General features: G+C 41.5%; 4 protein-coding genes, 1 long non-coding RNA gene and 2 pseudogenes across 5 annotated transcripts; 2 read left to right on the top strand and 5 right to left on the bottom strand.

The window, feature by feature from the left end:
* Positions 1 to 43,404: 43,404 nt before the first annotated feature.
* LOC142108364 (uncharacterized) lies at positions 43,405 to 202,930 on the top strand (annotated as a pseudogene).
* On the bottom strand, positions 54,936 to 56,214 carry LOC142108688 (uncharacterized). Its single transcript, XM_075192531.1, has one exon. It carries the CDS (start codon positions 56,200 to 56,202, stop codon positions 55,003 to 55,005), a length of 1,200 nt encoding a protein of 399 aa, XP_075048632.1. The 5' UTR covers positions 56,203 to 56,214; the 3' UTR covers positions 54,936 to 55,002.
* Positions 106,292 to 107,570, bottom strand: LOC142108689 (uncharacterized). The gene has a single exon (XM_075192532.1). It carries the CDS (start codon positions 107,556 to 107,558, stop codon positions 106,359 to 106,361), a length of 1,200 nt encoding a protein of 399 aa, XP_075048633.1. The 5' UTR covers positions 107,559 to 107,570; the 3' UTR covers positions 106,292 to 106,358.
* Positions 153,597 to 158,466, bottom strand: LOC142108940 (uncharacterized). The gene is made up of 4 exons (XM_075192914.1): positions 158,288 to 158,466; positions 158,138 to 158,202; positions 155,112 to 155,223; positions 153,597 to 154,871 (listed from the first exon to the last, which is right to left on the bottom strand). The coding sequence occupies exons 1-4, from the start codon at positions 158,376 to 158,378 to the stop codon at positions 154,000 to 154,002; spliced, it is 1,140 nt and encodes a 379-aa protein (XP_075049015.1). The 5' UTR covers positions 158,379 to 158,466; the 3' UTR covers positions 153,597 to 153,999.
* Positions 202,931 to 208,835: 5,905 nt separating the features above from the next.
* Positions 208,836 to 211,855, bottom strand: LOC142108690 (uncharacterized; annotated as a pseudogene).
* Positions 211,856 to 213,344: 1,489 nt separating this feature from the next.
* Positions 213,345 to 216,375, bottom strand: LOC142108363 (uncharacterized). Its single transcript, XM_075191990.1, has 7 exons — positions 216,352 to 216,375; positions 214,573 to 214,749; positions 214,370 to 214,448; positions 214,164 to 214,252; positions 213,893 to 213,992; positions 213,726 to 213,807; positions 213,345 to 213,474 (listed from the first exon to the last, which is right to left on the bottom strand). The coding sequence occupies exons 1-7, from the start codon at positions 216,373 to 216,375 to the stop codon at positions 213,345 to 213,347; spliced, it is 681 nt and encodes a 226-aa protein (XP_075048091.1).
* Positions 216,376 to 217,854: 1,479 nt separating this feature from the next.
* Positions 217,855 to 221,169, top strand: LOC142109160 (uncharacterized). Its single transcript, XR_012680298.1, has 2 exons — positions 217,855 to 217,954; positions 220,041 to 221,169. It is a non-coding gene; the product is annotated as an uncharacterized LOC142109160 (long non-coding RNA).
* Positions 221,170 to 238,455: the final 17,286 nt, after the last annotated feature.

Here is a 238,455-nt window from a genome sequence, read left to right as displayed (position 1 = left end):
GCGCACAACTGTGTCTAGTTTTGCACTGTTATTTTAATGAGCTAGTTTGGGAGGAGAAGCTGCTTTTAGGGAAGCAACTGAATGTTTTGATGTTTGTATATGAGCCTTAGAGCTTCTGTAGTTCATCACATGACTTTATTAGAACACATAATGGTGAAGGAAGCTGGTAAAATTCATTATGTCCGCACAATTTGTGCTCTTTAATTAAATTACATTCAGAGGAGGGAATTCAATTGACAGCATTACTCGTGAGAATAACGCGTTCCTTGCACTATTAATGTTACTACGGTAATAGTGCACATTATTACCGTTAGTACGGTAATCTCAACATTGATTTTTGCTTGCAGCTCTAAAAGCCTTGAGTAGAGAGCCGCGTTAAAATTATCGTACTAACGATAATAGGGCGTGGGCTGCGTTATTCTCACGAGTAACGCTGCCAATTAAATTCCCCCATAGAACATCCAGGCCTGCGATAATAACTAATCCTTGTTACATTTACTAAGATCAGTATCAGTTTTCTTAGCAGGCTTGGACTCAAACTTTTTCCCCCTACAGAATACACATGAGAAACAGACAGCAACAGAACGTCTTCATGCTCTATGCAGCTTGGTCTCAGACTGTACACCATCCCCACCAGAAAGACCACATGCCTCAATTGACAACATCCCTTCTTCCGTTCCCGTGGTCATCACTACATCACCGCAGGTGGACACAAGAGAGATCACCATCGAGAATGATGCACAAGCAGATTTTTCATTCTTCTGTTTGTGCTCATGGTGCTGCCTTCCAGCAGACCAGCAGCAGCGGAGGCAACAGCAAACATCTGGCCCCCGGAGATCTCGTCTTCAGTCCCTGTGGAGGTGGATTCGTAAAAGATGTGGAAGGGTGGTTTCTGCGAGCAACATCAGTGGAAACCAAGACAATGGCAGCGCTGGGAACTGAGACATACCATCATGCGGCATACAGGGTGAGCTCATGTCTTGCACTGAAGGGTTAAGTTGTCTGATTCTACACATACTAACCTAGGAAACACCTATATTGTACTGATGCACTATCCACAATGTTCTACACATATATACACCAAGAAAATAATAATCAGATTCTGTTGGCTGAATCTCAAGGATTCAACTGAACACAAATCTTCCTAAACCTGCTAGGAATTATCCACATTTTAATCCAAATTCAGGATTCTGTACATCAATATATTTTACATATAATACATTTTCCACATTTAGAAATATAGCTGTAACATAAGTCTTCTAGTTTTACTCTTTCCTTCACCATCAGCCATCTAAAGATACAATATATTTACATAAATTAGTGGTCTTAAGTATGGATTTAACCAAATCTACCAGAGATCTTTAATTCTTCATATAAAACCTGCACATACTACAAATGTATTAGAAACATGAAATTATCTGATAGAAGAGGACTGGTGACTGTATCCGTCAGTGCAAGACATTTCCCCTGTTCATGAGCACGGAAAGATGGACACTGTTGCTGATTTAACACCAGATGTTTCATATAGATATATAGATATATAAATATATAGATCTATTTGTTTCATTTAGATATACAGATATAGATGTTTATGTATTATGCTTAAAATATTGGTAGTTACAAAAAAACAAAAAAAACAAAAAAATTATTATAAGAGTAAGAGAGGGCTGGGATTAGAAGTGATATAAACACTGAGGGTGCATGTAGATGAAAAGGTTAAGGTGACTGGCGGGTCAGGTTCAGGGCAGGATCATGCGTCCTCCCTGGCAGGTCATCGAGTGTCCCCTGCATGATTGCCTCAAATTTAGTTGACCCAGGTCAGCGAGCAGGTCCAGTCGCGGTCGGCTGACCGTAGTTTGTTTACTTTAGCACTGTTGGTGGATGCGGGGACTGCGGCTCCTGGGTCGGGGAGCTCTCTTTCTGTTTCTCCCTCTGCAGGTTCGGCTGGTTGTGTGACATCAGGTCAGAGGTCTGGGCGTGCTTCTTATGCGGAAGCCGCATCTACGGCCCTGGTGGGCCCGTCATCACGTGTGGAAGGTGGTAGTCGTGGATCAGTTGGTGAGCATGCCAGTAGGGTGTCTGGTTCTAGCTCTGATTCCAGCTCTTCTACCTCTGGGAGTGAGGTTCCGGACAGGTCTGGGAGGGCAGACACAAGATTTATGAAGCTCCTTGAGAGGAAGTTGTGTAGTACCTGCCATAGGGCGGGGTTGGAAGGTGTTGGTTCCAATGAAGGAAGCAGGATATTGAGGGACGATGTGGTGCGCTGTTCCAATACAGCCGTCAGGGGGATATTAGGTGCCGGGTGTGTGGTAAGATAGGCACAGGTTGTTTTGTGGATATGTTTGCCATCACTAATAAGGCTACAGATGATTTGGCAGCATTAAGGTCACGCTCTGGCGTGTTGACGAGGCATATCGAGAAATTGTCATACCTGGTTATTGAAATTGACACTGTTGCAGGGTGTTGTAAGCTTCCAATGGAGGAAGTAGCTAAGTTGAGGGGTGTGATTGATTCGTTTCAGGGTGAGTGTAAGGTGCAGTAAAAACAGGTACAGTCACTGCTTGGCCTGCTTAATTTTGCTTGTAGAGTGATACCCATGGGTAGGGTTTTTTGCCAGAAGTTAGAGAGGGCTACGGTTGGGATTACAAAAGCAAGGCATTTTGTGAGGATATCCAAGGAAATTAGAGATTATATGGCTATGTGGTGCATGTTCTTGGAAAATTTTAAATGAGTTTGAAGCTGCTTTGTTTCGGCTTGAGTGTGTAAAGGCTTTTTTCATGGCTTACAGAAATACAACAGAGGGATTGAATGAGACCGAGGTGATATAAACACTGAGGGGGCAGGCAGAGGAAAAAGTACAGGCATACCAGGAGTTAACTTATCTGGGTTGTGGTAGAAATCTGAGTTATCCAATCAGTGGAGCCGGAAGGGGAGGGGTTTGCTTTCCTGAGGAGGCTTATAACTTATAGGAAAAGGATGTGACTTCCTCTTGCCGGATAGATTTGTTAAGTGAGTATGGGCTCTCTGCTGTCCTGGTAAGTATTGCTACATAAACTGTTTTTTCACTGTGTTTTTTAACTGTGTTATACTGTTTTTGGTATTGCATTTATTGCTGTGATCGTGTTTATTTAAGTTGTATTTTCAGTGTTCTTTTCTTTTCACATTTGTTCCCAATCCATTCTCCTCCTTGTTTTCTCCACCTTATCTTTTTCCCCTAGTTCTTGTCCCTGCCCCCCCCCCTTTCCCCTCTCTCTTTTTCTTGTTTGTTTTTTGTTACCTTTTCCTTCCCCCATTATGCTCCGGGCCAAGAGAGTTAGGGTTCCTCCCCACCGCCTCCCTGAGGCTTGTTCCCCCCCCCTCGGCCCTTAGTAAGCGGCGAGCCCAGATCCGGGCCTCGCCGACGGGTGTTTCCTCTTCCCCCCTCTCGGGTAGTGGGGTGGGTGTCCCCGGTGGTTCCGCTGCGGCCGCGGCGGCTAGAAAAGTTTATGCGCATGCGCGACGACGCGCACGCACGCAGACGCGCGCGCATGCGCGTCAGTCCATCCCGATTCCGGCGGCCATGTTAGATGCGGGCGCTCCAGGAGCGCCCGTGGATGCCCCTGCAGCCCAGTAGAATTGACAAGGTTGTATAGGGATATGTCTCCTGCTCCCGGTGGTTATTGGCTTAGACATAGTAATGGTTTTCCCCTTACAAAGTTTCAATTTTCAACGGTATTCAAAATATGCGTGGTTAAGCTTGGTTTGAGTGCAGCGGACTATGGGACGCATTCCTTTAGGATAGGGGCAGCTACGGTAGCGGCAGAAGAAGGTGTGTCTGAGCAGAGCATTATGGCTTTGGGTAGATGGAAGTCTAAGTGTTTTAAGCGGTATGTCAGGCCAGCTGTGGCGCTCTAGCCTTAGACAGGGCGATGTAATAAGGCTGACCTATGACGTTGCGTTGCTTACCTTGTTGAAAGGGAGCGCGGAGGGTTTTGCCATTTCTTTTCTCCGGGGGCCTGATTGGCGGTGGCACCCCGGGGTTTCCGGTTTTACCTCCGCATGGGTCACCCTGCGTTATGCGCGAATGTGGCATTTTTTTGTTTTCAGTATTAATTATGTTTTACGTTTTGCCATTTAATTTACTACTAATAAATTACTCCATGTTGCAGGTGTACGTCAGGATGGGAGGAGTATTTGACTGGTAGGCCATTCATTTGTTTTTTGGGCCGGTAAGAGCGGCCCTACTCATGATGTGAGCAAATTTTCCAGGGCGGAGTCAATAAGATGGATAGGTGTTAGGGGTATGCGTTGGGAATCTCTGTTGAAGATACTAAAAGACACAGAGAGTAGGTTTGGGCGCCCTTTAGAACTTGTAATTCACCTTGGGGGGAATGACCTGGGTAAGTGGTCCAGTTTAGAGCTCATTGAACATATAAGATCTGATGTCGGGGCCATTAAGTTACATTGGCCAACAGTTCACCTTACATGGTCCGATATTATCCCTAGGCGCAATTGGAGAGGGGCGGATAAACCAGCACGGATTGAGAAAGCTTGTGGGAAGGTAAATAGGGCGGTTCGGAAGACCTTTCAGGAAGTAGGTGGTGGCTGCATTAGTTATCCGTCCATAAGGGCTGTGTTGACGCAGTACTATAGGCCCGGTGGTGTACATTTGTCTGATTTGGGTATGGCATACTTTATAGAGCAGATATTTGGTTTTCTTGTTTGGCTATGAGAGGTCGGTTGGTGGCGGGCTGCGGTTCCTGGTGGGAAACCTTAGCTGTGGCAGTAAGCAGCCCAATCAGCGGCCATTTTGTTACATTGAAGGCGTAGTAGGCACTCTCCTCTTAAAGGGATTGGGCAATTAGCAGAATAGCACTTCGGGTTTAAGGGGCTCCGCTTAGGCGGGCGGGCCTCAGCTAATATGCCAAATGGGGGAGTTTGGCATTTTACGCCTAGTCGAGTCCAAATTAGTTTGGACGGAATTTACAACTAGTAGGTGTGGCCTGGATGCTGATTGGTCTGTTTATGTTGGCCACCAATTTTTCCCCAGCAGGTTTCGCCTATAATAAATTCCTGACCTTTCAAACGCCAATTCAAGTCTCTGTGTCGTTATTTTAGTTGTTAAGTTAACTCTGGTAAAGGTTAAAGATGGTATAGAAGGTTGTCCACCATAAGCGGTTTACAGGTGAGTTGTTAGCTTCATCTAGATCGGCAATCGGTTCAGGGTTACTTCACAGAAATGTTGTGGTTAAGAATGATAACATAGCTTGTAAAATCCATAGATTGAAGACTGATCCTTTGGGTAGGGGGCGGTGGATTACCTAGCATCGTAATCAGGATATTGCAGTTTGCCCGCTTGAGTTTACAAGATTGTATAGAGATATGTCCCCTGCTCCTGGTGGTAATTGGCTTAGGCACCATGATAGGTACCCCCTTACGAAGGTCCAGTTTTCCGCGGTCTTTAAGAATTGTATTGCTAAACTTGGATTGGATACAGCAGACTATGGGACTCATTCTTTTAGAATAGGAGCGGCTACAGTAGCGGCGGAGGAGGGTGTGTCGGAACAGAGTATCGTGGCTTCGGGTAGGTGAAGGTCTAAGTGTTTCAAACAGTATGTTAGGCCAGCTGTTGCGCTTTAGGCTTAATAATGCAATGTGGTAAGGCTGACCCATGACATGCGTTGCTTGTCTTGTTAAAAGGAGGCGTGGAGGGATTTGCCATTTCTTTTCCCCGGGGGCCTGATTGGCTTGTGGCACCCCGGGGTTTCCGGTTTTAGCTCCGCATGCGTCACCCTGCGTTGCGCGCAAATATATAGTAGTTTCTTTCTCTAATACCATGTATTATGTCTTGAAATTTGTTTTATGTGCATTTTACTCCATGTTGCAGGTTTACGGCAGGATGGGAAGCATTTTTGGCTGGTCAGCCATTCATTTGTTTTTTGGGCCGGTAAGAGTGGTCCTGCTCATGATTTCAGCAAATTTCCCCGGGCAGATTCAGTTAGATGGTTAGGTTTTAGGGGTTTACGTTGGGCGACGCTATTAAAGATTCTAAGGGATAGCGAGATAAAGTTTGGGTGCCCTTCAGTGCTTATAATCAACACTCTAGGCACCCAACCACCATGGCATTACTAGTGTTCTGTATTTAATAAATAGGCCTTCTTACCCCAACCAGAACTAAAATTAAATTAATAGCATTCTCAGCATTAACAGTTAAACAAACCCAACCCCCCCCCCCCCCCCCACCCAACCAGTCCAAAACAATAAATTAGTACACATTTAATAATTAGGATATTTTACCCCAACCAGCCCGGCATTAAATTAATATACTTAAATACTTAAATAAATACTTAAATTTAATAAATAAGCCTCCTACCCCCCAAACAGCCCCAACCTTAAATTAATAGCTCCCATGTTTAATAATTAGGCCTCCTCCCCCCTAAAAACCCCAACAGTATATTCTTAGTGTTTATGTTTAATAAATAAACTTCCTTCCTCCCAACCTTCCCCAACATTAGATTAATAACATTCCGATTTGATTTTTAAATCAATTTCACCCCCACCAGCCCAAAAATTAAATTAATAGCATTTCCATTTAATAAAAGGTCTATTTCACCCAACCAGCCTCAATATCAAGTTCATAACGTAATATTTTCCACCATATTTAATTGCAGATGTGCTGGAAACAACATACTTTGCATTGCTGGGGAATGGGGTATTTTCTGTGGTAAAGAGCTGGCTAAGTCCTGATGATCTAGCAGCTTCAACCTTTTCTTTTGGGCTGGAAAATGTTGTTGCAGCTCTTGTTGTCTAGTAGCTTGGGTCTTTTCCTCTAGACTGCCACTCCTGTAGCATGTAGTCTGACAGCTTGACTCTGGGTAATGGGGATGACAAAAACCTGTCCACATCCCATGACCAAGATCGTTTCCCAGGAGCACATCTCACATTTATTTGCCAGCTCCCGAATCGAGACGTACCCTCACCGTGGGCACTTCGAGTCCATCTGGAACTGTGACTTTGGCAGTCTAGCCTGGCAATGCTGCAGCAGGTTCAGCAAGGATGGAGGGCTCACCACAGTGATTGAGGTCCCTGAGACTCTCAGGCCTTCTCCCTGCAATGGTCCAACTTGGGTGCTTCCACCTCTTTTTGGGTGTCTTTATGTCCTCTTCACTGAGTCACTTTTCTCTGTGACATACGCCACTGGACTTTCTGGGGCAAGAACAATCTTTTTAGGCCCACCTTCCTTAGTCGGGTATGCAAGTCAGCCTGTGGGACAGTCTGGCCTTAGGTGACCGGTTTTCCCACAGCCATAACACTTCCTATCCAGTCTAGTCTGATGACTTCCAGGAACAGGGTGGAATTGCAGCTAGCTACAAGCACCTGGGTTAGTGGCTACAGTTAGGATCTGCCTCATGATGCTGCTTTAGCTCCTGCCTCTGGGACTATATTTATTATTATATTGACCCTGCAGTACCTGTGAACCACCAGAGGTGCTGTTATTCTGCCTTCTCTTCTCACTATCAGGGACTACTAGCTGCACTATGTTAATCATTCGCACCTGATTGTCTCCTATATATGCCTGCCTCTCCCAGTTTCCTTTGATGGTCATTAATGTTTCTGTGCCTGTAATGTTTATTTACCCTTGGACTAACTGCCTTGCTTTTTCTCTTTTCCTGTGGAAATCCTTGCTTAGCCAGTTTCTGCTTTACTGTAAGCATTTAGCATTCATCTCTATCTTGTCACTTGGAGGTAAACCTGATATTTGCCTTATACCTGGAAGTCTGTTTATTCACTGATCTGGCCTGTGTTTAACTTGCATCACATGGACTGTGTTTTTTACTACATTAAACAGTTTAATACTTTCAATATATTTCTGGCTCCGTGGCTTTAATTACAAGGACCTAGTTTGTGGAACAGGATTGTAACTACTTGCTTGGCGGAGTGATCAACAGCAGAGGGATGTTCTTCAATTCATAAAATTCTTTGGTGTTGGCTGCTAGACTGGCGCTTCTGCCAGGGTGGCCAAACCACTACATTTTGATTTGCCAACTGGTCCGCTACTTCAAATATTATTGTGTTGTGGTCCAGTACCAATTTTTTCACCCTCTGTGTGCACCGGCGAGACAACTGCTCCCTGCAAATTAAACCATTTAAATCCACCCAGGTCTTGACACCAGATCCATTCACACATCTCATCACAAACTGCCACAGCTGGTTAGCAAATTCCTCATGGTTGATGAGAAGGCTTCTGCCAGATCCTCACATTTCTGCCAGTAGGTTCCTGGGGTAATAATGTAGCACTTAAAGAGAACTTTCTTTACCACTTCAGAGTCTGCACAGTCATCTGGGGTCAATACACAATAGGCCTCTAATGCACGCCCTTGCATTGTAAGGACCAAATAATTGACCCACTCCTTTTTGGACAAAGCATGGAGTTTAGAAATCATTCCAAACACCTGCAAGTGTAGATCACTGTCTCCAACACCGTCCTCAAATTCGGTAAAGTGACAGGACCCAAATCATGGTGCAGCAGATAATGACTTTTTACTGTACAATTTTTCTTGCTTTGCACAGGATTTCGAGATCTACCTTGGACATTGCGGTGTAGTTAACCATCTTTTGCATTCCCTTGTGTGGAAGGAGCTCTTCACTTGAGTAACTCGGCTCTCCAAAAAAAACACCCTAGCATTATCAAATTGCTTGCCACCAGTTATAAACTGTGACTGGATGGGCTTACTCTGCTACCCAGTGTTTGGAGAGGGAGATCTTAAACAGTTTAGTTGGGTTTCCTTCTTACTGTCTGTATCTGGCTGTTACTGACCACTTCTACTGGTGTCACCTGTCAGCAGATATTCACCGACTGTGAATGCCAACTGCACATGAGTTGTAGGAGAATAGTGTTGCCACCAGCTGTCCCCAGGCTCTTTGAGCTCCAGTATGGTGCCCTGCAGACTGGGACTCCTGGATTCATGTGTGAATCTAGGAGGCGCTTCTGCAAGTCTCTTCCAGAAGCCACTGAACTACAGCTGCCAGCGGAGTTTACACACAGAGAGCTCCAGGCTCCTACTTTATCCAGGGGCTGCTCCTGCAGCCCCCACTGTACCATCAGGGATTGGAGACCCCTCCGACACTCCAGTCATCCTGTACTTACAAATGGGAACCGGAGTGGAGGAATTAAAGCTCTGGCTGAGCTCCGATCCTCACTGGACCAGCAGTGGGGTGAGAAGCAATTTCTTTTGTTTTATACACATTTGAAATAACATTTTATAAACACACATATCACTTTATACATTTCTACTCCTGGGCTAACCCTTTCATCGCAAATATCTACATTTATATATTTATTAAAATACACTTTAAAATACATTGCACCTCCAGCACATAGCACTGGGGGGTTAACCCAATTGGCACCGCAGCATTGGAAGGGTTAATCTTTACACGGATGGGAAACCAGCCACAGGGTATGGTAAAATCTACTAACTACATCTTATTAAGATCAGAATTATGCAATCACTCTGCCAGTGTGTTAAAATTTAATATAATCCTACTTTGTTGTACAGTATCTGACAGTTCGCATTTTCCCAAGAGTCATATATATAAAACTTCCAAGTTCAAATATAATATATATTTTCTATACTTTCCGATGCCTTGTTTTTTATATGATATTATACTTTCTTCACATTCCTTACATTGTACTACCACATAATTAATTATACTTTTATTAAAATAACCAATTGTTTAGTAATTCCCATGATGTTCATTATTCATTTTGTACCTCAGAGACAACAAAATTTAATCTGTAGGAATGAAACATGTTAAATGTTATCTAGATGTAAAATAAATTCCCTGATTAAGTAGATACAGTGTTTCTAGAGTCTTATTCTTTGTCTTAAACTGATTTGGATATTCCAGTCCTCATGTTCTCTCCAATCTATTAACTGCTACAGCTGCTGTACACGTGTATGCTGGTGCCCTATCGTGTATATATATTCTTTAAAAGTCCCTTTCTGTTGAATATTGTGATGACAAGACAATACACTGTCATGATAGTGATATGCTGCAGCAGAGGAGCACCTAAATCTGCATTACCACCTAATTGTTGCATGTTATCATGTTACTCACCTGCTCCTCCTCTCTCTGGAGCCCCGGGGCCTGCTCCATGCACAAGTGTTTCCCGTGGTTCCGTGGTTCCTCTCACAATTCTGACTAAATTGACATTTTGGCGCAGGGCCAAATTAAGCGATCGACTCACCCCGCCCCCTTTTGATCTCCCCGAGGTAGAAGTATGAGTAAGCAGGATGATCAATCAGGAGTTGCAGTCATGGAGATTGTGGCTTCTGATTGGACCTCCTGCTCACAAGCCACTGCCACAGCCATATGTACACGGAGGAGCCAGAAACAAAGGTGTCCCGGGAAAAGCGGCTGCATAGAGCAGACCCTGGAGCTGGAAAGGGGCAAATAAGTAACATGTAACAATTATTTGATAATGCAACTTTAATCTCAATTATGTCAAGGCTTTTTAGGTGGTTTCACTATACCCAATGTATTGTTTTTAGTGACAAAGCCCTGTATAAAATAAAATCCTTTCAGAAGCATAATTAAAGGGGTTTCCAACCATCACATGTATTTAATGGCTTGTATAGGCTTTACTCCAAGTTTTAGTAAATACACAATTTTTACGTCCTGGTTTCCCTCTGTACGTTTAACCCGTGTGGTGATACCACGGGGCAGAGCTGTGTGTTTGTGTTGCTCTGCTCTGCTTTCTGTATAATTGTATCCAGTGAGCAGCTTTATGTTGTATCCTGGGGTAAGAAAATAATCCACTCTCCCTGATGTTATAAATACATGGCTAAAATCACGGAAGGAGGCTACTAAGAAAATAAATGCTTGTAGTAACATTTTCAGGATGGTGTGTACAAGATAAAATAAAGCAATCTGAAGGTGGAACAAACAAGCAAAACATCGCACAGCTGGTATTTCAGTACATAGACATCAAACTAGGTGGAGCTTGATCTGCTCTAGTGGGGAATGCAAAATATCTTTACCATCGTTGTATAAAGGAAATGTATATATTGGGGCTCATTTAGAGTTAGACGTACGTCATTGTTTGCATAAGATGTGTATTTTCATACTGCAACGATTCCAAAATCCAATAAGTATATGTCCATATATAGAGTTATTTATATCGCTGACATCCGTCCGCCTTTGTCTGGAAAAGCAGAATAAGGATGTGCAGGGACTAGCATGCATGGGCTGAGCACAGTATGGGTGGGTTCATGTAATTGTAACATAACATCTGCAAATACGCCTTTTAGGGCTCGATCCTCATGCAGGTATTAGATTTTTGGTGCAGTTATATGATGATGACTATCAGCCCTATTTAGCTGTTTCTAATTTGCTGATTGAGTATTGCGTAATTGACATTTCCATTTTTAATTACATTTTATATCTGCACCCCACTGTATCGGGGGGGGGGGGGCAGACCTACACTGGTCACAAAGAAACTGTTTTTGAGCTGCAGGCGCCTTGAGACTCAACATCAATGAGTAAATCCACTTTTTTGTGTACATTATTTCCAACGTACGTTTGGTGCGCAAATGCGTCCAACTCTGAATAAGCCCCATTATGTCTTTACTGTACTAGTTATGATTTTGTTGTATATGTTGTTATGTGTACACTGTGCATGTGGTTATTTTACCATTTCCATGCAATACATTTTCTAATGAAAGAATTGTGTCTGTGTTTTTCTTCTTACTGTAGCAATAACTAGATATTTATGTGGATAAGAAATTCCCTTGCTATGGGCATATTTCAAAAGAGCTTTATTCACTACACAGAGAGAGAGGGATGCAACACTTTTTATTGTAGCTATTTGTTTGACTGTACAAGTCAGCTTCCCTTAGGCAAAATAGATGTACACTGGGACCAGTACCTGTGCAATACCTGTCATCAATACCAATTGGTCCTGCTCAGAATGTGGGAAATGTTTTTCTAAAATATTACTTCTTAAGTATCAGAGAAGCCATACCGTAAAGAAACCATATTACAGAATGTTGGCAATATTTAGCACATAATTCACTTCTTGTTGCGCACCATACAGGAGAAAGACCATGTCATACAGGAGAGATATTCTTGCTCTGAATGTGGTAAATGTTTTACACATATTCCAAATTGTTAAATATCAGATAAATCACTTAGGGAACAGCCAAATTCATGTGCTGATGTGGGAAAGGGTTTCAAAGTAATTCAGAAAGGTAATGTATGTCAGAGAAGTAATGAAGGGGAGAAACGTTATTTTATGCCCTGAATATGGGCATGTTTTACAAGTTCTTGCTGTCTGGATGTCCCATGTGGCTATAAATGAGGTTGGGATTTCCTGCAATGGGTTGGCAGTGGTCTTCTCCTGGGCCTGCTGTGGTGTTGGTAGGAGCAAGAAAGGGAACATGCTGGCAGTTTATTGATGGCCAATGTATGTGGCCCCATGCATACTCAGACATGAATGTTCAGCTGTGGTGGAGGGCAGCCGCTTGCTAAGTGTTTTTAAGATCGGAAGACAGTTCAGGCATGGGAAACCTGCTTGAAAAAGACATAAATTAAATATAGATACAAAGCATCCCTGACTTAGGAGACATCCAGACAGGGAGGCAGCATTATTATTGGAGAATGGGTTTAAGAATGTTTTTAGAGTTCCTTATAGGGAGTCCAAAGAGTTGAAACTGTACGGATATTTGATGTCAGCCATGCATTATGCACTGTAAATGGTCCCTAAAACAAAGCCCAGAATATTCAGCCTGATTCATCATTTGTCAATTCCAAAGAAAGATTCGGTGACTAATGGGATCAGTAAGGAGACATGTTCTGCATCATACACCTCACTTGATGCGGCCATTCTGTAAGAGGCATCTTCCTGAAGCTTTCACCTCCTTAAAAGAGTGGGTGCTAAGGGCGGAAATGGGAATCAAGTCAGTTATCCACTATCTGGACATTTTTCTTTTCATGTGACGAGACCAGCGTCTTATGAAAACCTATAATGAATGGGGATAGTATTGGGACAGTCATGCTCCTCAGATTTTGATGATCAGTGTCAGGACACCAGGGCATTAGAGTCAAGGCCCACAGAGTAGCCCTTGTACCTTGGTGTTCTTTGGTAGCTATAATAGTACCTTTATTACAGAAGGTGCAAACACAACTGTAACACAATAACTATATTAAATCGCCAACATCTAAAAACCTCCCCAACACATCCCCAGATAAAGATATGAGGAACCGTTACATATGTTTAAACAGTATTTCTTTGGCCGTGCTAAGTTGTAAAAAAGTCTCTGGTCCTGATGCTTTTGTCACAATAGCTCAGTACTCAGGTCTTCCAGATTCCTCCGATTTCTACACTTCTAGGCTTGCTGGTCCTGGCCTCTCGGCCTTATGCTCACTACCGAGATGTTAGCAGCCTGGACCCCTGTCACCCTACTCCTGTAGGCACACCAGGGGGTAAATGTATCAAGCTGAGAGTTTTCCGGCGGGTTTGAAAAACCAATCAGATTCTAGCTATCATTTATTTAGTGCATTTTACAAAATGAAAGCTAGAATCTGATTGGTTGCAATAGGCAACATCTCCACTTTTCAAACCCGCCGGAAAACTCTCAGCTTGATACATTTACCCCCAGATGTGCAGACTCACAAGTAGCTCCCATTGGGGCAGAGTTATACTGTTGCACGATGTTCAGCCAGAGATGTGCCTAGATGTAAAATTGTAATCAGGACACACGTTGGAGCTGGTAGGAGACAGATCTTCAATACCAAGCTCAGGATATCCAATAAACAACCCTTGGTCTCCTTGCAGGCTCTTTTTAAACAGTTCAGAATTCCCACTGGTCAAATCCCGTCCTGTAAGGTTATCCCAAGTCCGTACAGAATGCCATTGGCTCCCAAATCAGGGGTTGGATATGGGAGTGGAGAGAAGTCATCCCCACATGGGTTTCCCCCCAGCTGGTCTAGTGCATAGTAGTCTGACACAGTCCTAGAGAGAACAATAGAGTAGCAAACTGGTTACTGCAGGGCTTAATCCCAGATGATGAATAGCAACTTCCTGTTTCAATCCCTTCTATACATTCATATGAATTGTTAACGAGTAACTACAAGAGAAATTAGCTCTTAAAAGTTTGTCCTCGTATGTACATTTTCTCAAAAGAAAAAATAAATGGCTAAACTAATGTTATTATTTTGTTAGGGTGACTTGGAACCAAATTCAAGACACGCTGCCCACATTATACTATCATGTTACTTTGTACTGATACTACCTCAGTGATATAAGAAAGTAGTAGTAGACTTACAAGATTTCAATCTTGAATCAATATAAGCCAATATGTATACATGGATATCCTCCTGGAATCTTGTCCTCTTACTGGATCTCCTTATGATAGGTGCTCAAAAGACAAGTGAGAACTGATAGTGCATTATCTCACGTAGCCAAAGTTTTATTGCACCAAAGAAGCATAAAAGCAATGTAAAATACAAATATTGGCTTATATTGATTCAAGATTGAAATCTTGTAAGTGTATATCCGATAGGGGATTGAGAACACCAATCATGTGGTGTTTTTGTCGTAATTATCAACCCCCACTGGATCCTTGGGATATTTAGTGGTTTTCGGTGTAACCACATATTATATGTTACGCTATGATATGATTTTTTCTTTTCACTTTTTTTATGTGACCACAATCGTGGTGAATGCCAGAAATCTGAAAGTTACTTTGATCACTGCAAATTTCTGGAATTTGTGGAAGACATACATCAAGATGGAAAGAATATATATATATATATATATATATTATTTCACAGTTGACTCTTTAAAACTGTTAGCGCCAGCTCTGTCACCATTGGTTATTTCTACAGTTTTTTATTTTTGCACATTGTATGTGGATTGTGTGTGTGTGTGTGTGTGTGTGTGTGTGTGTGTGTGTGTGTGTGTGTGTGTGTGTGAACAGAGGCTGCTTTCAGTTGGCCTGCGCAGATATACCAATCTTTTTATTGTATTATAATCAACAATTGTCTGAGACGCAAAAGAGGAACCAAGTATGACAGCCAGCATCCTGCTGCACAGCGGATCACTAAAGCCATGACAGCTATGTTATCACTGGATGTGAGTCCAATTTCCCCATCAATGCATCAGGTTATAACCGATTAGTTGAGATCATGTGTCCACGTTACCAAATTCCATCACAATCTTATTTCTTCTTAACAGCAATTGCTGTACTGTGAGGTTAAACAAAAAGTCCTTCAGTCCCTAGAAAATGTCATTGTACCGACTGTCCACTTAGCTACAGATATGTGACAAGCGGTACTGGTCAAACAAAAGACTATATAACTGTGACAGCCCACTGGGTTGTGTATAACAGTGTCAGGTCATTCACCGCACCCTGCCATATAGCCGCTCAGTAGGACAGATGTGATGCTGCCCCTCACACACAATTACCTTCACAGACAAACATTTAGATTGTAAAAGCAACATATATAAATATATATATATAATATATATATATATACAGTATATGCATTTTGTTTGTGGGGGGAGGGGGGGGTGCTGCTCACAATTAAACAGTTCCCTATTTTTCCCCACTAAATATTTCAGATGTCGCTGATACTGCCCCTGGCACTACTGTCATCAGATTTAAACATCTTTGATTTTAAAATTAAGAAAGAATAGTTTTTGTTAACTCTTAAATAGTTTAATAATATACCCATCTGCTTCCACTTCTAAATGGCAGCTGAGAACAGGAAGGACGGCTATACATTGAAGATATCGATCCAATACTCACGAGATCTGACATTTTACATGAAATGACATTTTGCCTCATTTTCAGATCGGAATTTGGAGCAAGACACTGAGTCATGTCTCAATTCGACTCTGTACCCTAAAATTCCTGTCTATCTAATTCTATCTCCTTACCGCTTATCTCTAGTGAAACATAAAAAAACAAAATGTGGGGGAAAAGTAAAAATTCTTCTTGTTTCACACACAACAATGAGAAATACCCCACTAAGTAGTCTTATGCCAATATATAGATAGTTTTTTTTATAACATAACCATTCAGGTCATGGCTTCACTTCCCTATAATTCACACAGTTCATCCATGTTACACATATGTACATAACTAAGACATAGGGCTGTCATACATATGGCCATTTACAGTTACACGGCTCTCAACCAATGGCTGATCAGGGATTACTGGGCACTGAGCTACCTGGGTTGGTGATGTCACAGAATTCTCTTCAATCTGATTGGTTGGAAACAGCTGTTTACACTTGAATTTCAAACAGAGCGTCAGTCATCTCCACAGGTAATGTAACAAGACTGGGATGGGGATTATATTATAAATGGGATATATTCAGGGGGTGAGAATAATTTACAGTCTGTGTATTCCTGGTTTACCCATCTCTAAGCCCTGTGTTAATGGCTTTAACCTGGTAACAATATTTACAGTACAGTATAAGTATGAAAAGAATGTGGACCTGATTTTAAACCCAAATACATGTAAAAATCCAATTAAAAAGTAATGTGGAAAATAGATATTTGAGTAATGTCAAATACTTTACATGAAGCATATCTTCATGTAGCTACTTCTGCCATTGATTTAATTTCCTATGACAGTAATTAACAAGCTTAGTGGGAAACAGTCACTATAATATTTTTACAAGAACTAAATTTAATGCTGCAGTTTACATTAGAACGTTACACATGAGAATGTTTGATTTTGGCACACTGGGTAAGCACTTGCCAAGGTGATTATTGTAGTCTGGTGTAAGGTCCTAATGCAGGTTACCCATAGACTGGTCATTAGGATACCTCCTACCTGCCATCAGAATCGTTAAGAGGTACAGAATTCAAGATAACTGGGGGAGATTACTTTGTGGTTTGCCTATGAATAGTGACTAACGAGATTGTGTCTGACCTAACAGATTGGCAGATTCACAAGTAATTCCCCATGATTCACACAGTTCATCCATGTTACACATATGTACATAACTAAGACATAGGGCTGTCATACATATGGCCATTTACAGTTACACAGCTCTCAACCAATGGCTGATCAGGGATTACTGGGCACTGAGCTACCTGGGTTGGTGATGTCACAGAATTCTCTTCAATCTGATTGGTTGGAAACAGCTGTTTACACTTGAATCTCAAACAAAGCGTCAGTCATCTCCACAGGTAATGTAACAAGACTGGGACGGGGATTATATTATAAATGGGATATATTCAGGGGGTGAGAATAATTTACAGTCTGTGTATTCCTGGTTTACCCATCTCTAAGCCCTGTGTTAATGGCTTTAGCCTGGTAACAATATTTACAGTACAGTATAAGTATGAAAACTTGGACCTGATTTTAAACCCAAATATCTCTAAGAATTTGAAGGTGAACACAAAGGGAACATTTTCTAAAATGGTTTTACAGAAAATGTGTATTATTATTATTATTATTATTATTATTATTATAATTATTATTATTATTATTATTATTATTATTATTATTATTATTATTATTATTATAATTATTATGATTATTATTATTTATTATTATTATTATTATTATTATTATTATTAGAATTATTATTATTATTATTATTATTTATTTTTAAGGCCAAATGTGCTTTACAGATTAGTGAGGAAAACATGTCATACATAAAACAGCTACATACAATATAGATAAAATAAATGCTAATATAAAAACCAAGGGTAGGGAGAACCCTTCTCCTGAGAGAGCTACAATCTAATTATAGCAATAAAAGTGCAGCAAATAATGTATAAGCCAAAAATGCCCCATAGCTAATAAAAAATGCCCCAGTTAGTGCCTTGTGCTTATTCTACACCAGGTCTGACGTTCTATGGGCCCTAGTGATAGTCTCCAGCCCTTTATTCAGGTAAGCCCACTTGTGGGGTCACAGGGGGAACAGCAGAGTAACCTGTATATAATAAAAGAGTGAATCTACAGGACTGTAATGGTGCCCATGTGCATTAGCCCCAATGTGAACTAAACTAATCCAGAACTAACAAAATGATTTTAGTCCATCTTGAGCCCCCCGTGATAGAGAACCAAAGATGGATGGAGAGAAAGGGGGTGAGTGGAAAGTAACAAAGATTAGAAAGGATGAGGAAGTAATGGGGTGAGGGGAGAAGGATGATCAATGGGAGACAAGACAAGGTTGGGGGTAAAGTGTAGAATACATTTAAACACAGTGGGCCTGATTCATTAAGGAGAACAAAGCAATAAAGGACTATATTTGATCCTAGACAAAACCAGGTTAAAATGCAAGGGGTGCAAATGAGTTTATTATTTTGCATATAAGTTAAATACTGGCTGTTTTTTCATGTAGCAAACAAATACTTGATAGCTTTATTTTTACACCGAATTTTAAAGCTAAACTAGGACATGCCCTACCCCTAAATTTACCTCACTCTCCAATGCAACATGGTTTTGCCAAGGTGCAAAGTTACTCGTTTATTTTGCTTTTCTTTCCTTAATGAATTAGACCCAGTACCTTTGGGACACATTTTTTGAGACCTGCTTTTAGTAACTTTTTTTATTAAATAATGAAGAGCTCTGAAAGTAACCATGTTTTGAATAATTTTCCTAACAACAGATTGATCGCTAAGTCTGACAAGAGACAGAAAAATGAGTGAAGACAAGCCTGTCATCCACAGTTCTTCCAGATGTAAGAAAATATAAATGTGTTCGTTAGGGCGGGGAACCCAGTGGTAATATCAAACAAAAATTTAATACGGACATTTAGGGCACCCAGTGGTATACCCAGCACCCCCCATCCCCCATCTTTCATGTAAGTCCGATGTAACTTGTTGAGTCCTGAAGCCGCTGTCAGCATGTTCTGTTACAGACAGATAGCACTTACCTTCCGGTCCTGCCCTGGTCTCTGGCTGTAGGAGAGCAAACTGCCAGTTAGGGGTAAGAGAAGAACTGCTCCGGGCCCTGACAGGAGAGTTTGCAGGGTAGTTTGTTTTCTATGATTGTCATCAAATTATGGCTCCATTTGTGTGTTTATTAACAGATTATGGCCCCGTTTTCTATGACTGATGCTATAATCCGGTGACAATTTTTAAGGTTATCACTAAATATTATATGGGAGCTGCTTTACATATATAAAATAGCAGATTTCCTCCAACTGGATATGGGCTTTTTCTGGTAAGATATATTTTGGTTCCTCCCTATATCATGTTTGCGCCAATGCCTCTCAGTATGTGTTTTTTCCTTGTTTATGGTATAGTTTCACCACAATTGATAAGCAGTATGGTAGTTACCTCCCAAATGTCCCAATTTCAGCAGAAGAGTCCCGAATTTAGGGCTCTGTCCACTATCCTGCCCTGGGACATATTTGTCCAGCTTGTGGGAATGTTGGGATAAGGGCGATAGCTAATGACCACGCCCTCACCGTGCCTTGACCACGCCCCATCAAGATGTGGTCATGTTTGTCTACTTTGTATGTCCCTGTATTTTGTATACTCTGTTTTTCCCAATACCTGTTCTGCCGATCACTGTGTCATATTACATATCAACTACGATAGTAATAATAATTAATGGGACTCATGTACTAGCCAAGGTCCACGGTTATGCCGCGGTAGCTCGCTTTTCCATGTAGATCAGTTATGGACTCTCTATCGGCATAGGCCACATTCTAATCGGAAAATTTCACAGAAGCGATGTTCAAATTGAAAGTCCCTTATCCCTCCTGAGTGTCAGACAGTGCAGACTGGATCTACACACAAGAGGGAGCTATTGCACACAAAGGAACGCACATAAGAGACAACTGGGGAGGAACTAAGGGTGAAAGGCACAAAACAGGGATAATGAACAAACACATGGATGAAGATCAGACACATAAGGAACATGTTTAACAGATTTTATATTGCTAATACCATGGGGTAAATTAATGATAATTTATAGTAAAACAAAGTCACCCATCATTGAGAATATATTAGCTGATAATGAATATTCTTGTCTTCCCAGTGCCAGAAGCTGTAATGGAGACCCTCGTTGGAGATCCCAATGACACCTCCCCGAGGAATAAGGAAAACATCGCTGGACATTCCATCGTTGAGGTTAAATGTCTTGTCTACTATATTATATATGGAAGATCGTTGTTCAATTCTAAATTGAGGCACAGGTTAAGCTTCAACACATGTGACAATGCGTTTATGTTGTAATATTGTTACATTTTAGTTATATTATAAGTAATATTCAGTCTTTATTCCATGCCTCCCAACTTTTGCAATCCCCAAATCAAAACAAAACACAGTTTGCAGCGGTGCGTCCATAAATGGAGGTGTGGTCACATCACAATGGGTGCGTGGCCACACCCTCATGGGCACCCTTTACCCTCCTCCCCTAACAACGCCAAAGATTTTAGTCTCTTCTATGTATAAAGATGTACATGTAATATTATGGGCCAGATTCATGTTCAGACTTATCTTGCGTGAAATAGACCTGCGCTTGCTCCAAAACGGACTTTACTCCAATTAACGCAATTGCATGTAATTCATGTCCAAAGCAAATGACACTTACGACTGCCTACAACACATAAGGGAACAATGGTGGCAAGGTTTTTCTCCTGGACAAAACCATGTTACAATGCAAGGGGTGAAAATAGGGTTATTTTTTAGCACATAAGATAAATACTGGCTGTTTTTCATGTAACACACAAATACTTGATAGCTTTAATTTAACACTGAAATTTAAAGTTGATCTAGGACATGCCCAACCCCAACTATAAATCTACCATGACATTTTAAATTTGCCTCCCACTCCAAGGCAACATGGTTTTGCCAAGATGCAAAGTTACTCCTTTTTTTACTCATTTTCTTTTCCTTAACGAATCAGGCCCTTTATATGTACAATATGCATTAAGGAGATCTTGATTTATGTATTTAATGTAAAAAAAATATAAATATGATTATACTGTTTAGAGTTGTTCATCATTTTTTTTCTAGGCTTTATTTAAATACCTTATATTGCACATACGCTTGTGTGTATACTGCGCTGTGCTCTGTTAATGTACAACATGTAACGTTTAGGCAGATTGCACTTACACCCAGATTCAAACTGAAACACATCTTGATGTCCGCTTGGATTTGAATATGGGTTCCGTGATCTTTTCTTAAGAGCAAGTTAGGTGCAAGTTGCGTTCGGACTTGAATCAGGCCCTATATGAGCCTCCTCTTCAAGGTTCTCATGTTTCCCTAACATGATTCTCACCAGGTAGTGGTCCAGGTACCAGTTATTCCCACCAATGGTTCTTTAACATCCATCTTGCAAAGAGCCTGTGGTATGAATCAGCAGTCATTTTTATACCACTATCATGTAAATTTCATCACTTAAATTCAAAGTTGAAATGTATTAATAGTCTCTAGTAACCTATGTCCTTGTTATTCCAATTCACTGGCTTTCCTTTGTATTGAGAGTCATTCATTTGTTTCCCTCCTACAGTATGTTTGTAATGACATTTACTTTTTATTTTCCCGGTTGTCTTAGGAGAGTGTATCAAGACCGCAGTCACCACCACAGGGATTTTATGTGGGCTCCAGCTCGGAGGTATTTTCTACATATATAACTTTCTAAAAATATAAGTCTTCCCATCAGTGGACTCTTCATTTTATATTTACTTATTTTACACCAATGGTATATGGTTGAGGTTGAAGCCATAGGTCCTGGTGGTGATGTGATGGTGGGTCGTCTACAGCAACATCAAACTGTGTGGTGTGGTAAGACAAAAAATGAAATCCAGTCCCCTGGATGAGTGTAATTAAAATTATTGCCCCCTTGTTGTTCATAATTAATCCCTAAATGATTTTAATTAATATTAGTGCCCCCTTGATGATTATAATTTATAATAGTGCCCCCTTAATGATATAATTATTTTAGGGTTTCTCTCTTTTTTCGTCTCTCTTGTGTCCAGCACCTGTTCACGCAGTGTGTGCAGGGAGGCTCCTGACGTGACGTAATAACGTTGTCATACTTAGGGGAGCCGGGGGCCCCTGCATACAGTCACATCTGGGACTAGGTGCTGCTGGCAATTAAGATGGCAATTTTTAAAGGAGAACCCCGGCGTTATCTGTGTATCTGCTAAAATGTAACATTCTCAACTTGTATACGTTAATGGTAGATGCAACTCATTTAGGAAATAGGACAGACTGTATAGGCGAGCATCACATATCTGGGGTTAACCATATTTACTTTTTATGTTCCCGGTTGTCTTAGGAGAGTGTATCAAGACCGCAGTCACCACCGCGGGTATTTTATATGGGCTCCAGCTCGGAGGTATTTTCTACATATATAATTTTCTAAAGATATAAGTCTTCCCATCAGCGGACTCTTCATTTTATATTTATTTATTTTACACCAATGGTATATGTTTGAGGTTGAAGCCATGTGTTGAGAGACTTTCATTTTTAAAACCCATATACTTCCTCCTACAATATGTTTGTAATGACAATTACTTTTACTGCCCCCGGTTGTCTTAGGAAGATGTATCAAGCGCCGGATCAGCACCTCCAGGAGTACATTTGGATTCCAGCTTGCGAGTAAGTATTGTCTAGGTATACAGCTTTCTAAACATATAAATCTTCCCATCAGCGGACTCTTCACAGATTGAATATGGTTGAGGTTGATGGGGCATGTTAGCGGTGGGTGGTCTACACCAACAGCGAGCTGGGTGGAGGGCTGGAGCAAAGATGAAATCCAGTACTTCTAAGGTACCAGATGCAAACATCCGATCTCTATTATCTGTCTGCTAATATGGGTTATTTCTATATCTGACCTTGAGAAAACTATCCTGTTCAGTCGTCACAATGACCGAAATATACTGTCTCCCGTTTTCTTTCTTGTCCTGGATTCATAGAACTCCCTTCCACTTACTTGTATAAGTATGAATGGAAGAGGTGTAACATAATCTACAAGAGTAGATCAGTTAGATATGAATATTCCCAACGGTCTGTGAGGTCATTTTGGTGAATGATGTTTGAGAACAGAGATGTCTCATGTTTATAATGACATTTACTTTTTCTGCATCCTGTTTTCTTAGTGTCGTGCACCAACACCGGATACAGCTTTAGAAAAATATCTTCTGAATTACACCTTTAAGGTATGTTCTAGATATACAACTTTTTAAAATATAAGTCTTCCCATCAGTAGACTCTCCATATTATATTTATTTGACACAGATGGAATATGGTTGAGGTCATGGGCCTTGCTGGTTGGTGATGGTTTGGTGGTGGGTGGTCTACAGCAATGTGTACATATCAGATATCTATTATGCTCCTGTTAATATGAATAATTTCTATATCTGCACCTGATAAAACTATGCTGCCCAGTCATCACAATGTATAAAATATTCTGTCTTCTTCTTACTCACCCACTTGTATGAGTATGAGTGGATGAGGTGTAAAGTAATCTCCTTCAGTAGATCATTTCGACCTGAATAGATCTGACAGTTCATAAGGCCACTATGGGGAAAGATGTTTGAGAACAGAGATCTCACATCTATAATAGAGTTCTCTGGAATCAAATTGAATAAGAAAAGGTTCCGTACAGAGAGTGCTTGTTATGTGGCCATGGTGCACTGCTGGATGACTGACAGTGATGCCTCAATCCCTGACCATGGTGATAGTATGGTGATGGTGATAGTATGATGTTTAAGGGCAAGTTACTCCACCCAGTGCAGAAACACAGGGCCAGGCCAGTGCCTCCTATAGAGAAGCACATGGCAGCAATCTGCACCCAGGAACTTCTAAGATAAGAGAATTATACAGGTCACTCTTTCTTGCTTTAAAGACATAAGAAGTTGGGCAGTCAGGTGACATTTTTCGGACTTTGAGGTCATTACTCATAAGATCTGGTTGACCTGCTGTCATCATATTGTGAATGTAGCAAAGGAGGCAGAGTTAGATTAAGGATTTGGGGGGCCCAGGGTACTTAAGAGAGGGGGGCCCTATGGTCTAACGTTAACAGCACAGTGCCATCATTCAGGGAGAGAGTTACTAAGTCACATAGTTCTAAACCTACTACAATAATACACTATTAAATGTCATGTGTGTATGTATATATATATATATATATATATATATATATATATAAAATCATATATATATATATATATATATATATATATATAATAATAATGTAGTAATGTAGTAATCTATGTATGAAATGTAAAATTTACATAAATTCAAATTTGCAATATCATCCTAGACCCTAGTAACTCCTACTCTTGTTATAACAATTCACTGGATTTTCTCTGTATTCATTTTAAAAACCCATATTCTCTCTCTGTAATAACATTTACTTTTTCTGCTCCTTGTTGTCCTATTAGTGCGCACCAAGACTGGAGTCACCGCCCCCAGGATTTTATCTGGATAACAGCTCGGAGGTATTTACTAAGATACAACTTTCTAAAAATATAAGTCTTCCCATCAGTGACCACTTCACATTATATTAATTTTACACAGATGGAACATAATTGAAGTTGAGGCCATTGGGCCTTGGTGGTGGTGGCGGTGGGAGGTCTAAAGCAACAGCAAGCTGGGTGGAGGGGTGGAGGGGTGGGGCAGAAAAATGGAATCCAGATCAGATACCAGGTACAGCAGAGGATATGTGGAAAAATCAGATTTCTATTATGCTTCTGCTTATATTAGTAATTTTTATATCTGGGCTTGCAAAACATTTAGATTTCTGTTGAGAACATGACAAAATATCCTACCCCACACTTGCTGCCTAGGTGTGATCTTTGGCTCAAAACTATCCTTTATTCCCCACATCCCATCTCTATCTCTCTGACCCCCTGACCAACATTGCTGTGTGACTGGATCATATAGCCCACTGAGCACTTTTTACAGTTGCAATCTGACCAATATACAATATATAGCACTTAACCTCATGTATCAAACTTACATTGTCCCATAGGTTGTAAGCTTGTGAGCAGGGTCCTCTTACTTCTCTGTCTGTCTGTATTACCCAGTACTGTTTTATTACTGTGTTTGTATCCATTTGTAAAGCACTATGGAATATGCTGGCGCTATATAAATAAATGATGATGATGATAGTACCAGAGGTAGCAAAAGTCAACACAAAGCCCAGGAGTAGAGCTGGACATCGGGAAATCTTCTACCTCCTGATAAAATTGATCTCTTTAGGATCGAGTGTTTGATTCCTGAGGGTTTCCCATTTCATGCAATGTTTGTAAATATCTGCTAAATTACACTATCAGCTACTATGATATCCTACTATTAGTCTGGGGATGGTCTTCTCATTTGTTTGGTTCACGTGAAGTGCTATCCTGTTTTACGAGTACTAGGAATGTATCTTTGGCTGTAGCTCCTAAAATTTCAGTCCATTATTGGTATTTGGCATCCGCATGTAGATTAATATAACAGACGCAACACAAATATAATCTGCCTTGTTTGTTAAACCATGCGCATGTCCTTTTGGCTTTGTCTACCTGTTTCTTTTATTAAGCTGACATTCTGCTATCTATATGTCCTCTTTTTAATTTCTGTCCAATGCCGTCTACTTCTACTACTGGGAATGTCTTGTTATGATTGGTTACTGCAAGTTACAGATCATCTGTGATATCTCCATCAGCTTAAAAAAACAAAACAACTTAATGCACATGCAGCCCCAGGAGTGAATTGCGTAAAACTAATGGTTGCTTCATGGTTAGGATATTGTACCTGTGTACATGGTTTACCCCATTGTGTAGTCATTCTTTTCATATGCATACATTTTATCAACAGTCAGAATTCTCAGCATCTGATGAAGTGAAGACAACTGAAGATGCTGGATGTGAAGTTCCCATCAATGAGGTATGGTGGCTTTTTGACTTCATATTTAGATGGATTCTATTATCCTCTGCAAAAGGTCTGATTGGCGGAAACAGATAGATCAGGGGGCGGCTTTGCTAAGTGCAGATAAGGCGCACAACTGTGTCTAGTTTTGCACTGTTATTTTAATGAGCTAGTTTGGGAGGAGAAGCTGCTTTTAGGGAAGCAACTGAATGTTTTGATGTTTGTATATGAGCCTTAGAGCTTCTGTAGTTCATCAGATGACTTTATTAGAACACATAATGGTGAAGGAAGCTGGTAAAATTCATTATGTCCGCACAATTTGTGCTCTTTAATTAAGTTACATTCAGAGGAGGGAATTCAATTGACAGCATTACTCGTGAGAATAACGCGTTCCTTGCACTATTAATGTTACTACGGTAATAGTGCACATTATTACCGTTAGTACGGTAATCTCAACATTGATTTTTGCTTGCAGCTCTCAAAGCCTTGAGTAGAGAGCCGCGTTAAAATTATCGTACTAACGATAATAGGGCGTGGGCTGCGTTATTCTCACGAGTAACGCTGCCAATTAAATTCCCCCATAGAACATCCAGGCCTGCGATAATAACTAATCCTTGTTACATTTACTAAGATCAGTATCAGTTTTCTTAGCAGGCTTGGACTCAAACTTTTTCCCCCTACAGAATACACATGAGAAACAGACAGCAACAGAACGTCTTCATGCTGTATGCAGCTTGGTCTCAGACTGTACACCATCCCCACCAGAAAGACTGCATGCCTCAATTGACAACATCCCTTCTTCCGTTCCCGTGGTCATCACTACATCACCGCAGGTGGACACAAGAGAGATCACCATCGAGAATGATGCACAAGCAGATTATTCATTCTTCTGTTTGTGCTCATGGTGCTGCCTTCCAGCAGACCAGCAGCAGCGGAGGCAACAGCAAACATCTGGCCCCCGGAGATCTCGTCTTCAGTCCCTGTGGAGGTGGATTCGTAAAAGATGTGGAAGGGTGGTTTCTGCGAGCAACATCAGTGGAAACCAAGACAATGGCAGCGCTGGGAACTGAGACATACCATCATGCGGCATACAGGGTGAGCTCATGTCTTGCACTGAAGGGTTAAGTTGTCTGATTCTACACATACTAACCTAGGAAACACCTATATTGTACTGATGCACTATCCACAATGTTCTACACATATATACACCAAGAAAATAATAATCAGATTCTGTTGGCTGAATCCCAAGGATTCAACTGAACACAAATCGTCCTAAACCTGCTAGGAATTATCCACATTTTAATCCAAATTCAGGATTCTGTACATCAATATATTTTACATATAATACATTTTCCACATTTAGAAATATAGCTGTAACATAAGTCTTCTAGTTTTACTCTTTCCTTCACCATCAGCCATCTAAAGATACAATATATTTACATAAATTAGTGGTCTTAAGTATGGATTTAACCAAATCTACCAGAGATCTTTAATTCTTCATATAAAACCTGCACATACTACAAATGTATTAGAAACATGAAATTATCTGATAGAAGAGGACTGGTGACTGTATCCGTCAGTGCAAGACATTTCCCCTGTTCATGAGCACGGAAAGATGGACACTGTTGCTGATTTAACACCAGATGTTTCATATAGATATATAGATATATAAATACATAGATCTATTTGTTTCATTTAGATATACAGATATAGATGTTTATGTATTATGCTTAAAATATTGGTAGTTACAAAAAACAAAAAAAACAAAAAAATTATTATAAGAGTAAGAGAGGGCTGGGATTAGAAGTGATATAAACACTGAGGGTGCATGTAGATGAAAAGGTTAAGGTGACTGGCGGGTCAGGTTCAGGGCAGGATCATGCGTCCTCCCTGGCAGGTCATCGAGTGTCCCCTGCATGATTGCCTCAAATTTAGTTGACCCAGGTCAGCGAGCAGGTCCAGTCGCGGTCGGCTGACCGTAGTTTGTTTACTTTAGCACTGTTGGTGGATGTGGGGACTGCGGCTCCTGGGTCGGGGAGCTCTCTTTCTGTTTCTCCCTCTGCAGGTTCGGCTGGTTGTGTGACATCAGGTCAGAAGTCTGGGCGTGCTTCTTATGCGGAAGCCGCATCTACGGCCCTGGTGGGCCCGTCATCACGTGTGGAAGGTGGTAGTCGTGGATCAGTTGGTGAGCATGCCAGTAGGGTGTCTGGTTCTAGCTCTGATTCCAGCTCTTCTATCTCTGGGAGTGAGGTTCCGGACAGGTCTGGGAGGGCAGACACAAGATTGATGAAGCTCCTGGAGAGGAAGTTGTGTAGTACCTGCCATAGGGCGGGGTTGGAAGGTGTTGGTTCCAATGAAGGAAGCAGGATATTGAGGGACGATGTGGTGCGCTGTTCCAATACAGCCGTCAGGGGGATATTAGGTGCCGGGTGTGTGGTAAGATAGGCACAGGTTGTTTTGTGGATATGTTTGCCATCACTAATAAGGCTACAGATGATTTGGCAGCATCAAGGTCACGCTCTGGCGTGTTGACGAGGCATATCGAGAAATTGTCATACCTGGTTATTGAAATTGACACTGTTGCAGGGTGTTGTAAGCTTCCAATGGAGGAAGTAGCTAAGTTGAGGGGTGTGATTGATTCGTTTCAGGGTGAGTGTAAGGTGCAGTAAAAACAGGTGCAGTCACTGCTTGGCCTGCTTAATTTTGCTTGTAGAGTGATACCCATGGGTAGGGTTTTTTGCCAGAAGTTAGAGAGGGCTACGGTTGGGATTACAAAAGCAAGGCATTTTGTGAGGATATCCAAGGAAATTAGAGATTATATGGCTATGTGGTGCATGTTCTTGGAAAATTTTAAATGAGTTTGAAGCTGCTTTGTTTCGGCTTGAGTGTGTAAAGGCTTTTTTCATGGCTTACAGAAATACAACAGAGGGATTGAATGAGACCGAGGTGATATAAACACTGAGGGGGCAGGCAGAGGAAAAAGTACAGGCATACCAGGAGTTAACTTATCTGGGTTGTGGTAGAAATCTGAGTTATCCAATCAGTGGAGCCGGAAGGGGAGGGGTTTGCTTTCCTGAGGAGGCTTATAACATATAGGAAAAGGATGTGACTTCCTCTTGCCGGATAGATTTGTTAAGTGAGTATGGGCTCTCTGTTGTCCTGGTAAGTATTGCTACATAAACTGTTTTTTCACTGTGTTTTTTAACTGTGTTATACTGTTTTTGGTATTGCATTTATTGCTGTGATCGTGTTTATTTAAGTTGTATTTTCAGTGTTCTTTTCTTTTCACATTTCTTCCCAATCCATTCTCCTCCTTGTTTTCTCCACCTTATCTTTTTCCCCTAGTTCTTGTCCCTGCCCCCCCCACTTTCCCCTCTCTCTTTTTCTTGTTTGTTTTTTGTTACCTTTTCCTTCCCCCATTATGCTCCGGGCCAAGAGAGTTAGGGTTCCACCCCACCGCCTCCCTGAGGCTTGTTCCCCCCCCCTCGGCCCTTAGTAAGCGGCGAGCCCAGATCCGGGCCTCGCCGACGGGTGTTTCCTCTTCCCCCCTCTCGGGTAGTGGGGTGGGTGTCCCCGGCGGTTCCGCTGCGGCCGCGGCGGCTAGAAATGTTTATGCGCATGCGCGACGACGCGCACGCAGACGCGCGCGCATGCGCGTCAGTCCATCCCGATTCCGGCGGCCATGTTAGATGCGGGCGCTCCAGGAGCGCCCGTGGATGCCCCTGCAGCCCAGTAGAATTGACAAGGTTGTATAGGGATATGTCTCCTGCTCCCGGTGGTTATTGGCTTAGACATAGTAATGGTTTTCCCCTTACAAAGTTTCAATTTTCAACGGTATTCAAAATATGCGTGGTTAAGCTTGGTTTGAGTGCAGCGGACTATGGGACGCATTCCTTTAGGATAGGGGCAGCTACGGTAGCGGCAGAAGAAGGTGTGTCTGAGCAGAGCATTATGGCTTTGGGTAGATGGAAGTCTAAGTGTTTTAAGCGGTATGTCAGGCCAGCTGTGGCGCTCTAGCCTTAGACAGGGCGATGTAATAAGGCTGACCTATGACGTTGCGTTGCTTACCTTGTTGAAAGGGAGCGCGGAGGGTTTTGCCATTTCTTTTCTCCGGGGGCCTGATTGGCGGTGGCACCCCGGGGTTTCCGGTTTTACCTCCGCATGGGTCACCCTGCGTTATGCGCGAATGTGGCATTTTTTTGTTTTCAGTATTAATTATGTTTTACGTTTTGCCATTTAATTTACTACTAATAAATTACTCCATGTTGCAGGTGTACGTCAGGATGGGAGGAGTATTTGACTGGTAGGCCATTCATTTGTTTTTTGGGCCGGTAAGAGTGGCCCTGCTCATGATGTGAGCAAATTTTCCAGGGCGGAGTCAATAAGATGGATAGGTGTTAGGGGTATGCGTTGGGAATCTCTGTTGAAGATATTAAAAGACACAGAGAGTAGGTTTGGGCGCCCTTTAGAACTTGTAATTCACCTTGGGGGGAATGACCTGGGTAAGTGGTCCAGTTTAGAGCTCATTGAACATATAAGATCTGATGTCGGGGCCATTAAGTTACATTGGCCAACAGTTCACCTTACATGGTCCGATATTATCCCTAGGCACAATTGGAGAGGGGCGGATAAACCAGCACGGATTGAGAAAGCTTGTGGGAAGGTAAATAGGGCGGTTCGGAAGACCTTTCAGGAAGTAGGTGGTGGCTGCATTAGTTATCCGTCCATAAGGGCTGTGTTGACGCAGTACTATAGGCCCGATGGTGTACATTTGTCTGATTTGGGTATGGCATACTTTATAGAGCAGATATTTGGTTTTCTTGTTTGGCTATGAGAGGTCGGTTGGTGGCGGGCTGCGGTTCCTGGTGGGAAACCTTAGCTGTGGCAGTAAGCAGCCCAATCAGCGGCCATTTTGTTACATTGAAGGCGTAGTAGGCACTCTCCTCTTAAAGGGATTGGGCAATTAGCAGAATAGCCCTTCGGGGTTAAGGGGCTCCGCTTAGGTGGGCGGGCCTCAGCTAATATGCCAAATGGGGGAGTTTGGCATTTTACGCCTAGTCGAGTCCAAATTAGTTTGGACGGAATTTACAACTAGTAGGTGTGGCCTGGATGCTGATTGGTCTGTTTATGTTGGCCACCAATTTTTCCCCAGCAGGTTTCGCCTATAATAAATTCCTGACCTTTCAAACGCCAATTCAAGTCTCTGTGTCGTTATTTTAGTTGTTAAGTTAACTCTGGTAAAGGTTAAAGATGGTATAGAAGGTTGTCCACCATAAGCGGTTTACAGGTGAGTTGTTAGCTTCATCTAGATCGGCAATCGGTTCAGGGTTACTTCACAGAAATGTTGTGGTTAAGAATGATAACATAGCTTGTAAGATCCATAGATTGAAGACTGATCCTTTGGGTAGGGGGCGGTGGATTACCTAGCATCGTAATCAGGATATTGCAGTTTGCCCGCTTGAGTTTACAAGATTGTATAGAGATATGTCCCCTGCTCCTGGTGGTAATTGGCTTAGGCACCATGATAGGTACCCCCTTACGAAGGTCCAGTTTTCCGCGGTCTTTAAGAATTGTATTGCTAAACATGGATTGGATACAGCAGACTATGGGACTCATTCTTTTAGAATAGGAGCGGCTACAGTAGCGGCGGAGGAGGGTGTGTCGGAACAGAGTATCGTGGCTTCGGGTAGGTGAAGGTCTAAGTGTTTCAAACAGTATGTTAGGCCAGCTGTTGCGCTTTAGGCTTAATAATGCAATGTGGTAAGGCTGACCCATGACATGCGTTGCTTGTCTTGTTAAAAGGAGGCGTGGAGGGATTTGCCATTTCTTTTCCCCGGGGGCCTGATTGGCTTGTGGCACCCCGGGGTTTCCGGTTTTAGCTCCGCATGCGTCACCCTGCGTTGCGCGCAAATATATAGTAGTTTCTTTCTCTAATACCATGTATTATGTCTTGAAATTTGTTTTATGTGCATTTTACTCCATGTTGCAGGTTTACGGCAGGATGGGAAGCATTTTTGGCTGGTCGGCCATTCATTTGTTTTTTGGGCCGGTAAGAGTGGTCCTGCTCATGATTTGAGCAAATTTCCCCTGGCAGATTCAGTTAGATGGTTAGGTTTTAGGGGTTTACGTTGGGCGACGCTATTAAAGATTCTAAGGGATAGCGAGATAAAGTTTGGGTGCCCTTCAGTGCTTATAATCAACACTCTAGGCACCCAACCACCATGGCATTACTAGTGTTCTGTATTTAATAAATAGGCCTTCTTACCCCAACCAGAACTAAAATTAAATTAATAGCATTCTCAGCATTAGCAGTTAAACAAACCCAACCCCCCCCCCCCACCCAACCAGTCCAAAACAATAAATTAGTAGACATTTAATAATTAGGATATTTTACCCCAACCAGCCCGGCATTAAATTAATATACTTAAATACTTAAATAAATACTTAAATTTAATAAATAAGCCTCCTACCCCCCAAACAGCCCCAACCTTAAATTAATAGCTCCCATGTTTAATAATTAGGCCTCCTCCCCCCTAAAAACCCCAACAGTATATTCTTAGTGTTTATGTTTAATAAATAAACTTCCTTCCTCCCAACCTTCCCCAACATTAGATTAATAACAATCCGATTTGATTTTTAAATCAATTTCACCCCCACCAGCCCAAAAATTAAATTAATAGCATTTCCATTTATTAAAAGGTCTATTTCACCCAACCAGCCTCAATATCAAGTTCATAACGTAATATTTTCCACCATATTTAATTGCAGATGTGCTGTAAACAACATACTTTGCATTGCTGGGGAATGGGGTATTTTCTGTGGTAAAGAGCTGGCTAAGTCCTGATGATCTAGCAGCTTCAACCTTTTCTTTTGGGCTGGAAAATGTTGTTGCAGCTCTTGTTGTCTAGCAGCTTGGGTCTTTTCCTCTAGACTGCCACTCCTGTAGCATGTAGTCTGACAGCTTGACTCTGGGTAATGGGGATGACAAAAACCTGTCCACATCCCATGACCAAGATCGTTTCCCAGGAGCACATCTCACATTTATTTGCCAGCTCCCGAATCGAGACGTACCCTCACCGTGGGCACTTCGAGTCCATCTGGAACTGTGACTTTGGCAGTCTAGCCTGGCAATGCTGCAGCAGGTTCAGCAAGAATGGGGGGGCTCACCACAGTGATTGAGGTCCCTGAGACTCTCAGGCCTTCTCCCTGCAATGGTCCAACTTGGGTGCTTCCACCTCTTTTTGGGTGTCTTTTTGGCCTCTTCACTGAGTCACTTTTCTCTGTGACATACGCCACTGGACTTTCTGGGGCAAGAACAATCTTTTTAGGCCCACCTCCCTTAGTCGGGTATGCAAGTCAGCCTGTGGGACAGTCTGGCCTTAGGTGACCGGTTTTCCCACAGCCATAACACTTCCTATCCAGTCTAGTCTGATGACTTCCAGGAACAGGGTGGAATTGCAGCTAGCTACAAGCACCTGGGTTAGTGGCTACAGTTAGGATCTGCCTCATGATGCTGCTTTAGCTCCTGCCTCTGGGACTATATTTATTATTATATTGACCCTGCAGTACCTGTGAACCACCAGAGGTGCTGTTATTCTGCCTTCTCTTCTCACTATAAGGGACTACTAGCTGCACTATGTTAATCATTCGCACCTGATTGTCTCCTATATATGCCTGCCTCTCCCAGTTTCCTTTGATGGTCATTAATGTTTCTGTGCCTGTAATGTTTATTTACCCTTGGACTAACTGCCTTGCTTTTTCTCTTTTCCTGTGGAAATCCTTGCTTAGCCAGTTTCTGCTTTTCTGTAAGCATTTAGCATTCATCTCTATCTTGTCACTTGGAGGTAAACCTGATATTTGCCTTATACCTGGAAGTCTGTTTATTCACTGATCTGGCCTGTGTTTAACTTGCATCACATGGACTGTGTTTTTCACTACATTAAACAGTTTAATACTTTCAATATATTTCTGGCTCTGTGGCTTTAATTACAAGGACCTAGTTTGTGCAACAGGATTGTAACTACTTGCTTGGCGGAGTGATCAACAGCAGAGGGATGTTCTTCAATTCATAAAATTCTTTGGTGTTGGCTGCTAGACTGGCGCTTCTGCCAGGGTGGCCAAACCACTACATTTTGATTTGCCAACTGGTCCGCTACTTCAAATATTATTGTGTTGTGGTCCAGTACCAATTTTTTCACCCTCTGTGTGCACCGGCGAGACAACTGCTCCCTGCAAATTAAACCATTTAAATCCACCCAGGTCTTGACACCAGATCCATTCATACATCTCATCACGAACTGCCACAGCTGGTTAGCAAATTCCTCATGGTTGATGAGAAGGCTTCTGCCAGATCCTCACATTTCTGCCAGTAGGTTCCTGGGGTAATAATGTAGCACTTAAAGAGAACTTTCTTTACCACTTCAGAGTCTGCACAGTCATCTGGGGTCAATACACAATAGGCCTCTAATGCACGCCCTTGCATTGTAAGGACCAAATAATTGACCCACTCCTTTTTGGACAAAGCATGGAGTTTAGAAATCATTCCAAACACCTGCAAGTGTAGATCACTGTCTCCAACACCGTCCTCAAATTCGGTAAAGTGACAGGACCCAAATCATGGTGCAGCAGATAATGACTTTTTACTGTACAATTTTTCTTGCTTTGCACAGGATTTCAAGATCTACCTTGGACATTGCGGTGTAGTTAACCATCTTTTGCATTCCCTTGTGTGGAAGGAGCTCTTCACTTGAGTAACTCGGCTCTCCAAAAAAACACCCTAGCATTATCAAATTGCTTGCCACCAGTTATAAACTGTGACTGGATGGGCTTACTCTGCTACCCAGTGTTTGGAGAGGGAGATCTTAAACAGTTTAGTTGGGTTTCCTTCTTACTGTCTGTATCTGGCTGTTACTGACCACTTCTACTGGTGTCACCTGTCAGCAGATATTCACCGACTGTGAATGCCAACTGCACATGAGTTGTAGGAGAATAGTGTTGCCACCAGCTGTCCCCAGGCTCTTTGAGCTCCAGTATGGTGCCCTGCAGACTGGGACTCCTGGATTCATGTGTGAATCTAGGAGGCGCCTCTGCAAGTCTCTTCCAGAAGCCACTGAACTACAGCTGCCAGCGGAGTTTACACACAGAGAGCTCCAGGCTCCTACTTTATTTAGGGGCTGCTCCTGCAGCCCCCACTGTACCATCAGGGATTGAAGACCCCTCCGACACTCCAGTCATCCTGTACTTACAAATGGGAACCGGAGTGGAGGAATTAAAGCTCTGGCTGAGCTCCGATCCTCACTGGACCAGCAGTGGGTCGAGAAGCAATTTCTTTTGTTTTATACACATTTGAAATAACATTTTATAAACACACATATCACTTTATACATTTCTACTCCTGGGCTAACCCTTTCATCGCAAATATCTACATTTATATATTTATTAAAATACACTTTAAAATACATTGCACCTCCAGCACATAGCACTGGGGGGCTAACCCAATTGGCACCGCAGCATTGGAAGGGTTAATCTTTACACGGATGGGAAACCAGCCACAGGGTATGGTAAAATCTACTAACTACATCTTATTAAGATCAGAATTATGCAATCACTCTGCCAGTGTGTTAAAATTTAATATAATCCTACTTTGTTGTACAGTATCTGACAGTTCGCATTTTCCCAAGAGTCATATATATAAAACTTCCAAGTTCAAATATAATATATATTTTCTATACTTTCCGATGCCTTGTTTTTTATATGATATTATACTTTCTTCACATTCCTTACATTGTACTACCACATAATTAATTATACTTTTATTAAAATAACCAATTGTTTAGTAATTCCCATGATGTTCATTATTCATTTTGTACCTCAGAGACAACAAAATTTAATCTGTAGGAATGAAACATGTTAAATGTTATCTAGATGTAAAATAAATTCCCTGATTAAGTAGATACAGTGTTTCTAGAGTCTTATTCTTTGTCTTAAACTGATTTGGATATTCCAGTCCTCATGTTCTCTCCAATCTATTAACTGCTACAGCTGCTGTACACGTGTATGCTGGTGCCCTATCGTGTATATATATTCTTTAAAAGTCCCTTTCTGTTGAATATTGTGATGACAAGACAATACACTGTCATGATAGTGATATGCTGCAGCAGAGGAGCACCTAAATCTGCATTACCACCTAATTGTTGCATGTTATCATGTTACTCACCTGCTCCTCCTCTCTCTGGAGCCCCGGGGCCTGCTCCATGCACAAGTGTTTCCCGTGGTTCCGTGGTTCCTCTCACAATTCTGACTAAATTGACATTTTGGCGCAGGGCCAAATTAAGCGATCGACTCACCCCGCCCCCTTTTGATCTCCCCGAGGTAGAAGTATGAGTAAGCAGGATGATCAATCAGGAGTTGCAGTCATGGAGATTGTGGCTTCTGATTGGACCTCCTGCTCACAAGCCACTGCCACAGCCATATGTACATGGAGGAGACAGAAACGAAGGTGTCCCGGGAAAAGCGGCTGCATAGAGCAGACCCTGGAGCTGGAAAGGGGCAAATAAGTAACATGTAACAATTATTTGATAATGCAACTTTAATCTCAATTATGTCAAGGCTTTTTAGGTGGTTTCACTATACCCAATGTATTGTTTTTAGTGACAAAGCCCTGTATAAAATAAAATCCTTTCAGAAGCATAATTAAAGGGGTTTCCAACCATCACATGTATTTAATGGCTTGTATAGGCTTTACTCCAAGTTTTAGTAAATACACAATTTTTACGTCCTGGTTTCCCTCTGTACGTTTAACCCGTGTGGTGATACCACGGGGCAGAGCTGTGTGTTTGTGTTGCTCTGCTCTGCTTTCTGTATAATTGTATCCAGTGAGCAGCTTTATGTTGTATTCTGGGGTAAGAAAATAATCCACTCTCCCTGATGTTATAAATACATGGCTAAAATCACGGAAGGAGGCTACTAAGAAAATAAATGCTTGTAGTAACATTTTCAGGATGGTGTGTACAAGATAAAATAAAGCAATCTGAAGGTGGAACAAACAAGCAAAACATCGCACAGCTGGTATTTCAGTACATAGACATCAAACTAGGTGGAGCTTGATCTGCTCTAGTGGGGAATGCAAAATATCTTTACCATCGTTGTATAAAGGAAATGTATATATTGGGGCTCATTTAGAGTTAGACGTACGTCATTGTTTGCATAAGATGTGTATTTTCATACTGCAACGATTCCAAAATCCAGAAAGTATATGTCCATATATAGAGTTATTTATATCGCTGACATCCGTCCGCCTTTGTCTGGAAAAGCAGAATAAGGATGTGCAGGGACTAGCATGCATGGGCTGAGCACAGTATGGGTGGGTTCATGTAATTGTAACATAACATCTGCAAATACGCCTTTTAGGGCTCGATCCTCATGCAGGTATTAGATTTTTGGTGCAGGTATATGATGATGACTATCAGCCCTATTTAGCTGTTTCTAATTTGCTGATTGAGTATTGCGTAATTGACATTTCCATTTTTAATTACATTTTATATCTGCACCCCACTGTATCGGGGGGGGGGGGGGTAGGGGCAGACCTACACTGGTCACAAAGAAACTGTTTTTGAGCTGCAGGCGCCTTGAGACTCAACATCAATGAGTAAATCCACTTTTTTGTGTACATTATTTCCAACGTACGTTTGGTGCGCAAATGCGTCCAACTCTGAATAAGCCCCATTATGTCTTTACTGTACTAGTTATGATTTTGTTGTATATGTTGTTATGTGTACACTGTGCATGTGGTTATTTTACCATTTCCATGCAATACATTTTCTAATGAAAGAATTGTGTCTGTGTTTTTCTTCTTACTGTAGCAATAACTAGATATTTATGTGGATAAGAAATTCCCTTGCTATGGGCATATTTCAAAAGAGCTTTATTCACTACACAGAGAGAGAGGGATGCAACACTTTTTATTGTAGCTATTTGTTTGACTGTACAAGTCAGCTTCCCTTAGGCAAAATAGATGTACACTGGGACCAGTACCTGTGCAATACCTGTCATCAATACCAATTGCAAAATCAGGACAATTTAAGCCAATTGCCAATCCACTCAAACCATGCACAGTTTGCCAGGAGTTCCCCCCGATCAGCCCAAACACCTTTCCTAGTAGGTTCAGCCTATTTGACCAACACAAATTGTGACTGTTCAAGGAAAGGTAGGTGAGGTCTAAGGTTAAGGCAGCTCAGGGGTTATGGCTGCCCTATCACCTCCTCCAGGTAAATCTTGGTCCTGCTCAGAATGTGGGAAATGTTTTTCTAAAATATTACTTCTTAAGTATCAGAGAAGCCATACCGTAAAGAAACCATATTACAGAATGTTGGCAATATTTAGCACATAATTCACTTCTTGTTGCGCACCATACAGGAGAAAGACCATGTCATACAGGAGAGATATTCTTGCTCTGAATGTGGTAAATGTTTTACACATATTCCAAATTGTTAAATATCAGAGAAATCACTTAGGGAACAGCCAAATTCATGTGCTGATGTGGGAAAGGGTTTCAAAGTAATTCAGAAAGGTATTGTATGTCAGAGAAGTAATGAAGGGGAGAAACGTTATTTTATGCCCTGAATATGGGCATGTTTTACAAGTTCTTGCTGTCTGGATGTCCCATGTGGCTATAAATGAGGTTGGGATTTCCTGCAATGGGTTGGCAGTGGTCTTCTCCTGGGCCTGCTGTGGTGTTGGTAGGAGCAAGAAAGGGAACATGCTGGCAGTTTATTGATGGCCAATGTATGTGGCCCCATGCAGACTCAGACATGAATATTCAGCTGTGGTGGAGGGCAGCCGCTTGCTAAGTGTTTTTAAGATCGGAAGACAGTTCAGGCATGGGAAACCTGCTTGAAAAAGACATAAATTAAATATAGATACAAAGCATCCCTGACTTAGGAGACATCCAGACAGGGAGGCAGCATTATTATTGGAGAATGGGTTTAAGAATGTTTTTAGAGTTCCTTATAGGGAGTCCAAAGAGTTGAAACTGTACGGATATTTGATGTCAGCCATGCATTATGCACTGTAAATGGTCCCTAAAACAAAGCCCAGAATATTCAGCCTGATTCATCATTTGTCAATTCCAAAGAAAGATTCGGTGACTAATGGGATCAGTAAGGAGACATGTTCTGCATCATACACCTCACTTGATGCGGCCATTCTGTAAGAGGTATCTTCCTGAAGCTTTCACCTCCTTAAAAGAGTGGGTGCTAAGGGGGGAAATGGGAATCAAGTCAGTTATCCACTATCTGGACATTTTTCTTTTCATGTGACGAGACCAGCGTCTTATGAAAACCTATAATGAATGGGGATAGTATTGGGACAGTCATGCTCCTCAGATTTTGATGATCAGTGTCAGGACACCAGGGCATTAGAGTCAAGGCCCACAGAGTAGCCCTGGTACCTTGGTGTTCTTTGGATCACGCAGACAAAGAGGAGTGGTAGCTATAATAGTACCTTTATTACAGAAGGTGCAAACACAACTGTAACACAATAACTATATTAAATCGCCAACATCTAAAAACCTCCCCAACACATCCCCAGATAAAGATATGAGGAACCGTTACATATGTTTAAACAGTATTTCTTTGGCCGGGCTAAGTTGTAAAAAAGTCTCTGGTCCTGATGCTTTTGTCACAATAGCTCAGTACTCAGGTCTTTCAGATTCCTCCGATTTCTACACTTCTAAGCTTGCTGGTCCTGGCCTTCCGGCCTTATGCTCACTACCGAGATGTTAGCAGCCTGGACCCCTGTCACCCTACTCCTGTAGGCACACCAGGGGGTAAATGTATCAAGCTGAAAGTTTTCCGGCGGGTTTGAAAAACCAATCAGATTCTAGCTATCATTTATTTAGTGCATTCTACAAAATGAAAGCTAGAATCTGATTGGTTGCAATAGGCAACATCTCCACTTTTCAAACCCGCCGGAAAACTCTCAGCTTGATACATTTACCCCCAGATGTGCAGACTCACAAGCAGCTCCCATTGGGGCAGAGTTATACTGTTGCACGATGTTCAGCCAAAGATGTGCCTAGATGTAAAATTGTAATCAGGACACACGTTGGAGCTGGTAGGAGACAGATCTTCAATACCAAGCTCAGGATATCCAATAAACAACCCTTGGTCTCCTTGCAGGCTCTTTTTAAACAGTTCAGAATACCCACAGGTGAAATCCCGTCCTGTAAGGTTATCCCAAGTCCATACAGAATGCCATTGGCTCCCAAATCAGGGGTTGGATATGCGAGTGGAGAGAAGTCATCCCCACATGGGTTTCCCCCCAGCTGGTCTAGTGCATAGTAGTCTGACACAGTCCTAGAGAGAACAATAGAGTAGCAAACTGGTTACTGCAGGGCTTAATCCCAGATGATGAATAGCAACTTCCTGTTTCAATCCCTTCTATACATTTATGTTGTGAAAGGGGCTCCAGCTTCTCCAGACTTCCTGTCCTCACTAAGGGAGGGGGTAACTGGCCAGGATATAGTCCAGCAGACAATTTGTAGTCCAAAAGAGGCACATGGAGCCCACCTGGATATATATTTATGAACCTGTAGTTTTAGTCCATTGACTCTTCATTCAGAACCATATTATGAAATCCATATACTTCAACCAAATGAATCCACAGAGTCTTTATTATTATTATTTTTATTATTATTATTATCATTTATTTGTAAGGCGCCACATGGTTTCCACAGCGCCGTACACAGTACAAACAGTAGACCATACAGGGCAAAACAGTACAGAACATTAAACATAAAATACCAATACTTCGTAAACTCCGGGCAGGCAAATACAGTAGAGACGGAGTGGAAGAACAGGTATGGAGACAGGAGGGAAGAGGGCCCTGCTCATACGAGCTTACATCCTAAGGGAGGGTGGACAGAATCAGGCACAGAAGGGAGCCAGTGAGGCAAAGGGGAGAACCGAAGAGATGAGAGGTTAAGTGGATGGTTGGTAGGCCTTAAGAAACAGGTGAGTTTTAAGTGCCCGTTTGAAGGAGCACAGGTTGGGTGAGAGACGGATGGAGCGAGGGAGGTCGTTCCAGTGAAGGGGGGCAGCGCAGGAGAAGTCTTGGATTCTAGAGTGGGAATTATATGTGCCAAATGGGGATAACAATATATCCAAATACTAGTGACCAGATACATACCTTTGTATGGGGGGATTGTAACTGTAATCCTATCTCGGCACAATCAGCTTTTCTGTATCACTTTCAGTTTATATCTATTGTCAGACAGTGCATGGGGAAGCTGGGGGGGTCAGTGGCAGAATATGGGTTACACTCCTTCCTGATTGGGACAGTAATGGAGGCTGTCAGCTGGGGCTGAAGTGACAAGATGATTATGTATATAGGGAAATGGGAATCAAGTGGTTTCAGATCTTATGTAAAGCTCCAGTTTCTACTATAAAGATTTAAGAAAAGGAGGTAGGAGATGTATTTCCAATTTGGAAAATCCCTCCACCTCTACCCCAGTCCCTCTCCCTTCTCCCCCTCATCATAAAAAATTAAAAAATAAAACAGCAGTTTTATTTCTATTTGTTATATATATCCAACCTTACATGGTCTATCTTTGGTACGGGAAAAGTCCTCACTTGTACACTCACCACGTAGGCCGTTAATTCCCAACTACCAATTGGAATGTGACATAGAATATAATCTATATTTCTATAGTCATTTGTATTTTTGCTTTGTTTTGTTTTATTTTATTTTTTGTTTCCTCTCCGATTTTTAGATTGTGTAACCTTGGTTCTTATTTAATGTCAACAACATGTACGGTTGTGCTGTATATTGATATCTATCTGCTGTTACAAATAAAAAGTTAAAAGAAAAGGAGGTAGAAGGGGGATGAGATGTTGGGGTAGAAGGTGTGAGAGACAGAAAACACTAAGATAATGTGGTGAAGGTACGAGGACATGGTGGAGTATACAGAGAGTACCCCAGGAAGAAGAGGAGAGTGGACAAGGGAATAGTCAAGGAAAATAAGATGGTAAAGTGGTGGATACCTAGTAGTATAGCTCGGAGTATGGTAGGCTCAACTAAAGGAATGTGTAATTTAATCAATTAAGAAAGATCTAACTAAGTATTCATAATGCACAAGACGAAAGCCAGAAAAAGAGTTAAAATATTATATGTATGTAAATTAAATGATCCTTTAATAAGAATTAATGACACAGTGCAGCAGGTGGGAAATAATATCACACAAAGAGAGTTATAGAGGCCGGATACCCTGTACCTGTTCTACTAACAACTACCACAACTACCACTGGTAGTTCTCCTGAACATGATCAATAAATAAATGATGATGATGATCCAGCTGGAAGCAGGAAGACACAGAAGAGAAATGAAAGGCCAGGCAATGCCTTAATTTATGGTGAGTCATAATTATAGGTTACACTGATAATATTTCTCTAAATGATTAATTAGAGAATCCAATACACAATACATAATGTGATAAAAAGTAGCACTTAACTTAATACATTAATAACAGCAACTCTGCAGACATGTTGCCCTGTTGGAATCGCTCATACAGAGCAGACTGGCGCAATATTCACGCATGTGGGAATCAAGGAAGGAAAAATGACTGGTTTTATATATATATATATACATAAATATACATAAATATTTAGATAGATAAATGTGTGTGTGTGTATATATATATATATATATATATATATATATACAAGTTAACCCGTGCATGATACTCATGCATTCTAGTCAAATCAAGCTACTTAAGGTCTTAAAAAGGTTCTTGTCATGCATTTGGACCTAGCCCAGGCCTCCTCAGGGGAAGAGCGTTAGTTCCCGACGCAAGCGGCCTTTTTAATGTGTGTTCATGAGGTAAAATTACCTCACGAAAATAAGTTTGAGCCCTACCAAATTTCAGCCCTTTTTGAATTTTTTTTCCCACACACACTAAGAATTTAGTAGGTCAGTGTATAACTCTGCCCAGAAGGTGGCGCTGCAACTTGTTTTTTTTTTCCACACACAGACACCACTAAGCATTTATATATTATATATATATATAAATATATATATATATATATATGTAACTACATGATGATATTCACATTTCAATATCGATCAATCCAATCTGTAGGGAACATTTACTTCCATTTATTGTATGATTCTCACTAACACCAGAGGAATAATATATTGCAATAAATTGGAGATATGAGAGAAGAGACAGAGATTGTCCTGTCTATATTTTTCCCATTAACATTGTTCCATTCTCAAATAGCTCTGAAGCAATAACTAGGAGTTAATTGCTGGATGTCACCTCTCTCCTGATGATAGTTTTCAGTTTTCCGGTCATTGAAAGAGCAGCGCTTATAAGTCTGCCATAAGAAGATATCCCAACAGCGGCCACAGTGTTTGTGTGTACAACCAACAACTCTATAACGTGACGCGTTTCTCCGCCTCCAAGTGAAATATTTTCAGAAGGATGGAGCCAAAATTCTGCTTGGAAATCTAAAAGTATATTGGCCAATCAGTAAGGGCCATCAATGAATCCAATTAGAACTCAGATCTTACATACATTTATGTATATGTCGTATGTAAGATCTCAGTTTTCTATGTTTATCTAAAGAGACTGCAGCAGCTTTACATACACAAGGATTTATATTTATTATATCTTGTGCACATGTATCCTCTATTTATCTATTTTGGGAAAAAGGCTCTTCTGGGAAACTCTATTTTTATGTCTTGCTATTCAGAATCATCACATGCAAAAATGTATATTTTGGGTATTTTTGCCCTGTGATTTCAGAAGCACACTCCAATGCATGCAATGTGTGCCTTGGCCATGCCCATTACTGGTGCTGAACAGAACCAGTTGCAAACAAAATTGCAATCTGGCAAATCATTTCTCAAGCCCAGTAACAACATGACTGTGGGCTGTCATTTGTGCCAAAACACCTTTAAGGTCATCATACAAAATGGCCTCTCTGAAATGTTACACCGCTCTCTAACACGCCTTGGTGAACTATGAATTACTCGGTGTACTCTCTCTTTTCCTGCTGCTTCTCATCCTGCTCCAAAAATCATCCTTCTTCTCCTTCTACAGGACAAATCCACTGACCACTAGCATAAGGTCAACTAGCTCTCTTATCATTTCCTATCATGTCCATCTTGTACACCTACAACAAACTTGACTTAAACACAGATCTAATATTTAATATCTATTTTTAATATTTTATTAATATTTATTTTATTTAATATTTTTAATATTTTAATATTTATTTTTAAGACATCAGACAACTCACACAGGTGATAAATCATTTACATGTTCTGAGTGTGGGAAATGTTTTGCAGAGAAATCAAATCTTGTTTTACATCAGAGAACTCACACAGGTGAGAAACCGTTTACATGTTCTGAGTGTGGGAAATGTTTTACACAGAAATCAAATCTTGTTAAACATCAGAGAAGTCACACAGGTGAGAAACCGTATACATGTTCTGAGTGTGGGAAATGTTTTGCAGAGAAATCAAATCTTGTTAAACATCAGAGAAGTCACACAGGTGAGAAACCGTATACATGTTCTGAGTGTGGGAAATGTTTTGCAGAGAAATCAAATCTTGTTAAACATCAGAGAAGTCACACAGGTGAGAAAATGTTGGAAATGTTTTACACAGAAATTTAAACTTGAACATCAAAAATTTCACACAAGATAAAAGCAATTGGAAATGAAACAAGTTTTCCGCAATTCTCCAAATATTGTGAAATCAGTTAACTGTTAATGTAAATTAAACAATTGATCCATGTGTGTGTGTATATATAATACATATATATAGTTCAGTCGTCCACAATATTAATATCGCTGACAAGTGAAGTGAATAACAGTTATTATCTCGTTATAATGGCACCTGTTAAGTGGTGGGATATATTAGACAGCAAGTCAACACTTAGTTTTTGAAGTTGATGTGTTGGAAGCAGGAAGAATGGGTATGCGTAAGGATCTGAGCGACTTTGACAAGAGTCAAATTGTGATGGCTAGATGACTGGGTCAGAGCATCTCCAAAACGACAGATCTTGTGGGGTGTTTGCGGTATGCACTGGTTAGTACCTACCAAAAGTAGTCCAAGAAAGGACAACCGGTGAACCAACGACAGGGTCATGGGCACCCAAGCGCATGGGGAGCATAGGCTAGCCTGGCTGGTCCGATCCCATAGAAGAGCTACTATAGCACAAATTTCTGAAAAAGGTAATGCTGGCTATGATAGCAAGGTGTCAGAACACACAGTGGATCGAAGGTTGCTGCCTATGGGGCTGTGCAGCCACAGAACGGTTAGAGAGCTCATGCTGATCCACCACCAAAATGCCTACAATGGGCAAGTGAGTGCCAGAACTGGACCATGGAGCAATAGAAGACGGTGGCCTTGTCTGATGAATCGCATTTTCTTTTACATCATGGATGGCCAGGTGCGTGTGCATCGTTTAATATGGGGAAGAGAAGTCACCAGGATGTACAATGGGAAGAAGGCAAGCCGGTGGAGGCATTGTGATACTCTAGATTATAATCTACTGGGAAACATTGGGTCCTGGCATTCATGTGGGTGTTACTTTGACACATACCACCTACCTAAGCTTTGTTGCAGACCAAGTACACCCCTCCATGGCAGCGGTATTCCCTGAATGTAGTAGCCTGTTTCAACAGGATAATGCACCCTGCCACATTGCAAAAAGTGTTCAGGAATGGGTTGAGGGACATGACAAAGAGTTCAAGGTGTTGACTTGGCCTCCAAATTCCCTAGATCTCAGTCCATTCGAGCATCTGTGGAATATGCTGTAAGAATAAGTCCAAGCCTTGGAAGCCCCACCTTACAACTTACAGTACTTAAAGGATCTGCTAACGTCTTGGTGCCACATCCCACAGGACACCTTCACAGGTCTTGTGGAGTCCATGCCTCACATGGTCAAAACAGTTTTGTTGGCACAAGGGGAGGGGGACCTACATAATATTAGGCAGGTGGTTTTAATGTTGTGGCTGTGTATATGGGTTATGTTGCCCTTATCTAATTTGCGAACGAGACAGGTGTGCACCACAATAAGCTAACTGGTGCCGTGCACGGAATTGTTATGGCTGCCACTTGTAAGAAATTGTTAAGCCACATATATGAGGTCTCTTAGATCCTCTGCCTCTGTTTCTGATATATTTTACAGGTAATGTGAGGCATTCCTAGATGTTTACTTGGTGCAATCACGAACGATCTGCACTTAATTCTCAAGCCGCGCATGCGCACTGATGAATATGAACTGTGCATGTGCAAAATGGCCACCAGCTATAGTATAAGTAATAAATGCACATATAGGTGAATTTGTTCTCCTGATAAAGTCTCTAGTAGACGAAACGTGTTGAGGTCATTACATGTGATATATTTCTCAAACTTTCTCTGTATCCAATATTGGAATTGAACCACCAGTAATTCAATCTTTTGTTTTCTGACTCCACTGAGTGGTGATCAGGGGACGGGTGGCAAATTTTAGCCCTGGGGGGAAACCTCGATTCAACAGCCTATTAGGACCATTTTAAAGGGAAAAAAAGGCTAGTGGCTAAGTGATCCAGCCCAAGGTAGCCCATTATGTGACCGGCCCGGTGGGCAGGTGCCCCCCAACCTAGCCTGCCCCTGGTGGTGATTAATGACAGTGAGTACTGGTATAATTACACCTTGATTACAGATAAGACTTTGATTCTTTTATTTTTTGTGAATGTGCAATTTTTATATTATTCAATAAATTTGTTTTTATGAAAAGATACTATATGGGATTTCTCATTCTTTATATCTATGTATGGTGTGAACTAGACAAGCAATATTGAGCCAACAGGAACCTGTACAGATAAGCAAAATAATTTATATTTATCTGGTACACATAGTATATGTGGTTTGGTGTGAAATAATATAAATAATTATATATATATATATATATATATATATATATATATAATTATTATATATTATATATGTGCTTGGGCGCTCACAAGTATATGTAGGTTAAGAGACCAGTGGAAGTCTTCAAAAAGCAACACTTCCCAGCTGGATAATATATAACACATAGTGTAGTATGTTCACACTTAAATATCCTCCACCCAGAAGAGCATTAAAGTCCAAAGACTAACGATTTTTCTTGTACAATAACTGGTGTTCAGTTCCTAGTGGTGCAGTTGTCTCTGGAAACCAGTGAACCACGTGTAGGTGAATGGGGTAACCCCCTTATATAATGTGCTTCCTTAAAAGCTTCTTGTTTAATTGCGTTGTATTCTCTACATTGATCTTCATAGAGTCTTCTTTCAGTATATAGCTCCCAATATGGAAATGTGAAAAAAGACCTAAAAATATCTACTGCATTATTCTTTATTACACCGATACCAAATATTTAAAAATACACTCACGTTCCATATAGATAAAAACTGGTGCACAAATAGGTACCATCTACATAAATATAGGGTGGATGACCCTACCACAAAGCTCACACGAAGACTCGGGAGGAAGGTAAAGCTGAAATTAGTCCCGGAATTCTCCTTCCAATCACCAACCAAGTGAACGTCCTGGTCAGCGAGGAATCACCACAGTGACCAACGCGTTTTGAATTTGAGTCTTTCTCAATGTTACTAATTGTCTGACTTTTTAAAGTGTATAGCAGCCAATAAAGTGCCGCCGTGGAGACAAAGATCCTGTACGGAAGTCGTCGCTTAACTCGCAATGAGGCTTGTAGGAAATTCAAAGTGAGGCTGCATTCTTTTAGATGGAGTCAAAAATGAGGTTTGGATTTAGAACCAGATTTAATGCATATAAATACCAAAACGAGGCTTGGACTTAAATAAAAGAAAACTAATACACGCAAACACATTCAGCTCCAAACCGAGGCTTGGACTTAGATGGAAACAGGGCTAAAACATAAAGACCTCAAGCACTAAAACGAGACGTGGGCTGGAATATGGCAGAGCTAATACTTACAGCTATGTTGAGCTCCAAAACGAGGCTTTAACTCAATATTAAACGGATTTGTTTATGATACTATAAAAACTAAAATAAGGCATACATCTAAATAAAACTTTTCTATAATAAATTAACTTCTGAAATGAAGTTTTGGCTTGAATTTAAACAGAACTATACATGATATGAATTTTGAGAGTTTTGATCCAAATATAAACATAGCTCTCTAAACATTCTTATTTATCCCAAAAACAAGACTTGAGAAGCTAATACAAAAATGATGTATCGGACATGTACAGGAATAAAACATACATTCATCAACACTATTTCCAGCGATACAATAGAGTCACAATATAAATATTTTTACTTTGTCACAAGTCACCCTACCAGTTACCAGAACCTGTCGTTGATGAGAGCTTCATCTTTAGCAACCTCCTTTCCTATAGAACCAGATGTGTTTGCCGGTGCTCGGTTGTCCCCAGGGCTTAATCTCGAGTAGTGGTAACTTAATTTAGGTAAGTGGGCACCACAGAGGACTACGCAATGAGATGTTGAGCTGAGATCTCTATGGCAACTGGGATGCAGGATGCACCAGGACCAAATTTAGCAGGTATATGGAGTTTGCAACAGGATGCAGTACCAACCTTCACCAGTATAACAGATTGGCAGTGCAGAGTAGAGGATGGTATAATATCAGATGTGGACTGTGTAGAGTTGGAGCTAGAGAGCAACACAGTACAAGGGAAGGTGCTGGAGCAAGATCGAGCTGTAAATCAGGACTGTGAAACACTGCTGACACAGATGAGTTCAATGGAGTGGAGAGCAAAAATAAAATGTCATAAAACCCCAAAAATGAAAGTGCATAAGTTGTGTAAAAAATGAGAACACAATGATATGTGGAGTTTATAATTACCTATATGTAATGCCAAATGATGCCATTAGTAAATATCTATTATACATTCTAATCTATTAGTTTGCAAGTAATTACCTTTCTGTATAACAATTGCTTTCCATATCTAGCGATCACCTTTGCTAAATGAAACACAGTTTTTATTACAGTGTATTCATATGAATTATAAGAATGTCAAATGTTTATCGTGATTATATCATAACTGAGTTGCCCTGTATCAGATAAGAGCTAAACAATCCATAAGGAGAATTCTCTTTGATTCCCTCTTGAGCTCCCGATGGAGATCTCCTCCTCTCAAACCCATCTTGATCTGTTCCATGACAAAGGCCTGTAGTGATCTTGGATCACAGTCATGGCACTTCATAAAGTGCCTTTCAACATATGTTACTTGTTTTAAATTATCTCTGTCTCTCTTGACTCTCTTTATGTTGATTACATGCTCCAAGATTCTATTTTTGAGTGACCTGCCTATCATGCCACCATAGTTTAAGTTACAGGGGCAAGTTAAGCAGTAAATAACATTCGGAGGGTTATAATTTATGAATCCTTTGATTTAACTCTCGAGAACCGATCTTTATACTCCTTTGTTTGTATCATAAATTGACATGCCCGGCATACGCCATATTTGAAAAAACCCATTGGTTTATTAGAAATTCTCTTTTCAAATGGTGAGAAACTGTGGACTAAATGAAACCCCAAATTCTTAGATCTACACCATGTCATAGAGATCCTATCCTCTAACACTTCTTTCAGGTCATAATCAGACTTTAGGATATTCCAATGTTTCTGGAAGATATTGGCTATTTGCTATGGCCAACAAAAACACTGTCTTCCACATAAGATACCGTAAGTCAACAGACTGTAAAGGCTCAAACGGATGTTTAGAAAGAGCCCGAAGAACCACATTGAGGTTCCAGGGCTCAACAGGATGACAAAAAGGAGGTTGTATACGCAACACACCCTGCAAGAAAGTCCTGATATCTCCATATTCAGCAATCTTTTTCTGAAAATAGACAGAGAGGGCGGATATCTGCCCCTTGAGGGAACTAAGCCGCAAACCCTTCTGAACCCCGTCCTGAAGAAAATCCAGGACAAGGGGAATCTTAAATCTTGAGGAATGAAAACCCCTAGACTCACAGCACACAATATACGTCTTCCACACTCTATAATAAATGGAAGACGACGCAGGCTTCCTGGCCTTAATCATGGTGTTTGTTACCTCTTGAGAGAAACCTTTAGCCTTAAGTATTAGGGTTTCAATAGCCAGGCCGTCAAAGCCAGCTGATTCAAACCTTGGTAAAGGAATGGACCTTGAACCAGAAGATCTGCCTGCATGGGAAGCCAAAATGGAGGACCTCCTGCTAACAACAGCAGATCTGAGAACCACGCTCTGCGTGGCCAGAATGGAGCTATGAAAATTGCGGGAACTTTCTCCCTCTTCACCTTCTTTAGCACCCGCGCAATCATTGGGATGGGCGGGAAAATGTACACCATCCGGTACTGCCAAGGAGCTGACATGGCATCTACTATTTCTACCGCTGGGTCTCGTGCTCTTGCACCGTAGCGCGGCACCTGATGGTTCAGACTGGACGCCATCAGGTCTATCTCCGGACAGCCCCAACGCTCCACCAGTAGGGAGAATACCTGACTGTTTAGAGCCCATTCCCCGGGATGAAGGGTGTGTCTGCTGAGGAAGTCTGCTTCCCAATTCTTCACCCCCGGAATGTGAATGGCTGAAATCCTGGGGACCTGATGTTCTGCCCACGCTAGTATGCGTTTGGCCTCTCGCATAGCAGCCACGCTGCGAGTGCCCCCCTGATGATTTATGTACGCTACCGTGGTGGCGTTGTCGGACTGAATCTGAAGAGGTTTTCCTCTTAGAAATTCCTGTGCACCTATCAGAGTATTGTACACTGCTCTGAGCTCCAGAATGTTTATTGGAAGACGTGATTCCTGAGGGGACCAGAGACCCTGAAGCCTCAGGGTTCCTGTTACTCCCCCCCATCCCAACAGACTGGCGTCTGTTGTGACTAGAGTCCAAGACCATACCTGTAAGGATTGGCCTCTCTCCAAGTTGGATCGGGACGTCCACCAGACCAGAGATAGCCTTGTGGCTGTGGACAGACAAACCATCTGTTTGTCCAAATTCATCTGCGACCCTGACCACTTCCGCAGGATCTCCCCCTGAAGTGGACTTGAGTGAAATTGAGCAAACGGAACTGTCTCGAATACAGAGACCATCGTCCCCAGGAGCTTCATGCAACTGAGAACAGAGACACTCCTCTTCCTCAGCAAGGCTCTGGTCTTTGACTGCAAAGCTAAGACTTTTTCTGCTGGGAGATAAACTCTCAGAGACTGAGTATCGAAAAGCAGACCCAAGAATCGCATCTGCTGAGTTGGCACCAGCGATGAGTTGGGTAAATTCAACACCCAACCGTGACTCTGAAGAAACTGCATAACAGTCTGAATCTGTTGGGATAAAAGGACCGCAGACGGTGCCTTCAACAGAAGGTCGTCTAGGTAAGGGACAATTGTTATGCCCTTCTGGCGCAATAGACTGGCCATGACTGCCATGATCTTGGTAAAGACTCTGGGAGCGGTAGCCAGGCCGAAGGGGAGTGCCCTGAACTGAAAGTGCGCCTTTCCTACTGCGAACCGAGGGAGACTCTGGTGTCCTTCCCAGATCGGTAAATGTAGGTAAGCAACCTTGATGTCTAATGATGCCAAAAACTCCCCTTTTTCTATCCCTGCTATCACAGAGCGAAGGGATTCCAAGCGAAATCTTTGAATCTTCAGCTGCTTGTTCAGAGACCGAAGATTCAGGATGGGCCGGAAGGATGCGTCTGGTTTTGGCACCAGGAAGAGGTTTGAGTAAAAACCTCGCCCCCGTTCTAGAGGAGGGACCTGAACTATTACTTGAGCAGAAAGGAGCTTTTGTATGGCTTCCTAAAGTGCTACACGTCTGCGGGGGCAAGAGGGGAGAGGAGTGGGCTAGATCTATGACGTAGCCCCGGGACACAACTCCTTGAACCCAGAGATCCGTCGTGGATTTCCACCACCGATCCCTGAATTGAAGAAGACGTGCCCCCACCTGATGCTTCCCCTGAAGAACTATGTCACGCGGAGGGCTTGTCTGCTGGACAAGCAGAACCTCTCCTTGCTGTACCTCTAGCTCCTCTGCCTCTAATGGCCAATGATCTAGACGCTGAGGAATACCCTCTATTAAAGGCACCCCCTCGGGAAAAGCTCCGAAAGGAACGAAATCACTCTGACGGGGCCTGTTTGAAACCGTGGGTAGAGCAGTACTCTTACCTCCTGTGGTCTCCTGAATAACCCTTTCGAGCTCTGCCCGGAATAGAGTTCGTCCATCAAAGGGTAAATTCTCTAAAGCTTTCTTAGAGTCTGCGTCCACCGACCACGTCCCTAACCATAGACGACGAGCTGCTACAGTAAGAGCCGAGCCCTTGGCATTTACCGAAACTGCATCCATGGCAGCGTTCCCTACGTACTCCGAAGTTTCTAGTACATGTTGTGCTAGATCTACTAGCTCTGTACGCTGAGTGTTATCTCTAAGGCCCTTAATCAAAGCCTCCATCCATAACTGTACAGCCTTGTTGGCCCATGCTATAGCCATATTAGGCCTAAACAAACTTCCCACAGCGGTATAAGCTGAGCGAAGAGCCAGATCACACTTCTTATCAGTGTAATCCTTAAGGGTTATCCGCTCTTGGACCAGAATAGCTGAAGATGAAGCTAACCGGGCTACCGGTGTGTCCACCCTAGGCAAAGTCTCCTATTTTACTGTGTCCTCAGGAGGCAGAGGATAAAGAGACTTACTTTCCCGGCATCATAAACTGCTTATTTGGCTTGTGCCAAGCTTCAGAAATAATCTCCAACATTTCTGGAGAATGCAGGAAAATTGCTAACTGTGCCTTAGGTCTTTTAAATAAGGATATACCCTTAGGCGCTACGGGCTCCGGATCAGCGAACCCTAAGGCATGTCTGATTCCCCAAGTAAGACTGTCCACACTCGTGGAGCCAGAATCATAGATAGCCTCCCCTTCTGGGTCGATATCTACCTCACCTTCTTCGGCTGAGGAGCGATCAGAAAGCTGATCTATTTCCAGATCTGCATCAGTAATGGCTCTCTTACCCCTCTGGGAAATAGATACTAGCCTATCTTCCCCGTGAGTAGACCCTGCCTGTGATGTGGCATTGTCGTCAGACTGGCTGCCTGCAAGTGTAAGTGGGGTAGTGTTGTCACGTACCTCTATTGCCCGCAGCATCACAGCCGTCATTTTCTCCATAGCCGAAGAAAAAGACCTCATCCAGGGCGGTTCCACCATTGCAGAGGATCCCTCCTGGGCTGGGTTGTTTCGCCTCTGAGCGTCCGCAGTACAAGCTGCGCAAAGGGCGTTTCGCTCTGTGTGGCCAACAGAAAGTTTTGTGTTACATTTTGAACAGGCATAATATACTGCAGCAGGCACAGAAGTACCCTTGCCTTTAGCTGTCCCCTTCTCCGCCATTGTTCTGCTTCTTAAAATAATTATTAAAAGAAATACAGACAATTTAAGACGACAAAATAGGAGAGTCCTGTGCTAGGAAGTCTCTGAAAGAGCACCACTCCAAATAATACAAAAGACCGTTATAGTACTGTCTGTGAAAATTCCTTTTACATGAAATAACTCACAAGACCATATAACCACATATATACACTCCCCAAATGCTCCTCTAATCATACAAGCCTGTAGCGATTAGGGCATATAAGGATATCACCGGAGGAGAGGCAGAGCAGAGGAATCTAGACAGAGCTGCATGCTTTCAGCAGTGACCTTCTCTTCACCCCCGCCGTTCACCGTGCGGTAAGACCAGATCCAGGAAGCTGCGATAACACTCCTCCCCTTCCTGGCTCTGCCCGCTCTGCCTCTGTAAAACAAAACTCGCTGGCCCCATCCTCCAATGGCCGCCTAGGAGAGTCTAATGGCGCGCTATTCAGATTTTATGCCCAGCTCAGCGCGCTCCTTACTGCAGCCGACTCACCTCTCCCGAGTGTGAGCGCTGATTTTGTCCCCAAATATGCTCGTTTGTCTAGGGAGAGCGGGGACCTGCCGGCAAGAGGATCGCGGCGGGGGGGGGGGGGGGAGGCTGATACAGCTTCACTCCCCTGCCGCTGCTAGACACATAAAAGTTGCACTAAAACACCGTTCTGTGTCCCTTCTGAATATTTTCACCTTCCACTTAGACCAATAAACCTAACTAATGGCGCCTTAGAATAAATGCCGGCAGAGGTGCTGGTAGAAATGAGCGCTAGGCTTCATTTACCTGTGCTGGGATCCAGAGTGAGCAGAGCTGAGTCCTATTCACTCTGCTGGGTCTTGCCTGGGATCCCGCGCTGCACCTGAATAGAATAAAAAATAAAAACATGTAATCCTACTGCTAGACAAAGTATAGGCAGGAGCCTATACTCGTGACCGAACTCTAAGTCACTTAAAAAAACTAAGGATCTCTCTGGAGAGGAGGGGCATAGCAGGGGAGGAGTCCAAAGATTTAACAGTTAAAGTGACAAGAACTCCTGAGCCCACTACTATACCCAATGTCTTGCAGTGTCCCCCAATGGCAGGGAAGAGAAATTAGAATTTATAAAATGTAAGAAGCTGTCTCTGGTATGTGTACTGTCAGTGGCTTCACTAGGCAGGCACAAGATGGCTGATTATCTTCTTAGATATTTTCTGTATAGAGGAAGTGAATCTGCATGATACAGGGGGTTGGGTAGTGTTATGTGGCTGCGGGGGCTCACTGTACCATTATTAACCCTGGCACATCACTCATTTAAAATTTTCACTTATGCAGTGCCAGAGGCTGGGAGACACTGTGACAAATGGAGCCCATCACTGACCAGGCTTGTAGAACAATCCCTGCACTAGTCTGACTTACTATAACCGGATCACTCTGAACAAGTCTTATTGCAAAGGTGAAATGAAAAGAGTCAATACTACTGAACTTTTATATTTCAGATCCCCATAAGATGGAGCAAAGTTTTGCACCCCTGTAGACACATCTTGACCCACTTAGCCATGGGCATACCATATAAATGAGAGCTTTTGTACAAAAATGACATCACAATATTGCATTTAGGTCGTGGGACACATTTTTCAAGCTTCATAATCAATCCCCAATGGCAATGTATTACAAGAATCAACTGTTTTTACAATATTAAGAGTACTGCAGCTCCTTGTTTCATGTCCAATTGCTTTTGTCCTATGTGATATCCAAGACCTGATTTGTTTGTTAACCATTTTCATTACTCAGAACATGGGAATGTTTTCTCACCTGCATGGGTTCTCTGATGTTTGATAAGTTTTGAGTTCCATGGAAAACATTTTCCACACTCAGAACATGGAAATGGTTTCTCACCTGTGTGAGTTCTGTGATGTTTGACAAGGTTTGACTTTTGTGCAAAACCCTTCCCACACTCAGAACACGGAAACGGTTTTTCCCCTGTGTGAATTCTCTGATGTTCAATGTGTTTTGATTTCTGTGCAAAACATTTCCCACATTCAGAACATGGAAATGGTCTCTCACCTGTGTGAATTCTCTGATGTTTGACAAGTTTTGATTTCTGTGAAAAACATTTCCCACACTCAGAACATGGAAATGGCTTCTCACCTGTGTGAGTTCTCTGATGTCTAATAAGTTTTGATTTTACGGCAAAACATTTCTCACACTCAGAACATGGAAATGGTTTCTCATCTGTGTGAGTTTTCTGATGTTCAACATGATTTGATTTGTATACAAAACATTTCCCACACTCAGAACATGGAAATGGTTTCTCGCCTGTGTGAGTTCTCTGATGTTCAACAAGTTTTGATTTATGTGCAAAACATTTCCCACACTCAGAACACGGAAATGGTTTCTCACCTGTGTGAGTTCTCTGATGTTCAACAAGTTTTGATTTCTGTGTAAAACATTTCCCACATTCAGAACATGGAAACGGTTTCTCACCTGTGTGAGTTCTCTGATGTCTAATAAGTTTTGATTTCTGTACAAAACATTTCTCACACTCAGAACATGGAAATTGTGTCTCATCTGTGTGAGATCTCCGATGTTCAACAAGATTTGATTTATATACAAAACATTTCCCACACTCAGAACATTGGAATGGTTTCTCACCTGTGTGAGTTCTCTGATGTTCGACAAGCTTTGATTTATATGCAAAACATTTCCCACACTCAGAACATGTAAAAGGGTTCTCAGCTATGTGACTTTTCTGATGTTTATGAAGAGATAATTTAACTGTACAGCTTTTCCCACCCTCAGAACATGGAAATAATGTATCATCTGTATGAGCTGTACGATGTGTAACAATATCTATGTTATCAGAATTACATTCCTTATGATTAGAGAGTTCAGATGATTTATCTGCACTGTAAAGTATTGGATGTATATTTAGGGTAATTGGGTTTTCTCCTGTAGAATCTTGAGTGATGTTGTTATCTTCCATTTCAAAATCTGTAGATAAAATCAGTTGCTCCCCCAAGATATTCTTGCGTTTACATCCATCTGCTGAAAGTAAAATAAATGTAAGGAAGGACATTGAGCTGCAGATTACAATACCCAAAATTTTCAAACTATGAGCAGGTTGTTCAGTTGTTTAATTTCAATTTGCAATTGACGAACACTTCATTACAATTATAAAAGCGCATTATCAAGCACATTGTATAGATGCAGTCATAATTGGAATTCCTGTAATGACTCAATAAACAAAATATATGACTGTTTACTGTAATACATTTTATTACTCACCGGTATCGATACCTGTAGGGATTTCCTCCTCCTTACACTGCTGATCACCCCTCACATACGTCTCTTCCTCTTCCTCTCCCTCTATAATTTTTATTTTAATATCAGTCAGGATGTCATCCTAAATAGCCCACAAAAGAATGATAATTTTTAGTCAAGTTTTTTTATTGGTATTTCAAAACAGAACATAAAGAAAATAATTATTTCTGAATAAACGTGATAGATATAAACCACCGGGTGTGACACATTACATCAAAGATTAGTAAATTTCCAATACTTATGCAGGTATACAAAAACATACAGAATAATATCAAGACTGACAATAATACAGTATATATCAGATGGCATGGGTCCCCATGGACTCATGGGCACCCCTGATCATCATCATCATCTATTTCTTTATATAACGCCACTAATTCCATAGCGCTGCACAGAGAACTCACTCACATCAGTCCCTGCCCCATTGGAGCTTACAATCTAAAATTCCCTAACATACACACACAGACCAAGAGAGACTAAGGGCAATTTAATAGCAGCCAATTAACCTACCAGTATGTTTATGGAGTGTGGGAGGAAACCAGAGCACCCGGCGAAACCCACGCAAACATGGGGAGAACATACAAACTCCACACAGATAAGGTCATGGTTAGGAATCAAACTCATGACCCCAGTGCTGTGAGGCAGAAGTGCTAACTGTTAGGAACCCCTCCAGCCAGTACAGCAAAACCCGGAGTCTGCTCCGAAAGTCCGGTGTTCACTGTTGGGACAGACTTGGCTGCAGACAGAGGGTTGTGAGATGTCCACTGGCTGGGGAGAACCCAGGAATAGAGTTACAGAGGGCGTAGAGTAGGAAGTGCAGGAGCGAGTCCAGTGAGACACCGAGTGGATGGTGTCAAGACTGATATATCACTCATTGCCACTGGAATAAATAAGGAACAGTTGATAGAGAAGTCCCCTGATCCACAATGGTTTCTGTACCGGTACTTGTCCGGAAAGGAACGGAACTTACAGTGATAGGTAAAGATGATGAAACTGAACGTAGGCAGTAGCCAAGGGTAACTACAACCCACAGTACCGGTGAGAGTCTAGAGATTTTAGGGAAATAGTTCTTAGGCGATTGCCAGGGGTAACTACAACCCTCAGTACCGGTGAGAGTACGGAGATTTAGGGGTACAGTTCTTAGGCAGTTGCCAAAGGCAAGAGGGGGCTGGACTGTTTCTGCATTATCCACAAATAACTCTTCCCACAAGGCAACCAGATCAGGTCCCTTGCCCATTAAAGGTAACTAAAAGGGTTCAGGTTCCAGAAAGATTGACCCCCTGGTAATGGCAAAGTCTACAGACAATATAAGAGGGGAATGGTCGCAGAGTTGTATCAGTCTTTCTAATGTAAGATTTTGCCTATGAAGGCACAGGGAGGTGCCCCGGGTGGAGCTGCCTAAGAAGGGATGCGATGAGCTTGCTCCACTGCGAACTGAGCCGTAAAGGAATCCTTCCCAAAAGCTTGAATTAACCATTTCTCCAAGAAACATTCAGTACCAGGCCCCTCCACTTATTCAGGTAACCCCACAAAACGAGTATTATTGCATCAGAGACTCCCCTCACTATAAGAAAGCTTCTGCTTACATGCCAACATCTGAGCTTCCAAATTATCAATTTGACCCTTCATAGGTGCTGTAGCATCTTCTAGAGTCTCCGCTTCAGCCACTCACTATTGGATTTGTTGCATATCATGTCTGAAAAGGGAAAGGTCGGCCAGCTGTAGAAGCTGCTGCAATGTGACCTCAGGGTAAGTAGGTGAGGTTGGTGCATTAGAAACAGTGGTAGTTTGGGAGGGCACACATAATGGAGTTTCTCCAGAACTGTCAGTGGGTGTAGAGGAATAGGCAAACCGGTCAAGCCATCCGGTCAGAGCAGCATGATCATATAACGAGGAAAATACATCCCAATATAGAGGAATGGGTATAATAATAGTGTTGTATTTCATGGATAAACACTTGTATGAAAGTCTTACCATGAAAGTACCCAAGGCAGGATCATAGAACAGAGTCAAGATAGTATAGACACCACTTCTAAAAGGCAAACTGGATAATCCAGATATGGGAATAAGGTTCAATAAATAAGCTAATGACTGTCCCACAGGAGTAATATATATTAGATGTCAAGTGCCAGGATGTTATCACAGCACAAACAGGCAAGATAGCATAAGTCAAATTACAGCCACTGTGTGAGGTACCTGCATGCACTCAGAGCCTGAGGCCCAGCTGTTGGGGATCCAATCTGTATCTCAGGATGGAAGGCTGACTTGGAGCAACAGAACTGTGCAGCATGAGGACAAATCGCCGCTCTCTATGGTGGAAAATAGGGCACCACCAAGACGTCAGCCCAGATTACAGGACAGGAACAGAAAATGTCCATCCCCAGCTCCCAGGGCAGAGGGGTATAGTCTACAGCATTGTCATGTACTCGAGTCGCACACAGTAAAGGGAAGAGCCTGAGCAAGTGTCGGCACCCGACGACCTGACAGTGATGGGTAAGTATGGTGATCTGTCTCATCACAGCAGGGGTCCCTGGGGTGTCCGCACCAACAGTCAGCGCCGGCAGCACGGAGAGGCAGAAGCGCTGTCCACCAAGGAGTCAGGCTGCAGGGGGACCGCTCAGATAGCAGCCTCCGCACACCAGGCTGGGGTCTCGAAGAGCAGCGCGGCAGCCGCGGATCAGGAGAAGTACCCCAGAGGATGCCAAGAGGGGTAAGTAAGCTCCAGGACTAGACAGAGTCCAAATAAACCAGCAAACTCAAAATGGAGGATAAATGCAGGAATTTTAGGATGGAGAACGTAGCAAGCATACTTGTACTCCATGTATGTCCAGGACACGACCCCTTTAAGAATATTATATTAAATAATATCTGATTTAATAATGTGAGATGAAACAGAAGAATATGAGAGTATAAGATCCACGCTGTTTTTTTACAGATAATATAATAAAATCACTTTGGCATTTAGGTATTTGGCAAGACCCTAAAATGTCATCTACCTGAAACTCCTGTGAATAAAGAGTACGGAGATATCTCTCTGGGGTATTTCTGTTACTGGATCCATCTGTAGGAAACACACAGTGACTGATTACATTGTTTATACAAGGAGAATATGTGACTCTTGTCTGTAATAAGTGTTTATTACTCACCTATGCTGATTTCCTCCTCCTTACACTGCTGATCACCCCTCACATACGTCTCTTTCCTTCCCTCTATAAATTCTAATTTAATACCAGTCATGACGTCATCCTAAACAGCCCACAAAACAATACAAATATATTTAATAATAACTGATTTAATAATTTATGATGAGACAGAGGAATGTCAGTGTATATGATCCACACAAGTATTTTTTTTACAGATCATATATTGGGAAATTCACTTTGGTATTTGGCGAGACCCTAAAATGTCACCTACCTGTGGAATACTGTGATTTTCCTCTGTACAATCCTGTGAATAAAGAGGACACGGACATCTCTCTGTGGTATTTGTGTTACTGGATCCATCTGTAGGAAACATACACTGAGTGAATACATTGTTTATATGTGATTCTCAGATGATGTGTATCTAGGTGGCCTTCAAAACTGTTCTCTCCCCTACAATAAATGAAAATCTCCTCTTACCCAGTGATTTGAGAATCCAGTGATTCTCCATCATTACGTCTTTGAAAAGACTCTTCTGCAATCTTAAATACGTCCACTCCTGCATGGATAAATAGACAGTGACATCCCAACACTTTATAGGAAGCTAATACACCCAATGATACAGTCATCACGCAGACACATCCCCTGGTGTTACTGTATTATGTCACATTCCCAGCAGTCACCTCTCCAGTCACCAGCGGAATGATCTTGTTGATCAGTTCCAGGATCTTCTAGTCATTGTTTCCCTCATATATCAGTGAGTGAGGTGGAGGAACCGTGATGGGACTCTGGGTCCTGCTCAATACTCCTGACACACTTGAGGGTGGCCCACCAAATCTCTTTATTACTACGGTGTAATCCTGTGAAATGAATTGGATAAAAAGATAAATGAAGCTCCATGTATTTGGAATTTTTAGGAGTTAACTACAATACAATAATAGTATATTTTACAAATACAACCAATATCCTATATGTAACTGTTTCATATATACATGAGTGTATATAGCATTTACATCTACTGCAGCTCAGTGGGCTCACCTATCACCCAAACCTTCAGTGGGTTCACCTTTAAAGACAAGTTTAAAGTGGGTTCTTGTAGTAGACAGAGGACTCAGAATGGCCAACCTACGGAAGATAATAGGAGAAGTAAGTGCTAGATACATTCTACTAGACAGTCCATATAGGAAACACTTACATGTAGGACAGGGGTTGGATTTGTAAAACTAGCCCTTCTTGTCCATTTTGCACATTTAAAAAGTCCAGGAAAGTGGAAACATTCTATAATCGTAAAACTTACAACTAAAAATATAGCAAAATCTGTAACTCATTTTAATCAGAGTTGGTATTTCAGCAGTTTGAACAGTGTAGTAAATCGTACAACTCCAGTGAGTAAAACATAACCTAGCACAGACCCGTTGGGGTTGCACTAATTTAAAAATCAAAATCCATTCCTAATTTTAATAAAGCATTCACTACGCTAATATTGAAACTGAGGAAAAGACGCACAATCCATGGCCTCCTATGGCCCTATCACACTACTTAATTTGGATATTAAGCTGCTGGCTAAAATCATGGCCACTCGTTTACAGTCCATTTTCCCATCACTCGGTGATTGAAATATGTATAAGCCATCGCGGCGGTGGCCTCCTCGTCCTTACAATATCCTTCCAAGAATATACAACTTAGCCTGGACGCCAATAAGGCGTTTGATGCAGTATCCTGGCCCTATATGTATGAGGTACACAAACGTGGGGCATTCAGAGAGGATTTCACTACTCTGATAGGGCCTGAGTCATTAAGGAACGTATCTCTGTTATTTGTGTGTATCATACGCATTTCCCTTCTGCGCATGCCCAGAACGAGGACACTCGGCCGTCAACGAAAGCAAGTCCGCTGCGTATGCCAACGCAAATGACAGTTACGACGGTCTACGGTTCTTTTGAGATTTCATATTCCACATATATATTGTACGCATCCTGCAGTGTCTGGTCTAGTACAGCAGAGTGACCCTACGCCCATAGTCATCACCACACGTATCCTGAGATCCGCTCCTTGCCGACTCCAGGAGTACGCAGAGATGATTTATGTAACGTTGAGAACAACTGCACGATGCGCTCTGTATGCTGCCTTAATGACTCAGGGCCATAAGCTTTTTCTATTCTTGCCCAACCACCTCTCTACTAATCAATGGCCTGATTGGAGAGGCGGCACCCATGACGAGGGGTACACGTTAGGGCTGCCCCATGTCACCCTTACTCTTCAACCTAGTACTTGATCCTATGCTTGAGACCTACATACTGTATTTCGGGGCGTCCGTGTTGTATTTATCAAGCTGTCCGTTTGATAAATCCCTGGCATTATACCTGATCCTTGCTTTACCTGACGCTACTTGGCTAGAAACATAGCAATTAAATTGGCGTAAAGCACTATCCCATATCTAGGTATAGAACTTTCTAAGAACCTTGGTCTCTTCTATCAACATCATATCTCGAAAGTTGTTGGGAACCTAGTAACAAGGTTGAGGGCTGGGGTCATCTTTGTCTTTACTTAATGGGTAGAGCAAATTTACTTAAGATGAAATCCTCCCCTAGACTTGTAGAGTATTTCAAAACTTCATTTGGGGGGAAAAAAATCAAGAATTGGGCTATTGAAACTTTAACAACCCAGGACTAATGCTGGATTTCATTTGGCCAATATAGAACTCTATAATCAGGCTGCTCAACTTCAGTACCGGAGGGATTTGATACAAGGGTCTGACACCTATGCGGATACCTCACCAGAACAAAATTTCCTCCCTGGCCTAAAATTGACTGCTTTCTTACATCTACATGACCACAAGGTATCAGCGACAGTTCTTGACAACCACCATTTTATGTCCACTAGAAAATTGTGGCACATCATACATACATTGAAACTAAAACCTTACTTATCTATCCATCTTCCTCTATTTGGGAACCCTAGTTTTTAGAATGGAGAGGCTGCCTAGCTATTCACTATCTAGAATGACGCGGGGGTTAGAACGGTGGGGCAGTTCCTTACTCAATCTAAGAAACCCTTGACTTTCCAACAAACAGGGAACCTGCACGACGTGATTAGACCGTGCAACCTAGACTTTTACAGACTCACATTATGCAAGTGTAGTGACCAGACCATTTTCTCAACAGGATTGGGACCCACCCGCTCTACTATGATACATTGAAAACGGGATTGGATGGGACGCTTTGTACCTACTAATTTTTTACTTCTTTACAGCTCACAGTGTGTGTGATGGGACCTGTTTTATTCCTTGTTATATATCACTATATAGATTATTATCCTTTCTATAATATTCATCCATTATAAACAGTGCATGTGCTGGGAACTGTCTTATTACTCTTTATATATCACTATATAGATTATTATCCTTTATATAATAATAATAATAATAATAATAATAATAATAATAATCACCCATTATAAACAGTGTGTGTGCTGGGAGCTGTCACATCCCTCTGCATATATAGTAATTACAACATCCCTCTCCTCTATATAATAATAATCTCCCATTATAAACAGCATTTTATATGAGCTGTAATGTCTCCCTATACAGACTCCTCTGTATAATAATCCTTCATATCTCTGCTCTCAGCATAATAATAATATATTGTTAGAAGATATTACCTCAGCCTTGTACAGGTCCTGGATGTTGTTGATATATATGAATGAGTTAAAGCTGCTCTCCAGGTTGTAAAATGGCTCCTGCAAGAGTATGTGACCACGCCCCCTCTGGAACGTCACTGGTACATAACTGTATCAGCTGTATTGTGTCTGGGAGACTAAGGGAAAATGGCCGCCGCTGTTCTACATTAAGGACAATGCAGTAATACAGTATTTTACTCTAGTGATAACATTGCTGCTAGTCAGCTATATGCTACGTTCATTACTAGCTGTTAGAAGCTAAATCCCTTTCAGATAATTCTGTGACATCACGAGGTCATGTGACTGCTGTAGTCACATGGTACACAGTGCAGGAGCTGCTGCTGGATAACTTCCTGTTCCTGTGTAGTGGAGGAAAGGTAAGAAGTAGTGATGTGATGGGGAGGGGACATGTGTGACTAAAGGTGCTGGGCAGAGAGGGGACATGTGTGACTAAAGGTGCTGGGCAGAGAGGGGACATGTGTGACTAAAGGTGCTGGGCAGAGAGGGGACATGTGTGACTAAAGGTGCTGGGCAGAGAGGGGACATGTGTGACTAAAGGTGCTGGGCAGAGGGGGGACATGTGTGACTAAAGGTGCTGGGCAGAGAGGGGACATGTGTGACTAAAGGTGCTGGGCAGAGAGGGGACATGTGTGACTAAAGGTGCTGGGCAGAGAGGGGACATGTGTGACTAAAGGTGCTGGGCAGAGGGGGGACATGTGTGACTAAAGGTGCTGGGCAGAGAGGGGACATGTGTGACTAAAGGTGCTGGGCAGAGAGGGGACATGTGTGACTAAAGGTGCTGGGCAGAGAGGGGACATGTGTGACTAAAGGTGCTGGGCAGAGAGGGGACATGTGTGACTAAAGGTGCTGGGCAGAGAGGGGACATGTGTGACTAAAGGTGCTGGGCAGAGAGGAGACATGTGTGACTAAAGGTGCTGGGCAGAGAGGGGACATGTGTGACTAAAGGTGCTGGGCAGAGAGGGGGCATGTGTGACTAAAGGTGCTGGGCAGAGAGGGGGCATGTGTGACTAAAGGTGCTGGGCAGAGAGGGGACATGTGTGACTAAAGGTGCTGGGCAGAGAGGGGACATGTGTGACTAAAGCATGAGGCATGTGAAGGAGAAGTCTCTTCCCCACACGGCCCCTCCTCAAACAACAATAACCTGACAACACTTACTAACTTTTCTCAGATATTCCCCATGACACGTATTACATGATCTTTTCCCTGACAGGCCTCCTGCCCACAATCGTGTCTCGCTGCTGCCCACCAGCTTTTACCTCACAGGCCCCGCTGCCTCAATCCTGACACCTCTCTTACTTCAAAATGAAAGAGGCGCGTTTTATTTGAAAGAGGAGTAGATCCTTAGCAGTGAATGAGATAATAATACAGAGATCATTGTTGCCATAGATGTTGGGGTTTTCTTTTTTTAACTGTATCTAGTCAGAGTTTAGTTAGATGATATTATCATTACAGGCCATTAATATAATTGCTTTTGTCACAAACTGTACATAAGACACCTCAATTATCTCACAAAAATAACAATACATCCAGATTTCAATGCACTGTTTTTATGTGGCATACTTCAGCCTTCTCACTTATCCATAACTTTAAGTTTTGGTATACTTCAGGCATTAATTGGGGATACCAGGAACCACTGTAGTATATTGTAGGGAACAGGCGAAAGGGCCATTTAAGACATCCTAGAAGTTCACCGACACTCCTCCTGCTCTATACTCTTCTCTCCTGTTAGGCCTTCAGTTTAGATTAAGTGCCCCCCCCCCCCTTCACAATGCTGGGTAACTCTGCGGGACCTAGGTATAGACGCTACAGATGTTCCCAGGTAGTGATTGCAGGAATGGCCGTCACTGCTTCACAGTGCTCTGTAGTGCACAGTGCTGGAAGATAGGTTTAGCAAGTTGGAATGGCTACTTGTTAGTGTTGGGGCAGCTTCATGTTTCCTTAAGGGGCCTGGGTCAGGTGGGGGTTACTGGGTATATATAAGCCCCCACTGGGCACTGGATGTGTGGACGGTGAGTCCTTTTGTACAGCTACAAATGCATTTTTTCTTGTACTACAAAGCAATTTTTGTTACATACCATCCAGACTGCTGCAACCTCCAACTTGCTGTAATGATATCTTGGTACCCTACAGTCCATTCAAATAGTCGCTGCAGGAATAACCTCCCTACTCTCCATCATTAATTACTGTTCTGCTACTGAAATCATCTTGTTTTCCATTTTAATTATCTTTTCATTGCAAAAGTATTTAGAGCTGGCCAATCCATTTCCACCTGTTATATCTATTATCACAATCTGTACGTACCCACCATCTGCTCACGTTGACGCTTTATTTTTCCTAGGGTACCTCCGCTCTCAGGACTGCGACCCTTCTTGAATGCTGCCCCTGGAAATCTTCACAGAATGTCTGTCTGTCATGTATGGTCTCTAACTGCAGGACCCTGCTGAAAGCTCATCTGTTTACCGGACAGTTCACATAGTGCTTGTGACTTACTTCTCCCAGAGCTGCGCTCCAGAGGGTAAAAGGACACGTTCTGGTGCGGACTGTTATGTGTTTTCTTCTTTAAAGTATCCGTTCATCAAGCGATATTAACGAAGGAGTACACAAGAAACATAATAAAAACAGTTTAATTATTTTATTTCTACTCCTGAACTTCATGTTATTATCCCACCTGATGAATTTAACGCAAAGAGTGATAGTTGTGTTGTCACTTGTTATGATGAGGACCAGCAAGTGGAATATATAACCTGATATTGTAAATGGACGTTATCAGACATTTGTGTGCGCTGTTACATACTACAGACAGCTGAGCTTTGTAATATATATTTGAATATTTTGTAACCAATACATAATGTGATGTAAACAACATACTGAAAGCAGATTTTTTTTTTTGTATATTTGAGAGTGAAGGGTTGTTATAAAGAAGTTATTTCTTTCACCATTAATATTACAGCATCTTTATTATTTTGCCTGCTATACTTTCTCCAACACATCTCAATCTTTAGTATATCAAGTCTGTATTTTACCTGTAATTTCTATGCCAGCCAAGGTTCTCCCCCAGCAGTGGAGGACCCAGGAGGGGGTGAGTGATCCAGGGGCTGGCGGGACCACCACACTCATTGGGGTATATTTACTAAACTGTGGGTTAGAAAAGGTGGAGATGTTTGAAAGTAACACGGCCTGTGCACTATTACTGTTACTACGGTAATACTGCACATTATTACCGCTAGTGCGGTAAGTTTTAACGCTGTTTGTTTTGCTCAGGGAGCAGCGAGCAGACGTCCGGGTTCAAATTACTGTTATCAACGGTGATAGTGCAGAAGCCGATTGAATTCCCCCCTAGGATGATCTTGTTGTTAGATGTGTACACATTCATATGAATTGTTAACGAGTAACCACAAGAGAAATTAGCTCTTAAAAGTTTGTCCTCGTATGTACATTTTATCAAAATAAAAAATAAATGGCTAAACTAATGTTATTATTTTGTTAGGGTGACTTGGAACCAAATTCAAGACACGCTGCCCACATTATACTATCATGTTACTTTGTACTGATACTACCTCAGTGATATAAGACAGTAGTAGACTTACAAGATTTCAATCTTGAATCAATATAAGCCAATATGTATACATGGATATCCTCCTGGAATCTTGTCCTCTTACTGGATCTCCTTTATGATAGGTGCTCAAAAGACAAGTGACAACTGACCTGACAAGGCACCAAAGAAGCATAAAAGCAATGTATAATACAAATATTGGCTTATATTGATTCAAGGTTGAAATCTTGTAAGTGTATATCCAATAGGGGATTGAGAACACCCATCACGTGGTGTTTTTGTCGTAATTATCAACCCCCACTGGATCCTTGGGATATTTAGTGGTTTTCGGTGTAACCACATATTATATGTTACGCTATGATATGATTTTATCTTTTCACTTTTTTTTATGTGACCATAATCGTGGTGAATGCCAGAAATCTGAAAGTTACTTTGATCACTGCAAACTTCTGGAATTTGTGGAAGACATACATCAAGATGGAAAGAATATATATATATTATTTCACAGTTGACTCTTTAAAACTGTTATTTTAGCACATTGTATGTGGATTGTGTGTGTGTGTGTGAGAACAGAGGCTGCTTTCAGTTGGCCTGCGCAAATATACCAATCTTTTTATTGTATTATAATCAACAATTGTCTGAGACGCAAGAGGAACCAAGTATGACAGCCAGCATCCTGCTGCACAGCGGATTACTAAAGCCATGACAGCTATGTTATCACTGGATGTGAGTCCAATTTCCCCATCAATGCATCAGGTTATAACCGATTAGTTGAGATCATGTGTCCACGTTACCAAATTCCATCACAATCTTATTTCTTCTTAACAGCAATTGCTGTACTGTGAGGTTAAACAAAAAGTCCTTCAGTCCCTAGAAAATGTCATTGTACCGACTGTCCACTTAGCTACAGATATGTGACAAGCGGTACTGGTCAAACAAAAGACTATATAACTGTGACAGCCCACTGGGTTGTGTATAATACACAGTGTCAGGTCATTCACCGCACCCTGCCATATAGCCGCTCACTAGGACAGATGTGATGCTGCCCCTCACACACAATTACCTTCACAGACAAACATTTAGATTGTAAAAGCAACATATATAAATATATATAATATATATATATACAGTATATGCATTTTGTTTGTGGGGGGAGGGGGGGTGCTGCTCACAATCAAACAGTTCCCTATTTTTCCCCACTAAATATTTCAGATGTCGCTGATACTGCCCCTGGCACTACTGTCATCAGATTTAAACATCTTTGATTTTAAAATTAAGAAAGAATAGTTTTTGTTAACTCTTAAATAGTTTAATAATATACCCATCTGCTATCACTTCTAAATGGCAGCTGAGAACAGGAAGGACGGCTATACATTGAAGATATCGATCCAATACTCACGAGATCTGACATTTTACATGAAATGACATTTTGCCTCATTTTCAGATCGGAATTTGGAGCAAGACACTGAGTCATGTCTCAATTCGACTCTGTACCCTAAAATTCCTGTCTATCTAATTCTATCTCCGTACCGCTCATCTCTAGTGAAACATAAAAAAACAAAATGTGGGGGAAAAGTAAAAATTCTTCTTGTTTCACACACAACAATGAGAAATACCCCACTAAGTAGTCTTATGCCAATATATAGATAGTTTTTTTTATAACATAACCATTCAGGTCATGGCTTCACTTCCCTATAATTCACACAGTTCATCCATGTTACACATATGTACATAACTAAGACATAGGGCTGTCATACATATGGCCATTTACAGTTACACAGCTCTCAACCAATGGCTGATCAGGGATTACTGGGCACTGAGCTACCTGGGTTGGTGATGTCACAGAATTCTCTTCAATCTGATTGGTTGGAAACAGCTGTTTACACTTGAATTTCAAACAGAGCATCAGTCATCTCCACAGGTAATGTAACAAGACTGGGACGGGGATTATATTATAAATGGGATATATTCAGGGGGTGAGAATAATTTACAGTCTGTGTATTCCTGGTTTACCCATCTCTAAGCCCTGTGTTAATGGCTTTAGCCTGGTAACAATATTTACAGTACAGTATAAGTATGAAAACTTGGACCTGATTTTAAACCCAAATATCTCTAAGAATTGAAAGGTGAACACAAAGGGGAACATTTTCTAAAATGGTTTTACAGAAAATGTGTATTATTATTATTATTATTATTATTATTATTATTATACATTTTTAAGGCCAACTGTGCTTTACAGATTAGTGAGTAAAACATGTCATACATGAAACAGGTACATACAATATAGATAAAATAAAAGCCAATATAAAAACCAAGGGTAGGGAGAGAGCTTACAATCTAATGAGAACAATCAAAGTGCAGCAAATAATGTATAAGCCAAAAATGCCCCATAGCTAATAAAAAATGCCCCAGTTAGTGCCTTGTGCATTTCCTACACCAGGTCTGACGTTCTATGGGCCCTAGTGATAGAGAACCAAAGATGGATGGAGAGAAAGGGGGTGAGTGGAAAGTAACAGAGATTTGAAAGGATGAGGAAGTAATGGGGTGAGGGGAGAAGGATGAGCGAGGGGAGACAAGACAAGGTTGGGGGTAAAGTGTAGAATACATTTAAACACAGTGGGCCTGATTCATTACGGAGAACAAAGCAATAAAGGACTATATTTGATCCTAGACAAAACCAGGTTAAAATGCAAGGGGTGCAAATGAGTTTATTATTTTGCATATAAGTTAAATACTGGCTGTTTTTTCATGTAGCAAACAAATACTTGATAGCTTTATTTTTACACCGAATTTTAAAGCTGAACTAGGACATGCCCTACCCCTAAATTTACCTCACTCTCCAATGCAACATGGTTTTGCCAAGGTGCAAAGTTACTCATTTATTTTGCTTTTCTTTCCTTAATGAATTAGACCCAGTACCTTTGGGACACATTTTTTGAGACCTGCTTTTAGTAACTTTTTTTATTAAATAATGAAGAGCTCTGAAAGTAACCATGTTTTGAATAATTTTCCTAACAACAGATTGATCGCTAAGTCTGACAAGAGACAGAAAAATGAGTGAAGACAAGCCTGTCATCCACAGTTCTTCCAGATGTAAGAAAAATATAAATGTGTTCATTAGGGCGGGGAACCCAGTGGTAATATCAAACAAGAATTTAATACGGACATTTAGGGCACCCAGTGGTACACCCAGCACCCCCCATCCCCCATCTTTCATGTAAGTCCGATGTAACTTGTTGAGTCCTGAAGCCGCTGTCAGCATGTTCTGTTACAGACAGATAGCGCTCACCTTCCGGTCCTGCCCTGGTCTCTGGCTGTAGGAGAGCAAACTGCCAGTTAGGGGTAAGAGAAGAACTGCTCCGGGCCCTGACAGGAGAGTTTGCAGGGTAGTTTGTTTTCTATGATTGTCATCAAATTATGGCTCCATTTGTGTGTTTATTAACAGATTATGGCCCCGTTTTCTATGACTGATGCTATAATCCGGTGACAATTTTTTAACGTTATCACAAAATATTATATGGGAGCTGCTTTACATATATAAAATAGCAGATTTCCTCCAACTGGATATGGGCTTTTTCTGGTAAGATATATTTTGGTTCCTCCCTATATCATGTTTGCGCCAATGCCTCTCAGTATGTGTTTTTTCCTTGTTTATGGTATAGTTTCACCACAATTGATAAGCAGTATGGTAGTTACCTCCCAAATGTCCCAATTTCAGCAGAAGAGTCCACTATCCTGCCCGGGGACATATTTGTCCAGCTTGTGGGAATGTTGGGATAAGGGCGATAGCTAATGACCACGCCCTCACCGTGCCTTGACCACGCCCCATCAAGATGTGGTCATGTTTGTCTACTTTGTATGTCCCTGTATTTTGTATACTCTGTTTTTCCCAATACCTGTTCTGCCGATCACTGTGTCATATTACATATCAACTACGATAGTAATAATAATTAATGGGATTCATGTACTAGCCAAGGTCCACAGTTATGCCGCGGTAGCTAGCTTTTCCATGTAGATCAGTTATGGACTCTCTATCGGCATAGGCCACATTCTAATCGGAAAATTTCACAGAAGCGATGTTCAAATTGAAAGTCCCTTATCCCTCCTGAGTGTCAGACGGTGCAGACTGGATCTACACACAAGAGGGAGCTATTGCACACAAAGGAACGCACATAAGAGACAACTGGGGAGGAACTAAGGGTGGAAGGCACAAAACAAGAATAATGAACAAACACATGGATGAAGATCAGACACAAAAGGATCATGTTTAACAGATTTTATATTGCTAATACCATGGGGTAAATTAATGATAATTTATAGTAAAACAAAGTCACCCATCATTGAGAATATATTAGCTGATAATGAATATTCTTGTCTCCCTAGTGCCAGAAGCTGTAATGGAGACCCTCGTTGGAGATCCCAATGACACCTCCCCGAGGAATAAGGAACACATCTCTGGACATTCCATCGCTGAGGTTAAATGTCTTGTCTACTATATTATATATGGAAGATCGTTGTTCAATTCTAAATTGAGGCACAGGTTAAGCTTCAACACATGTGACAATGCGCTTATGTTGTAATATTGTTACATTTTAGTTATATTATAAGTAATATTCAGTCTTTATTCCATGCCTCCCAACTTTTGCAATCCCCGAATCAAAACAAAACACAGTTTGCAGCAGTGCGTCCATAAATGGAGGTGTGGTCACATCACAATGGGTGCGTGGCCACACCCTCATGGGCACCCTTTACCATCCTCCCCTAACAACGCCAAAGATTTTAGTCTCTTCTATGTATAAAGATGTACATGTAATATTATGGGCCAGATTCATGTTCAGACTTATCTTGCGTGAAATAGACCTGCGCTTGCTCCAAAACAGACTTTACTCCAATTAACGCAATTGCATGTAATTCATGTCCAAAGCAAATGACACTTACGACTGCCTACAACACATAAGGGAACAATGGTGGCAAGGTTTTTCTCCTGGACAAAACCATGTTACAATGCAAGGGGTGAAAATATGGTTATTATTTAGCACATAAGATAAATACTGGCTGTTTTTCATGTAACATACAAATACTTGATAGCTTTAATTTTACACTGAAATTTAAAGTTGATCTAGGACATGCCCAACCCCAACTATAAATCTACCATGACATTTTAAATTTGCCTCCCACTCCAACGCAACATGGTTTTGCCAAGATGCAAAGTTACTCCTTTTTTTACTTATTTTCTTTTCCTTAACGAATCAGGCGTATTGTATGTACAATATGCATTAAGGAGATCTTGATTTATGTATTTAATGTAAAAAAATATATAAATATGATTATACTGTTTAGAGTTGTTTATAAAAGATTTTCTAGGCTTTATTTAAATACCTTATATTGCACATACGCTTGTGTGTATACTGCGCTGTGCTCTGTTAATGTACAACATGTAACGTTTAGGCAGATTGCACTTACACCCAGATTCAAACTGAAACACATCTTGATGTCCGCTTGGATTTGAATATGGGTTCCGTGATCTTTTCTTAAGAGCAAGTTAGGTGCAAGTTGCTTTCGGGCTTGAATCAGGCCCTATATGAGCCTCCTTTTCAAGGTTCTCATGTTTCCTTAACATGATCCTCACCAGGTAGTGGTCCAGGTACCAGTTATTCCCACCAATGGTTCTTTAACATCCATCTTGCAAAGAGCCTGTGGTATGAATCAGCAGTCATTTTTATACCAGTATCATGTAAATTTCATCACTTAAATTCAAAGTTGAAATGTATTAATAGTCTCTAGTAACCTCTGTCCTTGTTATTCCAATTCACTGGCTTTCCTTTGTATTGAGAGTCATTCATTTGTTTCCCTCCTACAGTATGTTTGTAATGACATTTACTTTTTATTTTCCCGGTTGTCTTAGGAGAGTGTATCAAGCCCGAAGTCACCACCACAGGGATTTTATGTGGGCTCCAGCTCGGAGGTATTTTATACATATATAACTTTCTAAAGATATAAGTCTTTCCATCAGTGGACTCTTCATTTTATATTTACTTATTTTACACCAATGGTATATGGTTGAGGTTGAAGCCATAGGTCCTGGTGGTGATGTGATGGTGGGTGGTCTACAGCAACATCAAACTGTGTGGTGTGGTAAGACAAAAAATGAAATCCAGTCCCCTGGATAAGTGTAATTAAAATGATTGCCCCCTTGTTGTTCATAATTAATCCCTAAATGATATTAATTATTATTAGTGCCCCCTTGATGATTATAAATTATAATAGTGCCCCCTTAATGATATAATTATTTTAGGGTTTCTCTCTTTTTTCGTCTCTCTTGTGTCCAGCACCTGTTCACGCAGTGTGTGCAGGGAGGCCCCTGGACGTGACGTAATAACGCTGTCATACTTAGGGGAGCCGGGGGCCCCTGCATACAGTCACATCTGGGACTAGGTGCTGCTGGCAATTAAGATGGCAATTTTTAAAGGAGAACCCCGGCGTGATCTGTGTATCTGCTAAAATGTAACATTCTCAACTTGTATAAGTTAATGGTAGATGCAACTTATTTAGGAAATAGGACAGACTGTATAGGCGAGCATCACATATCTGGGGTTAACCATATTTACTTTTTATGTTCCCGGTTGTCTTAGGAGACTGTATCAAGACCGCAGTCACCACCGCGGGTATTTTATATGGGCTCCAGCTCGGAGGTATTTTCTACATATATAACTTTCTAAAGATATAAGTCTTCCCATCAGCGGACTCTTCATTTTATATTTATTTATTTTACACCAATGGTATATGTTTGAGGTTGAAGCCATGTGTTGAGAGACTTTCATTTCTAAAACCCATATACTTCCTCCTACAATATGTTTGTAATGACAATTACTTTTACTGCCCCCGATTGTCTTAGGAAGATGTACCAAGCGCCGGATCAGCACCTCCAGGAGTACATTTGGATTCCAGCTTGGCGGTAAGTATTGTCTAGGTATACAGCTTTCTAAACATATAAATCTTCCCATCAGCGGACTCTTCACAGATTGAATATGGTTGAGGTTGATGGGGCTTGTTAGCGGTGGGTGGTCTACACCAACAGCGAGCTGGGTGGAGGGAGGGCTGGAGCAAAGATGAAATCCAGTACTTCTCAGGTACCAGATGCAAACATCCGATCTCTATTATCTGTCTGCTAATATGGGTCATTTCTATATCTGACCTTGAGAAAACTATCCTGTTCATTCGTCACAATGACCGAAATATACTGTCTCCCGTTTTCTTTCTTTTCCTGGATTCATAGAACTCCCTTCCACTTACTTGTATACGTATGAATGGAAGAGGTGTAACATAATCTACAAGAGTAGATCAGTTAGATATGAATATTCCCAACGGTCTGTGAGGTCATTTTGGTGAATGATGTTTGAGAACAGAGATGTCTCATGTTTATAATGACATTTACTTTTTCTGCATCCTGTTTTCTTAGTGTTGTGCACCAACACCGGATACAGCTTTAGAAAAATATCTTCTGAATTACACCTTTAAGGTATGTTCTAGATATACAACTTTTTAAAATATAAGTCTTCCCATCAGTAGACTCTCCATATTATATTTATTTAACACAGATGGAATATGGTTGAGGTCATGGGCCTTGCTGGTTGGTGATGGTTTGGTGGTGGGTGGTCTACAGCAATGTGTACATATCAGATATCTATTATGCTCCTGTTAATATGAATAATTTCTATATCTGCACCTGATAAAACTATGCTGCCCAGTCATCACAATGTATAAAATATTCTGTCTTCTTCTTACTCACCCACTTGTATGAGTATGAGTGGATGAGGTGTAAAGTAATCTCCTTCAGTAGATCATTTCGACCTGAATAGATCTGACAGTTCATAAGGCCACTATGGGGAAAGATGTTTGAGAACAGAGATCTCACATCTATAATAGAGTTCTCTGGAATCAAATTGAATAAGAAAAGGTTCCGTACAGAGAGTGCTTGTTATGTGGCCATGGTGCACTGCTGGATGACTGACAGTGATGCCTCAATCCCTGACCATGGTGATAGTATGGTGATGGTGATAGTATGATGTTTAAGGGCAAGTTACTCCGCCCAGTGCAGAAACACAGGGCCAGGCCAGTGCCTCCTATAGAGAAGCACATGGCAGCAATCTGCACCCAGGAACTTCTAAGATAAGAGAATTATACAGGTCACTCTTTCTTGCTTTAAAGACATAAGAAGTTGGGCAGTCAGGTGACATTTTTCGGACTTTGAGGTCATTACTCATAAGATCTGGTTGACCTGCTGTCATCATATTGTGAATGTAGCAAAGGAGGCAGAGTTAGATTAAGGATTTGGGGGGCCCAGGGTACTTAAGAGAGGGGGGCCCTATGGTCTAACGTTAACAGCACAGTGCCATCATTCAGGGAGAGAGTTACTAAGTCACATAGTTCTAAACCTACTACAATAATACACTATTAAATGTCATGTGTGTATGTATATATATATATATATATATATATATATATATATAAAATCATATATATATATATATATATATATATATATATATATATATATATATATATAATAATGTAGTAATGTAGTAATCTATGTATGAAATGTAAAATTTACATAAATTCAAATTTGCAATATCATCCTAGACCCTAGTAACTCCTACTCTTGTTATAACAATTCACTGGATTTTCTCTGTATTCATTTTAAAAACCCATATTCTCTCTCTGTAATAACATTTACTTTTTCTGCTCCTTGTTGTCCTATTAGTGCGCACCAAGACTGGAGTCACCGCCCCCAGGATTTTATCTGGATAACAGCTCGGAGGTATTTACTAAGATACAACTTTCTAAAAATATAAGTCTTCCCATCAGTGACCACTTCACATTATATTAATTTTACACAGATGGAACATAATTGAAGTTGAGGCCATTGGGCCTTGGTGGTGGTGGCGGTGGGAGGTCTAAAGCAACAGCAAGTTGGGTGGAGGGGTGGAGGGGTGGGGCAGAAAAATGGAATCCAGATCAGATACCAGGTACAGCAGAGGATATGTGGAAAAATCAGATTTCTATTATGCTTCTGCTTATATTAGTAATTTTTATATCTGGGCTTGCAAAACATTTAGATTTCTGTTGAGAACATGACAAAATATCCTACCCCACACTTGCTGCCTAGGTGTGATCTTTGGCTCAAAACTATCCTTTATTCCCCACATCCCATCTCTATCTCTCTGACCCCCTGACCAACATTGCTGTGTGACTGGATCATATAGCCCACTGAGCACTTTTTACAGTTGCAATCTGACCAATATACAATATATAGCACTTAACCTCATGTATCAAACTTACATTGTCCCATAGGTTGTAAGCTTGTGAGCAGGGTCCTCTTACTTCTCTGTCTGTCTGTATTACCCAGTACTGTTTTATTACTGTGTTTGTATCCATTTGTAAAGCACTATGGAATATGCTGGCGCTATATAAATAAATGATGATGATGATAGTACCAGAGGTAGCAAAAGTCAACACAAAGCCCAGGAGTAGAGCTGGACATCGGGAAATCTTCTACCTCCTGATAAAATTGATCTCTTTAGGATCGAGTGTTTGATTCCTGAGGGTTTCCCATTTCATGCAACGTTTGTAAATATCTGCTAAATTACACTATCAGCTACTATGATATCCTACTATTAGTCTGGGGATGGTCTTCTCATTTGTTTGGTTCACGTGAAGTGCTATCCTGTTTTACGAGTACTAGGAATGTATCTTTGGCTGTAGCTCCTAAAATTTCAGTCCATTATTGGTATTTGGCTTCCGCATGTAGATTAATATAACAGACGCAACACAAATATAATCTGCCTTGTTTGTTAAACCATGCGCATGTCCTTTTGGCTTTGTCTACCTGTTTCTTTTATTAAGCTGACATTCTGCTATCTATATGTCCTCTTTTTAATTTCTGTCCAATGCCGTCTACTTCTACTACTGGGAATGTCTTGTTATGATTGGTTACTGCAAGTTACAGCTCATCTGTGATATCTCCATCAGCTTAAAAAAACAAAACAACTTAATGCACATGCAGCCCCAGGAGTGAATTGCGTAAAACTAATGGTTGCTTCATGGTTAGGATATTGTACCTGTGTACATGGTTTACCCCATTGTGTAGTCATTCTTTTCATATGCATACATTTTATCAACAGTCAGAATTCTCAGCATCTGATGAAGTGAAGACAACTGAAGATGCTGGATGTGAAGTTCCCATCAATGAGGTATGGTGGCTTTTTGACTTCATATTTAGATGGATTCTATTATCCTCTGCAAAAGGTCTGATTGGCGGAAACAGATAGATCAGGGGGCGGCTTTGCTAAGTGCAGATAAGGCGCACAACTGTGTCTAGTTTTGCACTGTTATTTTAATGAGCTAGTTTGGGAGGAGAAGCTGCTTTTAGGGAAGCAACTGAATGTTTTGATGTTTGTATATGAGCCTTAGAGCTTCTGTAGTTCATCACATGACTTTATTAGAACACATAATGGTGAAGGAAGCTGGTAAAATTCATTATGTCCGCACAATTTGTGCTCTTTAATTAAATTACATTCAGAGGAGGGAATTCAATTGACAGCATTACTCGTGAGAATAACGCGTTCCTTGCACTATTAATGTTACTACGGTAATAGTGCACATTATTACCGTTAGTACGGTAATCTCAACATTGATTTTTGCTTGCAGCTCTAAAAGCCTTGAGTAGAGAGCCGCGTTAAAATTATCGTACTAACGATAATAGGGCGTGGGCTGCGTTATTCTCACGAGTAACGCTGCCAATTAAATTCCCCCATAGAACATCCAGGCCTGCGATAATAACTAATCCTTGTTACATTTACTAAGATCAGTATCAGTTTTCTTAGCAGGCTTGGACTCAAACTTTTTCCCCCTACAGAATACACATGAGAAACAGACAGCAACAGAACGTCTTCATGCTCTATGCAGCTTGGTCTCAGACTGTACACCATCCCCACCAGAAAGACCGCATGCCTCAATTGACAACATCCCTTCTTCCGTTCCCGTGGTCATCACTACATCACCGCAGGTGGACACAAGAGAGATCACCATCGAGAATGATGCACAAGCAGATTTTTCATTCTTCTGTTTGTGCTCATGGTGCTGCCTTCCAGCAGACCAGCAGCAGCGGAGGCAACAGCAAACATCTGGCCCCCGGAGATCTCGTCTTCAGTCCCTGTGGAGGTGGATTCGTAAAAGATGTGGAAGGGTGGTTTCTGCGAGCAACATCAGTGGAAACCAAGACAATGGCAGCGCTGGGAACTGAGACATACCATCATGCGGCATACAGGGTGAGCTCATGTCTTGCACTGAAGGGTTAAGTTGTCTGATTCTACACATACTAACCTAGGAAACACCTATATTGTACTGATGCACTATCCACAATGTTCTACACATATATACACCAAGAAAATAATAATCAGATTCTGTTGGCTGAATCCCAAGGATTCAACTGAACACAAATCTTCCTAAACCTGCTAGGAATTATCCACATTTTAATCCAAATTCAGGATTCTGTACATCAATATATTTTACATATAATACATTTTCCACATTTAGAAATATAGCTGTAACATAAGTCTTCTAGTTTTACTCTTTCCTTCACCATCAGCCATCTAAAGATACAATATATTTACATAAATTAGTGGTCTTAAGTATGGATTTAACCAAATCTACCAGAGATCTTTAATTCTTCATATAAAACCTGCACATACTACAAATGTATTAGAAACATGAAATTATCTGATAGAAGAGGACTGGTGACTGTATCCGTCAGTGCAAGACATTTCCCCTGTTCATGAGCACGGAAAGATGGACACTGTTGCTGATTTAACACCAGATGTTTCATATAGATATATAGATATATAAATATATAGATCTATTTGTTTCATTTAGATATACAGATATAGATGTTTATGTATTATGCTTAAAATATTGGTAGTTACAAAAAAACAAAAAAAACAAAAAAATTATTATAAGAGTAAGAGAGGGCTGGGATTAGAAGTGATATAAACACTGAGGGTGCATGTAGATGAAAAGGTTAAGGTGACTGGCGGGTCAGGTTCAGGGCAGGATCATGCGTCCTCCCTGGCAGGTCATCGAGTGTCCCCTGCATGATTGCCTCAAATTTAGTTGACCCAGGTCAGCGAGCAGGTCCAGTCGCGGTCGGCTGACCGTAGTTTGTTTACTTTAGCACTGTTGGTGGATGCGGGGACTGCGGCTCCTGGGTCGGGGAGCTCTCTTTCTGTTTCTCCCTCTGCAGGTTCGGCTGGTTGTGTGACATCAGGTCAGAGGTCTGGGCGTGCTTCTTATGCGGAAGCCGCATCTACGGCCCTGGTGGGCCCGTCATCACGTGTGGAAGGTGGTAGTCGTGGATCAGTTGGTGAGCATGCCAGTAGGGTGTCTGGTTCTAGCTCTGATTCCAGCTCTTCTACCTCTGGGAGTGAGGTTCCGGACAGGTCTGGGAGGGCAGACACAAGATTGATGAAGCTCCTGGAGAGGAAGTTGTGTAGTACCTGCCATAGGGCGGGGTTGGAAGGTGTTGGTTCCAATGAAGGAAGCAGGATATTGAGGGACGATGTGGTGCGCTGTTCCAATACAGCCGTCAGGGGGATATTAGGTGCCGGGTGTGTGGTAAGATAGGCACAGGTTGTTTTGTGGATATGTTTGCCATCACTAATAAGGCTACAGATGATTTGGCAGCATCAAGGTCACGCTCTGGCGTGTTGACGAGGCATATCGAGAAATTGTCATACCTGGTTATTGAAATTGACACTGTTGCAGGGTGTTGTAAGCTTCCAATGGAGGAAGTAGCTAAGTTGAGGGGTGTGATTGATTCGTTTCAGGGTGAGTGTAAGGTGCAGTAAAAACAGGTACAGTCACTGCTTGGCCTGCTTAATTTTGCTTGTAGAGTGATACCCATGGGTAGGGTTTTTTGCCAGAAGTTAGAGAGGGCTACGGTTGGGATTACAAAAGCAAGGCATTTTGTGAGGATATCCAAGGAAATTAGAGATTATATGGCTATGTGGTGCATGTTCTTGGAAAATTTTAAATGAGTTTGAAGCTGCTTTGTTTCGGCTTGAGTGTGTAAAGGCTTTTTTCATGGCTTACAGAAATACAACAGAGGGATTGAATGAGACCGAGGTGATATAAACACTGAGGGGGCAGGCAGAGGAAAAAGTACAGGCATACCAGGAGTTAACTTATCTGGGTTGTGGTAGAAATCTGAGTTATCCAATCAGTGGAGCCGGAAGGGGAGGGGTTTGCTTTCCTGAGGAGGCTTATAACTTATAGGAAAAGGATGTGACTTCCTCTTGCCGGATAGATTTGTTAAGTGAGTATGGGCTCTCTGCTGTCCTGGTAAGTATTGCTACATAAACTGTTTTTTCACTGTGTTTTTTAACTGTGTTATACTGTTTTTGGTATTGCATTTATTGCTGTGATCGTGTTTATTTAAGTTGTATTTTCAGTGTTCTTTTCTTTTCACATTTCTTCCCAATCCATTCTCCTCCTTGTTTTCTCCACCTTATCTTTTTCCCCTAGTTCTTGTCCCTGCCCCCCCCACTTTCCCCTCTCTCTTTTTCTTGTTTGTTTTTTGTTACCTTTTCCTTCCCCCATTATGCTCCGGGCCAAGAGAGTTAGGGTTCCACCCCACCGCCTCCCTGAGGCTTGTTCCCCCCCCCCTCGGCCCTTAGTAAGCGGCGAGCCCAGATCCGGGCCTCGCCGACGGGTGTTTCCTCTTCCCCCCTCTCGGGTAGTGGGGTGGGTGTCCCCGGTGGTTCCGCTGCGGCCGCGGCGGCTAGAAAAGTTTATGCGCATGCGCGACGACACGCACGCACGCAGACGCGCGCGCATGCGCGTCAGTCCATCCCGATTCCGGCGGCCATGTTAGATGCGGGCGCTCCAGGAGCGCCCGTGGATGCCCCTGCAGCCCAGTAGAATTGACAAGGTTGTATAGGGATATGTCTCCTGCTCCCGGTGGTTATTGGCTTAGACATAGTAATGGTTTTCCCCTTACAAAGTTTCAATTTTCAGCGGTATTCAAAATATGCGTGGTTAAGCTTGGTTTGAGTGCAGTGGACTATGGGACGCATTCCTTTAGGATAGGGGCAGCTACGGTAGCGGCAGAAGAAGGTGTGTCTGAGCAGAGCATTATGGCTTTGGGTAGATGGAAGTCTAAGTGTTTTAAGCGGTATGTCAGGCCAGCTGTGGCGCTCTAGCCTTAGACAGGGCGATGTAATAAGGCTGACCTATGACGTTGCGTTGCTTACCTTGTTGAAAGGGAGCGCGGAGGGTTTTGCCATTTCTTTTCTCCGGGGGCCTGATTGGCGGTGGCACCCCGGGGTTTCCGGTTTTACCTCCGCATGGGTCACCCTGCGTTATGCGCGAATGTGGCATTTTTTTGTTTTCAGTATTAATTATGTTTTACGTTTTGCCATTTAATTTACTACTAATAAATTACTCCATGTTGCAGGTGTACGTCAGGATGGGAGGAGTATTTGACTGGTAGGCCATTCATTTGTTTTTTGGGCCGGTAAGAGCGGCCCTGCTCATGATGTGAGCAAATTTTCCAGGGCGGAGTCAATAAGATGGATAGGTGTTAGGGGTATGCGTTGGGAATCTCTGTTGAAGATACTAAAAGACACAGAGAGTAGGTTTGGGCGCCCTTTAGAACTTGTAATTCACCTTGGGGGGAATGACCTGGGTAAGTGGTCCAGTTTAGAGCTCATTGAACATATAAGATCTGATGTCGGGGCCATTAAGTTACATTGGCCAACAGTTCACCTTACATGGTCTGATATTATCCCTAGGCGCAATTGGAGAGGGGCGGATAAACCAGCACGGATCGAGAAAGCTTGTGGGAAGGTAAATAGGGCGGTTCGGAAGACCTTTCAGGAAGTAGGTGGTGGCTGCATTAGTTATCCGTCCATAAGGGCTGTGTTGACGCAGTACTATAGGCCCGATGGTGTACATTTGTCTGATTTGGGTATGGCATACTTTATAGAGCAGATATTTGGTTTTCTTGTTTGGCTATGAGAGGTCGGTTGGTGGCGGGCTGCGGTTCCTGGTGGGAAACCTTAGCTGTGGCAGTAAGCAGCCCAATCAGCGGCCATTTTGTTACATTGAAGGCGTAGTAGGCACTCTCCTCTTAAAGGGATTGGGCAATTAGCAGAATAGCACTTCGGGTTTAAGGGGCTCCGCTTAGGCGGGCGGGCCTCAGCTAATATGCCAAATGGGGGAGTTTGGCATTTTACGCCTAGTCGAGTCCAAATTAGTTTGGACGGAATTTACAACTAGTAGGTGTGGCCTGGATGCTGATTGGTCTGTTTATGTTGGCCACCAATTTTTCCCCAGCAGGTTTCGCCTATAATAAATTCCTGACCTTTCAAACGCCAATTCAAGTCTCTGTGTCGTTATTTTAGTTGTTAAGTTAACTCTGGTAAAGGTTAAAGATGGTATAGAAGGTTGTCCACCATAAGCGGTTTACAGGTGAGTTGTTAGCTTCATCTAGATCGGCAATCGGTTCAGGGTTACTTCACAGAAATGTTGTGGTTAAGAATGATAACATAGCTTGTAAGATCCATAGATTGAAGACTGATCCTTTGGGTAGGGGGCGGTGGATTACCTAGCATCGTAATCAGGATATTGCAGTTTGCCCGCTTGAGTTTACAAGATTGTATAGAGATATGTCCCCTGCTCCTGGTGGTAATTGGCTTAGGCACCATGATAGGTACCCCCTTACGAAGGTCCAGTTTTCCGCGGTCTTTAAGAATTGTATTGCTAAACATGGATTGGATACAGCAGACTATGGGACTCATTCTTTTAGAATAGGAGCGGCTACAGTAGCGGCGGAGGAGGGTGTGTCGGAACAGAGTATCGTGGCTTCGGGTAGGTGAAGGTCTAAGTGTTTCAAACAGTATGTTAGGCCAGCTGTTGCGCTTTAGGCTTAATAATGCAATGTGGTAAGGCTGACCCATGACATGCGTTGCTTGTCTTGTTAAAAGGAGGCGTGGAGGGATTTGCCATTTCTTTTCCCCGGGGGCCTGATTGGCTTGTGGCACCCCGGGGTTTCCGGTTTTAGCTCCGCATGCGTCACCCTGCGTTGCGCGCAAATATATAGTAGTTTCTTTCTCTAATACCATGTATTATGTCTTGAAATTTGTTTTATGTGCATTTTACTCCATGTTGCAGGTTTACGGCAGGATGGGAAGCATTTTTGGCTGGTCGGCCATTCATTTGTTTTTTGGGCCGGTAAGAGTGGTCCTGCTCATGATTTGAGCAAATTTCCCCTGGCAGATTCAGTTAGATGGTTAGGTTTTAGGGGTTTACGTTGGGCGACGCTATTAAAGATTCTAAGGGATAGCGAGATAAAGTTTGGGTGCCCTTCAGTGCTTATAATCAACACTCTAGGCACCCAACCACCATGGCATTACTAGTGTTCTGTATTTAATAAATAGGCCTTCTTACCCCAACCAGAACTAAAATTAAATTAATAGCATTCTCAGCATTAGCAGTTAAACAAACCCAACCCCCCCCCCCCCCACCCAACCAGTCCAAAACAATAAATTAGTAGACATTTAATAATTAGGATATTTTACCCCAACCAGCCCGGCATTAAATTAATATACTTAAATACTTAAATAAATACTTAAATTTAATAAATAAGCCTCCTACCCCCCAAACAGCCCCAACCTTAAATTAATAGCTCCCATGTTTAATAATTAGGCCTCCTCCCCCCTAAAAACCCCAACAGTATATTCTTAGTGTTTATGTTTAATAAATAAACTTCCTTCCTCCCAACCTTCCCCAACATTAGATTAATAACAATCCGATTTGATTTTTAAATCAATTTCACCCCCACCAGCCCAAAAATTAAATTAATAGCATTTCCATTTATTAAAAGGTCTATTTCACCCAACCAGCCTCAATATCAAGTTCATAACGTAATATTTTCCACCATATTTAATTGCAGATGTGCTGTAAACAACATACTTTGCATTGCTGGGGAATGGGGTATTTTCTGTGGTAAAGAGCTGGCTAAGTCCTGATGATCTAGCAGCTTCAACCTTTTCTTTTGGGCTGGAAAATGTTGTTGCAGCTCTTGTTGTCTAGCAGCTTGGGTCTTTTCCTCTAGACTGCCACTCCTGTAGCATGTAGTCTGACAGCTTGACTCTGGGTAATGGGGATGACAAAAACCTGTCCACATCCCATGACCAAGATCGTTTCCCAGGAGCACATCTCACATTTATTTGCCAGCTCCCGAATCGAGACGTACCCTCACCGTGGGCACTTCGAGTCCATCTGGAACTGTGACTTTGGCAGTCTAGCCTGGCAATGCTGCAGCAGGTTCAGCAAGAATGGGGGGGCTCACCACAGTGATTGAGGTCCCTGAGACTCTCAGGCCTTCTCCCTGCAATGGTCCAACTTGGGTGCTTCCACCTCTTTTTGGGTGTCTTTTTGGCCTCTTCACTGAGTCACTTTTCTCTGTGACATACGCCACTGGACTTTCTGGGGCAAGAACAATCTTTTTAGGCCCACCTCCCTTAGTCGGGTATGCAAGTCAGCCTGTGGGACAGTCTGGCCTTAGGTGACCGGTTTTCCCACAGCCATAACACTTCCTATCCAGTCTAGTCTGATGACTTCCAGGAACAGGGTGGAATTGCAGCTAGCTACAAGCACCTGGGTTAGTGGCTACAGTTAGGATCTGCCTCATGATGCTGCTTTAGCTCCTGCCTCTGGGACTATATTTATTATTATATTGACCCTGCAGTACCTGTGAACCACCAGAGGTGCTGTTATTCTGCCTTCTCTTCTCACTATAAGGGACTACTAGCTGCACTATGTTAATCATTCGCACCTGATTGTCTCCTATATATGCCTGCCTCTCCCAGTTTCCTTTGATGGTCATTAATGTTTCTGTGCCTGTAATGTTTATTTACCCTTGGACTAACTGCCTTGCTTTTTCTCTTTTCCTGTGGAAATCCTTGCTTAGCCAGTTTCTGCTTTTCTGTAAGCATTTAGCATTCATCTCTATCTTGTCACTTGGAGGTAAACCTGATATTTGCCTTATACCTGGAAGTCTGTTTATTCACTGATCTGGCCTGTGTTTAACTTGCATCACATGGACTGTGTTTTTCACTACATTAAACAGTTTAATACTTTCAATATATTTCTGGCTCTGTGGCTTTAATTACAAGGACCTAGTTTGTGCAACAGGATTGTAACTACTTGCTTGGCGGAGTGATCAACAGCAGAGGGATGTTCTTCAATTCATAAAATTCTTTGGTGTTGGCTGCTAGACTGGCGCTTCTGCCAGGGTGGCCAAACCACTACATTTTGATTTGCCAACTGGTCCGCTACTTCAAATATTATTGTGTTGTGGTCCAGTACCAATTTTTTCACCCTCTGTGTGCACCGGCGAGACAACTGCTCCCTGCAAATTAAACCATTTAAATCCACCCAGGTCTTGACACCAGATCCATTCATACATCTCATCACGAACTGCCACAGCTGGTTAGCAAATTCCTCATGGTTGATGAGAAGGCTTCTGCCAGATCCTCACATTTCTGCCAGTAGGTTCCTGGGGTAATAATGTAGCACTTAAAGAGAACTTTCTTTACCACTTCAGAGTCTGCACAGTCATCTGGGGTCAATACACAATAGGCCTCTAATGCACGCCCTTGCATTGTAAGGACCAAATAATTGACCCACTCCTTTTTGGACAAAGCATGGAGTTTAGAAATCATTCCAAACACCTGCAAGTGTAGATCACTGTCTCCAACACCGTCCTCAAATTCGGTAAAGTGACAGGACCCAAATCATGGTGCAGCAGATAATGACTTTTTACTGTACAATTTTTCTTGCTTTGCACAGGATTTCAAGATCTACCTTGGACATTGCGGTGTAGTTAACCATCTTTTGCATTCCCTTGTGTGGAAGGAGCTCTTCACTTGAGTAACTCGGCTCTCCAAAAAAACACCCTAGCATTATCAAATTGCTTGCCACCAGTTATAAACTGTGACTGGATGGGCTTACTCTGCTACCCAGTGTTTGGAGAGGGAGATCTTAAACAGTTTAGTTGGGTTTCCTTCTTACTGTCTGTATCTGGCTGTTACTGACCACTTCTACTGGTGTCACCTGTCAGCAGATATTCACCGACTGTGAATGCCAACTGCACATGAGTTGTAGGAGAATAGTGTTGCCACCAGCTGTCCCCAGGCTCTTTGAGCTCCAGTATGGTGCCCTGCAGACTGGGACTCCTGGATTCATGTGTGAATCTAGGAGGCGCCTCTGCAAGTCTCTTCCAGAAGCCACTGAACTACAGCTGCCAGCGGAGTTTACACACAGAGAGCTCCAGGCTCCTACTTTATTTAGGGGCTGCTCCTGCAGCCCCCACTGTACCATCAGGGATTGAAGACCCCTCCGACACTCCAGTCATCCTGTACTTACAAATGGGAACCGGAGTGGAGGAATTAAAGCTCTGGCTGAGCTCCGATCCTCACTGGACCAGCAGTGGGTCGAGAAGCAATTTCTTTTGTTTTATACACATTTGAAATAACATTTTATAAACACACATATCACTTTATACATTTCTACTCCTGGGCTAACCCTTTCATCGCAAATATCTACATTTATATATTTATTAAAATACACTTTAAAATACATTGCACCTCCAGCACATAGCACTGGGGGGCTAACCCAATTGGCACCGCAGCATTGGAAGGGTTAATCTTTACACGGATGGGAAACCAGCCACAGGGTATGGTAAAATCTACTAACTACATCTTATTAAGATCAGAATTATGCAATCACTCTGCCAGTGTGTTAAAATTTAATATAATCCTACTTTGTTGTACAGTATCTGACAGTTCGCATTTTCCCAAGAGTCATATATATAAAACTTCCAAGTTCAAATATAATATATATTTTCTATACTTTCCGATGCCTTGTTTTTTATATGATATTATACTTTCTTCACATTCCTTACATTGTACTACCACATAATTAATTATACTTTTATTAAAATAACCAATTGTTTAGTAATTCCCATGATGTTCATTATTCATTTTGTACCTCAGAGACAACAAAATTTAATCTGTAGGAATGAAACATGTTAAATGTTATCTAGATGTAAAATAAATTCCCTGATTAAGTAGATACAGTGTTTCTAGAGTCTTATTCTTTGTCTTAAACTGATTTGGATATTCCAGTCCTCATGTTCTCTCCAATCTATTAACTGCTACAGCTGCTGTACACGTGTATGCTGGTGCCCTATCGTGTATATATATTCTTTAAAAGTCCCTTTCTGTTGAATATTGTGATGACAAGACAATACACTGTCATGATAGTGATATGCTGCAGCAGAGGAGCACCTAAATCTGCATTACCACCTAATTGTTGCATGTTATCATGTTACTCACCTGCTCCTCCTCTCTCTGGAGCCCCGGGGCCTGCTCCATGCACAAGTGTTTCCCGTGGTTCCGTGGTTCCTCTCACAATTCTGACTAAATTGACATTTTGGCGCAGGGCCAAATTAAGCGATCGACTCACCCCGCCCCCTTTTGATCTCCCCGAGGTAGAAGTATGAGTAAGCAGGATGATCAATCAGGAGTTGCAGTCATGGAGATTGTGGCTTCTGATTGGACCTCCTGCTCACAAGCCACTGCCACAGCCATATGTACATGGAGGAGACAGAAACGAAGGTGTCCCGGGAAAAGCGGCTGCATAGAGCAGACCCTGGAGCTGGAAAGGGGCAAATAAGTAACATGTAACAATTATTTGATAATGCAACTTTAATCTCAATTATGTCAAGGCTTTTTAGGTGGTTTCACTATACCCAATGTATTGTTTTTAGTGACAAAGCCCTGTATAAAATAAAATCCTTTCAGAAGCATAATTAAAGGGGTTTCCAACCATCACATGTATTTAATGGCTTGTATAGGCTTTACTCCAAGTTTTAGTAAATACACAATTTTTACGTCCTGGTTTCCCTCTGTACGTTTAACCCGTGTGGTGATACCACGGGGCAGAGCTGTGTGTTTGTGTTGCTCTGCTCTGCTTTCTGTATAATTGTATCCAGTGAGCAGCTTTATGTTGTATCCTGGGGTAAGAAAATAATCCACTCTCCCTGATGTTATAAATACATGGCTAAAATCACGGAAGGAGGCTACTAAGAAAATAAATGCTTGTAGTAACATTTTCAGGATGGTGTGTACAAGATAAAATAAAGCAATCTGAAGGTGGAACAAACAAGCAAAACATCGCACAGCTGGTATTTCAGTACATAGACATCAAACTAGGTGGAGCTTGATCTGCTCTAGTGGGGAATGCAAAATATCTTTACCATCGTTGTATAAAGGAAATGTATATATTGGGGCTCATTTAGAGTTAGACGTACGTCATTGTTTGCATAAGATGTGTATTTTCATACTGCAACGATTCCAAAATCCAGAAAGTATATGTCCATATATAGAGTTATTTATATCGCTGACATCCGTCCGCCTTTGTCTGGAAAAGCAGAATAAGGATGTGCAGGGACTAGCATGCATGGGCTGAGCACAGTATGGGTGGGTTCATGTAATTGTAACATAACATCTGCAAATACGCCTTTTAGGGCTCGATCCTCATGCAGGTATTAGATTTTTGGTGCAGGTATATGATGATGACTATCAGCCCTATTTAGCTGTTTCTAATTTGCTGATTGAGTATTGCGTAATTGACATTTCCATTTTTAATTACATTTTATATCTGCACCCCACTGTATCGGGGGGGGGGGGGGGGGTAGGGGCAGACCTACACTGGTCACAAAGAAACTGTTTTTGAGCTGCAGGCGCCTTGAGACTCAACATCAATGAGTAAATCCACTTTTTTGTGTACATTATTTCCAACGTACGTTTGGTGCGCAAATGCGTCCAACTCTGAATAAGCCCCATTATGTCTTTACTGTACTAGTTATGATTTTGTTGTATATGTTGTTATGTGTACACTGTGCATGTGGTTATTTTACCATTTCCATGCAATACATTTTCTAATGAAAGAATTGTGTCTGTGTTTTTCTTCTTACTGTAGCAATAACTAGATATTTATGTGGATAAGAAATTCCCTTGCTATGGGCATATTTCAAAAGAGCTTTATTCACTACACAGAGAGAGAGGGATGCAACACTTTTTATTGTAGCTATTTGTTTGACTGTACAAGTCAGCTTCCCTTAGGCAAAATAGATGTACACTGGGACCAGTACCTGTGCAATACCTGTCATCAATACCAATTGCAAAATCAGGACAATTTAAGCCAATTGCCAATCCACTCAAACCATGCACAGTTTGCCAGGAGTTCCCCCCGATCAGCCCAAACACCTTTCCTAGTAGGTTCAGCCTATTTGACCAACACAAATTGTGACTGTTCAAGGAAAGGTAGGTGAGGTCTAAGGTTAAGGCAGCTCAGGGGTTATGGCTGCCCTATCACCTCCTCCAGGTAAATCTTGGTCCTGCTCAGAATGTGGGAAATGTTTTTCTAAAATATTACTTCTTAAGTATCAGAGAAGCCATACCGTAAAGAAACCATATTACAGAATGTTGGCAATATTTAGCACATAATTCACTTCTTGTTGCGCACCATACAGGAGAAAGACCATGTCATACAGGAGAGATATTCTTGCTCTGAATGTGGTAAATGTTTTACACATATTCCAAATTGTTAAATATCAGAGAAATCACTTAGGGAACAGCCAAATTCATGTGCTGATGTGGGAAAGGGTTTCAAAGTAATTCAGAAAGGTATTGTATGTCAGAGAAGTAATGAAGGGGAGAAACGTTATTTTATGCCCTGAATATGGGCATGTTTTACAAGTTCTTGCTGTCTGGATGTCCCATGTGGCTATAAATGAGGTTGGGATTTCCTGCAATGGGTTGGCAGTGGTCTTCTCCTGGGCCTGCTGTGGTGTTGGTAGGAGCAAGAAAGGGAACATGCTGGCAGTTTATTGATGGCCAATGTATGTGGCCCCATGCAGACTCAGACATGAATATTCAGCTGTGGTGGAGGGCAGCCGCTTGCTAAGTGTTTTTAAGATCGGAAGACAGTTCAGGCATGGGAAACCTGCTTGAAAAAGACATAAATTAAATATAGATACAAAGCATCCCTGACTTAGGAGACATCCAGACAGGGAGGCAGCATTATTATTGGAGAATGGGTTTAAGAATGTTTTTAGAGTTCCTTATAGGGAGTCCAAAGAGTTGAAACTGTACGGATATTTGATGTCAGCCATGCATTATGCACTGTAAATGGTCCCTAAAACAAAGCCCAGAATATTCAGCCTGATTCATCATTTGTCAATTCCAAAGAAAGATTCGGTGACTAATGGGATCAGTAAGGAGACATGTTCTGCATCATACACCTCACTTGATGCGGCCATTCTGTAAGAGGTATCTTCCTGAAGCTTTCACCTCCTTAAAAGAGTGGGTGCTAAGGGGGGAAATGGGAATCAAGTCAGTTATCCACTATCTGGACATTTTTCTTTTCATGTGACGAGACCAGCGTCTTATGAAAACCTATAATGAATGGGGATAGTATTGGGACAGTCATGCTCCTCAGATTTTGATGATCAGTGTCAGGACACCAGGGCATTAGAGTCAAGGCCCACAGAGTAGCCCTGGTACCTTGGTGTTCTTTGGATCACGCAGACAAAGAGGAGTGGTAGCTATAATAGTACCTTTATTACAGAAGGTGCAAACACAACTGTAACACAATAACTATATTAAATCGCCAACATCTAAAAACCTCCCCAACACATCCCCAGATAAAGATATGAGGAACCGTTACATATGTTTAAACAGTATTTCTTTGGCCGGGCTAAGTTGTAAAAAAGTCTCTGGTCCTGATGCTTTTGTCACAATAGCTCAGTACTCAGGTCTTTCAGATTCCTCCGATTTCTACACTTCTAAGCTTGCTGGTCCTGGCCTCCCGGCCTTATGCTCACTACCGAGATGTTAGCAGCCTGGACCCCTGTCACCCTACTCCTGTAGGCACACCAGGGGGTAAATGTATCAAGCTGAAAGTTTTCCGGCGGGTTTGAAAAACCAATCAGATTCTAGCTATCATTTATTTAGTGCATTCTACAAAATGAAAGCTAGAATCTGATTGGTTGCAATAGGCAACATCTCCACTTTTCAAACCCGCCGGAAAACTCTCAGCTTGATACATTTACCCCCAGATGTGCAGACTCACAAGCAGCTCCCATTGGGGCAGAGTTATACTGTTGCACGATGTTCAGCCAAAGATGTGCCTAGATGTAAAATTGTAATCAGGACACACGTTGGAGCTGGTAGGAGACAGATCTTCAATACCAAGCTCAGGATATCCAATAAACAACCCTTGGTCTCCTTGCAGGCTCTTTTTAAACAGTTCAGAATACCCACAGGTGAAATCCCGTCCTGTAAGGTTATCCCAAGTCCATACAGAATGCCATTGGCTCCCAAATCAGGGGTTGGATATGCGAGTGGAGAGAAGTCATCCCCACATGGGTTTCCCCCCAGCTGGTCTAGTGCATAGTAGTCTGACACAGTCCTAGAGAGAACAATAGAGTAGCAAACTGGTTACTGCAGGGCTTAATCCCAGATGATGAATAGCAACTTCCTGTTTCAATCCCTTCTATACATTTATGTTGTGAAAGGGGCTCCAGCTTCTCCAGACTTCCTGTCCTCACTAAGGGAGGGGGTAACTGGCCAGGATATAGTCCAGCAGACAATTTGTAGTCCAAAAGAGGCACATGGAGCCCACCTGGATATATATTTATGAACCTGTAGTTTTAGTCCATTGACTCTTCATTCAGAACCATATTATGAAATCCATATACTTCAACCAAATGAATCCACAGAGTCTTTATTATTATTATTTTTATTATTATTATTATCATTTATTTGTAAGGCGCCACATGGTTTCCACAGCGCCGTACACAGTACAAACAGTAGACCATACAGGGCAAAACAGTACAGAACATTAAACATAAAATACCAATACTTCGTAAACTCCGGGCAGGCAAATACAGTAGAGACGGAGTGGAAGAACAGGTATGGAGACAGGAGGAAAGAGGGCCCTGCTCATACGAGCTTACATCCTAAGGGAGGGTGGACAGAATCAGGCACAGAAGGGAGCCAGTGAGGCAAAGGGGAGAACCGAAGAGATGAGAGGTTAAGTGGATGGTTGGTAGGCCTTAAGAAACAGGTGAGTTTTAAGTGCCCGTTTGAAGGAGCACAGGTTGGGTGAGAGACGGATGGAGCGAGGGAGGTCGTTCCAGTGAAGGGGGGCAGCGCAGGAGAAGTCTTGGATTCTAGAGTGGGAATTATATGTGCCAAATGGGGATAACAATATATCCAAATACTAGTGACCAGATACATACCTTTGTATGGGGGGATTGTAACTGTAATCCTATCTCGGCACAATCAGCTTTTCTGTATCACTTTCAGTTTATATCTATTGTCAGACAGTGCATGGGGAAGCTGGGGGGGTCAGTGGCAGAATATGGGTTACACTCCTTCCTGATTGGGACAGTAATGGAGGCTGTCAGCTGGGGCTGAAGTGACAAGATGATTATGTATATAGGGAAATGGGAATCAAGTGGTTTCAGATCTTATGTAAAGCTCCAGTTTCTACTATAAAGATTTAAGAAAAGGAGGTAGGAGATGTATTTCCAATTTGGAAAATCCCTCCACCTCTACCCCAGTCCCTCTCCCTTCTCCCCCTCATCATAAAAAATTAAAAAATAAAACAGCAGTTTTATTTCTATTTGTTATATATATCCAACCTTACATGGTCTATCTTTGGTACGGGAAAAGTCCTCACTTGTACACTCACCACGTAGGCCGTTAATTCCCAACTACCAATTGGAATGTGACATAGAATATAATCTATATTTCTATAGTCATTTGTATTTTTGCTTTGTTTTGTTTTATTTTATTTTTTGTTTCCTCTCCGATTTTTAGATTGTGTAACCTTGGTTCTTATTTAATGTCAACAACATGTACGGTTGTGCTGTATATTGATATCTATCTGCTGTTACAAATAAAAAGTTAAAAGAAAAGGAGGTAGAAGGGGGATGAGATGTTGGGGTAGAAGGTGTGAGAGACAGAAAACACTAAGATAATGTGGTGAAGGTACGAGGACATGGTGGAGTATACAGAGAGTACCCCAGGAAGAAGAGGAGAGTGGACAAGGGAATAGTCAAGGAAAATAAGATGGTAAAGTGGTGGATACCTAGTAGTATAGCTCGGAGTATGGTAGGCTCAACTAAAGGAATGTGTAATTTAATCAATTAAGAAAGATCTAACTAAGTATTCATAATGCACAAGACGAAAGCCAGAAAAAGAGTTAAAATATTATATGTATGTAAATTAAATGATCCTTTAATGAGAATTAATGACACAGTGCAGCAGGTGGGAAATAATATCACACAAAGAGAGTTATAGAGGCCGATACCCTGTACCTGTTCTACTAACAACTACCACAACTACCACTGGTAGTTCTCCTGAACATGATCAATAAATAAATGATGATGATGATCCAGCTGGAAGCAGGAAGACACAGAAGAGAAATGAAAGGCCAGGCAATGCCTTAATTTATGGTGAGTCATAATTATAGGTTACACTGATAATACTTCTCTAAATGATTAATTAGAGAATCCAATACACAATACATAATGTGATAAAAAGTAGCACTTAACTTAATACATTAATAACAGCAACTCTGCAGACATGTTGCCCTGTTGGAATCGCTCATACAGAGCAGACTGGCGCAATATTCACGCATGTGGGAATCAAGGAAGGAAAAATGACTGGTTTTATATATATATATATACATAAATATACATAAATATTTAGATAGATAAATGTGTGTGTGTGTATATATATATATATATATATATATATATATACAAGTTAACCCGTGCATGATACTCATGCATTCTAGTCAAATCAAGCTACTTAAGGTCTTAAAAAGGTTCTTGTCATGCATTTGGACCTAGCCCAGGCCTCCTCAGGGGAAGAGCGTTAGTTCCCGACGCAAGCGGCCTTTTTAATGTGTGTTCATGAGGTAAAATTACCTCACGAAAATAAGTTTGAGCCCTACCAAATTTCAGCCCTTTTTGAATTTTTTTTCCCACACACACTAAGAATTTAGTAGGTCAGTGTATAACTCTGCCCAGAAGGTGGCGCTGCAACTTGTTTTTTTTTTCCACACACAGACGCCACTAAGCATTTATATATTATATATATATATAAATATATATATATATATATATGTAACTACATGATGATATTCACATTTCAATATCGATCAATCCAATCTGTAGGGAACATTTACTTCCATTTATTGTATGATTCTCACTAACACCAGAGGAATAATATATTGCAATAAATTGGAGATATGAGAGAAGAGACAGAGATTGTCCTGTCTATATTTTTCCCATTAACATTGTTCCATTCTCAAATAGCTCTGAAGCAATAACTAGGAGTTAATTGCTGGATGTCACCTCTCTCCTGATGATAGTTTTCAGTTTTCCGGTCATTGAAAGAGCAGCGCTTATAAGTCTGCCATAAGAAGATATCCCAACAGCGGCCACAGTGTTTGTGTGTACAACCAACAACTCTATAACGTGACGCGTTTCTCCGCCTCCAAGTGAAATATTTTCAGAAGGATGGAGCCAAAATTCTGCTTGGAAATCTAAAAGTATATTGGCCAATCAGTAAGGGCCATCAATGAATCCAATTAGAACTCAGATCTTACATACATTTATGTATATGTCGTATGTAAGATCTCAGTTTTCTATGTTTATCTAAAGAGACTGCAGCAGCTTTACATACACAAGGATTTATATTTATTATATCTTGTGCACATGTATCCTCTATTTATCTATTTTGGGAAAAAGGCTCTTCTGGGAAACTCTATTTTTATGTCTTGCTATTCAGAATCATCACATGCAAAAATGTATATTTTGGGTATTTTTGCCCTGTGATTTCAGAAGCACACTCCAATGCATGCAATGTGTGCCTTGGCCATGCCCATTACTGGTGCTGAACAGAACCAGTTGCAAACAAAATTGCAATCTGGCAAATCATTTCTCAAGCCCAGTAACAACATGACTGTGGGCTGTCATTTGTGCCAAAACACCTTTAAGGTCATCATACAAAATGGCCTCTCTGAAATGTTACACCGCTCTCTAACACGCCTTGGTGAACTATGAATTACTCGGTGTACTCTCTCTTTTCCTGCTGCTTCTCATCCTGCTCCAAAAATCATCCTTCTTCTCCTTCTACAGGACAAATCCACTGACCACTAGCATAAGGTCAACTAGCTCTCTTATCATTTCCTATCATGTCCATCTTGTACACCTACAACAAACTTGACTTAAACACAGATCTAATATTTAATATCTATTTTTAATATTTTATTAATATTTATTTTATTTAATATTTTTAATATTTTAATATTTATTTTTAAGACATCAGACAACTCACACAGGTGATAAATCATTTACATGTTCTGAGTGTGGGAAATGTTTTGCAGAGAAATCAAATCTTGTTTTACATCAGAGAACTCACACAGGTGAGAAACCGTTTACATGTTCTGAGTGTGGGAAATGTTTTACACAGAAATCAAATCTTGTTAAACATCAGAGAAGTCACACAGGTGAGAAACCGTATACATGTTCTGAGTGTGGGAAATGTTTTGCAGAGAAATCAAATCTTGTTAAACATCAGAGAAGTCACACAGGTGAGAAACCGTATACATGTTCTGAGTGTGGGAAATGTTTTGCAGAGAAATCAAATCTTGTTAAACATCAGAGAAGTCACACAGGTGAGAAAATGTTGGAAATGTTTTACACAGAAATTTAAACTTGAACATCAAAAATTTCACACAAGATAAAAGCAATTGGAAATGAAACAAGTTTTCCGCAATTCTCCAAATATTGTGAAATCAGTTAACTGTTAATGTAAATTAAACAATTGATCCATGTGTGTGTGTATATATAATACATATATATAGTTCAGTCGTCCACAATATTAATATCGCTGACAAGTGAAGTGAATAACAGTTATTATCTCGTTATAATGGCACCTGTTAAGTGGTGGGATATATTAGACAGCAAGTCAACACTTAGTTTTTGAAGTTGATGTGTTGGAAGCAGGAAGAATGGGTATGCGTAAGGATCTGAGCGACTTTGACAAGAGTCAAATTGTGATGGCTAGATGACTGGGTCAGAGCATCTCCAAAACGACAGATCTTGTGGGGTGTTTGCGGTATGCACTGGTTAGTACCTACCAAAAGTAGTCCAAGAAAGGACAACCGGTGAACCAACGACAGGGTCATGGGCACCCAAGCGCATGGGGAGCATAGGCTAGCCTGGCTGGTCCGATCCCATAGAAGAGCTACTATAGCACAAATTTCTGAAAAAGGTAATGCTGGCTATGATAGCAAGGTGTCAGAACACACAGTGGATCGAAGGTTGCTGCCTATGGGGCTGTGCAGCCACAGAACGGTTAGAGAGCTCATGCTGATCCACCACCAAAATGCCTACAATGGGCAAGTGAGTGCCAGAACTGGACCATGGAGCAATAGAAGACGGTGGCCTTGTCTGATGAATCGCATTTTCTTTTACATCATGGATGGCCAGGTGCGTGTGCATCGTTTAATATGGGGAAGAGAAGTCACCAGGATGTACAATGGGAAGAAGGCAAGCCGGTGGAGGCATTGTGATACTCTAGATTATAATCTACTGGGAAACATTGGGTCCTGGCATTCATGTGGGTGTTACTTTGACACATACCACCTACCTAAGCTTTGTTGCAGACCAAGTACACCCCTCCATGGCAGCGGTATTCCCTGAATGTAGTAGCCTGTTTCAACAGGATAATGCACCCTGCCACATTGCAAAAAGTGTTCAGGAATGGGTTGAGGGACATGACAAAGAGTTCAAGGTGTTGACTTGGCCTCCAAATTCCCTAGATCTCAGTCCATTCGAGCATCTGTGGAATATGCTGTAAGAATAAGTCCAAGCCTTGGAAGCCCCACCTTACAACTTACAGTACTTAAAGGATCTGCTAACGTCTTGGTGCCACATCCCACAGGACACCTTCACAGGTCTTGTGGAGTCCATGCCTCACATGGTCAAAACAGTTTTGTTGGCACAAGGGGAGGGGGACCTACATAATATTAGGCAGGTGGTTTTAATGTTGTGGCTGTGTATATGGGTTATGTTGCCCTTATCTAATTTGCGAACGAGACAGGTGTGCACCACAATAAGCTAACTGGTGCCGTGCACGGAATTGTTATGGCTGCCACTTGTAAGAAATTGTTAAGCCACATATATGAGGTCTCTTAGATCCTCTGCCTCTGTTTCTGATATATTTTACAGGTAATGTGAGGCATTCCTAGATGTTTACTTGGTGCAATCACGAACGATCTGCACTTAATTCTCAAGCCGCGCATGCGCACTGATGAATATGAACTGTGCATGTGCAAAATGGCCACCAGCTATAGTATAAGTAATAAATGCACATATAGGTGAATTTGTTCTCCTGATAAAGTCTCTAGTAGACGAAACGTGTTGAGGTCATTACATGTGATATATTTCTCAAACTTTCTCTGTATCCAATATTGGAATTGAACCACCAGTAATTCAATCTTTTGTTTTCTGACTCCACTGAGTGGTGATCAGGGGACGGGTGGCAAATTTTAGCCCTGGGGGGAAACCTCGATTCAACAGCCTATTAGGACCATTTTAAAGGGAAAAAAAGGCTAGTGGCTAAGTGATCCAGCCCAAGGTAGCCCATTATGTGACCGGCCCGGTGGGCAGGTGCCCCCCAACCTAGCCTGCCCCTGGTGGTGATTAATGACAGTGAGTACTGGTATAATTACACCTTGATTACAGATAAGACTTTGATTCTTTTATTTTTTGTGAATGTGCAATTTTTATATTATTCAATAAATTTGTTTTTATGAAAAGATACTATATGGGATTTCTCATTCTTTATATCTATGTATGGTGTGAACTAGACAAGCAATATTGAGCCAACAGGAACCTGTACAGATAAGCAAAATAATTTATATTTATCTGGTACACATAGTATATGTGGTTTGGTGTGAAATAATATAAATAATTATATATATATATATATATATATATATATATATATATATAATTATTATATATTATATATGTGCTTGGGCGCTCACAAGTATATGTAGGTTAAGAGACCAGTGGAAGTCTTCAAAAAGCAACACTTCCCAGCTGGATAATATATAACACATAGTGTAGTATGTTCACACTTAAATATCCTCCACCCAGAAGAGCATTAAAGTCCAAAGACTAACGATTTTTCTTGTACAATAACTGGTGTTCAGTTCCTAGTGGTGCAGTTGTCTCTGGAAACCAGTGAACCACGTGTAGGTGAATGGGGTAACCCCCTTATATAATGTGCTTCCTTAAAAGCTTCTTGTTTAATTGCGTTGTATTCTCTACATTGATCTTCATAGAGTCTTCTTTCAGTATATAGCTCCCAATATGGAAATGTGAAAAAAGACCTAAAAATATCTACTGCATTATTCTTTATTACACCGATACCAAATATTTAAAAATACACTCACGTTCCATATAGATAAAAACTGGTGCACAAATAGGTACCATCTACATAAATATAGGGTGGATGACCCTACCACAAAGCTCACACGAAGACTCGGGAGGAAGGTAAAGCTGAAATTAGTCCCGGAATTCTCCTTCCAATCACCAACCAAGTGAACGTCCTGGTCAGCGAGGAATCACCACAGTGACCAACGCGTTTTGAATTTGAGTCTTTCTCAATGTTACTAATTGTCTGACTTTTTAAAGTGTATAGCAGCCAATAAAGTGCCGCCGTGGAGACAAAGATCCTGTACGGAAGTCGTCGCTTAACTCGCAATGAGGCTTGTAGGAAATTCAAAGTGAGGCTGCATTCTTTTAGATGGAGTCAAAAATGAGGTTTGGATTTAGAACCAGATTTAATGCATATAAATACCAAAACGAGGCTTGGACTTAAATAAAAGAAAACTAATACACGCAAACACATTCAGCTCCAAACCGAGGCTTGGACTTAGATGGAAACAGGGCTAAAACATAAAGACCTCAAGCACTAAAACGAGACGTGGGCTGGAATATGGCAGAGCTAATACTTACAGCTATGTTGAGCTCCAAAACGAGGCTTTAACTCAATATTAAACGGATTTGTTTATGATACTATAAAAACTAAAATAAGGCATACATCTAAATAAAACTTTTCTATAATAAATTAACTTCTGAAATGAAGTTTTGGCTTGAATTTAAACAGAACTATACATGATATGAATTTTGAGAGTTTTGATCCAAATATAAACATAGCTCTCTAAACATTCTTATTTATCCCAAAAACAAGACTTGAGAAGCTAATACAAAAATGATGTATCGGACATGTACAGGAATAAAACATACATTCATCAACACTATTTCCAGCGATACAATAGAGTCACAATATAAATATTTTTACTTTGTCACAAGTCACCCTACCAGTTACCAGAACCTGTCGTTGATGAGAGCTTCATCTTTAGCAACCTCCTTTCCTATAGAACCAGATGTGTTTGCCGGTGCTCGGTTGTCCCCAGGGCTTAATCTCGAGTAGTGGTAACTTAATTTAGGTAAGTGGGCACCACAGAGGACTACGCAATGAGATGTTGAGCTGAGATCTCTATGGCAACTGGGATGCAGGATGCACCAGGACCAAATTTAGCAGGTATATGGAGTTTGCAACAGGATGCAGTACCAACCTTCACCAGTATAACAGATTGGCAGTGCAGAGTAGAGGATGGTATAATATCAGATGTGGACTGTGTAGAGTTGGAGCTAGAGAGCAACACAGTACAAGGGAAGGTGCTGGAGCAAGATCGAGCTGTAAATCAGGACTGTGAAACACTGCTGACACAGATGAGTTCAATGGAGTGGAGAGCAAAAATAAAATGTCATAAAACCCCAAAAATGAAAGTGCATAAGTTGTGTAAAAAATGAGAACACAATGATATGTGGAGTTTATAATTACCTATATGTAATGCCAAATGATGCCATTAGTAAATATCTATTATACATTCTAATCTATTAGTTTGCAAGTAATTACCTTTCTGTATAACAATTGCTTTCCATATCTAGCGATCACCTTTGCTAAATGAAACACAGTTTTTATTACAGTGTATTCATATGAATTATAAGAATGTCAAATGTTTATCGTGATTATATCATAACTGAGTTGCCCTGTATCAGATAAGAGCTAAACAATCCATAAGGAGAATTCTCTTTGATTCCCTCTTGAGCTCCCGATGGAGATCTCCTCCTCTCAAACCCATCTTGATCTGTTCCATGACAAAGGCCTGTAGTGATCTTGGATCACAGTCATGGCACTTCATAAAGTGCCTTTCAACATATGTTACTTGTTTTAAATTATCTCTGTCTCTCTTGACTCTCTTTATGTTGATTACATGCTCCAAGATTCTATTTTTGAGTGACCTGCCTATCATGCCACCATAGTTTAAGTTACAGGGGCAAGTTAAGCAGTAAATAACATTCGGAGGGTTATAATTTATGAATCCTTTGATTTAACTCTCGAGAACCGATCTTTATACTCCTTTGTTTGTATCATAAATTGACATGCCCGGCATACGCCATATTTGAAAAAACCCATTGGTTTATTAGAAATTCTCTTTTCAAATGGTGAGAAACTGTGGACTAAATGAAACCCCAAATTCTTAGATCTACACCATGTCATAGAGATCCTATCCTCTAACACTTCTTTCAGGTCATAATCAGACTTTAGGATATTCCAATGTTTCTGGAAGATATTGGCTATTTGCTATGGCCAACAAAAACACTGTCTTCCACATAAGATACCGTAAGTCAACAGACTGTAAAGGCTCAAACGGATGTTTAGAAAGAGCCCGAAGAACCACATTGAGGTTCCAGGGCTCAACAGGATGACAAAAAGGAGGTTGTATACGCAACACACCCTGCAAGAAAGTCCTGATATCTCCATATTCAGCAATCTTTTTCTGAAAATAGACAGAGAGGGCGGATATCTGCCCCTTGAGGGAACTAAGCCGCAAACCCTTCTGAACCCCGTCCTGAAGAAAATCCAGGACAAGGGGAATCTTAAATCTTGAGGAATGAAAACCCCTAGACTCACAGCACACAATATACGTCTTCCACACTCTATAATAAATGGAAGACGACGCAGGCTTCCTGGCCTTAATCATGGTGTTTGTTACCTCTTGAGAGAAACCTTTAGCCTTAAGTATTAGGGTTTCAATAGCCAGGCCGTCAAAGCCAGCTGATTCAAACCTTGGTAAAGGAATGGACCTTGAACCAGAAGATCTGCCTGCATGGGAAGCCAAAATGGAGGACCTCCTGCTAACAACAGCAGATCTGAGAACCACGCTCTGCGTGGCCAGAATGGAGCTATGAAAATTGCGGGAACTTTCTCCCTCTTCACCTTCTTTAGCACCCGCGCAATCATTGGGATGGGCGGGAAAATGTACACCATCCGGTACTGCCAAGGAGCTGACATGGCATCTACTATTTCTACCGCTGGGTCTCGTGCTCTTGCACCGTAGCGCGGCACCTGATGGTTCAGACTGGACGCCATCAGGTCTATCTCCGGACAGCCCCAACGCTCCACCAGTAGGGAGAATACCTGACTGTTTAGAGCCCATTCCCCGGGATGAAGGGTGTGTCTGCTGAGGAAGTCTGCTTCCCAATTCTTCACCCCCGGAATGTGAATGGCTGAAATCCTGGGGACCTGATGTTCTGCCCACGCTAGTATGCGTTTGGCCTCTCGCATAGCAGCCACGCTGCGAGTGCCCCCCTGATGATTTATGTACGCTACCGTGGTGGCGTTGTCGGACTGAATCTGAAGAGGTTTTCCTCTTAGAAATTCCTGTGCACCTATCAGAGTATTGTACACTGCTCTGAGCTCCAGAATGTTTATTGGAAGACGTGATTCCTGAGGGGACCAGAGACCCTGAAGCCTCAGGGTTCCTGTTACTCCCCCCCATCCCAACAGACTGGCGTCTGTTGTGACTAGAGTCCAAGACCATACCTGTAAGGATTGGCCTCTCTCCAAGTTGGATCGGGACGTCCACCAGACCAGAGATAGCCTTGTGGCTGTGGACAGACAAACCATCTGTTTGTCCAAATTCATCTGCGACCCTGACCACTTCCGCAGGATCTCCCCCTGAAGTGGACTTGAGTGAAATTGAGCAAACGGAACTGTCTCGAATACAGAGACCATCGTCCCCAGGAGCTTCATGCAACTGAGAACAGAGACACTCCTCTTCCTCAGCAAGGCTCTGGTCTTTGACTGCAAAGCTAAGACTTTTTCTGCTGGGAGATAAACTCTCAGAGACTGAGTATCGAAAAGCAGACCCAAGAATCGCATCTGCTGAGTTGGCACCAGCGATGAGTTGGGTAAATTCAACACCCAACCGTGACTCTGAAGAAACTGCATAACAGTCTGAATCTGTTGGGATAAAAGGACCGCAGACGGTGCCTTCAACAGAAGGTCGTCTAGGTAAGGGACAATTGTTATGCCCTTCTGGCGCAATAGACTGGCCATGACTGCCATGATCTTGGTAAAGACTCTGGGAGCGGTAGCCAGGCCGAAGGGGAGTGCCCTGAACTGAAAGTGCGCCTTTCCTACTGCGAACCGAGGGAGACTCTGGTGTCCTTCCCAGATCGGTAAATGTAGGTAAGCAACCTTGATGTCTAATGATGCCAAAAACTCCCCTTTTTCTATCCCTGCTATCACAGAGCGAAGGGATTCCAAGCGAAATCTTTGAATCTTCAGCTGCTTGTTCAGAGACCGAAGATTCAGGATGGGCCGGAAGGATGCGTCTGGTTTTGGCACCAGGAAGAGGTTTGAGTAAAAACCTCGCCCCCGTTCTAGAGGAGGGACCTGAACTATTACTTGAGCAGAAAGGAGCTTTTGTATGGCTTCCTAAAGTGCTACACGTCTGCGGGGGCAAGAGGGGAGAGGAGTGGGCTAGATCTATGACGTAGCCCCGGGACACAACTCCTTGAACCCAGAGATCCGTCGTGGATTTCCACCACCGATCCCTGAATTGAAGAAGACGTGCCCCCACCTGATGCTTCCCCTGAAGAACTATGTCACGCGGAGGGCTTGTCTGCTGGACAAGCAGAACCTCTCCTTGCTGTACCTCTAGCTCCTCTGCCTCTAATGGCCGATGATCTAGACGCTGAGGAATACCCTCTATTAAAGGCACCCCCTCGGGAAAAGCTCCGAAAGGAACGAAATCACTCTGACGGGGCCTGTTTGAAACCGTGGGTAGAGCAGTACTCTTACCTCCTGTGGTCTCCTGAATAACCCTTTCGAGCTCTGCCCGGAATAGAGTTCGTCCATCAAAGGGTAAATTCTCTAAAGCTTTCTTAGAGTCTGCGTCCACCGACCACGTCCCTAACCATAGACGACGAGCTGCTACAGTAAGAGCCGAGCCCTTGGCATTTACCGAAACTGCATCCATGGCAGCGTTCCCTACGTACTCCGAAGTTTCTAGTACATGTTGTGCTAGATCTACTAGCTCTGTACGCTGAGTGTTATCTCTAAGGCCCTTAATCAAAGCCTCCATCCATAACTGTACAGCCTTGTTGGCCCATGCTATAGCCATATTAGGCCTAAACAAACTTCCCACAGCGGTATAAGCTGAGCGAAGAGCCAGATCACACTTCTTATCAGTGTAATCCTTAAGGGTTATCCGCTCTTGGACCAGAATAGCTGAAGATGAAGCTAACCGGGCTACCGGTGTGTCCACCCTAGGCAAAGTCTCCTATTTTACTGTGTCCTCAGGAGGCAGAGGATAAAGAGACTTACTTTCCCGGCATCATAAACTGCTTATTTGGCTTGTGCCAAGCTTCAGAAATAATCTCCAACATTTCTGGAGAATGCAGGAAAATTGCTAACTGTGCCTTAGGTCTTTTAAATAAGGATATACCCTTAGGCGCTACGGGCTCCGGATCAGCGAACCCTAAGGCATGTCTGATTCCCCAAGTAAGACTGTCCACACTCGTGGAGCCAGAATCATAGATAGCCTCCCCTTCTGGGTCGATATCTACCTCACCTTCTTCGGCTGAGGAGCGATCAGAAAGCTGATCTATTTCCAGATCTGCATCAGTAATGGCTCTCTTACCCCTCTGGGAAATAGATACTAGCCTATCTTCCCCGTGAGTAGACCCTGCCTGTGATGTGGCATTGTCGTCAGACTGGCTGCCTGCAAGTGTAAGTGGGGTAGTGTTGTCACGTACCTCTATTGCCCGCAGCATCACAGCCGTCATTTTCTCCATAGCCGAAGAAAAAGACCTCATCCAGGGCGGTTCCACCATTGCAGAGGATCCCTCCTGGGCTGGGTTGTTTCGCCTCTGAGCGTCCGCAGTACAAGCTGCGCAAAGGGCGTTTCGCTCTGTGTGGCCAACAGAAAGTTTTGTGTTACATTTTGAACAGGCATAATATACTGCAGCAGGCACAGAAGTACCCTTGCCTTTAGCTGTCCCCTTCTCCGCCATTGTTCTGCTTCTTAAAATAATTATTAAAAGAAATACAGACAATTTAAGACGACAAAATAGGAGAGTCCTGTGCTAGGAAGTCTCTGAAAGAGCACCACTCCAAATAATACAAAAGACCGTTATAGTACTGTCTGTGAAAATTCCTTTTACATGAAATAACTCACAAGACCATATAACCACATATATACACTCCCCAAATGCTCCTCTAATCATACAAGCCTGTAGCGATTAGGGCATATAAGGATATCACCGGAGGAGAGGCAGAGCAGAGGAATCTAGACAGAGCTGCATGCTTTCAGCAGTGACCTTCTCTTCACCCCCGCCGTTCACCGTGCGGTAAGACCAGATCCAGGAAGCTGCGATAACACTCCTCCCCTTCCTGGCTCTGCCCGCTCTGCCTCTGTAAAACAAAACTCGCTGGCCCCATCCTCCAATGGCCGCCTAGGAGAGTCTAATGGCGCGCTATTCAGATTTTATGCCCAGCTCAGCGCGCTCCTTACTGCAGCCGACTCACCTCTCCCGAGTGTGAGCGCTGATTTTGTCCCCAAATATGCTCGTTTGTCTAGGGAGAGCGGGGACCTGCCGGCAAGAGGATCGCGGCGGGGGGGGGGGGGGGAGGCTGATACAGCTTCACTCCCCTGCCGCTGCTAGACACATAAAAGTTGCACTAAAACACCGTTCTGTGTCCCTTCTGAATATTTTCACCTTCCACTTAGACCAATAAACCTAACTAATGGCGCCTTAGAATAAATGCCGGCAGAGGTGCTGGTAGAAATGAGCGCTAGGCTTCATTTACCTGTGCTGGGATCCAGAGTGAGCAGAGCTGAGTCCTATTCACTCTGCTGGGTCTTGCCTGGGATCCCGCGCTGCACCTGAATAGAATAAAAAATAAAAACATGTAATCCTACTGCTAGACAAAGTATAGGCAGGAGCCTATACTCGTGACCGAACTCTAAGTCACTTAAAAAAACTAAGGATCTCTCTGGAGAGGAGGGGCATAGCAGGGGAGGAGTCCAAAGATTTAACAGTTAAAGTGACAAGAACTCCTGAGCCCACTACTATACCCAATGTCTTGCAGTGTCCCCCAATGGCAGGGAAGAGAAATTAGAATTTATAAAATGTAAGAAGCTGTCTCTGGTATGTGTACTGTCAGTGGCTTCACTAGGCAGGCACAAGATGGCTGATTATCTTCTTAGATATTTTCTGTATAGAGGAAGTGAATCTGCATGATACAGGGGGTTGGGTAGTGTTATGTGGCTGCGGGGGCTCACTGTACCATTATTAACCCTGGCACATCACTCATTTAAAATTTTCACTTATGCAGTGCCAGAGGCTGGGAGACACTGTGACAAATGGAGCCCATCACTGACCAGGCTTGTAGAACAATCCCTGCACTAGTCTGACTTACTATAACCGGATCACTCTGAACAAGTCTTATTGCAAAGGTGAAATGAAAAGAGTCAATACTACTGAACTTTTATATTTCAGATCCCCATAAGATGGAGCAAAGTTTTGCACCCCTGTAGACACATCTTGACCCACTTAGCCATGGGCATACCATATAAATGAGAGCTTTTGTACAAAAATGACATCACAATATTGCATTTAGGTCGTGGGACACATTTTTCAAGCTTCATAATCAATCCCCAATGGCAATGTATTACAAGAATCAACTGTTTTTACAATATTAAGAGTACTGCAGCTCCTTGTTTCATGTCCAATTGCTTTTGTCCTATGTGATATCCAAGACCTGATTTGTTTGTTAACCATTTTCATTACTCAGAACATGGGAATGTTTTCTCACCTGCATGGGTTCTCTGATGTTTGATAAGTTTTGAGTTCCATGGAAAACATTTTCCACACTCAGAACATGGAAATGGTTTCTCACCTGTGTGAGTTCTGTGATGTTTGACAAGGTTTGACTTTTGTGCAAAACCCTTCCCACACTCAGAACACGGAAACGGTTTTTCCCCTGTGTGAATTCTCTGATGTTCAATGTGTTTTGATTTCTGTGCAAAACATTTCCCACATTCAGAACATGGAAATGGTCTCTCACCTGTGTGAATTCTCTGATGTTTGACAAGTTTTGATTTCTGTGAAAAACATTTCCCACACTCAGAACATGGAAATGGCTTCTCACCTGTGTGAGTTCTCTGATGTCTAATAAGTTTTGATTTTACGGCAAAACATTTCTCACACTCAGAACATGGAAATGGTTTCTCATCTGTGTGAGTTTTCTGATGTTCAACATGATTTGATTTGTATACAAAACATTTCCCACACTCAGAACATGGAAATGGTTTCTCGCCTGTGTGAGTTCTCTGATGTTCAACAAGTTTTGATTTATGTGCAAAACATTTCCCACACTCAGAACACGGAAATGGTTTCTCACCTGTGTGAGTTCTCTGATGTTCAACAAGTTTTGATTTCTGTGTAAAACATTTCCCACATTCAGAACATGGAAACGGTTTCTCACCTGTGTGAGTTCTCTGATGTCTAATAAGTTTTGATTTCTGTACAAAACATTTCTCACACTCAGAACATGGAAATTGTGTCTCATCTGTGTGAGATCTCCGATGTTCAACAAGATTTGATTTATATACAAAACATTTCCCACACTCAGAACATTGGAATGGTTTCTCACCTGTGTGAGTTCTCTGATGTTCGACAAGCTTTGATTTATATGCAAAACATTTCCCACACTCAGAACATGTAAAAGGGTTCTCAGCTATGTGACTTTTCTGATGTTTATGAAGAGATAATTTAACTGTACAGCTTTTCCCACCCTCAGAACATGGAAATAATGTATCATCTGTATGAGCTGTACGATGTGTAACAATATCTATGTTATCAGAATTACATTCCTTATGATTAGAGAGTTCAGATGATTTATCTGCACTGTAAAGTATTGGATGTATATTTAGGGTAATTGGGTTTTCTCCTGTAGAATCTTGAGTGATGTTGTTATCTTCCATTTCAAAATCTGTAGATAAAATCAGTTGCTCCCCCAAGATATTCTTGCGTTTACATCCATCTGCTGAAAGTAAAATAAATGTAAGGAAGGACATTGAGCTGCAGATTACAATACCCAAAATTTTCAAACTATGAGCAGGTTGTTCAGTTGTTTAATTTCAATTTGCAATTGACGAACACTTCATTACAATTATAAAAGCGCATTATCAAGCACATTGTATAGATGCAGTCATAATTGGAATTCCTGTAATGACTCAATAAACAAAATATATGACTGTTTACTGTAATACATTTTATTACTCACCGGTATCGATACCTGTAGGGATTTCCTCCTCCTTACACTGCTGATCACCCCTCACATACGTCTCTTCCTCTTCCTCTCCCTCTATAATTTTTATTTTAATATCAGTCAGGATGTCATCCTAAATAGCCCACAAAAGAATGATAATTTTTAGTCAAGTTTTTTTATTGGTATTTCAAAACAGAACATAAAGAAAATAATTATTTCTGAATAAACGTGATAGATATAAACCACCGGGTGTGACACATTACATCAAAGATTAGTAAATTTCCAATACTTATGCAGGTATACAAAAACATACAGAATAATATCAAGACTGACAATAATACAGTATATATCAGATGGCATGGGTCCCCATGGACTCATGGGCACCCCTGATCATCATCATCATCTATTTCTTTATATAACGCCACTAATTCCATAGCGCTGCACAGAGAACTCACTCACATCAGTCCCTGCCCCATTGGAGCTTACAATCTAAAATTCCCTAACATACACACACAGACCAAGAGAGACTAAGGGCAATTTAATAGCAGCCAATTAACCTACCAGTATGTTTATGGAGTGTGGGAGGAAACCAGAGCACCCGGCGAAACCCACGCAAACATGGGGAGAACATACAAACTCCACACAGATAAGGTCATGGTTAGGAATCAAACTCATGACCCCAGTGCTGTGAGGCAGAAGTGCTAACTGTTAGGAACCCCTCCAGCCAGTACAGCAAAACCCGGAGTCTGCTCCGAAAGTCCGGTGTTCACTGTTGGGACAGACTTGGCTGCAGACAGAGGGTTGTGAGATGTCCACTGGCTGGGGAGAACCCAGGAATAGAGTTACAGAGGGCGTAGAGTAGGAAGTGCAGGAGCGAGTCCAGTGAGACACCGAGTGGATGGTGTCAAGACTGATATATCACTCATTGCCACTGGAATAAATAAGGAACAGTTGATAGAGAAGTCCCCTGATCCACAATGGTTTCTGTACCGGTACTTGTCCGGAAAGGAACGGAACTTACAGTGATAGGTAAAGATGATGAAACTGAACGTAGGCAGTAGCCAAGGGTAACTACAACCCACAGTACCGGTGAGAGTCTAGAGATTTTAGGGAAATAGTTCTTAGGCGATTGCCAGGGGTAACTACAACCCTCAGTACCGGTGAGAGTACGGAGATTTAGGGGTACAGTTCTTAGGCAGTTGCCAAAGGCAAGAGGGGGCTGGACTGTTTCTGCATTATCCACAAAGAACTCTTCCCACAAGGCAACCAGATCAGGTCCCTTGCCCATTAAAGGTAACTAAAAGAGTTCAGGTTCCAGAAAGATTGACCCCCTGGTAATGGCAAAGTCTACAGACAATATAAGAGGGGAATGGTCGCAGAGTTGTATCAGTCTTTCTAATGTAAGATTTTGGCTATGAAGGCACAGGGAGGTGCCCCGGGTGGAGCTGCCTAAGAAGGGATGCGATGAGCTTGCTCCACTGCGAACTGAGCCGTAAAGGAATCCTTCCCAAAAGCTTGAATTAACCATTTCTCCAAGAAACATTCAGTACCAGGCCCCTCCACTTATTCAGGTAACCCCACAAAACGAGTATTATTGCATCAGAGACTCCCCTCACTATAAGAAAGCTTCTGCTTACATGCCAACATCTGAGCTTCCAAATTATCAATTTGACCCTTCATAGGTGCTGTAGCATCTTCTAGAGTCTCCGCTTCAGCCACTCACTATTGGATTTGTTGCATATCATGTCTGAAAAGGGAAAGGTCGGCCAGCTGTAGAAGCTGCTGCAATGTGACCTCAGGGTAAGTAGGTGAGGTTGGTGCATTAGAAACAGTGGTAGTTTGGGAGGGCACACATAATGGAGTTTCTCCAGAACTGTCAGTGGGTGTAGAGGAATAGGCAAACCGGTCAAGCCATCCGGCCAGAGCAGCATGATCACATAACGAGGAAAATACATCCCAATATAGAGGAATGGGTATAATAATAGTGTTGTATTTCATGGATAAACACTTGTATGAAAGTCTTACCATGAAAGTACCCAAGGCAGGATCATAGAACAGAGTCAAGATAGTATAGACACCACTTCTAAAAGGCAAACTGGATAATCCAGATATGGGAATAAGGTTCAATAAATAAGCTAATGACTGTCCCACAGGAGTAATATATATTAGATGTCAAGTGCCAGGATGTTATCACAGCACAAACAGGCAAGATAGCATAAGTCAAATTACAGCCACTGTGTGAGGTACCTGCATGCACTCAGAGCCTGAGGCCCAGCTGTTGGGGATCCAATCTGTATCTCAGGATGGAAGGCTGACTTGGAGCAACAGAACTGTGCAGCATGAGGACAAATCGCCGCTCTCTATGGTGGAAAATAGGGCACCACCAAGACGTCAGCCCAGATTACAGGACAGGAACAGAAAATGTCCATCCCCAGCTCCCAGGGCAGAGGGGTATAGTCTACAGCATTGTCATGTACTCGAGTCGCACACAGTAAAGGGAAGAGCCTGAGCAAGTGTCGGCACCCGACGACCTGACAGTGATGGGTAAGTATGGTGATCTGTCTCATCACAGCAGGGGTCCCTGGGGTGTCCGCACCAACAGTCAGCGCCGGCAGCACGGAGAGGCAGAAGCGCTGTCCACCAAGGAGTCAGGCTGCAGGGGGACCGCTCAGATAGCAGCCTCCGCACACCAGGCTGGGGTCTCGAAGAGCAGCGCCGCAGCCGCGGATCAGGAGAAGTACCCCAGAGGATGCCAAGAGGGGTAAGTAAGCTCCAGGACTAGACAGAGTCCAAATAAACCAGCAAACTCAAAATGGAGGATAAATGCAGGAATTTTAGGATGGAGAACGTAGCAAGCATACTTGTACTCCATGTATGTCCAGGACACGACCCCTTTAAGAATATTATATTAAATAATATCTGATTTAATAATGTGAGATGAAACAGAAGAATATGAGAGTATAAGATCCACGCTGTTTTTTTACAGATAATATAATAAAATCACTTTGGCATTTAGGTATTTGGCAAGACCCTAAAATGTCATCTACCTGAAACTCCTGTGAATAAAGAGTACGGAGATATCTCTCTGGGGTATTTCTGTTACTGGATCCATCTGTAGGAAACACACAGTGACTGATTACATTGTTTATACAAGGAGAATATGTGACTCTTGTCTGTAATAAGTGTTTATTACTCACCTATGCTGATTTCCTCCTCCTTACACTGCTGATCACCCCTCACATACGTCTCTTTCCTTCCCTCTATAAATTCTAATTTAATACCAGTCATGACGTCATCCTAAACAGCCCACAAAACAATACAAATATATTTAATAATAACTGATTTAATAATTTATGATGAGACAGAGGAATGTCAGTGTATATGATCCACACAAGTATTTTTTTTACAGATCATATATTGGGAAATTCACTTTGGTATTTGGCGAGACCCTAAAATGTCACCTACCTGTGGAATACTGTGATTTTCCTCTGTACAATCCTGTGAATAAAGAGGACACGGACATCTCTCTGTGGTATTTGTGTTACTGGATCCATCTGTAGGAAACATACACTGAGTGAATACATTGTTTATATGTGATTCTCAGATGATGTGTATCTAGGTGGCCTTCAAAACTGTTCTCTCCCCTACAATAAATGAAAATCTCCTCTTACCCAGTGATTTGAGAATCCAGTGATTCTCCATCATTACGTCTTTTAAAAGACTCTTCTGCAATCTTAAATACGTCCACTCCTGCATGGATAAATAGACAGTGACATCCCAACACTTTATAGGAAGCTAATACACCCAATGATACAGTCATCACGCAGACACATCCCCTGGTGTTACTGTATTATGTCACATTCCCAGCAGTCACCTCTCCAGTCACCAGCGGAATGATCTTGTTGATCAGTTCCAGGATCTTCTAGTCATTGTTTCCCTCATATATCAGTGAGTGAGGTGGAGGAACCGTGATGGGACTCTGGGTCCTGCTCAATACTCCTGACACACTTGAGGGTGGCCCACCAAATCTCTTTATTACTACGGTGTAATCCTGTGAAATGAATTGGATAAAAAGATAAATGAAGCTCCATGTATTTGGAATTTTTAGGAGTTAACTACAATACAATAATAGTATATTTTACAAATACAACCAATATCCTATATGTAACTGTTTCATATATACATGAGTGTATATAGCATTTACATCTACTGCAGCTCAGTGGGCTCACCTATCACCCAAACCTTCAGTGGGTTCACCTTTAAAGACAAGTTTAAAGTGGGTTCTTGTAGTAGACAGAGGACTCAGAATGGCCAACCTACGGAAGATAATAGGAGAAGTAAGTGCTAGATACATTCTACTAGACAGTCCATATAGGAAACACTTACATGTAGGACAGGGGTTGGATTTGTAAAACTAGCCCTTCTTGTCCATTTTGCACATTTAAAAAGTCCAGGAAAGTGGAAACATTCTATAATCGTAAAACTTACAACTAAAAATATAGCAAAATCTGTAACTCATTTTAATCAGAGTTGGTATTTCAGCAGTTTGAACAGTGTAGTAAATCGTACAACTCCAGTGAGTAAAACATAACCTAGCACAGACCCGTTGGGGTTGCACTAATTTAAAAATCAAAATCCATTCCTAATTTTAATAAAGCATTCACTACGCTAATATTGAAACTGAGGAAAAGACGCACAATCCATGGCCTCCTATGGCCCTATCACACTACTTAATTTGGATATTAAGCTGCTGGCTAAAATCATGGCCACTCGTTTACAGTCCATTTTCCCATCACTCGGTGATTGAAATATGTATAAGCCATCGCGGCGGTGGCCTCCTCGTCCTTACAATATCCTTCCAAGAATATACAACTTAGCCTGGACGCCAATAAGGCGTTTGATGCAGTATCCTGGCCCTATATGTATGAGGTACACAAACGTGGGGCATTCAGAGAGGATTTCACTACTCTGATAGGGCCTGAGTCATTAAGGAACGTATCTCTGTTATTTGTGTGTATCATACGCATTTCCCTTCTGCGCATGCCCAGAACGAGGACACTCGGCCGTCAACGAAAGCAAGTCCGCTGCGTATGCCAACGCAAATGACAGTTACGACGGTCTACGGTTCTTTTGAGATTTCATATTCCACATATATATTGTACGCATCCTGCAGTGTCTGGTCTAGTACAGCAGAGTGACCCTACGCCCATAGTCATCACCACACGTATCCTGAGATCCGCTCCTTGCCGACTCCAGGAGTACGCAGAGATGATTTATGTAACGTTGAGAACAACTGCACGATGCGCTCTGTATGCTGCCTTAATGACTCAGGGCCATAAGCTTTTTCTATTCTTGCCCAACCACCTCTCTACTAATCAATGGCCTGATTGGAGAGGCGGCACCCATGACGAGGGGTACACGTTAGGGCTGCCCCATGTCACCCTTACTCTTCAACCTAGTACTTGATCCTATGCTTGAGACCTACATACTGTATTTCGGGGCGTCCGTGTTGTATTTATCAAGCTGTCCGTTTGATAAATCCCTGGCATTATACCTGATCCTTGCTTTACCTGACGCTACTTGGCTAGAAACATAGCAATTAAATTGGCGTAAAGCACTATCCCATATCTAGGTATAGAACTTTCTAAGAACCTTGGTCTCTTCTATCAACATCATATCTCGAAAGTTGTTGGGAACCTAGTAACAAGGTTGAGGGCTGGGGTCATCTTTGTCTTTACTTAATGGGTAGAGCAAATTTACTTAAGATGAAATCCTCCCCTAGACTTGTAGAGTATTTCAAAACTTCATTTGGGGGGAAAAAAATCAAGAATTGGGCTATTGAAACTTTAACAACCCAGGACTAATGCTGGATTTCATTTGGCCAATATAGAACTCTATAATCAGGCTGCTCAACTTCAGTACCGGAGGGATTTGATACAAGGGTCTGACACCTATGCGGATACCTCACCAGAACAAAATTTCCTCCCTGGCCTAAAATTGACTGCTTTCCTACATCTACATGACCACAAGGTATCAGCGACAGTTCTTGACAACCACCATTTTATGTCCACTAGAAAATTGTGGCACATCATACATACATTGAAACTAAAACCTTACTTATCTATCCATCTTCCTCTATTTGGGAACCCTAGTTTTTAGAATGGAGAGGCTGCCTAGCTATTCACTATCTAGAATGACGCGGGGGTTAGAACGGTGGGGCAGTTCCTTACTCAATCTAAGAAACCCTTGACTTTCCAACAAACAGGGAACCTGCACGACGTGATTAGACCGTGCAACCTAGACTTTTACAGACTCACATTATGCAAGTGTAGTGACCAGACCATTTTCTCAACAGGATTGGGACCCACCCGCTCTACTATGATACATTGAAAACGGGATTGGATGGGACGCTTTGTACCTACTAATTTTTTACTTCTTTACAGCTCACAGTGTGTGTGATGGGACCTGTTTTATTCCTTGTTATATATCACTATATAGATTATTATCCTTTCTATAATATTCATCCATTATAAACAGTGCATGTGCTGGGAACTGTCTTATTACTCTTTATATATCACTATATAGATTATTATCCTTTATATAATAATAATAATAATAATAATAATAATAATAATAATAATCACCCATTATAAACAGTGTGTGTGCTGGGAGCTGTCACATCCCTCTGCATATATAGTAATTACAACATCCCTCTCCTCTATATAATAATAATCTCCCATTATAAACAGCATTTTATATGAGCTGTAATGTCTCCCTATACAGACTCCTCTGTATAATAATCCTTCATATCTCTGCTCTCAGCATAATAATAATATATTGTTAGAAGATATTACCTCAGCCTTGTACAGGTCCTGGATGTTGTTGATATATATGAATGAGTTAAAGCTGCTCTCCAGGTTGTAAAATGGCTCCTGCAAGAGTATGTGACCACGCCCCCTCTGGAACGTCACTGGTACATAACTGTATCAGCTGTATTGTGTCTGGGAGACTAAGGGAAAATGGCCGCCGCTGTTCTACATTAAGGACAATGCAGTAATACAGTATTTTACTCTAGTGATAACATTGCTGCTAGTCAGCTATATGCTACGTTCATTACTAGCTGTTAGAAGCTAAATCCCTTTCAGATAATTCTGTGACATCACGAGGTCATGTGACTGCTGTAGTCACATGGTACACAGTGCAGGAGCTGCTGCTGGATAACTTCCTGTTCCTGTGTAGTGGAGGAAAGGTAAGAAGGAGAAGTAGTGATGTGATGGGGAGGGGACATGTGTGACTAAAGGTGCTGGGCAGAGAGGGGACATGTGTGACTAAAGGTGCTGGGCAGAGAGGGGACATGTGTGACTAAAGGTGCTGGGCAGAGAGGGGACATGTGTGACTAAAGGTGCTGGGCAGAGAGGGGACATGTGTGACTAAAGGTGCTGGGCAGAGAGGGGACATGTGTGACTAAAGGTGCTGGGCAGAGGGGGGACATGTGTGACTAAAGGTGCTGGGCAGAGAGGGGACATGTGTGACTAAAGGTGCTGGGCAGAGAGGGGACATGTGTGACTAAAGGTGCTGGGCAGAGAGGGGACATGTGTGACTAAAGGTGCTGGGCAGAGAGGGGACATGTGTGACTAAAGGTGCTGGGCAGAGAGGGGACATGTGTGACTAAAGGTGCTGGGCAGAGAGGGGACATGTGTGACTAAAGGTGCTGGGCAGAGAGGGGACATGTGTGACTAAAGGTGCTGGGCAGAGAGGGGACATGTGTGACTAAAGGTGCTGGGCAGAGAGGGGACATGTGTGACTAAAGGTGCTGGGCAGAGAGGGGACATGTGTGACTAAAGGTGCTGGGCAGAGAGGAGACATGTGTGACTAAAGGTGCTGGGCAGAGAGGGGACATGTGTGACTAAAGGTGCTGGGCAGAGAGGGGACATGTGTGACTAAAGGTGCTGGGCAGAGAGGGGGCATGTGTGACTAAAGGTGCTGGGCAGAGAGGGGACATGTGTGACTAAAGGTGCTGGGCAGAGAGGGGACATGTGTGACTAAAGCATGAGGCATGTGAAGGAGAAGTCTCTTCCCCACACGGCCCCTCCTCAAACAACAATAACCTGACAACACTTACTAACTTTTCTCAGATATTCCCCATGACACGTATTACATGATCTTTTCCCTGACAGGCCTCCTGCCCACAATCGTGTCTCGCTGCTGCCCACCAGCTTTTACCTCACAGGCCCCGCTGCCTCAATCCTGACACCTCTCTTACTTCAAAATGAAAGAGGCGCGTTTTATTTGAAAGAGGAGTAGATCCTTAGCAGTGAATGAGATAATAATACAGAGATCATTGTTGCCATAGATGTTGGGGTTTTCTTTTTTTAACTGTATCTAGTCAGAGTTTAGTTAGATGATATTATCATTACAGGCCATTAATATAATTGCTTTTGTCACAAACTGTACATAAGACACCTCAATTATCTCACAAAAATAACAATACATCCAGATTTCAATGCACTGTTTTTATGTGGCATACTTCAGCCTTCTCACTTATCCATAACTTTAAGTTTTGGTATACTTCAGGCATTAATTGGGGATACCAGGAACCACTGTAGTATATTGTAGGGAACAGGCGAAAGGGCCATTTAAGACATCCTAGAAGTTCACCGACACTCCTCCTGCTCTATACTCTTCTCTCCTGTTAGGCCTTCAGTTTAGATTAAGTGCCCCCCCCCCCCCTTCACAATGCTGGGTAACTCTGCGGGACCTAGGTATAGACGCTACAGATGTTCCCAGGTAGTGATTGCAGGAATGGCCGTCACTGCTTCACAGTGCTCTGTAGTGCACAGTGCTGGAAGATAGGTTTAGCAAGTTGGAATGGCTACTTGTTAGTGTTGGGGCAGCTTCATGTTTCCTTAAGGGGCCTGGGTCAGGTGGGGGTTACTGGGTATATATAAGCCCCCACTGGGCACTGGATGTGTGGACGGTGAGTCCTTTTGTACAGCTACAAATGCATTTTTTCTTGTACTACAAAGCAATTTTTGTTACATACCATCCAGACTGCTGCAACCTCCATCTTGCTGTAATGATATCTTGGTACCCTACAGTCCATTCAAATAGTCGCTGCAGGAATAACCTCCCTACTCTCCATCATTAATTACTGTTCTGCTACTGAAATCATCTTGTTTTCCATTTTAATTATCTTTTCATTGCAAAAGTATTTAGAGCTGGCCAATCCATTTCCACCTGTTATATCTATTATCACAATCTGTACGTACCCACCATCTGCTCACGTTGACGCTTTATTTTTCCTAGGGTACCTCCGCTCTCAGGACTGCGACCCTTCTTGAATGCTGCCCCTGGAAATCTTCACAGAATGTCTGTCTGTCATGTATGGTCTCTAACTGCAGGACCCTGCTGAAAGCTCATCTGTTTACCGGACAGTTCACATAGTGCTTGTGACTTACTTCTCCCAGAGCTGCGCTCCAGAGGGTAAAAGGACACGTTCTGGTGCGGACTGTTATGTGTTTTCTTCTTTAAAGTATCCGTTCATCAAGCGATATTAACGAAGGAGTACACAAGAAACATAATAAAAACAGTTTAATTATTTTATTTCTACTCCTGAACTTCATGTTATTATCCCACCTGATGAATTTAACGCAAAGAGTGATAGTTGTGTTGTCACTTGTTATGATGAGGACCAGCAAGTGGAATATATAACCTGATATTGTAAATGGACGTTATCAGACATTTGTGTGCGCTGTTACATACTACAGACAGCTGAGCTTTGTAATATATATTTGAATATTTTGTAACCAATACATAATGTGATGTAAACAACATACTGAAAGCAGATTTTTTTTTTTGTATATTTGAGAGTGAAGGGTTGTTATAAAGAAGTTATTTCTTTCACCATTAATATTACAGCATCTTTATTATTTTGCCTGCTATACTTTCTCCAACACATCTCAATCTTTAGTATATCAAGTCTGTATTTTACCTGTAATTTCTATGCCAGCCAAGGTTCTCCCCCGGCAGTGGAGGACCCAGGAGGGGGTGAGTGATCCAGGGGCTGGCGGGACCACCACACTCATTGGGGTATATTTACTAAACTGTGGGTTAGAAAAGGTGGAGATGTTTGAAAGTAACACGGCCTGTGCACTATTACTGTTACTACGGTAATACTGCACATTATTACCGCTAGTGCGGTAAGTTTTAACGCTGTTTGTTTTGCTCAGGGAGCAGCGAGCAGACGTCCGGGTTCAAATTACTGTTATCAACGGTGATAGTGCAGAAGCCGATTGAATTCCCCCCTAGGATGATCTTGTTGTTAGATGTGTACACATTCATATGAATTGTTAACGAGTAACCACAAGAGAAATTAGCTCTTAAAAGTTTGTCCTCGTATGTTCATTTTATCAAAATAAAAAATAAATGGCTAAACTAATGTTATTATTTTGTTAGGGTGACTTGGAACCAAATTCAAGACACGCTGCCCACATTATACTATCATGTTACTTTGTACTGATACTACCTCAGTGATATAAGACAGTAGTAGACTTACAAGATTTCAATCTTGAATCAATATAAGCCAATATGTATACATGGATATCCTCCTGGAATCTGGTCCTCTTACTGGATCTCCTTTATGATAGGTGCTCAAAAGACAAGTGACAACTGACCTGACAAGGCACCAAAGAAGCATAAAAGCAATGTATAATACAAATATTGGCTTATATTGATTCAAGGTTGAACTCTTGTAAGTGTATATCCGATAGGGGATTGAGAACACCCATCACGTGGTGTTTTTGTCGTAATTATCAACCCCCACTGGATCCTTGGGATATTTAGTGGTTTTCGGTGTAACCACATATTATATGTTACGCTATGATACGATTTTTTCTTTTCACTTTTTTTATGTGACCATAATCGTGGTGAATGCCAGAAATCTGAAAGTTACTTTGATCACTGCAAATTTCTGGAATTTGTGGAAGACATACATCAAGATGGAAAGAATATATATATATTATTTCACAGTTGACTCTTTAAAACTGTTATTTTAGCACATTGTATGTGGATTGTGTGTGTGTGAGAACAGAGGCTGCTTTCAGTTGGCCTGCGCAAATATACCAATCTTTTTATTGTATTATAATCAACAATTGTCTGAGACGCAAGAGGAACCAAGTATGACAGCCAGCATCCTGCTGCACAGCGGATCACTAAAGCCATGACAGCTATGTTATCACTGGATGTGAGTCCAATTTCCCCATCAATGCATCAGGTTATAACCGATTAGTTGAGATCATGTGTCCACGTTACCAAATTCCATCACAATCTTATTTCTTCTTAACAGCAATTGCTGTACTGTGAGGTTAAACAAAAAGTCCTTCAGTCCCTAGAAAATGTCATTGTACCGACTGTCCACTTAGCTACAGATATGTGACAAGCGGTACTGGTCAAACAAAAGACTATATAACTGTGACAGCCCACTGGGTTGTGTATAATACACAGTGTCAGGTCATTCACCGCACCCTGCCATATAGCCGCTCACTAGGACAGATGTGATGCTGCCCCTCACACACAATTACCTTCACAGACAAACATTTAGATTGTAAAAGCAACATATATAAATATATATATATAATATATATATATACAGTATATGCATTTTGTTTGTGGGGGGAGGGGGGTGCTGCTCACAATCAAACAGTTCCCTATTTTTCCCCACTAAATATTTCAGATGTCGCTGATACTGCCCCTGGCACTACTGTCATCAGATTTAAACATCTTTGATTTTAAAATTAAGAAAGAATAGTTTTTGTTAACTCTTAAATAGTTAAATAATATACCCATCTGCTATCACTTCTAAATGGCAGCTGAGAACAGGAAGGACGGCTATACATTGAAGATATCGATCCAATACTCACGAGATCTGACATTTTACATGAAATGACATTTTGCCTCATTTTCAGATCGGAATTTGGAGCAAGACACTGAGTCATGTCTCAATTCGACTCTGTACCCTAAAATTCCTGTCTATCTAATTCTATCTCCGTACCGCTCATCTCTAGTGAAACATAAAAAAACAAAATGTGGGGGAAAAGTAAAAATTCTTCTTGTTTCACACACAACAATGAGAAATACCCCACTAAGTAGTCTTATGCCAATATATAGATAGTTTTTTTATAACATAACCATTCAGGTCATGGCTTCACTTCCCTATAATTCACACAGTTCATCCATGTTACACATATGTACATAACTAAGACATAGGGCTGTCATACATATGGTCATTTACAGATACACAGCTCTCAACCAATGGCTGATCAGGGATTACTGGGCACTGAGCTACCTGGGTTGGTGATGTCACAGAATTCTCTTCAATCTGATTGGTTGGAAACAGCTGTTTACACTTGAATTTCAAACAGAGCGTCAGTCATCTCCACAGGTAATGTAACAAGACTGGGACGGGGATTATATTATAAATGGGATATATTCAGGGGGTGAGAATAATTTACAGTCTGTGTATTCCTGGTTTACCCATCTCTAAGCCCTGTGTTAATGGCTTTAGCCTGGTAACAATATTTACAGTACAGTATAAGTATGAAAACTTGGACCTGATTTTAAACCCAAATATCTCTAAGAATTGAAAGGTGAACACAAAGGGGAACATTTTCTAAAATGGTTTTACAGAAAATGTGTATTATTATTATTATTATTATTATTATTATTATACATTTTTAAGGCCAACTGTGCTTTACAGATTAGTGAGTAAAACATGTCATACATGAAACAGGTACATACAATATAGATAAAATAAAAGCCAATATAAAAACCAAGGGTAGGGAGAGAGCTTACAATCTAATGAGAACAATCAAAGTGCAGCAAATAATGTATAAGCCAAAAATGCCCCATAGCTAATAAAAAATGCCCCAGTTAGTGCCTTGTGCATTTCCTACACCAGGTCTGACGTTCTATGGGCCCTAGTGATAGTCTCCAGCCCTTTATTCAGGTAAGCCCACTTGTGGGGTCACAGGGGGAACAGCAGAGTAACCTGTATATAATAAAAGAGTGAATCTACAGGACTGTAATGGTGCCCATGTGCATTAGCCCCAATGTGAACTAAACTAATCCAGAACTAACAAAATGATTTTAGTCCATCTTGAGCCCCCCGTGATAGAGAACCAAAGATGGATGGAGAGAAAGGGGGTGAGTGGAAAGTAACAGAGATTTGAAAGGATGAGGAAGTAATGGGGTGAGGGGAGAAGGATGAGCGAGGGGAGACAAGACAAGGTTGGGGGTAAAGTGTAGAATACATTTAAACACAGTGGGCCTGATTCATTAAGTAGAACAAAGCAATAAAGGACTATATTTGATCCTAGACAAAACCAGGTTAAAATGCAAGGGGTGCAAATGAGTTTATTATTTTGCATATAAGTTAAATACTGGCTGTTTTTTCATGTAGCAAACAAATACTTGATAGCTTTATTTTTACACCGAATTTTAAAGCTGAACTAGGACATGCCCTACCCCTAAATTTACCTCACTCTCCAATGCAACATGGTTTTGCCAAGGTGCAAAGTTACTCATTTATTTTGCTTTTCTTTCCTTAATGAATTAGACCCAGTACCTTTGGGACACATTTTTTGAGACCTGCTTTTAGTAACTTTTTTTTATTAAATAATGAAGAGCTCTGAAAGTAACCATGTTTTTAATAATTTTCCTAACAACAGATTGATCGCTAAGTCTGACAAGAGACAGAAAAATGAGTGAAGACAAGCCTGTCATCCACAGTTCTTCCAGATGTAAGAAAAATATAAATGTGTTCATTAGGGCGGGGAACCCAGTGGTAATATCAAACAAGAATTTAATACGGACATTTAGGGCACCCAGTGGTACACCCAGCACCCCCCATCCCCCATCTTTCATGTAAGTCCGATGTAACTTGTTGAGTCCTGAAGCCGCTGTCAGCATGTTCTGTTACAGACAGATAGCGCTCACCTTCCGGTCCTGCCCTGGTCTCTGGCTGTAGGAGAGCAAACTGCCAGTTAGGGGTAAGAGAAGAACTGCTCCGGGCCCTGACAGGAGAGTTTGCAGGGTAGTTTGTTTTCTATGATTGTCATCAAATTATGGCTCAATTTGTGTGTTTATTAACAGATTATGGCCCCGTTTTCTATGACTGATGCTATAATCCGGTGACAATTTTTTAACGTTATCACTAAATATTATATGGGAGCTGCTTTACATATATAAAATAGCAGATTTCCTCCAACTGGATATGGGCTTTTTCTGGTAAGATATATTTTGGTTCCTCCCTATATCATGTTTGCGCCAATGCCTCTCAGTATGTGTTTTTTCCTTGTTTATGGTATAGTTTCACCACAATTGATAAGCAGTATGGTAGTTACCTCCCAAATGTCCCAATTTCAGCAGAAGAGTCCACTATCCTGCCCGGGGACATATTTGTCCAGCTTGTGGGAATGTTGGGATAAGGGCGATAGCTAATGACCACGCCCTCACCGTGCCTTGACCACGCCCCATCAAGATGTGGTCATGTTTGTCTACTTTGTATGTCCCTGTATTTTGTATACTCTGTTTTTCCCAATACCTGTTCTGCCGATCACTGTGTCATATTACATATCAACTACGATAGTAATAATAATTAATGGGATTCATGTACTAGCCAAGGTCCACGGTTATGCCGCGGTAGCTAGCTTTTCCATGTAGATCAGTTATGGACTCTCTATCGGCATAGGCCACATTCTAATCGGAAAATTTCACAGAAGCGATGTTCAAATTGAAAGTCCCTTATCCCTCCTGAGTGTCAGACGGTGCAGACTGGATCTACACACAAGAGGGAGCTATTGCACACAAAGGAACGCACATAAGAGACAACTGGGGAGGAACTAAGGGTGGAAGGCACAAAACAAGAATAATGAACAAACACATGGATGAAGATCAGACACAAAAGGATCATGTTTAACAGATTTTATATTGCTAATACCATGGGGTAAATTAATGATAATTTATAGTAAAACAAAGTCACCCATCATTGAGAATATATTAGCTGATAATGAATATTCTTGTCTCCCTAGTGCCAGAAGCTGTAATGGAGACCCTCGTTGGAGATCCCAATGACACCTCCCCGAGGAATAAGGAACACATCTCTGGACATTCCATTGCTGAGGTTAAATGTCTTGTCTACTATATTATATATGGAAGATCGTTGTTCAATTCTAAATTGAGGCACAGGTTAAGCTTCAACACATGTGACAATGCGCTTATGTTGTAATATTGTTACATTTTAGTTATATTATAAGTAATATTCAGTCTTTATTCCATGCCTCCCAACTTTTGCAATCCCCGAATCAAAACAAAACACAGTTTGCAGCAGTGCGTCCATAAATGGAGGTGTGGTCACATCACAATGGGTGCGTGGCCACACCCTCATGGGCACCCTTTACCATCCTCCCCTAACAACGCCAAAGATTTTAGTCTCTTCTATGTATAAAGATGTACATGTAATATTATGGGCCAGATTCATGTTCAGACTTATCTTGCGTGAAATAGACCGGCGCTTGCTCCAAAACGGACTTTACTCCAATTAACGCAATTGCATGTAATTCATGTCCAAAGCAAATGACACTTACGACTGCCTACAACACATAAGGGAACAATGGTGGCAAGGTTTTTCTCCTGGACAAAACCATGTTACAATGCAAGGGGTGAAAATATGGTTATTATTTAGCACATAAGATAAATACTGGCTGTTTTTCATGTAACATACAAATACTTGATAGCTTTAATTTTACACTGAAATTTAAAGTTGATCTAGGACATGCCCAACCCCAACTATAAATCTACCATGACATTTTAAATTTGCCTCCCACTCCAACGCAACATGGTTTTGCCAAGATGCAAAGTTGCTCCTTTTTTTACTTATCTTCTTTTCCTTAACGAATCAGGCGTATTGTATGTACAATATGCATTAAGGAGATCTTGATTTATGTATTTAATGTAAAAAAATATATAAATATGATTATACTGTTTAGAGTTGTTTATAAAAGATTTTCTAGGCTTTATTTAAATACCTTATATTGCACATACGCTTGTGTGTATACTGCGCTGTGCTCTGTTAATGTACAACATGTAACGTTTAGGCAGATTGCACTTACACCCAGATTCAAACTGAAACACATCTTGATGTCCGCTTGGATTTGAATATGGGTTTCGTGATCTTTTCTTAAGAGCAAGTTAGGTGCAAGTTGCTTTCGGGCTTGAATCAGGCCCTATATGAGCCTCCTCTTCAAGGTTCTCATGTTTCCCTAACATGATCCTCACCAGGTAGTGGTCCAGGTACCAGTTATTCCCACCAATGGTTCTTTAACATCCATCTTGCAAAGAGCCTGTGGTATGAATCAGCAGTCATTTTTATACCAGTATCATGTAAATTTCATCACTTAAATTCAAAGTTGAAATGTATTAATAGTCTCTAGTAACCTCTGTCCTTGTTATTCCAATTCACTGGCTTTCCTTTGTATTGAGAGTCATTCATTTGTTTCCCTCCTACAGTATGTTTGTAATGACATTTACTTTTTATTTTCCCGGTTGTCTTAGGAGAGTGTATCAAGCCCGAAGTCACCACCACAGGGATTTTATGTGGGCTCCAGCTCGGAGGTATTTTCTATATATATAACTTTCTAAAGATATAAGTCTTTCCATCAGTGGACTCTTCATTTTATATTTACTTATTTTACACCAATGGTATATGGTTGAGGTTGAAGCCATAGGTCCTGGTGGTGATGTGATGGTGGGTGGTCTACAGCAACATCAAACTGTGTGGAGGGGTAAGACAAAAAATGAAATCCAGTCCCCTGGATGAGTGTAATTAAAATTATTGCCCCCTTGTTGTTCATAATTAATCCCTAAATGATATTAATTAATATTAGTGCCCCCTTGATGATTATAAATTATAATAGTGCCCCCTTAATGATATAATTATTTTAGGGTTTCTCTCTTTTTTCGTCTCTCTTCTGTCCAGCACCTGTTCACGCAGTGTGTGCAGGGAGGCCCCTGGACGTGACTTAATAACGCTGTCATACTTAGGGGAGCCGGGGGCCCCTGCATACAGTCACATCTGGGACTAGGTGCTGCTGGCAATTAAGATGGCAATTTTTAAAGGAGAACCCCGGCGTGATCTGTGGATCTGCTAAAATGTAACATTCTCAACTTGTATAAGTTAATGGTAGATGCAACTTATTTAGGAAATAGGACAGACTCTATAGGCGAGCATCACATATCTGGGGTTAACCATATTTACTTTTTATGTTCCCGGTTGTCTTAGGAGAGTGTATCAAGACCGCAGTCACCACCGCGGGTATTTTATATGGGCTCCAGCTCGGAGGTATTTTCTACATATATAACTTTCTAAAGATATAAGTCTTCCCATCAGCGGACTCTTCATTTTATATTTATTTATTTTACACCAATGGTATATGTTTGAGGTTGAAGCCATGTGTTGAGAGACTTTCATTTTTAAAACCCATATACTTCCTCCTACAATATGTTTGTAATGACAATTACTTTTACTGCCCCCGATTGTCTTAGGAAGATGTACCAAGCGCCGGATCAGCACCTCCAGGAGTACATTTGGATTCCAGCTTGGCGGTAAGTTATGTCTAGGTATACAGCTTTCTAAACATATAAATCTTCCCATCAGCGGACTCTTCACAGATTGAATATGGTTGAGGTTGATGGGGCATGTTAGCGGTGGGTGGTCTACACCAACAGCGAGCTGGGTGGAGGGCTGGAGCAAAGATGAAATCCAGTACTTCTCAGGTACCAGATGCAAACATCCAATCTCTATTATCTGTCTGCTAATATGGGTCATTTCTATATCTGACCTTGAGAAAACTATCCTGTTCAGTCGTCACAATGACCGAAATATACTGTCTCCCGTTTTCTTTCTTGTCCTGGATTCATAGAACTCCCTTCCACTTACTTGTATAAGTATGAATGGAAGAGGTGTAACATAATCTACAAGAGTAGATCAGTTAGATATGAATATTCCCAACGGTCTGTGAGGTCATTTTGGTGAATGATGTTTGAGAACAGAGATGTCTCATGTTTATAATGACATTTACTTTTTCTGCATCCTGTTTTCTTAGTGTTGTGCACCAACACCGGATACAGCTTTAGAAAAATATCTTCTGAATTACACCTTTAAGGTATGTTCTAGATATACAACTTTTTAAAATATAAGTCTTCCCATCAGTAGACTCTCCATATTATATTTATTTAACACAGATGGAATATGGTTGAGGTCATGGGCCTTGCTGGTTGGTGATGGTTTGGTGGTGGGTGGTCTACAGCAATGTGTACATATCAGATATCTATTATGCTCCTGTTAATATGAATAATTTCTATATCTGCACCTGATAAAACTATGCTGCCCAGTCATCACAATGTATAAAATATTCTGTCTTCTTCTTACTCACCCACTTGTATGAGTATGAGTGGATGAGGTGTAAAGTAATCTCCTTCAGTAGATCATTTCGACCTGAATAGATCTGACAGTTCATAAGGCCACTATGGGGAAAGATGTTTGAGAACAGAGATCTCACATCTATAATAGAGTTCTCTGGAATCAAATTGAATAAGAAAAGGTTCCGTACAGAGAGTGCTTGTTATGTGGCCATGGTGCACTGCTGGATGACTGACAGTGATGCCTCAATCCCTGACCGTGGTGATAGTATGGTGATGGTGATAGTATGATGTTTAAGGGCAAGTTACTCCACCCAGTGCAGAAACACAGGGCCAGGCCAGTGCCTCCTATAGAGAAGCACATGGCAGCAATCTGCACCCAGGAACTTCTAAGATAACAGAATTACACTCTTTCTTGCTTTAAAGACATAAAAAGTTGGGCAGTCAGGTGACATTTTTCGGACTTTGAGGTCATTACTCATAAGATCTGATTGACCTGCTGTCATCATATTGTGAATGTAGCAAAGGAGGCAGAGCTAGATTAAGGATTTGGGGGGCCCAGGGTACTTAATAGAGGGGGGCCCTATGGTCTAACGTTAACAGCACAGTGCCATCATTCAGAGAGAGAGTTACTAAGTCACATAGTTCTAAACCTACTACAATAATACACTATTAAATGTCATGTATGTATATGTGTATATATATATATATATATATATATATATATATATATATATATAAAATCATATATATATATATATATATATATATATAAAATGTAGTAATGTAGTAATCTATGTATGAAATGTAAAATTTACATAAATTCAAATTTGCAATATCATCCTAGACCCTAGTAACTCCTACTCTTACAAAAGTGGAAGCTGCTCAAATCAATTTATAGGCCATAACAGGTGCTGAAAGGGTGGGGTTATCCTGCAAGGAACATACACACAACATTTTTCCCCCCAGCACACTGCTATAGCCAGCAACAGATCTGCCATTTCTACTGTAGATAAAAATGCAAAAGTCTTTGTTGCACACATTTGCAAATGTATGTTTAAGCCATCCGCCACGCCAAGGCGCTTTTGCTAATAGGATAGTCCTACTCTAAACAATGAGAGTCCCTATATTTGGGCCATACATATGTGTTTTTAAATTGAGAGCTAACTTACCAAAGAGGTACCCCAGAAGCCTCCAAATAGCAATCCAATGTCAGCACTCCCCCTCAGCTACTGACACCAACATGCCTCTCAGACAAATACAAAAGTGGAAGCTGCTGAAATCAATTTATAGGCCATAACAGGTGCTGAAAGGGTGGGGTTATCCTGCAAGGAACATACACACAACATTTTTTCCCCAGCACACTGCTATAGCAAGCAACAGATCTGCCATTTCTACTGTAGATAAAAATGCAAAAGTCTTTGTTGCACACATTTGCAAATGTATGTTTAAGCCATCCGCCACGCCAAGGCGCTTTTGCTAATAGGATGGTCCTACTCTAAACAATGAGAGTCCCTATATTTGGGCCATACATATGTGTTTTTAAATTGAGAGCTAACTTAACAAAGAGGTACCCCAGAAGCCTCCAAATAGCAATCCAATGTCAGCACTCCCCCTCAGCTACTGACACCAACATGCCTCTCAGACAAATACAAAAGTGGAAGCTGCTCAAATCAATTTATAGGCCATAACAGGTGCTGAAAGGGTGGGGTTATCCTGCAAGGAACATACACCCAACATTTTTTCCCCCAGCACACTGCTATAGCCAGCAACAGATCTGCCATTTCTACTGTAGATAAAAATGCAAAAGTCTTTGTTGCACACATTTGCAAATGTATGTTTAAGCCATCCGCCACGCCAAGGCGCTTTTGCTAATAGGATGGTCCTACTCTAAACAATGAGAGTCCCTATATTTGGGCCATACATATGTGTTTTTAACTACTCTTGTTATAACAATTCACTGGATTTTCTCTGTATTCATTTTTAAAACCCATATTCTCTCTCTGTAATAACATTTACTTTTTCTGCTCCTTGTTGTCCTATTAGTGCGCACCAAGACTTGAGTCACCGCCCCCAGGATTTTATCTGGATAACAGCTCGGAGGTATTTACTAAGATACAACTTTCTAAAAATATAAGTCTTCCCATCAGTGACCACTTCACATTATATTAATTTTACACAGATGGAACATAACTGAAGTTGAGGCCATTGGGCCTTGGTGGTGGTGGCGGTGGGAGGTCTAAAGCAACAGCAAGCTGGGTGGAGGGGTGGGGCAGAAAAATGGAATCCAGATCAGATACCAGGTACAGCAGAGGATATGTGGAAAAATCAGATTTCTATTATGCTTCTGCTTATATGAGTAATTTTTATATCTGGGCTTGCAAAACATTTAGATTTCTGTTGAGAACATGACAAAATATCCTACCCCACACTTGCTGCCTAGGTGTGATCTTTGGCTCAAAACTATCCTTTATTCCCCACATCCCATCTCTATCTCTCTGACCCCCTGACCAACATTGCTGTGTGACTGGATCATATAGCCCACTGAGCACTTTTTACAGTTGCAATCTGACCAATATACAATATATAGCACTTAACCTCATGTATCAAACTTACATTGTCTAATAGGTTGTAAGCTTGTGAGCAGGGTTCTCTTACTTCTCTGTCTGTCTGTATTACCCAGTACTGTTTTATTACTGTGTTTGTATCCATTTGTAAAGCACTATGGAATATGCTGGCGCTATATAAATAAATGATGATGATGATAGTACCAGAGGTAGCAAAAGTCAACACAAAGCCCAGGAGTAGAGCTGGACATCGGGAAATCTTCTATCTCCTGATAAAATTGATCTCTTTAGGATCGAGTGTTTGATTCCTGAGGGTTTCCCATTTCATGCAATGTTTGTAAATATCTGCTAAATTACACTATCAGCTACTATGATATCCTACTATTAGTCTGGGGATAGTCTTCTCATTTGTTTGGTTCACGTGAAGTGCTATCCTGTTTTACGAGTACTAGGAATGTATCTTTGGCTGTAGCTCCTAAAATTTCAGTCCATTATTGGTATTTGGCTTCCGCATGTAGATTAATGTAACAGACGCAACACAAATATAATCTGCCTTGTTTGTTAAACCATGCGCATGTCCTTTTGGCTTTGTCTACCTGTTTCTTTTATTAAGCTGACATTCTGCTATCTATATGTCCTCTTTTTCATTTCTGTCCAATGCCGTCTACTTCTACTACTAGGAATGTCTTGTTATGATTGGTTACTGCAAGTTACAGCTCATCTGTGATATCTCCATCAGCTTAAAAAAACAAAACAACTTAATGCACATGCAGCCCCAGGAGTGAATTGCGTAAAACTAATGGTTGCTTCATGGTTAGGATATTGTACCTGTGTACATGGTTTACCCCATTGTGTAGTCATTCTTTTCATATGCATACATTTTATCAACAGTCAGAATTCTCAGCATCTGATGAAGTGAAGACAACTGAAGATGCTGGATGTGAAGTTCCCATCAATGAGGTATGGTGGCTTTTTGACTTCATATTTAGATGGATTCTATTATCCTCTGCAAAAGGTCTGATTGGAGGAAACAGATAGATCAGGGGGCGGCTTTGCTAAGTGCAGATAAGGCGCACAACTGTGTCTAGTTTTGCACTGTTATTTTAATGAGCTAGTTTGGGAGGAGAAGCTGCTTTTAGGGAAGTAACTGAATGTTTTCATGTTTGTATATGAGCCTTAGAGCTTCTGTAGTTCATCACATGAATTTATTAGAACACATAATGGTGAAGGAAGCTGGTAAAATTCATTATGTCTGCACAATTTGTGCTCTTTAATTAAGTTACATTCAGAGGAGGGAATTCAATTGACAGCATTACTCGTGAGAATAACGCGTTCCTTGCACTATTAATGTTACTACGGTAATAGTGCACATTATTACCGTTAGTACGGTAATCTCAACATTGATTTTCGCCTGCAGCTCTGAAAGCCTTGAGTAGAGAGCCGCGTTAAAATTATCGTACTAACGATAATAGGGCGTGGGCTGCGTTATTCTCACGAGTAACGCTGCCAATTGAATTCCCCCATAGAACATCCAGGCCTGCGATAATAACTAATCCTTGTTACATTTACTAAGATCAGTATCAGTTTTCTTAGCAGGCTTGGACTCAAACTTTTTTCCCCTACAGAATACACATGAGAAACAGACAGCAACAGAACGTCTTCATGCTCTATGCAGCTTGGTCTCAGACTGTACACCATCCCCACCAGAAAGACCGCATGCCTCAATTGACAACATCCCTTCTTCCGTTCCCGTGGTCATCACTACATCACCGCAGGTGGATACAAGAGAGATCACCATCGAGAATGATGCACAAGCAGATTTTTCATTCTTCTGTTTGTGCTCATGGTGCTGCCTTCCAGCAGACCAGCAGCAGCGGAGGCAACAGCAAACATCTGGCCCCCGGAGATCTCGTCTTCAGTCCCTGTGGAGGTGGATTCGTAAAAGATGTGGAAGGGTGGTTTCTGCGAGCAACATCAGTGGAAACCAAGACAATGGCAGCGCTGGGAACTGAGACATACCATCATGCGGCATACAGGGTGAGCTCATGTCTTGCACTGAAGGGTTAAGTTGTTACATAGTCTGATTCTACACATACTAACCTAGGAAACACCTATATTGTACTGATGCACTATCCACAATGTTCTACACATATATACACCAAGAAAATAATAATCAGATTCTGTTGGCTGAATCCCAAGGATTCAGCTGAACACAAATCTTCCTAAACCTGCTAGGAATTATCCACATTTTAATCCAAATTCAGGATTCTGTACATCAATATATTTTACATATAATACATTTTCCACATTTATAAATATAGCTGTAACATAAGTCTTCTAGTTTTACTCTTTCCTTCACCATCAGCCATCTAAAGATACAATATATTTACATAAATTAGTGGTCTTAAGTATGGATTTAACCAAATCTACCAGAGATCTTTAATTCTTCATATAAAACCTGCACATACTACAAATGTATTAGAAACATGAAATTATCTGATAGAAGAGGACTGGTGACTGTATCCGTCAGTGCAAGACATTTCCCCTGTTCATGAGCACGGAAAGATGGACACTGTTGCTGATTTAACACCAGATGTTTCATATAGATATATAGATATATAAATATATAGATCTATTTGTTTCATTTAGATATACAGATATAGATGTTTATGTATTATGCTTAAAATATTGGTAGTTACAAAAAAACAAAAAAAACAAAAAAATTATTATAAGAGTAAGAGAGGGCTGGGATTAGAAGTGATATAAACACTGAGGGTGCATGTAGATGAAAAGGTTAAGGTGACTGGCGGGTCAGGTTCAGGGCAGGATCATGCGTCCTCCCTGGCAGGTCATCGAGTGTCCCCTGCATGATTGCCTCAAATTTAGTTGACCCAGGTCAGCGAGCAGGTCCAGTCGCGGTCGGCTGACCGTAGTTTGTTTACTTTAGCACTGTTGGTGGATGCGGGGACTGCGGCTCCTGGGTCGGGGAGCTCTCTTTCTGTTTCTCCCTCTGCAGGTTCGGCTGGTTGTGTGACATCAGGTCAGAGGTCTGGGCGTGCTTCTTATGCGGAAGCCGCATCTACGGCCCTGGTGGGCCCGTCATCACGTGTGGAAGGTGGTAGTCGTGGATCAGTTGGTGAGCATGCCAGTAGGGTGTCTGGTTCTAGCTCTGATTCCAGCTCTTCTATCTCTGGGAGTGAGGTTCCGGACAGGTCTGGGAGGGCAGACACAAGATTGATGAAGCTCCTGGAGAGGAAGTTGTGTAGTACCTGCCATAGGGCGGGGTTGGAAGGTGTTGGTTCCAATGAAGGAAGCAGGATATTGAGGGACGATGTGGTGCGCTGTTCCAATACAGCCGTCAGGGGGATATTAGGTGCCGGGTGTGTGGTAAGATAGGCACAGGTTGTTTTGTGGATATGTTTGCCATCACTAATAAGGCTACAGATGATTTGGCAGCATCAAGGTCACGCTCTGGCGTGTTGACGAGGCATATCGAGAAATTGTCATACCTGGTTATTGAAATTGACACTGTTGCAGGGTGTTGTAAGCTTCCAATGGAGGAAGTAGCTAAGTTGAGGGGTGTGATTGATTCGTTTCAGGGTGAGTGTAAGGTGCAGTAAAAACAGGTGCAGTCACTGCTTGGCCTGCTTAATTTTGCTTGTAGAGTGATACCCATGGGTAGGGTTTTTTGCCAGAAGTTAGAGAGGGCTACGGTTGGGATTACAAAAGCAAGGCATTTTGTGAGGATATCCAAGGAAATTAGAGATTATATGGCTATGTGGTGCATGTTCTTGGAAAATTTTAAATGAGTTTGAAGCTGCTTTGTTTCGGCTTGAGTGTGTAAAGGCTTTTTTCATGGCTTACAGAAATACAACAGAGGGATTGAATGAGACCGAGGTGATATAAACACTGAGGGGGCAGGCAGAGGAAAAAGTACAGGCATACCAGGAGTTAACTTATCTGGGTTGTGGTAGAAATCTGAGTTATCCAATCAGTGGAGCCGGAAGGGGAGGGGTTTGCTTTCCTGAGGAGGCTTATAACATATAGGAAAAGGATGTGACTTCCTCTTGCCGGATAGATTTGTTAAGTGAGTATGGGCTCTCTGTTGTCCTGGTAAGTATTGCTACATAAACTGTTTTTTCACTGTGTTTTTTAACTGTGTTATACTGTTTTTGGTATTGCATTTATTGCTGTGATCGTGTTTATTTAAGTTGTATTTTCAGTGTTCTTTTCTTTTCACATTTCTTCCCAATCCATTCTCCTCCTTGTTTTCTCCACCTTATCTTTTTCCCCTAGTTCTTGTCCCTGCCCCCCCCACTTTCCCCTCTCTCTTTTTCTTGTTTGTTTTTTGTTACCTTTTCCTTCCCCCATTATGCTCCGGGCCAAGAGAGTTAGGGTTCCACCCCACCGCCTCCCTGAGGCTTGTTCCCCCCCCCTCGGCCCTTATTAAGCGGCGAGCCCAGATCCGGGCCTCGCCGACGGGTGTTTCCTCTTCCCCCCTCTCGGGTAGTGGGGTGGGTGTCCCCGGCGGTTCCGCTGCGGCCGCGGCGGCTAGAAAAGTTTATGCGCATGCGCGACGACGCGCACGCAGACGCGCGCGCATGCGCGTCAGTCCATCCCGATTCCGGCGGCCATGTTAGATGCGGGCGCTCCAGGAGCGCCCGTGGATGCCCCTGCAGCCCAGTAGAATTGACAAGGTTGTATAGGGATATGTCTCCTGCTCCCGGTGGTTATTGGCTTAGACATAGTAATGGTTTTCCCCTTACAAAGTTTCAATTTTCAGCGGTATTCAAAATATGCGTGGTTAAGCTTGGTTTGAGTGCAGCGGTCTATGGGACGCATTCCTTTAGGATAGGGGCAGCTACGGTAGCGGCAGAAGAAGGTGTGTCTAAGCAGAGCATTATGGCTTTGGGTAGATGGAAGTCTAAGTGTTTTAAGCGGTATGTCAGGCCAGCTGTGGCGCTCTAGCCTTAGACAGGGCGATGTAATAAGGCTGACCTATGACGTTGCGTTGCTTACCTTGTTGAAAGGGAGCGTGGAGGGTTTTGCCATTTCTTTTCTCTGGGGGCCTGATTGGCGGTGGCACCCCGGGGTTTCCGGTTTTACCTCCGCATGGGTCACCCTGCGTTATGCGCGAATGTGGCATTTTTTTGTTTTCAGTATTAATTATGTTTTACGTTTTGCCATTTAATTTACTACTAATAAATTACGCCATGTTGCAGGTGTACGTCAGGATGGGAGGAGTATTTGACTGGTAGGCCATTCATTTGTTTTTTGGGCCGGTAAGAGCGGCCCTGCTCATGATGTGAGCAAATTTTCCAGGGCGGAGTCAATAAGATGGATAGGTGTTAGGGCTATGCGTTGGGAATCTCTGTTGAAGATACTAAAAGACACCGAGAGTAGGTTTGGGCGCCCTTTAGAACTTGTAATTCACCTTGGGGGGAATGACCTGGGTAAGTGGTCCAGTTTAGAGCTCATTGAACATATAAGATCTGATGTCGCGGCCATTAAGTTACATTGGCCAACAGTTCACCTTACATGGTCCGATATTATCCCTAGGCGCAATTGGAGAGGGGCGGATAAACCAGCACGGATTGAGAAAGCTTGTGGGAAGGTAAATAGGGCGGTTCGGAAGACCTTTCAGGAAGTAGGTGGTGGCTGCATTAGTTATCCGTCCATAAGGGCTGTGTTGACGCAGTACTATAGGCCCGATGGTGTACATTTGTCTGATTTGGGTATGGCATACTTTATAGAGCAGATACTTGTTTTTTTTGTTTGGCTATGAGAGGTCGGTTGGTGGCGGGCTGCGGTTCCTGGTGGGAAACCTTAGCTGTGGCAGTAAGCAGCCCAATCAGCGGCCATTTTGTTACATTGAAGGTGTAGTAGGCACTCTCCTCTTAAAGGGATTGGGCAATTAGCAGAATAGCACTTCGGGTTTAAGGGGCTCCGCTTAGGCGGGCGGGCCTCAGCTAATATGCCAAATGGGGGAGTTTGGCATTTTACGCCTAGTCGAGTCCAAATTAGTTTGGACGGAATTTACAACTAGTAGGTGTGGCCTGGATGCTGATTGGTCTGTTTATGTTGGCCACCAATTTTTCCCCAGCAGGTTTCGCCTATAATAAATTCCTGACCTTTCAAACGCCAATTCAAGTCTCTGTGTCGTTATTTTAGTTGTTAAGTTAACTCTGGTAAAGGTTAAAGATGGTATAGAAGGTTGTCCACCATAAGCGGTTTACAGGTGAGTTGTTAGCTTCATCTAGATCGGCAATCGGTTCAGGGTTACTTCACAGAAATGTTGTGGTTAAGAATGATAACATAGCTTGTAAGATCCATAGATCGAAGACTGATCCTTTGGGTAGGGGGCGGTGGATTACCTAGCATCGTAATCAGGATATTGCAGTTTGCCCGCTTGAGTTTACAAGTTTGTATAGAGATATGTCCCCTGCTCCTGGTGGTAATTGGCTTAGGCACCATGATAGGTACCCCCTTACGAAGGTCCAGTTTTCCGCGGTCTTTAAGAATTGTATTGCTAAACTTGGATTGGATACAGCAGACTATGGGACTCATTCTTTTAGAATAGGAGCGGCTACAGTAGTGGCGGAGGAGGGTGTGTCGGAACAGAGTATCGTGGCTTCGGGTAGGTGAAGGTCTAAGTGTTTCAAACAGTATGTTAGGCCAGATGTTGCGCTCTAGGCTTAATAATGCAATGTGGTAAGGCTGACCCATGACATGCGTTGCTTGTCTTGTTAAAAGGAGGCGTGGAGGGATTTGCCATTTCTTTTCCCCGGGGGCCTGATTGGCTTGTGGCACCTTGGGGTTTCCGGTTGTAGCTCCGCATGCGTCACCCTGCGTTGCACGCAAATATATAGTAGTGTCTTTCTCTAATACCATGTATTATGTCTTGAAATTTGTTTTATGTGCATTTTACTCCATGTTGCAGGTTCACGGCAGGATGGGAAGCATTTTTGGCTGGTCGGCCATTCATTTGTTTTTTGGGCCGGTAAGAGTGGTCCTGCTCATGATTTGAGCAAATTTTCCCGGGCAGATTCAGTTAGATGGTTAGGTTTTAGGGGTTTACGTTGGGCGACGCTATTAAAGATTCTAAGGGATAGCGAGATAAAGTACACATTTAATAATTAGGATATTTTACCCCAACCAGCCCGGCATTAAATTAATATACTTAAATACTTAAATAAATACTTAAATTTAATAAATAAGCCTCCTACCCCCCAAACAGCCCCAACCTTAAATTAATAGCTCCCATGTTTAATAATTAGGCCTCCTCCCCCCTAAAAACCCCAACAGTATATTCTTAGTGTTTATGTTTAATAAATAAACTTCCTTCCTCCCAACCTTCCCCAACATTAGATTAATAACATTCCGATTTGATTTTTAAATTAATTTCACCCCCACCAGCCCAAAAATTAAATTAATAGCATTTCCATTTAATAAAAGGTCTATTTCACCCAACCAGCCTTAATATCAAGTTCATAACGTAATATTTTCCACCATATTTAATTGCAGATGTGCTGGAAACAACATACTTTGCATTGCTGGGGAATGGGGTATTTTCTGTGGTAAAGAGCTGGCTAAGTCCTGATGATCTAGCAGCTTCAACCTTTTCTTTTGGGCTGGAAAATGTTGTTGCAGCTCTTGTTGTCTAGTAGCTTGGGTCTTTTCCTCTAGACTGCCACTCCTGTAGCATGTAGTCTGACAGCTTGACTCTGGGTAATGGGGATGACAAAAACCTGTCCACATCCCATGACCAAGATCGTTTCCCAGGAGCACATCTCACATTTATTTGCCAGCTACCGAATCGAGACGCACCCTCACCGTGGGTACTTCGAGTCCATCTGGAACTGTGACTTTGGCAGTCTAGCCTTGCAATGCTGCAGCAGGTTCAGCAAGGATGGGGGGCTCACCACAGTGATTGAGGTCCCTGAGACTCTCAGGCCTTCTCCCTGCAATGGTCCAACTTGGGTGCTTCCACCTCTTTTTGGGTGTCTTTTTGGCCTCTTCACTGAGTCACTTTTCTCTGTGAGATACGCCACTGGACTTTCTGGGGCAAGAACAATCTTTTTAGGCCCACCTCCCTTAGTCGGGTATGCAAGTCAGCCTGTGGGACAGTCTGGCCTTAGGTGACCGGTTTTCCCACAGCCATAACACTTCCTATCCAGTCTAGTCTGATGACTTCCAGGAACAGGGTGGAATTGCAGCTAGCTACAAGCACCTGGGTTAGTGGCTACTGTTAGGATCTGCCTCATGATGCTGCTTTAGCTCCTGCCTCTGGGACTATATTTATTATTATATTGACCCTGCAGTACCTGTGAACCACCAGAGGTGCTGTTATTCTGCCTTCTCTTCTCACTATCAGGGACTACTAGCTGCACTATGTTAATCATTCGCACCTGATTGTCTCCTATATATGCCTGCCTCTCCCAGTTTCCTTTGATGGTCATTAATGTTTCTGTGCCTGTAATGTTTATTTACCCTTGGACTAACTGCCTTGCTTTTTCTCTTTTCCTGTGGAAATCCTTGCTTAGCCAGTTTCTGCTTTTCTGTAAGCATTTAGCATTCATCTCTATCTTGTCACTTGGAGGTAAACCTGATATTTGCCTTATACCTGGAAGTCTGTTTATTCACTGATCTGGCCTGTGTTTAACTTGCATCACATGGACTGTGTTTTTCACTACATTAAACAGTTTAATACTTTCAATATATTTCTGGCTCCGTGGCTTTAATTACAAGGACCTAGTTTGTAGAACAGGATTGTAACTACTTGCTTGGCGGAGTGATCAACAGCAGAGGGATGTTCTTCAATTCATAAAATTCTTTGGTGTTGGCTGCTAGACTGGCGCTTCTGCCAGGGTGGCCAAACCACTACATTTTGATTTGCCAACTGGGCCGCTACTTCAAATATTATTGTGTTGTGGTCCAGTACCAATTTTTTTACCCTCTGTGTGCAACGGCGAGATAACTGCTCCCTGCAAATTAAACCATTTAAATCCACCCAGGTCTTGACACCAGATCCATTCACACATCTCATCACGAACTGCCACAGCTGGTTAGCAAATTCCTCATGGTTGATGAGAAGGCTTCTGCCAGATCCTCACATTTCTGCCAGTAGGTTCCTGGGGTAATAATGTAGCACTTAAAGAGAACTTTCTTTACCACTTCAGAGTCTGCACAGTCATCTGGGGTCAATACACAATAGGCCTCTAATGCACGCCCTTGCATTGTAAGGACCAAATAATTGACCCACTCCTTTTTGGACAAAGCATGGGGTTTAGAAATCATTCCAAACACCTGCAAGTGTAAATCACTGTCTCCAACACCGTCCTGAAATTCGGTAAAGTGACAGGACCCAAATCATGGTGCAGCAGATGATGACTTTTTACTGTACAATTTTTCTTGCTTTGCACAGGATTTCGAGATCTACCTTGGACATTGCGGTGTAGTTAACCATCTTTTGCATTCCCTTGTGTGGAAGGAGCTCTTCACTTGAGTAACTCGGCTCTCCAAAAAAAAAACCCTAGCATTATCAAATTGCTTGCCACCAGTTATAAACTGTGACTGGATGGTCTTACTCTGCTACCCAGTGTTTGGAGAGGGAGATCTTAAACAGTTTAGTTGGGTTTCCTTCTTACTGTCTGTATCTGGCTGTTACTGACCACTTCTACTGGTGTCACCTGTCAGCAGATATTCACCGACTGTGAATGCCAACTGCACATGAGTTGTAGGAGAATAGTGTTGCCACCAGCTGTCCCCAGGCTCTTTGAGCTCCAGTATGGTGCTCTGCAGACTGGGACTCCTGGATTCATGTGTGAATCTAGGAGGCGCCGCTGCAAGTCTCCTCCAGAAGCCACTGAACTACAGCTGCCAGCGGAGTTTACACACAGAGAGCTCCTGGTTCCTACTTTATCCAGGGGCTGCTCCTGCAGCCCCCACTGTACCATCAGGGATTGGAGACCCCTCCGACACTCCAGTCATCCTGTACTTACAAATGGGAACCGGAGTGGAGGAATTAAAGCTCTGGCTGAGCTCCGATCCTCACTGGACCAGCAGTGGGGTGAGAAGCAATTTCTTTTGTTTTATACACATTTGAAATAACATTTTATAAACACACATATCACTTTATACATTTCTACTCCTGGGCTAACCCTTTCAGCGCCAATATCTACATTTATATATTTATTAAAATACACTTTAAAATACATTGCACCTCCAGCACATAGCACTGGGGGGTTAACCCAATTGGCACCGCAGCATTGGAAGGGTTAATCTTTACACGGATGGGAAACCAGCCACAGGGTATGGTAAAATCTACTAACTACATCTTATTAAGATCAGAATTATGCAATCACTCTGCCAGTGTGTTAAAATTTAATATAATCCTACTCTGTTGTACAGTATCTGACAGTTCGCATTTTCCCAAGAGTTATATATATATATATATATATATATATATATATAAAACTTCCAAGTTCAAATATAATATATATTTTCTATACTTTCCGATGCCTTGTGTTTTATATGATATTATTCTTTCTTCACATTCCTTACATTGTACTACCACATAATTAATTATACTTTTATTAAAATAACCAATTGTTTAGTAATTCCCATGATGTTCATTATTCATTTTGTACCTCAGAGACAACAAAATTTAATCTGTAGGAATGAAACATGTTAAATGTTATCTAGATGTAAAATAAATTCCCTGATTAAGTAGATACAGTGTTTCTAGAGTCTTATTCTTTGTCTTAAACTGATTTGGATATTCCAGTCCTCATGTTCTCTCCAATCTATTAACTGCTACAGCTGTTGTACACGTGTATGCTGGTGCCCTATCATGTATATATATTCTTTAAAAGTCCCTTTCTGTTGAATATTGTGATGCCAAGACAATACACTGTCATGATAGTGATATGCTGCAGCAGAGGAGCACCTAAATCTGCATTACCACCTAATTGTTGCATGTTATCATGTTACTCACCTGCTCCTCCTCTCTCTGGAGCCCCGGGGCCTGCTCCATGCACAAGTGTTTCCCGTGGTTCATCTCACAGCTCTGACTAAATTGACATTTTGGCGCAGGGCCAAATTATGCAATCGACTCACCCCGCCCCCTTTTGATCTCCCCGAAGTAGAAGTATGAGTAAGCAGGATGATCAATCAGGAGTTGAGTCATGGAGATTGTGGCTTCTAATTGGACCTCCTGCTCACAAGCCACTGCCACAGCCATATGTACACGGAGGAGCCAGAAACGAAGGTGTCCCGGGAAAAGCGGCTGCATAGAGCAGACCCTGGAGCTGGAAAGGGGCAAAAAGGTAATATGTAACAATTATTTGATAATGCAACTTTAATCTCAATTATGTCAAGGCTTTTTAGGTGGTTTCACTATACCCAATGTATTGTTTTTAGTGACAAAGCCCTGTATAAAATAAAATCCTTTCAGAAGCATAATTAAAGGGGTTTCCAACCATCACATGTATTTAATGGCTTGTATAGGCTTTACTCCAAGTTTTAGTAAATACACAACTTTTACGTCCTGGTTTCCCTCTGTACGTTTAACGCGTGTGGTGATACCACGGGGCAGAGCTGTGTGTTTGTGTTGCTCTGCTCTGCTTTCTGTATAATTGTACCCAGTGAGCAGCTTTATGTTGTATCCTGGGGCAAGAAAACAATCCACTCTCCCTGATGTTATAAATACATGGCTAAAATCACGGAAGGAGGCTACTAAGAAAATAAATGCTTGTAGTATCATTTTCAGGATGGTGTGTACAAGATAAAATAAAGCAATCTGAAGGTGGAACAAACAAGCAAAACATCGCACAGCTGGTATTTCAGTACATAGACATCAAACTAGGTGGAGCTTGATCTGCTCTAGTGGGGAATGCAAAATATCTTTACCATCGCTGTATAAAGGAAATGTATATATTGGGGGTCATTTAGAGTTAGACGTACGTCATTGTTTTCATAAGATGTGTATTTTCATACTGCAATGATTCCAAAATCCAGAAAGTATATGTCCATATATAGAGTTATTTATATCGCTGACATCCGTCCGCCTTTGTCTGGAAAAGCAGAATAAGGATGTGCAGGGACTAGCATGCATGGGCTGAGCACAGTATGGGTGAGTTCATGTAATTGTAACATAACATCTGCAAATACGCCTTTTAGGGCTCGATCCTCATGCAGGTATTAGATTTTTGGTGCAGGTATATGATGATGACTATCAGCCCTATTTAGCTGTTTCTAATTTGCTGATTGAGTATTGCGTAATTGACATTTCCATTTTTAATTACATTTTATATCTGCACCCCACTGTATCGGGGGGGGGGGGGGCAGACCTACATTGGTCACAAAGAAACTGTTTTTGAGCTGCAGGCGTCTTGAGACTCAACATCAATGAGTAATTCCACTTTTTTGTGTACATTATTTCCAACGTACGTTTGGTGCGCAAATGCGTCCAACTCTGAATAAGCCCCATTATGTCTTTATTGTACTAGTTATGATTTTGTTGTATATGTTGTTATGTGTACACTGTGCATTTGGTTATTTTACCATTTCCATGCAATACATTTTCTAATGAAAGAATTGTGTCTGTGTTTTTCTTCTTACTGTAGCAATAACTAGATATTTATGTGGATAAGAAATTCCCTTGCTATGGGCATATTTCAAAAGAGCTTTATTCACTACACAGAGAGAGAGGGATGCAACACTTTTTATTGTAGCTATTTGTTTGACTGTACAAGTCAGCTTCTCTTAGGCAAAATAGATGTACACTGGGACCAGTACCTGTGCAATACCTGTCATTAATACCAATTGCAAAATCAGGACAATTTAATCCAATTGCCAATCCACTCAAACCATGCACAGTTTGCCAAGAGTTCCCCCCGATCAGCCCAAACACCTTTCTTAGTAGGTTCAGCCTATTTGACCAACACAAATTGTGACTGTTCAAGGAAAGGTAGGTGAGGTCTAAGGTTAAGGCAGCTCAGGGGTTATGGCTGCCCTCCCACCTCCTCCAGGTAAATCTTGGTCCTGCTCAGAATGTGGGAAATGTTTTCCTAAAATATTACTTCTTAAGTATCAGAGAAGTCATACCGTGAAGAAACCATATTACAGAATGTTGGAAATATTTAGCACATAATTCACTTCTTGTTGCGCACCATACAGGAGAAAGACCATGTCATACAGGAGAGATATTCTTGCTCTGAATGTGGTAAATGTTTTACACATATTCCAAATTGTTAAATATCAGAGAAATCACTTAGGGAACAGCCAAATTCATGTGCTGATGTGGGAAAGGGTTTCAAAGTAATTCAGAAAGGTATTGTATGTCAGAGAAGTAATGAAGGGGAGAAACGTTATTTTATGCCCTGAATATGGGCATGCTGTCTGGATGTCCCATGTGGCTATAAATGAGGTTGGGATTTCCTGCAATGGGTTGGCAGTGGTCTTCTCCTGGGCCTGCTGTGGTGTTGGTAGGAGCAAGAAAGGGAACATGCTGGCAGTTTATTGATGGCCAATGTATGTGGCCCCATGCAGACTCAGACATGAATGTTCAGCTGTGGTGGAGGGCAGCCGCTTGCTAAGTGTTTTCAACATCGGAAGACAGTTCAGGCATGGGAAACCTGCTTGAAAAAGACATAACAAATTAAATATAGATACAAAGCATCCCTGACTAAGGAGACATCCAGACAGGGAGGCAGCATTATTATTGGAGAATGGGTTTAAGAATGTTTTTAGAGTTCCTTATAGGGAGTCCAAAGAGTTGAAACTGTACGGATATTTGATGTCAGCCATGCATTATGCACTGTAAATGGTCCCTAAACCAAAGCCCAGAATATTCAGCCTAATTCATCATTTGTCAATTCCAAAGAAAGATTCGGTGACTAATGGGATCAGTAAGGAGACATGTTCTGCATCATACACCTCACTTGATGCGGCCATTCTGTAAGAGGCATCTTCCTGAAGCTTTCACCTCCTTAAAAGAGTGGGTGCTAAGGGGGGAAATGGGAATCAAGTCAGTTATCCACTATCTGGACATTTTTCTTTTCATGTGACGAGACCAGCGTCTTATGAAAACCTATAATGAATGGGGATAGTATTGGGACAGTCATGCTCCTCAGATTTTGATGATCAGTGTCAGGACACCAGGGCATTAGAGTCAAGGCCCACAGAGTAGCCCTGGTACCTTGGTGTTCTTTGGATCACGCAGACAAAGAGGAGTGGTAGCTATAATAGTACCTTTATTACAGAAGGTGCAAACACAACTGTAACACAATAACTATATTAAATCGCCAGCATCTAAAAACCTCCCCAACACATCCCCAGATAAAGATATGAGGAACCGTTACATATGTTTAAACAGTATTTCTTTGGCCGGGCTAAGTTGTAAAAAAGTCTCTGGTCCTGATGCTTTTGTCACAATAGCTCAGTACTCAGGTCTTCCAGATTCCTCCGATTTCTACACTTCTAGGCTTGCTGGTCCTGGCCTCCCGGCCTTATGTTCACTACCGAGATGTTAGCAGCCTGGACCCCTGTCACCCTACTCCTGTAGGCACAGCAGGGGGTAAATGTATCAAGCTGAAAGTTTTCCGGCGGGTTTGAAAAACCAATCAGATTCTAGCTATCATTTATTTAGTGCATTCTACAAAATGAAAGCTAGAATCTGATTGGTTGCAATAGGCAACATCTCCACTTTTCAAACCCGCCGGAAAACTCTCAGCTTGATACATTTACCCCCAGATGTGCAGACTCACAAGCAGCTTCCATTGGGGCAGAGTTATACTGTTGCACGATGTTGAGCCAGAGATGTGCCTAGATGTAAAATTGTAATCAGGACACACGTTGGAGCTGGTAGGAGACAGATCTTCAATACCAAGCTCAGGATATCCAATAAACAACCCTTGGTCTCCTTGCAGGCTCTTTTTAAACAGTTCAGAATACCCACAGGTGAAATCCCGTCCTGTAAGGTTATCCCAAATCCATACAGAATGCCATTGGCTCCCAAATCAGGGGTTGGATATGGGAGTGGAGAGAAGTCATCCCCACATGGGTTTCCCCCCAGCTGGTCTAGTGCATAGTAGTCTGACACAGTCCTAGAGAGAACAATAGAGTAGCAAACTGGTTACTGCAGGGCTTAATCCCAGATGATGAATAGCAACTTCCTGTTTCAATCCCTTCTATACATTTATGTTGTGAAAGGGGCTCCAGCTTCTCCAGACTTCCTGTCCTCACTAAGGGAGGGGGTAACTGGCCAGGATATAGTCCAGCAGACAATTTGTAGTCCAAAAGAGGCACATGGAGCCCACCTGGATATATATTTATGAACCTGTAGTTTTAGTCCATTGACTCTTCATTCAGAACCATATTATGAAATCCATATACTTCAACCAGATGAATCCACAGAGTCTTTATTATTATTATTATTATTATTATTATTATTATCATTTATTTGTAAGGCGCCACATGGTTTCCACAGCGCCGTACACAGTATAAACAGTAGACCATACAGGGCAAAACAGTACAGAACATTAAACATAAAATACCAATACTTCGTAAACTCCGGGCAGGCAAATACAGTAGAGACGGAGTGGAAGAACAGGTATGGAGACAGGAGGAAAGAGGGCCCTGCTCATACGAGCTTACATCCTAAGGGAGGGTGGACAGAATCAGGCACAGAAGGGAGCCAGTGAGGCAAAGGGGAGAACCGAAGAGATGAGAGGTTAAGTGGATGGTTGGTAGGCCTTAAGAAACAGGTGAGTTTTAAGTGCCCGTTTGAAGGAGCACAGGTTGGGTGAGAGACGGATGGAGCGAGGGAGGTCGTTCCAGTGAAGGGGGGCAGCGCAGGAGAAGTCTTGGATTCTAGAGTGGGAATTATATGTGCCAAATGGGGATAACAATATATCCAAATACTAGTGACCAGATACATACCTTTGTATGGGGGGATTGTAACTGTAATCCTATCTCGGCACAATCAGCTTTTCTGTATCACTTTCAGTTTATATCTATTGTCAGACAGTGCATGGGGAAGCTGGGGGGGTCAGTGGCAGAATATGGTTTACACTCCTTCCTGATTGGGACAGTAATGGAGGCTGTCAGCTGGGGCTGAAGTGACAAGATGATTATGTATATAGGGAAATGGGAATCAAGTGGTTTCAGATCTTATGTAAAGCTCCAGTTTCTACTATAAAGATTTAAGAAAAGGAGGTAGGAGATGTATTTCCAATTTGGAAAATCTCTCCACCTCTACCCCAGTCCCTCTCCCTTCTCCCCCTCATCATAAAAAATTAAAAAATAAAACAGCAGTTTGTTCTATTTGTTATATATATCCAACCTTACATGGTCTATCTTTGGTACGGGAAAAGTCCTCACTTGTACACTCACCACCTAGGCTGTTAATTCCCAACTACCAATTGGAATGTGACATAGAATATAATCTATATTTCTATAGTCATTTGTATTTTTGCTTTGTTTTGTTTTATTTCATTTTTTGTTTCCTCTCCGATTTTTAGATTGTGTAACCTTGGTTCTTATTTAATGTCAACAACATGTACGGTTGTGCTGTATATTGATATCTATCTGCTGTTACAAATAAAAAGTTAAAAGAAAAGGAGGTAGAAGGGGGATGAGATGTTGGAGTAGAAGGTGTGAGAGACAGAAAACACTAAGATAATGTGGTGAAGGTACGAGGACATGGTGGAGTATACAGAGAGTACCCCAGGAAGAAGAGGAGAGTGGACAAGGGAATAGTCAAGGAAAATAAGATGGTAAAGTGGTGGATACCTAGTAGTATAGCTGGGAGTATGGTAGGCTCAACTAAAGGAATGTGTAATTTAATCAATTAAGAAAGATCTAACTAAGTATTCATAATGCACAAGACGAAAGACAGAAAAAGAGTTAAAAAATTATATGTATGTAAATTAAATGATCCTTTAATGAGAATTAATGACACAGTGCAGCAGGTGGGAAATAATATCACACAAAGAGAGTTATAGAGGCCGGATACCCTGTACCTGTTCTACTAACAACTACCACAACTACCACTGGTAGTTCTCCTGAACATGATCAATAAATAAATGATGATGATGATCCAGCTGGAAGCAGGAAGACACAGAAGAGGAATGAAAGGCCAGGTAATGCCTTAATTTATGGTGAGTCATAATTATAGGTTATACTGATAATACTTCTCTAAATGATTAATTAGAGAATCCAATACACAATACATAATGTGATAAAAAAATAGCACTTAACTTAATACATTAATAACAGCAACTCTGCAGACATGTTGCCCTGTTGGAATCGCTCATATAGAGTAGACTGGTGCAATATTCACGCATGTGGGAATCAAGGAAGGAAAAACGACTGTATATATATATATATATATATATATATATATATATATATACATAAATATTTAGATAGATAAATGTGTGTGTGTATATATATATATATATATATATATATATATATATATGTAACTACATGATGATATTCACATTTCAATATCTATCAATCCAATCTGTAGGGAACATTTACTTCCATTTATTGTATGATTCTCTCTAACACCAGAGGAATAATATATTGCAATAAATTGGAGATATGAGAGAAGAGACAGAGATTGTCCTGTCTATATTTTTCCCATTAACATTGTTCCATTCTCAAATAGCTCTGAAGCAATAACTAGGAGTTAATTGCAGGATGTCACCTCTCTCCTGATGATAGTTTTCAGTTTTCCGGTCATTGAAAGAGCAGCGCTTATAAGTCTGCCATAAGAAGATATCCCAACAGCGGCCACAGTGTTTGTGTGTACAACCAACAACTCTATAACGTGACGCGTTTCTCCACCTCCAAGTGAAATATTTTCAGAAGGATGGAGCCCAAATTCTGCTTGGAAATCTAAAAGTATATTGGCCAATCAGTAAGGGCCATCAATGAATCCAATTAGAACTCAGATCTTACATACATTTATGTATATTTCGTATGTAAGATCTCAGTTTTCTATGTTTATCTAAAGAGACTGCAGCAGCTTTACATACACAAGGATTTATATTTATTATATCTTGTGCACATGTATCCTCTATTTATCTATTTTGGGAAAAAGGCTCTTCTGGGAAACTCTATTTTTATGTCTTGCTATTCAGAATCATCACATGGAAAATGTATATTTTGGGTATTTTTGCCCTGTGATTTCAGAAGCACACTCCAATGCATGCAATGTGTGCCTTGGCCATGCCCATTACTGGTGCTGAACAGAACCAGTTGCAAACAAAATTGCAATCTGGCAAATCATTTCTCAAGCCCAGTAAGAACATGACTGTGAGCTGTCATTTATGCCAAAACACCTTTAAGGTCATCATACAAAATGGCCTCTCTGAAAGGTTACACCGCTCTCTAACACGCCTTGGTGAACTATGAATTACTCGGTGTACTCTCTCTTTTCCTGCTGCTTCTCATCCTGCTCCAAAATCATCCTTCTTCTCCTTCTACAGGACAAATCCACTGACCACTAGCATAAGGTCAACTAGCTCTCTTATCATTTCCTATCATGTTCAACAAACTTGACTTAAACACAGATCTAATATTTAATATCTATTTTTAATATTTTTTTAATATTTATTTTATTTAATATTTTTAATATTTTAATATTTATTTTTAAGACATCAGACAACTCACACAGGTGAGAAATCATTTACATGTTCTGAGTGTGGGAAATGTTTTGCATAGAAATCAAATCTTGTTTTACATCAGAGGACTCACACAGGTGAGAAACCGTTTACATTTTCTGAGTGTGGGAAATGTTTTACACAGAAATCAAATCTTGTTAAACATCAGAGAATTCACACAGGTGAGAAACCATTTCCATGTTCTGAATGTGGGAAATGTTTTATACATAAATCATCTCTTGTTAAACATCAGAGAAGTCACACAGGTGAGAAACCGTATACATGTTCTGAGTGTGGGAAATGTTTTGCAGATAAATCAAATCTTGTTAAACATCAGAGAAGTCACACAGGTGAGAAAATGTTGGAAATGTTTTACACAGAAATTTAAACTTGTTGAACATCAAAAATTTCACACAAGACAAAAGCAATTGGAAATGAAACAAGTTTTCCGCAATTCTCCAAATATTGTGAAATCATTTAACTGTTAATGTAAATTAAACAATTGATCCGTGTGTGTGTATATATAATACATATATATAGTCCAGTCGTCCACAATATTAATATCGCTGACAAGTGAAGTGAATAACAGTTATTATCTCGTTATAATGGCACCTGTTAAGTGGTGGGATATATTAGACAGCAAGTCAACACTTAGTTTTTGAAGTTGATGTGTTGGAAGCAGGAAGAATGGGTATGCGTAAGGATCTGAGCGACTTTGACAAGAGTCAAATTGTGATGGCTAGATGACTGGGTCAGAGCATCTCCAAAACGACAGATCTTGTGGGGTGTTTGCGGTATGCAGTGGTTAGTACCTACCAAAAGTAGTCCAAGAAAGGACAACCGGTGAACCAATGACAGGGTCATGGGCACCCAAGCGCATGAGGAGCATAGGCTAGCCTGGCTGGTCCGATCCCATAGAAGAGCTACTATAGCACAAATTTCTGAAAAAGGTAATGCTGGCTATGATAGCAAGGTGTCAGAACACACAGTGGATCGAAGGTTGCTGCCTATGGGGCTGTGTAGCCACAGAACGGTTAGAGAGCTCATGCTGATCCACCACCAATATGCCTACAATGGGCAAGTGAGTGCCAGAACTGGACCATGGAGCAATAGAAGAGGGTGGCCTTGTCTGATGAATCGCATTTTCTTTTACATCATGGATGGCCAGGTGCGTGTGCATCGTTTAATATGGGGAAGAGAAGTCACCAGGATGTACAATGGGAAGAAGGCAAGCCGGTGGAGGCATTGTGATACTCTAGATTATAATCTATTGGGAAACATTGGGTCCTGGCATTCATGTGGGTGTTACTTTGACACATACCACCTACCTAAGCTTTGTTGCAGACCAAGTACACCCCTCCATGGCAGCGGTATTCCCTGAATGTAGTAACCTGTTTCAACAGGATAATGCACCCTGCCACATTGCAAAAAGTGTTCAGGAATGGGTTGAGGGACATGACAAAGAGTTCAAGGTGTTGACTTGGCCTCCAAATTCCCTAGATCTCAATCCATTCGAGCATCTGTGGAATATGCTGTAAGAATAAGTCCAAGCCTTGGAAGCCCCACCTTACAACTTACAGTACTTAAAGGATCTGCTAACGTCTTGGTGCCACATCCCACAGGACACCTTCACAGGTCTTGTGGAGTCCATGCCTCGCATGGTCAAAACAGTTTTGTTGGCACAAGGGGAGGGGGACCTACACAATATTAGGCAGGTGGTTTTAATGTTGTGGCTGTGTATATGGGTTATGTTGCCCTTATCTAATTTGCTAACGAGACAGGTGTGCACCACAATAAGCTAACTGGTGCCGTGCACGGAATTGTTATGGCTGCCACTTGTAAGAAATTAAGAAATTGTTAAGCCACATATATGAGGTCTCTTAGATCCTCTGCCTCTGTTTCTGATATATTTTACAGGTAATGTGAGGCATTCCTAGGTGTTTACTTGGTGCAATCACGAACGATCTGCACTTAATTCTCAAGCCGCGCATGCGCACTGAAGAATATGAACTGTGCATGTGCAAAATGGCCACCAGCTATAGTATAAGTAATAAATGCACATATAGGTGAATTTGTTCTCCTGATAAAGTCTCTAGTAGACGAAACGTGTTGAGGTCATTACATGTGATATATTTCTCAAACTTTCTCTGTATCCAAGATTGGAATTGAACCACCAGTAATTCAATCTTTTGTTTTCTGACTCCACTGAGTGGTGATCAGGGGAGGGGTGGCAAATTTTAGCCCTGGGGGGAAACCTCGATTCAACAGCCTATTAGGACCATTTTAAAGGGAAAAAAAGGCTAGTGGCTAAGTGATCCAGCCTAAGGTAGCCCATTATGTGACCGGCCCGGTGGGCAGGTGCCCCCCAACCTAGCCTGCCCCTGGTGGTGATTAATGACAGTGAGTACTGGTATAATTACACCTGGATTACAGATAAGACTTTGATTATTTTATTTTTTGTGAATGTGCAATTTTTATATTATTCAATAAATTTGTTTTTATGAAAAGATACTATATGGGATTTCTCATTCTTTATATCTATGTATGGTGTGAACTAGACAAGCAATATTGAGCCAACAGGAACCTGTACAGATAAGCAAAATAATTTATATTTATCTGGTACACATAGTATATGTGGTTTGGTGTGAAATAATATAAATAATTATATATATATATATATATATAATTATTATATATTATATACGTGCTTGGGCGCTCACAAGTATATGTAGGTTAAGAGACCAGTGGAAGTCTTCAAAAAGCAACACTTCCCAGCTGGATAATATATAAAACATAGTGTAGTATGTTAACACTTAAATATCCTCCACCCAGAAGAGCATTAAAGTCCAAAGAATAACGATTTTTCTTGTACAATAACTGGTGTTCAGTTCCTAGTGGTGCAGTTGTCTCTGGAAACCAGTGAACCACGTGTAGGTGAATGGGGTAACCCCCTTATATAATGTGCTTCCTTAAAAGCTTCTTGTATTATTGCGTTGTATTCTCTACATTGATCTTCATAAAGTCTTCTTTCAGTATATAGCTCCCAATATGGAAATGTGAAAAAAGACCTAAAAATATCTACTGCATTATTCTTTATTACACCAATACCAAATATTTAAAAATATACTCACATTCCATATAGATAAAAACTGGTGCACAAATAGGTACCATCTACATAAATATAGGGTGGATGACCCTACCACAAAGCTCACACGAAGACTCAGAGGAAGGTAAAGCTGAAATTAGTCCCGGAATTCTCCTTCCAATCACCAACCAAGTGAACGTCCTGGTCAGCGAGGAATCACCACAGTGACCAACGCGTTTTGACTCCTCAGATTTGAGTCTTTCTCAATGTTACTAATTGTCTGACTTTTTAAAGTGTATAGCAGCCAATAAAGTGCCGCCGTGGAGACAAAGATCCTGTACGGAAGTCCTCGCTTAACTCGCAATGAGGCTTGAAGGAAATTCAATGTGAGGCTGCATTCTTTTAGATGGAGTCAAAAATGAGGTTTGGATTTAGAAACAGATTTAATGCATATAAATACCAAAACGAGGCTTGGACTTAAATAAAAGAAAACTAATACACGCAAACACATTCAGCTCCAAACCGAGGCTTGGACTTAGATGGAAACAGGGCTAAAACATAAAGACCTCAAGCACTAAAACGAGACGTGGGCTGGAATATGGCAGAGCTAATACTTACAGCTATGTTGAGCTCCAAAACGAGGCTTGAACTCAATATTAAACGGATTTGTTTATGATACTATAAAAACTAAAATAAGGCATAAATCTAAATAAAACTTTTCTATAATAAAAAAAAATTAACTTCTGAAATGAAGTTTTGGCTTGAATTTAAACAGAACTATACATGATATGAATTTTGAGAGTTTTGATCCAAATATAAACATAGCTCTCTAAACATTCTTATTTATCCCAAAAACAAGACTTGAGAAGCTAATACAAAAATGATGTATCGGACATGTACAGGAATAAAACACACATTCATCAACACTATTTCCAGCGATACAATAGAGTCACAATATAAATATTTTTACTTTGTCACAAGTCACCCTACCAGTTACCAGAACCTGTCGTTGATGAGAGCTTCATCTTTAGCAACCTCCTTTCCTATAGAACCAGATGTGTTTGCCGGTGCTCGGTTGTCCCCAGGGCTTAATCCCGAGTAGTGGTAACTTAATTCAGGTAAGTGGGCACCACAGAGGACTACGCAATGAGATGTTGAGGTGAGATCTCTATGGCAACTGGGATGCAGGATGCACCAGGACCAAATTTAGCAGGTATATGGAGTTTGCAACAGGATGCAGTACCAACCTTCACCAGTATAACAGATTGGCAGTGCAGAGTAGAGGATTGTATAATACCAGATGTGGACTGTGTAGAGTTGGAGCTAGAGAGCAATACAGTACAAGGGAAGCTGCTGGAGCAAGATCGAGCTGTAAATCAGGACTGTGAAACACTGCTGACACAGATGAGTTCAATGGAGTGGATAGCAAAAATAAAATGTAATAAAAGCCCAAAAATGAAAGTGCATAAGTTGTGTAAAAAATGAGAACACAATGATATGTGGAGTTTATAATTACCTATATGTAATGCCAAATGATGCCATTAGTAAATATCTATTATACATTCTAATCTATTAGTTTGCAAGTAATTACCTTTCTGTATAACAATTGCTTTCCATATCTAGCAATCACCTTTGATAAATGAAACAGTTTTTATTAGTGTATTCATATGAATTATAAGAATGTCAAATGTTTATCGTGATTATATCATAACTGAGTTGCCCTGTATCAGATAAGAGCTAAACAATCCATAAGGAGAATTCTCTTTGATTCCCTCTTGAGCTCCTGATGGAGATCTCCTCCTCTCAAACCCATCTTGATCTGTTCCATGAGAAAGGCCTGTAGTGATCTTGGATCACAGTCATGGCACTTCATAAAGTGCCTTTCAACATATGTTAGTTGTTTTAAATTATCTTTGTTTCTCTTGACTCTCTTTATGTTGCCTACATGCTCCAAAATTCTATATTTGAGTGACCTGCCTGTCATGCCACCATAGTTTAAGTTACAGGGGCAGGTTAAGCAGTAAATAATATTCGGAGAGCTACAATTTATGAATCCTTTGATTTAACTCTCAAGAACCGATCTTTATACTCCTTTGTTTGTATCATAAATTGGCATGCCCGGCACACGCCATATTTGAAAAAACCCATTGGTCTATTAGAAATTCTCTTTTCAAATGGTGAGACACTGTGGACTAAATGAAACCCCAAATTCTTAGATCTACACCATGTCATAGAGATCCTATCCTCTAACACTTCTTAGAGGTCATCATCAGACTTTAGGATGTTCCAATGTTTCTGGAAGATATTGGCTATTTGCTGTTCACTGACCTTTCTGCTTTTCGTACAAGCCTAGATTTCAGTTCATTTGATCTTTGAGCATAGATGTTATCATCAGAACAATTTTGTCCCTAATTAATTCTCCCTTGGGTATCGCCTGAATTACTGCTGGAAAATTAGAATTTATAAAATGTAAGAAGCTGTTGATGTCTCTGCTATGTGTACTGTCAGTGGCTTCACTAGGCAGGCACAAGATGGCTGATTATCTTCTGCTTAGTTATTTTATGTATAGAGGAAGTGAATCTGCATGATACAGGGGGTTGGGTAGTGTTATGTGGCTGCGGGGGCTCACTGTACCATTATTAACCCTGGCACATCACTCATTTAAAATTTTCACTTGTGCAGTGTCAGAGGCTGGGAGACACTGTGACAAATGGAGCCCATCACTGACCAGGCTTGTAGAACAATCCCTGCACTAGTCTGACTTACTATAACCGGATCACTCTGAACAAGTCTTATTGCAAAGGTGAAATGAAAAGAGTCAATACTACTGAACTTTTATATTTCAGATCCCCATAAGATGGAGCAAAGTTTTGCACCCCTGTAGACACATCTTGACCCACTTAGCCATGGGCATACAATATAAATGAGAGCTTTTGAACAAAAATGACATCACAATATTGCATTTAGACCGTGGGACACATTTTTCAAGATTCATAATCAATCCCCAATGGCAAAGTATTACAGATTACAGGATTATTATATGAACTCACACCTTCAATTAGAGAGTATGAACAAACATACTGTAACAGTGTCTCAGATCCCACATTATATCTCCAACCCATTGCCAGAATTATATATTACTCAGTACCCAATATATCAAGGTAATCTTGTTTTAACTGTGTACAGTGTGGACGATATCTGGTAGATAAAATAGTTCCACACATGAGTGATCAAATTTTGTGTATAAACTATGTAAATATATTATGCTTAGTTTAATTTACATTAATAAAATCAACTGTTTTTACAATATAAAGAGTACTGCAGCTCCTTGTTTCATGTCCAATTGCTTTTCTCCTATGTGATATTCAAGACCTGATTTGTTTGTAAACCATTTTCATTACTCAGAACATGGATATGGTTTGTTATCTGATGCTCAAAAGGATTTGATTTGTATCCGAAACATTTCCCAAACTCAGAACATGGGAATGTTTTCTCATCTGCATGGGTTCTCTGATGTTTGATAAGTTTTGAGTTCCATGGAAAACATTTTCCACACTCAGAACATGGAAATGGTTTCTCACCTGTGTGAGTTTTCTGATGTTCAACAAGATTTGATTTGTATACAAAACATTTCCCACACTCAGAACATGGGAATGGTTTCTCGCCTGTGTGAGTTCTCTGATGTTCAACAAGTTTTGATTTCTGTGTAAAACATTTCCCACATTCAGAACATGGAAACGGTTTCTCACCTGTGTAAGTTCTCTGATGTCTAATAAGTTTTGATTTCTGTACAAAACATTTCTCACACTCAGAACATGGAAATTGTGTCTCATCTGTGTGAGATCTCCGATGTTCAACAAGATTTGATTTATATACAAAACATTTCCCACACTCAGAACATGTAAAAGGGTTCTCAGCTATGTGACTTTTCTGATGTTTATGAAGAGATAATTTAACTGTACAGCTTTTCCCACCCTCAGAACATGGAAATAATGTATCATCTGTATGAGCTGTACGATGTGTAACAATATCTATGTTATCAGGATTACATTCCTCATGATTAGAGAGTTCAGATAATTTATCTCCACTGTAAAGTATTGGATATATATTTAGGTTAATTGGGTTCTCTCCTGTAGAATCTTGAGTAATGTTGTTATCTTCCATTTCAAAATCTGTAGATAAAATCAGTTGCTCCCCCAAGATATTCTTGCGTTTACATCCATCTGCTGAAAGTAAAATAAATGTAAGGAAGGACATTGAGCTGCAGATTACAATACCCAAAATTTTCAAACTATGAGCGAGTTGTTCAGTTGTTTAATTTCAATTTGCAATTGACGAACACTTCATTACAACTATAAAAGCGCATTATTAAGCACATTGCTTAGATGCAGTCATAATTGGAATTCTTGTAATGACTCAATAAACAAAATATATGACTCTTTACTGTAATACATTTTATTACTCACCTGTGCCGATATCTGTAGGGATTTCCTCCTCCTTACACTGCTGATCACCCCTCACATACGTCTCTTCCTCTCCCTCTATAATTTTTATTTTAATATCAGTCAGGACGTCATCCTAAATAGCCCACAAAAGAATGATCATTTTTTAGTCAAGTTTTTTTATTGGTATTTCAAAACAGAACATAAAGAAAATAATTATTTCTGAATAAACGTGATAGATATAAATCACCGGGTGTGACACATTACATCAAAGATTAGTAAATTTCCAACACTTATGCAGGTATACAAAAACATACAGAAGAATATCAAGACTGACAATAATACAGTATATATCAGATGGCATGGGTCCCCATGGACTCATGGGCACCCCTGATCATCATCATCATCTATTTCTTTATATTACGCCACTAATTCCACAGCGCTGCACAGAGAACTCACTCACATCAGTCCCTGCCCCATTGGAGCTTACAATCTAAATTCCCTAACATACACACACAGACCAAGAGAGACTAAGGGCAATTTAATAGCAGGCAATTAACCTACCAGTATGTTTATGGAGTGTGGGAGGAAACCAGAGCACCCGGCGGAAACCCACGCAAACACGGGGAGAACATACAAACTCCACACAGATAAGGTCATGGTTGGGAATCAAACTCATGACCCCAGTGCTGTGAGGCAGAAGTGCTAACTGTTAGGAACCCCTCCAGCCAGTACAGCAAAACCCGGAGTCTGCTCCGAAAGTCCGGTGTTCACTGTTGGGACAGACTTGGCTGCAGACAGAGGGTTGTGAGATGTCCACTGGCTGGGGAGAACCCAGGAATAGAGTTACAGAGGCCGTAGAGTAGGAAGTGCAGGAGCGAGTCCAGTGAGACACCGAGTGGATGGTGTCAAGACTGATATATCACTCATTGCCACTGGAATAAATAAGGAACAGTTGATAGAGAAGTCCCCTGATCCACAATGGTTTCTGTACCGGTACTTGTCCGGAAAGGAACGGAACTTACAGTGATAGGTAAAGATGATGAAACTGAACGTAGGCAGTAGCCAAGGGTAACTACAACCCACAGTACCGGTGAGAGTCTAGAGATTTTAGGGAAATAGTTCTTAGGCGATTGCCAGGGGTAACTGCAACCCTCAGTACCGGTGAGAGTACGTAGATTTAGAGGTACAGTTCTTAGGCAGTTGCCAAAGGCAAGAGGGGGCTGGACTGTTTCTGCATTATCCACAAAGAACTCTTCCCACAAGACAACCAGATCAGGTCCCTTGCCCATTAAAGGTAACTAAAAGAGTTCAGGTTCCAGAAAGATTGAACCCCTGGTAATGGCAAAGTCTACAGACAATATAAGAGGGGAATGGTCGCAGAGTTGTATCAGTCTTTCTAATGTAAGATTTTGGCTATGAAGGCACGGGGAGGTGCCCCGGGTGGAGCTGCCTAAGAAGGGATGCGATGAGCTTGCTCCACTGCGAACTGAGCCGTAAAGGAATCCTTCCCAAAAGCTTGAATTAACCATTTCTCCAAGAAACATTCAGTACCAGGCCCCTCCACTTATTCAGGTAGCCCCACAAAACGAGTATTATTGCATCAGAGACTCCCCTCACTAAAAGAAAGCGTCTGCTTACATGCCAACATCTGAGCTTCCAAATTATCAATTTGACCCTTCATAGGTGCTGTAGCATCTTCTAGAGTCTCCGCTTCAGCCCCTCACTATTGGATTTGTTGCATATCATGTCTAAAAAGGGAAAGGTCGGCCAGCTGTAGAAGCTGCTGCAATGTGACCTCAGGGTAAGTAGGTGAGGTTGGTGCATTAGGAACAGTGGTAGTTTGGGAGGGCACACATAATGGAGTTTCTCCAGAACTGTCAGTGGGTGTAGAGGAATAGGCAAACCGGTCAAGCCATCCGGCCAGAGCAGCATGATCATATAACGAGGAAAATACATCCCAATATAGAGGAATGGGTATAATAATAGTGTTGTATTTCATGGATAAACACTTGTATGAAAGTCTTACCATGAAAGTACCCAAGGCAGGATCATAGAACAGAGTCAAGATAGTATAGACACCACTTATAAAAGGCAAACTGGATAATCCAGATATGGGAATGAGGTTCAATAAATAAGCTAATGACTGTCCCAGAGGAGTAATATATATTAGATGTCAAGTGCCAGGATGTTATCACAGCACAAACAGGCAAGATAGCATAAGTCAAATTACAGCCACTGTGTGAGGTACCTGCATGCACTCAGAGCCTGAGGCCCAGCTGTTGGGGATCCAATCTGTATCTCAGGATGGAAGGCTGACTTGGAGCAACAGAACTGTGCAGCATGAGGACAAATCGCCGCTCTCTATGGTGGAAAATAGGGCACTACCAAGACGTCAGCCCAGATTACAGGACAGGAACAGAAAATGTCCATCCCCAGCTCCCAGGGCAGAGGGGTATAGTCTTCAGCATTGTCATGTACTCGAGTCGCACACAGTAAAGGGAAGAGCCTGAGCAAGTGTCGGCACCCGACGACCTGACAGTGATGGGTAAGTATGGTGATCTGTCTCACCACAGCAGGGGTCCCTGGGGTGTCCGCACCAACAGTCAGCGCCGGCAGCACGGAGAGGCAGAAGCGCTGTCCACTAAGGAGTCAGGCTGCAGCGGGTCCGCTCAGATAGCAGCCTCCGCACACCAGGCTGGGGTCTCGAAGAGCAGCGCGGCAGCCGCGGATCAGGAGAAGTACCCCAGAGGATGCCAAGAGGGGTAAGTAAGCTCCAGGACTAGACAGAGTCCAAATAAACCAGCAAACTCAAAATGGAGGATAAATGCAGGAATTTTAGGATGGAGAACGTAGCAAGCATACTTGTACTCCATGTATGTCCAGGACACGACCCCTTTAAGAATATTATAATAAATAATATCTGATTTAATAATGTGAGATGAAACAGAAGAATATGAGAGTATAAGATCCACGCTGTTTTTTACAGATAATATAATAAAATCACTTTGGCATTTAGGTATTTGGCAAGACCCTAAAATGTCATCTACCTGAAACTCCTGTGAATAAAGAGGACGGAGATATCTCTCTGGGGTATTTCTGTTACTGGATCCATCTGTAGGAAACACACAGTGACTGATTACATAGTTTATACAAGGAGAATATGTGACTCTTGTCTGTAATAAGTGTTTATTACTCACCTATGCTGATTTCCTCCTCCTTACACTGCTGATCACCCCTCACATACGTCTCTTTCCTTCCCTCTATAAATTCTAATTTAATACCAGTCATGACGTCATCCTAAACAGCCCACAAAACAATACAAATATATTTAATAATAACTGATTTAATAATTTATGATGAGACAGAGGAATGTCAGTGTATATGATCCACACAAGTATTTTTTTTACAGATCATATATTGGGAAATTCACTTAGGTATTTGGCGAGACCCTAAAATGTCACCTACCTGTGGAATATTGTGATTTTCCTCTGTACAATCCTGTGAATAAAGAGGACACGGACATCTCTCTGTGGTATTTGTGTTACTGGATCCATCTGTAGGAAACATACACTGAGTGAATACATTGTTTATATGTGATTCTCAGATGATGTGTATCTAGGTGGCCTTCAAAACTGTTCTCTCCCCTACAATAAATGAAAATCTCCTCTTACCCAGTGATTTGAGAATCCAGTGATTCTCCATCATTACGTCTTTGAAAAGACTCTTCTGCAATCTTAAATACGTCCACTCCTGCATGGATAAATAGACAGTGACATCCCAACACTTTATAGGAACCTAATACACCCAATGATACAGTCATCACGCAGACACATCCCCTGGTGTTACTGTATTATGTCACATTCCCAGCAGTCACCTCTCCAGTCACCAGCGGAATGATCTTGTTGATCAGTTCCAGGATCTTCTAGTCATTGTTTCCCTCATATATCAGTGAGTGAGGTGGAGGAACCGTGATGGGACTCTGGGTCCTGCTCAATACTCCTGACACACTTGAGGGTGGCCCACCAAATCTCTTTATTACTACGGTGTAATCCTGTGAAATGAATTGGATAAAAAGATAAATGAAGCTCCATGTATTTGGAATTTTTAGGAGTTAACTACAATACAATAATAGTATATTTTACAAATACAACCAATATCCTATATGTAACTGTTTCATATATACATGAAAGTAGAGTGTATATAGCATTTACATCTACTGCAGCTCAGTGGGCTCACCTATCACCCAAACCTTCAGTGGGTTCACCTTTAAAGACAAGTTTAAAGTGGGTTCTTGTAGTAGACAGAGGACTCAGAATGGCCAACCTACGGAAGATAATAGGAGAAGTAAGTGCTAGATACATTCTACTAGACAGTCCATATAGGAAACACTTACATGTAGGACAGGGGTTGGATTTGTAAAACTAGCCCTTCTTGTCCATTTTGCACATTTAAAAAGTCCAGGAAAGTGGAAACATTCTATAATCGTAAAACTTACAACTAAAAATATAGCAAAATCTGTAACTCATTTTAATCAGAGTTGGTATTTCAGCAGTTTGAACAGTGTAGTAAATCGTACAACTCCAGTGAGTAAAACATAACCTAGCACAGACCCGTTGGGGTTGCACTAATTTAAAAATCAAAATCCATTCCTAATTTTAATAAAGCATTCACTACGCTAATATTGAAACTGAGGAAAAGACGCACAATCCATGGCCTCCTATGACCCTATCACACTACTTAATTTGGATATTAAGCTGCTGGCTAAAATCATGGCCACTCGTTTACAGTCCATTTTCCCATCACTCGGTGATTGAAATATGTATAAGCCATGGCGGCGGTGGCCTCCTCGTCCTTACAATATCCTTCCAAGAATATACTACTTAGCCTGGACGCCAATAAGGCGTTTGATGCAGTATCCTGGCCCTATATGTATGAGGTACACAAACGTGGGGCATTCAGAGAGGATTTCACTACTCTGATAGGGCCTGAGTCATTAAGGAACGTATCTCTGTTATTTGTGTGTATCATACGCATTTCCCTTCTGCGCATGCCCAGAACGAGGACACTCGGCCGTCAACAAAAGCAAGTCCGCTGCGTATGCCAACGCAAATGACAGTTACGACGGTCTACGGTTCTTTTGAGATTTCATATTCCACATATATATTGTACGCATCCTGCAGTGTCTGGTCTAGTACAGCAGAGTGACCCTACGCCCATAGTCATCACCACACGTATCCTGAGATCCGCTCCTTGCCGACTCCAGGAGTACGCAGAGATGATTTACGTAACGTTGAGAACAGCTGCACGATGCGCTCTGTATGCTGCCTTAATGACTCAGGGCCATAAGCTTTTTCTATTCTTGCCCAACCACCTCTCTACTAATCAATGGCCTGATTGGAGAGGCGGCACCCATGACGAGGGGTACACGTTAGGGCTGCCCCATGTCACCCTTACTCTTCAACCTAGTACTTGATCCTATGCTTGAGACCTACATACTGTATTTCGGGGCGTCCGTGTTGTATTTATCAAGCTGTCCGTTTGATAAATCCCTGGCATTATACCTGATCCTTGCTTTACCTGACGCTACTTGGCTAGAAACATAGCAATTAAATTGGCGTAAAGCACTATCCCATATCTAGGTATAGAACTTTCTAAGAACCTTGGTCTCTTCTATCAACATCATATCTCGAAAGTTGTTGGGAACCTAGTAACGAGGTTGAGGGCTGGGGTCATCTTTGTCTTTACTTAATGGGTAGAGCAAATTTACTTAAGATGAAATCCTCCCCTAGACTTGTAGAGTATTTCAAAACTTCATTTGGGGGGAAAAAAATCAAGAATTGGGCTATTGAAACTTTAACAACCCAGGACTAATGCTGGATTTCATTTGGCCAATATAGAACTCTATAATCAGGCTGCTCAACTTCAGTACCGGAGGGATTTGATACAAGGGTCTGACACCTATGCGGATACCTCACCAGAACAAAATTTCCTACCTGGCCTAAAATTGACTGCTTTCCTACATCTACATGACCACAAGGTATCAGCGACAGTTCTTGACAACCACCATTTTATGTCCACTTGAAAATTGTGGCACATCATACATACATTGAAACTAAAACCTTACTTATCTATCCATATTCCTCTATTTGGGAACCCTAGTTTTTAGAATGGAGAGGCTGCCTAGCTATTCACTATCTAGAATGACGCGGGGGTTAGAACGGTGGGGCAGTTCCTTACTCAATCTAAGAAACCCTTGACTTTCCAACAAACAGGGAACCTGCACGACGTGATTAGACCGTGCAACCTAGACTTTTACAGACTCACATTATGCAAGTGTAGTGACCAGACCATTTTCTCAACAGGATTGGGACCCACCCGCTCTACTATGATACATTGAAAACGGGATTGGATGGGACGCTTTGTACCTACTAATTTTTTACTTCTTTACAGCTCACAGTGTGTGTGATGGGACCTGTTTTATTCCTTGTTATATATCACTATATAGATTATTATCCTTTCTATAATATTCATCCATTATAAACAGTGCGTGTGCTGGGAACTGTCTTATTACTCTTTATATATCACTATATAGATTATTATCCTTTATATAATAATAATAATAATAATAATAATAATAATAATAATAATAATAATAATCACCCATTATAAACAGTGTGTGTGCTGGGAGCTGTCACATCCCTCTGCATATATAGTAATTACAACATCCCTCTCCCCTATATAATAATAATCTCCCATTATAAACAGCATTTTATATGAGCTGTAATGTCTCCCTATACAGACTCCTCTGTATAATAATCCTTCATATCTCTGCTCTCAGCATAATAATAATATATTGTTAGAAGATATTACCTCAGCCTTGTACAGGTCCTGGATGTTGTTGTTATATATGAATGAGTTAAAGCTGCTCTCCAGGTTGTAAAATGGCTCCTGCAAGAGTATGTGACCACGCCCACTCTGGAACGTCACTGGTACATAACTGTATCAGCTGTATTATGTCTGGGAGACTAAGGGAAAATGGCCGCCGCTGTTCTACATTAAGGACAATGCAGTAATAAAATATTTTACTCTAGTGATAACATTGCTGCTAGTCAGCTATATGCTACGTTCATTACTAGCTGTTAGAAGCTAAATCACTTTCAGATAATTCTGTGACATCACGAGGTCATGTGACTGCTGTAGTCACATGGTACACAGTGCAGGAGCTGCTGCTGGATAACTTCCTGTTCCTGTGTAGTGGAGGAAAGGTAAGAAGTAGTGATGTGATGGGGAGGGGACATGTGTGACTAAAGGTGCTGGGCACAGAGGGGACATGTGTGACTAAAGGTGCTGGGCACAGAGGGGACATGTGTGACTAAAGGTGCTGGGCAGAGAGGGGACATGTGTGACTAAAGGTGCTGGGCAGAGAGGGGACATGTGTGACTAAAGGTGCTGGGCAGAGAGGGGGCATGTGTGACTAAAGGTGCTGGGCAGAGAGGGGACATGTGTGACTAAAGGTGCTGGGCAGAGAGGGGACATGTGTGACTAAAGGTGCTGGGCAGAGAGGGGACATGTGTGACTAAAGGTGCTGGGCAGAGAGGGGACATGTGTGACTAAAGGTGCTGGGCAGAGAGGGGACATGAGTGACTAAAGGTGCTGGGCACAGAGGGGACATGTGTGACTAAAGGTGCTGGGCACAGAGGGGACATGTGTGACTAAAGGTGCTGGGCAGAGAGGGGACATGTGTGACTAAAGATGCTGGGCAGAGAGGGGACATGTGTGACTAAAGGTGCTGGGCAGAGAGGGGGCATGTGTGACTAAAGGTGCTGGGCAGAGAGGGGACATGTGTGACTAAAGGTGCTGGGCACAGAGGGGACATGTGTGACTAAAGGTGCTGGGCAGAGAGGGGACATGTGTGACTAAAGGTGCTGGGCAGATAGGGGACATGTGTGACTAAAGGTGCTGGGCAGAGAGGGGACATGTGTGACTAAAGGTGCTGGGCAGAGGGGACATGTGTGACTAAAGGTGCTGGGCAGAGAGGGAACATGTGTGACTAAAGGTGCTGGGCAGAGAGGGGACATGTGTGACTAAAGGTGCTGGGCAGAGAGGGGACATGTGTGACTAAAGGTGCTGGGCAGAGAGGGGACATGTGTGACTAAAGCATGTGGGCAGAGGGGGCATGTGAAGGAGAAGTCTCTTCCCCACATGGCCCCTCCTCAAACAACAATAACCTGACAACACTTGCTAACTTTTCTCAGATATTCCCCATGACACGTATTACATGATCTTTTCCCTGACAGGCCTCCTGCCCACAATCGTGTCTCACTGCTGCCCACCAGCTTTTACCTCACAGGCCCCGCTGCCTCAATCCTGACACCTCTCTTACTTCAAAATGAAAGAGGCGCCTTTTATTTGAAAGAGGAGTAGATCCTTAGCAGTGAATGAGATAATAATACAGAGATCATTGTTGCCATAGATGTTGGGGTTTTCTTTTTTTAACTGTATCTAGTCAGAGTTTAGTTAGATGATATTATCATTACAGGCCATTAATATAATTGCTTTTGTCACAAACTGTACATAAGACACCTTAATTATCTCACAAAAATAACAATACATCCAGATTTCAATGCACTGTTTTTAGGTGGCGAACTTCAGCCTTCTCACTTATCCATAACTTTAAGTTTTGGTATACTTCAGGCATTAATTGGGGATACCAGGAACCACTTTAGTATATTGTAGGGAACAGGCGAGAGGGCCATTTAAGACATCCTAGAAGTTCACCGACACTCCTCCTGCTCTATACTCTTCTCTCCTGTTAGGCCTTCAGTTTAGATTAAGTGCCCCCCCCCCCCCTTCACAATGCTGGGTAAATCTGCGGGACCTAGGTATAGACGCTACAGATGTTCCCAGGTAGTGATTGCAGGAATGGCCGTCACTGCTTCACAGTGCTCTGTAGTGCACAGTGCTGGAAGATAGGTTTAGCAAGTTGGAATGGCTACTTGTTAGTGTTGGGGCAGCTTCATGTTTCCTTAAGGGGCCTGGGTCAGGTGGGGGTTACTGGGTATATATAAGCCCCCACTGGGCACTGGATGTGTGGACGGTGAGTCCTTTTGTACAGCTACAAATGCATTTTTTCTTGTACTACAAAGCAATTTTTGTTACATACCATCCAGACTGCTGCAACCTCCATCTTGCTGTAATGATATCTTGGTACCCTACAGTCCATTCAAATAGTCGCTGCAGGAATAACCTCCCTACTCTCCATCATTAATTACTGTTCTGGTACTGAAATCATCTTGTTTTCCATTTTAATTATCTTTTCATTGCAAAAGTATTTAGAGCTGGCCAATCCATTTCCACCTGTTATATCTATTATCACAATCTGTACGTACCCACCCTCTGCTCACGTTGACGCTTTATTTTTCCTAGGTTACCTCTGCTCTCAGGACTGCGACCCTTCTTGAATGCTGCCCCTGGAAATCTTCACAGAATGTCTGTCTGTCATGTATGGTCTCTAACTGCAGGACCCTGCTGAAAGCTCATCTGTTTACCGGACAGTTCACATAGTGCTTGTGACTTACTTCTCCCAGAGCTGCGCTCCAGAGGGTAAAAGGACACGTTCTGGTGCGGACTGTTATGTGTTTTCTTCTTTAAAGTATCCGTTCATCAAGCGATATTAACGAAGGAGTACACAAGAAACATAATAAAAACAGTTTAATTATTTTATTTCTACTCCTGAACTTCATGTTATTATCCCACCTGATGAATTTAACGCGAAGAGTGATAGTTGTGTTGTCACTTGTTATGATGAGGACCAGCAAGTGGAATATATAACCTGATATTGTAAATGGACGTTATCAGACATTTGTGTGCGCTGTTACATACTACAGACAGCTGAGCTTTGTAATATATATTTGAATATTTTGTAACCAATACATAATGTGATGTAAACAACATACTGAAAGCAGATTTTTTTTTTTGTATATTTGAGAGTGAAGGGTTGTTATAAAGAAGTTATTTCTTTCACCATTAATATTACAGCATCTTTATTATTTTGCCTGCTATACTTTCTCCAAAACATCTCAATCTTTAGTATATCAAGTCTGTATTTTACCTGTAATTTCTATGCCAGCCAAGGTTCTCCCCCAGCAGTGGAGGACCCAGGAGGGGGTGAGTGATCCATGGGCTGGCGGGACCACCACACTCATTGGGGTATATTTACTAAACTGTGGGTTAGAAAAGGTGGAGATGTTTGAAAGTAACACGGCCTGTGCACTATTACTGTTACTACGGTAATACTGCACATTATTACCGCTAGTGCGGTAAGTTTTAACGCTGTTTGTTTTGCTCAGGGAGCAGCGAGCAGACGTCCGGGTTCAAATTACTGTTATCAACGGTGATAGTGCAGAAGCCGATTGAATTCCCCCCTAGGATGATCTTGTTGTTAGATGTGTACACATTCATATGAATTGTTAACGAGTAACCACAAGAGAAATTAGCTTTTAAAAGTTTGTCCTCGTATGTACATTTTATCAAAATAAAAAATAAATGGCTAAACTAATGTTATTATTTTGTTAGGGTGACTTGGAACCAAATTCAAGACACGCTGCCCACATTATACTATCATGTTACTTTGTACTGATACTACCTCAGTGATATAAGACCGTAGTAGTAGACTTACAAGATTTCAATCTTGAATCAATATAAGCCAATATGTATACATGGATATCCTCCTGGAATCTTGTCCTCTTACTGGATCTCCTTTATGATAGGTGCTCAAAAGACAAGTGACAACTGACCTGACAAGGCACCAAAGAAGCATAAAAGCAATGTATAATACAAATATTGGCTTATATTGATTCAAGGTTGAAATCTTGTAAGTGTTTATCCAATAGGGGATTGAGAACACCCATCACGTGGTGTTTTTGTCGTAATTATCAACCCCCACTGGATCCTTGGGATATTTAGTGGTTTTCGGTGTAACCACATATTATATGTTACGCTATGATATGATTTTATCTTTTCACTTTTTTTTATGTGACCATAATCGTGGTGAATGCCAGAAATCTGAAAGTTACTTTGATCACTGCAAACTTCTGGAATTTGTGGAAGACATACATCAAGATGGAAAGAATATATATATATATTATTTCACAGTTGACTCTTTAAAACTGTTATTTTAGCACATTGTATGTGGATTGTGTGTGTGTGTGTGTGTGAACAGAGGGTGCTTTCAGTTGGCCTGCGCAAATATACCAATCTTTTTATTGTATTATAATCAACAATTGTCTGAGACGCAAGAGGAACCAAGTATGACAGCCAGCATCCTGCTGCACAGCGGATCACTAAAGCCATGACAGCTATGTTATCACTGGATGTGAGTCCAATTTCCCCATCAATGCATCAGGTTATAACCGATTAGTTGAGATCATGTGTCCACGTTACCAAATTCCATCACAATCTTATTTCTTCTTAACAGCAATTGCTGTACTGTGAGGTTAAACAAAAAGTCCTTCAGTCCCTAGAAAATGTCATTGTACCGACTGTCCACTTAGCTACAGATATGTGACAAGCGGTACTGGTCAAACAAAAGATTATATAACTGTGACAGCCCACTGGGTTGTGTATAATACACAGTGTCAGGTCATTCACCGCACCCTGCCATATAGCCGCTCACTAGGACAGATGTGATGCTGCCCCTCACACACAATTACCTTCACAGACAAACATTTAGATTGTAAAAGCAACATATATAAATATATATATATATAATATATATATATATACAGTATATGCATTTTGCTTGTGGGGGGAGGGGGGGGTGCTGCTCACAATCAAACAGTTCCCTATTTTTCCCCACTAAATATTTCAGATGTCGCTGATACTGCCCCTGGCACTACTGTCATCAGATTTAAACATCTTTGATTTTAAAATTAAGAAAGAATAGTTTTTGTTAACTCTTAAATAGTTTAATAATATACCCATCTGCTATCACTTCTAAATGGCAGCTGAGAACAGGAAGGACGGCTATACATTGAAGATATCGATCCAATACTCACGAGATCTGACATTTTACATGAAATGACATTTTGCCTCATTTTCAGATCGGAATTTGGAGCAAGACACTGAGTCATGTCTCAATTCGACTCTGTACCCTAAAATTCCTGTCTATCTAATTCTATCTCCGTACCGCTCATCTCTAGTGAAACATAAAAAAACAAAATGTGGGGGAAAAGTAAAAATTCTTCTTGTTTCACACACAACAATGGGAAATACCCCACTAAGTAGTCTTATGCCAATATATAGATAGTTTTTTTATAACATAACCATTCAGGTCATGGCTTCACTTCCCTATAATTCACACAGTTCATCCATGTTACACATATGTACATAACTAAGACATAGGGCTGTCATACATATGGCCATTTACAGTTACACGGCTCTCAACCAATGGCTGATCAGGGATTACTGGGCACTGAGCTACCTGGGTTGGTGATGTCACAGAATTCTCTTCAATCTGATTGGTTGGAAACAGCTGTTTACACTTGAATTTCAAACAGAGCGTCTGTCATCTCCACAGGTAATGTAACAAGACTGGGACGGGGATTATATTATAAATGGGATATATTCAGGGGGTGAGAATAATTTACAGTCTGTGTATTCCTGGTTTACCCATCTCTAAGCCCTGTGTTAATGGCTTTAACCTGGTAACAATATTTACAGTACAGTATAAGTATAAAAAGAATGTGGACCTGATTTTAAACCCAAATACATGTAAAAATCCAATTAAAAAGTAATGTGGAACATAGATATTTGAGTAATGTCAAATACTTTACATGAAGCATATCTTCATGTAGCTACTTCTGCCATTGATTTAATTTCCTATGACAGTAAGTAACAAGCTTAGTGGGAAACAGTCACTATCATATTTTTACAAGAACTATATTTAATGCTGCAGTTTACATTAGAACGTTACACATGAGAATGTTTGATTTTGGCACACTGGGTAAGCACTTGCCAAGGTGATTATTGTAGTCTGGTGTAAGGTCCTAATGCAGGTTACCCATAGACTGGTCATTAGGATACCTCCTACCTGCCATCAGAATCGTTAAGAGGTACAGAATTCAAGATAACTGGGGGAGATTACTTTGTGGTTTGCCTATGAGTAGTGACTAACGAGATTGTGTTTGACCTAATAGATTGGCAGATTCACAAGTAATTCCCCATGATTCACACAGTTCATCCATGTTACACATATGTACATAACTAAGACATAGGGCTGTCATACATATGGCCATTTACAGATACACAGCTCTCAACCAATGGCTGATCAGGGATTACTGGGCACTGAGCTACCTGGGTTGGTGATGTCACAGAATTCTCTTCAATCTGATTGGTTGGAAACAGCTGTTTACACTTGAATTTCAAACAGAGCATCAGTCATCTCCACAGGTAATGTAACAAGACTGGGACGGGGATTATATTATAAATGGGATATATTCAGGGGGTGAGAATAATTTACAGTCTGTGTATTCCTGGTTTACCCATCTCTAAGCCCTGTGTTAATGGCTTTAGCCTGGTAACAATATTTACAGTACAGTATAAGTATGAAAACTTGGACCTGATTTTAAACCCAAATATCTCTAAGAATTGAAAGGTGAACACAAAGGGGAACATTTTCTAAAATGGTTTTACAGAAAATGTGTATTATTATTATTATTATTATTATTATAAATTTTTAAGGCCAACTGTGCTTTACAGATTAGTGAGTAAAACATGTCATACATGAAACAGGTACATACAATATAGATAAAATAAAAGCCAATATAAAAACCAAGGGTAGGGAGAGAGCTTACAATCTAATGAGAACAATCAAAGTGCAGCAAATAATGTATAAGCCAAAAATGCCCCATAGCTAATAAAAAATGCCCCAGTTAGTGCCTTGTGCATTTCCTACACCAGGTCTGACGTTCTATGGGCCCTTGTGATAGTCTCCAGCCCTTTATTCAGGTAAGCCCACTTGTGGGGTCACAGGGGGAGCAGCAGATTAACCTGTATATAATAAAAGAGTGAATCTACAGGACTGTAATGGTGCCCATGTGCATTAGCCCCAATGTGAACTAAACTAATCCAGAACTAACAAAATGATTTTAGTCCATCTTGAGCCCCCCGTGATAGAGAACCAAAGATGGATGGAGAGAAAGGGGGTGAGTGGAAAGTAACAGAGATTTGAAAGGATGAGGAAGTAATGGGGTGAGGGGAGAAGGATGAGCGAGGGGAGACAAGACAAGGTTGGGGGTAAAGTGTAGAATACATTTAAACACAGTGGGCCTGATTCATTAAGGAGAACAAAGCAATAAAGGACTATATTTGATCCTAGACAAAACCAGGTTAAAATGCAAGGGGTGCAAATGAGTTTATTATTTTGCATATAAGTTAAATACTGGCTGTTTTTTCATGTAGCAAACAAATACTTGATAGCTTTATTTTTACACCGAATTTTAAAGCTGAACTAGGACATGCCCTACCCCTAAATTTACCTCACTCTCCAATGCAACATGGTTTTGCCAAGGTGCAAAGTTACTCATTTATTTTGCTTTTCTTTCCTTAATGAATTAGACCCAGTACCTTTGGGACACATTTTTTGAGACCTGCTTTTAGTAACTTTTTTTATTAAATAATGAAGAGCTCTGAAAGTAACTATGTTTTTAATAATTTTCCTAACAACAGATTGATCGCTAAGTCTGACAAGAGACAGAAAAATGAGTGAAGACAAACCTGTCATCCGCAGTTCTTCCAGATGTAAGAAAAATATAAATGTGTTCGTTAGGGCGGGGAACCCAGTGGTAATATCAAACAAGAATTTAATACGGACATTTAGGGCACCCAGTGGTACACCCAGCACCCCCCATCCCCCATCTTTCATGTAAGTCCGATGTAACTTGTTGAGTCCTGAAGCCGCTGTCAGCATGTTCTGTTACAGACAGATAGCGCTCACCTTCCGGTCCTGCCCTGGTCTCTGGCTGTAGGAGAGCAAACTGCCAGTTAGGGGTAAGAGAAGAACTGCTCCGGGCCCTGACAGCAGAGTTTGCAGGGTAGTTTGTTTTCTATGATTGTCAGCAAATTATGGCTCCATTTGTGTGTTTATTAACAGATTATGGCCCCGTTTTCTATGACTGATGCTATAATCCGGTGACAATTTTTTAACGTTATCACTAAATATTATATGGGAGCTGCTTTACATATATAAAATAGCAGATTTCCTCCAACTGGATATGGGCTTTTTCTGGTAAGATATATTTTCCTCCCTATATCATGTTTGCGCCAATGCCTCTCAGTATGTGTTTTTTCCTTGTTTATGGTATAGTTTCACCACAATTGATAAGCAGTATGGTAGTTACCTCCCAAATGTCCCAATTTCAGCAGAAGAGTCCACTATCCTGCCCGGGGACATATTTGTCCAGCTTGTGGGAATGTTGGGATAAGGGCGATAGCTAATGACCACGCCCTCACTGTGCCTTGACCACGCCCCATCAAGATGTGGTCATGTTTGTCTACTTTGTATGTCCCTGTATTTTGTATACTCTGTTTTTCCCAATACCTGTTCTGCCGATCACTGTGTTATATTACATATCAACTACGATAGTAATAATAATTAATGGGACTCATGTACTAGCCAAGGTCCACGGTTATGCCGCGGTAGCTAGCTTTTCCATGTAGATCAGTTATGGACTCTCTATCGGCATAGGCCACATTCTAATCGGAAAATTTCACAGAAGCGATGTTCAAATTGAAAGTCCCTTATCCCACCTGAGTGTCAGACGGTGCAGACTGGATCTACACACAAGAGGGAGCTATTGCACACAAAGGAACGCACATAAGAGACAACTGGGGAGGAACTAAGGGTGAAAGGCACAAAACAGGGATAATGAACAAACACATGGATGAAGATCAGACACATAAGGAACATGTTTAACAGATTTTATATTGCTAATACCATGGGTAAATTAATGATAATTTATAGTAAAACAAAGTCACCCATCATTGAGAATATATTAGCTGATAATGAATATTCTTGTCTCCCCAGTGCCAGAAGCTGTAATGGAGACCCTCGTTGGAGATCCCAATGACACCTCCCGGAGGAATAAGGAAAACATCGCTGGACATTCCATCGCTGAGGTAAAATGTCTTGTCTACTATATTATATATGGAAGATCGTTGTTCAATTCTAAATTGAGGCACAGGTTAAGCTTCAACACATGTGACAATGCGCTTATGTTGTAATATTGTTACATTTTAGTTATATTATAAGTAATATTCAGTCTTTATTCCATGCCTCCCAACTTTTGCAATCCCCGAATCAAAACAAAACACAGTTTGCAGCAGTGCGTCCATAAATGGAGGTGTGGTCACATCACAATGGGTGCGTGGCCACACCCTCATGGGCACCCTTTACCATCCTCCCCTAACAACGCCAAAGATTTTAGTCTCTTCTATGTATAAAGATGTACATGTAATATTATGGGCCAGATTCATGTTCAGACTTATCTTGCGTGAAATAGACCTGCGCTTGCTCCAAAACGGACTTTACTCCAATTAACGCAATTGCATGTAATTCATGTCCAAAGCAAATGACACTTACGACTGCCTACAACACATAAGGGAACAATGGTGGCAAGGTTTTTCTCCTGGACAAAACCATGTTACAATGCAAGGGGTGAAAATAGGGTTATTATTTAGCACATAAGATAAATACTGGCTGTTTTTCATGTAACACACAAATACTTGATAGCTTTAATTTTACACTGAAATTTAAAGTTGATCTAGGACATGCCCAACCCCAACTATAAATCTACCATGACATTTTAAATTTGCCTCCCACTCCAAGGCAACATGGTTTTGCCAAGATGCAATGTTACTCCTTTTTTTACTTATGGGTTCCGTGATCTTTTCTTAAGAGCAAGTTAGGTGCAAGTTGCGTTCGGACTTGAATCAGGCCCTATATGAGCCTCCTCTTCAAGGTTCTCATGTTTCCCTAACATGATCCTCACCAGGTAGTGGTCCAGGTACCAGTTATTCCCACCAATGGTTCTTTAACATCCATCTTGCAAAGAGCCTGTGGTATGAATCAGCAGTCATTTTTATACCAGTATCATGTAAATTTCATCACTTAAATTCAAAGTTGAAATGTATTAATAGTCTCTAGTAACCTCTGTCCTTGTTATTCCAATTCACTGGCTTTCCTTTGTATTGAGAGTCATTCATTTGTTTCCCTCCTACAGTATGTTTGTAATGACATTTACTTTTTATTTTCCCGGTTGTCTTAGGAGAGTGTATCAAGCCCGAAGTCACCACCACAGGGATTTTATGTGGGCTCCAGCTCGGAGGTATTTTCTACATATATAACTTTCTAAAGATATAAGTCTTTCCATCAGTGGACTCTTCATTTTATATTTACTTATTTTACACCAATGGTATATGGTTGAGGTTGAAGCCATAGGTCCTGGTGGTGATGTGATGGTGAGTGGTCTACAGCAACATCAAACTGTGTGGTGTGGTAAGACAAAAAATGAAATCCAGTCCCCTGGATAAGTGTAATTAAAATGATTGCCCCCTTGTTGTTCATAATTAATCCCTAAATGATATTAATTATTATTAGTGCCCCCTTGATGATTATAAATTATAATAGTGCCCCCTTAATGATATAATTATTTTAGGGTTTCTCTCTTTTTTCGTCTCTCTTGTGTCCAGCACCTGTTCCCGCAGTGTGTGCAGGGAGGCCCCTGGACGTGACGTAATAACGCTGTCATACTTAGGGGAGCCGGGGGCCCCTGCATACAGTCACATCTGGGACTAGGTGCTGCTGGCAATTAAGATGGCAATTTTTAAAGGAGAACCCCGGCGTGATCTGTGTATCTGCTAAAATGTAACATTCTCAACTTGTATAAGTTAATGGTAGATGCAACTTATTTAGGAAATAGGACAGACTGTATAGGCGAGCATCACATATCTGGGGTTAACCATATTTACTTTTTATGTTCCCGGTTGTCTTAGGAGAGTGTATCAAGACCGCAGTCACCACCGCGGGTATTTTATATGGGCTCCAGCTCGGAGGTATTTTCTACATATATAACTTTCTACAGATATAAGTCTTCCCATCAGCGGACTCTTCATTTTATATTTATTTATTTTACACCAATGGTATATGGTTGAGGTTGAAGCCATGTGTTGAGAGACTTTCATTTTTAAAACCCATATACTTCCTCCTACAATATGTTTGTAATGACAATTACTTTTACTGCCCCCGATTGTCTTAGGAAGATGTACCAAGCGCCGGATCAGCACCTCCAGGAGTACATTTGGATTCCAGCTTGGCGGTAAGTATTGTCTAGGTATACAGCTTTCTAAACATATAAATCTTCCCATCAGCGGACTCTTCACAGATTGAATATGGTTGAGGTTGATGGGGCTTGTTAGCGGTGGGTGGTCTACACCAACAGCGAGCTGGGTGGAGGGAGGGCTGGAGCAAAGATGAAATCCAGTACTTCTCAGGTACCAGATGCAAACATCCGATCTCTATTATCTGTCTGCTAATATGGGTCATTTCTATATCTGACCTTGAGAAAACTATCCTGTTCAGTCGTCACAGTGACCGAAATATACTGTCTCCCATTTTCTTTCTTTTCCTGGATTCATAGAACTCCCTTCCACTTACTTGTATACGTATGAATGGAAGAGGTGTAACATAATCTACAAGAGTAGATCAGTTAGATATGAATATTCCCAACGGTCTGTGAGGTCATTTTGGTGAATGATGTTTGAGAACAGAGATGTCTCATGTTTATAATGACATTTACTTTTTCTGCATCCTGTTTTCTTAGTGTTGTGCACCAACACCGGATACAGCTTTAGAAAAATATCTTCTGAATTACACCTTTAAGGTATGTTCTAGATATACAACTTTTTAAAATATAAGTCTTCCCATCAGTAGACTCTCCATATTATATTTATTTAACACAGATGGAATATGGTTGAGGTCATGGGCCTTGCTGGTTGGTGATGGTTTGGTGGTGGGTGGTCTACAGCAATGTGTACATATCAGATATATATTATGCTCCTGTTAATATGAATAATTTCTATATCTGCACCTGATAAAACTATGCTGCCCAGTCATCACAATGTATAAAATATTCTGTCTTCTTCTTACTCACCCACTTGTATGAGTATGAGTGGATGAGGTGTAAAGTAATCTCCTTCAGTAGATCATTTCGACCTGAATAGATCTGACAGTTCATAAGGCCACTATGGGGAAAGATGTTTGAGAACAGAGATCTCACATCTATAATAGAGTTCTCTGGAATCAAATTGAATAAGAAAAGGTTCCGTACAGAGAGTGCTTGTTATGTGGCCATGGTGCACTGCTGGATGACTGACAGTGATGCCTCAATCCCTGACCATGGTGATAGTATGGTGATGGTGATAGTATGATGTTTAAGGGCAAGTTACTCCGCCCAGTGCAGAAACACAGGGCCAGGCCAGTGCCTCCTATAGAGAAGCACATGGCAGCAATCTGCACCCAGGAACTTCTAAGATAAGAGAATTATACAGGTCACTCTTTCTTGCTTTAAAGACATAAGAAGTTGGGCAGTCAGGTGACATTTTTCGGACTTTGAGGTCATTACTCATAAGATCTGATTGACCTGCTGTCATCATATTGTGAATGTAGCAAAGGAGGCAGAGTTAGATTAAGGATTTGGGGGGCCCAGGGTACTTAAGAGAGGGGGGCCCTATGGTCTAACGTTAACAGCACAGTGCCATCATTCAGGGAGACAGTTACTAAGTCACATAGTTCTAAACCTACTACAATAATACACTATTAAATGTCATGTGTGTATGTATATATATATATATATATATATATATATATATATATATATATAATCATATATATATATATATATATATATATATATATATATATATATATATATATATATATAATGTAGTAATGTAGTAATCTATGTATGAAATGTAAAATTTACATAAATTCAAATTTGCAATATCATCCTAGACCCTAGTAACTCCTACTCTTGTTATAACAATTCACTGGATTTTCTCTGTATTCATTTTAAAAACCCATATTCTCTCTCTGTAATAACATTTACTTTTTCTGCTCCTTGTTGTCCTATTAGTGCGCACCAAGACTGGAGTCACCGCCCCCAGGATTTTATCTGGATAACAGCTCGGAGGTATTTACTAAGATACAACTTTCTAAAAATATAAGTCTTCCCATCAGTGACCACTTCACATTATATTAATTTTACACAGATGGAACATAATTGAAGTTGAGGCCATTGGGCCTTGGTGGTGGTGGCGGTGGGAGGTCTAAAGCAACAGCAAGCTGGGTGGAGGGGTGGAGGGGTGGGGCAGAAAAATGGAATCCAGATCAGATACCAGGTACAGCAGAGGATATGTGGAAAAATCAGATTTCTATTATGCTTCTGTTTATATTAGTAATTTTTATATCTGGGCTTGCAAAACATTTAGATTTCTGTTGAGAACATGACAAAATATCCTACCCCACACTTGCTGCCTAGGTGTGATCTTTGGCTCAAAACTATCCTTTATTCCCCACATCCCATCTCTATCTCTCTGACCCCCTGACCAACATTGCTGTGTGACTGGATCATATAGCCCACTGAGCACTTTTTACAGTTGCAATCTGACCAATATACAATATATAGCACTTAACCTCATGTATCAAACTTACATTGTCCCATAGGTTGTAAGCTTGTGAGCAGGGTCCTCTTACTTCTCTGTCTGTCTGTCTTACCCAGTACTGTTTTATTACTGTGTTTGTATCCATTTGTAAAGCACTATGGAATATGCTGGCGCTATATAAATAAATGATGATGATGATAGTACCAGAGGTAGCAAAAGTCAACACAAAGCCCAGGAGTAGAGCTGGACATCGGGAAATCTTCTACCTCCTGATAAAATTGATCTCTTTAGGATCGAGTGTTTGATTCCTGAGGGTTTCCCATTTCATGCAATGTTTGTAAATATCTGCTAAATTACACTATCAGCTACTATGATATCCTACTATTAGTCTGGGGATGGTCTTCTCATTTGTTTGGTTCACGTGAAGTGCTATCCTGTTTTACGAGTACTAGGAATGTATCTTTGGCTGTAGCTCCTAAAATTTCAGTCCATTATTGGTATTTGGCTTCCGCATGTAGATTAATATAACAGACGCAACACAAATATAATCTGCCTTGTTTGTTAAACCATGCGCATGTCCTTTTGGCTTTGTCTACCTGTTTCTTTTATTAAGCTGACATTCTGCTATCTATATGTCCTCTTTTTAATTTCTGTCCAATGCCGTCTACTTCTACTACTGGGAATGTCTTGTTATGATTGGTTACTGCAAGTTACAGCTCATCTGTGATATCTCCATCAGCTTAAAAAAACAAAACAACTTAATGCACATGCAGCCCCAGGAGTGAATTGCGTAAAACTAATGGTTGCTTCATGGTTAGGATATTGTACCTGTGTACATGGTTTACCCCATTGTGTAGTCATTCTTTTCATATGCATACATTTTATCAACAGTCAGAATTCTCAGCATCTGATGAAGTGAAGACAACTGAAGATGCTGGATGTGAAGTTCCCATCAATGAGGTATGGTGGCTTTTTGACTTCATATTTAGATGGATTCTATTATCCTCTGCAAAAGGTCTGATTGGCGGAAACAGATAGATCAGGGGGCGGCTTTGCTAAGTGCAGATAAGGCGCACAACTGTGTCTAGTTTTGCACTGTTATTTTAATGAGCTAGTTTGGGAGGAGAAGCTGCTTTTAGGGAAGCAACTGAATGTTTTGATGTTTGTATATGAGCCTTAGAGCTTCTGTAGTTCATCACATGACTTTATTAGAACACATAATGGTGAAGGAAGCTGGTAAAATTCATTATGTCCGCACAATTTGTGCTCTTTAATTAAGTTACATTCAGAGGAGGGAATTCAATTGACAGCATTACTCGTGAGAATAACGCGTTCCTTGCACTATTAATGTTACTACGGTAATAGTGCACATTATTACCGTTAGTACGGTAATCTCAACATTGATTTTTGCTTGCAGCTCTGAAAGCCTTGAGTAGAGAGCCGCGTTAAAATTATCGTACTAACGATAATAGGGCGTGGCCTGCGTTATTCTCACGAGTAACGCTGCCAATTAAATTCCCCCATAGAACATCCAGGCCTGCGATAATAACTAATCCTTGTTACATTTACTAAGATCAGTATCAGTTTTCTTAGCAGGCTTGGACTCAAACTTTTTCCCCCTACAGAATACACATGAGAAACAGACAGCAACAGAACGTCTTCATGCTCTATGCAGCTTGGTCTCAGACTGTACACCATCCCCACCAGAAAGACCGCATCCCTCAATTGACAACATCCCTTCTTCCGTTCCCGTGGTCATCACTACATCACCGCAGGTGGACACAAGAGAGATCACCATCGAGAATGATGCACAAGCAGATTTTTCATTCTTCTGTTTGTGCTCATGGTGCTGCCTTCCAGCAGACCAGCAGCAGCGGAGGCAACAGCAAACATCTGGCCCCCGGAGATCTCGTCTTCAGTCCCTGTGGAGGTGGATTCGTAAAAGATGTGGAAGGGTGGTTTCTGCGAGCAACATCAGTGGAAACCAAGACAATGGCAGCGCTGGGAACTGAGACATACCATCATGCGGCATACAGGGTGAGCTCATGTCTTGCACTGAAGGGTTAAGTTGTCTGATTCTACACATACTAACCTAGGAAACACCTATATTGTACTGATGCACTATCCACAATGTTCTACACATATATACACCAAGAAAATAATAATCAGATTCTGTTGGCTGAATCCCAAGGATTCAACTGAACACAAATCTTCCTAAACCTGCTAGGAATTATCCACATTTTAATCCAAATTCAGGATTCTGTACATCAATATATTTTACATATAATACATTTTCCACATTTAGAAATATAGCTGTAACATAAGTCTTCTAGTTTTACTCTTTCCTTCACCATCAGCCATCTAAAGATACAATATATTTACATAAATTAGTGGTCTTAAGTATGGATTTAACCAAATCTACCAGATATCTTTAATTCTTCATATAAAACCTGCACATACTACAAATGTATTAGAAACATGAAATTATCTGATAGAAGAGGACTGGTGACTGTATCCGTCAGTGCAAGACATTTCCCCTGTTCATGAGCACGGAAAGATGGACACTGTTGCTGATTTAACACCAGATGTTTCATATAGATATATAGATATATAAATATATAGATCTATTTGTTTCATTTAGATATACAGATATAGATGTTTATGTATTATGCTTAAAATATTGGTAGTTACAAAAAAACAAAAAAAACAAAAAAATTATTATAAGAGTAAGAGAGGGCTGGGATTAGAAGTGATATAAACACTGAGGGTGCATGTAGATGAAAAGGTTAAGGTGACTGGCGGGTCAGGTTCAGGGCAGGATCATGCGTCCTCCCATGCAGGTCATCGAGTGTCCCCTGCATGATTGCCTCAAATTTAGTTGACCCAGGTCAGCGAGCAGGTCCAGTCGCGGTCGGCTGACCGTAGTTTGTTTACTTTAGCACTGTTGGTGGATGCGGGGACTCTGGGAGTGAGGTTCCGGACAGGTCTGGGAGGGCAGACACAAGATTGATGAAGCTCCTGGAGAGGAAGTTGTGTAGTACCTGCCATAGGGCGGGGTTGGAAGGTGTTGGTTCCAATGAAGGAAGCAGGATATTGAGGGACGATGTGGTGCGCTGTTCCAATACAGCCGTCAGGGGGATATTAGGTGCCGGGTGTGTGGTAAGATAGGCACAGGTTGTTTTGTGGATATGTTTGCCATCACTAATAAGGCTACAGATGATTTGGCAGCATCAAGGTCACGCTCTGGCGTGTTGACGAGGCATATCGAGAAATTGTCATACCTGGTTATTGAAATTGACACTGTTGCAGGGTGTTGTAAGCTTCCAATGGAGGAAGTAGCTAAGTTGAGGGGTGCGATTGATTCGTTTCAGGGTGAGTGTAAGGTGCAGTAAAAACAGGTGCAGTCACTGCTTGGCCTGCTTAATTTTGCTTGTAGAGTGATACCCATGGGTAGGGTTTTTTGCCAGAAGTTAGAGAGGGCTACGGTTGGGATTACAAAAGCAAGGCATTTTGTGAGGATATCCAAGGAAATTAGAGATTATATGGCTATGTGGTGCATGTTCTTGGAAAATTTTAAATGAGTTTGAAGCTGCTTTGTTTCGGCTTGAGTGTGTAAAGGCTTTTTTCATGGCTTACAGAAATACAACAGAGGGATTGAATGAGACCGAGGTGATATAAACACTGAGGGGGCAGGCAGAGGAAAAAGTACAGGCATACCAGGAGTTAACTTATCTGGGTTGTGGTAGAAATCTGAGTTATCCAATCAGTGGAGCCGGAAGGGGAGGGGTTTGCTTTCCTGAGGAGGCTTATAACATATAGGAAAAGGATGTGACTTCCTCTTGCCGGATAGATTTGTTAAGTGAGTATGGGCTCTCTGCTGTCCTGGTAAGTATTGCTACATAAACTGTTTTTTCACTGTGTTTTTTAACTGTGTTATACTGTTTTTGGTATTGCATTTATTGCTGTGATCGTGTTTATTTAAGTTGTATTTTCAGTATTCTTTTCTTTTCACATTTCTTCCCAATCCATTCTCCTCCTTGTTTTCTCCACCTTATCTTTTTCCCCTAGTTCTTGTCCCTGCCCCCCCCCTTTCCCCTCTCTCTTTTTCTTGTTTGTTTTTTGTTACCTTTTCCTTCCCCCATTATGCTCCGGGCCAAGAGAGTTAGGGTTCCACCCCACCGCCTCCCTGAGGCTTGTTCCCCCCTCCCTCGGCCCTTAGCAAGCGTCGAGCCCAGATCCGGGCCTCGCCGAAGGGTGTTTCCTCTTCCCCCCTCTCGGTTAGTGGGGTGGGTGTCCCCGGCGGTTCCGCTGCGGCCGCGGTGGCTAGAAAAGTTTATGCGCATGCGCGACGACGCGCACGCACGCAGACGCGCGCGCATGCGCGTCAGTCCATCCCGATTCCGGCAGCCATGTTAGATGCGGGGGCTCCAGGAGCGCCCGTGGATGCCCCTGCAGCCCAGTAGAATTGACAAGGTTGTATAGGGATATGTCTCCTGCTCCCGGTGGTTATTGGCTTAGACATAGTAATGGTTTTCCCCTTACAAAGTTTCAATTTTCAGCGGTATTCAAAATATGCGTGGTTAAGCTTGGTTTGAGTGCAGCGGACTATGGGACGCATTCCTTTAGGATAGGGGCAGCTACGGTAGCGGCAGAAGAAGGTGTGTCTGAGCAGAGCATTATGGCTTTGGGTAGATGGAAGTCTAAGTGTTTTAAGCGGTATGTCAGGCCAGCTGTGGCGCTCTAGCCTTAGACAGGGCGATGTAATAAGGCTGACCTATGACGTTGCGTTGCTTACCTTGTTGAAAGGGAGCGCGGAGGGTTTTGCCATTTCTTTTCTCCGGGGGCCTGATTGGCGGTGGCACCCCGGGGTTTCCGGTTTTACCTCCGCATGGGTCACCCTGCGTTATGCGCGAATGTGGCATTTTTTTGTTTTCAGTATTAATTATGTTTTACGTTTTGCCATTTAATTTACTACTAATAAATTACTCCATGTTGCAGGTGTACGTCAGGATGGGAGGAGTATTTGACTGGTAGGCCATTCATTTGTTTTTTGGGCCGGTAAGAGCGGCCCTGCTCATGATGTGAGCAAATTTTCCAGGGCGGAGTCAATAAGATGGATAGGTGTTAGGGGTATGCGTTGGGAATCTCTGTTGAAGATACTAAAAGACACAGAGAGTAGGTTTGGGCGCCCTTTAGAACTTGTAATTCACCTTGGGGGGAATGACCTGGGTAAGTGGTCCAGTTTAGAGATCATTGAACATATAAGATCTGATGTCGGGGCCATTAAGTTACATTGGCCAACAGTTCACCTTACATGGTCTGATATTATCCCTAGGCGCAATTGGAGAGGGGCGGATAAACCAGCACGGATTGAGAAAGCTTGTGGGAAGGTAAATAGGGCGGTTCAGAAGACCTTTCAGGAAGTAGGTGGTGGCTGCATTAGTTATCCGTCCATAAGGGCTGTGTTGACGCAGTACTATAGGCCCGATGGTGTACATTTGTCTGATTTGGGTATGGCATACTTTATAGAGCAGATATTTGGTTTTCTTGTTTGGCTATGAGAGGTCGGTTGGTGGCGGGCTGCGGTTCCTGGTGGGAAACCTTAGCTGTGGCAGTAAGCAGCCCAATCAGCGGCCATTTTGTTACATTGAAGGCGTAGTAGGCACTCTCCTCTTAAAGGGATTGGGCAATTAGCAGAATAGCACTTCGGGTTTAAGGGGCTCCGCTTAGGCGGGCGGGCCTCAGCTAATATGCCAAATGGGGGAGTTTGGCATTTTACGCCTAGTCGAGTCCAAATTAGTTTGGACGGAATTTACAACTAGTAGGTGTGGCCTGGATGCTGATTGGTCTGTTTATGTTGGCCACCAATTTTTCCCCAGCAGGTTTCGCCTATAATAAATTCCTGACCTTTCAAACGCCAATTCAAGTCTCTGTGTCGTTATTTTAGTTGTTAAGTTAACTCTGGTAAAGGTTAAAGATGGTATAGAAGGTTGTCCACCATAAGCGGTTTACAGGTGAGTTGTTAGCTTCATCTAGATCGGCAATCGGTTCAGGGTTACTTCACAGAAATGTTGTGGTTAAGAATGATAACATAGCTTGTAAGATCCATAGATTGAAGACTGATCCTTTGGGTAGGGGGCGGTGGATTACCTAGCATCGTAATCAGGATATTGCAGTTTGCCCGCTTGAGTTTACAAGATTGTATAGAGATATGTCCCCTGCTCCTGGTGGTAATTGGCTTAGGCACCATGATAGGTACCCCCTTACGAAGGTCCAGTTTTCCGCGGTCTTTAAGAATTGTATTGCTAAACTTGGATTGGATACAGCAGACTATGGGACTCATTCTTTTAGAATAGGAGCGGCTACAGTAGCGGCGGAGGAGGGTGTGTCGGAGCAGAGTATCGTGGCTTCGGGTAGGTGAAGGTCTAAGTGTTTCAAACAGTATGTTAGGCCAGCTGTTGCGCTTTAGGCTTAATAATGCAATGTGGTAAGGCTGACCCATGACATGCATTGCTTGTCTTGTTAAAAGGAGGCGTGGAGGGATTTGCCATTTCTTTTCCCCGGGGGCCTGATTGGCTTGTGGCACCCCGGGGTTTCCGGTTTTAGCTCCGCATGCGTCACCCTGCGTTGCGCGCAAATATATAGTAGTTTCTTTCTCTAATACCATGTATTATGTCTTGAAATTTGTTTTATGTGCATTTTACTCCATGTTGCAGGTTTACGGCAGGATGGGAAGCATTTTTGGCTGGTCGGCCATTCATTTGTTTTTTGGGCCGGTAAGAGTGGTCCTGCTCATGATTTGAGCAAATTTCCCCGGGCAGATTCAGTTAGATGGTTAGGTTTTAGGGGTTTACGTTGGGCGACGCTATTAAAGATTCTAAGGGATAGCGAGATAAAGTTTGGGTGCCCTTCAGTGCTTATAATCAACACTCTAGGCACCCAACCACCATGGCATTACTAGTGTTCTGTATTTAATAAATAGGCCTTCTTACCCCAACCAGAACTAAAATTAAATTAATAGCATTCTCAGCATTAACAGTTAAACAAACCCAGATGTGCTGGAAACAACATACTTTGCATTGCTGGGGAATGGGGTATTTTCTGTGGTAAAGAGCTGGCTAAGTCCTGATGATCTAGCAGCTTCAACCTTTTCTTTTGGGCTGGAAAATGTTGTTGCAGCTCTTGTTGTCTAGTAGCTTGGGTCTTTTCCTCTAGACTGCCACTCCTGTAGCATGTAGTCTGACAGCTTGACTCTGGGTAATGGGGATGACAAAAACCTGTCCACATCCCATGACCAAGATCGTTTCCCAGCAGCACATCTCACATTTATTTGCCAGCTCCCGAATCGAGACGTACCCTCACCGTGGGCACTTCGAGTCCATCTGGAACTGTGACTTTGGCAGTCTAGCCTGGCAATGCTGCAGCAGGTTCAGCAAGGATGGGGGGCTCACCACAGTGATTGAGGTCCCTGAGACTCTCAGGCCTTCTCCCTGCAATGGTCCAACTTGGGTGCTTCCACCTCTTTTTGGGTGTCTTTTTGGCCTCTTCACTGAGTCACTTTTCTCTGTGACATACGCCACTGGACTTTCTGGGGCAAGAACAATCTTTTTAGGCCCACCTCCCTTAGTCGGGTATGCAAGTCAGCCTGTGGGACAGTCTGGCCTTAGGTGACCGGTTTTCCCACAGCCATAACACTTCCTATCCAGTCTAGTCTGATGACTTCCAGGAACAGGGTGGAATTGCAGCTAGCTACAAGCACCTGGGTTAGTGGCTACAGTTAGGATCTGCCTCATGATGCTGCTTTAGCTCCTGCCTCTGGGACTATATTTATTATTATATTGACCCTGCAGTACCTGTGAACCACCAGAGGTGCTGTTATTCTGCCTTCTCTTCTCACTATCAGGGACTACTAGCTGCACTATGTTAATCATTCGCACCTGATTGTCTCCTATATATGCCTGCCTCTCCCAGTTTCCTTTGATGGTCATTAATGTTTCTGTGCCTGTAATGTTTATTTACCCTTGGACTAACTGCCTTGCTTTTTCTCTTTTCCTGTGGAAATCCTTGCTTAGCCAGTTTCTGCTTTTCTGTAAGCATTTAGCATTCATCTCTATCTTGTCACTTGGAGGTAAACCTGATATTTGCCTTATACCTGGAAGTCTGTTTATTCACTGATCTGGCATGTGTTTAACTTGCATCACATGGACTGTGTTTTTCACTACATTAAACAGTTTAATACTTTCAATATATTTCTGGCTCCGTGGCTTTAATTACAAGGACCTAGTTTGTGGAACAGGATTGTAACTACTTGCTTGGCGGAGTGATCAACAGCAGAGGGATGTTCTTCAATTCATAAAATTCTTTGGTGTTGGCTGCTAGACTGGCGCTTCTGCCAGGGTGGCCAAACCACTACATTTTGATTTGCCAACTGGTCCGCTACTTCAAATATTATTGTGTTGTGGTCCAGTACCAATTTTTTCACCCTCTGTGTGCACCGGTGAGACAACTGCTCCCTGCAAATTAAACCATTTAAATCCACCCAGGTCTTGACACCAGATCCATTCATACATCTCATCACGAACTGCCACAGCTGGTTAGCAAATTCCTCATGGTTGATGAGAAGGCTTCTGCCAGATCCTCACATTTCTGCCAGTAGGTTCCTGGGGTAATAATGTAGCACTTAAAGAGAACTTTCTTTACCACTTCAGAGTCTGCACAGTCATCTGGGGTCAATACACAATAGGCCTCTAATGCACGCCCTTGCATTGTAAGGACCAAATAATTGACCCACTCCTTTTTGGACAAAGCATGGAGTTTAGAAATCATTCCAAACACCTGCAAGTGTAGATCACTGTCTCCAACACCGTCCTCAAATTCGGTAAAGTGACAGGACCCAAATCATGGTGCAGCAGATAATGACTTTTTACTGTACAATTTTTCTTGCTTTGCACAGGATTTCGAGATCTACCTTGGACATTGCGGTGTAGTTAACCATCTTTTGCATTCCCTTGTGTGGAAGGAGCTCTTCACTTGAGTAACTCGGCTCTCCAAAAAAAACACCCTAGCATTATCAAATTGCTTGCCACCAGTTATAAACTGTGAATGGATGGGCTTACTCTGCTACCCAGTGTTTGGAGAGGGAGATCTTAAACAGTTTAGTTGGGTTTCCTTCTTACTGTCTGTATCTGGCTGTTACTGACCACTTCTACTGGTGTCACCTGTCAGCAGATATTCACCGACTGTGAATGCCAACTGCACATGAGTTGTAGGAGAATAGTGTTGCCACCAGCTGTCCCCAGGCTCTTTGAGCTCCAGTATGGTGCCCTGCAGACTGGGACTCCTGGATTCATGTGTGAATCTAGGAGGCGCCTCTGCAAGTCTCTTCCAGAAGCCACTGAACTACAGCTGCCAGCGGAGTTTACACACAGAGAGCTCCAGGCTCCTACTTTATCCAGGGGCTGCTCCTGCAGCCCCCACTGTACCATCAGGGATTGGAGACCCCTCCGACACTCCAGTCATCCTGTACTTACAAATGGGAACCGGAGTGGAGGAATTAAAGCTCTGGCTGAGCTCCGATCCTCACTGGACCAGCAGTGGGGTGAGAAGCAATTTCTTTTGTTTTATACACATTTGAAATAACATTTTATAAACACACATATCACTTTATACATTTCTACTCCTGGGCTAACCCTTTCATCGCAAATATCTACATTTATATATTTATTAAAATACACTTTAAAATACATTGCACCTCCAGCACATAGCACTGGGGGGTTAACCCAATTGGCACCGCAGCATTGGAAGGGTTAATCTTTACACGGATGGGAAACCAGCCACAGGGTATGGTAAAATCTACTAACTACATCTTATTAAGATCAGAATTATGCAATCACTCTGCCAGTGTGTTCAAATTTAATATAATCCTACTCTGTTGTACAGTATCTGACAGTTCGCATTTTCCCAAGAGTTATATATATATATATATATATATAAATATATATATATATATATATATATATATATATATATATATATATATATATAAAACTTCCAAGTTCAAATATAATATATATTTTCTATACTTTCCGATGCCTTGTGTTTTATATGATATTATACTTTCTTCACATTCCTTACATTGTACTACCACATAATTAATTATACTTTTATTAAAATAACCAATTGTTTAGTAATTCCCATGATGTTCATTATTCATTTTGTACCTCAGAGACAACAAAATTTAATCTGTAGGAATGAAACATGTTAAATGTTATCTAGATGTAAAATAAATTCCCTGATTAAGTAGATACAGTGTTTCTAGAGTCTTATTCTTTGTCTTAAACTGATTTGGATATTCCAGTCCTCATGTTCTCTCCAATCTATTAACTGCTACAGCTGCTGTACACGTGTATGCTGGTGCCCTATCATGTATATATATTCTTTAAAAGTCCCTTTCTGTTGAATATTGTGATGCCAAGACAATATACTGTCATGATAGTGATATGCTGCAGCAGAGGAGCACCTAAATCTGCATTACCACCTAATTGTTGCATGTTATCATGTTACTCACCTGCTTCTCCTCTCTCTGGAGCCCCGGGGCCTGCTCCATGCACAAGTGTTTCCCGTGGTTCCGTGGTTCATCTCACAGCTCTGACTAAATTGACATTTTGGCGCAGGGCCAAATTATGCAATCGACTCACCCCGCCCCCTTTTGATCTCCCCGAAGTAGAAGTATGAGTAAGCAGGATGATCAATCAGGAGTTGAGTCATGGAGATTGTGGCTTCTGATTGGACCTCCTGCTCACAAGCCACTGCCACAGCCATATGTACACGGAGGAGCCAGAAACGAAGGTGTCCCGGGAAAAGCGGCTGCATAGAGCAGACCCTGGAGCTGGAAAGGGGCAAATGAGTAACATGTAACAATTATTTGATAATGCAACTTTAATCTCAATTATGTCAAGGCTTTTTAGGTGGTTTCACTATACCCAATGTATTGTTTTTAGTGACAAAGCCCTGTATAAAATAAAATCCTTTCAGAAGCATAATTAAAGGGGTTTCCAACCATCACATGTATTTAATGGCTTGTATAGGCTTTACTCCAAGTTTTAGTAAATACACAACTTTTACGTCCTGGTTTCCCTCTGTATGTTTAACGCGTGTGGTGATACCACGGGGCAGAGCTGTGTGTTTGTGTTGCTCTGCTTTCTGTATAATTGTACCCAGTGAGCAGCTTTATGTTGTATCCTGGGGCAAGAAAATAATCCACTCTCCCTGATGTTATAAATACATGGCTAAAATCACGGAAGGAGGCTACTAAGAAAATAAATGCTTGTAGTATCATTTTCAGGATGGTGTGTACAAGATAAAATAAAGCAATCTGAAGGTGGAACAAACAAGCAAAACATCGCACAGCTGGTATTTCAGTACATAGACATCAAACTAGGTGGAGCTTGATCTGCTCTAGTGGGGAATGCAAAATATCTTTACCATCGTTGTATAAAGGAAATGTATATATTGGGGGTCATTTAGAGTTAGACGTACGTCATTGTTTGCATAAGATGTGTATTTTCATACTGCAATGATTCCAAAATCCAGAAAGTATATGTCCATATATAGAGTTATTTATATCGCTGACATCCGTCCGCCTTTGTCTGGAAAAGTAGAATAAGGATGTGCAGGGACTAGCATGCATGGGCTGAGCACAGTATGGGTGAGTTCATGTAATTGTAACATAACATCTGCAAATACGCCTTTTAGGGCTCGAACCTCATACAGGTATTAGATTTTTGGTGCAGGTATATGATGATGACTATCAGCCCTATTTAGCTGTTTCTAATTTGCTGATTGAGTATTGCGTAATTGACATTTCCATTTTTAATTACATTTTATATCTGCACCCCACTGTATCGGGGGGGGGGGGGGGGGGGGGGCAGACCTACATTGGTCACAAAGAAACTGTTTTTGAGCTGCAGGCATCTTGAGACTCAACATCAATGAGTAATTCCACTTTTTTGTGTACATTATTTCCAACGTACGTTTGGTGCGCAAATGCGTCCAACTCTGAATAAGCCCCATTATGTCTTTATTGTACTAGTTATGATTTTGTTGTATATGTTGTTATGTGTACACTGTGCATGTGGTTATTTTACCATTTCCATGCAATACATTTTCTAATGAAAGAATTGTGTCTGTGTTTTTCTTCTTACTGTAGCAATAACTAGATATTTATGTGGATAAGAAATTCCCTTGCTATGGGCATATTTCAAAAGAGCTTTATTCACTACACAGAGAGAGAGGGATGCAACACTTTTTATTGTAGCTATTTGTTTGACTGTACAAGTCAGCTTCTCTTAGGCAAAATAGATGTACACTGGGACCAGTACCTGTGCAATACCTGTCATTAATACCAATTGCAAAATCAGGACAATTTAATCCAATTGCCAATCCACTCAAACCATGCACAGTTTGCCAAGAGTTCCCCCCGATCAGCCCAAACACCTTTCCTAGTAGGTTCAGCCTATTTGACCAACACAAATTGTGACTGTTCAAGGAAAGGTAGGTGAGGTCTAAGGTTAAGGCAGCTCAGGGGTTATGGCTGCCCTCCCACCTCCTCCAGGTAAATCTTGGTCCTGCTCAGAATGTGGGAAATGTTTTCCTAAAATATTAATTCTTAAGTATCAGAGAAGTCATACCGTGAAGAAACCATATTACAGAATGTTGGAAATATTTAGCACATAATTCACTTCTTGTTGCGCACCATACAGGAGAAAGACCATGTCATACAGGAGAGATATTCTTGCTCTGAATGTGGTAAATGTTTTACACATATTCCAAATTGTTAAATATCAGAGAAATCACTTAGGGAACAGCCAAATTCATGTGCTGATGTGGGAAAGGGTTTCAAAGTAATTCAGAAAGGTATTGTATGTCAGAGAAGTAATGAAGGGGAGAAACGTTATTTTATGCCCTGAATATGGGCATGTTTTACAAGTTCTTGCTGTCTGGATGTCCCATGTGGCTATAAATGAGGTTGGGATTTCCTGCAATGGGTTGGCAGTGGTCTTCTCCTGGGCCTGCTGTGGTGTTGGTAGGAGCAAGAAAGGGAACATGCTGGCAGTTTATTGATGGCCAATGTATGTGGCCCCATGCAGACTCAGACATGAATGTTCAGCTGTGGTGGAGGGCAGTCGCTTGCTAAGTGTTTTCAATATCGGAAGACAGTTCAGGCATGGGAAACCTGCTTGAAAAAGACATAACAAATTAAATATAGATACAAAGCATCCCTGACTTAGGAGACATCCAGACAGGGAGGCAGCATTATTATTGCAGAATGGGTTTAAGAATGTTTTTAGAGTTCCTTATAGGGAGTCCAGCGTCTTATGAAAACCTATAATGAATGGGGATAGTATTGGGACAGTCATGCTCCTCAGATTTTGATGATCAGTGTCAGGACACCAGGGCATTAGAGTCAAGGCCCACAGAGTAGCCCTGGTACCTTAGTGTTCTTTGGATCACGCAGACAAAGAGGAGTGGTAGCTATAATAGTACCTTTATTACAGAAGGTGCAAACACAACTGTAACACAATAACTATATTAAATCGCCAACATCTAAAAACCTCCCCAACACATCCCCAGATAAAGATATGAGGAACCGTTACATATGTTTAAACAGTATTTCTTTGGCCGGGCTAAGTTGTAAAAAAGTCTCTGGTCCTGATGCTTTTGTCACAATAGCTCAGTACTCAGGTCTTCCAGATTCCTCCGATTTCTACACTTCTAGGCTTGCTGGTCCTGGCCTCCCGGCCTTATGTTCACTAACGAGATGTTAGCAGCCTGGACCCCTGTCACCCTACTCCTGTAGGCACACCAGGGGGTAAATGTATCAAGCTGAGAGTTTTCCGGCAGGTTTGAAAAACCAATCAGATTCTAGCTATCATTTATTTAGTGCATTCTACAAAATGAAAGCTAGAATCTGATTGGTTGCAATAGTCAACATCTCCACTTTTCAAGCCCGCCGGAAAACTCTCAGCTTGATACATTTACCCCCAGATGTGCAGACGCACAAGCAGCTCCCATTGGGGCAGAGTTATACTGTTGCACGATGTTCAGCCAGAGATGTGCCTAGATGTAAAATTGTAATCAGGACACACGTTGGAGCTGGTAGGAGACAGATCTTCAATACCAAGCTCAGGATATCCAATAAACAACCCTTGGTCTCCTTGCAGTCTCTTTTTAAACAGTTCAGAATACCCACAGGTGAAATCCCGTCCTGTAAGGTTATCCCAAGTCCATACAGAATGCCATTGGCTCCCAAATCAGGGGTTGGATATGGGAGTGGAGAGAAGTCATCCCCACATGGGTTTCCCCCCAGCTGGTCTAGTGCATAGTAGTCTGACACAGTCCTAGAGAGAACAATAGAGTAGCAAACTGGTTACTGCAGGGCTTAATCCCAGATGATGAATAGCAACTTCCTGTTTCAATCCCTTCTATACATTTATGTTGTGAAAGGGGCTCCAGCTGCTCCAGACTTCCTGTCCTCACTAAGGGAGGGGATAACTGGCCAGGATATAGTCCAGCAGACAATTTGTAGTCCAAAAGAGGCACATGGAGCCCACCTGGATATATATTTATGAACCTGTAGTTTTAGTCCATTGACTCTTCATTCAGAACCATATTATGAAATCCATATACTTCAACCAAATGAATCCACAGAGTCATTATTATTATTATTATTATTATTATCGTTTATTTGTAAGCCGCCACATGATTTCCGCAGCGCCGTACACAATACAAACAGTAGACCATACAGGGCAAAACAGTACAGAACATTAAACATAAAATACAATACTTCGTAAACTCCGGGCAGGCAAATACAGTAGAGACGGAGTGGAAGAACAGGTATGGAGACAGGAGGAAAGAGGGCCCTGCTCATACGAGCTTACATCCTAAGGGAGGGTGGACAGAATCAGGCACAGAAGGGAGCCAGTGAGGCAAAGGGGAGAACCGAAGAGATGAGAGGTTAAGTGGATGGTTGGTAGGCCTTAAGAAACAGGTGAGTTTTAAGTGCCCGTTTGAAGGAGCACAGGTTGGGTGAGAGATTGATGGAGCGAGGGAGGTCGTTCCAGTGAAGGGGGGCAGCGCAGGAGAAGTCATGGATTCTAGAGTGGGAATTATATGTGCCAAAAGGGGATAACAATATATCCAAATACTAGTGACCAGATACATACTTTTGTATGGGGGGATTGTAACTGTAATCCTATCTCGGCACAATCAGCTTTTCTGTATCACTTTCAGTTTATATCTATTGTCAGACAGTGCATGGGGAAGCTGGGGGGGTCAGTGGCAGAATATGGGTTACACTCCTTCCTGATTGGGACAGCAATGGAGGCTGTCAGCTGGGGCTGAAGTGACAAGATGATTATGTATATCGGGAAATGGGACCCAAGTGGTTTCAGATCTTATGTAAAGCTCCAGTTTCTACTATAAAGATTTAAGAAAAGGAGGTAGGAGATGTATTTCCAATTTGGAAAATCCCTCCACCTCTACCCCAGTCCCTCTCCCTTCTCCCCCTCATCATAAAAAATTAAAAAATAAAACAGCAGTTTGTTCTATTTGTTATATATATCCAACCTTACATGGTCTATCTTTGGTACGGGAAAAGTCCTCACTTGTACACTCACCACGTAGGCCGTTAATTCCCAACTACCAATTGGAATGTGACATAGAATATAATCTATATTTCTATAGTCATTTGTATTTTTGCTTTGTTTTGTTTTATTTTTTGTTTGCTCTCCGATTTTTAGATTGTGTAACCTTGGTTCTTATTTAATGTCAGCAACATGTACGGTTGTGCTGTATATTGATATCTATCTGCTGTTACAAATAAAAAGTTAAAAGAAAAGGAGGTAGAAGGGGGATGAGATGTTGGGGTAGAAGGTGTGAGAGACAGAAAACACTAAGATAATTTGGTGAAGGTACGAGGACATGGTGGAGTATACAGAGAGTACCCCAGGAAGAAGAGGAGAGTGGACAAGGGAATAGTCAAGGAAAATAAGATGGTAAAGTGGTGGATACCTAGTAGTATAGCTGGGAGTATGGTAGGCTCAACTAAAGGAATGTGTAATTTAATCAATTAAGAAAGATCTAACTAAGTATTCATAATGCACAAGATAAAAGACAGAAAAAGAGTTAAAAAATGATATGTATGTAAATTAAATGATCCTTTAATGAGAATTAATGACACAGTGCAGCAGGTGGGAAATAATATCACACAAAGAGAGTTATAGAGGCCGGATACCCTGTACCTGTTCTACTAACAACTACCACAACTACCACTGGTAGTTCTCCTGAACATGATCAATAAATAAATGATGATGATGATCCAGCTGGAAGCAGGAAGACACAGAAGAGGAATGAAAGGCCGGGTAATGCCTTAATTTATGGTGAGTCATAATTATAGGTTATACTGATAATACTTCTCTAAATGTTTAATTAGAGAATCCAATACACAATACATAATGTGATAAAAAATAGCACTTAACTTAATACATTAATAACAGCAACTCTGCAGACATGTTGCCCTGTTGGAATCGCTCATACAGAGCAGACTGGCGCAATATTCACGCATGTGGGAATCAAGGAAGGAAAAATGACTGGTTTTATATATATATATATATATATATACATAAATATTTAGATAGATAAATGTGTGTGTTTATATATATATATATATATATATATATATATATATATATATATATAAAATGGATAGATAAATATGTATATATATATATATATATATATATATATATATACACAAGTTAACCCGTGCATGATACTCGTGCATTCTAGTCAAATCAAGCTACTTAAGGTCTTAAAAAGGTTCTTGTCATGCATTTGGGCCTAGCCCAGGCCTCCTCAGGGGAAGAGCGTTAGTTCCCAACGCAAGCGCCCTTTTTAATGTGTGTTCATGAGGTAAAATTACCTCACGAAAATGAGTTTGACCCCTTAACTCGTAAATTTAGCCTTTACTACCCCTCCCACGGGGGGAAGGGGGGATGATGGAAGTTAACTGACTTGACTATTCTATTTTTTTTGTCAAATAATGTCAGTATACCAAATTTCAGGTCAATTGGATGAGCCCTTTCTGAGAAAATAGTTTTTTACACACACACACACACACACACACACACTAACGCACGCCTCTACACATGTGTGTTCATGAGGTAAAATTACCTCACGAAAATGAGTTTGAGCCCTACCAAATTTCAGCCCTTTTTGAATTTTTTTTCCCATACACACTAAGAATTTAGTAGGTCAGTGTATAACTCTGCCCAGCAGGTGGCGCTGCAACTTGTTGTTTTTTTTCCACACACAGACGCCACTAAGCATTTATATATTAGATATATATATATTGTCGAAGTCAGCAAATTGGATAAAGTCATTTCAATTAAAGTCTAGCAAACTTGGTTGTCTTTGTCTAAAAAGATGCGTACGGTACGCATCGACGTACAAAGGCACGCTACGGCGTGAAAGGGCGTACGCATCCACTACACGTGGCAGCAACAGTAATTGGTCTTTTACCATACATTCGCACAAACACGCATACTTATAAAATAGTACACATTAATGGTAGTTGCAACACATAGTCAGTTATGTCGAAATATAGTAGTATTTATATGTTATATCAGAGTTACATGCATATTAGTGAAATACACGGAACGGGTTGAAGGAATAACATCATGAGTGGTATCATAATGAACCTTGTTACATATCCTACTGTTTGGTTCACTCTGCGAGGGAATCGCAGAGTGCATACACAAGTTATGAATGATAGGGAATTATGAACTACTTAAGACTAAGGAATCTTGGCGGAAAGAGCAGAGCATACCCCCTGCAGAGATGACCCCCTCCTTTGGATTCCTTAGGATGAACCAGCCAATGATTGACAACCCCTTGGACATTCCTGAGACCTGGACCAATAGATGCAAGCTATACCATATTCATTGTATTACTGTATTTGATTGTGTATATAAGCAGCAGCTTGTGATCCAGCATGCAGACATCTTGTCCCCAGACTTCAGGATTGAATGACTGCACTGGATCCAGAGCGCCTGCGATAAGTAACGGCTGTATTTACTATTACTTCGCTTGAGCATATTATTCTACTTATTGCGAATAAATCTTTGTGCTTTGGAAACACAAATCGAGGTTCGACAATCGTTATGGATTAGCAACAATACGCACATAACGCATGGTGTTCAAAACCTGAATTTTACTCTGTGTTGCGAAACCGAATGTCCGTTTTGCAGTATCTAGGGCACGCTAACTAGAACCTAGGGACAAAAGAGAAAACTGTTTCTTTTTTTCTGTCATTGTGCGTTTTAACTGTATTGCATTGCTTAGCGTATGTGTAATTCCTGCTGTGCGTACTCGAACTTCCAGTAGACTTGCCACGTGGTTAAACAATCGTTTTGATAGTTATTGTACATGTATAGTATAATTACTTGTGAAAGCCTCTGAGATATTATTACTGTTGTTGGGAACTTTTGATTTTCTGCACAGAAAAGGTGTATAGTGTGTAATGTTGTAACGTAGATATACTGTTCATTATTCATTGTGCTCAGTTGCTGTCTGACGAGGCGGATTGTCCAACTGAAGGACGGTATACAGGGCAGGTATACCGAATGCGAAAACCGGGTTTTCGCAAAGCGCTACCAATAGATCGCAAGGTTTGCTAATAATTAGTATTGGTAGGCAGTGCGATCTAACCGCATCTTTAGTGCGAATTGGTGAAGCAGCTAGGAGTAATTATATTGGAAAGGCTGGTTGATTGTATTGACTTTGTTCTCCCAGTCAGGCTCGGACTGGCCTGCAGGGCAGCAGGACTATCCACCGGTAGGCCCCGCCACATTATAGCCATGCCCCCTCCATTGTTAGGGAGGAGCTAAGAAAACAGCTAACTCCCGACTTGCATACAATTCATCTATTGGACATACGCGAGAACAGGAAGGGACAGATGCGTTCCACAGTGGAACGCAGGCACCTTCCTCTCCAACAGTAACAAGCACGGACCACGAGAAACATCCTCTGATTTCAACCCACTGGGTACCCGGCCACCATCTCTATATACATCGAAACTGCAAGTTAACAAAGTTAAATAAGAAAGTATCACAGCAATAACCATGTGATATATATGGACACTGATCTGAATATTTATATTGCACTAGCAGAGACTTAAAGAAATACCAATTCCCATCTACTGGACTTGTATGCTATGAACATTATTTTATTGAGATATCAGTGACTGTGTTATATCTGGATCAATGCAGCATTTATACTTACTGCCATTTGCCTCCCAGTAGCTAGACTAGTCCAGGTCTATATACCTAGGGTTGTCTGATTTTTTATGTATGTTTAATTGATGCCATACCATATGTATGTATATAGAAATCAATGCCTCATAATATAAATACTGTGGTTTAATTGGAGTATTTTATTTGTCTATATTAATGTATTTTTATGTATTTTAACCAGGATTCAATAAATTGTGATAAAATTAACATTAAATGTTATCCCACTAATTGAACCGAGCCTCTTGCTCACAGCCTAATACAAGATATAGAAAAATACGAATTGTATTCAAGATAAAAGAATACAAATTTTATTATTAGCATTACACTTGGAATAATACATAAGTCAATGAGCGCTTAACTTTCAGTATATTATTAGTTTGTAGAGAGGGATAACCTGTGTTAATGCTGCACTTGCAACAGTAGGGGTAGAGCGCAACTCCTCCCCCCCCCTCCCCGTTTTTGCCAAACACTCCCGTTAAACACACTACCACACAGGTGCAGAGAGTCACGTCTGGGCTCTCTGAACCTGCGCGGTAGTGTGTTTTTCACTTTGAGCAGGGCAGATGAGAGTAGGAGTTCCGGATATCCAACCGCCCAGAGGAGCATGAGCAGGTTAGTAACTAAGTGCGCAGTCAGCCTGTCATTTTAAAAGAGAAGGATGAGCACACTACATTCTTTATATACTACACTATGGTGCTAGCTGTCCTTCGTGGGCTGACCACTCTCCCTTTAGTGTTTGGTCTTGCCTCTATGATGGCTGGCCACACCCCCTCTGGTGGGCCCCTAGCATTGCAGTCCCCCGGTGGGCCCTTCATGCCCCAGTCCGACACTGCTCCCAGTTATAATAAACTCAGCAGATTTTGTGGTTGAGCCAGGGTATTGAGGAGCTGATAGCCCTTGGGGCCCACAGTGATATTTCTGTATTAGGAATCCTCGCCGGGTGCGAGAAAAGCGAGTGAACGCGGCTAAAGGAAATATGTTCACCGAGCATTAGAGATCTCTAGCTGTGATTGTAGCAACAGAGTTGGTATATTGTTCAACATGGGTGCTAAGCATATGCTAGAGATGGTCAGTGTACTGCCTAAGGAAGGCCCTATTGGTTCAGCGAGGTTTCTCATGTGTAAGAAATATGGTGCATACGCAACTGTGTATTGTGACACGTGGGTCGAGATGACCAAAGCTTGTGATAGGCCTTTCCCAACAATAGGAAGTTTTAATGCAGAGGTACTTAATACTGTAAAAGATAAAGTATGGTTGATCAAGTCAACGAAAAAGAGAAATAGACATAATGATTGTTTAAAATTCTGGCAAATGGAAGGTAACACGTGGCAGAGCAGCGAATGCAAACCGGAAGTAGGCGTGGCGAAAAGCGCGCGCAAGGCGGATGTAACCGGTGAGAAGCATGGCGAACTCAGCGCAAGCGCGCCCCAGCCACCTTATGTGGCGGGAGGGGTAAGTACAGCCGTTGTTAAAACTGAAAATAGAAAAATTGCTAAGTTGCATCCTGTTTTAAGCCAGTTTAAATCAAGTGTATCTGAAAGTGAAGATGAACCCACTGTGATTTCGGCCATTGCCCATGCTGTTAGTGTACTAGAGGCTCAGCGCAAGTACAAGAAAATGGCTGAGATAGTGAGAGTAGCGTGATTACTAGGAGTGAAAGCGTTCTAAATCTAAAACCAGCAAATCCTGTAGTGTCCCCTGAAGTCATTGTACCAGAGGGTGCGTTCCTGGTCCGCACAATATCAGTTCCCAATGGGAAACCGGATAAGGATGGTGTAGTTCCTTTAAGAAATGTTACAATGCATTGTCCCTGGACTAGATCAGAATTATGACTGAATTCCCAGATCCTAGAAAAGAGTTGGCTGTGTCAGAAATTTGTTAAAGACTTAGAAAATGCCCACGAACCAACCAATAAGGATTGGCGTGTAGTGTTGAGGGCGTGTCTTCCTCCCAATACTAACATACAAAAATTCATTGAAGATTGTTTGTTGGAGGAAGATGACACCTTGACTGATGAGATTAACCAAAAGAATATAGAACAAATTGTCAAACACTTAGCCATCTATTTTCCAGTAGTAGTAAATTGGAGTAAGATTTTCACCATTAAACAAAAGGATAGTGAAACAGCAGCAGATTACTTCACTAGAGCTATAGCAGCGATAACACGGTTTACTGGGATATCCAACATAAGTGAGGACCCACATCACAGAGAGGTAGCTGTAGGGGTACTGATGGATGGCCTTAGAGAAAATTTAAAGACGAGAGTACAAACCACATTACCTAATTGGAGAGGCGTCACGGTAGACTCTCTTAGGGAGTCTGCTGTGGAGCATGACAAAAACCTTTTTAGAAAAAGGGAGGAGAAAAGTGATAGGTTAATGACGGTAAGTATACAGGCTCTAGAAAGGGTGCACACACGACCACCATCATACAACCCATATAACAGGAAACCTAAAGTGATCAGGTGTTTCAACTGTAACGAGGAAGGACATTACATGAGAGATTGTAAAAAGGAAAGACTCAATACACAGAGGGGTGGGTCACATAGATATCCTCCAAGGAGGGATTCACATAGACTAGAAGACTCACAACTACCCGCGCATATTACGGCAGCAAATGCTGTGCGGGAAATCAATAGTCAGCGCTAGGGGTCAGGTCATACCTGTAGTCTACAGCCAGTGAGGTTAACTGAGAGTCAGAGTGAAGAACCAAAAATGATAGTTGACATAGCTGGTAGGAAACAAACTTTTCTTGTAGATACAGGGGCGGCCCGATCTGTGATAACCTCTCCTTTCAATCTACAGGTGACCAGTAAAACCATTCCAGCTATGGGGGTAACGGGAAAAGTTTTACATTATCCTCTAACTAAACCCGCTAAAGTTACTATTGGGCCTCTGAACCCCTTGGCCCACCTCACTCAGCCCAGGTGGCGGAACTAGTAGCACTAAGGAGAGCGTGTGAATTGGCAGAGGGTAAATCAGCCAATATATATACTGACTCTAGGTACGCCTTCGGGGTAGTGCACGATTTTGGGGCCCTTTGGTGTCTTAGAAACTTTACGACAGCAGCAGGTACACCAGTGGCACACTCACAACACATAAAAGGACTTCATTTGATCGTGATTCCACAAGACGACTTGAAGTGTAATAATGAAGTGACTGTACAATATCTTATAAGAATGAGTAGACAGCTAAAACAACAACAACAAAAACTAAAAATGCTGTCACCTGGTATGCCAGAGATGAACTGTCATGATGTTGAACCTGGAGACTATGTTATGATCCGCAATTTCTTACGTTCAGGTTGTTTAACAGACCGTTGGGAAGGCCCGTACCAAGTGCTGCTGACCAGTACTACATCACTGAAGGTTGCAGAGAGAGACACTTGGGTCCATTCCACCCACTGCAGGAGAGTCCATAATCCGGAGAAAGTGCAAGATAAAACTGAGACCGATGACATAGATCTGTCACTTGTGAGCCTGTTCCAGGAGACCTAAAGCCTGCAGTCGAGACACCTGAACCAGAGACGTTGCCTCAGAATTATCTTTCCAGCGATGAAGTGGCGGTTTTTGTTTTTCTTTTGTTCCAGGATTTTCCTTGTTTTTACTCTTTCTAGGACATTCTATTTTTGTGAAGGAGGATGGAGGACGGAGGAGATTTCTGGGAGTGATACGGATGAAATGGAGGCCGAAGAAAAGTTAATAGGATACTCAGAGCAGCCCATTATCAAACTTGGTCCAGGGGTTATGAAAAGGTCTGCTAGCTCAGGAACTCGGAGGCAGTGTGAGGGGCTATTGTCTGATGAGTATTGTATCTGCAAGTTCTGCGACTCCCTAGTTGAAGAGAGATGCATCCAACGATGCGAGTCCCCCAGTACTCTGAATATAGGCGGGCATCCTTTGGAGGATTATCACTCCCTGGTGGGTAAGGTGCTAAACCAAACCGAGTGTTGGGTGTGCTCTCACGTGCCTCAAGGGCAGCATAATATAGGACTAGTGCCATTCCCTCTAAACATATCTGAAATACTCGAATTGAGGGGTGGGAGGCCCATAGAAGGGAGGTACAATAACACTAGGTCCCCTAGTCTGACGCTTCGACAATACTCCATAGGCAGATCTTTGCTGTGCCTAAACATATCTCATGCAAAGCGCCTGGAGAATTGGGAGGCTGACCTATCAGATCAGACAATGGCTCGCCACACTCATTTAAGAGGGAGACTCACAAGGTCACTACTAGGCAGGAATGTTGATGGAAGTCACAGATTAGGGCGTATAACCAAGCATAAGAAGGTATCCATTGGAAAAGTCTCTACAGATAAATGTAAAAATGTCATTAATGCCGACACGTGTCTAGAACAAATGGAGACACTGGGCATGGGTAGTTTTATCAAAACTCTGTGTGATATAATTCATGGGCATACTGCTCCTTATGTTCTCCCTGATGATGTGTATTTTGTTTGTGGGAGGAAAGCTTATTCCTGGGTGACTCCGAGTTCCAAGGGCTTGTGTTTCTTAGCTAAACTGGTTCCTGAAATCATGACTATTACTCATGAAGAAATGGTTGATATTCACAAGACTACATCACCACCATACATACACACACAGTATGAACACCGTGGCAAGAGAAATATGATTCCTGGTGAGGAACCCATAGCTACATAATTGATTAGTGAAACTGCTGGTTTCCAAGTTATGGTTGCTCTAGATCTCACCAGGACCGCTCGGGGAACGTTAAACTTTAAATATATCCAAGATCTAGCTAAATTAATAGATAATATCACCGAGATGTACGATGACACTTTCAGGTATACTGGAAGGGAGCTACAAGCGTACAAGAAGGAGTTGGTACAACAAAGACTGGTACTAAATTATCTCACCTCTATTACTGGTGGGTACTGTGTGACACTGGCCACCCAGTTCGGTGTCAAATGTTGCACGTACATTACTAATAATACTGATCACCCTAAAGAGGTTATAGACCGGAGGATGGATGAAATTCTGCAGCTGAAATGGGAATTTCAAAAGAGTCACAATTCTTCGTTATATGAGGTCGGGCAAAAAGGTGGCGGGTTGGTTCTCGTGGTTGAACCCTGTGAAATGGTTCTCTGGTCTGGGGGAGTGGGTACAGGAAATGGTTGCTAGTGTAGGTAAGCTCCTTCTCCTTATACTGGGTGTCATCTTAGCAATTGGTTTAGTTGTCAAATGTGCTCCTACTGTGTTGAAGTGTGGAAAACGGTCTCATAGGAGTAACACTGAGAAGGAGACTGAAAAAGTGGTACCAGATACCGAGATCATGGTCTGTGAAGAAGTATTGTATAATCCTGAACTTGAAACGGTGATTGGGTGATAGTTTATTACACTATCAAAGGGTGGAGCTGTCGAAGTCAGCAAATTGGATAAAGTCATTTCAATTAAAGTCTAGCAAACTTGGTTGTCTTTGTCTGCAAAGATGCGTACGGTACGCATCGACGTACAAGGGCACGCTACGGCGTGAAAGGGCGTACACATCCACTACACGTGGCAGCAACAGTAATTGGTCTTTTACCATACATTCGCACAAACACGCATACTTATAAAATAGTACACATTAATGGTAGTTGCAACACATAGTCAGTTATGTCGAAATATAGTAGTATTTATATGTTATATCAGAGTTACATGCATATTAGTGAAATACACGGAACGGGTTGAAGGAATAACATCATGAGTGGTATCATAATGAACCTTGTTACATATCCTACTGTTTGGTTCACTCTGCGAGGGAATCGCAGAGTGCATACACAAGTTATGAATGATAGGGAATTATGAACTACTTAAGACTAAGGAATCTTGGCGGGAAGAGTACAGCATACCCCCTGCAGAGATGACCCCCTCCTTTGGATTCCTTAGGATGAACCAGCCAATGATTGACAACCCCTTGGACATTCCTGAGACCTGGAACAATAGATGCAAGCTATACCATATTCATTGTATTACTGTATTTGATTGTATATATAAGCAGCAGCTTGTGATCCAGCATGCAGACATCTTGTCCCCAGACTTCAGGATTGAATGACTGCACTGGATCCAGAGCGCCTGCGATAAGTAACGGCTATATTTACTATTACTTCGCTTAAGCATATTATTCAACTTATTGCGAATAAATCTTTGTGCTTTGGAAACACAAATCGAGGTTCGACAATCGTTATTGGTTAGCAACAATACGCACATAACAATATATATATATATATATATATATATATATATATATATATATATATATATGTAAATACATGATGATATTCACATTTCAATATTGATCATTCCAATCTGTAGGGAACATTTACTTCCATTTATTTTATGATTTTCTCTAACACCAGAGGAATAATATATTGCAATAAATTGGAGATATGAGAGAAGAGACAGAGATTGTCCTGTCTATACTTTTCCCATTAACATTGTTCCATTCTCAAATAGCTCTGAAGCAATAACTAGGAGTTAATTGCTGGATGTCACCTCTCTCCTGATGATAGTTTTCAGTTTTCCGGTCATTGAAAGAGCAGCGCTTATAAGTCTGCCATAAGAAGATATCCCAACAGCGGCCACAGTGTTTGTGTGCACAACCAACAACTCTGTAACGTGACGCGTTTCTCCGCCTCCAAGGGAAATATTTTCAGAAGGATGGAGCCCAAATGCTGCTTGGAAATCTAAAAGTATATTGGCCAATCAGTAAGGGCCATCAATAAATCCAATTAGAACTCAGATCTTACATACATTTATGTATATGTCGTATGTAAGATCTCAGTTTTCTATGTTTATCTAAAGAGACTGCAGCAGCTTTACATACACAAGGATTTATATTTATTATATCTTGTGCACATGTATCCTCTATTTATCTATTTTGGGAAAAAGGCTCTTCTGGGAAACTCTATTTTTATGTCTTGCTATTCAGAATCATCACATGGAAAATGTATATTTTGGGTATTTTTGCCTTGTGATTTCAGAAGCACACTCCAATGCATGCAATGTGTGCCTTGGCCATGCCCATTACTGGTGCTGAACAGAACCAGTTGCAAACAAAATTGCAATCTGGCAAATCATTTCTCAAGCCCAGTAACAACATGACTGTGAGCTGTCATTTGTGCCAAAACACCGTTAAGGTCATCACACAAAATGGCCTCTCTGAAAGGTTACACCGCTCTCTAACACGCCTTGGTGAACTATGAATTACTCGGTGTACTCTCTCTTTTCCTGCTGCTTCTCATCCTGCTCCAAAATCATCCTTCTTCTCCTTCTACAGGATAAATCCACTGACCACTTGCATAAGGTCAACTAGCTCTCTTATCATTTCCTATCATGTCCATCTTGTACACCTACAACAAACTTGACTTAAACACAGATCTAATATTTAATATCTATTTTTAATATTTTATTAATATATATTTTATTTAATATTTTTAATATTTTAATATTTATTTTTAAGACATCAGATAACTCACACAGGTGAGAAACCGTTTACATGTTCTGAGTGTGGGAAATGTTTTATACAGAAATCAAATCTTGTTAAACATCAGAGAATTCACACAGTTGAGAAACCATTTCCATGTTCTGAATGTGGGAAATGTTTTATACATAAATCATCTCTTGTTAAACATCAGAGAAGTCACACAGGTGAGAAACCGTATACATGTTCTGAGTGTGGGAAATGTTTTGCAGAGAAATCAAATCTTGTTAAACATCAGAGAAGTCACACAGGTGAGAAAATGTTGGAAATGTTTTCCACAGAAAGTTAAACTTGTTGAACATCAAAAATTTCACACAAGATAAAAGCAATTGGAAATGAAACAAGTTTTCCGCAATTCTCCAAATATTGTGAAATCAGTTAACTGTTAATGTAAATTAAACAATTGATCCGTGTGTGTGTGTATATATAATACATATATATAGTCTAGTCGTCCACAATATTAATATCGCTGACAAGTGAAGTGAATAACAGTTATTATCTCGTTATAATGGCACCTGTTAAGTGGTGGGATATATTAGATAGCAAGTCAACACTTAGTTTTTGAAGTTGATGTGTTGGAAGCAGGAAGAATGGGTATGCGTAAGGATCTGAGCGACTTTGACAAGAGTCAAATTGTGATGGCTAGATGAGTGGGTCAGAGCATCTCCAAAACGACAGATCTTGTGGGGTGTTTGCGGTATGCAGTGGTTAGTACCTACCAAAAGTAGTCCAAGAAAGGACAACTGGTGAACCAACGACAGGGTCATGGGCACCCAAGCGCATGAGGAGCATAGGCTAGCCTGGCTGGTCCGATCCCATAGAAGAGCTACTATAGCACAAATTTCTGAAAAAGGTAATGCTGGCTATGATAGCAAGGTGTCAGAACACACAGTGGATCGAAGGTTGCTGCCTATGGGGCTGTGTAGCCACAGAACGGTTAGAGAGCTCATGCTGATCCACCACCAAAATGCCTACAATGGGCAAGTGAGTGCCAGAACTGGACCATGGAGCAATAGAAGAGGGTGGCCTTGTCTGATGAATCGCATTTCCTTTTACATCATGGATGGCCAGGTGCGTGTGCGTCGTTTAATATGGGGAAGAGAAGTCACCAGGATGTACAATGGGATGAAGGCAAGCCGGTGGAGGCATTGTGATACTCTAGATTATAATCTACTGGGAAACATTGGGTCCTGGCATTCATGTGGGTGTTACTTTGACACATACCACCTACCTAAGCTTTGTTGCAGACCAAGTACACCCCTCCATGGCAGCGGTATTCCCTGAATGTAATAGCCTGTTTCAACAGGATAATGCACCCTGCCACATTGCAAAAAGTGTTCAGGAATGGTTTGAGGGACATGACAAAGAGTTGAAGGTGTTGACTTGGCCTCCAAATTCCCTAGATCTCAGTCCATTCGAGCATCTGTGGAATATGCTGTAAGAATAAGTCCAAGCCTTGGAAGCCCCACCTTACAACTTACAGTACTTAAAGGATCTGCTAACGTCTTGGTGCCACATCCCACAGGACACCTTCACAGGTCTTGTGGAGTCCATGCCTCGCATGGTCAAAACAGTTTTGTTGGCACAAGGGGAGGGGGACCTACACAATATTAGGCAGGTGGTTTTAATGTTGTGGCTGTGTATATTGGTTATGTTGCCCTTATCTAATTTGCGAACGAGACAGGTGTGCACCACAATAAGTTAACTGGTGCCGTGCACGGAATTGTTATGGCTGCCACTTGTAAGAAATTGTTAAGCCACATATATGAGGTCTCTTAGATCATCTGCCTCTGTTTCTGATATATTTTACAGGTAATGTGAGGCATTCCTAGGTGTTTACTTGGTGCAATCACGAACGATCTGCACTTAATTCTCAAGCCGCGCATGTGCACTGATGAATATGAACTGTGCATGTGCAAAATGGCCACCAGCTATAGTATAAGTAATAAATGCACATATAGGTGAATTTGTTCTCCTGATAAAGTCTCTAGTAGACGAAACGTGTTGAGGTCATTACATGTGATATATTTCTCAATCTTTCTCTGTATCCAATATTGGAATTGAACCACCAGTAATTCAATCTTTTGTTTTCTGACTCCACTGAGTGGTGATCAGGGGAGGGGTGGCAAATTTTAGCCCTGGGGGAAACCTCGATTCAACAGCCTATTAGGACCATTTTAAAGGGAAAAAAAGGCTAGTGGCTAAGTGATCCAGCCCAAGGTAGCCCATTATGTGACCGGCCTGGTGGGCAGGTGCCCCCCAGCCCAGCCTGCCCCTGGTGGTGATTAATGACAGTGAGTACTGGTATAATTACACCTTGATTACAGATAAGACTTTGATTCTTTTATTTTTTGTGAATGTGCAATTTTTATATTCAATAAATTTGTTTTTATGAAAAGATACTATATGGGATTTCTCATTCTTTATATCTATGTATGGTGTGAACTAGACAAGCAATATTGAGCCAACAGGAACCTGTACAGATAAGCAAAATAATTTCTATTTATCTGGTACACATAGTATATGTGGTTTGGTGTGATATAACTCATCGGTGTGACAATATCACACTATTTTTGGTTATCCTTTTCTTATCTTCACGGGTACAGATGACTGGAGAACACATATATGGTTCAAGCTGAATAACCCAGGATTCATGTGTTTAGAGCTTTGTTGGAATACAGATCTGGTACACATCTGTGACACCTACTGGTTTTTGGAATCACTCTCCTGAAAATACTACACTATATATTTTATACATGATTATATATATATATATATATATATATATATATATATAATTATTATAGTCATGTATAAAATACATTTTAAGTAACATGCAATAACTTAGTTCTTCAGTTCTGGTATCTTTAAGTCAAACAATATATATAATATAGATATTTAGAAGTCAAATAATATAAATAATTATATATATATATATATATATATATATATATAATTGTTATATATTATATACGTGCTTGGGCGCTCACAAGTATATGTAGGTTAAGAGACCAGTGGAAGTCTTTAAAAAGCAACACTTCCCAGCTGGATAATATATAACACATAGTGTAGTATGTTAACACTTAAATATCCTCTACCCAGAAGAGCATTAAAGTCCAAAGACTAACGATTTTTCTTGTACAATAACTGGTGTTCAGTTCCTAGTGGTGCAGTTGTCTCTGGAAACCAGTGAACCACGTGTAGGTGAATGGGGTAACCCCCTTATATAATGTGCTTCCTTAAAAGCTTCTTGTATTATTGCGTTGTATTCTCTACATTGATCTTCACAGAGTCTTCTTTCAGTATATAGCTCCCAATATGGAAATGTGAAAAAAGACCTAAAAATATCTACTGCAAATTTCTTTATTACACCGATACCAAATATTTAAAAATACACTCACATTCCATATAGATAAAAACTGGTGCACAAATAGGTACCATCTACATAAATATAGGGTGGATGACCCTACCACAAAGCTCACACGAAGACACGGAGGAAGGTAAAGCTGAAATTAGTCCCGGAAGTCTCCTTCCAATCACCAACCAAGTGAACGTCCTGGTCAGCGAGGAATCACCACAGTGACCAACGCGTTTTGACTCCTCAGATTTGAGTCTTTCTCAATGTTACTAATTGTCTGACTTTTTAAAGTGTATAGCAGCCAATAAAGTGCCGCCGTGGAGACAAAGATCCTGTACGGAAGTCGTCGCTTAACTCGCAATGAGGCTTGAAGGAAATTCAATGTGAGGCTGCATTCTTTTAGATGGAGTAAAAAATGAGGTTTGGATTTAGAAACAGATTTAATGCATATAAATACCAAAACGAGGCTTGGATTTAAATAAAAGAAAACTAATACACGCAAACACATTCAGCTCCAAACCGAGGCTTGGACTTAGATGGAAACAGGGCTAAAACATAAAGACCTCAAGCACTAAAACGAGACGTGGGCTGGAATATGGCAGAGCTAATACTTACAGCTATGTTGAGCTCCAAAACGAGGCTTGAACTCAATATTAAACGGATTTGTTTATGATACTATAAAAACTAAAATAAGGCATAAATCTAAATAAAACTTTTCTATAATAAAAAAAAAATTTAATTCTGAAATGAAGTTTTGGCTTGAATTTAAACAGAACTATACATGATATGAATTTTGAGAGTTTTGATCCAAATATAAACATAGCTCTCTAAACATTCTTATTTATCCCAAAAACAAGACTTGAGAAGCTATTACAAAAATGATGTTTTGGACATGTACAGGAATAAAACACACATTCATCAACACTATTTCCAGCGATACAATAGAGTCACAATATAAATATTTTTACTTTGTCTTAAGTCACCCTACCAGTTAAGTTACCAGAACCTGTCGTTGATGAGAGCTTCATCTTTAGCAACCTCCTTTCCTATAGAACCAGATGTGTTTGCCGGTGCTCGGTTGTCCCCAAGGCTTAATCTCGAGTAGTGGTAACTTAATTCAGGTAAGTGGGCACCACAGAGGACTACGCAATGAGATGTTGAGGTGAGATCTCTATGGCAACTGGGATGCAGGATGCACCAGGACCAAATTTAGCAGGTATATGGAGTTTGCAACAGGATGCAGTACCAACCTTCACCAGTATAACATATTTACAGTGCAGAGTAGAGGATGGTATAATATCAGATGTGGACTGTGTAGAGTTGGAGCTAGAGAGCAACACAGTACAAGGGAAGGTGCTGGAGCAAGATCGAGCTGTAAATCAGGACTGTGAAACACTGCTGACACAGATGAGTTCAATGGAGTGGATAGCAAAAATAAAATGCAATAAAACCCCAAAAATGAAAGTGCATAAGTTGTGTAAAAAATGAGAACACAATGATATGTGGAGTTTATAATTACCTATATGTAATGCCAAATGATGCCATTAGTAAATATCTATTATACATTCTAATCTATTAGTTTGCAAGTAACTACCTTTCTGTATAACAATTGCTTTCCATATCTAGCGATCACCTTTGATAAATGAAACAGTTTTTATTAGTGTATTCATATGAATTATAAGAATGTCAAATGTTTATCGTGATTATATCATAACTGAGTTGCCCTGTATCAGATAAGAGCTAAACAATCCATAAGGAGAATTCTCTTTGATTCCCTCTTGAGCTCCTGATGGAGATCTCCTCCTCTCAAACCCATCTTGATCTGTTCCATGACAAAGGCCTGTAGTGATCTTGGATCACAGTCATGGCACTTCATAAAGTGCCTTTCAACATATGTTAGTTGTTTTAAATTATCTTTGTTTCTCTTGACTCTCTTTATGTTGCCTACATGCTCCAAAATTCTATATTTGAGTGACCTGCCTGTCATGCCACCATAGTTTAAGTTACAGGGGCAGGTTAAGCAGTAAATAATATTCGGAGAGCTACAATTTATGAATCCTTTGATTTAACTCTCAAGAACCGATCTCTTTACTCCTTTGTTTGTATCATAAATTGGCATGCCCGGCACACGCCATATTTGAAAAAACCCATTGGTCTATTAGAAATTCTCTTTTCAAATGGTGAGACACTGTGGACTAAATGAAACCCCAAATTCTTAGATCTACACCATGTCATAGAGATCCTATCCTCTAACACTTCTTAGAGGTCATCATCAGACTTTAGGATGTTCCAATGTTTCTGGAAGATATTGGCTATTTGCTGTTCACTGACCTTTCTGCTTTTCGTACAAGCCTAGATTTCAGTTCATTTGATCTTTGAGCATAGATGTTATCATCAGAACAATTTTGTCCCTAATTAATTCTCCCTTGGGTATCGCCTGAATTACTGCTGGAAAATTAGAATTTATAAAATGTAAGAAGCTGTTGATGTCTCTGCTATGTGTACTGTCAGTGGCTTCACTAGGCAGGCACAAGATGGCTGATTATCTTCTGCTTAGTTATTTTATGTATAGAGGAAGTGAATCTGCATGATACAGGGGGTTGGGTAGTGTTATGTGGCTGCGGGGGCTCACTGTACCATTATTAACCCTGGCACATCACTCATTTAAAATTTTCACTTGTGCAGTGTCAGAGGCTGGGAGACACTGTGACAAATGGAGCCCATCACTGACCAGGCTTGTAGAACAATCCCTGCACTAGTCTGACCTACTATAACCGGATCACTCTGAACAAGTCTTATTGCAAAGTTGAAATGAAAAGAGTCAATACTACTGAACTTTTATATTTCAGATCCCCATAAGATGGAGCAAAGTTTTGCACCCCTGTAGACACATCTTGACCCACTTAGCCATGGGCATACAATATAAATGAGAGCTTTTGTACAAAAATGACATCACAATATTGCATTTAGACCGTGGGACACATTTTTCAAGATTCATAATCAATCCCCAATGGCAAAGTATTACAGATTACAGGATTATTATATGAACTCACACCTTCAATTAGAGAGTATGAACAAACATACTGTAACAGTGTCTCAGATCCCACATTATATCTCCAACCCATTGCCAGAATTATATATTACTCAGTACCCAATATATCAAGGTAATCTTGTTTTAACTGTGTACAGTGTGGACGATATCTGGTAGATAAAAAAGTTCCACACATGAGTGATCAAATTTTGTGTATAAACTATGTAAATATATTATGCTTAGTTTAATTTACATTAATAAAATCAACTGTTTTTACAATATAAAGAGTACTGCAGCTCCTTGTTTCATGTCCAATTGCTTTTCTCCTATGTGATATTCAAGACCTGATTTGTTTCTAAACCATTTTCATTACTCAGAACATGGATATGGTTTGTTATCTGATGCTCAAAAGGATTTGATTTGTATCCGAAACATTTCCCAAACTCAGAACATGGGAATGTTTTCTCATCTGCATGGGTTCTCTGATGTTTGATAAGTTTTGAGTTCCATGGAAAACATTTTCCACACTCAGAACATGGAAATGGTTTCTCACCTGTGTAAGTTCTGTGATGTTTGACAAGGTTTGACTTCTGTGCAAAACCCTTCCCACACTCAGAACACGGAAACGGTTTTTCCCGTGTGAATTCTCTGATGTTTGACAAGTTTTAATTTCTGTGAAAAACATTTCCCACACTCAGAACATGGAAATGGTTTCTCACCTGTGAGTTCACTGATGTCTAATAAGTTTTGATTTTACGGCAAAACATTTCTCACATTTAGAACATGGAAATGGTTTCTCATCTGTGTGAGTTTTCTGATGTTCAACAAGATTTGATTTGTATACAAAACATTTCCCACACTCAGAACATGGGAATGGTTTCTCGCCTGTGTGAGTTCTCTGATGTTCAACAAGTTTTGATTTCTGTGTAAAACATTTCCCACATTCAGAACATGGAAACGGTTTCTCACCTGTGTAAGTTCTCTGATGTCTAATAAGTTTTGATTTCTGTACAAAACATTTCTCACACTCAGAACATGGAAATTGTGTCTCATCTGTGTGAGATCTCCGATGTTCAACAAGATTTGATTTATATACAAAACATTTCCCACACTCAGAACATGTAAAAGGGTTCTCAGCTATGTGACTTTTCTGATGTTTATGAAGAGATAATTTAACTGTACAGCTTTTCCCACCCTCAGAACATGGAAATAATGTATCATCTGTATGAGCTGTACGATGTGTAACAATATCTATGTTATCAGGATTACATTCCTCATGATTAGAGAGTTCAGATAATTTATCTCCACTGTAAAGTATTGGATATATATTTAGGGTAATTGGGTTCTCTCCTGTAGAATCTTGAGTAATGTTGTTATCTTCCATTTCAAAATCTGTAGATAAAATCAGTTGCTCCCCCAAGATATTCTTGCGTTTACATCCATCTGCTGAAAGTAAAATAAATGTAAGGAAGGACATTGAGCTGCAGATTACAATACCCAAAATTTTCAAACTATGAGCGAGTTGTTCAGTTGTTTAATTTCAATTTGCAATTGACGAACACTTCATTACAACTATAAAAGCGCATTATCAAGCACATTGCTTAGATGCAGTCATAATTGGAATTCTTGTAATGACTCAATAAACAAAATATATGACTCTTTACTGTAATACATTTTATTACTCACCTGTGCCGATATCTGTAGGGATTTCCTCCTCCTTACACTGCTGATCACCCCTCACATACGTCTCTTCCTCTCCCTCTATAATTTTTATTTTAATATCAGTCAGGACGTCATCCTAAATAGCCCACAAAAGAATGATCATTTTTTAGTCAAGTTTTTTTATTGGTATTTCAAAACAGAACATAAAGAAAATAATTATTTCTGAATAAACGTGATAGATATAAATCACCGGGTGTGACACATTACATCAAAGATTAGTAAATTTCCAACACTTATGCAGGTATACAAAAACATACAGAATAATATCAAGACTGACAATAATACAGTATATATCAGATGGCATGGGTCCCCATGGACTCATGGGCACCCCTGATCATCATCATCATCTATTTCTTTATATTACGCCACTAATTCCACAGCGCTGCACAGAGAACTCACTCACATCAGTCCCTGCCCCATTGGAGCTTACAATCTAAATTCCCTAACATACACACACAGACCAAGAGAGACTAAGGGCAATTTAATAGCAGCCAATTAACCTACCAGTATGTCTATGGAGTGTGGGAGGAAACCAGAGCAACCGGCGGAAACCCACGCAAACACGGGGAGAACATACAAACTCCACACAGATAAGGTCATGGTTGGGAATCAAACTCATGACCCCAGTGCTGTGAGGCAGAAGTGCTAACTGTTAGGAACCCCTCCAGCCAGTACAGCAAAACCCGGAGTCTGCTCCGAAAGTCCGGTGTTCACTGTTGGGACAGACTTGGCTGCAGACAGAGGGTTGTGAGATGTCCACTGGCTGGGGAGAACCCAGGAATAGAGTTACAGAGGCCGTAGAGTAGGAAGTGCAGGAGCGAGTCCAGTGAGACACCGAGTGGATGGTGTCAAGACTGATATATCACTCATTGCCACTGGAATAAATAAGGAACAGTTGATAGAGAAGTCCCCTGATCCACAATGGTTTCTGTACCGGTACTTGTCCGGAAAGGAACGGAACTTACAGTGATAGGTAAAGATGATGAAACTGAACGTAGGCAGTAGCCAAGGGTAACTACAACCCACAGTACCGGTGAGAGTCTAGAGATTTTAGGGAAATAGTTCTTAGGCGATTGCCAGGGGTAACTGCAACCCTCAGTACCGGTGAGAGTACGGAGATTTAGAGGTACAGTTCTTAGGCAGTTGCCAAAGGCAAGAGGGGGCTGGACTGTTTCTGCATTATCCACAAAGAACTCTTCCCACAAGACAACCAGATCAGGTCCCTTGCCCATTAAAGGTAACTAAAAGAGTTCAGGTTCCAGAAAGATTGAACCCCTGGTAATGGCAAAGTCTACAGACAATATAAGAGGGGAATGGTCGCAGAGTTGTATCAGTCTTTCTAATGTAAGATTTTGGCTATGAAGGCACGGGGAGGTGCCCCGGGTGGAGCCGCCTAAGAAGGGATGCGATGAGCTTGCTCCACTGCGAACTGAGCCGTAAAGGAATCCTTCCCAAAAGCTTGAATTAACCATTTCTCCAAGAAACATTCAGTAGCAGGCCCCTCCACTTATTCAGGTAGCCCCACAAAACGAGTATTATTGCATCAGAGACTCCCCTCACTAAAAGAAAGCGTCTGCTTACATGCCAACATCTGAGCTTCCAAATTATCAATTTGACCCTTCATAGGTGCTGTAGCATCTTCTAGAGTCTCCGCTTCAGCCCCTCACTATTGGATTTGTTGCATATCATGTCTAAAAAGGGAAAGGTCGGCCAGCTGTAGAAGCTGCTGCAATGTGACCTCAGGGTAAGTAGGTGAGGTTGGTGCATTAGGAACAGTGGTAGTTTGGGAGGGCACACATAATGGAGTTTCTCCAGAACTGTCAGTGGGTGTAGAGGAATAGGCAAACCGGTCAAGCCATCCGGCCAGAGCAGCATGATCATATAACGAGGAAAATACATCCCAATATAGAGGAATGGGTATAATAATAGTGTTGTATTTCATGGATAAACACTTGTATGAAAGTCTTACCATGAAAGTACCCAAGGCAGGATCATAGAACAGAGTCAAGATAGTATAGACACCACTTATAAAAGGCAAACTGGATAATCCAGATATGGGAATGAGGTTCAATAAATAAGCTAATGACTGTCCCAGAGGAGTAATATATATTAGATGTCAAGTGCCAGGATGTTATCACAGCACAAACAGGCAAGATAGCATAAGTCAAATTACAGCCACTGTGTGAGGTACCTGCATGCACTCAGAGCCTGAGGCCCAGCTGTTGGGGATCCAATCTGTATCTCAGGATGGAAGGCTGACTTGGAGCAACAGAACTGTGCAGCATGAGGACAAATCGCCGCTCTCTATGGTGGAAAATAGGGCACCACCAAGACGTCAGCCCAGATTACAGGACAGGAACAGAAAATGTCCGTCCCCAGCTCCCAGGGCAGAGGGGTATAGTCTACAGCATTGTCATGTACTCGAGTCGCACACAGTAAAGGGAAGAGCCTGAGCAAGTGTCGGCACCCGACGACCTGACAGTGATGGGTAAGTATGGTGATCTGTCTCACCACAGCAGGGGTCCCTGGGGTGTCCGCACCAACAGTCAGCGCCGGCAGCACGGAGAGGCAGAAGCGCTGTCCACCAAGGAGTCAGGCTGCAGCGGGTCCGCTCAGGTAGCAGCCTCCGCACACCAGGCTGGGGTCTCGAAGAGCAGCGCGGCAGCCGCGGATCAGGAGAAGTACCCCAGAGGATGCCAAGAGGGGTAAGTAAGCTCCAGGACTAGACAGAGTCCAAATAAACCAGCAAACTCAAAATGGAGGATAAATGCAGGAATTTTAGGATGGAGAACGTAGCAAGCATACTTGTACTCCATGCATGTCCAGGACACGACCCCTTTAAGAATATTATATTAAATAATATCTGATTTAATAATGTGAGATGAAACAGAAGAATATGAGAGTATAAGATCCACGCTGTTTTTTTACAGATATATAATAAAATCACTTTGGCATTTAGGTATTTGGCAAGACCCTAAAATGTCATCTTCCTGAAACTCCTGTGAATAAAGAGGACGGAGATATCTCTCTGGGGTATTTCTGTTACTGGATCCATCTGTAGGAAACACACAGTGACTGATTACATTGTTTATACAAGGAGAATATGTGACTCTTGTCTGTAATAAGTGTTTATTACTCACCTATGCTGATTTCCTCCTCCTTACACTGCTGATCACCCCTCACATACGTCTCTTTCCTTCCCTCTATAAATTCTAATTTAATACCAGTCATGACGTCATCCTAAACAGCCCACAAAACAATACAAATATATTTAATAATAACTGATTTAATCATTTATGATGAGACAGAGGAATGTCAGTGTATATGACTCACACAAGTTTTTTTTTTTTTACAGATCATATATTGGAAAATTCACTTTAGTATTTGGCGAGACCCTAATATGTCACCTACCTGTGGAATACTGTGATTTTCCTGTGTACAATCCTGTGAATAAAGAGGACACGGACATCTCTCTGTGGTATTTGTGTTACTGGATCCATCTGTAGGAAACATTCACTGACTAAAAACATTGTTTATATGTGATTATCAGATGATGTGTATCTAGGTGGCCTTCAAAACTGCTCTCTCCCCTACAATAAATGAAAATCTCCTCTTACCCAGTGATTTGAGAATCCAGTGATTCTCCATCATTACGTCTTTGAAAAGACTCTTCTGCCCTCTTAAATACGTCCACTCCTGCATGGATAAATAGACAGTGACATCCCAACACTTTATAGGAACCTGATACACCCAATGATACAGTCATCACGCAGACACATCCCCTGGTGTTACTGTATTATGTCCCATTCCAAGCAGTCACCTCTCCAGTCACCAGCTGAATGATCTTGTTGGGCAGTTCCAGGATTTTCTTGTCATTGTTTTCCTCATGTATCAGTGAGTGAGGTGGAGGCACCGTGATGGGGCTCTGGGTCCTGCTCAATACTCCTGACACACTGGAGGGTGGACCACCAAATCTCTTTATTACTATGGTGCAATCCTGTGTATTGAATTGGAGAAAAAAATATGAAGCTCCATGTATTTGGAATTTTTAGGAGTTAACTACAATACAATAATAGTATATTTTACAAATACAACCAATATCCTATATGTAACTATTTCATATATACATGAAAGTAGAGTGTATATAGCATTTACATCTACTGCAGCTCAGTGGGCTCACCTATCACCCAAACCTTCAGTGGGTTCACCTTTAAAGACAAGTTTAAAGTGGGTTCTTGTAGTAGACAGAGGACTCAGAATGGCCAACCTACGGAAGATAATAGGAGAAGTGCTAGATGCATTCTACTAGACAGTCCATATAGGAAATACTTACAGGTAGGACAGGGGTTGGATTTGTAAAACTAGCCCTTCTTGTCCATTTTGCACATTTAAAAAGTCCAGGAAAGTGGAAACATTCTATAATCGTAAAACTTACAACTAAAAACACAGCAAAACCTGTAACTCATTTTAATCAGAGTTGGTATTTCAGCAGTTTGAACAGTGTAGTAAATTGTACAACTCCAGTGAGTAAAACATAACCTAGCACAGTCCCATTGGGGTTGCACTAATTTAAAAATCAAAATCCATTCCTAATTTTAATAAAGCATTCACTACGCTAATATTGAAACTGAGGAAAAGACCCACAATCCATGGCCTCCTATGGCCCTATCACACTACTTAATTTGGATATTAAGCTGCTGGCTAAAATCATGGCCACTCGTTTACAGTCTATTTTCCCATCACTCAGTGATTGAAATATGTATAAGTCATCGTGGCGGTGGCCTCCTCATCCTTACAATATCCTTCCAAGAATATACTACTTAGCCTGGACGCCAATAAGGCGTTTGATGCAGTATCCTGGCCCTATATGTATGAGGTACACAAACGTGGGGCATTCAGAGAGGATTTCACTACTCTGATAGGGCCCGAGTCATTAAGGAAGGTATCTCTGTTATTTGTGTGTATCATACGCATTTCCCTTCTGCGCATGCCCAGAACGAGGACACTCGGCCGTCAACGAAAGCAAGTCCACTGCGTATGCCAACGCAAATGACAGTTACGGCGGTCTACGGTTCTTTTGAGATTTCATATTCCACATATGTATTGTACGCATCCTGCAGTGTCTGGTCTAGTACAGCAGAGTGACCCTACGCCCATAGTCATCACCACACGTATCCTGAGATCCGCTCCTTGCCGACTCCAGGAGTACGCAGAGATGATTTACGTAACGTTGAGAACAACTGCACGATGCGCTCTGTATGCTGCCTTAATGACTCAGGCCCATAAGCTTTTTCTATTCTTGCCCAACCACCTCTCTACTAATCAATGGCCTGATTGGAGAGGCGGCACCCATGACGAGGGGTACACGTTAGGGCTGCCCCATGTCACCCTTACTCTTCAACCTAGTACTTGATCCTATGCTTGAGACCTACATACTGTATTTTGGGGCGTCCGTGTTGTATTTATCAAGCTGTCCGTTTGATAAATCCCTGGCATTATACCTGATCCTTGCTTTACCTGACGCTACTTGGCTAGAAACATAGCAATTAAATTGGCGTAAAGCACTATCCCATATCTAGGTATAGAACTTTCTAAGAACCTTGGTCTCTTCTATCAACATCATATCTCGAAAGTTGTTGGGAACCTAGTAACGAGGTTCAGGGCTGGGGTCATCTTTGTCTTTACTTAATGGGTAGAGCAAATTTACTTAAGATGAAATCCTCCCCTAGACTTGTAGAGTATTTCAAAACTTCATTTGGGGGGAAAAAAATCAAGAATTGGGCTATTGAAACGTTAACAACCCAGGACTAATGCTGGATTTCATTTGGCCAATATAGAACTCTATAATCAGGCTGCTCAACTTCAGTACCGGAGGGATTTGATACAAGGGTCTGACACCTATGCGGATACCTCACCAGAACAAAATTTCCTCCCTGGCCTAAAATTGACTGCTTTCCTACATCTACATGACCACAAGGTATCAGCGACAGTTCTTGACAACCACCATTTTATGTCCACTAGAAAATTGTGGCACATCATACATACATTGAAACTAAAACCTTACTTATCTATCCATCTTCCTCTATTTGGGAACCCTAGTTTTTAGAATGGAGAGGCTGCCTAGCTATTCACTATCTAGAATGACGCGGGGGTTAGAACGGTGGGGCAGTTCCTTACTCAATCTAAGAAACCCTTGACTTTCCAACAAACAGGGAACCTGCACAACGTGATTAGACCGTGCAACCTAGACTTTTACAGACTCACATTATGCAAGTGTAGTGACCAGACCATTTTCTCAACAGGATTGGGACCCACCCGCTCTACTATGATACATTGAAAACGAGATTGGATGGGACGCTTTGTACCTACTAATTTTTTACTTCTTTACAGCTCACAGTGTGTGTGATGGGACCTGTTTTATTCCTTGTTATATATCACTATATAGATTATTATCCTTTCTATAATATTCATCCATTATAAACAGTGCGTGTGCTGGGAACTGTCTTATTACTCTTTATATATCACTATATAGATTATTATCCTTTATATAATAATAATAATAATAATAATAATAATAATAATAATAATAATAATAACCCATTATAAACAGTGTGTGTGCTGGGAGCTGTCACATCCCTCTGCATATATAGTAATTACAACATCCCTCTCCTCTATATAATAATAATCTCCCATTATAAACAGCATTTTATATGAGCTGTAATGTCTCCCTATACAGACTCCTCTGTATAATAATCCTTCATATCTCTGCTCTCAGCATAATAATAATATATTGTTAGAAGATATTACCTCAGCCTTGTACAGGTCCTGGATGTTGTTGTTATATATGAATGAGTTAAAGCTGCTCTCCAGGTTGTAAAATGGCTCCTGCAAGAGTATGTGACCACGCCCCCTCTGGAACGTCACTGGTACATAACTGTATCAGCTGTATTATGTCTGGGAGACTAAGGGAAAATGGCCGCCGCTGTTCTACATTAAGGACAATGCAGTAATACTGTATTTTACTCTAGTGATAACATTGCTGCTAGTCAGCTATATGCTACGTTCATTACTAGCTGTTAAAAGCTAAATCTCTTTCAGATAATTCTGTGACATCACGAGGTCATGTGACTGCTGTAGTCACATGGTACACAGTGCAGGAGCTGCTGCTGGATAACTTCCTGTTCCTGTGTAGTGGAGGAAAGGTAAGAAGTAGTGATGTGATGGGGAGGGGACATGTGTGACTAAAGGTGCTGGGCAGAGAGGGGACATGTGTGACTAAAGGTGCTGGGCAGAGAGGGGACATGTGTGACTAAAGGTGCTGGGCAGAGAGGGGACATGTGTGACTAAAGGTGCTGGGCAGAGAGGGGACATGTGTGACTAAAGGTGCTGGGCAGAGGGGACATGTGTGACTAAAGGTGCTGGGCAGAGAGGGGACATGTGTGACTAAAGGTGCTGGGCAGAGAGGGGACATGTGTGACTAAAGGTGCTGGGCAGAGAGGGGACATGTGTGACTAAAGGTGCTGGGCAGAGAGGGGACATGTGTGACTAAAGGTGCTGGGCAGAGAGGGGACATGTGTGACTAAAGGTGCTGGGCAGAGAGGGGACATGTGTGACTAAAGGTGCTGGGCAGAGAGGGGGCATGTGTGACTAAAGGTGCTGGGCAGAGAGGGGACATGTGTGACTAAAGGTGCTGGGCAGAGAGGGGACATGTGTGACTAAAGGTGCTGGGCAGAGGGGGCGTGTGTGACTAAAGGTGATGGGGAGGGGACATGTGTGACTAAAGGTGCTGGGCAGAGAGAGGGACATGTGTGACTAAAGGTGCTGGGCAGAGAGGGGACATGTGTGACTAAAGGTGCTGGGCAGAGAGGGGACATGTGTGACTAAAGGTGCTGGGCAGAGAGAGGGACATGTGTGACTAAAGGTGCTGGGCAGAGAGGGGGCATGTGTGACTAAAGGTGCTGGGCAGAGAGGGGACATGTGTGACTAAAGGTGCTGGGCAGAGAGGGGACATGTGTGACTAAAGCATGTGGGCAGAGGGGGCATGTGAAGGAGAAGTCTCTTCCACACACGGCCCCTCCTCAAACAACAATAACCTGACAACACTTGCTAACTTTTCTCAGATATTCCCCATGACACGTATTACATGATCTTTTCCCTGACAGGCCTCCTGCCCACAATCGTGTCTCACTGCTGCCCACCAGCTTTTACCTCACAGGCCCCGCTGCCTCAATCCTGACACCTCTCTTACTTCAAAATGAAAGAGGCGCCTTTTATTTGAAAGAGGAGTAGATCCTTAGCAGTGAATGAGATAATAATACAGAGATCATTGTTGCCATAGATGTTGGGGTTTTCTTTTTTTAACTGTATCTAGTCAGAGTTTAGTTAGATGATATTATCATTACAGGCCATTAATATAATTGCTTTTGTCACAAACTGTACATAAGACACCTCAATTATCTCACAAAAATAACAATACATCCAGATTTCAATGCACTGTTTTTAGGTGGCGTACTTCAGCCTTCTCACTTATCCATAACTTTAAGTTTTGGTATACTTCAGGCATTAATTGGGGATACCAGGAACCACTGTAGTATATTGTAGGGAACAGGCGAAAGGGCCATTTAAGACATCCTAGAAGTTCACCGACACTCCTCCTGCTCTATACTCTTCTCTCCTGTTAGGCCTTCAGTTTAGATTAAGTGCCCCCCTTCCTTCACAATGCTGGGTAACTCTGCGGGACCTAGGTATAGACGCTACAGATGTTCCCAGGTAGTGATTGCAGGAATGGCCGTCACTGCTTCACAGTGCTCTGTAGTGCACAGTGCTGGAAGATAGGTTTAGCAAGTTGGAATGGCTACTTGTTAGTGTTGGGGCAGCTTCATGTTTCCTTAAGGGGCCTGGGTCAGGTGGGGGTTACTGGGTATATATAAGCCCCCACTGGGCACTGGATGTGTGGACGGTGAGTCCTTTTGTACAGCTACAAATGCATTTTTTCTTGTACTACAAAGCAATTTTTGTTACATACCATCCAGACTGCTGCAACCTCCATCTTGCTGTAATGATATCTTGGTACCCTACAGTCCATTCAAATAGTCGCTGCAGGAATAACCTCCCTACTCTCCATCATTAATTACTGTTCTGCTACTGAAATCATCTTGTTTTCCATTTTAATTATCTTTTCATTGCAAAAGTATTTAGAGCTGGCCAATCCATTTCCACCTGTTATATCTATTATCACAATCTGTACGTACCCACCCTCTGCTCACGTTGACGCTTTATTTTTCCTAGGTTACCTCTGCTCTCAGGACTACGACCCTTCTTGAATGCTGCCCCTGGAAATCTTCACAGAATGTCTGTCTGTCATGTATGGTCTCTAACTGCAGGACCCTGCTGAAAGCTCATCTGTTTACCGGACAGTTCACATAGTGCTTGTGACTTACTTCTCCCAGAGCTGCGCTCCAGAGGGTAAAAGGACACGTTCTGGTGCGGACTGTTATGTGTTTTCTTCTTTAAAGTATCCGTTCATCAAGCGATATTAACGAAGGAGTACACAAGAAACATAATAAAAACAGTTTAATTATTTTATTTCTACTCCTGAACTTCATGTTATTATCCCACCTGATGAATTTAACGCGAAGAGTGATAGTTGTGTTGTCACTTGTTATGATGAGGACCAGCAAGTGGAATATATAACCTGATATTGTAAATGGACGTTATCAGACATTTGTGTGCGCTGTTACATACTACAGACAGCTGAACTTTGTAATATATATTTGAATATTTTGTAACCAATACATAATGTAATGTAAACAACATACTGAAAGCAGATTTTTTTTTTTGTATATTTGAGAGTGAAGGGTTGTTATAAAGAAGTTATTTCTTTCACCATTAATATTACAGCATCTTTATTATTTTGCCTGCTATACTTTCTCCAAAACATCTCAATCTTTAGTATATCAAGTCTGTATTTTACCTGTAATTTCTATGCCAACCAAGGTTCCCCCCCAGCATTGGAGGACCCAGGAGGGGGTGAGTGATCCAGGGGGCTGGCGGGACCACCACACTCATTGGGGTATATTTACTAAACTGTGGGTTTGAAAAGGTGGAGATGTTTGAAAGTAACACGGCCTGTGCACTATTACTGTTACTACGGTAATACTGCACATTTTTACCGCTAGTGCAGTAAGTTTTAACGCTGTTTGTTTTGCTCAGGGAGCCGCGAGCAGAAGTCCGGGTTAAAATTACTGTTATCAACGGTGATGGTGCACAAGCCGATTGAATTCCCCCCTAGGATGATCTTGTTGTTAGATGTGTACACATTCATATGAATTGTTAACGAGTAACCACAAGAGAAATTAGCTCTTAAAAGTTTGTCCTCGTATGTACATTTTATCAAAATAAAAAATAAATGGCTAAACTAATGTTATTATTTTGTTAGGGTGACTTGGAACCAAATTTAAGACACGCTGCCCACATTATACTATCATGTTACTTTGTACTGATACTACCTCAGTGATATAAGACAGTAGTAGACTTACAAGATTTCAATCTTGGATCAATATAAGCCAATATGTATACATGGATATCCTCCTGGAATCTTGTCCTCTTACTGGATCTCCTTATGATAGGTGCTCAAAAGACAAGTGAGAACTGATAGTGCAGTATCTCACGTAGCCAAAGTTTTATTGCACCAAAGAAGCATAAAAGCAATGTAAAATACAAATATTGGCTTATATTGATTTACGGTTGAAATCTTGTACGTGTATATCCAATAGGGGATTGAGAACCCCCATCACGTGGTGTTTTTGTCATAATTATCAACCCCCACTGGATCCTTGGGATATTTAGTGGTTTTCGGTGTAACCACATATTATATGTTACGCTATGATATGATTTTTTCTTTTCACTTTTTTTATGTGACCATAATCGTGGTGAATGCCAGAAATCTGTAAGTTACTTTGATCACTGCAAACTTCTGGAATTTGTGGAAGACATACATCAAGATGGAAAGAATATATATATATTATTTCACAGTTGACTCTTTAAAACTGTTATTTTAGCACATTGTATGTGGATTGTGTGTGTGTGTGAGAGAGAACAGAGGCTGCTTTCAGTTGGCCTGCGCAGATATACCAATCTTTTTATTGTATTATAATCAACAATTGTCTGAGACGCAAGAGGAACCAAGTATGACAGCCAGCATCCTGCCGTACAGCGGATCACTAAAGCCATGACAGCTATATTATCATTGGATTTGGGTACAAATTCCCTATCAATGCATCAGGTTATAACCAATTAGTTTAGATCATGTGTCCACGTTACCAAATTCCATCACAATCCCATTTCTTCTTAACAGCAATTGCTGTATTGTGAGGTTAAACAAAAAGCCATTTAGTCCCTAGAAAATGCCATTGTACCGACTGTCCACTTAGCTACAGATATGTGACAAGCGGTACTGGTCAAACAAAAGACTATATAACCGTGACAGCCCACTGGGTTGGTGTATCGCCTTCAAGTGCAGCAGCATCATCATCATCATCCCTCCAGCATAATACACAGTGTCAGGTCATTCACCGCACCCTGCCATATAGCCGCTCACTAGGACAGATGTGATGCTGCCCCTCACACACAATTACCTTTACAGACAAACATATAGATTGTAAAAGAAACATATATATATATATATATATATACATTTTGTTTGTGGGGGGAGGGGGGGTGCTGCTCACAATCAAGCAGTTCCCTATTTTTCCCCACTAAATATTTCAGATGTCGCTGATACTGCCCCTGGCACTACTGTCATCAGATTTAAACATCTTTGATTTTAAAAGCAAGAAAGAATAGTTTTTGTTAACTCTTAAATAGTTTAATAATATACCCATCTGCTATCACTTCTAAATGGCAGCTGAGAACAGGAAGGACGGCTATACATTGAAGATATCGATCCAATACTCACGAGATCTGACATTTTACATGAAATGACATTTTGCCTCACTTTCAGATCGGAATTTGGAGCAAGACACCGAGTCATGTCTCAATTCGACTCTGTACCCTAAAATTCCTGTCTATCTAATTCTAATATTAAAAAAACAAAATGTGGGGGAAAAGTAAAAATTCTTCTTGTTTCACACACAACAATGGGAAATACCCCACTAAGTAGTCTTATGCCAATATATAGATAGTTTTTTATAACATAACCATTCAGGTCATGGCTTCACTTCCCTATAATTCACACAGTTTATCCATGTTACACATATGTACATAACTAAGACATAGGGCTGTCATACATATGGCCATTTACAGATACACGACTCTCAACCAATGGCTGATCAGGGATTACTGGGCACTGAGCTACCTGGGTTGGTGATGTCACAGAATTCTCTTCAATCTGATTGGTTGGAAACAGCTGTTTACACTTGAATTTCAAACAGAGCGTCAGTCATCTCCACAGGTAATGTAACAAGACTGGGACGGGGATTATATTATAAATGGGATATTTTCAGGGGGTGAGAATAATTTACAGTCTGTGTATTCCTGGTTTACCCATCTCTAAGCCCTGTGTTAATGGCTTTAACCTGGTAACAATATTTACAGTACAGTATAAGTATAAAAAGAATGTGGACCTGATTTTAAACCCAAATACATGTAAAAATCCAATTAAAAAGTAATGTGGAAAATAGATATTTGAGTAATGTCAAATACTTTACATGAAGCATATCTTCATGTAGCTACTTCTGCCATTGATTTAATTTCCTATGACAGTAATTAACAAGCTTAGTGGGAAACAGTCACTATAATATTTTTATGAGAACGTTTGATTTTGGCACACTGGGTAAGCACTTGCCTAGGTGATTATTTTAGTCTGGTGTAAGGTCCTAATGCAGGTTACCCATAGACTGGTCATTAGGATACCTCCTACCTGCCATCAGAAACGTTAAGAGGTACAGAATTCAAGATAACTGGGGGAGATTACTTTGTGGTTTGCCTATGAGTAGTGACTAACGAGATTGTGTTTGACCTAATAGATTGGCAGATTCACAAGTAATTCCCCATGATTCACACAGTTCATCCATGTTACACATATGTACATAACTAAGACATAGGGCTGTCATACATATGGCCATTTACAGATACACAGCTCTCAACCAATGGCTGATCAGGGATTACTGGGCACTGAGCTACCTGGGTTGGTGATGTCACAGAATTCTCTTCAATCTGATTGGTTGGAAACAGCTGTTTACACTTGAATTTCAAACAGAGCATCAGTCATCTCCACAGGTAATGTAACAAGACTGGGACGGGGATTATATTATAAATGGGATATATTCAGGGGGTGAGAATAATTTACAGTCTGTGTATTCCTGGTTTACCCATCTCTAAGCCCTGTGTTAATGGCTTTAGCCTGGTAACAATATTTACAGTACAGTATAAGTATGAAAACTTGGACCTGATTTTAAACCCAAATATCTCTAAGAATTGAAAGGTGAACACAAAGGGGAACATTTTCTAAAATGGTTTTACAGAAAATGTGTATTATTATTATTATTATTATTATTATTATTATTATTATAAATTTTTAAGGCCAACTGTGCTTTACAGATTAGTGAGTAAAACATGTCATACATAAAACAGCTACATACAATATAGATAAAATAAAAGCCAATATAAAAACCAAGGGTAGGGAGAACCCTTCTCCTGAGAGAGCTACAATCTAATGAGAACAATCAAAGTGCAGCAAATAATGTATAAGCCAAAAATGCCCCATAGCTAATAAAAAATGCCCCAGTTAGTGCCTTGTGCATTTCCTACACCAGGTCTGACGTTCTATGGGCCCTAGTGATAGTCTCCAGCCCTTTATTCAGGTAAGCCCACTTGTGGGGTCACAGGGGGAACAGCAGAGTAACCTGTATATAATAAAAGAGTGAATCTACAGGACTGTAATGGTGCCCATGTGCATTAGCCCCAATGTGAACTAAACTAATCCAGAACTAACAAAATGATTTTAGTCCATCTTGAGCCCCCCATGATAGAGAACCAAAGATGGATGGAGAGAAAGAGGGTGAGTGGAAAGTAACAGAGATTTGAAAGGATGAGGAAGTAATGGGGTGAGGGGAGAAGGATGAGCGAGGGGAGACAAGACAAGGTTGGGGGTAAAGTGTAGAATACATTTAAACACAGTGGGCCTGATTCATTAAGGAGAACAAAGCAATAAAGGACTATATTTGATCCTAGACAAAACCAGGTTAAAATGCAAGGGGTGCAAATGAGTTTATTATTTTGCATATAAGTTAAATACTGGCTGTTTTTTCATGTAGCAAACAAATACTTGATAGCTTTATTTTTACACTGAATTTTAAAGCTGAACTAGGACATGCCCTACCCCTAAATTTACCTCACTTTCCAATGCAACATGGTTTTGCCAAGGTGCAAAGTTACTCATTTATTTTGCTTTTCTTTCCTTAATGAATTAGACCCAGTACCTTTGGGACACATTTTTTGAGACCTGCTTTTAGTAACTTTTTTTTATTAAATAATGAAGAGCTCTGAAAGTAACCATGTTTTGAATAATTTTCCTAACAACAGATTGATTGCTAAGTCTGACAAGAGACAGAAAAATGAGTGAAGACAAACCTGTCATCCGCAGTTCTTCCAGATGTAAGAAAAATATAAATGTGTTCGTTAGGGCGGGGAACCCAGTGGTAATATCAAACAAGAATTTAATACGGACATTTAGGGCACCCAGTGGTACACCCAGCACCCCCCATCCCCCATCTTTCATGTAAGTCCGATGTAACTTGTTGAGTCCTGAAGCCGCTGTCAGCATGTTCTGTTACAGACAGATAGCGCTCACCTTCCGGTCCTGCCCTGGTCTCTGGCTGTAGGAGAGCAAACTGCCAGTAAGGGGTAAGAGAAGAACTGCTCCGGGCCCTGACAGGAGAGTTTGCAGGGTAGTTTGTTTTCTATGATTGTCAGCAAATTATGGCTCCATTTGTGTGTTTATTAACAGATTATGGCCCCGTTTACTATGACTGATGCTATAATCCGGTGACAATTTTTTAACGTTATCACTAAATATTATATGGGAGCTGCTTTACATATATAAAATAGCAGATTTCCTCCAACTGGATATGGGCTTTTTCTGGTAAGATATATTTTGGTTCCTCCCTATATCATGTTTGCGCCAATGCCTCTCAGTATGTGTTTTTTCCTTGTTTATGGTGTAGTTTCACCACAATTGATAAGCAGTATGGTAGTTACCTCCCAAATGTCCCAATTTCAGCAGAAGAGTCCACTATCCTGCCCGGGGACATATTTGTCCAGCTTGTGGGAATGTTGGGATAAGGGCGATAGCTAATGACCACGCCCTCACTGTGCCTTGACCACGCCCCATCAAGATGTGGTCATGTTTGTCTACTTTGTATGTCCCTGTATTTTGTATACTCTGTTTTTCCCAATACCTGTTCTGCCGATCACTGTGTTATATTACATATCAACTACGATAGTAATAATAATTAATGGGACTCATGTATTAGCCAAGGTCCACGGTTATGCCGCGGTAGCTAGCTTTTCCATGTAGATCAGTTATGGACTCTCTATCGGCATAGGCCACATTCTAATCGGAAAATTTCACAGAAGCGATGTTCAAATTGAAAGTCCCTTATCCCACCTGAGTGTCAGACGGTGCAGACTGGATCTACACACAAGAGGGAGCTATTGCACACAAAGGAACGCACATAAGAGACAACTGGGGAGGAACTAAGGGTGAAAGGCACAAAACAGGGATAATGAACAAACACATGGATGAAGATCAGACACATAAGGAACATGTTTAACAGATTTTATATTGCTAATACCATGGGGTAAATTAATGATAATTTATAGTAAAACAAAGTCACCCATTATTGAGAATATATTAGCTGATAATGAATATTCTTGTCTCCCCAGTGCCAGAAGCTGTAATGGAGACCCTCGTTGGAGATCCCAATGACACCTCCCGGAGGAATAAGGAAAACATCGCTGGACATTCCATCGCTGAGGTAAAATGTCTTGTCTACTATATTATATATGGAAGATCGTTGTTCAATTCTAAATTGAGGCACAGGTTAAGCTTCAACACATGTGACAATGCGCTTATGTTGTAATATTGTTACATTTTAGTTATATTATAAGTAATATTCAGTCTTTATTCCATGCCTCCCAACTTTTGCAATCCCCGAATCAAAACAAAACACAGTTTGCAGCAGTGCGTCCATAAATGGAGGTGTGGTCACATCACAATGGGTGCGTGGCCACACCCTCATGGGCACCCTTTACCATCCTCGCCTAACAACGCCAAAGATTTTAGTCTCTTCTATGTATAAAGATGTACATGTAATATTATGGGCCAGATTCATGTTCAGACTTATCTTGCGTGAAATAGACCTGCGCTTGCTCCAAAACGGACTTTACTCCAATTAACGCAATTGCATGTAATTCATGTCCAAAGCAAATGACACTTACGACTGCCTACAACACATAAGGGAACAATGGTGGCAAGGTTTTTCTCCTGGACAAAACCATGTTACAATGCAAGGGGTGAAAATAGGGTTATTATTTAGCACATAAGATAAATACTGGCTGTTTTTCATGTAACACACAAATACTTGATAGCTTTAATTTTACACTGAAATTTAAAGTTGATCTAGGACATGCCCAACCCCAACTATAAATCTACCATGACATTTTAAATTTGCCTCCCACTCCAAGGCAACATGGTTTTGCCAAGATGCAAAGTTACTCCTTTTTTTACTTATTTTCTTTTCCTTAACGAATCAGGCCCATTGTATGTACAATATGCATTAAGGAGATCTTGATTTATGTATTTAATGTAAAAAATATATAAATATGATTATACTGTTTAGAGTTGTTCATCATTTTTTTTCTAGACTTTATTTAAATACCTTATATTGCACATACGCTTGTGTGTATACTGCGCTGTGCTCTGTTAATGTACAACATGTAACGTTTAGGCAGATTGCACTTACACCCAGATTCAAACTGAAACACATCTTGATGTCCGCTTGGATTTGAATATGGGTTCCGTGATCTTTTCTTAAGAGCAAGTTAGGTGCAAGTTGCGTTCGGACTTGAATCAGGCCCTATATGAGCCTCCTCTTCAAGGTTCTCATGTTTCCCTAACATGATCCTCACCAGGTAGTGGTCCAGGTACCAGTTATTCCCACCAATGGTTCTTTAACATCCATCTTGCAAAGAGCCTGTGGTATGAATCAGCAGTCATTTTTATACCAGTATCATGTAAATTTCATCACTTAAATTCAAAGTTGAAATGTATTAATAGTCTCTAGTAACCTCTGTCCTTGTTATTCCAATTCACTGGCTTTCCTTTGTATTGAGAGTCATTCATTTGTTTCCCTCTTACAGTATGTTTGTAATGACATTTACTTTTTATTTTCCCGGTTGTCTTAGGAGAGTGTATCAAGCCCGAAGTCACCACCACAGGGATTTTATGTGGGCTCCAGCTCGGAGGTATTTTCTACATATATAACTTTCTAAAGATATAAGTCTTTCCATCAGTGGACTCTTCTTTTTATATTTACTTATTTTACACCAATGGTATATGGTTGAGGTTGAAGCCATAGGTCCTGGTGGTGATGTGATGGTGGGTGGTCTACAGCAACATCAAACTGTGTGGTGTGGTAAGACAAAAAATGAAATCCAGTCCCCTGGATGAGTGTAATTAAAATGATTGCCCCCTTGTTGTTCATAATTAATCCCTAAATGATATTAATTATTATTAGTGCCCCCTTGATGATTATAATTTATAATAGTGCCCCCTTAATGATATAATTATTTTAGGGTTTCTCTCTTTTTTCGTCTCTCTTGTGTCCAGCACCTGTTCACGCAGTGTGTGCAGGGAGGCCCCTGGACGTGACGTAATAACGCTGTCATAATTAGGGGAGCCGGGGGCCCCTGCATACAGTCACATCTGGGACTAGGTGCTGCTGGCAATTAAGATGGCAATTTTTAAAGGAGAACCCCGGCGTGATCTGTGTATCTGCTAAAATGTAACATTCTCAACTTGTATAAGTTAATGGTAGATGCAACTTATTTAGGAAATAGGACAGACTGTATAGGCGAGCATCACATATCTGGGGTTAACCATATTTACTTTTTATGTTCCCGGTTGTCTTAGGAGAGTGTATCAAGACCGCAGTCACCACCGCGGGTATTTTATATGGGCTCCAGCTCGGAGGTATTTTCTACATATATAACTTTCTAAAGATATAAGTCTTCCCATCAGCGGACTCTTCATTTTATATTTATTTATTTTACACCAATGGTATATGTTTGAGGTTGAAGCCATGTGTTGAGAGACTTTCATTTTTAAAACCCATATACTTCCTCCTACAATATGTTTGTAATGACAATTACTTTTACTGCCCCCGATTGTCTTAGGAAGATGTATCAAGCGCCGGATCAGCCCCTCCAGGAGTACATTTGGATTCCAGCTTGGCGGTAAGTATTGTCTAGGTATACAGCTTTCTAAACATATAAATCTTCCCATCAGCGGACTCTTCACAAATTGAATATGGTTGAGGTTGATGGGGCTTGTTAGCGGTGGGTGGTCTACACCAACAGCGAGCTGGGTGGAGGGAGGGCTGGAGCAAAGATGAAATCCAGTACTTCTAAGGTACCAGATGCAAACATCCGATCTCTATTATCTGTCTGCTAATATGGGTCATTTCTATATCTGACCTTGAGAAAACTATCCTGTTCAGTCGTCACAATGACCGAAATATACTGTCTCCCGTTTTCTTTCTTTTCCTGGATTCATAGAACTCCCTTCCACTTACTTGTATACGTATGAATGGAAGAGGTGTAACATAATCTACAAGAGTAGATCAGTTAGATATGAATATTCCCAACGGTCTGTGAGGTCATTTTGGTGAATGATGTTTGAGAACAGAGATGTCTCATGTTTATAATGACATTTACTTTTTCTGCATCCTGTTTTCTTAGTGTTGTGCACCAACACCGGATACAGCTTTAGAAAAATATCTTCTGAATTACACCTTTAAGGTATGTTCTAGATATACAACTTTTTAAAATATAAGTCTTCCCATCAGTAGACTCTCCATATTATATTTATTTAACACAGATGGAATATGGTTGAGGTCATGGGCCTTGCTGGTTGGTGATGGTTTGGTGGTGGGTGGTCTACAGCAATGTGTACATATCAGATATCTATTATGCTCCTGTTAATATGAATAATTTCTATATCTGCACCTGATAAAACTATGCTGCCCAGTCATCACAATGTATAAAATATTCTGTCTTCTTCTTACTCACCCACTTGTATGAGTATGAGTGGATGAGGTGTAAAGTAATCTCCTTCAGTAGATCATTTCGACCTGAATAGATCTGACAGTTCATAAGGCCACTATGGGGAAAGATGTTTCAGAACAGAGATCTCACATCTATAATAGAGTTCTCTGGAATCAAATTGAATAAGAAAAGGTTCCGTACAGAGAGTGCTTGTTATGTGGCCATGGTGCACTGCTGGATGACTGACAGTGATGCCTCAATCCCTGACCGTGGTGATAGTATGGTGATGGTGATAGTATGATGTTTAAGGGCAAGTTACTCCACCCAGTGCAGAAACACAGGGCCAGGCCAGTGCCTCCTATAGAGAAGCACATGGCAGCAATCTGCACCCAGGAACTTCTAAGATAACAGAATTATACAGGTCACTCTTTCTTGCTTTAAAGACATAAGAAGTTGGGCAGTCAGGTGACATTTTTCGGACTTTGAGGTCATTACTCATAAGATCTGGTTGACCTGCTGTCATCATATTGTGAATGTAGCAAAGGAGGCAGAGCTAGATTAAGGATTTGGGGGGCCCAGGGTACTTAAGAGAGGGGGGCCCTATGGTCTAACGTTAACAGCACAGTGCCATCATTCAGGGAGAGAGTTACTAAGTCACATAGTTCTAAACCTACTACAATAATACACTATTAAATGTCATGTGTGTATGTATATATATATATATATATATATATATATATATATATATAATCATATATATATATATATATGTATATATATATATTTATATATATATATATAATAATAATGTAGTAATGTAGTAATCTATGTATGAAATGTAAAATTTACATAAATTCAAATTTGCAATATCATCCTAGACCCTAGTAACTCCTACTCTTGTTATAACAATTCACTGGATTTTCTCTGTATTCATTTTAAAAACCCATATTCTCTCTCTGTAATAACATTTACTTTTTCTGCTCCTTGTTGTCCTATTAGTGCGCACCAAGACTGGAGTCACCGCCCCCAGGATTTTATCTGGATAACAGCTCGGAGGTATTTACTAAGATACAACTTTCTAAAAATATAAGTCTTCCCATCAGTGACCACTTCACATTATATTAATTTTACACAGATGGAACATAATTGAAGTTGAGGCCATTGGGCCTTGGTGGTGGTGGCGGTGGGAGGTCTAAAGCAACAGCAAGCTGGGTGGAGGGGTGGAGGGGTGGGGCAGAAAAATGGAATCCAGATCAGATACCAGGTACAGCAGAGGATATGTGGAAAAATCAGATTTCTATTATGCTTCTGCTTATATTAGTAATTTTTATATCTGGGCTTGCAAAACATTTAGATTTCTGTTGAGAACATGACAAAATATCCTACCCCACACTTGCTGCCTAGGTGTGATCTTTGGCTCAAAACTATCCTTTATTCCCCACATCCCATCTCTATCTCTCTGACCCCCTGACCAACATTGCTGTGTGACTGGATCATATAGCCCACTGAGCACTTTTTACAGTTGCAATCTGACCAATATACAATATATAGCACTTAACCTCATGTATCAAACTTACATTGTCCCATAGGTTGTAAGCTTGTGAGCAGGGTCCTCTTACTTCTCTGTCTGTCTGTATTACCCAGTACTGTTTTATTACTGTGTTTGTATCCATTTGTAAAGCACTATGGAATATGCTGGCGCTATATAAATAAATGATGATGATGATAGTACCAGAGGTAGCAAAAGTCAACACAAAGCCCAGGAGTAGAGCTGGACATCGGGAAATCTTCTACCTCCTGATAAAATTGATCTCTTTAGGATCGAGTGTTTGATTCCTGAGGGTTTCCCATTTCATGCAATGTTTGTAAATATCTGCTAAATTACACTATCAGCTACTATGATATCCTACTATTAGTCTGGGGATGGTCTTCTCATTTGTTTGGTTCACGTGAAGTGCTATCCTGTTTTACGAGTACTAGGAATGTATCTTTGGCTGTAGCTCCTAAAATTTCAGTCCATTATTGGTATTTGGCTTCCGCATGTAGATTAATATAACAGACGCAACACAAATATAATCTGCCTTGTTTGTTAAACCATGCGCATGTCCTTTTGGCTTTGTCTACCTGTTTCTTTTATTAAGCTGACATTCTGCTATCTATATGTCCTCTTTTTAATTTCTGTCCAATGCCGTCTACTTCTACTACTGGGAATGTCTTGTTATGATTGGTTACTGCAAGTTACAGCTCATCTGTGATATCTCCATCAGCTTAAAAAAACAAAACAACTTAATGCACATGCAGCCCCAGGAGTGAATTGCGTAAAACTAATGGTTGCTTCATGGTTAGGATATTGTATCTGTGTACATGGTTTACCCCATTGTGTAGTCATTCTTTTCATATGCATACATTTTATCAACAGTCAGAATTCTCAGCATCTGATGAAGTGAAGACAACTGAAGATGCTGGATGTGAAGTTCCCATCTATGAGGTATGGTGGCTTTTTGACTTCATATTTAGATGGATTCTATTATCCTCTGCAAAAGGTCTGATTGGCGGAAACAGATAGATCAGGGGGCGGCTTTGCTAAGTGCAGATAAGGCGCACAACTGTGTCTAGTTTTGCACTGTTATTTTAATGAGCTAGTTTGGGAGGAGAAGCTGCTTTTAGGGAAGCAACTGAATGTTTTGATGTTTGTATATGAGCCTTAGAGCTTCTGTAGTTCATCACGTGACTTTATTAGAACACATAATGGTGAAGGAAGCTGGTAAAATTCATTATGTCCGCACAATTTGTGCTCTTTAATTAAGTTACATTCAGAGGAGGGAATTCAATTGACAGCATTACTCGTGAGAATAACGCGTTCCTTGCACTATTAATGTTACTACGGTAATAGTGCACATTATTACCGTTAGTACGGTAATCTCAACATTGATTTTCGCCTGCAGCTCTGAAAGCCTTGAGTAGAGAGCCGCGTTAAAATTATCGTACTAACGATAATAGGGCGTGGGCTGCGTTATTCTCACGAGTAACGCTGCCAATTAAATTCCCCCATAGAACATCCAGGCCTGCGATAATAACTAATCCTTGTTACATTTACTAAGATCAGTATCAGTTTTCTTAGCAGGCTTGGACTCAAACTTTTTTCCCCTACAGAATACACATGAGAAACAGACAGCAACAGAACGTCTTCATGCTCTATGCAGCTTGGTCTCAGACTGTACACCATCCCCACCAGAAAGACCGCATGCCTCAATTGACAACATCCCTTCTTCCGTTCCCGTGGTCATCACTACATCACCGCAGGTGGACACAAGAGAGATCACCATCGAGAATGATGCACAAGCAGATTTTTCATTCTTCTGTTTGTGCTCATGGTGCTGCCTTCCAGCAGACCAGCAGCAGCGGAGGCAACAGCAAACATCTGGCCCCCGGAGATCTCGTCTTCAGTCCCTGTGGAGGTGGATTCGTAAAAGATGTGGAAGGGTGGTTTCTGCGAGCAACATCAGTGGAAACCAAGACAATGGCAGCGCTGGGAACTGAGACATACCATCATGCGGCATACAGGGTGAGCTCATGTCTTGCACTGAAGGGTTAAGTTGTTACATAGTCTGATTCTACACATACTAACCTAGGAAACACCTATATTGTACTGATGCACTATCCACAATGTTCTACACATATATACACCAAGAAAATAATAATCAGATTCTGTTGGCTGAATCCCAAGGATTCAACTGAACACAAATCTTCCTAAACCTGCTAGGAATTATCCATATTTTAATCCAAATTCAGGATTCTGTACATCAATATATTTTACATATAATACATTTTCCACATTTAGAAATATAGCTGTAACATAAGTCTTCTAGTTTTACTCTTTCCTTCACCATCAGCCATCTAAAGATACAATATATTTACATAAATTAGTGGTCTTAAGTATGGATTTAACCAAATCTACCAGAGATCTTTAATTCTTCATATAAAACCTGCACATACTACAAATGTATTAGAAACATGAAATTATCTGATAGAAGAGGACTGGTGACTGTATCCGTCAGTGCAAGACATTTCCCCTGTTCATGAGCACGGAAAGATGGACACTGTTGCTGATTTAACACCAGATGTTTCATATAGATATATAGATATATAAATATATAGATCTATTTGTTTCATTTAGATATACAGATATAGATGTTTATGTATTATGCTTAAAATGTTGGTAGTTACAAAAAAACAAAAAAAACAAAAAAATTATTATAAGAGTAAGAGAGGGCTGGGATTAGAAGTGATATAAACACTGAGGGTGCATGTAGATGAAAAGGTTAAGGTGACTGGCGGGTCAGGTTCAGGGCAGGATCATGCGTCCTCCCTGGAAGGTCATCGAGTGTCCCCTGCATGATTGCCTCAAATTTAGTTGACCCAGGTCCGCGAGCAGGTCCAGTCGCGGTCGGCTGACCGTAGTTTATTTACTTTAGCACTGTTGGTGGATGCGGGGACTGCGGCTCCTGGGCCGGGGAGCTCTCTTTCTGTTTCTCCCTCTGCAGGTTCGGCTGGTTGTGTGACATCAGGTCAGAGGTCTGGACGTGCTTCTTATGCGGAAGCCGCATCTACGGCCATGCTGGGCCCGTCATCACGTGTGGAAGGTGGTAGTCGTGGATCAGTTGGTGAGCATGCCAGTAGGGTGTCTGGTTCTAGCTCTGATTCCAGCTCTTCTACCTCTGGGAGTGAGGTTCCGGATAGGTCTGGGAGGGCAGACACAAGATTGATGAAGCTCCTGGAGAGGAAGTTGTGTAGTACCTGCCATAGGGCGGGGTTGGAAGGTGTTGGTTCCAATGAAGGAAGCAGGATATTGAGGGACGATGTGGTGCGCTGTTCCAATACAGCCGTCAGGGGGATATTAGGTGCCGGGTGTGTGGTAAGATAGGCACAGGTTGTTTTGTGGATATGTTTGCCATCACTAATAAGGCTACAGATGATTTGGCAGCATCAAGGTCACGCTCTGGCGTGTTGACGAGGCATATCGAGAAATTGTCATACCTGGTTATTGAAATTGACACTGTTGCAGGGTGTTGTAAGCTTCCAATGGAGGAAGTAGCTAAGTTGAGGGGTGTGATTGATTCGTTTCAGGGTGAGTGTAAGGTGCAGTAAAAACAGGTGCAGTCACTGCTTGGCCTGCTTAATTTTGCTTGTAGAGTGATACCCATGGGTAGGGTTTTTTGCCAGAAGTTAGAGAGGGCTACGGTTGGGATTACAAAAGCAAGGCATTTTGTGAGGATATCCAAGGAAATTAGAGATTATATGGCTATGTGGTGCATGTTCTTGGAAAATTTTAAATGAGTTTGAAGCTGCTTTGTTTCGGCTTGAGTGTGTAAAGGCTTTTTTCATGGCTTTCAGAAATACAACAGAGGGATTGAATGAGACCGAGGTGATATAAACACTGAGGGGCAGGCAGAGGAAAAAGTACAGGCATACCAGGAGTTAACTTATCTGGGTTGTGGTAGAAATCTGAGTTATCCAATCAGTGGAGCCGGAAGGGGAGGGGTTTGCTTTCCTGAGGAGGCTTATAACATATAGGAAAAGGATGTGACTTCCTCTTGCCGGATAGATTTGTTAAGTGAGTATGGGCTCTCTGCTGTCCTGGTAAGTATTGCTACATAAACAGTTTTTTCACTGTGTTTTTTAACTGTGTTATACTGTTTTTGGTATTGCATTTATTGCTGTGATCGTGTTTATTTAAGTTGTATTTTCAGTGTTCTTTTCTTTTCACATTTCTTCCCAATCCATTCTCCTCCTTGTTTTCTCCACCTTATCTTTTTCCCCTAGTTCTTGTCCCTGCCCCCCCCTTTCCCCCCTCTCTTTTTCTTGTTTGTTTTTTGTTACCTTTTCCTTCCCCCATTATGCTCCGGGCCAAGAGAGTTAGGGTTCCACCCCACCACCTCCCTGAGGCTTGTTCCCCCCCCTCGGCCCTTAGTAAGCGGCAAGCCCAGATCCGGGCCTCGCTGACGGGTGTTTCCTCTTCCCCCCTCTCGGGTAGTGGGGTGGGTGTCCCCGGCGGTTCCGCGGCGGCCGCGGCGGCTAGAAAAGTTTATGCGCATGCGCGACGACGCGCACGCACGCAGACGCACGCGCATGCGCGTCAGTCCATCCCGATTCCGGCGGCCATGTTAGATGCGGGCGCTCCAGGAGCGCCCGTGGATGCCCCTGCAGCCCAGTAGAATTGACAAGGTTGTATAGGGATATGTCTCCTGCTCCCGGTGGTTATTGGCTTAGACATAGTAATGGTTTTCCCCTTACAAAGTTTCAATTTTCAGCGGTATTCAAAATATGCGTGGTTAAGCTTGGTTTGAGTGCAGCGGACTATGGGACGCATTCCTTTAGGATAGGGGCAGCTACGGTAGCGGCAGAAGAAGGTGTGTCTGAGCAGAGCATTATGGCTTTGGGTAGATGGAAGTCTAAGTGTTTTAAGCGGTATGTCAGGCCAGCTGTGGCGCTCTAGCCTTAGACAGGGCGATGTAATAAGGCTGACCTATGACATTGCGTTGCTTACCTTGTTGAAAGGGAGCGCGGAGGGTTTTGCCATTTCTTTTCTCCGGGGGCCTGATTGGCGGTGGCACCCCGGGGTTTCCGGTTTTACCTCCGCATGGGTCACCCTGCGTTATGCGCGAATGTGGCATTTTTTTGTTTTCAGTATTAATTATGTTTTACGTTTTGCCATTTAATTTACTACTAATAAATTACTCCATGTTGCAGGTGTACGTCAGGATGGGAGGAGTATTTGACTGGTAGGCCATTCATTTGTTTTTTGGGCCGGTAAGAGCGGCCCTGCTCATGATGTGAGCAAATTTTCCAGGGCGGAGTCAATAAGATGGATAGGTGTTAGGGGTATGCGTTGGGAATCTCTGTTGAAGATACTAAAAGACACCGAGAGTAGGTTTGGGCGCCCTTTAGAACTTGTAATTCACCTTGGGGGGAATGACCTGGGTAAGTGGTCCAGTTTAGAGCTCATTGAACATATAAGATCTGATGTCGGGGCCATTAAGTTACATTGGCCAACAGTTCACCTTACATGGTCCGATATTATCCCTAGGCGCAATTGGAGAGGGGCGGATAAACCAGCACGGATTGAGAAAGCTTGTGGGAAGGTAAATAGGGCGGTTCGGAAGACCTTTCAGGAAGTAGGTGGTGGCTGCATTAGTTATCCGTCCATAAGGGCTGTGTTGACGCAGTACTATAGGCCCGATGGTGTACATTTGTCTGATTTGGGTATGGCATACTTTATAGAGCAGATATTTGGTTTTCTTGTTTGGCTATGAGAGGTCGGTTGGTGGCGGGCTGCGGTTCCTGGTGGGAAACCTTAGCTGTGGCAGTAAGCAGCCCAATCAGCGGCCATTTTGTTACATTGAAGGCGTAGTAGGCACTCTCCTCTTAAAGGGATTGGGCAATTAGCAGAATAGCACTTCGGGTTTAAGGGGCTCCGCTTAGGCGGGCGGGCCTCAGCTAATATGCCAAATGGGGGAGTTTGGCATTTTACGCCTAGTCGAGTCCAAATTAGTTTGGACGGAATTTACAACTAGTAGGTGTGGCCTGGATGCTGATTGGTCTGTTTATGTTGGCCACCAATTTTTCCCCAGCAGGTTTCGCCTATAATAAATTCCTGACCTTTCAAACGCCAATTCAAGTCTCTGTGTCGTTATTTTAGTTGTTAAGTTAACTCTGGTAAAGGTTAAAGATGGTATAGAAGGTTGTCCACCATAAGCGGTTTACAGGTGAGTTGTTAGCTTCATCTAGATCGGCAATCGGTTCAGGGTTACTTCACAGAAATGTTGTGGTTAAGAATGATAACATAGCTTGTAAGATCCATAGATTGAAGACTGATCCTTTTGGGTAGGGGGCGGTGGATTACCTAGCATCGTAATCAGGATATTGCAGTTTGCCCGCTTGAGTTTACAAGATTGTATAGAGATATGTCCCCTGCTCCTGGTGGTAATTGGCTTAGGCACCATGATAGGTACCCCCTTACGAAGGTCCAGTTTTCCGCGGTCTTTAAGAATTGTATTGCTAAACTTGGATTTGATACAGCAGACTATGGGACTCATTCTTTTAGAATAGGAGCGGCTACAGTAGCGGCGGAGGAGGGTGTGTCGGAACAGAGTATCGTGGCTTCGGGTAGGTGAAGGTCTAAGTGTTTCAAACAGTATGTTAGGCCAGCTGTTGCGCTTTAGGCTTAATAATGCAATGTGGTAAGGCTGACCCATGACATGCGTTGCTTGTCTTGTTAAAAGGAGGTGTGGAGGGATTTGCCATTTCTTTTCCCCGGGGGCCTGATTGGCTTGTGGCACCCCGGGGTTTCCGGTTTTAGCTCCGCATGCGTCACCCT

This window comes from Mixophyes fleayi, chromosome 12 (genome assembly GCF_038048845.1).
Source record: "Mixophyes fleayi isolate aMixFle1 chromosome 12, aMixFle1.hap1, whole genome shotgun sequence".
Taxonomy (NCBI): domain Eukaryota; kingdom Metazoa; phylum Chordata; class Amphibia; order Anura; family Limnodynastidae; genus Mixophyes; species Mixophyes fleayi.
This window is presented reverse-complemented; position numbering and strand designations above follow the sequence as displayed.

What these genes read in the sequence shown, in the direction of transcription:
- LOC142108688 (XM_075192531.1), bottom strand. Translation starts at nt 56,202, where the DNA reads ATGGAAGATAACAACATCACTCAAGATTCTACAGGAGAAAACCCAATT.
- LOC142108689 (XM_075192532.1), bottom strand. Translation starts at nt 107,558, where the DNA reads ATGGAAGATAACAACATCACTCAAGATTCTACAGGAGAAAACCCAATT.
- LOC142108940 (XM_075192914.1), bottom strand. Translation starts at nt 158,378, where the DNA reads ATGACTGGTATTAAATTAGAATTTATAGAGGGAAGGAAAGAGACGTAT. An exon ending in GGAGGAGGAAATCAGCATAG is followed by an intron (nt 158,203 to 158,287) that starts GTGAGTAATAAA and finishes TGTTTCCTACAG; the next exon opens with ATGGATCCAGTAACAGAAAT. An exon ending in TTTATTCACAGGAGTTTCAG is followed by an intron (nt 155,224 to 158,137) that starts GTAGATGACATT and finishes TGGGCTATTTAG; the next exon opens with GATGACGTCCTGACTGATAT.
- LOC142108363 (XM_075191990.1), bottom strand. Translation starts at nt 216,375, where the DNA reads ATGATGTTGATAGAAGAGACCAAG. An exon ending in GGAGGAGGAAATCAGCATAG is followed by an intron (nt 213,808 to 213,892) that starts GTGAGTAATAAA and finishes TGTTTCCTACAG; the next exon opens with ATGGATCCAGTAACAGAAAT. An exon ending in CAGGAAGATGACATTTTAGG is followed by an intron (nt 213,475 to 213,725) that starts GTCTTGCCAAAT and finishes GACTCTGTCTAG; the next exon opens with TCCTGGAGCTTACTTACCCC.